The 262,739-nt window shown below is 38.2% G+C and overlaps 3 protein-coding genes across 6 annotated transcripts; 2 read left to right on the forward strand and 1 right to left on the reverse strand.

Annotated features, from left to right (window-relative positions):
* Positions 1-62,950: 62,950 nt before the first annotated feature.
* SP4 (Sp4 transcription factor) lies at positions 62,951-86,476 on the forward strand. Of its 2 annotated transcripts, none has more exons than XM_032182969.1 (6): positions 62,951-62,998; positions 63,624-63,724; positions 64,205-65,762; positions 82,590-82,818; positions 83,081-83,280; positions 84,368-86,476. In XM_032182969.1, the coding sequence occupies exons 1-6, from the start codon at positions 62,992-62,994 to the stop codon at positions 84,613-84,615; spliced, it is 2,343 nt and encodes a 780-aa protein (XP_032038860.1). In that variant the 5' UTR covers positions 62,951-62,991; the 3' UTR covers positions 84,616-86,476. The 2 variants fall into 2 exon arrangements, with proteins under 2 accessions (XP_032038860.1, XP_032038861.1); XM_032182970.1 differs by lacking the exon at positions 62,951-62,998 and adding an exon at positions 63,464-63,511.
* Positions 86,477-124,235: 37,759 nt separating this feature from the next.
* On the forward strand, positions 124,236-226,870 carry DNAH11 (dynein axonemal heavy chain 11). Its single transcript, XM_032180628.1, is given in 31 exon segments — positions 124,236-124,278; positions 128,995-129,137; positions 129,366-129,493; positions 132,040-132,178; positions 133,744-133,833; positions 133,958-134,152; positions 134,765-134,842; positions 135,560-135,710; positions 140,251-140,303; positions 150,995-151,188; positions 153,404-153,433; positions 153,435-153,564; positions 156,269-156,392; positions 157,203-157,311; positions 164,517-164,588; positions 200,641-200,842; positions 202,169-202,253; positions 202,256-202,332; positions 202,824-202,958; positions 203,606-203,741; positions 206,652-206,800; positions 207,367-207,470; positions 207,472-207,540; positions 208,327-208,478; positions 210,026-210,150; positions 210,415-210,510; positions 210,512-210,617; positions 210,620-210,654; positions 213,185-213,376; positions 222,268-222,381; positions 226,637-226,870. Coding segments are annotated over 29 exon segments (3,438 nt in total). The 5' UTR covers positions 124,236-124,278; positions 128,995-129,137; positions 129,366-129,431.
* CDCA7L (cell division cycle associated 7 like) lies at positions 225,485-243,517 on the reverse strand. Of its 3 annotated transcripts, XR_004252923.1 has the most exons (10): positions 243,478-243,517; positions 234,329-234,469; positions 233,539-233,898; positions 232,010-232,084; positions 231,384-231,569; positions 230,710-230,844; positions 229,679-229,828; positions 228,748-228,884; positions 227,998-228,085; positions 225,485-226,906 (listed from the first exon to the last, which is right to left on the reverse strand). XR_004252923.1 is itself a non-coding variant. In XM_032181915.1 (9 exons), the coding sequence occupies exons 3-9, from the start codon at positions 233,893-233,895 to the stop codon at positions 228,055-228,057; spliced, it is 1,068 nt and encodes a 355-aa protein (XP_032037806.1). In that variant the 5' UTR covers positions 233,896-233,898; positions 234,329-234,469; positions 243,478-243,517; the 3' UTR covers positions 225,485-228,054. The 3 variants fall into 3 exon arrangements, 2 of the variants coding, with proteins under 2 accessions (XP_032037806.1, XP_032037804.1); XM_032181915.1 differs by having other exon boundaries at positions 225,485-228,085; positions 230,710-230,841; XM_032181913.1 differs by having other exon boundaries at positions 225,485-228,085.
* Positions 243,518-262,739: the final 19,222 nt, after the last annotated feature.

A 262,739-nucleotide genomic window follows, 5' to 3' on the forward strand; every position in this document is an offset into this window, starting at 1 on the left:
TAAACCATTCTCATGAGAGAAATTGAAAAACTAAGCTATTTTAGAGAAATAAAACCTTCTCTTCAGCTGAACGGGAAGCCATTTGGTTGGGAGCATTACAAAAAAAAAATGTAGCCATTTACTTATCTTCATTTATACATTTCTTTCATGTATGTCAAACAAGTGTTACATCTTTGAGAATGACACTACTAAACTCATAACATGAAAGAGTTTAGATAAACTTTTCATATTCTTTTGATTCTGCTCCTATTTTTTCATGGGAGAAAAGATAAGGTAGAAAGTATTCATGAAAATAAACTTATGTTATAATAAAGAAATAATTCTGTTGGAAAGAAAGAACTCAGTGCAAGAAATCCCCAGGATATTACAGTTCTATCTCTAACTAATGTAAGATCTCACAGAGATCAACAGAGGAGTATTACTTGTTTCTCAGGAAGAGAAATGGTGCTTGAAATAAAAAATTCTATTCTGTGGAACTTCAATGTGGAGAGCAAAAAAATAGTGTCTGAACAATATCCCAGTTTTACAGCTGACCCAGGGCAGATGACTGCTGAGATGGAAGTATCTTGAATTGTCACAGTTCTTCCCACTGTTACTTTTCTTCCAAATTCAGTGCACATAAAATTCTATCACTTAGTTTTGATTTCAAACTAAGCTCAATTAACATAATTATTTGAATTTTCTTTACTGTAAATGGCTTTTTATACAAAACAAAACAAAACAAAAGGCAGACAAAAAGTTCCACAAAGGATTGCAAGAAGAACGGATTCCTGCACCAAACTGGTTGTTTCATTCATTTTCTTAGAATTCTGTCAGGCTGACTGTTTCATTGCACAAGATCCTACCAAAGCTTTATGTCAGGGACCTGCAAACAAGACCTAGTGAAAGCCCTTGCAGAAAACTCAGTTACTGCCTTCAGGGGCACACAGTCAGTCCTTCTTCTTAAGTTGCTTGTTTTTATCTAACAACATATCTATAAAGAATTCTTGTGGAGTCAGAATTGCTTTTGTATTAAAATTACTTTCCCTATAGGACAGAACATAAACTTGCATCCACTGAAACTTCCTGTACTACACTGATTTAAACCTCCTGATATTCAGCAAGCCTACAAATAAAGTTAAAAGATGAGAGCATCAGCTCCTTTCCATCTGAAGTTCCACCTCAATTCTCATGAATTTTTGAAGTCTTCATTTACTATCCTAAAATAACACCCTGAATGTGAGTATAATGCTAGGCTATTCACCAATCTCATGTTTTCATTTTACAAAAATAAAAATCTCCAATAGCAGAAGTTTATTTTCCTCAAAAAATGTGCAAAAAATAATTAAAGCTCTTCTGCTAAAGTCGGAAAAAAAAAAAAAAAAAAAAAAAAAAAAAAAAAAAAGGAAAGAAAGAAAGAAAAAGAAAAAAACGATGTAATTTTTCTAAATTAGTCCCAGTAATTAAAATTAGAATGACAAGAGACAGATTCTTATCTGCATATACCCTGAAGGTACCTCTTAAGAGCTCTCTTTGAGCAATGATAAACAGTACAAAGGAGATTTAAAGTTTTTGTGACCCCCTGCTGCAAACTGTCTGGGTTATCAGAACAGAGCCAGGACTGCCTTTGATACCAGCATCTAGGAAGGAAGGATGCATATGTGCCACTTCATCAGGAGCTATACACTTTTCATGTCGCTTCATGTACATCACTGTGCCTGTCCTGCTCTCCACAGCCACTGTGTCTGTGTTGCTGGTTCTCTGCATTCACAGTAGAACAAATAACATAACAATCAGTTAGGAAAGCTTCAAATACCAATTGCAGTGGCAATGTTTCCAGTGTGATTAAAATTCTAGCCTAACTCACATTTGATTTGGGGAGTCACTACTTCTTAACAGGATAAATGGAAGAACCCATTGAAAAAATACATAACATGTATTTTCTGTCTCCAGCTGAGCCTATATAGTCAGTTGGCCTCTGGACCCTTGGATTTTATATCTATCCCATCACTTTCCAAGCTATAATTCACTCCTTGTCTTTCAGCTCTATGCTAACATGAACAGGCTTTTTTTGCAATACAAAATCCTCTGACAAATACATTTGATGACTCATAATTGTTCTGCTTTGTTTCTTGCAGTGATGCCAAGAGCATTATGTCTGTTGTACAGGAGTGGACTGAATTTATTAATGCTTATCATTAATATTAAGCATGTCTTTTCATTAAAAATGAATAAATAAAATACCCCAAAAAACTCCATTATGAAATGTTGATTTTCATAAAAGAAAGTAACAGAAGTAAATCCAAAATACCCCATTCAATTACAGTGTTCAGAAAAAGACTAGAGGAAGAGTGCCATCTCCACTAAAACACTGGTTTGGAAGTTATGGCTGTTCCAAAATAGTGGCTCTCTTGGCTCCTTTCTCTCTGTGTATGCCTCCACTTCTTCAGATTCTGGGGGAGAAAGCTCCAGAAGAACAAGGACTGCCGGCTGGGTCTCCTCTAAGGTGACTTTTACAAAAAGGTTAGAAATATTCTGTTACCTTGTTACTCCGTGGTATTTTCTAACCCATCGATATTGTGAATTTAGCTCTTTTCTGTAATTTAGTATAAGAAGTCTGTCTTGATGAATGCTCCTAACTCCCGTCAAGGATGCTCATATGCACATCCTATTCTCCTATAGAGACCCTCCTATTCTCTCGAAACTGGCATAGCAAATAATTAATGGGCTGCATTTCAAAAACCACAGCACAAGTCTGTGCTGATAGCATAGCAGCTCTTCTTGGTTAGAAAATGATTCCCCTCATTTGAATCTCCCCACTATCTTCTTGTATGCTGCTCTTTTAAAGAAAAAGATCTTGTTTCCTCTCTTTTCTGTGTTATTATGGCCCCATTGATGTCAGAAGTTGTGCCAACAAGGAATATTGTCAATTCTACTTTCAGATGAATTGTGTAGATGTGTCTTCACTCTTTTTTTAATACAAAGAAGAAATTACAGCACTTGTTTTGATAAAGCCACAGGTAACTAACACTGTGAGGCTGCAAGATTTTAAGCAGGAGAGGGTCCAGAACACATAGGCATTGAATTTCTGAAGAGATTTCTCCCAATTTGAAAAGCTATATGTGTGTACAACTGTGTGTGCTTTGGTAGGGCATTCACCCCACAGTCTTCGTCCTGGCAATGAACAGTCTGTCTAAATCTGCAGCACCCTTAAATACAATTAGAATTTAGTTTAGGTATTGGCCAAAGGCTTCTCCTTCTTCTTTTTTTTTTTTTTTTTTAGAAATTTTGTTAGTTCTGTTTTGTTTTTTCTATTTTAAGTGTATCTGGACTCATCTTCTACATGTTTTCCTGGTTGCCATAAGGGCTGACACCAAGAATTTGCATCCTTGAAACAATATTTTATGCTGCATAGTATTTTATGCAGAAAATCTTTCCTTTGTGTGCAGGAAGTGGCTGTCTGTTTCTGCAACTACATTTCTTGCTCTAAGCAGGAGCACCTCCTCTGTAGTAGAGTGAGAGGCAGAAACATATTTGATGCATACGGTCCTTGTGGTTTTGCTTTGTTGTCTCACTCAACTTTGCTTTATGGGAGCTGTATTAATGTTTGGGTAGTGTACTTTTCATAAGGTCAATTTTTCAAACATTTCTTAGACTAGCCTGTAGCTTTCTACTTTGAACAACAGCCTCACAAAGTGGCTCCTTTGCACATGTGGGTGAAAATCCATTGCTCCAGAGTATTGGGGAAGGTCTGCGCTACACAAGAACATGTGTGAGCACCTGCCAGGCTTCCCTGTCACTAGGAGCAGGACAGCTACATCAGTGGAGCTCTGTTTGGAGTTAGTGGGTCTGCTTCATGACAGGTTTTAGAAAATTGGGTGCTTAACTACAGTTCTAGTTTCTTTTGGTACTGAGCTACTCTGCCACCTATTTTGCTTATTCCAGGGACCAAAAACCCAAACTGGCTGCTGCTACTGAGGAAAACATTAAAATGCTTCATCTTTGCTGCCATGCCTCCATTCTTGCAGTAGCAAGAGCGAGGCTCTCCTGCAGGTCCTTTGTGCTCCTGAGCTTTCCTCTTCCCAAGCCAGGAGCACTCTGGCTCCCAGACCGTGGGCTGCAGCCTTTGCCAGTGCCGATGAGGTGCTCTGATCCAGTCTTTCCACAGTAAGTTTCTCCATACAGCATTACACTGTGCCATGTACATTGTATGGATCTGTCTGGAACGAGCTTTACTGAGCAATGCAGAGACATGCCCTCAAAGACACAAAGAGTTAACACAGTGTAATTTTCCTAATAAAACTAAAGGCAGTGCATCATTTTTTTATAAGCTATGGCAGGCTGTGTGACACCATGTAATTTTTGAGGAATTTTATACTTTGCAAGGAAAACAACAATACTCACTGTCTTTTTTAAGGCTGCTTTTTGCTGCCAAAAACATCCATTTGCTTTGTCCTGATTGCAGTAGTAAATATTGTGGTGAAGACATCTAATGATAGCTACAAAGATTCTTTTACCTTACCTTGTAAAGGGACATTTCAGAAGTTTACTGAGCATATTCAACCATACCTCAAGTAAATGAGAAACAGTATGCAGAGTAGTTTCACTGAGGTAGACCCTCCAGGAATAAATGCAACAGAAAAGTAGTAAGCGACATTAAAAGCATCCCAAATACTGATATTATATGTTTGCTAAGTATCTCTGTGTGGCACAGATGGGTAAAATCAGGAGCTATAATTAGTGTTTAGTGCTATTTTGCTACCAATGAGAGACAGCAAAAGCAGCTCCTGGCCCCAGCTCTCCCCTGCTATCTGTCTGCAGGTGTTGAGAACCAAGAGCAGCATCCCTGAGGCTGGTACAGGAGAAACTCCCACCTTGCAGGAGCTCAGGTAGAGAACTCACAGAAAATCTTATCACTGCCTGGAATGAGATTCCCCTTTGGCATCCCAGCTGAAATAATGTGGCTAAGAGCAACTCTTTGCACACAGTCATGTATAAAATTAGGCACAATATGGTTAAGCACAAAGATAGGACTAAGCCAGCTTCTCTTGGGATTCTCTCTTGCAAATGTGACATAACTCAGTCACTGCTGTTAGTTCAGGAAAGTTTGAAATGAATGACCTTTTTAGTAAACTGTTTCTCCTCACATGGTTTAAATAAGAAAGCTCTGATCCCAGCTGTAGGGCTCCCCTTTAGTGGTGAGAGGATGGGGAATAATATAGGGTGTTGATTGATGTGGGAGGAGGAGCTGACCCTTAGTCTGAGTCTGAAATAGGTTTGAGGGCCATTGCCCTGCACTCTGCTCCCCAGCTTTGTCACAGGAAAGTGCTGCTAACTTTTGAGGCAGAAGTTCACTGCTGTTGTGTGCTGGCTGCTCCTGGGAACCTGAAGGACCCTGGGAATTTCAGACTGTTCTTCCCAGGCACGAGGATTCACAAATGGCACTTACAGCTTCAGCTGCCCACCTGACACAACATCTCACCAGCTCTGTGAGCAGTGGTCAGTCAGAGAGCTCCAGACTGAAGTCCAGAGGCAGCAGATTTCAGGTATTGTGTAAACCAACATGGAGCTGGCCATCAGTCCCCAGATCTGGCACAGACCCTGGCCTCGGTGCCTACAACAGTGTAGGCCAAATACTGCAGCTCTTTCTCCAGCTGTGGCTTCACCACATACTAGGAAGGACTTCCTGTGGACTCACTCCATCATTACATCCCTTTTAAAGGAGGTAACAGTTGTTACAGGGTAACAGAGGTAACAGGGTTGTAGAACTTTATGTTTTGTTGTTGTTTTTCTGGACCAACTATTTATCAGCTTCTATGAATTCTTCCATCAAACTTATTTATTTTTCCCTTACCTTTTGAGAAGAATAAACCTATTTCCTGGCTCTGGGTAGATGATTTAAATGCTTGTTTTTCTGAAGCAGTATACAATTTAATGGAAATCTTGACTACTGCATATGTTGGTTATTGTTATTACTACATTGCACTTAAGTATATTTTTTATAAAACTGTTTTCTTATCAATGGGAATTTCAAGCCATTCTTTCATGTCTAAAAATGACATAGTCAATTTTATTAGAAGTAATGTAAGATATGTTTCATCTTTTTGAAAAAACAGGATAGAAAAGCATATCTCGATATATACTCAGATTTTGAAATGATGGAATGTAGTGAGTCTCATGAACTTGAAGATTACTAATGGAAAGGCTGCTTAGTTTTTAGTTCTGTATTCTTCAAGAAGATCTTGAAAAGGCAGTGTGCAGTAAGTATAGCTAGTGCTGTATGCTTGAGAACAACCTGTAGTTCATATATATGGCTGTTTCGATGGTTAAACAGATATAAATTACATGTGATTAAAAAAAAAAAAAAAAAAAAAAAGGTAGATTATGTATATCATTCCTCTATATTTTGGTGGCACTAAGGCATGTCTGTGAATTCCAGAGAGTACCTAAGACCTTCTTTACATATCTAAAGACATTTTTAAAACCTTGTTTATTTTGTCAGTCTCGAAGAACTATTTATGGTAGAGGAATCTTGCTAAATAGCAACAAGGAACTACCAAGCACTTGCTTGCCCTTCCCTGGGATGCACAGAAGGACTGAATTCATAAAAGTTTGAGATATTTATAGAAGGAAAACAGGGAACACAACACAAGGTGATGAAGTCACGCATGTGTAGGGCAGACTTCTAAGTTCACACACACACACACAAAAAAGCATAAGATGTGTTTCACCTGTCTTCATGCTTTGTTGCAGGAATTCTTACAAGTGAGCTGCTTGGAGTTCAAGGTTGAAATGACCTGTTTGATACTTCACGTGTTATCTCTACTAAGTGGTGCAAATTCTTTGCTGCATGGCTCCTGAAAAATATAAAACATTTCTTATCTAACCATGTAATAAAAAAGCAGATCCATAGTTACGAATGGTCCTTACATGTAATCTTGTCTGACATTCTTCCTACAAACATGTATTTCCTAGTGCACATGAGCATTGGTTGAGCCCAAGCTCAAAAAAAAACATGAATGTTTTCAAAACTTCAGGGCAAAAATGCATTATACTCCTTTGTATTTTTTTACAGTCCATTTCCCTTTCCCCTTTTTTCTTTGCATTAAATTGCAGGAAAATTGCACATTTTCCTCTTGGTCTTTTAAAAGCATAAGGATTAAATATACACAAAACATTGGAAAATACAAAGTTCTCAGGAAAATAATAAAAAAAAAAAGACATCTGATACACTGTGCTAACGATATCCTTTTTCACTCATTGATGATACAGCTGATGTTATGGGAAGAGTAGGACTACCAAGTATTTTAACTCAGCTCCTGTTGTGATGCTATGCAGCTGCTAGAGGAGGAGATGGAAGAAATATTCAAACAGAAAACAATCTATCTATCTATTTATTTATTTCTTTTTGTTGTTGTTGTTTTCACCTCTAATCTTGTGGTCTAGATGTCCACTAGCAGTTAAAGCAGTAGCTGCTCAGCTAATGCCACCTCTGATTTAGGAATTTGCTATGTAGAGATTGCACCCCAAGGCAAGCAAAAGCTTACTGGCTGAGGACATCTCCAAACACACACATTACAAATCTCTGCTAAAAAAAAATGTCAGTGTAAAACCTTCCAACCTACTGTACAACTGGGAAAAACCTCCAGCTCAAGACCTCAGTTCTGAGAACTTCATGTATCATGGGCAGTATTTGAAATATCAGGATTTCATTTGAGTGTTGGTGTTTCTAGGGAGCTGAAGCTTAAACAGTAGCCTTACATGTAAGGGGTCTTTTCTCATGTGGATATGTGGCATCTTAGTGTTGCTTGTTTGTTTGTTTGTTTTCCTTCAGCTTTGGAGAATGAATTTGTGAGCACAAATTAAGGCAGACACAGATAGAAAAGAGGGTGTGGTAGAAGTGTGCAACAGGAATCTTCCATTACCATTTGCACGGGACTTCTATGGACACTTATGGACATTGACTGACAGCACTGCTGTGAAGTGTTGCTCACAGCATCCATGCAAAGAAGTGTCATTTTTTGCTAGAAAAAAAAAAGTCACAGTCACAGTAGTCACAGTCAGTAGGACTCATTCAAGCTTCCTTCAATGGTGCTGGATGGATGAGTTTATAATGGCAGAACCTGTGAAAACAGGAGTTACAGCAGTGTTGCAGCATGCAATTGCATTAAGTGCAATTACAGCGTTAGGTAGTCTTACCTAATAAAAGAGATGTAAAACAGCTCTTTTAATAATCTCCCACTGCTTCTTGGGGAAGGAGTTTTTCTAGAGATTATGGGAAAGTTTAGGAATCATGTTAAAGTTTAGGACTTTCATGTTACATATGGGACCTTAAAGTAGTTAATGAGTCACCTGACATCACACAGCAGCTGAGGGGACACACTCATGAAAACCTAGTCAAGTCTAGGCAGTATCCTCATGCCTAGAACTGATTTTTTCTTTCCCTGATCAGGAAAACCACCATTGTTCTCAGATCGATGTTTTACCCACAGACCTTATAATTCTGGAAAAAACTGTTCACAAAGTTCTAACCATCCTTTATTTGTTTATTTATTTATTTGTTTGTTTGTTTAAAGCTAAAAACACCACAAAGGCAGAGACACCATCGCTTCTTGGTGGTATTCTGAGGCTATATTCTTAGGCTCATGAAAGTCATACAGCTAAAATATCAAAAACATTAAGCTTCATGGGGGTTCTTATGGGAGCCTAAATTCATAGCCTAACAGGAAACACACATGCTTACACATGCAAAGCAGAAATCTTAGCATTAAAAGATGAAGAAGACTCATCAAGAAAATTTTTTTGATATGCTAATATCTGAGTTTGGAGACCTGCTTCACCTAACACATATGAGGAGATCAGATGCTAAATCAAGCAAGAACAATAGAGATGTTGCTGATATATGTCACTATACTGAACTCAGATATCATGTGGTTAAGCCAAGAGGAACGGAAAAAGATTTATGATTGCTATAAGAAATCCATGAGCTTTAGACTGTAGCGTATGTTCAGTTACTAACTTTGTTTCTTCAAAGATATTTCTTTTCAATAGTATTTTACTTTTGACTTAGAGACCAATCTATTTTAATTGTGAATATGGATCAAGGTACGAAAAAAATATTTTTAGTCTACGTTTTGTTATTTCATTGTCTGATTTAAATCTATTTTGGCTTATTTGTATCCAATTACGTCCTGTGTGTCATTGGCAATTGGCATAGTCTTATTGATACTAATTCTTTGTGATTTTAAAAACTTCTCAGGTGTTGAAAAAAAATTTAAATCTTCTCAGGAGGTTTTCTTTCTGCTTTCCTTTTCTCAAGATCCGCTTTTCTGCTTAGGTTTTAAACCACCGCTATATTCATATACAGACCATCCAAACACTCTCATCTCCCAAAACTTTGACTGGCAGCTATCTAGAGCATTCCTGGAAGCCTACTGGGAAAATCAAGTCTAATGCTCTACTCTTCCTACCTAGACCCAGGTTCAAAGTTTCTTTTCAGGGTAGAATCTCAGTGAGGAGAAGCTGTGCGTAGGGAGAATTTTTAAACCCTTTCTTAGCTGTAACTGACCACAAGAGCACCCTAACGTGGTTCAGCACAAAGACAAGAAAGGAGACTTCAATCATTACTGAAACACATGAGAAGTGCTCACAGGCTTGACTACAGCTCAAATTTTTCTCTGCCTACATCCTTATACCATCATGGCTGCAGTAGCTTAGCTCCTGTTGTTGGCAAATGTCCCTGAATGTATGACACAGTACTGGGACACAACAGCAGCAGGATGGGGGTGAGATATGGGCTGAGTTCAGATTTGAATGAAGTGTGGGGTGTAGATATATATTTTGACTTTATATTCAGCATAGCAATAAATCAGGAAAGCAACACTGATGTTACTGGAATAAAGTGAATGTAAAAGAACTATAAATCAGATGTGATTAATATTGTTTGCCTTTTAACTGCTCCTTTTTTTATCCTGTTCCACATCTCATGTTTAGACTGTATCTTGCTATCGTGATGCTATCATGGTTCATGCTCTAGAGGAGTTTAAGTTCTAGTCTCTGGACTAGAACTAGTTTTTTGGTACCATTTTTTTTTTTTTTTTTTTTTTTTTTTAACACAAGTATCTCTGAAAGGTTTTTTGACTGTGAAGTAAATCATAATAAATAACTGTACCTATCTGGAAGATAAATGAGTATTGTTCCACTGGTGAAGAGAAACTAAACACAAAACACATCAGAAATAAAGCGAAAGCATATGACAATGTTGTATTCATGTTCCTTCTATATAATTTTAAAGAATGTGCTTTTTGTGCTGACACTGAGGTTATAAGTATTATAATTAAATGTTGTATTAACATGTGACTATCCCACTATGGTAAACACTACTTTAGTAGGAAATTTTTGCAGGGTTAATCGATTCTGTGGTTTTCCCCTAACTCTGTTTATTCTTTTCATACCAATCCTACATTCTTTCCACCATTTCTGTTCTAACAACTTTACAGTTATTGTTTGCTTTATTTTTTATTTTTTTAATCTGTTTTATATTATTGAAAAAGTGCTTATTTTCTGATCACAGTACCTAATCCCGTCCTCCTAAGGACTGCTTTTATTGGCACTAGTACTCTGACATGTTTTCCAAATAATGTAGTCCAGCTAATTTTTATTGCAGCTTACTTTTCATAAGCAAGGAGGAAAAGGAAAGATATTTAATATTCCTCCGTTCCTTTTTGCCGCTCCTCTGCATAACAGAAAACACCTGGATCTCTTATGTATTTAAAGTGGTTTTTTTTGTTTTTTTTTGGTTTTTTTGTGTGTGTGTCTTTTTGAGATTGATAAAACATTTCAAATCATTACTATTTAGAGAACTTTGAGAAAAAAGAAAGTCATCTGCTTACCCAAATAACACCAATACTGAAACTGAATTTAGAGTATTTCCAGGAAGGTGTCTAGATACAGCTTCATGAGACGAAGGTCCAACAAGCCCTTTGGAAGGTCTAACTGAGAGCTGATCTTCGTGATGCAGGATCCAGTTCTCATTCCATATGAGAAATACTACAGAAATTCAATATTAAACAAAATATATTGTCCTGGTAACTCAGCTGAAAGGTTTTGAAAGTTCTTGCTCTGGCAGTTACTAGGATGTGATGATCACCAGGCAAGAGGAAAAAAAAAAAAAAAAAAAAAAAAAAAGTTTATTGCAACAGCGAGCCTCTCAAATTTCCTTCTTAGGAGGGTGTTGCCTGAATAAATTCAGGCTATATAATCCAACAAACACGTGAGGAAAAAATACTTCTAGAAAATGAAGACTCCAAAATCCAAAATAGGTTAATAGGAAGCACAGAGTGAAAGGTATATTTGTTCAGATTAGGGAGCTGAATTCAGGGCTTTGACATTTAAAGCTTATGAAAACTTACTGGTGGCTAAAATGGGCACCTAAATGCCTTTAAGTTCACCCTCCAAAGCAGAAAGTCACCCCTTAGTGACCTTCAAGTAGCCACGGTGACAGATCTTCTACTGAAGAAGTAATCAACTAAATGCTGTGTTTTCTTCTGAAGTCATATTTTCTCATTGTTCCAATGTGTTCAAAGATCTGCTTTTCATACTGAAGGCAAAACCAAAACAAAACCAAACCAACAGCAACAACAAAAAAACAACCCTGGAAGTTCCAAGAAATAAAATATTGAAAATCTCTGCTGTCTCATATCTTCTGTCTTACTAGTTAACATTGCATAGAGTATTGGGATTCCTCTTCCACTTACTATATAACACCTGTTATTGCTAATGGAAATCATAGTTACTTATTAAAGATGAGAAAATCTCTATTCAAACTATCATTTGCAGTGCGTTGGATAAAAAAATAAAGCATGGTTTCAATCTTAAATTTAATAGATGATAGCCTGGTCTTGTTGAAGTCAATTAAAATTTTGTCATTGATTTCCAATACTGAGAGTGTTCCACAGTACAGGTTTGGACTGCAAAAGAAATCAATATTATTTTAAGACATTTACTGGCTGAATTCTGTTTATTTTAAATTCCCTTGGTTCGTTCACGTAAACCAAGAGAAATTCATTCAGAGGACTTTGTGGACTGTTAGTTTAATGAATGTGATTTAAACATGAGGCAACAGCCTATATTATATGGCATTGCTTTCAGTTTTCAAACTTATATTTTATAACCAAGGTGTTTTTTAGCATAGAAAAAGGAAAAATTCACATGCACTCCCACACAAAACCTGAAATATCAAACAAGCTGAAGCAGACATCCCAAATATTTTGTTGATATGAACAGGTTTTGTGTGAATGCAGAATATATACATATGCTTTATACATATATGCCATCTCCATCATTAGAAAATAAGCAACAGTGGGTCATTCTGAAATAAAACCAGTTTTCATGCTGAGACAATGCCTGTCTCGTTATTGCCTAGGTTCAGTTTCCCCCACAAACTTGAGTCCCTGAAAATAGTAGTTTAAGGGATGCACTGAAATCAAGTAGCAGTATATGTACTTCACTAAGTTGCTTTGAAATGTATTTTTATTTTACATTGTGCTAATTTTCACATTTACCTTCCCTTTTAAAAAGTATTTATGTTTGTTTTTAGTTTACGGTAGATTTAGTTCACAATGACATTGCTTTAAACAAGTTGGTTAAGCTGCTACATAGTGTTCAATATAACAAAATCACTTCAGCTGCTATATATGAATATGTATAGTGGTGTATAGCTTTAGAAAAGTAAGAAGAAAAAAAAAATAAATGTAAAGATATTTCTTGTATGGATTTCCTTTTAATTCTGGAAATACAGTATGGTTATTTGCATGTACTGTAAAGTAGAAAGAAATATACTTATCAGTATTAAATGCAGTGCAATATACTTTACCTAATGACATGCAGAGTATGTTGTGTGTATTGTATTTTAGACAATGTCATTCTTGCATAATTTCTCCATGCAGTATCTACAATATTCCTCGGAGAATGAACATGTCCAATGTATTCACAACACCCCTATGCTCCAAATATTTAGATCACTATGAGATGTTAAAGTAGTTGCTTCGTGAGACAGATTACACATGCTTGCTTCAGTACAAAAATTAGGTGGTACATTAATTAATGCTGAATTGCAGTGGAATTCCATGTAAGTACTTCCGACATTCACCAGGCTATAGAACAAGTTAATTATGATCAGTGTTATTACAGTGAATACCAAATGAATTAATAATGCAGGCACACTTAAAATGAAGTGTTACCAAGGACTGTGGTAGAACACATAAGGTTAAATATTATGTGGTGAAAGGCATTATGTGCTCAGCAGGAAGAAGCAAAATTCAGTCTCTGTAGCTCCACACTTGCAGGCACAGTGTCTGTTATCATCGCACAGATTTCATATTGGAACAGGTCGAATGCACATTTTCTTACAGAAACAAGTGTTTAGGAACACTAGCCATAACTTAATTTTCCAGGTGGAGAAAATATGTCATACAAAGAAGCAATATTTCATAACAGCACTCTGAAGGTCTCTTTCTCCTACAGAGATATATTTTTTTTCTGGATTTCTATGTTAAAACAGTTCACTGACAGGAGCCTGGAGACAAAAAGAGCACCCGAATCTCCTACAGCATGCTACTCCAAGTTATGTTGTCGTGTACCAGACACCATGGACTCTAGCTGGAATGAAACTGTGAAATACAGCAACCTGACTGCACCTAATAAATTACTGCTTTGTAACCTCTGGAGAGAGCCTGCCTCTAACTTGTCAGATTTTTGTTTCGATATAATACATTGCAACAATTCAACAATTCATATCTATTACAGAGTTAGTAAAATGTGAAAGCAAATATAGATTTAATCGGACATAATTATTTTTATGCCTACAACTCAAAAATATGAAGAAATAAATTTATGGTTATTTGGTGGTCAGTGGGTACCATGTCTATAAATGTTGAAGCAGCTGTTGGCAAACCTAAGTGTTAAATCAAGGAAAACAGCTTTTCACTTCCACTCGCCAGCTTTGCAAGAAAGGTATTATTGTTCCTTATTAGAGCTAAATTGTGATCCATGCACATTTCCAGCAGCACCACCGAAATCACTCAATTGATTCCACATTCAGGGAAAAGAGAGAAGAATTTGCCCTCTCGTCTTTGACTAGTTCTTCACTGGCTTTCTTATTGTCTGTAATTACAAACATATACAGCAATTCCATGGGGATTAAAATAGATTAATGGATAAAATGAGGATTTACTATGCTTTTCTCTGCCTTAACCCTCAATCTCTTACCTCTAACTAGAGATGTCTATACTCTGTAATGCAAGTACGCTCATCTTTGTGTTCATCCCATGCTTGAAGTTTTTGTTGAACATCAAGAACATATTTAAAACTGCATCAGTGTCAGACTCCTGTCTTTTTCGGGCCTTTCCTGTGTTTCTCTATTTAATTTTTATGATCTTTTGACTTTCTACTAATACATGTATGCTATCTTAATGTACGATAGTTGTGCATACAGTACTCCTGCCAAATACTCATAGTTTGCTTTCTATCTCATTTTACTATGAATTGACATACTAAGTCATTTGTAAAGTTTTATATGAGTTGACATACTAAGTCATTTGTGAAGTTTTATATTGTATTTTTTGTGTTATGTTTTCCTTAGATTACTCCACTCTACTTCACCACTTTCTAGACAGATACGCTAAAAATACTTAATTTGCTCTTAAAAAAAATTTAAAAAATCCCTTCAAAGTCTGGATTTAAGTACAATGATTTTTATTTGAAAATAAACAAACAACAGAAATCAAAATGGTCTGTAAAATCAATAGCATAACATTTCCTGGTGCCAGGAAACTAACCTATTTATGACCTGGAAGAAATAACCTATATGGAACAGCAGTAGTTTCTGACCTGTCTACACTTAGGATATTTGAAGTCAACATTTTTAAACAATCAGCAAGGGTAAAACGTGCATTACTAAGTGCACTTTTAACCAAGAGTATGTTACAACTTTTACACATAATTTACAATTTTGAAGATGTAACTAAGAGCTGACTGTGTTCATCACAGGTTTAATCCTAGTATCTGACTTTACAAATGATGGGGTTCTCTTTCATTCCTGTACTCTATGTTATTGTAGAAATCAGTAACATTTCCAATAAATTATAGATTGACCAGTACTAAACACTCTTCGAAAACCATATTCAGTCATCTCCTACTCAACCCTCTTAGGCTTCTATTAAGCCCCTTTGAAAACCATAGAGTGCCCTCTGTTGATCAAAATAGATTCCTTTAACAGATTAAAGCTCTCACACAGCAAATCTTATAGTTTCATCAGTAAGAAAAATAATGCAAATTTTTCAAAAGTGAAAGTATTCACTTTAAAACTGGTGCTAGGAAAAATAGTTATATTAAACAAACAAACAAACAAGCAACAACAACAAAAAAAACCGTGACCTCTTGCATTACCATAAATTTACATGTAATCCTGATGATTAGAAAGATATATACCTGGTGATGTTAGTGGGAAGCAATTTCTTTTCATGTGCATATGCAAGTATTCTTTGTGTGTTCTTTGTTTCTTACAGTTCCAGATATATTTATTATTTATACATGTTTCTATTAATGTAATGAAAAATTATACTTTCTCAGGCTTAATGCAAATAGGCACACTAAATACCACAGAATACGGTGAGGAAAAAAAAAAAAATTGTAATTGGTGGTTACTTAATCCTTCCATGTTCTCCCAAAAGCCAAAATAGCTGAGCACAGATTTTAGCTCCAATGTTGTCTCTACATGACATATTAAAATTGATGTCCTGGTATGTTGGTGACTCTTTGGATCTAACTTTCAGCAAGCCTTGATAAAACAGTAAATTTTATTGCAATTTTTGAACAGAGATTTATTGAAAGATGAGAACTATTTTTTTTTTTTTTTTTCCTTTTTCATCTCTTTGTTGGCTGAATGAAAACATTGTCATACCAAGAACTGTTTCATATGTTAATTGGTTGAAGATGTCAACATTGAAAGTGACATATTTGTATTTTAAAAACTTATAAAAAATGTATTCTTATATATTTTATTTAAATGCTGAAAATAGAATCACACATAATGGATGTTAAGTTAAATAATGGTGTACATTTAATATGTTACTTAAATAGTTCAATTTAACTTGTGTCTGTATTATTGTACAGATAATGATTCATTTGAATAATTTATTGTTCAATGTTATTTTGTAATAAAGGAGGGCCAATTTCCATTCTTCTGTAACCATTTGAAGATGTAGTAAGGAAAAAAAAAAAAAAGGTAACAATTGTGTAGTCTAATTTCTTTTATATGACTACAATACCAAGGGTTAAAGAAACAGGTTGTAATGCTGAATGTGTGTATATTCAGAAGTACAATGGTAAGCATAAAAACATACAGACAATATACCTTTTGAAACAGGATAAATTGCTATTAAATAGGTAAAGAAAATGAAGAACCAATACTTATTTTCTAATACCAAATATATAAACTTAAGTCAAAAGTCTGGAAATTAAAGAGAAAAAAAATAGAAACTATTCTTCAATGATCTTGCCTTTTGCTTTCATGATATTTATTCTCAAGATGTTTTGTATTTGTTTTTGTTTTTGTTTTTTTTCTAATGTTATAATTAAAGCATATATTCATAAAACTGAGGTTTCATTAAATTGAGAATATGGTAATACAAAATCTTTTAAAGTACATTCATCATATTAGAGATAGAGAGAGAGAGAAAATGTTAAAAGAAGAACACAAGAGTGTTTTGGAAAACTAACAATCCCTGTAAGCATTCATAGTGGCATTCCTTTATGTTCTTTAAAATCTTAATGATTCAATAGTTTCATATATATTTTTGGTAAATATTATTAAAAAGTAAATTAATTTATAAATAAAATTTAATAATATACATTTTAAAAGTTTAAATATTAATATTCCTAACATTAAAAAAAAATGATGAAAAATATATAGCATTAACTTAATGGAAGACAAAAAATGCTTTGGAGTGTTTATATTTAAATAAATTTCCTTCAGCTTAATGATTTTTTTTTCAAATTTTCCTCAAAAATTATCGAATTAATATATAGAAATCACTTTCAAGACAGAAGATTCTAATTGTATAATATTCCCATGACAACAGGTATATTCTTGTTTTCTATCAGTCCCAGTAACCACAAGAGGGCACTCTGCTTTTGCAGAGTTTTTGCTCAGATCAACTTTCGTGTAGTTTATAGCTTTGCTGTTTTAAGAGTAACGTTAAAATATTTTCTTTTTTCTTCCTATTTAAAAAAAAAAAATAAATAAATAAACATAGTATATTTAATCACTGCATACAATGAAATTATAAAATTACAGAATCAAAAATCCTTAATGCGTAACATTACTTCCACATGTTTACTCACTTGATTGATGTATCTCTATTTCATTACTGGAGCTTTCACAAACACATATTGTTGTGCTCAGTACATATGATACACCTAAAAAGACTGTTGTGAAGGTTTCTTTTATGGACAGATTGAACTCTGGGGCAGCATTAAACAGAAGCAGGACTCGTTCTTCTGAGTCACACTGTAATGGGGTATGCACTGTATTACATATATTATTTATATTATATTACTTGTGTTACCTTCTGCAGTACCTGAGAATGGGGACTACACAAAAGGAAGATGGTGTGGGTGTAATCACACCTCCAGAAAAAATCTCATTTTTTCTTTCAGGCTAGACTTTGACTGCCAAATATTATACAGACAACAGCTAGTTGTGGGGTGTACCCTTTGTACCTGCCTCTAAAATGTCTATTATAATAGTTACTCCAAATGTAATACATAGTGTCATAAACATGCTTATATATATATATATATATTTTTTTTTTTTTTCTGCTGTAATATATAATGTTTTCTGCTGTACAGAAGTAAGGAATATTAACAAAAGTTAATATGTATATCTCCAAGCTAGACACAGAAGGCTGCCTTGTTTTTCAAGCATTCTAGGCTGTATATATATTATTAGACCAGGACTAATCTTCTATCTAGATTCCCAGGTAAGTTCTCCAAGAAGAAAGCTGTCTAGGAAGTGCGCAGGGTAGACCTTTTTATGTCTCTGTATTGGTAAGCATCAATTCTTTTCAGAAGAAGAAGGTGTTTTTCCCTGAGAGCTGTGCCACAGTGAGGGAAGTCTTCCACCCTTTCAGCCTTTCTCTTTTGACAGCCTGTTCCATATGGAGGGCCTTTGTGCATATTTCATCATTAACAAAACCACAAGCAAGCCTCTGCCCCGTACTGAGTCCTGGTATATGGTGTCACCTGTGAAGATGTGTAACATTTACTCTATGTTTGCATTTTATCTATTGCATATTTTATATATTTACCATCCTTTCACCAAACTTCAGTTCAGATACTCAGAAAAGTAATTAGGATTTCCACATGGAAACTTTCCTTCTGGAGACCTTTCAAGACATTTTCCTCTCCACACTGATTGAGAAAGATCAGGTATTGGTGTTAGTGGGACTGCTCTTTTGACCTTGAATTTTTTGAATTTCACTCTCAGGTTACATGCCTATACAAGGCAGATGAGATTGTACATGCAAGAGTTTCTATCACAAAATATTAGAATAGTCCTCTATGGACATCTGGTGGTGCATGAGGAGATTTTGGAAAACGATAACCAACCAAAAACATGAATTTCATAACATAACTGGTGTTTTCTATTTGTCAACATCCCTGATGTGCTGCTAGAATGTTATTGGAGACCTCAAGTGTTCATAGCCTATTGAAGCAAAAGGATTATGCTTTCACAGCTCCCCCAATGGTTGTACCCTCCTGTTCATTGCATGAAGGGAGGAAAAGATACTAAGAAATTGGGGGGTTTACAGTAATATTAGTTTTATACATGCAATCAACCCAATCATAAGTCAGAAAGAATTAAAAGCACAGTCACTCAAACTGAAATGTAAAGAGGCAGATTGCATTGCACTGATTTTTATTTTCTTTTTCTTAAGAAATTGTTGAAGTGATACATGAGAGCAACAAGACAGCTTAATACAGCTAAGTGCAGAAACAAGTATCTTTCTCTGTGGCCAGGTAGCTATCACTTGAGTATCTCTATTTCCTGACTCTATTGCCAGTCCTTGCAGATGTGCATCAGGATAGCATTTATGTTAAGTATTTCACATAATTGGCAAAATAAAGTGTAGCATTCTTTTCCTTCTGGAGGGGGAGGAGAAAATGAATTATGGTTTTGATTTGTCTTGAGGCAGATTTAAGGGGTTAAATATATTTACAATATCAAAGCAGTTAGAAAGTCAAAACATGTCAGTGGTTGCTGGGTGAAACTAGATTCATCCAGATGTTCCTCTCTATTTTTCTGTAATTACTTGTGGTCACTCTCCACCCAGCAAGTCAGCCACGACAGGAGATGACACAAGTCCAACGCCTCCATTGGCAGTAGCTGTGGAGATGGAGGCCCTCCACCTCCCTGTGAGAGTCGGCAGCTGTTTGTTGGGTCATATTTCATGTTGGCAACATTTTGTCAGCCAGATGCTATCCTGGTCTATTATCTGTGTTCCTCTCATTTTAAAACTGACTTTTCTCTGAGTTATTGACAAAAGAGAATGAGCAGAATCTGCTTATGTGTATTTAAATATGAGCAGCTCTGGAAGTAAAGACAAGCAGTGCTTGGAGAGGGAATAGAAGATGATCTTATCTGTTGAAAGATCACTTTCCAGCCTAAGTGCCTTTTTCTTCAACCTGCTCATTGAACATACAACTGGAGGCTTTATTTCCTTCATTGCTAAGCCCATCACCTGTACTGGCCAGAGAGGAATTTTACTGGATCTATTACTGCTACAGGTTTTTGTATAACTTTGTATTCTTTGATAGCTAAATTATCAGGAAATGAATACAGCATTGGTGGTTACTGCTGGAAGATGTATGCTGAATTTGATGGACCAGTCCATTACTCTGGCAGACAAATCTCTTCTCCTGTTTCAAACTAGAAACTACAAAGTTGAAAATTGCTCCTGGCTCAAAGTAATGAAAACACACCATATTCTCTTCATGCTGAATCCATCACAGAGTAAAAGTATATTAAGTCTCAAGTCAAATGACTTCCCAATTAGCCAGCCAGGTTTGTATTCATGAAAAATGCAAATTACATATGAGTGATGAGATCTTGTATGTGTTACTGTTTTGCAACCTCAGACTTTTTAGTTTGAACGTTAGTAATAAATAATGCTTCTGAGTGCTCATGCTGTTAAATTGCTTGCTGTTGTGAATGCATCTCTTCACTATCTGCAGGTGCAACAGTGACAGTATAGGCAGTGTTTATCAGCCCTAAAGTGGTGAAATAGGAAAGAAGGGAAGATACTTCCTGGCAATGTCTTTCTGAAAAAAACAGTGAATAGACATTATGTTATGTTCAGGAACTCAATAGTGCACCTGGTTATAGGTGGGATGTGTCAGATACTTCTTCCTCTGCTCATTCTTCCTCTACCTCATTCCTCTCTTCTCTCTTAGAAACATCCTTATTTAATACAGAAAAGAGTTGTGTCAGTTTTTGGAGTGAGCAGAGGGAGACATTATCACATAGTGACTTACGTAAAGGGACCAGCCTTACAAGTTCTAGGTAGTGGCTCCTTCATGCAGCAGGCTGCTGCATGGCTCAGCAGTAACTCCCCTCTTCAAGGGCATTGAAATGCTACACTTGAAATATAGGTCCACTTACAGTCTGCATGCATCACTTCTGAAACAAGTTTGCTTTTCTTCTTCTATCCACTTGATGTTTTGGTTCTTTTTAATATATTTGCATACTTTTATATTTCAGACATTTAAAGGATATACACTGGCCACACTTGCATGCTAGACTGCTGGTCACAGATTGTATAATTGTATTTTAAAATTATGTTTAGCAGACCTCTCTGTCTGCTTAATCCACATACTACCTGGGGAGCTGCAGGCCCTTCCAGACAGTGTCTGCACCTATTGTTATTCTGTTTATTTTCCCCTTTAAGAGTGAGGGGATTGTGCAGAAGTTAAAGTCAATCTAATTTATGATGCAGGTATTGCTTTTGTGACGCATACAATATTGCAAAAAAATGTAGTTGAGAAAAAGTTTCATGCAATTTTTGTCATTAATTCCTCTAGCTGATGACCTCTCTCTGTCTTGCCAGCTAGTTTCACACCATTGTCTAACATCCACTCTTGTATCTCATGCTTGCTCTCAGAGTTGTTGAAGAGAATGTTGTATTATGTCAGAATAATGTGTGTAAAGATGTTTGACAAAATAAACCTTACAGGTTTATGAGCGACAATACAGCTTGGAAAGAATCTTTCAGCAGCAAGAAGAACATTTCTATCTATATTTTTCAGTCTGTAAAGGAAAAGTTATGTATAATTTGCACATTTCAACAGATTGCCAGTTTCTTTCTATATGGTAATAATGTTCCTCTAGATTGCTGCTACCTAGGACATGCCAGGTGTCTTCACTCCCAGTTTAGTAGAGGAGCAGACAGTCTTGATGCAACACTGAGTTGTTTCATTTTCTCAAGGAAGACAGGACTATTTGAAAAAGACAGAAGAGTTGGTAAAGTGCACCAAGAAGTTGTGCAAGGATTACCTCCTCCCAACTCAGGAGTGATGCATCCCAGTATAGAGGAAGTTGGGCAAAAAGGCCAAGAGGCCTTCATGGATGAACAAGGAGCCCTTGGACAAACTCAAACAGAAGATGGAGGTCTACAGAGGGTGGAAGCAAGGACAGGTAGCCTGGGAGGAATACAGAGAAATCATCTGAGAGGCCACGAATCATGTTAGGAAATCCAAAGCCCTGTTAGAATTAAATTTGGTCAGAGATGTCAAGGGCAACAAGAAGGCTTCTATAGGTACATTGGTGAAAAAAAGGAACACAAGGGAAATTAAACTCACACTATACAGAATATTTTCTCCACTCCAGAGATAAAGAAAGGAATGAGAAATGTGAGAGTACTTCAGAATAAGGTCCTATAGGTCCATGTGATAAAACAGCAACCATAATCAACCCATGGCAATTGCACTTTAAAACACACAAAGTTATTTAAGTGTGGATCATGCAAGGCTAGATCAAACCTTCAAGACTGAGGTGGTATTTACAAGAGTGTAATCTCAACATCTAACAATATTTAAATGGGTTTTGGTCTTAATCTTTGTATGTTAATCCTACTTATGGAAACTGTATTTTTATTGCCACTTGCAATGAAACTTGGTCATGTTCCCTGAGAACAAAGAGAACTAATAGTTACATATTTTATTTCAAATAGATTACTTCATTTTTCTTTCTATTCTCTATAAAATTGGGAAATTTGACACTAAAAGCAATAATTTCTAGAATTTCAAAAATATGCTATAAAATTAAAACTGAAGAAGATGTTCATAAGGTATTATGGAATTACTATATTGCCATTATTTTCAAATGCAGAAATTGTAAACTCATAAAAAATATTATGAAATTCATTTGGTGCTTAATCTAAAAGAAACTCAGCCATGATGAGTTAGGAATTAAGAGGTTTGAACTCTACCTTGGCTTTTGGGGGTGGACTTTCAGTGTCTGGAAAATGCCTAATGTCATACTGAGCTGTAACAAAAGCATAAGCCTGCCAGATGGGTTTCCCCATCCTTGCTCACGGGAAGCACCTGGGTCACAACCTCTTGGACTCCATCTCCAGCACCTGAAGGACCAGCAGGTATTTGGGAATAATCGAGGTGGATTTTCCAGCTGCAAATTTCACCCGACCAACCTTTTCTTCTTCTACAACATGACTTATATTGGTTATATGGATGAGAGGTGAGTGTAGATGTAGTACAAGCTTAACTGCAGGAGGGCCTTCTGATACCATCTCTCATATATTTCCTACCTAAAATATGAGGGGGTGCAGGCTGAAAAAGTAGACTGAGGAGTAGTCTGAGAGTTTGCTAGTGCACTGGATAGTTTTTGAACTATGTAGATATTTTCCTTAGCTCTTTTAATTTCTTCTTCTACTCTTTCTGCCAGATAGGGCTACACTGTTACGTTAAATCTTCATTAAAAAAAAAAATAAAAAATAAAAAATAAAAAACTTACAAATAAAAACTGCTTCTTCACAACATCCAAATTACTTAGCTTCAGAAATGTCTTTTCAGAAGAACTGGATATTTGTGGTCAGTAACATACAATAATAATACTATGTTACTGAGGAAAGTAAAACTAGAAATATGTTAAAAACTATTTATTGTTAGAGACATTTCTTTAGCTATTTTTCAAATCATCTGAGGAAAGTAATCCATTTTTATTGATATCTTAAAAATATATATATATTTACACACCTATGTAAAAGTTTTTGGAGTGAAAGGAAGAGGACAAGAAATCTGCAGGTACTATCAAAATTCTGTTTTAAAGACATGAAAAGATTAAAAGGAATTACTGGTGCCTTCTGTCAAGAAAGAAATTGATTAATTGCAGGTTTTATCATCATGAAGAACTTCAGGAAGTGTAGCTGATTACTTACATTTCAAAGGTAGCAAAAGTTCTAGGAGGACTTGCAGAAGACAAGGTTTTGTCAACCTTGTGAGGAAGACGTGGAAGGTGGAAGAGATGTGCTTAGAGGATGTGAATGTGCTCTGTCTGATGTTTGAATCAGACACGGGTTTGTCTTTTACTTAGATATTTTCAGAATTTCCTTTGCTTGCAGCTAAGGAAATATTTACAGAAGAGAGAGCAGGGGAAGGAGTGCTAGTATGAGTAGAGGATGGCTGTGATCAGACAAACTCACCATTTTCTTATAAGTAATGTACATATGTGTGTGTATTAGTAGTGGAAGAGCAAAGTTGTACATAGGGTTCTCCTCAGTGAAGGGGGAACGAGGGCTTTGCTTACTTTGCCATTATGTTTTATTTATTTATTTATTTATTTATTTTTAATTTAATATACCAATGTACAGAAGTACATAGGTGTCTGCACTGAGGCAGACAGAGAGGGGGAACAGCTGACATTACAGCTTATGCTCATTTGAATGTCTGGCTCCTGAGTCCCTCACTATTGCTGCTGAGAACACAAAGTCTCACCATTTTAATCAATTTCAATTTCAAATTTAATCAATTTAGTTAATTAATCAATCAAAAAAAAAATTATTAGCACTATTTCAATCAGTCTTGCTTAAGAACTGTCTGCATGGGAAAGTTAGCATGAAATATGTAAGACTTTGGGTTTCAACTGGAAAACATAGCCTGCTTATAGCAACTTTCATTTGACTTCAATATTATTTTTTTCCAGGATTTTAGGCATCTCTTTTTCTGGAACTAGACCATGCTAACATTTAAAAAATCTGTGAAGATTCTGTGATTCTGTAATATATATTTTATTGAATGTGAGACACAAATTCTCACTGTTTACTCTCTTACCTGACCAAAAATCAGACTGTGTCAAAATAAAACCAAATCAAAAGGAATCTACTCCATTGCTCAGGTACAAGTGGGACTACCCTGTAAGATTTTGCATTTAGATTCTGCATGTTGTGAATGAAGTCGCATAGCTTTGTTTTGTACTGTACCTACAATGTACAGCATACAACAAATTCCTCTCTATTTTTAGATCACTTGTTCCTAAGATAAGGAATTTTTTTTCAGAATCTTTTTTAGGTCTTCCAATATTAAAATAATATTAAGAAGATATCTAATTTGCAGAGATTAATGATGCAGAAGTGTACAGTAAGACCAATGGTACATTTTCAAATATTTGTATTTTATTATTTTAGTTAGTGTGCTAAATAACTAAATGAACTACAGTACTTAACAGGGAAATTTCATTTCACTGAAACACCTGTCAACATATTCTACATGATTTAAACCAGATGTTCAGTAACTTGCATGAAAAGTTAAGTATGATGAATTATATTGTTCTCTAAGTTCTTGTCTACTGGAAAGAAAGAGATGCAAAATTTTTGGAGGTTACTAACGTACAAGGAGAAAAACATGCTTACCAATACCAAGTAGCCTTGACACTGAGTAAAGTTTGCCATCCAGATGCTGGGGAAAAAAAACAAAACAAACAAACAAACAAAAAAACTAGAGACTTCCAGTTGCATTCTGAAAATTGAAGCATTTACCCATTAATCACTCCTTGGAAATACAAATAATGGGGTTTGAGTCTTTCACTGTCTTACATCCAAGACTTCAGTTCATACTTTCCCCCTTTAGGTCTAGCCCAAATATGTTAACATGAATAAATAGATTCATATAAAAGTCACTTACTCCAGTGTGTTGCTTATGACATTAGCTGTCAAGAACATGGAAAGTCAACAATGTATTTCAATTTGAAGGGATTGTTAATTGTTTCCTTTACAGAATGTTTCTTTTGTATACAATAATATCAGGCAATATATATGCATTAATATTTATTTAAACTGTTCTTTATCTAACATACATTAGTACATATTCCTAGTTTTTACATCTTTAATGTTTTACAGAAGAAGTGATGACACATTTTTCAATGTGGTTTTGACCGAATATGTTTGGTCAGAAGTTAGATTTCATATTAAAATAAGCACAGACAGAACCTTACCACAGTTAATTTAAGGTATGCATAAATAAAAGGAGGAGTGGAAAAGTTCAGTACAACACAGCGTATTGTTCTCTGATTTATCAAACCAAACATTGTGTAATTGATTAAAGGGAGTTCATTTTTCAGCTTGTAGGCAAGGATTTTAGAATTATTAAATTCCACACTTTTTTTCTTTCTGTAGGTAGAAAGGGGATAAGGACATTATTACTGCATGGTCTGTCAGGTTTTCAGCTTTGCGTGAACCACTTGTTAAATTGATTGAGTACGATATTCCCTCTGTTTCCATGGGAGAGTCTACTGCTGTCTAAGCCCAGGTTGGCATCTCAGCAAAGCCACAGCTCCATGCACTCACTCAGTGCCATTACTAGTTCTGTGCTTCTCACTGTCTAGAAACCCTGGCACCAAACATACGCTGCTGTCAGCTACCCAGAGGCAGCCTATCTCCTTTGTGGGTAAATTGTGGCATGGATAAAGAGATCATTGAGAAGGACTGCAGCCAGGTTTTGAAGAGGAGGTTTCCCACCTCGACCACACCACTGCTCATCATCCCTGCACACTCCAGCACAGCACACCGGGGCTGGTGAGAGGCTGAGCCACTTGCACCTGCAGCCTCTGGCCAGCCAAAGGCAAGGTCAGCCCAAACACTTCCACACAGTAGGCATTAAGGAGCCTGGCAGAAAGCATATTCATTGGATGAAATACATGTATTGCAAGCACACGCCTAGAGCCACTGCTGACCCTCAGTTAATAACTGTGCCATTAGAGTGTGGAGGCACTGAGGAGCTCTGCAGCAGTTGTGCTAGGTCTAGGTAAGTATTTAGTATGCATTGCATTTATGTTGGTCATACTGAACATAAGCTTCCATGAGCAGTCTCATCACAGGCCTCTACACTGCTATCTAGAGTCTCCTAACCTCCCAGTGTCTCTTAGAGTTTGGAAGTCTGGTTGTATCAAATTTAATTTACAATACCTCTATAGACAGTGCTAACAAGTCATTATACTTCTATTTAAGCTTCTGCTCTTCTCTTACCTTTCTGGATGCCATGTGCATAACAGATTAATCATTAAAATACAGAAGATAAAACCTCTGTGAGGGGCTAGTGTCATAAAACTCTGGGACCCCATTGTCATCTATGAAATGAATTATCTGCACAGATAAACAGTGTTGCCACATACACAGCTACACTCTCCCATTAGCAAAGCTTCTCCAGTAGCACAAATGTACATTATCTATGAAGCATATCAGCAAAGCTGCTTGGAACTGACTCACAGACAAATCTTGCAGTGAATCTGAAAGGGATCTCAAAGTTCAATTTCAGGCTGGGGATGTACTAAATGGAAAGGATTCCAGGTGATCCAGCAGAGATTTTATGATTTTAAAGCCTCCCACAGTTCTATTTCTAAAGTCAAAAATTTGACTTGTGATCTGTACAACACATAAAATACTTAATACATACTCTGTTTTTTTTTTTTTTTGTTTGTTTTTTTAAGGCATCTCATAAATTTATTGCAGTCTTATGGCATACCATTCAGATTGATTTATGGGGCACAGCTCAGATTTCTTATAGCTGAATTACCAAGCACAAACCAGGTACACCATCCCATTAAAAATGAATTTACTATCGGAACTGCACATTGAAAGTTAAATAATGGCTTGATTTTCAAGCTGAAACTGAAATATTTGCTTTTCTGTCAACTAATCCAAAACAGTCTATGAATAATTGCATTACCTTTGCTTTCAAAATGTTATTTATTTCACTGAAGGTCATAGTCTTTGGGGAAAAAATACAGAATAATGAGCATTACTTTACATACTCTGACCTGCAGTGTCACCATTGTCACACCTTTGCACTGAAGGGTATGTCTATCTTGGAGGAAGAATTCAGTTAAGCTGTTGTTTTTTAAAAGGTGTATTTATTTTATTGTAAAGGAACTTTTATATAGGTATACACACAGAAAAATGAATAGCTGTGATTCACATGAACTGCAAAGTGCAAAGTCACAAAATAGTTCTGGAACAACAAAATCTAGAAAAAAAAGTTCTTAGTCCCAGAGCATGACATCACAAATTATGTTTAGCTCACATTTCACAAGAAGTAATATGTTAGTAAATGTCCTAAAGGATAAGTAAAAAAAATAATAAAATAAAATAAAATAAAAAAGAGGTTCACTTTTTCATATTCTTTTTTTCCACCTGTCCAGCTTAGTATCATAAATTCAACTGTACAGACCTTTAAGGGAGAGATAAATGATCACAACAGAATGTGAAATGTTATAAGAACGCCCTAGTGTAGCTATTTCTCAATGTTTCTGTTCTGCAACCTACAAGGACAAAAGCAAATACCCTAGAACAGTGAAAATGTAGGATCCCAGGCTGTTCAGCCAGTACAGACCTCATTTTTATTTCTAAAATTTTCTGAATGTTAACTTTATAATACATTTATGATTGAAGAAAACTTTGAAGGAAAGTCCTATATAATATTTGATTGAAGAAAACTTTGAAGGAAAGTCCTATATAATATTTTTCATAAGATGATATGGAAACTTTGCTTAACATTTACGTAATGTACCAGAGGTGATAAAATAAGAAACTATTGGTTATGGATGCATACTGACTGAAGGAGTGGGGGTGGGGGGTGAGGGGGAGAGAGAGAGAGAGAAAGAACTTAAATAAACTCATCTCCTTCCCATTCTCATTTATTAGCAACTATTTATTTGATGAAACATCATGAAAATAATTGAGAATTTTATTTTTTTTTTATCAATACTGCTAGTTGTTGCAGATTATTTTATCAATCTTGCCCAACATACTTGTTCATCAAGGAATCTCTTGTGAACTGAAAATGAGTCCCTCACCTTCATATAGGGTCATGAAGCCTTGGAAGACCAGAGAAACCATTATGTGGTTCTATTTACTATAGGCAATATGTATTAATACAGGCAATATATATTTTGGTTTAGTTTTCCCTTGCAGACTGTCTCCTTTATCCCATTTTTAATCACAGAGGTTCATTTATCCCTATATGACACATACTCCAGTTCCATAATCTCCTATATCACTTTCAAGCACATGATGCCTGTTGACAGCTTACAAAATGGAGCAGGTGCTGACTGAATGCAAGAGGACAAGTTGCCTCCCCACTTTGGTGCAACAGAGCTGAATTATACTGAAACTGCACAGAGCCAATAATCAGGTGAGTGGCATCCTTGCCACTTCTTGCTGGATTCTGCTGGCATTTGGATGAAGTGCTTACGCTTCACAGAAGTACTTGTTTGCGTCTACTTTTTTTTTTCCCCTGTAATTGGCATACATTCATCTGAGGCCTAAACCACCTAGCTGGTGTAAGAGGATGCTCTGTGTATAGAAAAAAAATAATCTGCACGCTATGTGTGGAAAGAACAAGTTTAATTTCTGTGGGTTTTGTCTTATTTGGAAGAATCATATTAAAAATATGCAGAATCAGCATTGCCTGTTCAAACCATGACTATTCTTCATGCAGGTTTTCCTCATTTTGTTTCTGGAGTGGTCCTGTTCAGCTGTGCATTTGGAGAGCATTCTGGATTACTCATGTTGTGGTAGACATTCTGCAGTTCTACTGCCAGGTACTCTGTTGCCAGAAAGAAATTTTATCTAATCACCTTCCTAGTGCAGGCCATGGGATATGATTTGTTCTAGGGAATCAGGACATTGTGTTTGGAAGGAGACCATGCAAACAGAGGCCAAAAGCTGAAAGATTTTAGTGATAAAAGACTAGGAAAGAGTGAGTTACTAGACAATGGACTCCATAAAAAGACACATCTGTCTCTATCTACAAGTGATACAGCATACAAAAGAACATTTATAAAAAGTGTAAGTGCTATGTACTTGCAGAGTTCTGACTGCTTCTACCTCATTGATTTATTATAGCATTTGACAGTAGTTTCCCAGTAATGGATCATAGCTGCTTCATAGTTGCTAATAATAATTTTAAACTGCAATTGGAATGAAAACAAGACTTCTTCTCTTTAATCTGGTATGTGTGACATGTTACAGTAGATGTGATTTACTACTTATGTTGTGAATTACCATGATTGGCCAGTATTAGTGCAGTATGTGCTATAAAAACATACACAGAAGTAAACTATTTCATTCCCTCCCTTCTAGCTTTCCAGCTGTGCTGACAAGTAACTTTTATATGTTCTTACTCTTTTAAGAAATACTAATTGCTTGATTTTTGTTTTCTGAGCAACTAATTATATTAAATAATTAAAGAAAAAAAAAAAAAGCAAGGAAAAAAAAAGAAAGAAAAAAAAAGATTTTACAATGCAAGGTGTATCAGCACTTAAAATTCCTGACAGTTTAGGCCATAAAAATTGTTATTGCACATTCTTCTCTAGTTACAAAACACCTCATATACACAAAAATTTTAAATGACTCTTTCATAATACTTAACAATAGCTATACAAGTCATTTAATTGATGAACTTGACCAGTTCAGGTTTCGTGGGGAAAGTTGTTTCTGGGGCCCACAGAATCAAGTGTTCACCAGAACAAATTGTCAGTCAGTGGGCTCAAGCAAGTAATGTGAGATAATCAGTGAGAAAGGTCATGGACCACACCAATCACCATGCAAACAAAGGGTTAATTCATGCTCTATTTTCTCAACTTCTCTTTCCAAAACTTGCACCAATACTGAGGAGGAAATCTCAAAGAACAACTAGTAGGAGAGGATTAAAATGGATTCCATGTTCAAAATTCAGTGGAGTAGCCTGTTTTCACATGTCCAAAGCTAAACAACCAAAAAAAAAAAAAAAAAAAAAAAAAAAAAAAGTAATGTTTTCAGGTATTTCATCTCATCTTTCTACCACCAACATAGCTATATATTCTTCCTGAAAGAAAATATAAAATAAGTTGGTCTCAATTTGAGGAGATAGAGTTTCTGGGGTTCTTTCAAGCAGAGATTTAATACATACTTTAACATGGATTCCTGTTACTTTGAACAGTTTAGTATTCTTAGAATAGGAAGCATACTCACCATGTATACTCAAAAAGAAGTAGTAAGTTCATTTCAGAATTATATACAGAAATATTCATCCCAGATCTTAGCCTGTGAGATCCCATGAGCCTGTAACATTCTTACTTTTTAAATTTTCTGTTTGCTTATGATGAGAAGGAGGGTTAATTTAGGCAAAGCTGATGGCAGCAGAGATTAGCAAAGGAGAACAGACACAGAATTATGGACCAGAATTTATATTCAGAAAATGAAGAAAAACAGACTGCCTTTGGTGACTAATGTGAGATACAGTTGAGCTGTACAAGAAAGAGAATATTTCATCACTCATCTTTTTCCTGGTATCATTTTGGTAGCTATTTTCCTAAATGGGTTCATCTTTTTTGCAGGTTCCAGCTCATTTTCAGAGGAGTAGCCAAGTACTCCACATGGTCAGCACTGACACAACTCAGTTTTATATACACAGCCACCACTCATGTGAGAAAGAGCTCACATATTTGGAGATATGCTACGTATCAGTTCTTCTACGTATCTTGTTTGTTGGTTTAAAAATAAGTGAAGTAACAGGGTGCAATAGGGGGTGTGGGGAGAAAATAATTACATTACTGCTCGAATCTCTCTTGCTTGCAATATGAGAGGGAGAGTTACCCTGTTTTCTCTGCTTAATTATCCAATTGTATTTTGAACTCTCATTTCATGCACTTGCAGAACAGATCCACACTTTCTCTGTTCTAATTTCTGATTGCTTTTTTGACTAGTTTTTCTTATGTGCAATTCATATCTTATGAAGCATTTCTGGGGGGAGAGAAACTGTACAACAGAGCCTATGTACAACCAATGAGAAATGAGTCATATGATCCCCTAAATTACTAATTCTGCTTATTAAGTAGAAAAGCAGTAATAGTAGTGATCCTGCTTTGCATGAAAGAATGTTTCTTTTTGCTTTAATTTCTTCTTGAAGTCAAACAAATGGTCTTTTCCTGTAATCCTGATTCAGTCATTAGAGTGGCAGGTGATTTTTTTCCAGGACCATGGAGAGTGCTTCCATTAGCCCTGAGGGGCATCCCTCCAGTCCCTGCATGTGGCAGAAAGCATTTAAAGTAAATATGTATTTGCAAAGAAAAAGTCATATGTATGGCTGTATGTATGTGTATGTGTATGTATGTGTACATGCATGTGCATGTGTATGTTTATCCATCCTGCTAAGCTGAAGACTAGATGTATGTGCAAGTGATTTATGTGTGAAATTCCCCTCAAGGAAATGTTTTATTTTTCTGGTTCTGTATACATTCCACACTTCTTGTAAGTTGTTCTTTGTCTGCAATGAAAAACGGTTTGCTTAAGGAGATTTTGATGGACATGTCAGTTTGTATGGATTTTTTGAAGTGGTATCCTGAAATAGGACTTTTAAATCTTTTGATAGCAGAAAAATAACTCTGAGTCCTCCTTTCCTCACACTGATAACTGCATAGAAACACCTTGCCAGCCATTTACCTTTTCTTGTTTCACTTACATCTCTCATGTTTCTTGTAGCAACAGCAGCAATTGCACACAGACACAATTTTGCAGAAAGTGTAATGTGTTTTTATCTGACAGCTACACTTGGCAGGCCTCTCTTAAGAGCCTTAGCAACTCTGTACATCCCAGTATGAAAACTTTTGTTTAAAAATCTATTAGTACAAAAAAATGTATATATATATATATAAAATGCATATATGACTCAATTCTATTCCATTTTGGGAGGTATTTTTCCCAAGCAATTTTCCTGATAGTGGTTTTCATAAGTAGTTGCAAAAATCTCTATACTGAAATGACATGATAAAGTCTTACAAACGGCATGAGTGTGTGTTAACATGCATGTTCAGCAATGTACAATCAGTTTTAAGTTGAAAAATATATTTCAGATCACTTTACATCTCACTGATCAATTGTGAAGATTAGCTTTGAGAGCTTGTTTCCTGCTTTTCAGTGGGTTATGAGAATATACTGTACAGAGCCAATGCACAATGCAATTCCTTTCAATATATTCTCATAAAAGAGATTGTAGTTATAAAGAGAAAGTTGTAAGGAGAGACAAGTTCAAGAGCTGATGTCTTCTCTTCTTTAACTGCCAAGTTTCTTGAATACTTAGTTGGCTTTTTATCTCATACATGCCAGACAATTTATATTCCAGCAGATAAGATTCTTAAAGAAAAAGCACTTTGAGCAGAATATAATCAATTTACTAGTTAGGTGTCAAATAGTTGACTATTGAGACACAGGGAAAATACTAATTCCAAAAAAAAATGTAACAAGCAAAAGTGTAACTAAAAAAAAAAAAGGCAAATTTGAAAAAAAAAATCTCCTTGTGTGTGTCTAACATATAAAAATACACTTGAAAACATAATATATGAATCAATTGGTATGTGGGTGGAGGATGGATAAGATGATCACTTTACATCTGTTCAACCATTACAAAATAATATAATCAGAGAATGGTTTGGGTTGGAAGGAACCTTAAAGATCATCTAGTTCGAACCCCCTGCCATGGGCAGGGACACCTCCCACTGAATGAGGTTGCTCAAAGCCTCATCCAATCTGGCTTTAAACACTTCCAGGGATGGGGCCTCACCACACTCAGGGTAAAGAATTTCTTTCTAATATCTAATATACCTACTTTATTTTAGTTTAAAGCCATTATACCTTCTCCTATCGCTACACCCTCTGACACCCCCTGACCCTCCTCCCAGCTTTTTCCCCTTCAGGTACTGGAAGGCTCCTAGAAGGTCTCCCTGGAGCCTTCTTTTCTCCAGACTGAACAACCCCAATTCCCTCAGCCTGTCTTTGTAGGAGAGGTGCTCCTGCCTTTTGATCATCATCATGGCCCTCCTCTGGACTCACATGTCCTTCTTGTGTGGGATGGGGGGGCGGAGCTGAATTCAGTACACCCTTCACTTGCTGGACATGCTTCCTTTGATCCAGCCCAGGATACAATTGGCTTTCTGGGCTGAAAGCTCACATTGCTGACTCGTCCTGTCAGTAGGAACTTCACCAGACTGCCACAGCTTCTCAAAAATAGTGGCTTAGCACCTACATCCACCAGTTCCCTCAGGACATTCCTCCTTTATGATTCTCTGTGTATGAGAGTGGACACGTCCATGCATAAAACATTCTTCTCAAATCAGGATAAGACATGACAGGCATTTAATTACAGGCTTCTAGTGATTTGAAAGAGAAGGTGTAAAACTGGACTCTAAGGGCAGCTGCAGAAAATAATATTTTTTTTTTTTCAGAAAAAAAAAAAGAGAGAGAATATTTCATAGTTAAAAAAAAAAAAAAAATCTGAAAAAGTTCTAAAAGAATACCTGAAATTCCAGATCTTTTTCTAGGCTCTTGAGCAAAAAGGTCTTTGTAGTTGCTGGCATTAAAGAAATGCTATACAGCTTGAGCAAACCTAATGTCTCTATTCAAGGCTGTCTCAAAAGGATGAAACTAACTAAAAGATTAGTTGGAATCTGAGTTTTATACCAGAAATTCATGTGTAACAGGATTCCCTTTAATAGTAAATGCTATTTAATATTATTGATGTGGGTGTTACAGTATGCAAAAGCATGTCACCTCCTTGAAGAGCTCTGTAATTCCTTTAGCAAGATGACTGTAAAGAAGTCCTCTCCCTCTTTGATAACTGATCTCAGCTCAGAGAGAAGGCACAGATATTTATTTTTTTCCCCTGTAAAGGCAGAAAGAAGAGAGAGAGCACAAAGGACCTCTCTTCTTTCCCTCCTACAGAAGCTTGATTTAATATATACATTCATAAATAATCTTTCTTTTTCTGAGTTTTTGACTCAGCTTTACTTATTTGGTATTTTCATGCATAATTCTGAGCAAGCAGCCCACCAATCCCCTTTTGTTGGGACTTCTTTGACTTCTAGGGATTTATATTTATCTCTGTGCTACATAGGATCATCCCTCAAAACATACTTTTTGAGTCAGCTGTCCCAGAAAACAATAATAAGATATATTAAAAGCTGTGTAAAATGTTGTTACTGATTTCAGGAGCAAATACATCTGTATAAATCAATATGATGATGCCTTGGACTCAGTAGCTATGTAGCTCACAGAGGACTAGAGCTTTCAAAAATGAAAATGAACCTGCAACTTTTTTCTCTTTCTCTTGATTCCTGAATATTGGTTAACTCTGGGACTTGTTCAGACTGTAAATGAAATATCTGTTCTGGGACAACTGAAACATGACAGGAAAATACGCACTTTGTTATTCAGAATTTTTGTATATGGTGAACAGATGCATACTACTTATCTTTGTAGTTATTTTGCTTTTGTGCTACTTTCAAGAGCCCTCAGATTCTGGAAACAGTTGCTTGATAGTAAATAATATATTTAATTTATTTTTTTCTCTCTTAGTTCTTTAATATAAATTCTCCTATTAATTCAATTTTTGTTGTTGTGTGTTTTTTTTTTTTTCTTTAAAATATCTACAAAACCAATCTGACTCTCCTCTGTCAAACTAAGACCTGTTTAAAATATAACCATTTTTCTACTTAGCAGATGTAAACTTTCTCACTAGGTACTTCTTTGTATTTCCATTTCATTCTGAGCAAACAGTATTTGCAAGTTGTCAGTACTGCCTACAGTATCTCCCACTTTTCTTTTTAAATATTTTGGTATCATAGTCATGTATCTGAGAAAAACAACACCTGTTGCCAATGTACAGTACAGGACAAGTTTGCAGCTTTCAGCATATGCATGTGAACATGCAAACCTGTATAGGCAGAATTTGTCTCTCTGCTTTGCAAACAAAACCACAGGATGGAGTTCCCATTCTGAGCATCTGGTTCTCCTCAAATACTGGCTTTCCTGCCTGTGAAGAGCAGACAGCAAAAAACTTTGGGAATCCTTTCGAATGCTTCAAAATGTAATTTTCCCTTGGGACTGTAAGAGGCGAAAAAATAAATAAATTGTACTTTGAACTAGGTTCAACACAAGCATAAAGTGTCACTAGTCTTTGCTAGAGAGCTTCAAAAATTGTTTTCCTTTTCTTCTGCATTTTAATTTACTTCTTCTCCAACACTCTCCCTCTCACTCTCCCTGTAAATATCTTTTTTCTTTTTTTTCTTTTTTTTTCTTTTTTTTTTTTTTTTTCTCTGAAACTCCATAGTATAGTCATTTTCTTCATGTATGTTCCCTTACTGTGGGGTATAAACTTCCTCCTTAGTGGGGAATTTGGTGGGTACTTAGCCAGAAGAACACATTTTGTCAACAGCCCATTACATTTCCACATAGATACCAGCTCGCTGACATGGCATCTTGAACATCAACCTTATTCTTACATTTATTATCTACCATCTACTAGACTGAAACAGAATTTTAACCTTTTCATATGAATAAAATACAGGCCACAGCCTCCAGTAGAAATGGTTTTGTGAAAAATGTTTTACTAAATGTCATAACAAGGAAAGATTGTTCTGTGGCTAACACACTGTACTGGCTACCAAAAACAATTAAAACATTATTCCAGCATTTTCTCTTTCCACATATACACAACCCATTATTCAGTCACCTCACATGCTGACTTATAGTTGCCACCTGTTACTGTGGAGACAGATTTTTAATCCTGTGGATTCCTAATGTGGAACAGAAAATAAGCACTACCTTTACTTATCATTAACATTTCAACAAAACTGCCAGTACAATCATATGTGGGAATTAGATCTCTTCTTTCCTCTCCATGTTTAAAAATAAAAATATTTAAATGAGTATGTGCATTATATTAGTCTCTAAAGCTCAAAATTTTGATGAAGCTCTTTCAACCAGAGTGCAGGTTGTGTCCATTTGAAACTGTAGCCTGACATACACACAAGAAAGGGACATCTGACCTTTTCTTCATTCCTGGCATGTGCTAGTTCACCATTCTCATACATTTCCACCCTGTTCACTGCTACTGTTTTGATGTTCTGCCTTCACCCTTGTCTCATGATCTTGCCCCAAAGTGACATTCCCAGGCTGACCATACTCTGCCAATATCTGCAGAGTATCCAGCCTTACCTTCAGATCTGTTTGCTCAGTTCCCTGCCATCTTGTGTAACTACTTGTTTTCCAGATGTCCTTTGAGAAGTTCCTCTTCCAAAAGTTGTAAAAAGAAACTCATTGCATGTCTAGATAAAAGCCTTCTTCTGCTCATCTCTCTCTGACTAACCATGAAATGGCTCATACAAACAACACTGTGGTACTTTGGCTCCTCAAAAACAGGTGTTGAGACAGATGAGATTACTGCAGAATTCCCTTCTAGTCCTACTATATTACGTTTCTGTATTTTAAAGTTATCAGACATTAACAAAATACATTTATCAAGTAATAGTCCTTTGTGAGTATATATATTAAGAACCTGCATTCTTCTGCATCAAAGGACACTGCTTCCAGGAAGGTGCAGATCCAGCTCGGGAAAGTAAGATTGCTGGTACTAATTCAGTGGTGATCTTCTATTTTATGAAATAGCAATCAAAAATGACTCTTATACTAAACCTTAAAAACAACAACAACCATAAAAAAACACAACTTCGGCAGACTTTCTCAGTATGGACCAATTTAAAGCACATTGTAAAAGAAGTTTTTGTCTACAGGAAAAAAAAAAAAAAAAAAAAAATCAGCCAAAACCTTGTTTTCAATTCAATTTAAATGTAAATACTATTAAGAATGGCAAGGTAAATATTATTAAAAATGCTAAAATATAAACTAAATAGAAAACAAGACAAATCAAAAAGATGCTATAAAGGCATCTATAAGAACTTATCATATAAGGTGCCTATCCTATAAAGGCATCATATAAGAGGCTATAAAGATGCATTCAGGTGTAATAAATGGCTCAGTCTTCAAAATAGAACTATGATCAAAGTTTACAATTTATTAAAGGAATAGAGGTAAGCAAACAGCGCTGGGTGCGCTGGAAGACTCTGCTCCACCAAGACATACACCAGGTACATCAAGCAGCTGATTTTTATGCTCCTAGGCTAATACATATTCATTACTACTTCTAAAAAAAAAAAAAAAAAACAAAAAAAAAAAACCAACAGTGTTATTATAATTAGTTTCCGGAATCCAAACCCTCCTACTGGAGCTTGCGTATCAGTCTCCAGTGGTCCCTCTGGGGGTCTCTAGGGGTCTCTCATGCTGAAGAGATTCCTCCCTCTTGTCCTTCTCCTTTGTCCAACTTGGCTGTATGTCGGAGACTTGTGCAGCGTCCCCTGCAAGCTTTGTCTTTTAGTTGTTCTTCAGCTCTCCCTGTCTCCTTAATCTCCTGGCCACATATCAGAGACTTGCATAGTGTCCCATGCAATAGTCATAATAGGTAGCAGTTATTCTGAACCCCCCCCCCCCCCAGATATCAGAGCCTTAAAGGAAAAGCCTACAAATACATTTCCCTTCAAGCTCTCTATTGACATGAATTGCTAAAAAATTCCTTTGCAAGATACAAGAACTATATACATTAACCACTCTGTTTTTCTTAGACTTGTGGTTATACAAGGGTATGTAAGACAGAAGGTCACATTCATCATACCATGCAGCCCTAGCATTGTTCCATACTGACACAAATCAGATGAACATATTTCACACAGGGGAAATTCAAATTAAGTAGTCATACGTTTTTAGAGAAAAAAAAAGGCACTTATGTACAATCCTGAGCCAATTTTTGAGGAGATTCATAACTAAAATATTTTATTATATTTTGTGAATTGGTGAAGGTTGATTTATGTTTTGTAAGGCCAATTTCTTTACTAGTATGGCCAGATGAAGGTTGCACAGTGCATAGAGCCTAAATTCATCTTTTCTCTGGGATTTAATTTACTGAGGCCATAAATTAGCAAAGGTACAAAGGCCACTCTTTCCTCAAATATATATATATATATATATATATATATTATTTTTTTTTTCTGAAAAATGCTTTCTCCAGCCTCTTTTACCTACCTCTTCATTCTCATTTCACTTCCATTTGAGTGAGGTTATGAGAAACCTGCCAAAGGGACCCTGAAGATTTCACTTAGCTCTTCCCAATCAATATCAATATCTGCCAAGACAGTAATTTTCAGAGAAATATTGAGAGACAAAGGGAACCTTTTGAAGAGATCTGAGGACTGTGAAGTTAAAATAGATCATCGCAATGACCATCACTTCTGGCTAAGACAACATGCAAGACAGCAGAAGAGTAGTACCCCAACCCTGGCCAGCTTCCTTCCCCACACACACCCCCAATGCCACTTCAGAAACAGCACCAAACTGGAAAAAGCAGACTGAATCCTTGAAATCCAAGTGCTTCTAAAAAGCCATTTATCACTGCAACACTGTAATAAAAGAGAGAAGCATCTTCTCTTTCCTCTTTATTCTGTGAAGACAGACTGGATGTAGCAAACCAACATCCTGCCTCAGATGCCAAAATATCTTTCTATAGGACTGCCTCTAGTTCTTTATCTATTAATCAATACTACATTTGGTTAGCCATGACTGTTTTTATAGGTTTATTTTAATTTCAATAATAACATAAGGGACAAAAATCACCTGTTCCTTCAGCACTGACAGACATTTCAAGTGATAACATTTGAAAGTGTTAATACAGGCTGTGCTGTGTTCCTGGTCATTTAGGATTTTTAAATCATGGAAATATCATCAGCTGGCAAGAGGAACACTTTCTCTTCTTGCTTCTCACAAGTGCTTTCATTACCCAATGTTTTCATTATTCAGAAAGTAAATAACAAAGGATGTAAATTTGTAAAAAAAAATAAAATAAAATAAAATAAATAAAAAATGGAGGTAAATTAATTAGAGGTGCTTTAAAGTAGAGATTTCACTTTTTACAAGAATTAAAAATAATAAATAATAATAATAATAAAGTCAAAACTTATAGAATGGGATGCTTTCTTTTTAAAGAAAAATCCGAATTTTAAGTTAGAATCCTTTTATATTTAAGTTTGTTACAGCAAGACTAATACTGTTTGCCAAGATCTGCAGTACCTGTTAATCTATTTATTTTTTCTTAATATTGTCCTGCAGCACATCCATCTTTCATGTGTGCAGAATTTAAATGAAATTAATTGCATTTAAAGATACAAGATTTCTACCTACAATTCAATAGCACTAGACAATTCCAGGTTATTAATCTTATATTTCAGGGTTTTGTGTTGAAATTGCTGTGGATTTAATTGCATATTTATGCCAGAGATTAATTGCAAAAAGAAAGCATAAGTAATTTTCATTTACATACTAATATGTCTTGGTTCTTAAACTCATCATAAATACTGTATTCAATATATGTAACTCATGAAGGTACACATCAAGTAAATTTTCTGATGGCAAAGTGCATTAAAGCTCTTTCTGTATACTTTTTTTTAAAGGCATATTAATAACACCTTCTTTTCTCCTAGGCTGTCAAATAATGCCTCTAGGATTATCACCATTTAGGGAAAGAAGACATCAATATTCCTTCAACAGGACATATCTGCAGTCTTATTAGGTATTAAAGATTATATGAACATTATGTTACAACATAGTGATTATTAACTTTAAAGGACACATGCTTTTTAAAAAAAATGCTGAGGTAACACATGCTTTCAGTAAATCTCATCTCTTCTGCTGCTCCTTGCTTTGTGGGAATGACAGATCAGGTAACATGGGTAGCATTGACTAACTCCTTGTTTCTACACAGAATTCACCTTGCAGGCTACAAAGGATGCTCAGAAATGTCCTATTTCTCATACATGCTGTGAATTTTCTGGCAAGAATAAAATGACAGATTTGTATCATATCCATTTCAAATCTCTATCTTTGCATGGACTTTTTATGGTTTCTCAGCCCTAATTTATTCTCCTACCTGCTTTCTGTTGCTCTATGTGGTCAGGGGTTCACAAGTCACCTTGGCATTAGCTGACAATTTTTCAGCAAGATTATGATGTTTACATTGATATTGGAGACAAACGCTTTAATAACATTAAATTAGGTGATTACACTAAAGTTTAAGTCTAAGATGCACACTAAAATGCACACTAAAGACCCAGAATAATTCAGATGACTAAAGCTAATACATATGGGCTGTTAATCAGTAATGTGACCTCTAAAACTGTGAGGGCTGGTTATTGGCAAGAGCTGTCATTCTCTCCTGTTAGAGTCTGAAAGAATCTGGCTCCTCCATTTGCTTTCAGAGCTTGATAGTGACTGGTAAGCTGCAGAAAAAGGAAAGAGTGTGCAAATCAGTAATGAAACCAATAGCTTCCGGCTTCTTCTTACAATCTATAGCACTGAATTCATTACCGACATTCCACAATTACCAGTCCAGCACTGCGTCTTACTATCCAAATTCTGATGCAGAACTGGTTAATTTGCCTAATGCAACCTCTGTAAAGAGCAGTCAAGAAAATTTGAGAAAATAAATGGTTAAAAAGTATTCACATCATCATCACAAGTTCATCATAATAACCGCACATGCTTTTATTTCAGTAACTAGAATAGTAATTCAAATTTGGGGAACCAGACAGTGAATGAATATAAATGCTTTTAGTAGACAATTGGGGGATTTTGCCTAAATGGGTATGACATAGCCTTCTTGGTATTTGTGCTGGCAAGGTGATCTGCTGTGACTGTCTTCAGGAGATGGAATGGTGGATACATGTTAGAGCAAGGATAAGCTATTTCCAGAGCCAAGGTTAGGAGCAAAGTCCAGAAGCCTTAAGTGATGGTTACTGCTCATCCTATTCCACTGAGTCACTGCCACATATGCGCTAAAAAAAAAATATTTCTGGAGATTATAATGTTATCTTTTTGCAAAACTGCCTTCTTTTCTCCCTGCCTAAATTTCCCTCTCCAGACTGACTCACTCTTTGTACTTAGCGTCTGTACACAGAAGATATTTTCACTCTAGCTTTAGGCCAGTCTCCATTTTTCAAACTTTTTTTGCCAAGAGCTATTTTTGACAGAAATCACGTGCATATGGGATTCTGCCACAAACCCAACTTATTTCAAAGCGCTAGTACCAATAATAAACTATGAAATTAAAATGGGAAGGATTGAATCTAAAAATGTGGTCTATTTTAGGTAATGAATCAATGTTTGTATTTTGAAGTAAAATATCATTCAAATATAATTCAGTTTGTCAGCAAAAGAACATAATAGCAAACTGAGAAGATTATTTTTCAGCAAAGGAAAAGATATGCATATGAGTTTTGGTGACTGCTTGTTCCAATTTTACAGTCAAATGTAAAATCCTTGATCCAGGCTACTAGAAGACAGCAACTCTTTGAAGATGATGTTACAAATTTATAAAGTATCTCATAGATTTGATTGCAAACAGCAGATAACACATAGCAACTTTAAGACAAAAAAGAAATCTTTCATTTCCTTACAAACTTCCTACAGAAATGCATCCATTTGCTACTAATTTTTTTAAAAGCATGTTTGTAATTTAAATCAATCACATCTCTGTAGTCAACCTCTTTATACATGAACCTTCTCACCTGCTAGTTAGGATCTTATACCAAAAATTTATTACATATTAATAGCAATAAATGGCTTAAGTACCTAAATCAATTTTATATATTATATCAATTATTATATTATTATATCAATTGATATATCAAAAATATATAAATTTTTATATATTGATTTAGATACTTTATATATGGTTGTGATGAGTAAAGAGTAAGTACAAGACCTGAGGTTGACAGAAAGCATCATCTTTATATATTTTTTTTTAATCAAGTTATAGCTATTTAGATGGAAACAGTGGGGACAGCTGTTTCACTACTTAAAAAATAAAAGCAAAAATTTTTCTCAGCAAAATAAATGGAAAATTTGTTTTATATAGATGGGTAAAAGTAGCAAAAAAAGTTATTATAAGACCTAGTCCCAATAAAAATTATTATCCTAAAAAATATTATCCTAAAATTATTAGTCCTAAATAAAATTATTATAAGACCTAGTGAAGTTTATGCAGAGGTAGATGCCTGTGGTGGATTGTCAAATGTAAGATATCTTGTAAATTGAGATGCCTAATAACAATAATTCAACTATAGTTTTAGAACAAAACTCTTGAAATATGCTGCTGACACACATAAAAATATAGAGAAAATGATAAAACAGGTTCTGCTGAGAAACAAATGTTTGCAGTAGTATTATCCATCAACTTTAATATATACATCATCTGCTTGTGACACAGTTTTCCAGGATGCAACCATGTTACCATGAAATATCTACGTAGACCAAATGATTCATGTGTTGCCATCATGTTATTAGCTCCTTTTTCAGTTGAGTCAATGTTGTTACAAAATTTGTTGGAGAGGAGTTGTTTTCATCTGTGGTCACATGATACCTGAGACCATGGAAATACCATATAGTTTCTGATTTTTCTGTGTTAACACCAGGTTAAAAGAGAATAACCCATCTAATTGTCTTCAGACTCTTCCTCATCAGCCTTGGAGTTTGAGAAATGCAGGAGATAAATGTTTTCATTTTGAAGTAAGCAGAAACCAAGGAGGTGTCTGTCCTGGTGCTGAGTACTTCACGTGGTAGGTTTAGGTTTCCTTTCCTTGCACCAGTGACTAATACAGTACAGTGACTAGACATCCTTGCTGAGGGATAACTGGTGAGCACAGGGTCAAAATGTGGTTACTAAAGAGTCATCTGGTAAGTTTGCACCAGAGGGAGTTTCCCAGGGCCACATCTGTGCCTCATTCTCTCCTGAACACTTCCTCATCCTTCAGCTTCCATCATCCTCATGTTGATGAGGATGCTTCATCATCCTCATTCAAGCCAACCATTACTCCAAATGACTAGGGCTTTGGTTACTGATTTGCATTTTGCCTAACCGGTATAGACAAGTTGCAAGAGGAAGCCACAAGAAAGCTGTACACTCCTACTGACTCTCAACAGATTTTTACTTCTGCAGCAAACCTGAGCCTATGCCAATATCTGTGCTGTGATCAGCATTTGGGACTGCAGTGTGCATTTCCTTCCATTAATCACACCTCATTGTTATTCTAAACCTAGGCTACTTTTGGGAGTATGTTTGAGCTTGAGTAAAGCAAAAAAGCACTAACAAAAACGTAACGTTAAGAATTACTTTAAAATAATTCAGAAGTCTTCATATTTGCCTTGCACAAATACTGCAATCTGAAACTGAATGCAGCTCAAGGAATTGGGGCCTGCCCTTTTTTAACATAGTTAGGTCAATCTGTCAATAATTAGATGTTTGTTTTATAGCAACCAAAAAAATAACTGAGTGTTTATGGTATTCACTGGAAGCATCTGCCTCATGAAATGAAAACATAATGTTTCCAGAAAACATTGATAAATTGGATTTTTCACTAATTTGTCATTAGTGATATCATCTTTTGTGTTGTTTGCAATCTCATACACTTGAAACTTATCTCTTCTTCATAATAACTGTTCTTCTGTTTTCCACCTCACTAAGCTAACAGAAGCAACTGGGTCCTAAGCTTGTCACTCTCTTCTTCATTCACTCTTCCATTCAACCAGGCACACAGAAAAATAATTCCCGTTAAATGCCAAAGTACTGGATTCTGTCTTTTCAGTGCTGAAAAGAAAAGCCAATGGCTTCTTTAATTTAAAAAGCGATGCTTGTTATTCTTCCCCTTCAAGCCTAATCACACATATTTAAAGCATCTGACAACCACAAGTGACATTACTTACAGTCTCTTGAAGCTCACAGGTAGCTTTTATATCCTTTTAAATAACTGTTCTTACATTCCTTTAAAAGAGGAAACTGCCCATTTTTTAACAGTACTTGAGTTATCTATCTATAAACCTAGCCCTTTCCTGTGCCTTCTTTGGAGCTGGGGGGGGCAGGGGAGCCAGCTGGAAGGGGCCAACAGGCTGACCTGCACAGGTCCACTTTACACAGCCAGTTGTGCAATGGTATCCCCCTGGATAGCCACTGACTTATGCCTGACCTTCATCCCTGCCTACAGCATTGAGGCATTCAGCCTGAGAGATGACAGGCTGGTTCAGGAGGAGGTCTAGGATCTGCAGTTCCTAGCACAAACATGGAATAAGTAAGCTGAAGAAATAAACTGAAAAATAGCTCTGCTTGATGTCTTTCTTATAATTTCACTTTTCCAGTTGCTCTGAACAGCAGCAATGTAATAACCTCCATGATCTCTAGCGACTAGAGATAGAGCCTGGTGGGTGCCAGGACTAGCCCAGCTCACTGTGCTTTGAGCCACATCCCCAGCAGGTAGGGACACTGCAGGGAGGAGGCTGGGTTAGTCCTCAACACTTCTGTTTGGCTGCTGGAAAGAGCTGATGCTGATAGCATAGACATTCACAGAATCTGAGAACTGAAAGTCTCAATGTGTTAGCAAATGCAGTAGAGCCACGTTAAACATAAATGAATAGATAAATATAATTAAAAGGACATTGCTTATTGTAAAAGTTTTTCATTGCAGTTGTCTCCAGCTATATCATTTTAGAATAATGTTTATCAAACAATGTTTGAAATTTCTTACTGGTTAATTCAGTACCATATTAAAAGTTATACCAGTATAAGATGCTCATGGTCAGGTTCTGCTATGAGTTACCCAGGGTACATTCCCACAAGCAGCTCCCCCATTGTCCTCACCCTAACTGACTTAACACAAAAAGACCTTTACAACTTTACAACTTACTTGGAGGATACTTACTTCTAGACACAAGCCCAGAAAAAAAAAAAAAAAAAAAAAAAAAAAAAAAAGATCATGTCCTGCTTGAATAGTGAGTTCATTTGGCTCAGGGAGGGGACTGACGAGTATTAGACGAGTATTAGAGCACAAAGAGAAGGATACAGTAAAGGGCTGTCTGGTAGCAGAGAGTGCATGCAGAAGAGAGACTTGTAAGGAGGCAGAAGAGAGACTTGTAAGGAGATCCTTGGAGCACAGGAGGAACAAGAGCTCCCCTTTTCAGGTGGCAGTGCTAGAAAAGCCCAGGGGTGCTTATGGAAACACACCCTGGAAATTTTTTATTTTCTTTTTTCTTAAATATGTCAGTGTTTATTTGTGTGAGTATTGCCAGGAATTATATTAAGGGAAAGGAAGAAAGATGAAATAGAGTGAGAACAGATTGCGTTTGTAAAATCAACAGGTTATTGAACTGGACAAACCTAATGACAAAACAAACACTGTATGTGTTTAGCATACATATTTCTTTTCTTTGTTTTTAGTATAGTGTTGCTTTCTGACAAGTTTCATGTACTCAATTGTTGTTGTCATTGTTTCAAGGCTACTCAATAGCATCTGTCTTAACTTCTTGCATTTAAATCCAATTTTCCTTTATTAAATCAAACACTCTTAATACCCTGAAGAGAAGTTTTTTATTGCAGCACTAAATAAAAACAAAATATTTTGAATATAAAACATTACCCATGGGATCGCTAAAATAACATTTAAATACTGATTTTCAATACAGTCTGCATTTCATAGAAAGTTTTATTAATAAAAAAGAAAACAAAAATATGAAAATAAAAAGCTAATTACTATGATATAAAAATATAAACAGATATACTGAGCAGAAACTTATCCTACAAAGTAAGACTAGTGTGTGCTGTCTATTTTGTCTGATTAATACCTTTAGCACAGAGATAAAAATAGCAACAAATAATTACATGATTATGAAGATCCACAGGGCAACCACCTACGTACCTGTCTGAAGGCAGCTTCCAGCAGGCCATAAATGTAGCATTCACCCTTCCATATACAAAGTTGGTTCACATGAAGCCTGATGACTTCTGCGGGCTAAGAACATCTTGAGAAAAGACCTTGAAGTCAACCTTAGAACCATTCTCAATAGGTAATTTAGATGTATCCATGCATATATCTGCACACCACATATAGGCCTTGGGAAGCTCACACACTGCTCCAAAGTCCTATTCTGTTACCAGTGATATTTTAAACTCCCAGAACAAGGCGTGTCAGAATAAAGCATAGCCTAGTTTTTGTACATCACCTGTTAGAAATTCAACTTTTTTGTTCCTACAGATTTGGTTGGTATCCTATAGGCAGTATAAGAAATAAGAAGTGCTATCAAAAATTCCTTTCATGTCAGGGAAAACTCCTTTGGAAAATAGTTGTTCCATGTAAAATTTCATTTTTTAGCTGTAAAAAATACATGTAAAACCCCTCTAAATATCTCCCCAGATTGATTTATATAAAATAAGGCTACAAAATTTAGAGACATAATTATATTCATAAATGATCTGAAATACTAAGAAGTGTTTTCACGTTAATATAGCAAAGCAAGTCTGCAACACAAAGAAAACAGCACCCTGTGTATTAACAATTTAGACTTAGCCTTAAAACTGATTCATTTTCTTTTACATGCTATGCATTCCAAATAGGTGCACAGGATGTCACCAGACCAGCTTTTTGAGTAATATCTTGTTCTAAAGCAACATTAAGTCAATATACAGAGTACCTTCTTGTGTCGCCTTTTTTTTTTTTTTTTAGTTCAGAGGAATTCTTCCACTCTTCCGACTTCAAGGTCTTGGAGCTTCAACGTATCTTGGTATTCCTTAATTTAAGCTCAGTTTTGATGTCATGGATATGAGTTTTCAAAACTTCATGCATCAGCAGCTATTTTATATCCTTCCCACATCCATGACCTCCATCCAAAATTCCCATTATATGAAAATTTTTCCACACCAAAGTAGACTAAACCCAGCCTTAAATGAACAATTTGTTGTAAGCAGAATGAGACAACAAAGACAAGGCCAGTAGTAAAGAAGGAACTCTTGGATATGGCAGGTTGAAGTTCAGTGCCTGTTTCACAAAGGTTTTTCTTACTACCTCAGGCAAGTCAGCTAGTCAGGTCTATGCACTAAAATATCTGTCAAGAAGATGGACTTTAGCACCTCTGCAATTTGATATCCCAAGAGTACTGGTAGCAATAAAGCTTCCTAATTTTATCAGAGTGTTGTGAGCATAGAAATGTTAAAAATTAGAGGTGTTACAAACACTCTGGCATAAGGATTTAGGGAAAAGACACCCTTTCTGAGTCTTGGATTCTGATGGATTTCATCATTATAGTCTCAAGCAAAAGTTTAGCAAGTGTGTATGTATTCTATTAACAACAGAAAAAGCCTCATTAAATTCTAATGCAAATTAGGAATCATACAAAAAAAGGTGCCACACAAAATTAGATATTAAATAAATAATTAATAGAAGTAATAATTAAAATAAATTAAATAGAAAAATGAATACTACAACCCACACAGTTTTTATTATTAAATTCATCATAAAATACTATAAATAATTCTAGCTGCCTTCAATGTTCCAGTTATGTTTTGATTGTGCGTTATTCTATTAACAGTGGTGCATTTGCAGAGGATGAAGACTTGGGTCTTGGATGATATTCCCTTTTAGCTATTGTCCCCATTACTTACTGCAGTAATACATTTAACCATGATTTATAGAACATTATTGGTAGGTATTTTCACTGCCTTTTCTTGCAAGACAGGCTGTTGACTCCAAGTGACAGTTTCACACCTCTGGTGAGCTGAATTAACACTCTAACACTGCTGACATATGCACTGCTCCCAACCCTACCCTTTCACCTTTCTGCCCCAGCACTAGCTACTCCGGCTGCTTACAGCATGCCAGCCCCAGAGCTAATGAAATATTTCTAGTAGCCAGATTCATTCATTGAAAGAGCAAAAAGGGATCATTTCTGGTTGCTGGGTGAGTTAGATCAACCTACAGAAAAGCCTGCTGATGGTCAGAGCTGGAACAAGGAAGGAAGAGGGGTTGAAGGAGCATGAACACCTGGGTGAAGAAGAGGAGGAGCAAGGAGCTGGGGAATAAGGCTTTCTTGGCAACTGAGATCACAGTCACTCACTGATGACTCTTGCCTTTTAGTGTGTTACTTCAACCCAAGTACAGGCTAAAAAGGAACAATACAGGTTTATTCCTGCTAAGGTGATACTTAGGTTATTCTTCTCTGGAGTATGCTCAGTATTTGCTGGTGAGTCATATCCCAGACACAATCTTCAGATTTTGGGGTCTTCTTTCAGTGCAGTACAAAACTAGACATTTGGGCTAACAGCAACCTTGACAAGTTGTCTTCAAAATGCAGGCACAACTAATGGCACAGGTATCCTCTGCCAGAAGCCAAACACCAGGATGTAGCAATGATAATCCTTAACTTGTATGTGTGGCTGGGAGGTACTGGGCTGATCAGGAATTGTTTTTCCTTGAAAATAAATTAGAAAATGTCTGTAATAAAAAAAGCTAACAAATTTTATATCTAAAGGTCTTAAATAATATGAAGTGTCCAGCCAAGGATCTTCTGTAAATCATGGAATACTTTGAGAATTGTAAAACCAGTAGAATAGCTGGTTCACTCTATTCAGCTTCTGCCATAAAAGAAAGAGCTGGGAGGAAGGCCAAGTTGCTATCTGACCGGCTATTCTCACATGCCATAGTAGCTCTCCAGGGAATGTTGCTGTGCTGTATTTGTTAAAGCAACGTTGACCTCTCCTTGTAAATATCTGTAGCAGTGGCATGGTATACAGGGGAACAACTTTCAGAAATGTTTCCAGAAGTAGAGGCAATTGTTTCACCTCTGTTGCTTGTTTTTAGGCTCACTGGCAGTTAGTATGAAATTTAAATTATACTTTTAAAATCCATATGACACCATCTCATCTCTTGACACTTCTTGTATACCATGTCTCAAGCAGAGTTTTTTTGATACATCCCCAATTCTAGGCTTAATTCTCCATTAAGCCAGCTCTGCCCCGTGCAGCTTGTGAAGAGTCGGTCAGACCAACTTCTCCCATCCACACTTCCTACTTGAATTTCCCCTTCTAGCACATCAGTCCACTTGTGCTAACACACAAACTGAAGTAAAAACCTGTGTGGACAAATGTGGAGTTTTGGCTTGACACCTAAGCTGAAATAACAGCTAGAAGGTACTGGCAGGCCATGCTGCCAGCAGAGGTGGCTGAAGGGTCCAAACACAGCGTGCATCTCTTTTTAGCTGTACTACAAGCAGTTTCACAGCATGACTGAGCCTATTATGAAGGAGGGAAACTAGAGCCCATGATAACAAGAAAAATCAGTGCAGATGTACTCTGCTAACCCCACAGAGGAGTGGTTTCATTCCTCTGGTAAGTGACCTCCACTGCTGCTGAAAGGTGCAATTCCTCCCTCCACCTGGCTACATCTCCTCACCTTTCCTTTGTGTTGGTGCCGTGCTGCTTTGTCAGTACAGTCAGCTGTAAAAGCTTGCTGACCTAGGTGAAAAAATACATTTTTTGTAAATGTTTTTCCCAGCTGGGTTTAGTGAGCTTCTCTGAGTCACTGTGTAGCCACACAAGCACCAGCACTACCACAGGGGAGTCATTGGTAACATGCACCAGGGTGAGAAGGAGAATTGCACTTTTTGGAAGAGCACCTTCTCAAGCTGGCTGAAGATAGCTGTGAAACCACAAGACTGCAGGCAAACCCAGAGTAGGTAAGTACATGGCTGCAAGTGAATCAGCACATAAAACTAAATGAAGAGCCCAGCAGATGTTAATTAGACTGTTGTTAATGTAGTGCTGCAGCTGTTAACAGCTCACATGGCAATGGCCACTGAGGTTGACATAGATCACAGTGATTTTCCAGATCATGGCTTTTCTGACTATAGGCAGAGTATTGTCAGGCACCAGCAAACTGAGAGAAAGCATAAATGTTAAATGTTTCTGAAGACTCTGTTGTTTTATATAACAAAAGGAGATTAATAACTTTGGCAAAACACAAATAATTTTTAAATAAGAGTTGAAACTAAGCAATCAAAATAAAGTCCTCTGATCCAGGATAGCAGACAGGAAAAAAAACTGGCAAAAGCTCCACTGTGATGATTTTCTTGTTCTGGAGATGTTTCCTGCTTTGCTGTGTTCGTGGCTGGTCATGTCAGCTTTATGGAGAGAGTTGGCAAGAAGACTGCAAAAATCATAAGTTGGTATGAAACATAAGGTTTGGCTCTGGCCCTCCCTGATGTTCCACTTCTCAACCTGTTTGAAGCAGGAAAAATATGTAGTGTCAGGCCGAGGATGGGGACCAGGGAATTCTAGCTGCGGTATAATTTGCTGTCAAACTGACAGAATAGTTTAGCCACTTGCTATCAAATCTTTGGTCTTCACCACTATGTGATTACAGCAGCCACTTCCCTGCTGTTTTCTGCCCTCACCTCTCCCTAGTAATTAAACATGTGCATTCCCATAGAGTGAGGCTTGATGGTACCCAAAGAGTTTGTCTCTCCATGAATGTTTTTTAGTCATCTCAGCTATGCAGCAAAGCAGTGCTTATTCCAGAGCTGTGAGGTGTCCTTGTGAAGCTTGGGGCAGACTTTACTCCAGTAAGAACATCTTCCACTTTTAAATATCTAAAACACACATATTAAAATGAAGGGCTTATATCTCTTAATGATATTTAAGTTATTATTTTTCAAGTGGGTAAAGAGAGAAACTATTTCTGTATTAGATTTTACGTTGAGTTTCTTAGACGTTTTTCTGGCAAGGTTAGTGTTTCACTGTTTTTGAAAAAATTGTAAAAATACAAGAGATATCTTTCACTATCTGGTAACTGAATTTTGCAGTGCTCATACATTTGTCACTGCAAATACGTATTTCAGCAGGAAACCGCATGAGACAAATTAGATTTCCTGTTCACCTCACAGAGTAGTAGAAGGCTATTGAAGTGTCTAGCTAGTTTGGAGTTATCTACCCTTACAGGAGACACAAGCCTGACATTAAAATTCTTTAGTTGTTCTCAATCCAAAGACTAACATTAATGGGTTGCATGGTGTCAAATTAGTCCTGTCCACTTCTGTGAACTGCTTGTTGCTACACGCAGCTACCAAGACCAGCAAAGTGCAATAAATTTGCAGCCCAGAAAAGCTGCCTTTGATGTCAGGCCACTGTGCCTGTGCTCTAAAATAAAAATTTAAACAAGCAGCTATAAATTAAGGTGCTCTTCTTAGGCAGATGGAGAGTTGTTCATGGCCACATTCTTTTGCCAAGCAGAAAAGGTTGAACTCTCTTATTTCTTAGCAACAGCATCTTATAGCATCACATAATTCCAAGGGGTATCAGAAAGCAATTTCCTTTCTCTTTCACATAATAACTAAAACTTGATGAAAAGAGAAGACTTTCATTATGATTTAGAATGCAACTTCTAACACTTTGGAGGTGAATCTCAGCAATCTGCACAAACCTCTTTATAAAACAAAAAGTACTTTTTATGTTTCCATCAAAATTCAACGTAAAAAAAAAAAAAAAAATCCAAAACAAAATATGACTAGGGTAGAGTGACACAGTCATTTTCTTCCTTGATTTGTTGACAATTTTTCCTTAAAAGAGAACAAAGAACAGATTCAGGCAATCATTGGACCTTCCACAACACCTAACATCAAATGGGGGTAGCTTCCTTACAAGAACCTATATGTTATATGGGTTATATGGGTGTTTTCTTGAGAGGTTTAATCTCAAAAACAGTTGCATCTGAAAATTTCCAATTGTATTTTATAATTTGTGTGTGTGTGTGTCCAGAGTCTGACCTACAGCAGAAGAGCTGTTCTGTGTTAGGCTGTGTGACAAAGCTCATCTGCACACCCTCAAAGGAGCTCAGAGAGTGAACAGCAGGTGGGGAAGCATAAATACCCTGCCAGACTACTTTGAAGCCCATCACAGGAGCCACCAGCCCATCAAAAGTTTGATTCTAGAAGTGCAAAGGAGCACAAGGACACACAGTGGGAAGCGGGAACCCAAATCAAGGACTCCTGAAGAACAATCACCAGGCCTCTCCAGGCCTGCCCCAGCAGAGCCATTGGCTCGTATGTCCAGGTGATCACGATGTGGCACCAAAAGCAGCTCTCTGGAGCACAGCAATGGGACCTGGAAAGTCCTGGCTAGCTGTGTGGCTGTGATGGTCTGTAACAGCACCTGGAGCAGGGTGCAGCCTCTGGGCTGTCCACGTGCCAACTGGGGTGACTGGGATTCAGTGGGAGCTACTGGGCAGACTGAAGGTCCAAGCCTGGGTGCTGGAGGGATCCATGTTGTGTATATGCATATTCATACTCTCACAAGTGGACTTTTATCCTGTCCAGCCAGACAGGGAGCCTCATGAGGCCATTGGTGATGTCTGTGTTCATGTGGGTGCTCTGAGCATTGGCCTAGACATGGTCCTGGGCAACCTGCTCTAGGTGTTCCTGCTTGAGCAGGGGGTGGGTCAGATGGCCTGCAGTGGTGCCTGCCAACCATTTCATGTTTCTGTGACTCTGAGGTCTGTGTGGGTACGCAGGTGCTTGTGTGCCTGCTGACAGTACCTCTTGCAGCAGCATCACCTCTCTTGGGCAGTCGGAAATGGCATGATATATTTTCCTTATAATTTTCTGTTATCATTTCCCTTATCATCAAAGCCCTGAGGAGAAGGGCCTGGGAGTGTTTGTTGACGAGAAGCTTGACATGAGTAGGCAATGTGCACTTGCAGCCCAGAAAGCCAACCCTATCCTGGGCTGCATCAAAAGCAGCATGGCTAGCAGAGTGATAGAGGTGGTTCTCCCTCTCTACTCTCTTGAGACCACACCTGAAGCACTAGGTTCAGTTCTCCAGCACAAAAAGGACATGGGCCTATTAGAACAAGTCCAGAGAAGGGCCACAAAGATGGTTAAAGGCCTGGAGCACCTCTCCTAGGAAGACAGGCTGAGGGAGCTGGGGTTGTTCAGCCTGAAGAGAAGGCTCCAGGAAGACCTTATAGCGGCTTTCCAGTGCCTAAACACCTATAGGAAAACTGGGAAGGAACTCTGTGTCAGGGAGTGTAGGGATAGGACAAGGAGCAATGGCTTTAAACTAAAAGAGTGTAGGACATAAGGAAGAAATTCTTTATTCTGAGGGTGGTGAGGCACTGGAACAAGTTGCCCAGAGAAGCTGTGGGTGCCCCATCACTCGAAGTGTTCAAGTCCAGGTTGGACAGGGATTTGGGCAACCTGGTCTGGTGGGAGGTGTCCCTGCCCATGACAGGGTGTTGGAATTAGATGGTCTTTAAGGTCCCTTCCAACCCAAACCATTCTGTGATTCAATGATTTTGTAGCTTACATTTCTTGGCTGCCTTCCAGTGGGCAACATTCCTTATCTTTCATTCAGTATAACCCTCTTATGGCCCTTTCTATGAGTTCAGTAGCAAAACATCCCCAAACAGAGGATATATTTCTTCAATTATTTGATTTCTGAAATTAAGTGCACACTTTTAGCTAAATTTCCTCTATATTTTACGCCTGACTGGTGTTGACATTTGTTTTGTGTTTTCCTGAACAAGGCTAATCAAATGAACACACAATTTGTGTGAGTCTCATTCATTTATGTAATGACATAAGAAAAATTATTTTTCAGTATTTCCATACCTCACTATTTATATTCTAACGTTCTGTATGCTTTAGAAACTCATTTTGCACACTGAATGACAAGTTTCAAGTATGCAACTTGGTAACCAGCACTTTATTACAATGCAGTTATGGTAAAGAATGTTAAAAATATTACAAAAAATACCTTTGTCTACATGTTAAGATTTCATATATATTTCCATTACTTAACTACTTTCTAGTGCATGAGATTACAGTCTCTAATCATAACTTCTTATAATGATATAGCAATATTTAGAAGGAAAAGCCTGTAAATGTTACATAGAATACTAATACACTGGTTATACAATTTTCCTTCTGATACATTATTCTACTATATTCTTTTCTGTCTTGTTAATTTTCTGTGTACTGGTTCTAGAATTAAAACATTCATAACATCTCATTGCCATCCCTGACTTCAAGAATTCATGGAAGACAAGTGAATATGTATACAATATTAAGAAACAAAGGATACACCATAATTTTGATATCAAAAAAACCACTTCAATAAATTATTAAACAGTTACATTAAAAGCACCTGGAGGGCACAATGAAAAAGAAAGAGACAGCAAAGGTTTGTTGCAAACAGAAGTTCATTAAATGGATGTATTTTTTTTCTTTAGTAGAATATCTGCCTGCAGTGAAAGAGACAGGAGTGATGTATACTGACATCAGGGAGTCCTTGGGTACCATCTTACAAGACATTCTCATAGACAGTGTCAGAGATACTTTTTTTCTGGGAAAAATTACTACACAGTGGATGCTGAGCTGCTTGAAAAAAATACTCCAAGACTTACCAATACTGCATTTTCAATCAAAAAGTTTATAAGACATAGAATTCTGCTGGGTCTAGCTAAGATCAGATACAATTCAACATTTTAATTCATGACTTGGGTGACTGAATGGAGAGCACACTTACAAAATTTGCACAATGCCAAAGTATAAGGGGCTGCAAGGAAGCTGATGGATTAGAATTCAAAACTATTTTTATAAATGGGAGAAGTGGTCTGTAATCAATAAGGTGAAATTCAATAAAGACAAGTACAAAGTACTATACTGAGGCAAGAAAAAGTCAAATGCATAAACACAAAATTGAGAATAGTAACAACATCATAGAAAGAGACCTGGGTGTTACTGTAAACCATGTATTGAATATGAGTCAACAATATGATGCTGATGCAAAAACAGAACTCATCCTGGGACATGTTAACAGATGTGTCATATGCAAGACACCAGTAGTAATTGTTTTTCTTAACTCACCTCTCAGAAGTCTTAGTTTGGTATAGTTTAATGGGCTAGTTAAAAAAAAAAAAAAAAAAAAAAAAAAAAAAAAAAAAAAGTTACAAATTGATATTTAGAAGATGGAGACTAATTGAAAAAGGGAAAGGATATATGGATATATTTGCTCTAAAAAGTAAAGGCTGATGGCAGGTGTGGTGGTGATATAACAATAAACTTCCAACATGTAGAAGGTTCTCATAAACACAGGTGCAAATGACTGTTCTTCATGACACTGAGAACTAACTAACTGGCTTTAATTGTGGCAGGAAAGGTTTAGGCTAAAATTGGAAAACCTAACTCTAAGAATAGTTATGGAAAGAAATAGATCACTAAAGATGCGGATGTGAATGATCTCCATCATTCAGGTTTTAAAGAATAAGTTATAAAAACACATCAGGGATTCTCTGTTCCTTAGAGCAAGAGACAAACTGTATGGGTTCCTGTATTTTTTTCATTCTAGCTACTGTTGTTATACTATAAAAGAAACAGAATATCTTAACTTAAATGACCTCTTTTAGTTTGATATCAAATGTTTTCATATCAAGTTCTGACAATGACTGAGTTGTCTTATCTGCAAAAAGAAATGCATGCCCTGGTGGCCTGCTGCTTGTAAGCAGTAACATCTGCAGAGAGGTTAGATCTGATGGTGACTTTGATCCAGTCTCTCAAGACAGCTTAACAAGTCTCTTGATGCCTACGGGTCTTTGATTCCAAATATTTATCTTTATTTAGATTTATTTCTGGTCACTTGCATCTGATGTTTCCCTACCGAGCTCCTCTAATACATGTCAGCTACAGAATTCAGTTGCCGCTGTTCGTGACACTTCCTGCTGGTATCACTGGCTGCCTTTAACTCTTGGCAGACTTATTTGTTACGTGAATAAATTATCTAATGCAACATCTTTGATAGTTTTACCATTCTACTGAGGCATAAACTTAAATAGATACCAATTTCATTTTAAGGATCTTGTTTTCTTAAATACTTTACTTTTGGTTCTGTGTTTTTATGTCTTTGGACACACTACAGTTTGGATCACTATACTAATCTTCACTATCCTCCAGCTACTGTGACAGTGGGATTCAGCTGTAATTACTTCTTAAAACAGATCTCATTTGTTACTTAAGACTAAATCTGTAGTGCACCAGCAAAGCTACCTACTGCTTAAAGCAGTCATTTGTGGTAACACGAATTTGGTACTCTTAGCAATATCCTTCTGTGACATTTGAGCCACTAATCCTGGGTAGCTGAAATAATCTTTTACTACTAGCTTGCTTCCATTTGCATCCTTTTTTTTTTTTTTCTTTTGCGTACTTCTTGCTTTACAGGGGTCAGTCTTCTACCACCAAATGTACTGAGACTTACATCCAGATAAAAATGCAGTCTGTCTCATGTTCTCAGTTTTCTCATCTAAGAAATTTCATTAAAGCAAAACTGTATCATACTGAGGAGTCAAAATTAAAAATTATATATTTGAGAATACAGAATTTGCATATTTTGTCATTTTGTTTTCTATTTTATCATTTTGTTTTCTATTAAAGGTCAAGAGTGGAAGCTCCACCTCACATTTCTCCCATACACCTACTGTACTTGTGGACTAGACGTATTAATTGATATTGTCAAACAAGAACCAATATCGTTATTGACACTTTGCTCATGCAGCATTTTCCACACTTATTAATACCAGGTTGTGCAGAACAGGGTCACTGGGGGCATACACAATATCTAGATCACACGTAAGCATGAACTACAATTTATGCAGAGCACAGGCTATCTTCTTTACTCTTATGTGTTAATAGGCATATTAACTACTATCCTAGATTGAACTGCATCCCAGTTTCTCATCCTCCAGTACCTTGTAAGCTGCCAGCCCTGTTTCACTGCAGGGAATATGGGAGAAGGAGCATCCTATGGTCTTTGAAGTACTTAACAGCTTTAAAAAGTTCATATAAAACACTACAGAACTGTCACCACACCCGTCACCACAGCCTCTGCATTTCTGTAGTCTTTGCAAGCAACTGAGCAGGAAGCATGTGTCTGGGCACGGCAGTGGTGCTTCAGTGGCAGTTCAGATGCACACTGACTTCCTGAGCCAGAAGCGTTGTTTCCTGCACACAACACACCACAAAAAAACTAGACAGCAAAGTCAGAGTTACATCAGGTACAACCCTCTGTAGAGTCAGATATTGTCACTGATGACAAAGACAAGATCCCTCTGAGTGTCGTGTCTGGCTCTGTGAGGAGAGTTCAACAAACATAGGTGGGGCGGTTCAGCACAGAAATGAGACTTTTAGAATGGGAAGTAAAACATTAATGGTAGATTTGTGACAACTTCAACCCTTATTTGGTGAGGTAATGACTAGTATAAGTGTCTTGTTGAACACGTAGAGGAGGACTTAGTCACGTGGCAACCCAGGGCATACTTCCACAACACTAGTGCTCTGGCAGCATGTTGAGATTGGAAAATCAACAGCAAGCAGGATTATTTTGGAAATGAAAACAATCACTTTGATAAGTGACAGCAGACTTCTTTCTCAACAACTTTCTCAACAGCTTTCTCAAGTATTCAAGGTCACTGAAGGGAAAAAAAAATATATACTCTTTGTATATTCAGCTCTCCGTGCTCTGGATCAAAAGGAAAGAGTAACAGTGGTGCAAACTGTTTTAGATAACTGTGGGAGACAAAGCCAATGCTGGGTGGTTTAGCAAGGTGTGTGATGCCTGGGTTTCCCACAGCTCTCTCCTTCCTGGCCATACCAACTGAAGCAGGCTGCCATTCCCCAAGTTCCCAGCACGCTGAGCTCAAGGGACCACCAAGAGCCACTGGTGACTGTCTGCACCCCAACGTCCCAGCTCTTCAGCTCACTCACTGAGGCCTTTTCTATTACTGCCTCAGTTGTTGTCAAATGGTAGCCAGATGTGTGCTTGTCCAGCTCAAAGAAAAGTCACGGTCTTCTCTCAGACTTCATTCTAACCACTGCCTTCCCATTATTTATTGATTGATTGATTGATTTTATTTAACAGTAAAAAGTCTCCCTAGCTGGACAAGCAACTGTCTCAAAATTCTGAGGACGTTCACCCCAGGGATTTTCCTTTCTATGTAATTTAGCACTGATGATGGTAGGTCACATACACAGCAACAGGGGCTCTCTGGTTTGGAAGAAAAAAGATGTCTGCAGAGATGTAGATCTGTCAGAAGTTAGGGACAGGAAATGACAAGCCAAGGACTCTCAGTAATAACGATAAGTAGGGCCCATAGCTCACCGAGATCAAATAGACTTTGGGTAAGGCTTTGTTTCAGTTTTCAAACTTGCAATAGCTCAGCATAGAAAAATGCACAGCAGAAAGTGATTACCCTCTTAAAGTATGCACATCACTTTTGTGCTGGATGATGTGTTTCTGGGTGGTGAAGAAGCACATCTTTGACTAAACCAGGGGAAACCCATCAATGGCTGTCCTGAAACCAATGTGCATGTTGTGTCCTTGGATTTGCTGGATAGCAGCTGTGACCTGTTGCTGTGACAAGGAATGAAGCCAGATGTCTTGAGTAACATCAGGTGATTTCCATTGTTCTATCTGAAGCTAAAATTCACTTGTACAACGTGTGACACAACGTCACTTAATGGCCAGGGTTGATATGTAAGGGGGATGGGGAGTGCATGGACCCTGTCTCAGTTGACATTACTGCATAATTTCTGTTTAGAATAAATAAAGGATTGATTCTCAGACTGAATTATTTTCTCATTACCACCACATCATTATGACATGAGAATATCCTAGGCAAACATCAGGTAAGAATCAGGTGCAATGAGTACAGAAGCGGTAGAAGGGAAGGAGCACTTCATGTTTCAAGCTTGGACAAGTTAGGGCCTTGGCTGTCAGAACTGGAACATTCATTTTTACCATTGGGTTTCATGGAGGCAGGATTCTTAACCCAATGCTGCACTGCTTGAGATCCGTCAGGTTGATACATTTGCAAAGACGTGACACAACAGAAGAATTCATTCCTTGACTTCCCACGGTGTTTTTGATAGAAGTTTTCCACAGACTCCAAGCAGGTCAAATACCTCTGAGTTGGTCCACTTGGGATCACGTGGAGCACAGCCTAGGGAGGATGCTTGCCAAGCACATGATTTCCACTGTGGCTCTGGTCCAGGATCTGTCTGATCAGTAACACTATGTCGTCACTGAATTCTTCGAAGCTGCTGTTGTTGGAGCCAAGACAGCTTACAACAAAACACTGGATTCCAGGAAAGGCCTAAATAAAAGAGGAAAAATATGCACCCGAACCTGCATATACACAAGAAAAGTAATTTCCTGGAAATATTTGGCTTCTATAACAAAACAGTATCAAGAGGAGAAAGGGAGCAAGAAGGAACTGGCAAAAGAGCCTTTGGGCTGTCCGAAGAAGGTTCATTAGAAATGCAGATACCTGACACCTGATCTTGCACAACCCTGCCAGATTAAAATTATTCTCTCTTCTCACCACCAACACCCACCTTAAATCAAATAGAGTAGTTTTATACTAGTCCAGCATCTTATGTCTAAGGGATACAGCATTATTAATCTAACACCAGCTGCACTACCACCTGATTTACAGTTTTGTGAAGCCATCGTCTCATTACTCTCTCCACTGTTTACAGCCACTGTCCGTCCAAACGCAACCTATGTAAGTGCTGGCAGATAGTAGAGAGGTTAACCAATGAAACTGGAGCATGCAGCCAGCTGTCTCTCCCTCCCCCTTCACGCCCCCCTCTTTTTTTTTTTTTTCTTTGTAAAGATATTTAGGTGTTACTCTGTTCAGCATTACAAGCCTTGCTGTGCTCAGTACAGAAATGCCTAAATACATTTAAAAATCTAAGTCAGGGTGCTAGGTAAAAAATCAATGGACACTAAGGGATTTAAAAAAAATGCAAAAGGAAAAATAAAAAGAAATGTAAAAGGAAAGGGAGAAGAAGAAAATGGGAAAAGCAAGATTCAGGGAAGTAAATATACAGAGGAAAAAGTTGGAGAAAGTGAAGAAAATGGAATCAGGGTACTAAGTCATCAAAAGATTAGAAAAACTGAAACAAAATTGAAAACTGATAAATAGAAGAGACAGAAAGCAGCACATATGATCACAGATAATACATAATTAAAAATATTAAAAGCAATGAGATAAATAAACCTTTACAGATTAAACAAAACACTAAAAGATGCCAAGCATTAAATGAATTTTATTAGTTTGGGCTCTAATGCAAACTACCACCCTCATCTGATATTACGTCTGAGCTAAGTCTTGCAAGAAACCTCACCCTTCGGTGGGTCTCTGCTGATCCATGTGTTTCCAAGCTGTGCTCTGTTTCTGGGTGTCAACATACTTTTAAAGTTTTAACCCTTAAAGAAGGTTGTGATGAACACTTTTCGATTAATTTTTCCCTATTTCTGATAGTTTTGTTTCACCTATTTATTTCACCCAACAGCATATGGGATGCCTGTAACAATGGATATACATGTACATCATTGGATCTATTCTTCTCATGTTAAAACCAACAGGTGACTTCTGCTGACTTCTTTGAGAGCTGAAAGTGGCATGCTCAGAACACTTAAGTTGGCAGAAATAATTTCAACAGGAATGACATTTGATATTTGGGAAAGAGTAGGTGGTATAGGAAGAGTAGTGGAACTGTAGATGGCAAAGATATATAAAAACCACGATGCCCCTACTGAAACCACCTACACCACCAATATCTTTTATCTGTTATTTCTATCACACATAGTTGAGACAGCTTGCACTCTTTGCACCTTAGGGCCAGATTTTCAAAAGGACTGTACCTACGCATGAAAACAGGAATCCAGTGAAAGTTTAAAAGCTTCAGTAGGACTTAAGACACCAGTCTCTATTAAAAAAAATAGCCTTGCTAATATATTTGTTCAATCTTCGTGCAGCTTCTCATGTTTCATGAAGTGCTTGGCATTTGGGGTCCTCAGGGTCCTGCGCGTGTGGCCAGGCTGTGATGCCATGACCATCTTCCATGGGATGGGCCAGGAGCTCAGCCCTATAGCCCTATGACCCTGAGCCTGCTGGAACTACACTGCCGAGGGGCTGTGCCCAGCCCTGTCCCTGCTGTCCCCCTCACCAGCTCGAGGAGCCCAGAGGAGCCAGATGCACACTGCCAGTGACCTCAGCCCCACATCTATGGCAGAGAAGGCCGTGCTTCATCTCTCTGGTTGCTACCTGATTCTGCCAGCTTGTGCTGTGTGATGACCACCGGACCATCACCAGATCCTGTCACCACCCTGGCTCTGCTCAGACATGGGGGACTGCACCCAAATGGGAGCACCACCCCACAAGAATTGGGGTCATCACCTTGGCCCTCAGCTCCCTCCCGGGGCAGCCCCATTCTTCCTGCTCCCTGACACTGTCTAGAAGGCACTGAGCTTGGGCTGAGCTGTTGGCTGTGAGATAATGCCACTTGCTCATCTGAACACAGATACGCTGGCGTTTATAATGCCATTTCCTTATGCATCACCATGTGACCTGCATGCTCAGGGCACATACAACACCTATTAACGACCCAGGCCGTTTATATTTCATATCGTTTTATTTGTCTTCAACGGAAAGGCTTGGTGTTTCCACATTTCCCTCATTCCAGAAGCTTGAATCGAAGATCCAAAGCTTTGCCACCCACACACGTGTGCAGTACCACTGCTGTTCTCCCAGATCAAACTGGCGCAGGCAGGCTGGGTCCCACAAACCCTCCGCTTCTTCCACTACGCCACGGCCAGCCCTGCCTCAACCAGCGCTCCTCAGCACCACGGCATGGCGGCCAACGGGCAGCACGAGGGCCGGCGGAGACCCTGTGGAGGAAACCAGAGGCACAACCCTCGTTTCTCTGCCTTTAACGCGCTGCTGCCCAGCCCAGCCCAGCCCAGTCCAGCCCTGCCCGTAGCACCCCGCCATCGTCTCCCTCCTCGCCCCCTCCTAGGCCGTCGCCTGAGCTCGGCCGCCCCCCGCCCTGCGCATGCGCCGCCCCCCCCCGCCGCCGCGAACTACATTTCCCGGCGTGCCCCGCGCGCGGCAGCCCAGCCAATGAGCGGGCGGGGCGCCTGCGGGTAATATCCCGAGGCAGGTGTCAAGGAACCCCCCGGCACCGCGGGGAGGCCACGAGGGCCCGGGACGGGACGGGACGGGACGGGACGGGACGGGACGGGAGGGGAGGGGAGGGGAGGGGACCTGAGGCGGGGGAGGGTTGCGCTCTCCTCACTTCCCGCGCGCTGTCAGTTAGGCGGGCAGCCGCCACCCGATTGGCCGGCGCCGCGCCGAGGCCCCGCCCCCCGCGGAGGACGTCAATCAGCGCCCCGAGCCCGGCTGTCAGCAGCGCGTGTGCCGAGCGCGGGAGCCGGGCCGCGGCTGGCAGGAGGGGAGGGGAGGAGCCGGGCCGGGGGGCGGCGGTTGGGCCGCGGCGGGCCCCGCCCCCGGCGCCGCGCTCCCTCCTCCCTCCCTCCCTCCTCCCTCCCTCCTCCCCCGGCCGCCCGGCCCGCGGCTGTCACTCACGGCGGCGGGCCGAGGCCGGCGGCGGAGAGGCGGGCGGCTACGCCACAGCCCCGGCGGCGGCCATTCGTGGAAAAATAGGCCGGGCCGCTCCTCCCCGCTCCGGCTGCGACCGGCCTTCTCCCCGCTACCCCCCACCCCGCCCTCCGCCGCCGCCTCCTCCTCCTCCTCCTCCTCCTCCTCCTCCTCCTCCTCCTCCTTCTCCTCCCCCCTAGAGCGGCGCCTCGGCGGGGCATTAATGCGGGATGAGCGGTATGTAACCCCCTCCCTCCCGCCCTCCCTCCGCTCCTCCCTCCGCCCTTCGGCCCCCCCCAGCCCGCCCTCCCGCGGGCCCCCCCTTTTTTATTCCGTGTCCCCCCCCCCTTTCCCCCCCAACCCCTCTTACCCCGGCCTCGCTCCCCCGGCGTCGCCCCCCGCGCCCCCTTTCTTCTCGTCCTCCTGCGTGCCCCCTTTCTTCGGCAGCCCTCCCTCCCGTGCGCATCCCTCCCTCCTTCATTCCTCCTTTCCTCCCTCTTTCCCTCCCATGCACAGCCCTCCTCCTGCCCCCTGAAGCATCGACGGCCACTCAGTGGCCGTCGATGCTTCAGGGGGCAGGAGGAGGAGGAGGGTTGTGGGTGGTTTTCTCCCGCTGTCTCCGGGAGAAGGAAACCAAACCTCCCCTTTCTGGGTGTTAACTCTCCAGCCCCCATGGGTTGGGTTTCAAACCACGTTTCTCAGGACTCGCTCTTTTGTAACGATGGCTTGCGCCGTTGTTTTCCTGGGGAGGTGCGGGCCAGAGGCTGGGAAGCGAAAAGGGATGTGCTCGTAGGGTTTGTTGTTGTAGGAATGGAGGTGAATAATTAACCTGTTACGCTTGATATATTTTTTTTTTTTGCAGATCAAAAGAAGGAGGAAACTATGCCCACAGAGGGAGAGAAATCTCCCGAGGCAGAGAATAACAACAATAATAATAAAAAAGGGAAAACTGGAGGCTCGCAGGTAAAGCACACACACACACCCGAGTAGGGAAGTGCCCAAACTATTAGCATTTAAAATGAAATGTTCAGCTAACAGTGTTTCCTGCTCAGGGCATCTTTCTTTGGGCTGGATGAAATGTAGTTCTTTGGGTACAGTATTTTTACTGCCTGGACATGTTTTTTGATCGTGTTTTACAGTGATCAGATGCTTCCCATGTAACTGAGATCTTTTTTTTTTAAATTGTCCTTAGTATAGGAAAAAAAGACTGGAGTGAGGAAGTGGTTGAGGTCCTGGCTGTCACATACTCATTGATAACTGCTGGCCTATACTTAAAGATTATTTAAAGAAACATGCACTTCCTTATTCAGAGCTGTATCATTGGTCTTTATATGCAGAAACATACTTAGGTCTGTTTCCTGTGCAAATCTTAACGCTTACTCCTGGTGATCAGTACTGGTACTCTTCTCCTGAATCTGTTCTCTTTTCTCTCCCTATGGATAGGATTCCCAGCCTTCACCTCTTGCTTTGCTAGCAGCCACTTGCAGCAAAATAGGAACTCCTGGTGAGAATCAAGCAACTGGACAGCAGCAGATCATTATAGATCCAAATCAAGGTTTGGTGCAGCTTCAAAATCAGCCGCAACAGTTAGAATTAGTAACAACTCAGCTTGCTGGGAACTCTTGGCAGCTTGTTGCTGCTGCTCCTCCTGCTTCAAAAGAAAATAATGTTGCTCAACAAGGATCTTCTGTTGCCTCAAGCGCAGCAAGTCCCTCCAGTAGTAACAATGGAAGTGCATCTCCTTCAAAAACCAAATCGGGCAATTCTTCTGCAACGACCCCTGGGCAATTTCAAGTCATTCAAGTACAAAATCCAGGCGGTAGTGTCCAATACCAAGTGATTCCACAGATTCAGACAACAGAAGGTCAACAAATTCAAATTAATCCCTCTAGTGCTACTGGTATACAAGACATACAGGGTCAAATTCAGCTTATTCCTGCGGGCAATAATCAAGCTATTCTCACAGCTTCAAACAGGACAGCTTCGGGGAATGTTATCGCTCAAAACTTAGCAAATCAGACGGTCCCGGTCCAAATCAGGCCTGGTGTTTCTATACCGCTGCAACTGCAAACTATTCCTGGTACTCAGGCACAAGTTGTAACAACTTTACCTATAAACATTGGTGGAGTAACCCTAGCCTTGCCTGTGATAAACAATGTGGCAGCAGGAGGAGGCTCAGGTCAAGTTGGACAGTCTTCGGAGAGTGGAGCTTCCAATGGAAGTCAGCTAGCATCGACGCCTGTCACTACTGCCTCTGTTAGTTCAATGCCAGAATCTCCTTCCTCATCATCCACTTCTACAACCACTGCCTCAACATCTCTAACTAGCAGTGACACATTAGTGAGCTCTGCAGAAGCAGGCCAGTACACGAGCACAGCAGGCAGCAGTTCGGAGCAGACAACTGAAGAACCTCAAACCACCGCGACGGACTCTGAAGGCCAGAGCTCTGGTCAGCTTCAGTCCAATGGACTACAGAACGTACAGGATCAGTCAGGTTCTCTTCAGCAGGTCCAGATTGTAGGTCAGCCTATTCTACAGCAGATCCAGATCCAGCAGCCTCAACAGCAGATTATTCAGGCCATTCCTCCCCAGTCATTTCAGCTCCAGTCAGGGCAAACTATACAGACCATCCAGCAGCAGCCTCTGCAAAATGTTCAGCTGCAGGCAGTAAGTCCGACTCAGGTGCTCATCCGGGCTCCAACTTTAACACCATCGGGGCAGATCAGTTGGCAAACTGTACAGGTTCAGAATCTGCAAAGCCTTTCAAACCTTCAAGTTCAAAATGCTGGGTTGCCCCAACAACTAACCATTACCCCTGTGTCTTCAAGCAGTGGCACAACCATTGCTCAGATTGCACCAGTGGCTGTTGCTGGTACCCCAATCACACTGAATGCTGCCCAGCTTGCTTCAGTACCTAATCTCCAAACAGTAAGTGTTGCCAACCTGGGTGCTGCCGGTGTTCAAGTTCAAGGAGTTCCAGTTACCATTACCAGTGTTGCAGGTGAGTGGTCTGACAAAGTGGTGGGATTTTTTTTGTTGTTTACTGTTTTTTTTTTTTTTTTTTTTTACTGTTTTGCTGGAATAACAGATCATCTTTAACACTTCTATATTTCTATACTTAATACTTCTATAAGGCTTTTCTTTCGTAATAAACTTGAAACCCCTAACTGTGAGAAAATACCTTATCAATGAATTTCAAATTTCAAAATAGTTGACACTTCTAAACATTGATGAAACTAGTAAAACTCACTCAACTGAAGTAGAACTACTTGTATTTGTACCTTTCAAAACCTTTCAGGCTTTGGGAGGGAATGTGATACTCGACTACTAGAGCTTTGATATGTTTATTTTATATATAAATTGTATATCATTATATTTCATGCTATATATAAAAATATGAAATATAATGATATATAACATAAATATATATTATTATAAGTATATATTATATTTCATATTAAATATGAAATATAATGATTACATATGTGTGTGTTTGTATATATATATATATACAATATATATATGTATATGTGTGTGTGTGTGTGTGTGTATATACACACACACACAATATAATATGTAAACAAAAGCCAGCAACACAAAAACTTTTTTCAACCAGGCAATACTCCTTATTTCTGCATTGGGGATGTAGGATGAGGAAGGTGGCAGTATGTGAACTACGAAATCCTGGGTCATGACATGCATTTGTATGTAACTACGTTATACTCTGTACTAGCTCATAAAGCTGTTCCCTCAAAAGTCCAAATATTGCAGAGAGATTTGAATGGAGTAAGGTATGCTTACACACAGCGTTGATCATGTGACTTATTTTAATTTAAAAACAAACAAACCCACTTGTAACCACCTCGGTGCTTGATGATGAGCTCCTGACGTGTATTATGAAATGCCTGTGTGGTTATGCTGGTCTATTAGTTGTGGAAAGAGCTGCTAAAAGGTTCTAGGCTGGAATAAAGAACTTAGTTCTAAAATAAATTCACTGCAAGGAGTGCAGTGACCCATATGGGCAACTCTGTATGCAAAACTTGCAAACTTTTAGTATTATAGATAAAATTTGAGGGCCTCTTCACCAGTTTGATAACTGCTTACAAGAGCTTGGTTTAACTCCGTAAGAGCAAAAGGCTTCTGTTGTATTAGTTTTAATAAAAACTCATATATTTACAGTAACTCAACTGTAGTAGTCAGTTTTTAATACAAAACTGTAAGAAAAAATGTGTTTACTGTCCAGTCAACATGAAAAATGTTAGTATCGTATTGACTCTTAATCTGTTTTATATAATCATGTGCTAAGATGAAAAACGTTTAACTGGGCGAGGGATTGTTCAGCTAAACAGAAGTACTTCCAAGGAAACTAAACGTACTTTGACAATGAGAAATTTGCTATTGGGAGAATTTTGTCTGCTACAATGCTCTCCAGCATTTGATGGAACACGGAAATGCTAAGGGTTGGGTTGGATGATTTAAACTTTCCTTACATAAGGAACGTTACAGTGATGTTAATCAGGGTTATCTGAATTAAAAACTTGACCTTGTGTTTGGCTGTAATAGTTCAAAAATAATTGTAGGCTCACTGGAGCTGACCAGCTGCTACAACATCTTGCAGTCTAATTTATCTTGGAAAATTGTCCTTGATGGGAAAGTGCAGGTTGGCTACTGTTAGACAAAAGTGCCTACTTTGGCAGGGGGCAAAGGAATGGAAAGCCTGCTTTGGAAGCAGCTGAGATTTGGGAGTGTGGGAAAAATCTTCCTACGTGCTGTTCTCTTCTGCTTCCCTGCTTACTGATGGCTTACAACTGTGGCAGTTCAGACAAGAAATTCTGAATATCATCTTGCTCAGTTACCTTGTCTGCACCTCTGACTGCATGTGATGTCTTCTGGAGAATAGAGGGATTGAGATTTGTTACTGAGCAAGGGGAATGAGTCAGAAGTATGCTTCTGGAGAAGCCAAGCCTTACTCATAAAGGGTTCATATGTTACCTAAACTTAAACTGTATGACCGCTGAATTCCCCTCCGCCTTCCTCCCCACCCCTATGCCCAGGTAAGCTGCTTCTGTAGGGTTTTTAATTTTATACTAGCAGCAGTGAGTCCATCAATCATTCCTCCGTGTATGAGGTACTATTTATGTTCCCCAAGACTTAAGGTTATGGAGATAGAACTTCAAGAATGTGAGAGAGAAATAAAAGAAGGAAATTATAACTTCTCTGCCTCTCCTGTAAAACTTCTGATCGCTATTCCGAGAGCGAGCAAAGCAGCATGGAAAGGAGAGCAGAGAGCATGATGTTCAGTCCTTGTGTTAATGCTAGAATAAGTGTTCAAGGAAGAAATGGTTACAAAATAGAAAATTAGAAACATGCAAAAGTCTAAACTTTACTTGCCAATTATAAGGGAAAAGTTGTCTTGTTCAGGGCTATTAGTTTCCTCACATTCACTGTTGTGTTTGTTTTATTTTAAATTATTTTTGCTATTATTGTTACTGGACGTCTCCAAAAAAAATAAACTGCTCAGTTACCTCAACATCTGCAGACTGATATTTCCATTCTCTTTCCTGCAGTACCTGAGCTTGTCAATGTGAACTCTTTTTGTACGTTAATTGAACTCTCCAAAAGTGGATCATTCACTACAAATGAGCAGTGGAAGTAGGTGTTAGAAATAAGGAGTACATAGGATGTCCAGAAAGTGTCAGGGAAGAGATGGAGTGAAGGATTCAACCCTTCCATTGATTCAGGTGCTCTAGCCTTGTTAGGACAAAAAAAAAAAAAGTTTTTATGTCCTTTGAGCAAGCTCAACTGATAAAGCCAGCCAAGTTTCAGGGGGAACCAAAAAAAAAAAAAAATTGTAATAAGTAGCTGTCGGAAACAACTGTTCTTTTATTTGTGCCATATGTTTTTCATGGACATTGTTTTTTCCTAGTTATTCTTACAAATGGGTAATTTAGGTGCCTTTTTATTAGTTTTTCAGTAATAAATGAAACAAAGCAATAGAACTCTAATTGCAAATAATAAGTTGTGGCTTAAAATTCTTATGGAAATGTTAAGCTATAGAACTATGTTGGGAAAGCCTATTTAGGCATTTTTTTAATTTTTTTTTTTTTTGGCTTAACAGATTCTAAATTCCAATAGAGACAGATCTCACATTGGGAAGAAAAATACTTACATCTTCGAGTAAATGATGTATTTTGGTTTGCTTTTTTATAACCTTTGTTATTCTGCTTACTGTCCTAAGCTGTGTAGGCTCTACGGTAAACCAAGAAAGATGAAAAAATGTTTGGTGTGCTTTTTCTTTCGTAGTTGTTCAATTTTTAAGCTAAAATCTCGAACAGGTTGCTACTGGTAGGTACCACGCTTTCAGCTGTACGTTGTGCGTGGTCAAAAAGGAAGGCAAAAGCAGAGTTCTCCTCATGTCTTTTCATTTTCAGACCCACAGGAGAATTCATTCAGTATCAGTGATGCAGAAGGAAGATATTTTTTTCTACTGTGAGGGGGACTGAGAGCTGGCACAGATTGCCTGGAGAGGTTGTGAAGTCTCCACGGATGGAGACACTCAAGCCCCATGGTCCGGGGCAGCCAGCTCAGGTGCCCTTGCTCGAGTGAAGGTTGGACCAGGTGGCTTACAGAGCTTGCTTCCAGCCTGCACCACCCTGTGATTCTGTGAAGCTCTGCAGAGAAGATGTACAAAGTGTCAGTCAGAAGAATAATTGAAAATATAGGGGCAAATGGAGGGGGGTATGAAGAGAATCTAGATTGAGGAGGATAAAGAAACTAAGTGAAGTGCTAATCAAACAATAGACTACCTAAAAGCAGCTGTGTTTACTTTAACATGTAGGGATCTACAAATATCTGCCTGGCTATGAGGTCAGTACCTGTTGTGGACTTTAAACAAGATAATTCTGTGCAAAGTAAACTGCGTTTTTTCTGTACTATAAGAATTAACAGTTGTTTTATACATGATTCCCCATGGAATGGAATAATCTTTTGTGTCATTTGGATGTAAGATAGATGGTGACATCCCAAATTTACCCCATATAACTTTGGGGACAAGCAGGTGCTAGATAGTTCTCTTGCCTTTCTTTAAAGCTTCTGCTGTGATAGGTGTAAAATCAAGATCAAGGATTCCTCTCTCTTCTTAAAATAGGGTAGCTTCTACCTTTTTAAAGCATATTTTTATGCCCTCTTAATTGTCAAGATGTGTTAATTGACAAAAGTGAGTCTGTGGAAGGAACTTGTAGTACAAGACGATTCTAAGAAAATAGAGTTCATAAAACAATTTCCTTTTGGTGGGCTAAAGGTTTTTTTGTCCCTCCAACACATTGATCTTGAAGTATGTTTGCATTAGGAGTAGCACAAATCATGAATATTTTTGTGGGTGCTGATGAATATGGAGTGAAATAAAACGTCTGATTTTATTAAGACAAGTTACAGACAAACCACGAATATGCAGCATTTCATTACAATGTAAGGGATTTGTGTGCCCCCTGTTCTTACACAGGGGTCTTCAGAAGAGGTAGTAAGCTGCTTTTTCATTTTTTATTTTTTTTTTTTTATCATTTTTGCTCACATTGGAAATATATTGATTTTTGTCCTCATGGTGGAAACAATGGCTTTTCAGAATTCCCTGTTTCTTATGAAGAAAAAATAGTAATAGATCAGCGTTGTTTACCTCTCGAAATAATTTTGTTATGTGACAATGGTGTTTAGCTCTCCTTATATGGGACGTTTTTGTTTTAAAAATAGTGAGAAATATTACTTGTATTGCATACAAGTGTTTGGTCCAAGCTTTGTTAGTTGATTTAAGCAAGAGTCCCCAGATCCCACCACGTTGCAACTCAAGTGCAAGCCATTTTAACCCATGAGCATTGGCACGGCCTGAATTATGGGGAATCTGGAGTTCATCCACCTAAATAACATGGAAGAATGACTAGTGTTCAGTTTGCAGACTGGCAATACTGCAGCTGGAGAGTTTTAAGAGTCTTCTGCAGGGATGTGCAGAAGGGGATTCTAAAACAGTTGGTAATGACCATGAAGTCCAATACTTAGTGTTCTCATTAGGGGACGTCTTAACATGTAATTGTCCTTCTTTCATACCCTATAGTATATAATATGAGTTACTAAGGCTTTTTTCTCTTTCTTTTTGGCCAGATACTTTCATTGTTCTACTGTTACTAGTTACGCAATTTGGTAGTACCTCCAGGTCTCTTCCTGTCATGTACTTCTCAAATTTGTCAGCATCCATCTTCAGCTTGTTTTTCAGGCTTTCTCTTCCCTTTGCTTCTTCATTAACTCTTCTTGTGTGAGTCATTAATTCTGACTTGCTGTTCAAATGCTGAAGAGACTGGTAACAAAATGTAAATGTTCTGCTTCAGACTTCGCAAGGGAGTTTAAAGAATTTGTTAAAATGCTTCAAACAGGAATAAAATAATAGTCCCAAACTACATGCATATAATCTATGAGTTAAAGGAGTTTCTGACTAAATATTTAGTTTCTGACCATGTCTGATGCTGACTACATGCAAGAGTAATGGGTTTTCTGAGGTACGCTTCCCACCCTTCAATGATCAGCAGCTCAGGTCTTCATGAGTCACAAGTGCTATATTTTTTTTTAGTACTTAATAATCTCTAGATTACTTTTCTTCCATGGATTTGCTTTTTTTTGAGTCTGTGTAAATTTTTGACATGTTTATTACTTGTCTGCAGTAAATGCAGTGTCTCAGTTGTGTAAGACATTTTATTTAATGTTCTCAGACCACTCTATTATGAGAAATTAAATTGATTCACCTTAGTACCACTCATGATCTTCTATTATCTCTGCCATTTTTGATATTATGATAGTTATTGTCGGAAGGTGTTTAGCCTGAAGTCTTAGAATTTTACACTTAAGCCGTCAAATGAAAGAAAAGCATCTTCTTTACAGTGTAATTGGTGGCTCTCCTTGCTCTTGTTGATGCAACAGTGGGTACGTGTAGAATCAGAACTCAGTAAGTTGAGTAGCTAAGCAAGGAGAGATGTCTGCAGGTGGTGACAAGGTGAAAAGGGTTCAAAATATCCACTGTGTATAGAAGCAAACTGGCAAAGGCAATTGCCAGGTGTTGAAGTCACAGAAGCTAAAGGGTGGTGGCCCTGTGAGGAGGTTTTCTGAACAACATCCAGTGCTTCTGTGGATGCTCATTGGCAAGTGAGCTGTGGGAAATACCTGGGAAGAAACTAGCTGCAAAGCTATGGAGCCTGCAGTGGAAAAAAGTATGAAGAACAGGGCTATTTTGTGCAAAAACAGAACAAATACAGGAGTTCTGCTTAGTTCTTGCATTTTTTTTTTGTTAGTTTGCATTTTGAGACTATAGTTGGAAAGTGAATAGCAATTTAGTGTAGTTCTTCCAAAGTCATGAAAGGTCATTCGCAGCTCTTCTCAGGTTGCCTTCATCTGAGAATTGTTGCAGAATCACAGAGTTCTAAATATTCTAGCACCCACATTCTTTTCAAATGCTTCAGAGTAATTAAAAGTACTTAGTCTTCCAACAACAAAATTACTCTGTTTGTGGGATTTTCTTAAACTGAATTTCAAAACAGTGGCAGAAACAGTTTAACAACAAACTGTGCTGGTGACAGCAAACACTTGTCTAGGTGATGGCAGCTTTAAAATCAAGTGTCAATATTCTGTTGTAAACTTGATGTGTAAGGTGTACACAATCTTCCTATTCAGCTAACTGGAGAATCACCTGGTAAAAATGCCTCAGTAAAATAAGCCTTTGCCTTGCCTGTCAGTGGCAAGGCATGACAGTTGTTGCTTCCAGGGAAAGGAGGAAGGGGAAGTATTTCAAGTACCAGCTTTGGTCATAATTGCAAGGTGAAACAGGTTTCTAATGAGCCATTTCTATGCTATCAATTTGAAGAATTAGATGCAAGTTCTTAAGCTCTTCAAAGTAGAGCATTAGTAAAACTATTTCCCAGTTAGAGTATGTGGTCTTACAAAAACATTTGAGTGTTATGGGTTCTCTAAGAATATCAGTTTTTGCCCTCGCTTCTCTAGTTCCCTGTTGCCAAGAATCAGAATATGTAGAGCAGGAAATCAAAAGGCAGAACTTTCTTGTTCAGCAAATGTCAAGCAAGCACATGCTTATGAGTGATGCTGCACGTCTTCATCACCTTGTTAGTATTTAATTGTTTTTGTTTTTTTAAGAGCGCTTGGATCAATGCTAAGCTAACCTAATTGCTCCCGGAAAGGAGAGAGATTGTAAATATGCTTCCCCCACTCCTGTTTTTAATACCTTCCTCAGTGTAACATGCATTATATTATGATATACTTAGTTTCATGTGATTTTGGTAGTGGTAGAAGTGAGAAATTCTCAGTGTTCTAACATATTAAAAATGTTGGATGTTAATGATTATTTCTTACAATCTAACTCACATAATGGGAAATCATGTTCCAAGGTGAATGGTTAATTTTGAGTATGAACAGTATTGTTGAAACACAACTAAACTTCTTAAATAGTTTGCAATTTGATAGATAAAAGTTAATAAAAGTTTTATTCATATGCTGTAGTGTAGTAGTTGGGACTGCATATGAAATGTAATTTTCATGATTATTTTGCTCTTGTCATTAAACTTTCACCAAAACAAGCTCCAGACATCCACAATCTCCTGAGAAGCTTAGCATTTCAACATCTGTTTAGGTTAGTTTGGGGTATCATTTCTTCAGATTTCTGCATTCATCCATTCTTAGAAATGAATAGAGTTTGTGGTATTTAATACTACTGACAGTGGCTAATAGTCATGTACCTTGATCAACCAGTCTTTAAACCATGTTATCCCAACGTGCATAATTAGTCTTGCTAGACTGGCAGACTAATATCATTCTCGTGTAAAGAAAACATCCGGTTAATATCCTCCTGCCAAAAGCAACTTGGCACACATCTTAGGTACAAGTCTGGCTTTCCTTAATCATAGAACGGTTTCAGGTGATGTGACCACTCTTGCTTTGAGTTTCTTCTGATCTTTTTTCAAAGTTTTTTTTTTTTCTGAACTCTAAGAGATATGTGCCTTGTTTGTGTTGTTTCCTTGGCTGTTGGGAAGCTACTCTGTGTAAAATATCAAGTTTTTCAATTTGTTCTAAACCAGAAAGGAAGAGCAGGTGATATCAAACATACTTTTTTTTTTTTTTTTTTTTACAGGAGTGATTATGTTACAGAAGAGCTGGAAGAACTGCTGAGGGTTTTGATCTTAGAGAGTTACATGGCCTTTATAAGATATATAGCTCTCTTGTAATCTTGCTAGAGCCTTTATCAGGCAAGACCAGTTGTTTCAGCTTTAATAAACAAATTAATCTTTATCGCTAGCATTTCTTAATTCTGAACAAATTATCAAATGATACATGACTTAGACAGGAAGTTAGCTGACTTCAAAACTAGGCTGTTGAAAGAATTTTCCATTTTCCAAACTCCTGTGCATAGCATCATATTTATTTTTATCTCAATCAATATGAAGATAGCATTTCATGTAGCCAAAATGTTTATTTCGAGGACATTTGTAAACCTAGTCAAGTGTGGACTTGAAAGCGTAAAATATGTCAACCATCTAAACTGTAGTTAAAAGCAAACAAAAAGACAATACTGAAACCTTAGTTTGGGTTTTTGTTTATTTTATTGTTTTTTCTTTCTCCTGTCAGCCTCCTTTCAAGATCAGGCAATTTCTATTTCCATGGTAATATACAGAAGTTGAACTGAGGTGCTGAAAAACAGACTTCCTAGAAATCCCAGAAAGCAGTATTTTGATTTCTGTATGTCAGAACTGTGTAGGATGTGTATGTAACTTCTTTACTGTTACAGTTCGGGAGGTAGTCAGCTCTTCTAGTCAGGCTGTAGAGACTAATAATCAACAAGGTTCTTGCCTTATCCCCATTTCAAGGTAAAGGGGAAGAGATGGAAAAAAGAACTGAACCAAGTTCTGTTGTGGCTAAAACCTGTAAAATAACTTGAGAGTTGGGATGGGATGATAGAGGCAGATGCTCAGTAAAAATAAACTTTAAAAGCTACATTTCTTATATCTACAGCTAGTTCCATGCAGTGCACCTAACATTCAACAGCACACTTGGTAGTTGGATTTTCAGTTATCTATCTGCTCTAAGGTTCAATATACAGGGAGCTACTTACTTTCATCCGCAGAGGAGTGTTCTCAAACACTTATCCTAAATGCACTTTTCTATTTGACCTCTTAATACAGGAGAAAAACGTAATTATTTTTTTTGAAAGGACCTTAGCAGTAAGATAAAGTGTTTTTTGCTGTTTCCAGCTCCTTTAAAATATCTAAAAACTGAACATATTTTATTTCTAATTGAAGCCTATTAAAATCGCAGCAACAATCCCGAACAATTAGTTATTGCCTTGCTTTGACTGAAACCTCTACTTGGTTGTGCGAGGCTAAATTTTGTGAAAATGTAGGTCCATGTCTGTTTCCTTGTATTGTTCCCGTATAGATCTTTTTGTGTTGTATTTGTGAGAGCTCTTTGCAGAGTTTAATAATAAAGAGAAAATAGGCTTTCAATTAAAGGTAATACAAGCTGGAAAAAAAATTTGTCTGAAAATACTAAGTTGACTTCAGGCTGTCCTAATGCACTTGTGAAAAGCCTTAAATTTTTTGAAAAGTTATTAAAGTACTTTCATGAAACTCCTTGGTAATTGTTTTGTTTTTCTGTGTTGCCACTATGATTCTTGTACAAAAGAAAAAACAATACATTTTTTTTAAGGTGTTTAAAACTCTACAACTTTTTTCTGCCTTAATCCTCATGCTTCTTAGTAGTATTTTTCACAAAAGCTAAGTTTATTTGTGATGCTGGTTAGCAACTTTTGAACAAACCATCCCATCTGACGTGTGAAGAAAAGTCTCTTGAGGAGAAGATAGATTCCTATGAATATTGTTCAAGTCAGAAACAGGGAAAAATAGAAACTTGCTGCAATGTCCCTGTAGGCAGTAGAAAAGAAATCAATCTACTTGATACTGCAGTTTGTACTGGAAATTGTAGTAGCATCTGGACACAATGTGTTGTGACAACCGACATTTCCTACAGTAGTTGGTTGGATCCAATTCCTTTCTCTACTCCAAACTGCTCTTCTCTGAACACTGTGTGGGTCCATTGCATCAACCCTTGAGAAGTTCCTATTCTGGGAAATATTTCCTCTGACATATAACATTTCTTTATCAAACATTTTATAAATTACTACTTCAGGACAAAAGAGAAGTTAGCATTGTCTGCATAATGTTTAAGTAGCATCAAATCCCATTGTCTTCTGTGTCAATATTGAAACTCACTGTTGTCTTCACGTTATGTTTATTTTTAAAGCATGATTTTTTCATCTCATTCTTCAGCATGAAACTTTGCCAGCAGGTGATGTTAAAGATCATCTTTTCCAACTATATTGCACTGAGATGTTTAAAATTTAAAATCCTGGCTGATCTTAAATTGTCATTTTTCAAGCGAAATAGTAGGCGAAAGAATGTTTGCAAGCTGACTGCAGTTAAAGTATGCAGAGAGGGGAAAGGAGCTGAGACCTCTTTTTTCCCCATTCTTTTCTATCAGTAAGTTGTTTAATGGGCAAGTTGGTGTGTCAGCTCCAGCACTTGTAGAACTTTGAAACTTTGCAGCTTGTTATTACTTTTACTTACATGTCCTCTAGCAATATACATAGAGATATGGGTGTCAGTTGCAACTATCTCTTTCATTTTTAGAATACATAGTTAAACAAGTTTTTGGTTTTTTAACATTAGCCAGTCTGGCTCCATGTACATTTTGCAAAGCATTCCGCAGTTTTTGCAGTAAGGTGTATGATACGGAGATATCTCTCATTAATGCTGACATCTCTGTGACTGCAGAATGCTGGCTGCACAACAGCAACAGGAACTCAGTGTTAATTGTTTTGGGGAACTGAGTGATAGAAACTAGAAGTGTCCTTTTCTTGTCTTAATTTCTCTTCTGTCCAAGATCCTTTTTTTTTTTAAAGCTTGACTCCAGTGACTTCTGTGGATTGTCAAAGTACAGCCTTTTCCGCATCCACCATACTTGTCTCAAAGAGTAGTTTTTCATTCTTACTGCATCAGGTGAACAAGAACAGTGTGATAGGAATGCATGTGCAATGTGTAGTAAAAGGAAACTTTTTGATTTAGACTGACCATGGATGGCCGAGCCTAATGACAATGATTTTCAGTTGTAGATCACTCTGTAGCAAAGTCGCTCTACAGGAAGGTGTTCCTTAGGTTGTATACATTAGCTTTCTTTGTCATTTGGGTTGTGTTACGGGAGCTCTTATTTTGCAAGATAGCTTTGAAAACTAAAATTGATATGTATTCTTATGATATTTGGCTTTATAGGAAGTACCTGAAAATGTTTTCTTGCATGAACACATTAGACTCGTATATATAAGAAAGTATATGTGATGTAACTGTTAAGATGCAGGATTGTGGTTTTCTTTTCAAAATTGGAAGAAAACGTGGTGCTGAAAAACAAAAGATGCGCAATCCTGTATTTTGAGATGTCATTTATTAAATGCTTAAGTGTTTAAGATTAGTGACTAAAATTATATACATGTAAGTCCTATTTGAGAAGGTCTATAGGACCTTGAGAAGGTCCTTCTATTTGAGAACGTCTATAACATTCTCAATTGTATCTTCATAATCGTATATGCAATATTCTAACTAGTGAGAGGCTTCCTGTGCTTGGTTTGCAAAATAAATTCCATATCAGGTTGCCTTGTGGTTTTGTTTGATGCAGGCTGACATGCAGTGGTTACTATCCAAAAGAAAGAGTACTTATACCTGAGAGAAATAAAATCAAATGCAGTAATTGGTGTCAGTGTTACTTTGTGCAGTAGCATATTGTTGTAACTTAAAGTTGTAACCTGACAGCACATGCAATAAAGTTCAGTGATGATTTTGTTGATCAAGAATGTTTCACAATTTCAGAAATTGTTTCACAATTTCAGAAAATCAGCATTAAAAAGAAATCATGGGAATTTTAAGAAAAACTGTCTTCTAAAGGCAGCTGTAAATGTGCGGTGACTGCTTTGACAACTCATCTATAACAACACAGATGAACTGAAGTGTGACTTTGTTTATTCCCTCATGTAATGGTTTGTTTAGAATTATTTCTGAAATCTGTGTTGAAACATGAGAGCTCTTGTTACTGAAAGGCTTGATTATGGACGGTGAAGTATACTGATACTAGGTCTTGTGGTTTGGAGTACATCAGAAAGAAATAATGTTAAGTGATCTCATGATTTTAGCACATTTTTTGGAAGGCTTTAAATGATATTTTTATGCCCCTAGTAGCAAGCCATATGGATTATTTTTAATACTCACTATAAAGTGATGCTAGTCTTTTCTGTTCCTCTATGTGTAACGTCATCTCAACTACTTGGTTTTAAAATCAAGTGTGTTTTTTTGTTTGTTTGTTTGTTTTTTAATTAAAGCTAAGTTGATAATAGGAAAAAGTACAACAGTGCATTTGACAAGTTTTAGTTCAACTTATCTGGCTACTAGCACTGAGGAGCTCTGGCACCGTGTTGTAGTTTCTACTGACCTGTTAAAAGTTCTGGGGGACATCAGAGGCTCTGCTTATTATGATACAGTGCTGGGGCATTATATAGATAAGAAAACTATTCTATGTTTTAGTATTGCTGCATATTTTGGTGCAGGGTGTTGGTCAACGCTCGCCTGAACGTGAGCCAGCAGTGTGCCCAGGTGGCCAAGAAGGCCAACAGCACCCTGGTTTGTGTCAGGAATAGTGTAGCCAGACGGACAAGGGAGGTGATCTCCCCTGTACTCAGCTTTGGTGAGGCCGCACCTGAAGTACTGTGTTCAGCTTTGGGCCTCTCACTACAAGAAGGACATCGAGGCCCTGCAGTGTGCCCAGAGAAGGGCTACAAAGCTGGTGAAGGGCCTGGAGCACGAGGCCTGTGATGAGCAGCTGAGGGAGCTGGGATTGTTTAGTCTGGGGAAGAGGCTCAGGGGAGACCTTATTGTTCTCTACAACTACCTGAAAGGAAGCTGTGGGGAGCTGGGGGTTGGCATCTTCTCACAGGTAACCCAGTGGTAGGACTAGAGGGAATGGCCTCAAGTTGTGCCAGGGGATGTTCAGGTTGGAAATGAGGAGACATTTCTTCACAGAAAGAGCAGTCGGGCACTGGAACGGGTTACCCAGGGAGGTGGTGTCACCATCTCTGGGGACGTTTAAGGAAAGGTTGTACCTGGTGCTTAGGGACATGGTTTAGTGGGTGACACTGGTGGTAGGGTTGGACCAAATGATATTGGAGGTCTTTTCCAACCTTTATGATTCTATAAGTTAAAAAATAAAAAAATAAAAACAGATGCACATCTTTCTATCTTGGTAGCTACTAGTGTGCTAACTTCTTGGGATGCTTTTTCAAAAGTACAAAAAAAAAAAATTATCACATATCTGTACTTCCTGCAGTCATTCTTTTATCTCAATAAGCAAACCTCTATGAATATTGTGTCCTGGATCTTTAAATAAAGTTATTTGCGTGATATTTTGGGAATTTCAGAACCTTCTGTTCTGATCTTGGTTATGTGGAATTCAAGGAAAGGGAAGTTTAAAATAACTCCGTGAGCTTAAAGAACTGAAATGTTGATTCTCTTCACATTGGTAATGTAATAACTGTATTAATGCCATCTGAAAAGCAGTCATTTAATTACTGTTTAACTGAAATCATATGAAGAATGTAACTCTTTGCCTGAGCAACCTTACTTTTGTCATTTTATCTTTTGTATTTTTGCTGTCACCTTTACAGTTATTATGAAGAATTTCTACTGAAATGTATTGTTATATCATGTTAAATAAATAGATAGAGATTATAGCTCAGTAGTGTGTATCCTATTCCCCCAGATGCTTATGTGGACCATGCATGCCTTCCTTGGAGAACAAATGAAAAAGATGGGGGAAGGTGTAGGATCAATAAAGTACGTAAGCAGCAGTGCTGGATATTATGAGGAAGTATCAGAAGACCCTTGTGTGGTTGGCTGTCTCATGACTTGGACTGAAAGTTGGTTCATATCAAATCAGCACAATATTTTGGGATGTTAGAAATGCTGAACAGGCTTCCACATAAATGCATATTGGTCAGATCAAGCAAGAGTTATGTGTCAGACATTCATCACTCTAGCAATAGTCATGGAGTAAAAAAATAGTCATCCTGCCTGAGCAGGATTTGAGTTTTGAGTGCCTCAATTCACATTGTACTGAAATGGCTTTAGTCTGGCAGCCTGGGAAAAGTTGTGTTGAAGCATTAATGTCAATTAGAGAAAATCTTAGAGAAAAAAGAAAACTGGGAGAAAACAGGTCATGGGGCTTTTTTTTTTTTTTTTTTTTTTTTTTTTTTTTTTGTCAAATAGGACTTTGACATGGATGGAGTAATCTCTCTAACAGGCTCTGATGGCAAAGAATAACTTAATGTGCTTGAAAGCACACCTGACTGTGAGAATAGCAGCAGATGCTGCTGTGGGTGTGACTGTAGTACACGATGTATCTTTAGTTTTGCAGTGACAGTCGCTAGACTGCCATCACTTATAGTGCTCACCCTGTGGATTAAAGGAGTTTACATCTGGGGTCTGTTTAGCACACTGAGAGCAGTTTGTGTCTCTGCAAAAGACTACAAGCAGAGCCAGTTCTTCTTGTTAACTTATTTACCTTTGGCTGACTAAAAACTACAGCTGGTTTTTAACACAAGCAATCACATTAATGTGTTAAGATAAGTATTACATATAACAGAAACAATCGGCCTTCTTTGACTCTAGCTATTCATAGCATTCAGTACTTCAGCAGCTTAATGGCCTGACATGGAATTGCCCATGGACTAGCACTTTGGAAGCTCATGTCCTGTTCTGCTACTGCTAGACCCAAGTGTTAGATACTGCTATCTGCCTTTATACCTCACTGTTCTCCTTAACCTATCCTATTCTCCTTCAAGAATTCTTGTGAGTGCTTTTCTTTCCTGTTATTAAATAATTTTTTTTTCTAGTATATTCCTATTCTGGAAAGAAAGTCTTTCTTCTAGCCTGGATATATGGAGGCTCTACACTCAAGGTTAACGTTTTAATTCTTTTTCTATAGTTCCTCTGCTTCCAATTCCAGACTCTTTGTAGAAATGTTTTTCTTGTATTACTGTCTGTCTATCCAAAAAATCCTGTGAATTCCAATTGAGTTTCAATCATTATCACTTCTGGGTTTGCCCTTGTTCGTGTCAGAGAACCAAAAGTACTCGGTATCTGCTGATATTTGTGGCCTGCTAAAGAAAACATGGAATTGGTGTTTATTTATATCTAGCTGAATTGAGTGCAAATTCCAGAATGAAACCAAGAGAGTTTACTGGTCAGTGCTTCTGGTGAAAATAACCTGGTACTGACCCAGGCACAACACAGATTTATTCTATTTCCTATAGTGAACTACAGCCTGTTGGATGACAGTCATGTCACATTGGGAGGTTCTTCAGTCCTAACCTGTTAGTGTTTGTTAGGTTTAGTCTATGGGTGTTATCACGGCACTACACAACATATCCTGCCCAGGCAGATATTGCTCCTTAGCAGTCACACGAATAAAGTAGTTGTTATTTCACACTGTTGTATATGAACTTGCTTAGTAGCTAGGCAATTTAGGCTTGAGTGTTCTTCTCACTCATGTCTGTGTTGATTTCTATTACAGATGCCTGAGAAGTAAGTTTGAGTACCTATTTGAATATCTCTGAATCATATTACGTCTAAGGGATTTCAGAGTTTTAAATTAGTGCTTCAATACTGCAGACTTTCAGGTCTTGGAATATTGAAGTCTGTTCTTGGGAATTCTGGTTGGTCATTACACTCTATCAATAAGTAGGTAGAGTTTCCTCTTATTTTTCATTTGTATGAAGTTTTGAAAATGACAGTATCTGATGATATTTTTTTTACCATACCTGTTACCTGGAGGAGTGGTATTCAGTGTTGTCAGACCGCAGACATCTTTGTGTCAGATTGCTTGTCATATTATTTTCTCAGACCCTATAGTCTATAACTTTTAAAGTAAATATAATACTACCCTACTGCTCAAGAAACTTCACTTCTTACCTAAATGGGAATACTCTTTATTTTGCTTTAATATCAAGATAATTGTCCTGATTTCCTTTGATCAAGAAAACCAATGAGATTGATAAACTTATGCAGTGAAATTGAAGTCTTAATTCGCCATGTCAGTCTTTTAATTGTATTTGATTCAATCTGCTTTTCCAGTCTTTTTGAAAACATACTCCCTTCTGCAAAACAAAATGAACAAGCTAGCGAGGCAGAGCTTAAGGCTGGACCTATGACCCTTCTTTTTTTCTTTTTTTCTTTTTTTTTGTGAAAGTTCCTTTGTGGCTTAGTGTTTAGTCAGTACAGATTGTAGAAGTGACTTCTGTATGTGTCATAAAATAACTTTCAAAATGAGCTAGTTGAAGTTTTCTGAGTGTAGGTGTGCTTCTGTGTTTTCACTGGCAATAGATTTAACAAAATCTTACACAGAAATATTGTCCTCTCATTTATCTCAGCATTTGGGGCTCGGGGTAGGATTTGTTAAACTAATTCACATTTCTTAATATCATTTGCAGTCTTGTACTGTTCTAGTAACATTAAATTACGTTAAGCAGCACTATCTGAGTTAGCAGGTACATCTTCTTGTAGTATTTCAGAAAAATGGCTAGATTTAATATTTGTTTTATGATTCTTTTTAAGTAGTTTAGTTTTCTATAAACTATATGAAACTTATTTGTGAAATTACCAAGAAAAGGTAAAAACACTGTCTTGTTTTACAGGTCAACAGCAAGGTCAGGACGGAGTAAAAGTACAGCAAGCTACAATAGCTCCTGTTACTGTAGCAGTAGGTGGCATTGCTAATGCAGCGATTGGTGCTGTTAGTCCTGATCAGATAACACAAGTACAGCTGCAACAAGCTCAGCAAGCTTCTGACCAGGAAGCACAACCTGGCAAGAGACTGAGAAGAGTTGCCTGCTCATGTCCTAATTGTAGAGAGGGAGAAGGAAGGTGAGTGTAAACTTTATCAATACATAAGTGTAAATTTTATCAATACATATTTAGGCATCTTGTCATGGCTTTCCTCATTTGGGCTTGAGATTTTCTTGTATTGTCTATGTTGTTTATTGCTATCCACTAGAAAGTATGTTTATATATTTATTTTCAGAGACTACTAAATTATAACTGTATCTATTATCATGAAGTATTTTTCCTAAGCCAACTAATAATATTTTAGAATAAGATTACTTACCAGTTTAAACCTTCTCTTTAGAAGCAGCAATGAGCCAGGAAAAAAGAAGCAACATATCTGCCATATTGAAGGATGTGGAAAAGTTTATGGCAAGACATCTCATCTTCGGGCACATCTGCGCTGGCATACTGGTGAAAGACCATTTGTATGCAACTGGATTTTTTGTGGCAAGCGATTTACAAGGAGCGATGAGTTGCAAAGACATAGAAGAACCCACACAGGTTGGTCAGCCCTCTCTTTATACATAGTACAGTAACTCTGAATCATAGTAACCATGAATAAATAGTGATATTGAAAATCTCACTCATTAGGGTCTCTCAAAATTACTTTTAAATGTAAATGCAGTAACTTGAGACAGTGAAAGCAGTAGATTTCAGCTTTCATTAATGCAAGCTGACTGAGTAATTAAATAAAGAAAGATCTGTTCAAATTGTTCTGTACGTATCCTAGAAAGAGACATCATCATCGATGATGTAAGTTAGTTATCAAAATTTGACAATTTTTCTTGAGCACATAGGATTTGTCATGGATTAGGAGTAGTTCTCCTCACTTAGATTAGCCCCGGCCCTTAAGATTTTTTTAACCTTGTCCATTCATCAGATTTGGTGGTTTGGGGAAATTGCTTGACATTTCAGGTAAGAACAAATAAAGCAAGATCTCCTAACAGTTCAAATTAGAAAGGTGGACCATTTAGAAACTAAGCTTTATTAGTCGTCATATTTCTAGCCCAAAGAAGGCTTTATTTTCTTCTTCCCACTCAAAATTAAAGCTTCACAAGGTAACACCTCAAAAGAGGTCTAATGATATTTAAACAGTGTTGGAACATTTAGTATGGTGATTTTTTTTTTTCTTGAGTTTGATTTTATACATTTTCATGAGACAGATTCATGGAGCTTTGGGATTCAAATTTGTGTCCACATTCCATTCTTGTAATTGTAATCTAAATAAAAGGTTTTTTTTTAAAATGCTATCAAGTGCTTCATTCACTGTTTGTACTTCTGCTACTCTGTCAGATTTATGGAAGTTTAGGAAAATTTTCTGGTGATCGGAAATTCAAACTACTCACCAAATAATCATAGCATAGCAAATGTTTGTTAAGAGCATTTTAATAGTGAAGAGTAGATTGCCAAGAACTTATGACTGTAAACTCATGACCTGGAAATCAGACAGGTAGAGACGAAAGTATTGTATCCTTTGAAAGATAATTTAAATGTCAAAAAGGAAAGCGTCAGATTTAAATGATTAAACAAAAAAGCATTTGGTGCTCTCTTTCACTAACGTTTTGGTTTCATCCTTCTTTTTAAAAAGGTGAAAAGAGATTTGAGTGTCCTGAATGTTCTAAAAGGTTTATGCGAAGTGACCATCTCTCGAAACATGTCAAAACTCATCAGAACAAGAAAGGTGGTGGAACAGCCCTTGCCATAGTTACCTCAGGAGAACTGGACTCTTCAGTTACTGAGGTTCTTGGTTCTCCAAGAATTGTCACTGTTGCTGCCATTTCTCAAGATTCAAACCCAGCAACCCCTAATGTTTCAACAAACATGGAAGAATTCTGAAAGGATAATTTATATGGACGCCTAGTGCTGCACTTAAGTTTACATACCTTTCAGGATATGGAAGTGGGCTGGTAAAGTGGATTACAGAGCAGGAAATCATGTTTTCAGTCTTGACTTCTGTAATTGTTCCAGGCTGGAGGGTCAGCATGGGAAGTGTACACTGGTGCAACAAGACGAAAATTTCAAAAATACAAACAGCGCAAATTGATGTACTGGATAAACAGATGGGGGAATATTATTTCCATACTGTACTTTTTTAGTTATATGTCTGTATATCATGTAATGATTTTAAATGAACTTTTCCCCTCTCTTTTGGCATTGTATGTTAAAGTGTTTGATATTGTCTGAATTTACAATGTAAAACAGGGTGGACCGTGACTAGAATTAATATCGTTTGATGAAGGTACTTTGTTTTTAATATAAATTTGTAATATTTTCATGAGAACATCTTTTCCCATAAGAAACAGCAAAACTGAATATAGATTGAATGATAGTGAAAATAGTTTAGTTTTTTGCTCAGTCCACAGAACATGTCAGTTTATTTTGGCCGTCTTTTCTCAAGTTTTGGAATTAATCGAATAGCAGCTGGATGATATGTGCTTGCTGCAAAGTGAATCTGAGGTGGACCTCAGATTAATTTTGACCACTACATTATAGTAGTGTGTATAAATGACAATCAGTGAGTTGTAATTCCTCTCTTTCTTTGGAGAGCTAAGGTTATGTAGAATTAGTGTATACAGTAGGAAAGATTAAACCATAGAAAGATATTAACATACGATTTTACAAAACTAATGGTGTCTTTATGTAGGATAAAGAATGAATACGGCAACTTTTGGGTCAGTTTTTAGTATATTCATATTTTAAAGCATCAGCAGTTCATTTCTAACTCATAGGTAACATGAATCATAAAAACTCAATCTTAGATATTTATATGTTTTAATTTTGTTAGAATTCATGGAAATCAATCAGAGAATTGTCTCCATGAGTGTTGTAGATCATTCTTCTGTATCATCTTCCTGTAAATACTAGTTTGTTGGTTTTTTTTTTGTGGTTAATGTGATGAGTTCTTTATGCTTTGACTTAATAGCCAAAGAAAAGAATTAATTACCACATTTTAACCAAAAAAGGCATTGTAAGTAAACATTTTCTCTCCTTTCCCCTAAATATTACTGTCTTCATTTTCTCTTCAAGGATAATATGTGGGCTGGTAATAAATATCTGTTACCTGACAAATCTTACATTGAGACTCCAACCACAAAACAAGATGGGAAAAGAGGAATATGGTTATCTTTTTATTACGTGACTTTTGATTTTAAAGGTTTGGTTATATTTTCAGATGAGTCAGATTAATAGGAATATAGAGGAAATGGAAAGCAACAATAACACAAAACTGCATTTCGTACGTAAAAACTGCCGTACGTAAGAGGAGGAAAGATGGCCAAATATTTCATGCTCAGGATTTTGAATTGTTTCCCATAATCATAAATGTAACCTTTTACACATATAATCATTTGGTAACAATTCTCATGATCTGTATTTTTAAAATTTATACACCAAAATATTTTTGATGTAACAAAAGGAAGTACAGTGTAAGAAGGTTAAGATTTTTGTTTGTTTTTCCTGCAAATTACAAAGGGAAGAATGTGTTTGGTAACTGTTGGTTTGAGATGCATACCAGATACCTTGTGCATTCTCTCACAAAACGTATACTTCTCATCTGAATACTTTATCAATCTTGTGGTGTTTTGTGTATTTTTGAAGCAAGAGAAATACCAATCATTGTTTACACTGTGTACACTTTAGGCCAGCCCTTTGTAGCAAAATATTAAACTGAAGGTATTTTATACTTTCAGTTTACATTTAAAAAAAAAAAAAAAAAAAGAAAAAGCTTTGAGATTAAAGAAAAACAATTTTACACTGTGGTTATAAATTTCAAGTTTCTTAAAGCTTTTGTAGACTTGTAACAGTCTTTAAATTTTAGTTGGGTTTTGTACATTATTTTGTATATTTTATTTAAAGTACTCTTAACTGATGTATCTGGAATTAAAACATCAGACTCAATTAGATGTTACATTTAATACAGATGAACATTAGGTAGTATTAACTGTTAATTTTATTATATAGGAAATGAAATGTCAAATATATATTTTATCATTATGCTTCACAATCAGTGCTATAAATTTCTTTATGCAAAGAAAAAGTTTCTTAATGTTATTACCATGTTTCCTAGAAGTTAACAATTTTTGTAAACTGAAGTTATGAGCATTCTGCACAACCATTTCGTATATAATTTGTTCATGCATACTTACATATGCAGATAGGAAACTGAAGTCATTTTTAATTGATGGTGAATCCCTATTGTAGATGTATCAAAATCTAAATCTGGTTGGGTTCCTAGCATCTAAAGTACATTAACTTGTGTTAGCAGGTGCACATTTTACCGATGAAATTAGAAGCATTTTGACAGTCTGTTCTGCATACCATTCTGAATCCACTTTTCTGTCTTAAAAGGATCGTAAATTTCAACGTCCTTTATTTGACTCAGTGGGATATAGCTGTTGTAAGTAATAGGGCACAGATGTGCAGTAGTATCTTGTTTAATGGCATTTCACTGTTCATTCCCTTTGCCACCGTTAAAAAATTTGCTTTATTGTAATTATCAGTGCAAAGTGTATTTACCATGGTAGAACTCCAGTGTTAGACTAGTTTTTTTCTTACGATATACTTTTTTTTTGTTAGGTTTGTGTATGTGTTGCCGATTACATTAGAAATTGGTGTTAAGTCATTATTTATCACATTCTTTCATGAGAGCAGTAATAAAAGTGTGTAATCTAGGAGAAAAAGTTAATTTGTCAGAGTTAGGTAAGCATGATGTTTAGGTCCTATTTTTCAATTTTATAACTGTTTTATTGCAACAATATTTGTATTTAAGTCTTCATTTTAATGCCTTGTGGTGTTTTTTTATGCATGTCACTGAATTGTCATCCCGCAAGAATTGATGTGCAGCATAGGGTATTAAATCTAAATAATGATTTTGAAACAGAAAAATAGTTGATGGTAAAAAATGTAAATGTTTTGCAAAAAAAAATCCTTATAAAAAGTTTTGTAGTAATATTTCACTTGTAAATTTTTCTAAGAAAAAAAATGGAAAAGGAAAAAAATGAGTAACATTTCCCCACATCTAGAATTTAGAACTTAATTCTGCCAGCAAAGCCTGTAAGGCACTAATCTGACACTTTTACAATGCTGATTTGTATTTTTTTTTTTTTTGGTGGGTTTGGAACTAAAATCATGTACAAGTTGTTGCCTGCAATAACATTTTGCAAGTAACCTATTAAAATTCCCTTGAGTTTAAAAGGTTTCTTCATTTAATTACTTATAAAGCAGCAATGAATTATGTTTGAATGATAATCTGTTCATCAAGAAGAACACTAGAAAGCAAACGCTTCTCAATGGGGAAAGGTTGGCAGCAGCTTCTGGATTTGTGTAATTAAGACCTGCACTTGCTGGTCAGCGTTTCCCAGCTGGCAGGCTCCCGGCAGGGAATTAAAACAGCAGATTCTAGCTCAGCATGGACATCATGGATTCATTGGGTTTGTTCAGGTCTTGGGAATGGAAGTTAGTTATTCCTGACAATATTGAAGGAGCAACTGAAGGAAAAACTTCGCTAACATAAGGAATAGGAACACCCACCCACTGTGTGCACACAAAATTTAAAAATTATAGGGAGAAGTAAATAATAGAAGTGTCATGATTGTCTTGCAGACAGGAAATGAACAGAATGAAACAATGAATGAACCTACTTCAACTTGTATAAACTATACTGAGCTTTTCTTCTTAGTGAAATGTAAATGAGCTCCTGCATTGTCTTGTACTTAAATAACTTTGGTCTCATACCAAACTGCTAATTATAGAAGTATACTAAATGCTAGGGCTTTTTCATACTAACAGATTTTTTTTTATTTTTATTTTTTTTATTTTTATTTTTTGGCAAGCCATCAAGAAGTACGGTACTTGTGAAGAGAATAAGTAGTAGTATTTCACAGAGGAAGAAATAAATACCAAGAAAACAACTTGCTTCTTCCATCTTCCAAAAGAAGATGGAATTGAAAATTTGTGACTTCTAGTACTGCAGGACAGAATCATCTTTCCTCTCTTCTAATTCAGACCTAAAGTCAATTATTTTTATTATGTTTGAGGAACAACCTATTTAAGATCTATTTGAATGCAATGATTATCAAACAACCTTACTAACTGAAGTAAAAAATATGTCATAATTCAAAGTAGGTTCATCTGACCAACTAAAATGCTTTAATTACCCAGATTTTAATATTGTGGTACTTCTTTTTTTTTTAGAATTGTTTTCAAGTAGCATTTTCTAGATTAATTATAAGAACTTAGTTCTCCACTTAGCTATTGTTGAGGTATAATATCAGATGTAACAATTTAACACCAGAAATTAAGGATGAGTATGCATATTTCACTTTACCCTTTTAGTATTTTAAGCGTGATCTACTTTGTGAAACAGAATATAATGCTAAATAGAGTAGTTTATCCTGCAGTTTTAAAGTACATTCAATACCATTACTCTAACTTTCTGAAATTATTTTTATATTTTATTAAATAGAAATTAATAAATTAATGCAGCTAGGTAGCAAATACTGAAGTGACTTTTTTTCAGGTGTAAAATTCATATTTAATTCATATTAAGCTTCTTGATGTCACTTTCACTTTTTTATGCTTTCCATGTCCCTGTTTTCCATCCTTTTTTCCTTTCTCCAAAACTACATGCATTATTTCCCAATATCCTGAGCCTTGCAAATGCTGGGGAGACCAATGGCTACTATATGCTATCCTTGCTCAAATAACTTTCCAAAGGAGAGGACAGCAAGATACATTTTTCTAGCAGAACTGTTAGAAGACATAGAGTCATAGAATGGCTTGGGTTGGAAGGGACCTCGAAGATCATCTAACTCCAATCCCAAAAAAGTCATTGGCAGTGGCTGGATTGGTGATGTAACCCACTGATGGGAACATGACTAAGGGCATTTTCTTTTTTTTTTTTTTTTTTTTTTGTCTTTTAAGGTAGATCGGTAACCCCCAACACTTTGGGATTTGGCTCCACGTGCCTGTCCCATAATGGAAGTGATTTAATGTTAACAAAAATGTCAAAAGATCCCTCATGTTGCCATGGAATTATCTGTCCTCTGAAAGTATTTGGGATAGATGTATATATATTCACAAAGAATTTTAACAGGCTATGCTATTTGGAAATTTTTCAAGTCTTTTTGGTTTGTTGTTAGTACATATTTTATTTATTTGTTTGTTTCCTGGTTTGTTCTAAACCAGGATAAAAAAAGTTCCTACTTCCAAAGACGAGGAAACGAGCATTTCTTTCACATAGTGCAGCACTAAGTAGCAGTGCTCAATCTAATAAACTTTGTAAATTTTAGACTAGAAGCTTTGCCTATAATTTCTACTTTGATCAATGGAAAATGTCTAGCTGTGAACCATCGTTAATAATGTCTTCCAATAATGGTTTTTAACTTGACTTTTCATTAAAAATAATATACAGAAATCATGTCAACCTTTAAACTTTCCCCTAGGAAGAAACCCATTCAGTTCTAAAATTAAGTATCCCAGAGACCATAAATATTCAGAGGTTTCTTTGTCTCTACCAGCAATATATCCTACAGCTTTTCTAGATTTTTTCACTTTCTCTGACATCTCTACCCTACATTGTATCCTAGCCCAAGGTTTCCATTATATACCTTCAGATATGTCTTACAGTTAATTAAAAAAAAAAATGCCATTGCCACAACAACAGAAAATGTTACAGGCTTTGTGCCACTTGGAATTTTAGAAAGTCATTAAATCCTGCCAAAATGTCTTACAGTGGAAGGAAGTTTGCAGAGGTACTGGAACTTCTAAGCAATCTCACTCAAAAACTTGCAAATTGCACCATTCTTACTGTGTTCTCAAATGCCACAGCCTGTTGTATTAATAATCTTCTACTTCTTGCTAAAATCATCATAGAAACACATAAACTTGACAAAAGAATGGCCCATCTTAAATATTTATGGTGGCAAACTTTTTTGGAAAGTATTTATTAGTTGAACAAGGTCTTTATGTTACCCCAAGTTATAGAAGCATATTCCAGGGCAGAGTTTAAAACAGAGCATAAATTTGCAGGGCAGGATGCGTTCCTAAAAAATGTTTGTACTGCTGATCTGAAACCTGGCTAAGTGTTAATTTTTAAGCTGGTTTAAGTTCAATACACAGCTTTATGGCAGTTTTTTACATTTTAAAGGAAAGTCTTGGGAACCCAATTTCAAAGTTGGCTGACCTTTTAGTGTTGACACATTTGTCAAAATTTTGGAAGATTTTTAAAACACCTAAAATCAAGCATTAAGAGAAGCATGCTCTCTGTAGACCTGGACATATATGGGTTTGTTTGTTTTTTGTTGTTTATTTGTTTTGTTGGTTTTTTTTGTTTGTTTGTTTTTAATATAATTGAAATTATGAGGTATTGATTTATTTTCACAGCCATTCTTTCAATCTGCTAAATTCAACTATTTCTAATGGGTAAGATGCGTGTAAGTGATGTGTGTGCATCTTCAGAAGCTACGAGTGGTTTTTATGTTTGTCTGCCAGCAAGCGTTAAAAATAGCCTCCTCTTTATAATTCGTTTTAGTCAATTCTACTTCAACCTTACAAATACACTTCTGCTTACAGTTTTAAAAACCTAGGGAACTAATACATAAAATTACAGGTTAGTGGAACAAAACCAAGAAAGCGATAAACCAGTTAATTAACTTTTTAGGCACATATTTTATCATGTTTACTCTGACCTCTTAGGCATGGCACATTTTTGTCACTTTATTTTACCAGTTCATAACAGGAAACTTCCATAACTAGACATGGGAAAAGTGGTGTTTTTTTAGAGGTAGAAACACTTGGCTTGTGTACCTTTTTCCCCTAAAGCCTTAGGTTTTTATTTGGAGCCATCATTAAAGTACGCTGCCACTTTCCGCTATTGCTAAAGGTGTTTAGTACAGGCTGGCAAAGGAAAAAGATGTCAAAGTAATTAACTAACTGAAGGAGTCAGGAATTACTTTATAGTGGGATGAGAGGGATGATAAAATATATAACTAGCAGAAGAAGGATAGTAAAAGAGTACATTACAAAACAGGAGACTAAAGATAATTATAGGGATAAACCTGAATGGGATATAAAATGATCATAGAGGAGTAGGAAAAGTAGCAGATCCCATTTGGAGCTATAAGGAAATGGTTAATATGTAGGATTGTCCCTTTGCAGTTGCTTTTTTATGCTTTTTTTTAATGTCCCTTTTTTATGCTTTTAAATTTTGAAAAAACACTGCTCATGCACATGGCACAGGCAGCTTCCTTCTATCTTGATGAGAAGCAGAAGTCTTAGATTCAGTACTAAAAGTTCTGTAAAACTGGAAAGTGCATCCCTAAACTGCTGGATTTCCACTGGAATACATTGAAAGTAGAGTCCTCTGGGAGCTGTGCGTGGGCATAGTAAATGTCAGTCATCCAGGATCTGTTACCATCTGTTTACGTTAAGACAGGCTTAATTTTTACGCTGTCATAAAACAGAAAGATTCTTCTACTTACAGTGAAAGATAAATAAATAAATAGACAGATAGATAGACAGATAGATAAACCAGCTTTTTTTCCTCTCCTCTTTCATAGCAGCATGCAACTACTCAGAAATCAAGTCAGTAACCTTGATGGAATAAAAATACTTCTGTTTAAATAGCAAGAGCTTAAGACATGAAATAGCAATACATTTAAGATCCCATTCTTAAATATGGGCAGACCTGTCCATACACTGTCTTCCAATATCAACATACTGAAATAGTTCAAGTGATGTAATTCAGATGTCTCATGGTCATTATGGCTTTCATGTCGAGTACAATTCATGCTTCCATGTTACCGTTTATAAATTTCACTTCTGTTAAACTAGAGATATGAAACCTTTTCTGAAAGTGATACTGAGACCTTTGGGTAGCCTTGTCTTTTTGTACTTCAAATTTCAAAACTATTGTGCCATTGTGAGTCACCTAGAAACCACGCTGATTGCTATGTATTGTTGCTATCTAGCCAGTAATAATGACTGATTGCACCTTTGTTCTTCCTTTAGTTATGACTGTGCTATAGCCTCTATCTTTGGTTTTAGCACAGTATTCTGTTACCATGCTATTAGAATAAAAAAATGTTTATTAGAATAAAAAATTGTTTAAGAACTTAACCGTTCATTTAGAATCTTAGTACTTACTCGATTGTTTTCTAATTAATCAGTGGGAGCCAACTAATCATCCAGGAGAACAAATATGAAGCATTCTCTGGAGAGCACTGGAGTATATAACAAGAAAATATATAAAAAGACATTATCAGCAAAAATGCTAAATGTAGTCCTCTCTCTACCTGATCACTTCCTTTCTTTTAAGTTCTGCTTGTAGCCTGAAGGAAAGAGGAAAAAAAAAAAAAAAAAAAAAAAAAAAAAGTTTATCTTGCTCTTGAGTAGATGTCTAGAAAATACACAGGAACACATGCAGTGAAAAAAAAAATAAAGAAAAAAATGACTGAAACAAATATTTATTGCAAACAACTGCCAGTTGAACAGCAGTGATATGCTGAGGAAAAACAGAAGTGAAATTTAGTGGGCAAAATGGTAACAGATCTCAAATTTGTCACAAGATCAGAGAAGGAATTGGGGGGATTACCTTTTTGTCATATTGAAAAAAAAAAAGAAAGTAAATTCCTGTATCACAACAATCTGCATGAATCCCTTCACTTAAATGCCTTCACAGAACGTCCCATGTAATCTCTTAGCTGAACTAGCCACCATAAATATTCTATAAAAAGGAATTAATTATAAGGGTCAGAAATAGCTTTTTATGAAGGTACTAATCTTTTTCATATCAAAGAACAAAAGATCAACTACTTCACTACTTCTACCTTAGAGATCATTATCTATCTCCTGTACATCAAGTCAACTCTCACCTCGTGTCCCTCAAGACTTAACATTATGAATTCAAAATACCATTGAATTTGTTAATTGTTTGTTAATTTTCCTTCTGACTATCCAGCTGAGAGATTCAAATGTTCCCTCTACATATCTTGCTGAATATCTATTCATCATGCTACAGCTGATATAGCTACCAAAGTTAAAGCTTTCAACTATACTTGCCAAATAGCACTGCAAGACCTTCAGCTTTGCTGAACTGTTTGAGACAAGATTTAAGGAAACGAATTGACAGCAAAGAATGAGGAGAATAAAACTTGGGGACATTTCCTGTCAGTCATTGAGGTTACAGAAGAAGTCAGGAAACTTAGGGCCAATCTTTTGGATTTTTATCCCTTGTTTAGTGGTAGAATTATCTTCTTCACTGCAGTTATTTCTCCCATGGACATGGGGAAATTACTTGCCTTCAAAAGATAGATAGATGAAGCTTTTTCACAAGTGCCCATTTAAGCCTGTAGACAGTTCTGAAAGGTTTGTCTGCAGGGAAGCAAGCCTTGAAAACCTCTGCACTTATCCAGGACAGCTATTTTTTTTCTGCCACTGTGTGATTCCAGAAAGGAAAAGCAGATCAAGCCTGGCAGTGAGGAGCTATACTGTGCAGATCGATAGCTCCAAAGAGCTAGAGGAGTTGAAAGCAAATGGTTCTCTTGCTGTTTCCTTGAAAAAGCTGGAAAGTGCTCCAAAAGTTTGTTATGTGCTAAATGTTGATCAAATGAAGCATGAAGAGCTTGAAATGGATGGCATGGGTGAGAGCCCAACTCCAGGCTCTAGGAACACTGCTGGCCCCTGCAGAGGGGGAAGCAATCCCTTTGTACAGATAGAGTTTCTTTTCACAGAAAAGAAACCAAGGGAGGAAATTTAACGTCCCCTGTACTGCAGAAGAATTTGAGAAAAGAAAAAAAAAAAAAAATCATCCAGGGGCTTTACTGTTCCTTTTACAAAACAAGAAGGAAGAACAGCTTCAAGGATCTGTTGGGCGGCAGCCCGACATGCAGTGGAGGCATTACCTCAAAACTTGTGCTCAGTTTTCCAGAGTGCTTCATAAGGGTCAGAGCAAGGCTTTGAACAGTCAGATCTTGGCTCACATACATACAGGTGCTGGTTTCTAAGTTACGTTGGGAGTAGAGTTCAACTCCTGCTCATTATTTTGTTTCTCCTAGGTTCTATCTGTGTTTGAAAGCCCTTCATGATCATGGAGGTCTTCTGGCTATTGCTGCTTTAGTTACATGGTGCAAAGCAACTTTTGCTGTGATGAGAAGCCATTTCCAGAGGTTCTTTGCAGCCTGGCTGACCAGCAGCTTGGCTGACCACCCTAAAAGCAGAAAAAGAAATGAGCAGCTGCTAAGTGCAAACCTCGGAGGGAAATCACTGTCACTCACTAAATAAAGCCGGCTTTCTTTGCAGCTGACATAATGGATGTTTTTCTTGAACATCAACAGATTTTTGCTTTCAGTGGGTTGAAAAACTTTGAAAAGTCTTCAAATGGGGATATGTTGTTTGTGCTTAACTGGGCAGCTCTAGCAGCTGTGAAGTTGTGAAGGCAACCACCGGTGCCTTCTCCTTATTCTTTCTGCAAAAATAAAAATGCCAGCCAAAGAGCAGCTCGAAATTACAGTAGGATGCAGTGCCTCGTTCCGCAGGGGGAGCCCCGGAGAGCACGGGAGGGAAGCGGGGAGCTGCGGTGGGTCAGGCTCCCAGCTCCCACCCGCCGGGGGCTTACCAGGCGGTTTGGCAAACCTTTTCCCCAGGGGACGGGAAGGCGAGGAAGGGGACGGGGAGGCAGTGACAGGGAGAGCGTGCTATGTATAGGCGCCGAGCTATAGGTGCCGTCAATTAGCACGGATTCCTCCAAGCCCGGCAGCTCCGCCCGTGCGTCCCCTCCCTCCATCCCCGCCCCGGGGGCTGCCGCGGGCGGAGCGGCGGGGGGAGGACCGGAGGAGGCAGGGGACGGACCGGAGGAGGTAGGGGACGGACCGGAGGAGGTAGGGGAGCCTCGGGGCCGGCCGCTGCCTGCTTCTGCCAGTGCTTCTAACCCTAGTCCAGAGGATGCTTCTTGGCCCCCTCCATCACCTCTGTGGGAGGGAGCAGCGGGTTGCTCTCCCGAGAGGCTGGAGGGCTCAGCGACGGGCAGCGGACGCGGTGAGGACGTCGCCCCTCGGGGAAATTTGGTTTCAGCACGAAACAACAACAACAACAGAGCATGGTTCTCGGTTTGTATGGATTTTGGTGTTGTTTTGGTTTTGACCCGAGGGGAGGGGTTGAGAGGAAGAAGAGAGGGCGGAAGCTTGGGAATCAGCTCTTCGTGTAACCCTCACTGCATCCGCAGCTCTTCCCAGATAAGTGGAACATATTTTAAGAATAACTTGGTGGTACTAACGAAGGGGTGGAAATGCTGGTGCTTGCGGTGGCAGTCGTTCTCTTGTCTCTCCCTCCTTCTCTTCGAAGTATGTGTCTCTGAATGCTTTCTGTGCCATTTACTTTGACAAATATCATTGATTTCTTCTTCACTATGCTGCCTCTGTACCGTATGTGCTGCAAATTAGGAATGTAATAACTGTGTAAAGTGTCCTGGTTAAAAGGCTTTGTGGCAAATCAGTTGTTTTTATGAACAGTGTCATTGGGAAAACATGCAGAAACTTTGTGCTTGGCTCCCCTTCTTTCCCCTCCCTTCACTGATGAAGTGATGCTTGTGCTACAGCCAATTTGCCTGGTGTTTGTACTTCTGGTTGCTGATCTATCCCAGGAGCACGTTAGCCTTTCTTGAAAGAATTATTCCTCTGCTAAGGAGCTGTCTCAGTCCCTCTTAACACTCTGCCTGATAGCATTCTGTGGGCTGTAACCTAACTGGAAGGGTCACTTAATGCTATACACACTTGTTGGTATGGTGGAGTGAATGACCTCTTGTCAGCATGGTCCCAGGCTGTGCTCAGATTAGCCACTTCTCAGTTATCATTTTTAACTTTTTCAGATAGGTTAAAAGTGTTTTGCTTCAATGAATATTCAGGTTCTGAGCAAGCTGTGGCATTCACAGTAACTTGCAGAGCTGCCAAGCCATAAATACAGAGTCCTGGCAGACAAGATTTTTAAGAGTTTGTTTGTTTGTGGACATATATTTATAATTTATGGTGAGATTATGCTGTTGGAAACCTTCAATCACACTAATTTAAGGAGGAGTCATATGCATGTGCATATAGAGCTGATCAGAATTTAGTCTGTGGCAGGCAGTCTTATCTCATGTCCTAAATAAAATGCAACCTCACTGGTATCTGAAAGTGAGCCCCTTTTTCTGTATCTGCTACCTACACAGTAGATTTTGCTTGCTTCCATCTGGGATAATGAGAACAATACATCATCTTGAGAGCAGGAACAGTATAGATGACTATATGCAGCTATGTATATTAAAATATGATCACGGTGAAAGGTGGTATGGAATATCCACAGATAGTTTTCAAAATATGATTTGCTTGGTCATATGTCCAAGCTTGGAGGCTTGGAAAAGGCTAGCACACATCTATAGAGATGCTGGAAAAGGTTTAAGAGAACAACCTAAGTCTAGGCATATATATGTGCTCACATAATATAGGTGTTCTGGGAAACATTCCTTGAACTCACAACTCATCTATTTTTCTTTCTCTGCTCAGTCCAAACAAAGCCTGCTGAGACTTTGACCTCTGCGATGGCTGAGTTGTTGAAGAGCTCTGATGGCTAGCTGAGGCTCTCCTAATCTCGTTTATTCCTGTCTAAGTGGTAGTACAACTGCTATCATCAGACTGATAACCTGCATCTTACTTCCTTCAGATGTCTCGTGAGCTGACACAGAGCTGTCTGTGCTATGAGGAAGACCACAGAGTGCCTTGGAATGGACAGCAGCAGAAAGGACCTCCAGCTCAGGGACCTGTCTCAAACATCACTTGAGCATACAGTAGTTTTTATAAAGAGGTATTTATAGCCACATGTTCATAATAAAGCAGCAAAGACACCAGATAGAACTGATGAAAAATAACTCTTAAGAAAGGAAAAGCATAGTCTTGTAAAAATGTAGCTACTCTGTTCTCTTAGATGTTCATCAGAGAAGACTTGTTGCTGGAGGCTTAGTTCTGTGCAGCAAGTCACTCTTATTTTCTTTGTTGCTTTTCATAAAATGGATGTGACTGCTGTCATCTAAATTGTTTACAGCATGAAATATACGTTCTTTCCTGTGCTCAGGTCTCTGGAGCCATCCTCGATATAATGATAGGTGGTGTACTTCTTGTCCAGTGCATGTCATTGTGAAACATGAGTGATGAGTCACTTCCCTGGTGGGCAGTAATGACTAACTGCTGCTCATTCAGGAGCAATGAAATAGCTGCTGCTGTGGTAGCATCACTAGGTGCCTGTGGAATCATCACCACAAATCAGCTCTCTGCTGACTACATGATGTAAAAACAGTGTATGTCGTCACATGATTGAAGGTCTTTACACCTGATGAAGGAGGAAAGCTCATAAGTAAGAAGTTAATAATAAGGAGGGAAAATAGTATTATACCAGATTTCCCCAAATTGTGTTGCTTCTGAAATGGAAATCATGGATTTCTATACAGCTCCTAAACTTGTTTTATGAGAGTTACTAAGATTAAGATATAAAAGCAAGTATTTACATGAGATTTTTCTTAAAGAGTAAGGCACAAGAAATTCTGTGCAATGTATTTGCAATTTCTTTTAGTGTAATTAGTCTTAAAGTTGCATAAAAAGCTCTTGCTTTATTAACAATGCTGTCTAATAGTCATACAAGAATAGATCTAGATAATATATATATGTATATTTGTTCTGTAAAATTCTGGAATTACATAAAATGTTTCATTTTGAAGTGTAGCGGACTCTACTTAAATATTTCTAAGAAAAGAAGAAAAAAAAAGGTAATTTGAGGTAATTTAAGTCAGGCTTCTATTTGTGCAAGAAAAATTACCCTAATGTTGCATTCAAAGCTCTGTTTTAAACTGACAGTGAATTTACATTTAATGCAAAAAAGCAGTGTCATTGATGTAAAAACATCGTGCATTTATTTCCTGATTTGGAGTCATGCCTGTGGTCCTGACCTCAAGTATCTGGAACTTTTTTACTTTTTCCCCCTCAAAATTTTGAGAAGTGTTGGCTTGTCAAAAACAAACAAACAAATATACCAACAACACCATATTTTCAAATGGGAATACTCTAGTTCTGAGTCCATTTTTGTAATTACAGATCCAGGATCAAATCTTGAATTGAGGAAGAGACCGACATTCAGTGTTTTGTTGTGAATAGTTGAAATGCAGGAAACCCAAGTTTAAGAACAGGACAGCCAAACAGGTTTCAGAGAACTGTTTTCGTTGTGTCTCCTACATTCCTATGAAAAAATTATGTTTCCAGAAGGGAATAAATGTATGCCATTTATGCCACAATACTGCAAATGCTGTGTATAAATACTGATGACAATGACAAAAAAAATAAAATAATATTTGTCTCCTTTCTGCTTTTTAGTACCCTTGTTATCAGTATTCACATTTTAGGCTGGTCATTATCTCAGCAGTTTGAGAGGAAGTGATGGTTCCCTCCTGATTTTGAGAGACATTGGCTATGAATAGGAGTGGTGATGGAATTGCAACTCTCCTGCTGGGAATGAAATCTCTTCCTGATTGAAGCCCATGACAAAGCTTCCATCAGCTTCAAAGGAGAAAGATCTCAAGCACAGCAACTTGAATGCCTCTGAAATCCACTGTTGAGTAATTTAGAAAGGTCAAGGTTTTTTTGAAGGAAGAGAAAAAGAATGAGAGTTAAACCATGCATAGTGTAAAGAAAAGAAAAAAAGAGGAAGTTGTTAGATTTAGCAATGAACTGTGAATTTATCTATATTTATTAAGGAAGCTGATTTTTTTGAAAGCTAATATAGGCATTCATCTGGCTTAGATATGCTTGGTTAAACTGTGAATGGGATTATTTCTCCCTTGGTTTGATGTCATGGAAATAAATATCTAAGATTTGGTTGTCATAAACAGTATTTATAGTGAAATTGTGTCTGTTTTCTTAACTAACTCACTCTGCAGAGAGAAGCCAAAATTTCCCAGCAGTAGCACCTTGCTAAAACTCTTACATACCTCATGATTGCCATTCTTCACGTGCTGCTCATCTGTGTTGCAAAGAAATGTAAAGGCTTCAGGAAAAAAAAAAAAAAAAATAAAATGTTTTGGAGAGAGACTAAACGACTAAATGAGAAATAAAATCTTAGGTTTTAACATGAACTTAGTACTTGTTCAGTGTATACACAAGAAGTTTAGCCTTGATATCTAAATCTAGTCTCTCAATTGCTGTAACATATGCTCTGGCTTTGGATGTCAGCAACTGGGGGGGGGGGCGGGGGAAGTGGGTTTAGTTTCTCTTTTCCTTACTGGAGCAAAGCAAAACTCTGACTAATGAGTTAGGGAGGTTTAAGGGAGTATAACTTCCTAAACAATGCTACAAAGCATTATTTACATGCTACAAATCATCGTTAAATCAATGCCTCTTCAGTGTCCATAGGGAGTATAATACAAGTCTAAGGCATGCCGTCTCTATAAACAAGGTGCTTGGGAAAGCTCAGCAGACCAAGCTGTGAAGGGCTGAAATGTATCTAGGGCCAGAAAAGCTCCTGTGCCATATGAGGCTTCCCATGTCCAAGTTCTCATTTCAGGACAAATTTTATTTTATTTGGTTTCTTCAGAGGGAGGGCTCCTCTGTCAAGGGTCTATAGGGTGGTGGCCAAGGACACCATCGAGAACTGAACAGTAGCTGAGGAGGAGAGCTGTGGACATCCATTCCTTGAGGAAGGATGGAGGCTGGGCCCAGGAACTGGACCTAATGATAGATCTTAACAAGGCTTTCAAGAGACAAAGACTATACTAAAAGCAGGGCTCCTCTGCTCTGAAACATCTGGCAGTGCTCAGGTGGAGGCTTGGAAAGTGGAGTGTGAGCTGAAGAAATACTTTGTAAGGGCCTCATAAATTAAGGGGTGCTGGTTAAAACAGATCAATGGAAGCACTATGCTGCTCATTCCAGCTTCTTTAACTCGTATTTTGCTTGCTTGCTTACCCATCATAGTCAAGCAATAATTGCAAAGCAATAGGTACAACAAGGCTGCTCTGGAGCAATTCATGTCTTTGTTATCAAAGCAAACAAAACTAAACATTAAAAGTGAACCCTGAGTTTGTAACTGCTTGTGCACAAGCAAACTTGCTTATTGCTCCTTACTGCTTCTCTTCCTGTTTATTTTTCATATTCTTGTTTCTAAATTATTCATACACAGAGGAGTAAATGGAACACAGTATGGATGTAGCAGAATACCTGTAGGTCTACTAAACCCTGAGGCTGAGTTCATGGGAAGGGAATCACATCCTTAAATTCTGTAATTCAAAAGTTACTTGTCATTATTGATTTTGGCAATGAAATACTTTGAGCCTTATGAAGAACTATTGTGACTAGAACCCATACACTGATGAAGACATTCCTCCAAGAAACCCACTGGGATGCTGGTGCAAAGTTATAATTAATCTGTCTGTGATTTGGACCTGGGTCAGTGAAATATTTTGATTTAAAAATATTTAATTTTAATTTTAATTTTAAACATGAAAAATAGTAATATCAAGTTTCTACATGATGTTGTGAGCAGAGCTCTGTTTTAAGAAACAATGTGGAGAGAAGTTTGGGGACTGTTTTTTGTAGGGAACGAAGGTAAAGGATTTAAAATAAATGAACTTGAACTGCAACAAATTTCATAATTAGTGCTATGCATTTGCACCATGTAAAAATGTATGTTTATAAAGAACTTAACACATGTATCTATTTATCAGAGATCATTTTAAATATGAGCCCCTAGCCTGCAAATATGCTAGATTCAGCTAGTATATATTAGTGGCTGTTAAACCATGGAAAGCCAGGTTTGGGCTACTCTCAGGACTTGCTTCTCCTGTTAGAAATACTGGGTTAGTGGATACAGGACTTTGCAGGTTCCTGTCTCCCACCGCTCTGTTTGCTTTTTAGGGAGGAGGGAGGGAAGTAAGAGAGAGATGAGAAAAATGGAGTTAATGTCTTCTGGGTTACTGAAGCAGCTTCATATCATTTTCAGCAGACTGATAAGCAGTGCTGTTCCAAAACAGTATTTCCATCTACAACACTATTTGACTGAGATTGAAGTGTGTATTTATGTTGAAAGAATAAAGAAAACATTAAGTTTATTATGATTTAAATAGTCATGAGTTTGAGAAGTGTGGCTTGGCTTAACTTGCTCTTCTCACACATAAAGAAACGATTTGTAGTACATTACCAATAACCAAGTTAATGCTATTACCGACTTGTAATGTTGCTTTTCCTGCTTTGTCTGCAGGTGTTAGTGCCTATCCTAAGCAATAAGAAAAAAACATATCCTGGTCAGGTTGTATTTCCCAAAATATGGAGCAGCATGTGGAAATCATGAAAAACAAAACACAAATTATGAAAGAGCTGATGTCAGGAAGAACTCATCTGCCTACATTACAGATGCAACCGAGACTGATTTGCATCAAGTATATGCTGAAAATAAGTAAGGAGACTTCCGTGTGACTTATGCAACACAGTTAAAAAGAAAAAAAAAAAGAAGAAAAAAAAAAGTTCCTTCTGGTAGTTTCCAGTCTCAGGTATAAGCTGGTAATAAATTACATTAACAGGAAAATAATTAAATAGTGTTCCAAATGTAATATTTTTACCACTCAGTTTTTTCTAACCATTAATTTTTTTAGAATTTTTTAGAATTTTTTCTGTGTAATTAATAAATTTTAAATGCTGTAATTTCTATGTCATACGAAAACATGAATTTCAAGACTTAAGCTGTCATAGTGTCACCAGAACTTTGAATTATGGGAAGTTATGCCCCCAGAGTACAGAATAAGGTTATTTTGCTGAATTACCTTTTCAATATGTTTTTGACAGATTGCACTTTTCCTCTGTTGCCTTGAGCATTTAATGTGAACTGGCATCTTATTGTTTTCAGTGAGATGAGTGCTATCTCAAAGGTTGGCATCAAAAAGCAGCATGGTAATAATGACTATGATGTGCATCAATTATTTATAGGAATAACAATAATCTGAACCATGTCCCAGAATATTCATAGTTTAAGTAAAACAAAGGAACAAAGTATTGATAAAAGTTTGTGACTGTCTGTGTACAGAGATGATTGGTAATCAGTTGCTCAATGAACAAAGATTTATGATCCTATCAATAATAACTTCTCAAGGCTCCCATCAGGGTCAGCTGCTTATTGTATGCCATGGCAAGGAACTAGGTGTGCCAGGCAGAATTGTGTAACTATGGACTTAAAACTAAGGCAGAATAAACGAATTAGCTTAAATAAAAGGGCTGAAGGGAAAAATAGAGTAGAAAGGGGAGAAAGTAAACTCTGTTCAATTAATATTTATTAAAGTGCCTTGACACATATTGTTAGTTCCTCTTTTTGTAAACATTGGCAAAGTTTAATAAAAATATATAAAATCTATTCAATATTTATATTAACTCAGAGCCCATTTGGGCACCAAATTAGCATGTAACTTATTTATTAGAAAAGTAAACAGAAAAATTCAGATTATTTGCATCTGGAATAAGTGCAAAGAACTGTTCAAAGAATCTGCTGCCAATAATTTGAGGATGTTTGGCCATGGTTTTGATTTGTAAATACACCTGAGGCTGTGATCCTTGTATTCATGAACAGTACTTTTAGATCTGTCTTCAAATTTTTTGTTATGATTTCAATTGTAACTAGACTCCAAACTTTAATGTTGTCCATTCTTGAATGTAAAGGGGATGCAGGGTTATCGCTCTACTATCACAGTACTGTGCTTGCTTTGAAATTTGGGGTTCTTTTCCCTGTTATACAGGCAAAATGTTAATTCTAAGTACTATGTGCCATTGAAACAGTGGCTATTAGCTGATTGCATCAGATCCACAGCATTGTGAATGAGAATCATGCTGAACCTCTTCTGCATGGCCTTTGGCCCCCAAATTGAGATGAAGTTTTGGAAAGCAAGAAAATGCAATCTTTTGTATATAAATAACCAGGTAAATTATTTCAGATGTCATTTTAAACATCAAGGCTAACTTATTTTTGTTTGCCTTTTCCCCTACTTTCTGAACAGTGAGATACCACAATGACTTTTTAGCATTTTATTTTTAACAATAGCTTTTAGTTGTTTTCCAAATTTATCAGGCTTTGCGTAAGTTACCAAAGAAAATGGAGTTAAAATGGACAGTAAAATTAGTGTTGAAGGACTATGTAGCCATAAGGACTTCTGGACACCTTGTTGTTTCCATCCATCTTTTCTAATATTTTGCAAGTTTGTATTGCAAGTTGCTTTCAAAGTTAAAGGAAAGAAACATTAGTAACAACAGTAAAGATCAGTCCTTTCTAATTAAATATAGCAAATTCTTAAATTTGCCTTGTTTTGGTAGTGAGCGATGTGTTGAAATATTTTTAAAATGTTCACACAGGAGAGAAGAAACACCGTGATGCCTTTATGTTTATGAATTCCTGCCTCTCTGCTGTATTTCCTGTACTCTTCCAGCATTTTTCCTACTTGCTACAGTTCCCCTCATCTGCCTAGATCATTGTCTAACTTTAAATAAGGTGCAGATGTTGAGGACAGGATGAAGGAATAATGAGACAGGACTGGTATCAGGTTATTATCTGATTTTCTATTTACTTTGCAGCTATAATATTTATTTCATTTTTTTTCTACTTTACTTTTTTGTTGTTGTTGTTGTTTTCCATCTTTATTTTCTGTAACATCCCCTTTCCTTCTTGTTTCTGATGTACCTTATGAATTCTCCTTCTTCATGGTCGCAATAGCTCTACAAAAAATGGAAAGTACAGACACTTTTTTCACTAATCTAGAAAAACAAAATTTGGCTTTCATAGGACAAACTGTTCCAAATCTATGTGAAAAAATAATAGAAAATATTTCAGGAATTCTGTGTATTTTGTAACCCTATATATGAAGTTGTTTTCAGTTGGGATTTGTTGTGGGGTTTTTTGTTTGTTTGTTTTTGTTCATTTGGTTTTTTTTTCAGGGTATACATGCATTAAAATATAGCTAAATAATTGTCCATTAATTTTCCATAGGAAATTTCAGTGAGGAAATTCTAGTCTAAAGATTCAGAAATTTGCTCTTCTGATTTATTTTTTCTCTCCAGAAAGCTCTGGAGAAAATAAGGTTTAGAATAAAATTTTTTGGGGGGAAATTGGTGCCAACAACAGCTGTGAAACTGATGCTCTTGTTAAAAAGTCGTGATTATTATTATTTATGATTGAAATATATCTTTTTAATTTAGAAACATATGCAAGGGTATTTACTTTCCAAATATGAAATGTTGCTGGGAGCTGTTTTTAACCTCTACATCTTCTGTGCTCTTAATCAGTACAGTTGCAAATTCAGGTAAGTGAACATTGTGAAGAACCCAGTTCACTGAAAGTGTCTGGGGCCTTTCCAGGGGGTTTCATTTGGCATGAATCAGCCTTTATCTACTGGTAGACTCAAAACTTAAAAAAAATTTCAAAAAAATCAAAAAAATTATTCATTAATTCTCTGAGGGTGATTGTAAGTTGTCCCAAATTCTCCCTTCTTGTCTTTCTACTCTTTTGACAGGTGACCCTGATCTTTAAGTGTTGTTTGTTTTTTTTTTCTTCTTTTGTTAAATTCTAGCTTCAGAGTCCAGTTATTCAAAAACAGATTAAAATCATAAAAGCCAAAGAAAACAGCTATTATTCTGCTTTTCAGAACATTTTCAGGGACATAGAACATGATAAGGGTAGGATGAATTATATGTATAAAAGTGAAGGAAAAGTGCCACCAAAACCTCATCCCTAGATATGGGGAAAGCGGACTTCAGGCTGCTCAGGGAACTAGTCAGCAAGGTCCCCTGGGAAACTGCTCTTGAAGGCCTCGATGTCCACCAGTGCTGGTCATTCTTTAAGCAATGCCACCTAGAAGCACAAGATCAGGCAATTCCTAAATATCGCAAGTCAGGCAGGCGGGGCAGGAGGCCGGCGTGGCTGACCAGGAACATTCTAATGGAGATTAGGCGGAAACAGAGAGTGTTTCGCTACTGGAAGGAGGGCCAGGTGTCATGGAAAGAATACAGGGATGCTGTTCGTGTTTGTAGGGAGAAAGTTCGAGTGGCCAAAGCACACCTAGAGTTGAAGCTGGCTGTGTCTGTGAGAGAAAATAAAAAGTTTTTAGATATGTGAACGGAAAAAGGAGAACTAAAGAATACATAGGGCCGCTCCTTGATAGGGAAGGTCTCCTCACAGACAATGACGTAGGCAAAGCAGAGACGCTTAACGCCTTCTTTGCCTCTGTCTTCAATGCCGATGATGGGCTTCGGGACCCAGGGTGCCCTGAGCTGGAGGACCGGGACGGTGGGGATGACAAACTCCCAACCGACCCTGAACGTGTGCGGGATTTGCTACTCCACCTGGATCCCTACAAGTCCATGGGTCCGGATGGGATTCATCCTCGGGTGCTGAAAGAGCTGGCAGACGTCATCGCGGAACCTCTCTCCATTATTTTTCAACGATCCTGGGAATTTGGAGAGGTCCTGGTAGACTGGAAGCTGGCAAATGTTGTGCCGATTTTCAAGAAGGGTCAGAAAGAAGACCCTAGCAATTACAGGCCTGTCAGTCTCACGTCAGTGCCTGGTAAAATCATGGGGAAGTTGGTTCTCAAACTTATTGAGGCGCACCTGGGGGACAAAGCAGTCATTGGTCCCAGCCAGCATGGGTTTGTGAAGGGTAGGTCCTGCCTAACTAACCTGATTTCCTTTTATGATAAGATCACCCGTATGGTAGACCAAGGGAAACCAGCTGATGTGATTTTTTTGGACTTCAGCAAGGCTTTTGACACGGTTTCCCATAGGATCCTACTGGACAAAATGTCCACCATACAGCTAAATACGATGGGTGAGCAATTGGCTAACGGGCAGGGCCCAAAGGGTTATGGTAAATGGGGCTGCGTCAGGCTGGAGGGCGGTCACCAGTGGGGTCCCTCAAGGCTCCATTTTAGGGCCGGTACTTTTCAATATTTTTATAAACGATCTGGATGTAGGAATAGAAGGTATTTTGAGCAAGTTTGCTGATGACACCAAACTTGGAGGAGTTGTGGACTCGAATGAGGGTGGAAAGGCCTTGCAGAGGGATCTGGATAGGTTGGAGAGCTGGGCGATCACCAACCGCATGAAGTTCAATAAGAGCAAGTGCCGGGTCCTGCACCTGGGATGGGGAAACCCTGGCTGCACGTACAGACTGGGCGATGAGACGCTGGAGAGCAGCCTAGAAGAGAGGGATCTGGGGGTCGTGGTAGACAGCAAGTTGAATATGAGCCAGCAGTGTGCCCTGGCAGCCAGGAGGGCCAACCGTGTCCTGGGGTGCATCAAGCACGGCATCGCTAGTAGGTCAAGGGAGGTGATTGTCCCGCTCTACTCTGCGCTGGTGCGGCCTCACCTCGAGTACTGTGTGCAGTTCTGGGCACCACAGTATAAAAAGGACATGAAACTGTTGGAAAGTGTCCAGAGGAGGGCTACGAAGATGGTGAAAGGCCTGGAAGGGAAGACGTACGAAGAACGGCTAAGGTCACTGGGCCTGTTCAGCCTGGAGAAGAGGAGGCTGAGGGGAGACCTCATCACAGTCTACAACTTCCTCGTAAGGGGGTGTCGAGAGGCAGGAGACCTTTTCTCCATTAACACAAGTGACAGGACCCGTGGGAACGGGGTTAAGCTGAGGCAGGGGAAATTTAGGCTTGACATCAGGAGGGGGTTCTTCACAGAGAGGGTGGTTGCACACTGGAACAGGCTCCCCAGGGAAGTGGTCACTGCACCGAGCCTGTCTGAATTTAAGAGATTGGACTGTGCACTTAGTCACATGGTCTGAACTTTTGGGTAGACCTGTGCGGTGTCAAGAATTGGACTTGATGATCCTTAAGGGTCCCTTCCAACTCAGGATATTCTATGACTCTATGATTCTATGATTCTATATTTTAACTGTTTATATGCGTGTTACAGAATAATCTATGATTTGTCTTAAAAATAAGTATAAGTAGTGATGTTGAGATATATCAGGGTTTCAAGGGTATATATGATAAATCAAGCTCCTTTGTGTTCTGAATTGGCTCATTATTTATGTTTTGTGTGTGTCTTTTTTTTTTTTTTTAAGTTTATGTGGATACTTTTCATATCATAAAATAGAGGAGAGATAACAGTACCAAAATCAATTAGTATTTGCATTATTTCATCATCTCTTTTGATTCTTTAGCTGAAGTAAATTTGATGATAGATAAAGTCTGCTGTTAAATAACATTAAACAATGTAGTTAGCAAAAAAGAAATATTTGGCTAATATACTACTGTGTATAAAAATAAGCTTTAATGGAATGTAATAAAATGCCAGCTTCTTCTAAATGTTATTCAGTTTAGGAGGTACTAGCTTTGTAAACAATGTTCATGAGTATCATCTTGCTTATTTTACTTACGAAGGAAAATCTCCTAGAATTTTGAAATAAAACCTTAAATTATTGGCAGATTTGAAGTCTTTAAAAAAAATAAAAATAAAAATGAAAAATATCCTGTAATAAAATTTTGATATTTTGATGGTTAATAAAAATTTGTATTAGTGAATTGAAATATATTTAAGCCATTTTTCTCTTGATGTATGACTAGAGAAAAACATTGAAATTTTAATAGTTCATAAGGTGTCTTTACTTAGCAAATAATCTACAATGGCAGAATGCAAAAATTTGCAGGTGTCTTCTGAAATTGTGAGGCTGGAGATGCGTGGAGTACCTACCTGGCAATGTAAAGACAGTATTCAACAATTCCTGGACACCTGTGCAGGCTGGTATTTCTCTAACACTTTCACTCTTTTAAAGTTTTGAGCAGTAAAAGCATAGATTTCATCTACATTGAGCAGAGGGCAAACATAACTGCATGTCTGGATCCTTCCCAGGACCTCACACAACAGCAGCAGCCCAGAGCAAGCCTGCTGTGCCTTTTGGTGAAGGGCAGGCTTCACATGCTTCTGCAGCCTATGAAAAGAGAAAAGCTGATGGTGTCTGTTAAACTCCCATCATGGAATCCTTCCCCTTTGACAAAAAATGCCAGGCCATTAAACATAATACTGGAAAGTGTGATAGGGCACACACCCCTTTCCACAATACCCAAGTGCACCTACCTCTTGGTGCGAGATTAGCCAGGAGCATAACTGATCATCAGTTGACCTCTTGTGAACAGGCTTGGCCTGTCCACTTGTTGAGCCTCTGTGCAGCTTCATAAGCAGTCTTTGGCTTAAGATGTGACTGTAAAACCTACATTGGATAAATAAAGGATAACTTTGAAGCTTGTTTGGAAATGGTCATCTCTTAAGCTGTAGAATTTTTTTTCTCTTTTATATTTTACAGCACTTTTAGATATTGCACTATATCAGAGACAACTGAAAAAAAATACATTTGGCTTTTTCAGGAGATCTAATTCCCAAAGATCCATAATTTAATCCCACCTTTATTTCACACCATCTGCCTGATATGGAGTCACTCCAAGTTCTACAACATGCCTGCATGAACAGGAGTTCTGCTGCAGAAATTTTGCAATCTGCTCATTGGCCAGGTAGTTTCAGTAAGGGTAGTAAACCTCATAAATATCTAATAAGTAAATGTTATGCATCATACCAAAAACCGAGTTGTAATTTGTTTGTTAGCTTTCTAATAAACAGTGTAATTATATTTTTGATATGCTCAGACAGTATTAGATCATTAAATTGTAAGTTGAATAATTAGTCAGCAGCTGTACCATTCACATACTATGTATTTAAGAATGAAACATATTTCTTGTCTAGTGAGAGAAAACTTCTTTGCAAGCCATGTATCCTTTTCAGGTTGGTTCTTGCTTCTTACCTCTCTTTTCTTTCCAGGTTTCATGGTAGGTATTTGCTTTCATGGGCTGCAAAAAGTTGACAAGAGCTACACAAATAAGACAATATGGCATTTGCCTGCAAGCTGTGAATGAGCCACCTTAGTGCATTTTCCGTCCTGTCATCAATGAACTTTTCTCATACTGTTACTAAAATCCACTAGTGGGGTGGAAGTATGAGAACTTCCACATGTTGGCAAGCAAGGCCATTCTGTAGCATTCAGTGTTCTGGAGGCAATTCTGTTGATCAAGAAAAAGGATAACCCCCTTCAAAGCCAGCCTGTTGTACTTTCTAGATGGTCACCAAAATCCTCCCCAGGGACTAGCAGGCAGCCAGTCTCCTCAGCTTCCACAGTAACCTGTGAGCCGGGGATGAGATAAGAGACTGATTTTCTCCTGCAAGAAACATCTCCCAGTTCATGCTTACAGAACTGGGGGAGGCTTAGCAGGTCTGCCACTGAGCAGGGGCCCTCTGAGAGCACCTGGAGGAGTAAATCTCCATCTTCTCTCTTACGGGCTTACACGTACAGCAGTATTGGAGTGGTGAGTGTTGAGTGAATAGAGGGTACTTACCTCTTTTTCAGAAGAAATAAATGTTCTGTGAACATCTACACTGGATGAATCCTCTCCAACAGGATAGGAACTGAATGCAAAGTGCATTAGATTAGATTTGCTTAGAAGGGAAACTTCTAAGAAATGTGAAGAAATCAGTCTCCCGCTTCACTATGCTATCAGACCTCCTGTTTATTTTCACTTGGTCAAACATCCGTTATGTGTGGCAAGGCCTCACTTGCCACTCCTTTGACTTTGCACCATCTCCTTCCTCACATGTTTTAGCTGGACTTCAATGGACTAATTTATAATGCTGTCACTGAAATTAGTCTGAATGCCTGACAAATTATTATTGTTCATTAGAAGGCCTGCACTGATGAAGGTCAAATCTGCTCATTTTGATCTCAGCCCAAAATAGCAGGTTTTGAAGTGGTGCCAAAAGGTTTGGATGGAACCTTATATAATCCTTAAATTGTAAGTCTTGGAGAAAAAGGGACAAGAAGTAACTACTAGGCGTGTCGACGTGAAGTAGAAGAGGGGGGGGGGGGGAAGTAAAATGAGAACTATGATCAGAAAAAGGTTTTATTTCCCTACATTCTTCCCCTGCAGACTTTACTTTCAATGCATTAGCTTACACACTCACATCAAATATGTGATGTAAATTCTTTAATAAATGTCAGTTGTACGAGTTTTAGATAAACTAATGAGGTAAGCAAAAAAAATAAAAATCACACACACACAAAAACAAACAAAAACTTTCCACTAGCCCCAATAAAAAAAATCTTACTGCATGCAAACAGGGCTATCCACGGATCCTGGTTTTCCCTCTCAGGTTCTTCATGATACTATCCAGAATTATACATTAGGTAAACATGTATCTTAAGTTTGATTCTGCATCTGGGAGAAGCCCTCTTCTGTTAATTTACTAAATAAAAAAGCTAGAAGGATTTGTGTAGGTATTTGTGCATATGCTGGGACTACATGTGCTACCTGAGGATTAATACCCAAAGATTATGAAGGTGTTATGGCAAACAGGCAAACACATTTCTAGTCACCTTTTGAGGGTGGGAAAAAGTCCTTTAGCTTTGTTATTTCCTGAATGTTCACTGTACAGAATATGATACTTCAGGATCAGTCTAGTTGGTGGAATATGTAAGTAGTTGAACATTGTGAGCATCTCAAATGTGAGAGTTGTTTTATGAGATAATTGAAAAACTAGAAGAGTTTGAGATCAAAAATTAGAAAGCTAATTATTTTTGTTTTCATATATTCATATATGAAGTGGAAAATAACTTTATGTGATGTCATGAAGTGTATTTTTTAAAATACTTTTATTTTAAAAGTTACTTTTTTTTTTCTGCTGCCTGTTTATTTATATTCCAGTCTAAGTTGTATCTTTCACCAGAAAATGTTTCCAAAGGTGAAACTGAAGAAACATTGGAACATGTGAAAACAACAAAAAATACCTTAAAAAGCTTTAATCATATGATTATTCAATCATAGAAACAGATCAAAAAGTTACTTCACCTGTGTCATGGAATTTAAACCATGGGATTTCAGACCTGAGATGTATTTTACAAGATCTGATATGTTTCTCAACTGCTTACTGAAGATCGAGGTATTGACCTATCTTGTTAATAATAAATATAAAAATATTATTTGAGAACTAGAGAAACATGGATTATTCTCCGTTATACGGACAGCATGATTTGGGTTTGTAATTTCCAGAATGAAGAATTAAAATGCAGAGGGAGTGTTGAGTAGAATGCAAATATTGTATGCTGTGCAAGGAGCAGGCTGGTATTAACAATATGAAGAAATGATAAACAAATAAACAAACAAATAAATAAATAAATAAATAGGTGTTTCCTGAATCTGGCCCTTCCTGAGATTTTTAAAGTTGCTTGAGTGAAGTGCTACTCTTCATATACTAGGCTAAGACTTCATATGTGTCCATAGCTAGGATTTTCTCCTGAATGCAGCATCTTTATCTGTTTGTGTTTTGGTTTGTCTTGTTTTCAAGAACTGAGATGAAGTCATCCACTTAAAAAAAATAAAAATAAAAATAATAGCTTTAAAAAAAAAAAGTGGTGTTTTAGGTTACAGATTGGATGAGACAAAATACTCTACACCTCTGCTTTTAAGTCTGTGCCAGCAAGCAAAAAAAAAGATGAAAAATCTGTGGCCAGACAGGGAAGGTAGAATGTTGTTTTCTACTCTTGTGGTTAGGGTGGTTGTGTAGAGCAGGAGCAGTCATAGGTTCTTGATACTGCTGCCAGGAATTTTTTGTGCTTTTCTGAGCCTGGAAGCAATTGTAGCAGGAATCTGGGCTGCCTGCTGATTAGGATGACCTTGTGAGGAGTGGGAGATTCACTTTAGGGATCTGAGCTTGAAAAAGCTGCCTTTTAGCTCTGCAATTATTTAGCTAGTGTGCCTCTCCATCCTACCACTCTAAAATATTATCAGAGGGTAAGAAATGTAGTCCCACAGTGTCTGACAATGTCTACCAGAGCAATCCCTGAAAGGGTTTTGGGGTAAATACATGGGCTTTTGACTGTCTATTGGCAGACATACAGGTTGTGGGCTCAGGCTGGATGGTTGTTGAACATGCTTAGGAACAAAACCACACCAGCAATTTTTCAAGAGCAGCTGTCAGAGGCATCACGTACTACATACACCACTACACATAAACCAACTGGTACTGGCAGTTGTGTTTCCTGACATACAGGTGGTAGCCACACTGAGTTTACTATGGTCAACCTGAATCAAGGCTTGAGGTGCCTGAGGAAGGCTGAGTGGAACAGAGAGCCCTGCCTTGAAGGAGCAGGTCCCCTCATGATGAGGAGGCAGCCAGGTTGTAGGTCACAACTGAGTCTAGATGTCTACGGACCACCTGTGACATGCAGACCTGCGCCTGCTTGATGAACCTGTGACTGTTTCACTGCTGAATAGTTGTTGCACATTTCTAAGCACACTAGGAACCAGTTATTTCCATCCCTTTGGGGCACAAAACAATTACTTCATTCAAGTGAAATCGGAGACCGTAGAAATTAATTTGGCACATGTTACAAAGGAGGTTAGAGTGGGTTTACTTTTACTCATCTTAGAAAGATTTATGTTTAATTTTCAGAGCAGCATTAAGTGAAAGGCTATGTTAATAAATCATGTTTATACTTGAAAGTATGTTTATTAGTGTTTACTCACTTTAGCTCAGACTTTTTAAAACTTAATCTGATAAAATTAAAATAGAATTAAATTTGTATGTACTATAGGACAATTCATTTCCACTTGTGTTTTAATCTTATAAGTAACTCAGCCAGGATAAACCATTGCTGGAATTACCTGTTACTCTATCACTTTTTTTTTTTTTTAATATTAAGTATTTAAATGATAGGTTTTAACTTCTCATTCTGCCAGACAAGAAGAGTGAAAGTCAAATGAGGCTAAAACATTTCAAACAGCAGGATTGTTATTTTTTTCTTTTGTGGAAACATACTGTTTATTAATTTTTGTTCATTTGATCTAGCAAACTTTCATCAATGTGTTGGGATTTCAAAAGATGGAAAAAATGGACTTTGATGGAATTGTGGGGAAAGTTCTAAGTGAACTTCTGCAGATGAAGATTTTACAGAAAGCTGTGAAGTTTTTACAAAGAGAGCATACAATCCTTGAGATTACAATAGTGTTGTCAAATTGCACCCTGCACATGGGCATTTCAGCCTTCATATACTCATTTATTTTAAAGTATCTGAATTTGGAGGTTATGGAACTGGGAAATTTGAGTGAAAAAATCTGGATAATGTGGAACAAAATCCCCCACTAACATCAACCAAAATTAAAATAAATAAATAAATATTTTTGCCATCAGTCAGTTCTGTAATTTTTTTTATTATTTTTTTCCTGAAGGGTTAAGAGATTAACTGTATACACCAGAACCATACATAATTTATAAGTTGATTCCACTTGAAAATACAGAAACATTTAAAAATGTTTGGTATATAATATTGTCTTACAATTATAGTTAAAACAATTCCTTATAAGTATATTCATCCATTGTACGTATATTTGGTAGAACAGAATATTTATTACTGTTCTTTCCAGAGATGCTTTTTTGTTGTTTTCAAGATTATGGTGTCAATTCATAGCTATAAATAACTGTAAACTTGGGAAAGGATGTTTGTTCTGGAGGATTTAATCTTCTTTTAATATAAATTCAAACAAAGCAGTACCTGATCACATTACTTGGCTTGGCACAGCTGCCTGCTGGCTCGAGCACCCAGCTGTCTTCAGCATGGGCTCTGGTCCAGCACACAGGATGCTTTATGCATCTGCATTAAACAGTGGCCACAGAGAAATGAAGAGCAGCACAGAGCCATCCAGCTTCCAGGTGAGTGCCCCAGCTGCTGGAACATTTCCTCAGACTTGTTCATGCTCCACCTGGCATTTCTGGCAGACAAGCAAACAGATCTGCAGCTCTGTAGAGCAGGGGCTAGGGGGCTGCTGATTAAATCCCCCTGAGGTGGGGATGCTGCTGAACCAAGGTGTGCCCCCACACAGGTGTGTGCCCCAGCCCCACAAAGTGAGCAGTAGAAGAGGGAGGCAGCCCTGACTCCAGCTGCAGGTTTCATGGTGTCCCTTTTCTGCTGCTGATCCAAACATGCACTATCACAAGCGGGATTTAATCACCCCAAACAAGCTACTTTAACAACACACTTGTTCAATTCTGTCTGCTGACCGACCTTCATTTGAATATTATTATTATTATTCTCTACTGGATGACCAATTATTATTTCTACACTTACACTCTCCCTCCAAAAAAATGCTTGGGTCAGCTGGTCCTCCTAGCTGTATTCCTGCCATTTCCCTGTGCTCCTGAAACATGTGTGTACCTACAAGCCTTGCTGGGTTTGCAGAGATGCAAACAATTTGGAGATGGACTCAGCCTCCCCATGGGTGGCTTTGTTGGCTTGTGGGAGCTTGGACCTGTTCTTTTTGGTAAGTGCAAGGAGCGTGTACTTCGGGTAAGGTGTTATTTTTACAGGCAAATATTCTGAAACAGACCCAAAACTTAACGCTGTTATTATTCAAATAATAATTATTATTTAGAAAATGTAGAAATTTACTGTTCTATTTGATGTGGTAGGAAACAAAACCTCCGTGTGTATGCATGTTGATTTTTCTTGCAAATATGTGACTTAATCTAGGTAATTACAGAATGGGTATAAACCAGATTTGAACTAAATCAATGGCACAGGTTTAATTCATGCAGAAGCCTTGCAAAGTTGTTAATGCATTTAGGGTAAAAATCCTTGCAGTACTGTAATATCCAAAGCAAACCTTCCCATGTCCTCATACAGTCAGGATTCACTAAAACGTAACTCTACATGTCATCACTCCTTGTAAAATCCCTTATGATTCACACTAAATTCCTGATAATCCTTGCACAAAGGTACAAAGCTTCTCCAGAAAGAGGTGAATGGTAGCAAGGACCTACTGCTTCTTTGTTTTTTTTTTTTGTTTGTTTGTTTGTTTGTTTGTTTTTTGTTTTGTTTTGTTTTGTTTTGTTTTTGTACTTCTTTCTTTTATTTAGTCCTTGGCTGTGGGAGCTGTGGTTTCATGTCACCCCTTCTCAGGGCTGTATGCAGTTTGTCTGGTTTTGCCTTTATCTCAGGGAAGGATTCCCTGCATACTTGGTATATAAATGGAAATGTTGCTGACAATGCTTGAGTAACAACTGTAAACTGCTAGTTAAAGTGTGGCAAATATCATATTTACATAGATCGTAAGTAAGAAGGTTGAGGTTAATACAGTTTTGAGGCAGTGATTCCTTCCTTAGTGACTTGACTGACCTGGTGCAAAAGCAGCCTTTGTAGTGCACTTCTGAGCAATCATTCTGCACAGTGAGCTTGTTGATTTTCCAGGTAAAGTATAGCCAATAAGAATTAGATTTCAAGCCTGAGCCACTCCTATTCATTCATGTATGCAGGCTGAGTGTTGACAGAAGATGTAAAAGTACAATAATAAGCATCAATAATTGTGTTGTTTTTACTGTCATTGCTAAAATATTTTTTCAGTCTCTTCAGAAAGTATTTACCTTTAGGTTTTACAGTATTAATCTGGGGCTGCACCAAACAATAGCTGTCAGTGTAAAGTTAATTTTTTTGTCACAAGTTTCAAGGTTCATGCTGTTCAATGTATGATATTTGAATAGTGTCAAGATATTTCCAAGAATGAGTTTTTTATACTTCTGAATAGGCAATGTGCTGTATGTTTGGTTAATATGTGGCTAGACTTGTGTGAAATCCAGAGCACAGCAATGATTATGTTTGTGATGGGACTGGGGATTTTGACCCTGAGGAGGACCAAAGGAAGTTTAGCCTTTAGGGTACACATATGGACTTCTCAGATCTTAAGTGGACTTCTGAAGTGCATATTTTAAATGTGTATCACAGCCAGTGACAGAATTAAAACTGAATTTCCTTACTGACTATGGAGAAGCGTGTGTAGTTCATCCTGCCTTGTTCAGTCCCATCTATTTTGAGTATATATATGTGGTTTTCCTGCAGTGAGGTTTTGTTTATTTTTAAAGCACATTAGTAGAAAGGTAGAAGACTCAAACAAATTGGTTTGATAAGCCCTTTTAAATTTGCTGGTTTTTATTTAAATGTCTTTTTCAGGTACTTGTATTTATCTCCACACCCCAAGTGACGTGCAAAAAAAATAATAAAAAATATGACTACTTTCTCAGGGGTGATCAACATTTAACACGTTTAACAAAAGAACAAGCTTTACTAGCACGTTTCTGTTTGTGCTTTGATGTCCTTTAGAAGAAGGTGATGGAACTCTTCCTTCACAGCTAGCATGAGAATGCATTAATATGCCACAGTTTTTTTTTTCCTGCTCTGTTATTTTTCCAAAAGTGCTCATCTGTGGATGTGGTTAATTAGTATAAGTATTAAGAAAGTACAGCTGTGCTATAGAAAAGGACTGTTGTTCTGTTGCCTAGAACATGCGACAGATACAGATTCTTAAGGTAATCTAATTAAATGTAACAATGAGTCAAAACATACTGTTTACTTAGTGAGTTGGCAAAGTATTTGAGTAGCTTAAGTTTGATGCTCATAATATCCTATTTAATGATAACATGCAGAGATAGTTGGAACTTGTTAAAACTTGTTGAGAAGGTCTTTGTTTAACAGAAGAGTTAACAGTAGCAGCATAAAAGTAAGGAGTAGTATTAGCTGGCATAGATGGCTATTCCTCTTAACAAGCTTCCTGAACAAAATACTGTAATAAGTTGCTTTCCTTGAATATCTATATCACTGGTACACAGGTATAGATCTTGCATTGTAAATTAAAAATAATCTGAAATGTTAAGTAAATGTTTCAATTATTAACTCAGTTTCTGTAAATAATAATCACTTAGCTAACTGATCATTGCTCATCAGTTACAATAGGGAAGGAAAGAAGGTCAAAGTGCTGTAGGTCCCGTGTCCTGCTTTAAACCCCAGAGTAACAGAAGAGCCATGACTCCCTTCATCTTCACGATTTCTGCATGTGGAACCCCCTCACGTCCACAGCCTGTCCTATTTTTTTGCACTCCTCCTATATCCTTTAGAGCTTGGGAAGAGAAAATGTTCTCAGAGGTGTTGTGGTCACTTTGTTTTGAGCAAGAAATAACATAAGGCATCTGTTTTTTTCAAATACAGGCAATAATATTGTTTTGTAAGGCCTTTCTCAGGTCTTTTTACTGATCTGATACGTCCTGTCTCTCATGAGTGAGCCATCTTGAGAACAGTTGATGTGCAATTACCAGATCAAGGACACCTTTAGCGTGGTTTTATTTTTCACGATTCCTGGGGATTTTTCAACACTTACAGGATTCTGTGTGGTAGACAATTCAGAAACACATGGTGTGCATTAATAAGCTACGTATAAGCTGCTTTCAGTTATTTTTATCTATTTCATCTGAGGAACAGGAAATTAGCTTGCAAACCATTTAAGTTAATACATTCACTAGTTCACAATTCAAGTTTCAGGTTTTTCAGAGAGAATTAGGTTTCTTGTGATGTTGAGAAGAAGGAGTTCACCTATCTTTAAAGAAAATACTGTATGTTGCACAAAAATTGTGTTTTATTTAAGTACTTGTCTCTCCTGGAGATACCTTTGAAGTTTCCAGACTGGGTCAATAAGCTCACAGGGTAGAGTTAAATGCTCACATTTTCCCACAAATTAAGCATGTTACCTTCACATCACAAAGTATTCCACTGTTTTGGAGAAGAACTCAAATATATATATGTCAGCCTAGCCTCTGTATTTTCATTCCTCCTTTCTTTCAAGTCATAATAGGAAATGGTTAATGAAAAGTACTTTTGCCTCAATATTTTCCTTGGGCTGGCAGGGAGGGATATAGCTCTGTATCTGTGGTCTCTGGTGGTCGTGCTTTAGAGGAATAGCAGATCTATACATGTCAATTTCTAATTTTATTTTTCTTGACACCATTAGGGGCATGATGACCCTTGAAGAAGATATTATCATGATGTTATCTTTCCAACAATCTGAGAGAAACAAACTATAAGCAATGTTATACAAAATATGATTTGTATGCTTCCTGAAAATAATCATGGTGACTATGCTAATATCTCTAAACAAATTCCTGTAGTCATCTTGTGTGCATTTAGAGAGATGGTTTTTAATAGTATAGGAGTTAAAGATGATTATTTTGAATGTAAAACCAAAAGTCTGGATCCAGACAGACCTCTTGTCTCAGTTCTTTGTGTAGCATTTCATGACTGCTCAGGTTTAGAATCTGTGTTCAAGAATAGTACTTATTTACATAAAACTATTCTTCATTTATTATTTAAAAAAAAAAAAAAAAAAAAAGAGAGAGAGAAAAAGAAAAGAATTGTGTACTGCTTAAATTACAGTTTCTATCTAGGTAAGCTATTGGTAAATCGAATGCCTTGAATACTAAGTACTTTGGTAGTACATCACAAGTGTACATAAACTTTAAGAATATGACATCACTTGAAGCTGGAAACTACAAGGGCACTATGGTTCCTTTGGAATAAATGTAATTTTTGTGAAGTATCTCATTTGTACAATCCTCAAAGTCTGAAGTATTGTGAGTCCTCAAAGTCTGTTTGCATTTTATGATGTTCAAAACGCAGGTTTTTTCCAGGAGTTTCCAGGAACCATAGCTAAGAAGTAAAAAAATTATTTGACAGTTTGAAGAAACTTCAAACTTGTTCACCAACATTCTGTATTTGTACTTGACTGCACAAGGCATGGAGAATCTCATGGCTGTCATTTGCATCCAAGCTCTTCCATCAGCAGTGTGGTATATGGTAAATTGGGTAGCTAAAACATGTTTCTGTAGTGGTATATATTATTCTAAAGCAGGAATAATTAAAATCTAAGATGAATAAAGTTGATTATAAACAGTTTTTCAAGATACAGATCAGGATTGCTCATATGCAGAGCCTGAGTCAATGATATCAAATTATTAAGAACAAAGCAAGCATGTAAGATGTTCAAACAGGCAGTCATTTTGAAAGACAAGGAGAAATCTTACATATCTATTATCGTCCATGATAAGTCCACTAACAAAGTATTGTGTCCAGGTGTAATCATTACATTTTAAGAAAGATGATCCTTCAATAGTTATTGAGGATAAAGAAGAAAAGGCTGAGAACAGACAAATCTTCAAAGATGTTAAAGATTTCTGCATACAGGAAGGAAATAGGTTGTTCCCTACATCCTGAACAAAATGAGCTTAATTTAAAGTGCAGAAAGTTCAAGTGTAATAAATGAGAAAACTGCTTTATGGGAAGAATAATGAATCACTAGATTGCTAGAAGAACTGACATGCTCTTCATTTCTGAAAACCTTTCAGGGAGGGTTAAAACAACTTCTTTTGGAAATGGAACGGGTATAGCAGACATTGTCTTGGAGCAGGAATACAGACTTTATTACTCATGTCTTTTAGACATGCACATCTATGACATTGTATACACAACAGTCACCTCAACTATACTATACTCAACTATACATCAACTTTATAACATAGTATAGAAACAAGGAAGCTTACTGAATGAAGGCATACATTAACACAACCATAAATTAGAATGCTTTTTTAATTGTGAGAAGGCTTGTTTGTTTCCTTATTCAGTGAAATTTAAAGCTCTAGGAAGAGTTACATTGATGATATTGTGATTGATGGCTTATATAACACTCTAATGCAGTCTTCAGACTTCTTTTTGGAGAACACAGAAGAAAGTTTGAAGCCAGCTCCAGTTTTTCAAGCACCAATGATCCTTAATACCACAGAGATTCAATGTAAATCTTCTCTAGATAAAAAGGCTGGTGATGGCTTTTATGACCTTCGATGAACTCTTGGGTGATATTTTCTTAATGTCTGCCCAAATGAAAAGGATAGCAGACCACCTGAAAATAGAATATTATCAGGTTCATTTTCTTCTCTTATACTTGAATCCAATTAATTGTAAGTGGCAAGAAGTTTATTTTTAGTTACGCTCTCACTTAATAGCATGTCATGAAGTCCCGAGCCTCATCTGTTTTCTCAGTTGCACAGTTTACAGAAGTGTAGTCCCAATAATTTCCAAAGGATTACTCATGCTTTCACCCACTTCTGCAACTGTGAGCAGCAGAATGAAGTTGTCCTTTTTATGCAAGGCTGATTTAAATTTGCTGAATGTTTCTTTCTCTGTGTCTGTGCTGTGAGTTTCTATCTTGGGTGTCATACTGTATTCTGTAGCCTGCACATAATGGAAACTTAATATTTTAGGAAGATAAGAAAGAGAATATCCACTAGACTGATGACAAGAATAGTGTATTTTAAGAAAGAATGTATTTTATTCATTTACCTTTGAATAACTTGCAAAAGATATGTAGAATCATGGAATGCCTTGAGTTGGCAGGGACCTTAAAGACCATCTGCTTCCAACCGCCCTGCTGTGGTTGCCCAAAGGCCCATCCAACCTGGCCCTGAACGCTTCCAGAGATGGAGCATCCACAGCTTTTCTGGGCAGCCTGTTCCAGTGCCACACCACTGTCTGAATAAAGAATTGTTATTAATGAAGGAATCTGCAAAATTTTGTTTCTTTTACTTGTAGTTTGGAATAAGTGCTTCAGTGTTGAAAAGAAATAAAGAAATACAGTTGCTCAAGAAAGTGTGGGATATGAATGGTTATATTAATGGTGGTTTTTTTGTTTTGTTTTGTTGTGGTTCTTTTTCTTTGTTTTGAAAGGAATTAAAAAGAAAATGAAAGGTTAAAATATATTCTGAATGTTATGTTCTTAATTTGATCCTAGAAGTGCTTATAGATTTGATTTAAATAATAATAATAATAATGAATAATTTCATATTCCTTTTGTTTTTGAAATTATAGCTGCTATATTCTAGGATAACCAGATTAAAAATATTTCTGTTCTCAGGTTAACAAAATTCAAGATAATCCCAAAGTAAAACAACTTTTGTAGTTTTACTTTAAGCTTACTTAATACCAATAGTTTGCTGAAATAGTTAAAATCAGTGAGTAAAACTTCAGAAGTTGCACTTCAGAAATGAGAAAAATATAGAAGGCTACAAGCAAAGCCAATTCAACAATGGTTGTATCTGATTCTGAATCCAGAAAAAGGGTGTTTGGGAAATCAGCCTTTTGAAGTTCTATTTACATCAAGATGTTGGTTTTCATAGGCAAGGTTAGAAATGTATATACAGCTTTGTTTGTTTGTTTGTTTTGTGTGTGTGTAGAAGAGAATGGGGCAGTTTCCCTCACATCTCCCAGCTACCTCATACTGGCGTGTTTAATTAAGTATTCATACATGTACCTTTGTGGCACTATCAGAAACTGAAGTATTAAATAGTTTAAATGCTTGTCTTTTGGATTGGATTTTGAGAAAATTGATTATTTTGTGTGCTTTCTAGGTAGTGGTGGTATAGAGTTGGAAACAAGTAATAAGGTCCAGAAGCTATTCCTGCATGCTAGGCCTTCCCCCTGCATCCATCTATCTGTTATAGCAGATATATATAGCAGAAGCTTGTTTGTACCAAATGTTGTTGACACTTTTATCTGTACTTTCTGTTTCAGAGCATCACTAATGATTGGACTAAAACCCAGTGGAGACAGATTAATGGGGAACAGATGGATGTAGAGCTCAGAAGGTTTGCCAAGGCAGGTTCCATAGCTGTCTGCTTGTACAATTTATCTGTCTTGGTGCCACCCCTTCCTCACTCTTCCCACCCACTTTGATGTTTCAGTGGATTTGTTGCTCATGTCCAAACTGAATATTCTGGAACATGTTTTGGTTTGGGGCTTCCCTTTAAAACTTTATTCTTCTGGCTGAGTTTCCAATCCATGCAGAGGAGCATGGTAAATCCACGTTGTCACTTTTCTGAATAGTGGCGGTGTGTGAACAAATAATGAAAGAATAAGAAATGACCAAATGAAAGTCGTCATTTTTAGAGACAAATGGAATTTGCACAGGTTTATCTGCTCTACTCCTAACATAACTCCAGAGTAGTTGGGTTAGCTTCATAGATTTGGCAAAGATGCTCTTTTTTTTTTTTTTTTTTAAAGGGAAGTCACTTTGAAGTATTTGCAATGTGTTGTTGGTAGTAGTCCTACGGAAGAGAGTTCCAATGGGACAGGCTAAGAACAAAATAAAAATAAGAACAGAAGCACCCCAGATAATTTGGAGGACACTAAAGGGGTAGCTGTGATCTGCAGACAATATAAAACTTGAGTACTGAATTAAGAAAGTCTTGAACCTAATGGGTATATTTCTTCTTATTCATGTATGTATTTCATTCAGAAATACGTAGGTTTCATTACATGATAACAGGAGTAATATGCCGTGGTAGGGGTAATAAAAGCAAGGACAAGTCTGAGATCGCTGTGTTGACCTTCTGCCTTCACATCATTCACTATGGCATATATGTCGGATCATAGAATAGAGAAGATGCTGATCACTGCCACTGCTGGTCATAGGCTGATCACTTGTGTCATGTTCATCACATTCAGGTGTACACAGAACTCTCCCTTATAGCCAGAACTGCAATTCACAGAGGGTTATTAAAGTTATTATACTTTTATCTGCAGTGATATAATAAGAATATCGCTTAAGTTGTTGGAACTGCGATGGAATAAATGGCTCTGATCCAACTGGAATTATAAAATCATTGTGTTAATAGTTATTTATTATTTAAAGTATCATATTGGAAAGTAAATTTTCAGAACTTTTACTTTATCTACTGACTCCAATACAATCTTCCATAGACTTATGCTGTCACAAACATCTGCATTTGAAACAGGAAAATAGAGCTTTCTGACAAATCTCATCATTTTTATCTTATTTATCACCAAGGTAGTTTTCCTAATAATCAACAGTAGAAACAAAAATCAAAGCAAAAAAAGCAAAGAGAAGGCTTCTTGATAATGACTAGAGAAAATGAGGGGCAGAGTAAAAATGAAAAGTAAGGAAATAAATAAGCCTCCTGAAACATCAGCCTACTATTAAATTCTTTAGGAATTAGTTTTTAGGGAGACTATTGACAGAGGTTATAACTACTGTTGTTTCTTCCAGATTTTTGCAGAAATCAGCCAAATGTAGGCTGCCTTGGAATTTTCTTATGGAGAAAATCACAGGAACAGAGCTCCTTTAATAAAGTCAATTGAACATCTGCTTGAAACTCTAGATAAAAAAAAAAAAAAAAAAAAAAAAAAAAAAAAAAAAAAACAAGTAAGAGCTTAATAGAAATACTATTAGTATATCATTAGTTGTTCCTTTCATATGCTTGGTTAGTTAAAAACTTTTTTCACGAATCTTTGTTTGTGAGTTACAGTTTCTCCAGATGTTAGTCCTGTGAAATTATATGCATGCTATGTAACTGTACATATTCTAAGAAAATTCCTGTCTTGATGTAGGAGTTAATGAAATTACAGTTTTCTAAACTTATGTTTTCTTAGATTTTTTTTATCATTCGATAATATATTATCGAATACTTATATTTTGTTTCTTCAACAGACTTGCTAGCTATTCTTCCAATAGGAACACAGCCAGAACAGGTAAACTTCTTTGCATACATTTGTACTTCATGTTGTCGATAGAAGGATATATTTCCAGGTAATGATGTGAGAAGATAGTATCATAGTATCACACTTTTATTTTTGAATGTTAATTTGAGTGTTAATTTACTTATACAAAATATTCACGTTTCTGAAGTAAGGCAGTAACTATTTCCTGACAGCTAGGAGAGGTACAAGGTCTTCATCAAGGAGAGATTAAACCATCATTCTGAGATATTAGAAATCTTGTGCTGTCTCTTACTGGAAATTTAGCTGTGTATGATTTGAATGTGTATAGATCATAACTTTGCAGGAATTAGAAATGGAAAAGGCCAATGAGATCATCAAATCAATTCTGCTTCTGGTGCTGACTGATCAAATTTCAGAAATGTTATGCGTAGTGGTGATAAGTAAGACTGAGAGATCCATGGTCTTTGTTACGTTGTTAGTGACTTTACTGTTGACCATTAATGTAAGCAATATTTTTGTAGCTATCCTTGTTTTCTCCCCTTCAACAATAATCTATTAGATTTTGTGACGCTTTGAGACCACTTTGTATTAAAGCACAGGTATTTTTCATTTCAGGACCTCTATACTCCACATGCCAGATATATCTACATGTCAGATAATATTCCTGGCCTCAGTGATGATCTAGCTATGGCCATTAATTCTCTGAGTACTAGAGCTATTGGTGTGTCTCAGGCAAAGTTGTTTTGTTTTTTTTTTACAAGGGATGAGACATGTAACAGAAGAACTGATATTTTCCCAGAGGATGAATTATTTGACAGGCCAAAACACTGAGCCTTTTCAGACATGATCGTAGATTCTCCCATCTGCTTTACATAACTAAATCTTAGTGACTTGTTTCATCCATTAATTGTTCTATGTTATATATAAGAAGAGCAGCCAGACAATCTTCTGTTCTACTTGTCAGGAATAGACCATGCCAGTGTGTAGACAGTGATCTTCAAAATCTATGGTCTTTGGAGAGGTGTGTTGTTACACAAGGCATTTATACCTAAATCAACAATTTTTTTGTGAAATAATCTATAACAATAATTAATAACAATTTCAAGACATCTTGGTTTCATTGAGTTTATACCTTCAGTCTCTTTGACAACTGACAATAGTGTCATTAACTCTATTCACTACTTGCTCTGTGACTGTTTCCACCCAGCTTTTCCCATAAAAAAACTCCTGTGTAGTAAGCATGTAACAGTCAGTGTTGCTGTGTCAGGCTGTACCACCAGAGAAATGAGAAATACTCTTCTTATTTGTTTCATTGGCATAAGTGTTCTAATGATATCAAAATACCATTAAAAAAAAAAAAAAAATCTATTGTTTTTAAAACTTACAATTGAAACGCTGTTAATCACCCCATCATGTGGTGCATTTTACTTGCTACAATCAATTGAATGTGAAGAAACATTTTCAAGAGGAAATAGAGGAATCAACAAACACTGCCCTTGGAATGTACAGCAGAGAAAAGGGGCATGTTCCTTTCCATGAGGAGTGTGATTGCAGTGGTCAGGTATATTGAGTTATATGAAATTTACTTCATGGATTTTCCCTTCTTTGGGATGTAGATTAAATGGACACTTAGACTGGCATAAAATGTCACTTTTTAAAATGGAAACTTAAAAAAAAAAAAATCATTAAAAAAATTACAAATATCTTTTCCAAATTTCAAAATATTGTTATCACTACTACATTGCTCAGAGCTGCCTAATAAACTAATAACTTAATAATCTAGTTGCCTTTTGTGTGGAAGCTTATAAAGAAGTGTAGAGAGTTAAGTGTTTAGGAGCAATCAAAAAAGAAAAATTGTGCTGAAAGCCACAGAACATTGAACCCATACTAATAATTTATACTAATGAAACCTATGGTTAAACGTTACTTTCCTCATACTTCTGTCTTCTGCATTTCCACAACAATTTCATTCTCCTTCTCTCTAATCCTTTAAAGCACACCTCTCCAGACCTCAAGCTCTCTCCCATGTCCCCTATCAGCTGAACATGGGTTTAGCTGTTTTTGAGCCTCATGTTTGCTAATTGGCCAGCCAGTACGCGTACTAACTGGGTAGTGGTAGGTCAGAAAGAACAGATCAGCAGCTTCTGAGACAATAACTTATTGTTCTCACAACAGTGCTGAATGGATAAGCATTCACATTGCATAAAATCAATGTTGCATGTAGTTCTAATGATTGATTGTCTCAGCAGGGAAGCCAGAGATTGAATGGGCAAATATATGCAGTTTGCCTCTTAGAGATAGTTTCTCCAAGACACAGCTACATTTGAGTGCCTGGAGACATAGGAAAGACTGTATTGTCTGTGTTTACTCCGTCTCTGCAGAACAGAAAAACTCTAAGCTCTAAGACAGTAGATCCGTGTGCTTCAATCAAATGGATATGTAAAGCAAAACAATGTCTGGTGTCCCAGTAATTGGGAAAGGCTCCTCAGAATTAAATCTTAAATCCTACTGAAGAAACAGTGTGGAAAGAGAAAATGGGGGTAAAAAAAAAAAAAAAAAAAGAAAAAAAAAAAAAAGAAAAGCAAACAAATAGAAAAATCCTCGCTTCAAGTTTGTAAAGAATGTTGATATGGAGAACATCTTTTGTAAGGATTAAAGAGATGAGCTTCTTATTTTGTTAATATAAAACATAGCATTTATGCTATGTGCTTAGATTTATGCCTTTTTTTTTTTTTTTTTTTTTTCTTCAAAAAGTCTTGGTTGCTACACCTTGATGAAACTCTATGTAAAACAGTGTGTCTCTACGTCAGGAAGGTGATACTGTCCTATGAAGAAAACCAGAAACCAGAGAGAACTTCTTGACTACTCAGCCTAGGTTGCACATACTTGTCAAAAATCTGAAGGGTTTCAGATGTAGAAATGGCATTCACTAGGCTGGAAGAGAAACCTAGGGAATGAGTTCTGAAGGATTACCACAAGAAATAGGTATTCATAGGTGTCTTTTTGCATAATTCAGGGAAAATTAGCACAGTGTGAAAATGGTCTCATAAAAGAATATTTAATAATTTTAGTCTTATAGTAAATTAACTGCTCTTAGCATCTATGGGGAGGGAAAAAAAAAAAAAAAAAAAAAAAAGAAAGAAAGAAAAAGAAAAGAAATAGTCCTTTTGCTTCAGTTTCTGTTATCTCATGGGCATTTTGAGTACATCTTGATTACTGGGTTTTCCATGAGACGATTCTGAACTGAGATGAAAGGTAAGAACAAAGACTACCAGAGTTCAACCATGTTAGTGTAACAAGAACAAAGTATGAAAGCAGTATAGATATAAATATTAAACCCATGTATTTGTTTAAGGAAGCAGAAATTGTTGTTTTTGTGAGTCAAACCAAACAGTTTACTTCTAATTTTATTTATTTTAGTTCCGCTTCAGAAGAGTAGCTTCTGCTGTTTGAATTTTGTTTCACCTTTGCTTACCTCCACTTCCTTTGAATACTTAAGTAGTCTGGTTTTCTTTTCCAATTTAGAAAATCTGCCACATTGGAAATACAAATAAGAAACACACCTGTAAGGAGAGGAAAATCTGATAGAGATACCTAAAATTATCCCTATAATAGAGGAGATGGACAAAGATCTTTTGTTCACTGTCATAATATAAACGCAAATAGGCACTACCTGAAATAATTAGGCAACAAAGTTTTTTTTAAAAAAAAAAAAAAAAAAAACTTTCACACTGTGTGCAGTTTAAAATACAGAACAGTTGGCTACAGAATGACAGAAGTATAAAAAGAGGTCAAATAAATGGTTAGTCTTATTTCATTTCAGTTCATGGCTATTAAATGTGATGATAAAATTGGTAGAGTGGTTTGTGGTGTGTGTTTGTTTGTTTGTTTCCACTGGTTTGAGTTTGGTTAGTTTTTGTTTGTTTTTGTACATGTTTGTTTTGGTTTTGTTGTTTTATTTTAGTAAATCCTGTCTGATGTGTCAGTGGTATATTATGGTTTATATTCCCAGAATATTCATCTCCTGGGCTTGCTTTAAGGTTTTTGTTTGTTTGTTTGTTTTATTGTTTTTTGTTTGTTTGTTTGTTTTTTAAATAATTTCTGCTAGGTTCTATGAATGACAAAGAGTGATCCACAATGAACCTTTGTGTGATGCAGCAAGGCTACGTTTCTGTGGTTGCCGCTGGTTTTGTGACTTCAAGCATTGTCTCTGTCACATTGTCTCTGCTTTCTGAGTGGACATAATATGTGCTGGGGACTTTAGGACTTGTTCTGCTTTAAAAAGGGTGGGCTAGGAACCCTGGACCTTCATGCAGATGACATCTTCCTGCCATAAAGAAGTGGAGCTCTGATGTGTTTAAAACAAACAAACAAACAAACAAACAAAAAACTTTTGGGATACTAGACAATTTCGTTCCAAGTGTTGCTACTGATACATCCTTTATAATTGCATTGGTACTTCAATCATGATGTGATACAGAAAAATAAGAAGTCCGGTGAAATTATCTGCTGGTTTTATTTTTGTAAGCATTTTCAAAATATTTTAGGATTTAGACTGGGATTCTTAAGAAATTTATTTTCTGTAACTCGGTCCTGACAGGAGCCTGGGGATGCTTAGAATTCAATTGCATCTCAGCAGAACTTTTGTTGGTGGTGGCAGTACGTGCAAAGATGATTCAGAATGCAATTAGGGACAAGAAAACGAAGTATTTTTTCACTTTTTTTTTTTTCTTTTGTCCTTTACAGACCATGAATACTGAATCAGTAAAATATTGCAAATTTCATCAGAAGTCTTCTGTAAATGCACTAAGGGAGTAGAGAATAACATTATATCACCCGTGTAATATACTATGTCAACATAACTTCGTCTTCAAGATGTAGTAATAAATGTGAGTAACCTCCTGGCCCTACAGGAATGCAATTAAAGCTTTGCTCTTGAAATCTGGGACTTGTTCAAATCCCACCATGTGAAATCATTGCACAGTATGGGCCAGAATTTTGGTGGGGCTCATTTTTTCAAGAAGTCTCAGGGTTCCAGGGTTTCCCAGTGTTTTTGAGACAGGCCTTTTGTTTCCACTGTACCACATCATTCTCCTTCCTTTGCTTCCTTTCTTCAGTGTTGTCTCCTGGCCTTTTCAAGACCACCTCATCCCTGCCTCAGTCTTGTTTTATTGGTGGGGTTTATGGACTTGTGCTCTACACTCACTTTCATCTTCAGTTCTGGCAGTTGCCTTGGCTGTACTGAGTGAGTATACCTCTGTCTTTTACCAGCCATCAGAATTTCCCTTTTTTACTCTTGTTCTTTGCATTTATAATGCAAGTTTTAAAATTTAGTTCCTTCTATTTCAGCTGTAGACACTCTTTGTTGCCCTAACTGTACAAACTTTTCTATCCAAGTTATATGCTGGACTTTAGAAAAGTTACTAAAAGCCAGCGCCCACCAGAGGATTGCCACTATGCCTGCTTTGTTAGCATAAACTTTCCTAGGCGTTTGCTTTTGGCCCTTGTGAGACATGATCCGGGGAAAGATAAACCTTTGTCATCTGATGACTGGTTTTGTATTATGCACAATGTATATGTAAAGATAACAAAGATTTTCCTTGGGCAAAATATTACACTGAAGTCATCAGTTACAACATTTATCACTGTGAACCCAGGATATGCATATACCTGTGAGCACTAAAATGTACATATACACACAAGAATATTTGCTGTCTAGTGGTAGGAATAGATTCCATAGATGGGAATCCTTACAGCTGGTTTAACCTAGTAAATTAACTACTTGTGTAAGTGCCTAGCTATCACTTTCTGCCATGAGCATAGGTATGCCTACTCAGAGGTATTGTGACTACCAGTTCCAATTTAAGCCGTATGCTTTGCTAGTAAGCTACTGAATGTGTGATTGGTGAGAAGCTGTGAAAAGCATGGTACACAGTAAAAAATTTCATATGGTTTTGGACGCTGCAGGACAGCCTGTTATCTCTTTCTTAAAGTACATATTTATGCCTTATATCTTAACGCCAGTCTCTCAAGGAAGAAGTTTAATTTTTAAAAGATCTAACCATATTTTGCAAGTTGCACTCAGTGAGTTAATATCAAAATGGTGTTCTTTGGCTGAATTAATGATGCCAATTTATTCCAACAAAGTGTTGGAGCTGTGTTATAAACTATGTGATGATGGTCTTTGATTTAATAGTGCAGAGCTTGCTTAAAAAGAAGTTGTAAGTTGCTTTGTTACTTGAAATCTATGCTCTTGCCTTGATGCTTTTCACTGATTTAACCAAGACTTGAGAACAATTTGATTCACTGAATTCATTTCTCAATATATTGAAGTTCGGTAGGGCAAGCTGCAAGGCATTGTCAAACTGTCTGGAGAGGCACAAGTATAGAGTTGATATCTGGGATTGCTTTTCTGAGCAGTAAACGCCCGTGATTTTTATAAGATAGAAACCTAGGGCAGAACTGGGCCTCACATTGGTGCTTCTGTGAGCAAGTTGAAATGGAGTCTACCTGCTTATCTATTAAAATAGACCAACATTTTGGTATTTGTATTATTTTTTCTTTACCTATGACACCATACTCCTTCATGCTTTCACAGCAGAAAGACACAGAAGTCTGCTAAAGTTGGAAAGCTGTTTGCTCAGGCACATCTCCTCTCACCAACCAAACATCCTGCTTCAGATGGTAGGGCTGGGTGGCAGCAGCAATTAGCTTTTTTGTTCTTTGGGCCTAAATTTATAACAAGTAGGAAGCAACATCTGGTTATAAGGAGATGGTTAGGATTTGATGTTTAGGAGATGGTTAGGATTCATCTGCCTCTGCAAAGACTTTCGCTAGAGAGGTTTCCATCAGCCCTCTTTAATCCCACGCAATGTGGGGCAAAGCCTAGCAAAAGGATTGCTTTTTCTTCAAATGCTCTGTGCTCGTTTTCTGAGGTGAAATCTTTCTAATCCAGACAATCTTAATGTCGTGAACCTTGGGGGATCTTTCCCCAGCTGTAACAGGCTGCGTGACACAGCAACATAGATGCAGCAGTAGCTGGGCTCTGAAGGATGCAGCAGGCATGCAGCATTGCTACAGCATTCTGAGAAAGGCCAGTTGTAAACTGGTCTAAGACCCTAAAGCTGAGTCTTAGCAAACATTGGTGGGACAATATGTCCCACAAGTGCTTTTAGTGAATTATACTATTAGAAGAGTTGTTGTATTTGTGTTCCAGAAGTTTGAACTAATGGTTAAATTAAGGGGAAAAAAAATAATAATAATTTAAAAAATAATAATAATAAAAAAGGAAAAAACAAACAGTGTAACCTCCAAAGGCAAACACAACCTTGTACAAGAGCATTAAACAATCCCAAAAATCCAAGTCCTTCAAAAAAAAAAAAATAATAAATAGCCATTTCAGCAATGGCAGGGTGTAGCATCTGACTTCCAGACCCTGCACAGCTCCTGGCAATATCTGTTGGTGGTTCATGGCAAGTGACACTGCAGCAGACTGCCTATTTAAAGTATCTGTAGTACCTGTCTTGCAAGCCCTGCATTTCTCAGCTGTCTCCTTTTCCTTTGTGTACAGAAATGTTACTGAATGCTAACAATCAACGGTTCCTAATTAGCTCCTTTTGCTTTGAAGTAAGGTCCTTGTTAGCTTTGACTGACACTCTTAATTGTGACTCTCTTGAGCTCTGTTTTTAAAAATGTTTGCACACATCAGTCATTTGTTTTAAGTGACTTATTCTTACCATGTTTAAGTACTAATCTGTGTATCTGGATTATGGGGTTTGTTTTCTTCCTTAGGCCCTGTGCCATGGTTCTCCCTGACGTTGAACTGATCTGTGAAATTCTGTTGGTTGTTGAAAGGTTTATTGATATGTGCTTGTTCAACAGCAAGTTTAGCACCTTGTATACTCTCTGCAGGAAACTGTTCTCTAAATAGGTAAGGGTCTCTTTGGGCTTCTGGGTTTGCTATGTGTTAATTAACACATAGGCACTTGGAAACAGTGCAGCTGGACATTGTAGAGTAATTGTTGTTTGTTTTTTTTTTTTTAATTAATTTATTTATTTTAATTATATGGTCTTTTTATTTTTAAGATACTTTAAATCACATGCCCATCCCTACTTTACCATCACATAAGAACTTAGAATAAAATGCCCTTTTCTCTGACCTTGGTACATGTGTAATGCATTAATTTCATGTTTAAAAAATTGTAAATCGCTATATAGTACCTGAGATGGCTGAGCTAAATAGTGATGTTGTTTAAAAAAAAAAAAAAAAAAAGAAAGAAAAAAAAAACACTTCTTGGAGAAGAGAAAAACTTTAAAGCAGGGTAGGAATTATTATGAATAACAATTAATATATTCTGTTTGGATGAATGTTTGTTTAAACTTTTGCCTGTGAATACAGTGGAGGATTGTTTAAAAAAAAATAAAATTAAATAAATAAATACAGCAGTGCTAAGTAATTATTATCCTAGGAAGACTTTATATTCAGAATAACTATCCTAGAAATCTACATTTTTTTTAAGCTCTTTCCTCACCATATGTTTCTTCAAAAAAACAAACAAACAAACAAACAAACAAACAAAAAAACCATAAGCTTTTATTAGGGTGAGTAGCTACCTGTGTCTCTTGTCCTTTAATTTTGTTGTTTGATGTAAAATATGTTGCTAGTCTACCCAGTCTTCTCTTTTGGAAAAAGAAAAGTATTAACATCAGGTCAAATTAGATGTTTGGCAGCAATTTTTCTGCTTGCCTTTTTTCATCGTGGAGGCATAGTGGTATTGAATACAATAATACTTTAAAATATAGTGGAAGGTATATGAGGACATAGTTAAATGCAGACTGTGAGTAAGTGCTGAGAATGACTAATAAAAAGGACAGCTTCCCAAGAAAACTTGGTCTTAGAGATCACTTCTTCATAATTCCTACCCACAGCTTACCCCTGTGATAGAAAAATGAGACATCGAAGTGACATGAAAAGTGACATGAACCTAAGGATTAATAAGTGATTTTTTTTTTTTTTTTTAGAGTGCACCCTGACATCTTAAACTTCAGCCAAGTAAATGCCCAGCCTGCAAGAACAGGAAGGAGACATGTTGCATCTGTGCTGGAAGAACAGTGTGTGGCCTCCTCCTGAAATCCATCCCTCCAGAGGAGTCAACACCTTGTCTTTGTAAATGATGTCTATGAGTGTGAGATTGTCACTGGATGAACCAAGGTGGAAATGGATCCAAAAGTTCATGACATCATATTCTCAAAGTATCATACTGGAGGTTTTACTTCTGGTGCAAATTTTGCCATGTAAAAATAGATGGGATATTAAAAATTAGACAGATATACACATTTAACCTTTTTATGCTTCTGACATTGACCTAAAAACACTGCAAGGCTACAGCGTAAACAGGGAACAAAAAGGTGCCACTTTAAACTTACTGTTTTCTTATACGTTACCACCTGGTTTCTTTTCCTGTGCTAACACAATCCATTAAAATATTTTCCAAGAACCACTGTGACTGGGGACTTCATGCTATCAAGTCAGTTCTGGTAGCTGCTGGCTTACTGAAATGAAGAAAGAACAGACCTGAGGATCAGGTACAACCTTCATTTACAAGCAGGAGTAAGAGTTGATCCTGGTGTTCTGTCTGAATAAAAACAGAATCCTAAAAAGAGAAGGGTTTAATGCTCTTGTGATCTGTGGCTTACCATCCTTTTCCAGGTGCTTATGTGAGCCTTAAGAGATTTAAATTTGCTTAAAATAGTGACAGATGATATCCCAATTTTCATGGGCCTGATCAGTGACCTGTTTCCAGCTCTGGATGTTCCAAGGATAAAGAACCTGTAATTTGAACAGATGGTTAAACAATTTACCCCCGAGCTTCACTTGTAGCCTGAAGAGAGCTTTATTTTCAAAGCAAAAGAATTCATTGCCTTTAATTATTCCCCTTAAGAGTTTCAATCAAAATAATTGCAAATGGGTTGTATTAGACATGAAGGTTATTTTTGAGTATGTTACACTATTGATAAGGCATCCTCAAAGTCTCAGTATTTCAAAGGCATTTTGTCATGGCAGTACAGGAACTCAGTATGATAAATATAGAATTAAGGAAATAAGGATAAATAAGGAAAAAATATCTGTTCAAAAAGGCTGTCTCCACTGACAAACATGATTGTTTACAGCACCAAATTCTTGTACACAGTAGCTTAGCAAATGTTGGTGATTATTTATAGGGGTGAAGGAAGTAAAAAAAAAAAAAAAAAAAAAATGTACATAAGAAGGTATAGATTTGGAATGTGTGATTACCGATGTTGTGTGTGTTTTTTTTTTTCTTCATGTATGTTCTGCTATTTCTGTATAATACAATGCAGAGATAGTACTGTGAAGGTCTAAGTTCCTATTTCTTTTTAAAGGGAATAGAAAAGAGGGGAGAAGGGGAGAGAGAACTTCTGTGCATACTTCCCTTTCTTTGTTAAGAGGACAACAGGAGAGCAAAGGGTCTCACCATGTATCCCTCCTGTGTGGCAGGGTGTTAAGCTGGAAGAGCTACCAACAGTATGTTGCTCCATGTTTGCTGTTGGAAATGCAAGGACTGGAAAAAGCAAGGTACCTGCCAGCCAACACAGTGGGTTTTTGATTTCACATTGCAAAGAAATTGCCTTGGTTCTTGCAGAAAATATTCTGCATGATGTGTTGCCTTTGCTTTAGGCTGTTGTATGGTAACACGTTGTTAAGACCATCCAGTCAGCCATGTGGCGTGCAATGGCAAAACTCAAATGTACACTTTGCTCGTAACATTTTATTTGTTGTTTGCAAATACCAACGGAAAATTAATAGTGGCAGCAAGTAATGAGCATGCTATTTGACAGATAGACTAAGTAATATATTGTTCTGGAAGGAGAATCAGGATGATTTAATTAGGCTTCTAGACAGAAATAGTGGAATATTTTGCCAAAACACTAGACAAGTATTCCTAATATATAATGCCTATTCATGTTACAAATTTTTGGCCGGTATGTGATTTTCTTCCCCTTTCAACATTTTCTATTAGAGAAGATAGGCTGTGAAGTGCAGCTGTATCAGAATGGGATTCTCCCTTGCTGTCATGGAATCACAGAACCATTCTAGTTGGAAAAGTCCTCTGAAATCACCTAGTTCAACCTTTAGTCTAGTACTGACAAGTCCACCACTACACCATGCTACTAAGTTCTACATCTATGTGTTCAGAAGCTTAACGGAAATTAGGCTTAATGTCGTTAATATACCCAGTTTAGAAAGAAAAGCAAAAATTCCTACAGTGTCAAAATTGACACTAACGCACAGCCTGTCCATCCCCTTTATGTACTCAAAACTGTGCATTACACCTATGTGAACATGCAACAAAAGTCCATTTGGAATGGCCTCAACCCAAAAGCTCTGACAGCTGTCAAACTGTTTGGTTTTATACACAGTGCAACACAAGAGTAAAAAGATGGCAAATGGCATATGTCCTTCTTATCAGGACCTGTTCCTAGAAGCATAGTTCTCTATCAAAAATAGGCAATGCCAGAATTCAATGAAGGCATTAGAGAGTGAATTATTGTATTGTTTTGTTGTTGTTGTTTTCTGTGTTTTAATGCAATATGATGTGAATGCAGAGCACTGGTAATTGTGGAAAGACTGGAGGCAGGACAGGATGCTAGTAGACAGGAAAGTACTAAACTGAATGATGCTGATTCAGCTGCCTAAGAGGGCAGTTATTTTCTCTCCAGACCCATGAAGACTTCCGTATCTCACCAATATTGTTAAAAAATAATGACATACTCTCCTGTAGCCAGGAGACAGGTCTTTATTATATAAAATACAGTTATTCTGCTTTATCAAGAGTTCACTGAAAATATTTTTTATTTAACTATGAATAACCATCTATTAAGCAAAGCATAGTTTTCTTATGCTGTACAAGCTTCTTGTTTCAGTGATGCATTAGGAATCCTGAAGTTTTAATTGCTGTACATTGCTGTTATTTAAGCACTAAAGTGATGAGATTTTGTTTAAATATAATTTACAGCAGAAATTATATTCTGCTGTCTTTTCTTCTGAGAGAGCAAATTAATATTACCCATGAGGGGTCAAAATGGTTAGTTTTGGATGGGGATGTAGATTCCATGTGCATTGAGTCACTCAGTACTGTTATAGATGATAACAAAGTGAGCAACTGGGAAGCAAGCACGCTAGATTCTTCTCTACCTGTTTTGCCCTTTCTTTACTTTTTTGAAGACAGTTTTTCTTCCATTCCTTTAATTTCTTTTGGTTTTCACTATTACTAAGTGATTCTTTGGCATCTGAGTAATATATTGCTTGCCTCTATGTACAGCAAAAAGTCTTCAAGTTTCCTACGTATACTGTAAGGCTCATTGTGCCTCCTAGTGTATAAATTGATGTAATTCAAGTTGTCAATCATAAGATTATTGAAACCAGCATTTGTGAAACCTTCCAGTAAAATAGATTTAAGATTTAATTAATTAAGTCCTAACATCACTGTAGCAAGGAAGGCTAGCATTAGGAAATGCTAATGGAAATTACCTATTAGCATAGGAAATTAGTCAGCTTGAGAACTAACAGTAGTATCTATTTTTTTATTCTCTTCTCATTAGTTACATAGTGAAACCAATTTAGTCGTATGGCCAAAATGCTGCAATGTAATGAAATCCAAATCTAAAATCTAAATGTAACTTTCAAATGATGATTGTGGTTTGTTCCATTCTGTTAAGCTTTCTTCTCTTGAGAACTTAAGCCCATCTCTGTGTGGTGACATTCTCAGGTTACTCTGAAAGGTGCTTGTCTGGGGTTATCCACATAGCCTGACTTTAGCTATTGAACAGAAAGCAGTATTTCCAAGGGACATTTTGGAGCACCCAAATTTAGGTTCCTGCTCTCAATCATTTCTTTCTATTGACATTGAGAAATATTTAGCTTCTCCTGCTTTTAGCAGCCTTCAGGAGTACTCTTATTGGTTAAGCAGGCTACTCTTCTTTTGAATGGATTAAACTGTGGAAAAACACAGGATCAAGTAAAACCTTTTGAACTTGTCCTCCTCTGTGTTTCTGAAGCAAAAATCATAGCCATGTTTGAACAATCTTTATTTAGCTGTATTTGAGATGTACTGAAGCTTTCCAGGTTCTGACCTTTACAGGAAACAAATGTGTGCCCATGACTCCATCAATGCAGCTACTGTTTGAGGTGCACCACTTAAAAGCTGCAGCCCCAGATACAGGATCCAGAGCTGGCCTCCTCTATCTGAACACCCAGGACCTGGGCTAGAGTCCATGGGGATCTGATGATATTAATTAAAGTTTTTAAGATACATCCGGAAAATTAATGGGACTAGATGCTATTATTATCCTACTATGATAATAGGGGGATGAATTAGTCAATGGGTTATGTAAATTGTTAAATACAGTTTGGAAGATTTCAGCAGTTAAGTTAAGTGTTTTATTTTTCCCTCTTATCCAGAGTGTTCAATAAGTAAATAAATCAGCTGTTGTTTCCTGTCACTTTTAATAATAGTTGCAATTTTTGATACTGTTAAGGACATAATGGTTTACATCAGCTTGGTTTTCTTTACCTCCTACCCCTTTTGATTGCAGTACTCCTCTTTTGACTTTTTATATGTGTGTTTTATTCAAATTAATCACAAGAACAATTTTTTTTAAAGAACATGGGTCTCCATGTATAAAAAGGAATTTAATTGTTAAAAGCACAGTACAATAATTTAAGCAGTCCAGTGTGATCTTTTCCTTTTGTCTTTTGTTGATCTAAAACAATACAGTCGTACAAATATTAGTAAAAATGGAGTCAAGTATTTTCAATCAGTGTTTTTATTTTCAAGCAGCATTACTGCAGTTTCATAACAAAATTTGATTTTTCAGCACTCCAACATGTCATCAACGTTTTAGTTCTAGCCATCCATTTTTAGAGTACTGTGTCAGGACAACTGGAGAAGCCTTCAGTGCACACATTTCCCAGAGAAGTCTTGTCAGTAGGAGAATTTAATTAAACAGCTTGAGCTGCTTCAAGCTGCCCACCTAGGGGGTCAGGATCAGAAGACTGGTATGGACATGGAGAAGCAATATGATCTCTCACAGCAAACAGGAGTGTAGAGATGGAAACAGTAGGCAACAAACTGTTCAAACAGAATAGCTGTGAATGAGTAAATAATTGGTTTAGGCAGTGTTTGACTAATACTATGTGAGCACAAGTAGGGGATAAAATTGCCTAATCCTTTGGAATAGAGACAGTAAGGCATGTGGCTGCTAACCCAAAGCATATGCTATAGTTTGCATAACAAAAAGGACTTTTAGACCTTTGGTTGTGATAGGAACTAGCAGATGAGAAGAGTTACATTTTTATTCCAATTGTCTTCAACTGTACTCAGCCAGACTTTTCAGCTAGTCTGGGTTTTATATATATGACTGTAGATGTCTGCAGTGCCAGTCACACTGAATTTGGGTGTCACATAATCATTGGTCTAGGGCACAATTTACACACTGGTATTTTAAGTACTTTGTTCTAAAACAACAGAAAAAAATATGGAATCCTTGGTCCCACCTGCTTTTTGTTGTCTGGCCCTCTGAAAGCAGGAGAAAACCATCATCTGGTTCCTTCTCCCTGCCCTCTCTAGAATAAAGGATGTAGTCAAGGAAAATGGGTATAACCATATGCCAGTATACTCAGCTGTCAAAGTAGCTCTCAGAAATACAGCAGGATTACGTGCCTCCCTACTTGGAACAACTCAAAACAAACTCAAAACAAACTGTTGCTCCTATTCCTGAAAATATGATGGTAAAGGCAGGCACTAGGATTAAAGCTATTTATTTTTTAAGGAACAGTGTTTCTGAAACATCCATTAAGCATGTGGCCCTATGCAGTATAAAATAAATAATAACAATAAATAAAGGTTTAAAATTACTATAAATCTGGTAGGTATGTGAAGTGAAGCTTAGAGACTCAGTACTGAAGTATGGCATATGCTTGTGAGTGGAGAATTAGAAAGCATGAACTAGTAAACTTTAAATTGCCTCATGGGGCATTTAGTTAGTTTTGCTCTTTTTTTTCGGTATGATTCACATACAGTATGATTCACGTACAGTATTCTCAAATGCTTTACAGTGCTTTGACTACATTAATTTTTAGGTCTTTTTAAATGCTTAGATAAGTAGGAATTTTCTTTGGGGGGATTGAAAGTTGATGGGCATAGAAACATAGAGCTACTGATCAGAAGATGTTATCCATTATCAGCTATCCTGAAATTTTTTTTTTTTTATTTTTTTTTTGTAGTATAATAGTTGGTAGGAAAATATAAGGCTTGGAAAAGAAAGCTGTATCAGATAGTGAAAGTTTTAGGTGCTCAAAGTGAGTAAAGTTAAACTACTTGCTGAAACAGTTTGAGGTATGCTGAATGCCAGACCTAAAGGTAAATGAAATATTAATTGAAAAATTAAACAAAATGCCTGTTGCAACAATGTTTTGTTTCTTTTAGCAGTTTTTGAGACACCAGCACTCTGTAAAAGCTGAGAAGGAGTTGACACATTTCAGTGAAAACCTGATTTCAAAATTTTCCTACTACAAAAAGAAAAAAAGAGTACAAATTTTCGAGTAGAAATACTATGAACAGAAGAAATAATCCAGTAGAACATTCTGTTCCAGCAATTATGTTTTCAAATGAAAGAACAGTGTATCCCATTTCATTGCTTCTAGAGTTCAGTCTTGGGCATACATGTATATGGAGAAAAACAGAAACCAAAGTTTGCTTTTAAAACTAAACTGCATTGTACAAGTGTTTTTGTTTGTTTGTTTGTTTTGTTTTTGTTTTTTCCTTTTCAATTTCAGTTAATTTTTGTTCTCACATCCGAGGTGGCACCTCTCAAATACTTTATTGATTTACTTTTAACAGGCAAACCAGTCTGGCTTGTTGGAAATCCTGGAGTAGGACAAACTCTTTGTAGGTGATAGTCTTTGGAGAGAGCAGCAAGGCTAACATTCCTTTCAACTGCTATACACAGTCAGCAGAATCCTACTTCCTTCAAAGGTGAAAAATTTTGTAGAGTTGTTATTATTGAATACAACTGTTTTTCAGGATGGTGGATTTCAGAGGGCAGCAAAGAATTTAATTGCTATGGCCTTCCTACCTGTACACCCAGTTGAGAATTCCTCAGCCCATGTCTCTTTCTTGCATTGCTGCTAGTGAATCAGATTGTCACTAGGCTTAAAAAGTCTTAAATCCACAAATCTCTACTGAATAACTTTTTACCCTGCGTTTTCATTCCTGCCTTCTGTTGATTACTTCTTTATTCAGGTTGGATAAGCAAATACCACTTTCAGTTTACTTAGTAACTTAGTTCATTTTTTGAAGTGTTTCCAAGTTCATACTAAATTGGAATCCTACAGTAAAGCAACTTAATAACATTTCTACCCTTGAAATGGAGAGATTTGAAGAAATCTGATGTGCCTCAGAGAGGGATCATAAATGAATATAAACTGTCAAAAGTTCTTTAATGTAGAAACAGCCTTAGAAAGTTTTCAGATATTCCTGTTTTGGTAAGGATCATTTAGCTAATGATTGCCATTCCAGCAGCAACCATGGCCAAGGCACTGGAGCACAAGGGCATAACACTTCCCATTGCAAAAGGAAGCTGATAAAAAAAAAAAAAAAAAAAAAAAAAAAAAAAAAAAAAAAAAAGGCTTCTAGGCAACTGATGCCAAAGGGGTTATACATTCTTTGAACAGGAAATTTCTTAAATAAATGAAATAGGTGAATGCAGCATCACAGGGGCTTTCTATGCAAGTGTATAGCAGCACCCACTAACTATACTATGGTCTAAAACTTGTGAGTTTACAAAGGTTTAAGGATTTGCTATGAAATGTTAGTATTATTCCTTCAGATTTTAAGTTTATACTGTAAAACATCTGCTGCTCCTTTTAACAGATTAACAAAGAAATGGACTCTATTTGCAGCTTTTCCTTCTCTCCACTGTTCTTCAGCCAAGTCCCTCTTGTTAAGTGCTCTTCTGTGCAAGTCTGTGCAAGTTCCTAGCTGTGGGTGAAGAACTGCATAACAGTGCATACCAAATATATTGTGTTTGCTTCCCATTGTGTTTACAACATCTTTCTGGTGAGCTGTAACAATATAATTTTGTTCTGTCATGTATCACTCAGAATGACTGCCTCTTATGTTATTCTAGTGTTTGTGGATACCAGTGCTTCTTCCCATACAATGAATTCAAGTGATATATTTTGATGCATGCCTATTTTTGGCTACCTCTCCAAGAAATTGTTTGGAACAATCAGGTGGTTGTTGTTTAAATGGGAAGAGGCATCCACATCAAATTACACAAATGAGCAATTAAGTCTCAGCTCAAAAAGAAGAGCTTAAAAGCTGAACTTGTTGAAGTACAGCTATTCCTCACATTGTCATGTTCCTTCCAGAGTTTAGAGGTTAAAAGATTTTTCTTACATATCATATCACTTTTAATTTGTGGTATTTTCTGCCAGCTCCCATCTTATCTCTATCTGCTTAACTTCTTTTGAGCTATCTGCTAGAGTGGGTGAGATTAGCATGAAGTGCTGGGTTTTATTTAGCATTCCCCAAGGCATATGACTCATCCACTCTCCCTCTAGAAAATCAGAAAATTTCAAAATGTTATTTGATGGCAGTTTCTGATGCAAGATAATATTGGCACATTAAGTTTGGGATCATTAGTAGTACTAAAGTCTGGAACAGTACCACAGGGAAATTTGCATAAACATTTAAGTACAATGGGGTTTAGTGAAATATATTTCCTTATTGTACCGTAATAATACAGTATTTGAAAAAATATAATCAGATCAATAGGTGACAATTGTGGACACTTTAAAATTTGAGTAAGTTTAAGGATTAAGAAGTGTTCCTAATTATGGGTTTAAAAGTACAGGTATATATGTACCTCTTCTAAATGAAGAAAATAGTCTTCTTTTTCCTAAGATATTAAGGCAATTAAGATACTTTAGACCTTTCATATACAGATAGTTTCTGCATGTTTTCCCCTTTTGTGGTAGAAAATTAGGATAAGTACAGACAGACAGATCTTTTTTTTCCCAAATTTTATCATCCAGCTGCAAATACACTAAGGTTCTTCATTTTTGTCTTGTCTGCCAGTGTGCCTTCACTCTTCATGTGCTTGCTTTTGTTCTCCATAGTCAGTAACAATTCTTTTAGCCAACTGTGGCTAGACAGAAATGTATTTGAGAGCATTTGCTACCTTTCTTGAAGTGGCATGCCAAACTCACGGTTGAAGTATGCAAAGGATTTATTTCACTGTTTAAAGAATCTGAGATGACAACACAATGTCCCTTTTGTTCTAATGGAAGATGTTTGCAGTGATGTTTTTTCATACTGCTTTGACATGAAATGAAAAAGTCTGTGACAAGTCAGAACTACAGTAGTTCTGACATAGAGCATTTATGTGTCACTACACAACTGCTGCTTTCATTTCCTACAAGATCTCTTGATTGTGTTGCCCTGTTGTTAAGATAATCATCAAGACAAGCTTAAAAATATGTGTTTAATTTTCACTTTTCCTATCTAGCCAAAAAGATTTTAACATATAACCTACTATAACATGTTTAAAAAATAAAAAAAAATATTAATAATAAAAAAAAAATAAGAGGAGGGGGAAGTCTGTTGTCCACAAAGTTAGGATATACTGAATGACTGAACATATAATCTATTCTACTTAGTATACATGGAAATAATCCTTTTTCTTAAAGTTGCATAAACACCTTTGCTTAAAATCCCTGCTATGAATGAAACCAAGAATGGTTCCAAAATTAGGCTGCTAACCAAATACGTTAGCCTTTTTCACTAGAACATGCTGAGAAGTTTACTTTGAAGTCCACTTAAGCCTGTGGTTTCATTTTCTGCAGAACATTTATATGATCATTTAAACAGCAAAAATTAATGACATAGGAAAGGAGATGAGATGTTTTGAGCCCATCCCTGTTCTAAAAAATTCCTAGTGATTTCTGCAGGATCTTATTTCCATGCACAAAATAAAAACAAGATTTGCTTGTGTGGTTGGAAGTCAAATTTATATAAAGGTTGAATCCTGTGGAATACTTCACTAAGTGACAAAAAATGAGGATCACATCATACTAAGATTCAATGTTTTAATAATGCCTAATAACAAAAGTTTTATCTTATATTTTCAAGATATCAGCTTTCTCTAGTTATTCTTCCTCTTATATTTGTAAGGAAAGACATGCAGTTGGATAAAAATTGTATATGCCTCAAATTTATGTCATAGGATTTTACAGATGTAATGAATACATGAAATTATTTGAATTAATTTGCTTACTGTTGTAGTAAGTTTATCTGATGGTCTGCATTCAACCTTATTTAAGCACCTCTGGGGAACAGGCTGAAATTTTGTATAATCAGCTTTATTCCTTAGTGATTAAATGATAGTTATAATTTGTATTTTTATACCTTTAGATGTATCAAAATTCTTGTTAATCCTTCTCAGGAGAAGAAGAAAATATACTACTTCAGTGGTAAAATTGCTGAATGTCAAATACCTGGGGATTTTACATGCAAAAGCATCTCAGTTCCAAAGGATGCACTAACTAAATCAAACAACAATTTTCTGGAATTCAGAAGAACAATCTGACATTTTTTAAAGGAATTTTGTGAATTTCATTGATTCCTAAGGACTTTAATAGTTTGAAAACCCTCATAGGTTGTGGAAATATTTCATAAATCCTAGCCAGCATGATTTTGATTTCTTGGTTTGTTTAGTTTCAGCATTGCTTAGCATGGTAATCATTTTTATGTATGCTGAGTATGTATGCTGAGTGATCTTTCAGAGGTGCTTGAAAAAACAAATGGAGGAAAAATATGTTTGTAACTATGGCCCAATAAGAAATAAATGTATCTATTTTATGAATGATTTGAATATGCCTAAAGTGGATAGATATGGTTTATACCTCATGTATTGATTCAGCATAGAGATTATGAACACTGTAGAACATTTACTTCTTGCAAAAATTATAGGACAACTTTCAATATTGTGGTCCATGATAGGCTCCCTAAAACACATAGAAATGAAAAACTTCAAGAATTACTTCAAAAAAAAAAACAACAAAAAGCATACTCTCCCTGGAGTTTTAAGCGGTTTTAGAAAAGAGAAGCAGAAAGTGGAGAGGTTGTAGAGTCTTGGTCTTGGAAAAGGAAAGTATTCTTCAGCTGCTCTTGGTGGAGCATCCCATGGATGTATGTGATGAGAACACACATCTTTGAGGTATAGAAGCTGATGCCCTAAACTGCAGCTTGACAAATGTTCGACTTATACTACCTATCTCTTCATCACCCTGCAGGCAAAACCTGCAGAAAATTTACAGTACTGGTTCAAATGAACAAATGCTCTTTCTCTGTAATGAGAAGAAAAACATACACAAAAAAACACACTGAAGTTGATTTGGACAATTAAGGCAACTCCCCCCACTATAAAAAAAAAAAAAAAAAAAAAAAAAAGTAAACTAACAACTAACAAAACAAAACAAAAAAATGTGGAAATTAAAATATATTAATATATTAGTATCCTGTTACCAGATACTGTGAAAAGAGGTAATTTTCAATTTTAAATCAACCAATTAATGTTTTATTTTGTTCTGATACAGGATCCATGTCTTACATAAATACTTACAGTTGCTGTTATAAATATAATTGGTTTCTTCTTGTTACTGTACAAGCATGTTACTTATGTCCTGTGTTTTCTTCACACCACCTGTAAATAACATGTTATCTGTCGAGTAAAGGAGAGAAGTGATCAACAATAATAATAATTTAAAAAAATAATCATACAGACATGTCAGTGTATTGTCAAAAGGAGGTGGACAGAGGGGCAGGCTATATGCTTACAAACAATGATACTTCAGTATTAGGAGGCTGAGTGTATCTTTTCAGTGTTGTTCTTTGACGTGTTCAGGTTGGTCTCACACACACACATACACCATCCTTAATTTTTTTTTTCTTGTTTTGTTTTTTGCTGTCACATGCACTAAAAATCTCACTCAGTTAGTGACCAACTTGACCAATAACTTCTGTACTGTTCTTGCTCTTTTAATGTATATTCAGTAGAATTGTATAAGCATTTAATTAGGCAATATTTCATCTTGTGGAAGAACAATAACAAGTTTCAGCTGAATATTTTGTTACGGAACAAGTCATAAAGAGAAAAGAAGAAGCGACTGCTCAAACCTAAAGCATCTCCAGCTTGTGATATGAATTGCATCTAATTTAGTGCTGTGCAAAGCTAATGTGTTGTAGTGCCCTTCTGTTTTCTTCCCAGTTATACACTATTAGAGCCTGTAATCTTTTTCTTTTCTCACAAAAATTTCAAACTTTCATTCTTAACAGTTATCACTGGTTTTCTGTTAATTCATGCTTCTCTGTTTACAGTTTTCCTTCTGCAACAAAACTTAACACAAAACTAAAAACCTATATTTTATAAAGCAATTCAAATTAGAGGAAGAGTTGACCTCGTCACTTAGGAATTTTAGACATAACCACTTGACAATTCTAAAGTAGAGCAGAATTTGAGGTTTTTTGTACACATACAGGAAGAAAAAATGCAATTATTTGAGAAAGAGATGCATTTAAGTATGGAATTGTGGGAAGGATTTATTGATTTAGTAGGGAGTGCCTGCATTATTTATAGATTTTCCTCTTACTGAAGGGTTTTGGTGGGTTTTTTTTGTTTGTTTGTTTGCTTGCTTGTTTTTGTTTGAGCTGCTTGGCCTCCTTCAGTTGTATGCTGATTTCTAAAGAAACAAGGCTGTCAACAGGTTTGGGCAATTGGAACTCAAAATTGCCTGATACTGAAAATCCATTTTAAAAGGAGGCAACTTTTATTTTTAAAATTTACCTAGATCTATGCAGTATCATATGGAGAGCCAGAAATAGTATTTATTATATTATACAGCAGAACAGGAATGATCTTATAAGCTACCCTTTTTACTATATAATGGTTTCTCTGAAATGTGCTTGGTTCCAGTTGTTTTACACAGCTCTAAGAGACTTTCTTCATGCATATGAAGATGATCTTTGCTATTTGACCTTTTTTTTTCATAGTGAAATCTGTTAATTTTATCTGTTGTTATCTACCGTGGCTGCACTCTCAAACTGATTTGAACTTCTATATTTTGCATTAGCAATTGGGAGGGCCGGGGGATGAGGGAGTTGCATGTTTTGTTTTGTTTTTAAATGAGAATCCTAATTTGATACTTCCATGGCCATTTTTATTCCAGAGTTTCCCATAGGGCAGTAATGTTGGTTCTTCTACTTGAGGGTAAGTGCCTGAAAAATGTACGGTATTTTGTCACTAGCATTAATCAAGCTACAGGTATGATAGGCAGAAGCTAACTATTAAAGAAGCTTATAATTGTCAATATATTGCCTGTATGAATCCACTGGAAGCTTCACAATCCACCCTAAGCTCCAGGTATGATTTTAAGTGTCATAACAGTTCTGTGCTGGGGCCGGTCCTCTTTAATATCTTCATCGATGATCTGGACGAGGGCATCGAGTGCACCCTCAGTAAGTTCGCAGATGACACCAAGTTAGGTGCATGTGTCAATCTGCTTGAGGGTAGGAAAGCTCTGCAGGAGGATCTGGATAGGCTGCACCGATGGGCTGAGGTCAACTGCATGAAGTTCAACAAGGCCAAGTGCCGGGTCCTGCACCTGGGGCGCAATAACCCCAAGCAAAGCTACAGGCTGGGAGAGGAATGGTTGGAAAGCTGCCAGGCAGAGAAGGACCTGGGAGTGATGGTGGATAGTTGGCTGAATATGAGCCAGCAGTGTGCTCAGGTGGCCAAGAAGGCCAACGGCATCCTGGCTTGTATCAGAAACAGTGTGGCCAGCAGGGCTAGGGAGGTGATCGTCCCCCTGTACTCAGCTCTGGTGAGGCCGCACCTCGAGTACTGTGTTCAGTTTTGGGCCCCTCGCTACAAGAAGGACATCGAGGTGCTTGAGCGGGTCCAGAGAAGGGCGACGAAGCTGGTGAGGGGCCTGGAGAACAAGTCCTGCGAGGAGCGGCTGAGGGAGCTGGGCTTGTTCAGCCTGGAGAAGAGGAGGCTCAGGGGTGACCTTATCGCTCTCTATGGGTACCTCAAGGGAGGCTGTAGCGAGGTGGGGGTTGGCCTGTTCTCCCACGTGCCTGGTGACAGGACAAGGGGGAATGGGCTTAAGTTGAGCCAGGGGAGTTTTAGGTTAGATGTTAGGAAGAACTTCTTCACTGAAAGGGTTGTGAGGCACTGGAACAGGCTGCCCAGGGAAGTGGTGGAGTCACCATCCCTGGAAGTCTTCAAAAGACGCTTAGATGTAGAGCTTAGGGATATGGTTTAGTGGAGGGCTGTTAGCGTTAGGTTGGAGGTTGGACTCGATGACCTTGAGGTCTCTTCCAACCTAGAAAATTCTGTGATTCTGTGATTTAATACATGAGATAATTATCATTTACCCTATGTAATAGGTAGGTACCCACTGTAATAGGTAGGAAACTAATGGGGATAGGAGAAAACATATCTGCAGCTTAGCACAGGTTTCAAATCCTGCTCTTACTATAGCTAAACAGAGAGAGAGAAGCCATGTGCATCATAATACTGAGAATCCACTGAATTTTATAGCAATTGCAGTCTCATGAAATTCACCTGCCCCTGGGGCTCTGAGCCAGACATGCAACTGCTGTGGAACTGCACCAAGGATGAGGCTAGAAATGAAGTATTTCCTGTGACACACAAGTGACTGTGTTTTCACCAGGCTGTATTATAATTTAACACTCCATTGACTCTTATCTGCTGTCTTGTGATAAGGAATCTTTCTCTCTTTTTTTTTTCCCTTTTCATTTTCAATGACATTTTGCAGTATTTACTTTGAACTTCCTTTCCTCAGATTCTCTGACTACCATCTACAGCAAGCTAGTTTGTTTCCACTTTCAGCAGCATGCTTTCAGTCCATCAGTACTGAAGAATATTCCAGCCATCACACAAGCAGCCACATGGCTTCAAAAGACAGTGGTTCAAAACTTCTCACCAACTGCTATTAAATTTCCCTGTATCTTTAGCCTTACAGACCTCTCCAATGTCCTACAGGTCTATATCATGGGTTATATTTTTACCCGAAGACATTCTTTCATTGCTGTTCTTTATTATTTAATGAGATAAATCACTGTGGACCAATTTGCAGAATGGATGCTCTTTGTACAATAGTCCATGCCCTGAGGTGATTATGCTCAGGTATATAGAAAGCTAAGATAGAAAAGATATTTAATGAAAATAGAGTAATGGTTTGCAAATTTCATCATGCTTACTTATTATTTTGACAACAGAAGGTCAATTTCTGTTCCAAGGGAAGAGCAACTTTCTGGACACTAGCCTCCCCCAGAATAGTTTTCTTGCCTGCACATCCCATGGACAGAGTGAACAAGGAGGCATGGATTTGTCAAGTCTCCTGATAACATTGCCCTGTAGAACACATTTTCAGTTTGCATGAGGGGCTAGGGCATCTCCATCATATCTGCAACCATACTAACATGGGATTTGTTAAGGAAAGAATTCTGGATAACAGTTTAATGTTTTTGAATGTCCTAATTTGTTCACCATGAACTGTGTTTTGTTTGTTTGTTTGTTCAGGGGTGGGGGACTTGGTATTGCAAAATGGGGCTAGTGAACACATAAGATCCATAAGATCCTGGCAGTATGTGTCCTGTGCTGCAGCAGGTTGTCAGACCATGACTGACCTGATGTGCCAGCCCATGAAGAGCAGGCATTTGTTTTAGTTATACTTTTGCAGACTCATCTGGCTGAAGAACTTGCTAAATTACAGAGATGTTCTGGTTCACGTTAAAGGCTGTATAGTTTCAAGCATAACATGCGCTAGATATCTAATCAGTAGGGTTAATGTATTTAAGGAAAGAATCTGACTGATATCTAAACTGGTGGAAAAGAAAGACTATAATTTCCTTCATAAAATGACAATGGACGCTATGCACAGGCATTTTGAGGTGTGTGTGAGTAGCTTGAAAATATTTTGCCTAATGCTAATGAATCGAAAACTGGGTAGAGAAAGCTCTTATTTACTGAAACTGTAAGTAGCAGTAGCATGCTATCTTCTCATTCTCAGCCCCCACTGTAAGCATCTTCTTTACCAAGGAAAAGCAGGTGTCAGAGAAAGAGATAAGAAGAAACCAAGGAAGATTTCCCCTTGAGAAGACTGGTTTTAGTCTTTGCAGAGGTGGTACTTTCTTGCCTTGACTGTAATGTCAAATACCTCTGTTGCAGTGTTGTTAGTAACTTAAAACAGACACCTGAGCCTTTGCTAGGATGGGAATGTAGCAACATGTCTATGGACATGATTCTTCATGTCCTTCATTGTGTGTGGAGAAACAAATTGTAGTCTTTGTTTTCTCAGTTTCCAAATTCTGTACTTCCAACTACAAGAATATACTTCTGTTTTTCCTAATTGTTCCTTCTGTTTTATTTTTCTTTCCTTGAATAGTTTAACCTGAGTGTTAACTGCATGCGTGTGTATATGTATACATGTATACATATGTATATAAAAGAAATCAAGTTATTTTTCAATTAATTTTAAACTACATTCTTCTTTGTGCAGTAGAATGTATGTCAGTAAAATGTGTGTGCTTTTTGAACTGTGAGCATTGTTGGTAGTCCAAAAAAAGATCTGTTTTTAGAATTAAACTATAAGAGAGAGTGCACTGTAAATTTCAAAACATACATAAAATAGGTATACAGGTTTCATTTTGGTATTTCTGCTCCATATGATGAGGCATAATACAACTACCTGGTTTTCAGAGTGCAGATATAAGTTGGGATACAAGTATGTGCAGATATAAGTTGGGATACAAGTATGTTTCTTTGCCTCGATATTCTCAGTTAAGCCTTGTAACGTATGCCTTTTTTTCCGTAACTTGTCATACATAATGAAATATAGTACTTCTCAGTATTGTTCATTTTATCAGACATGGCAGAAGGAAGACAAAATAGTGTCATGTGTTATTTAATAGTTATGGCATATATAGTTTCTTCTGGAATTAGTGCGTGTTGGTGCCAATACCAAGTAAGGACCATGTTACTGTTTCTACATGCCCTTCAAAAACTTTTCACTTGAAAGCATGCTCGTTTTTGCACCAGACAAAGCAGCAAAAACATGAACTAAAATAAACATATTGAATTCATGTATTTAAAAAAAAAAAAAAATGTTTTCTTGACAGTTTGGAATAAGGGGGGGGGGGCAATATTTGAATTTATTCAATACAAATGGAAACTGAAAAACATCAGCTTTGTTTACTTTTTTTTTCTTCCTTTCTATTTTCTATTTGCGAGTGAAAAAGTAGTGAAAGAGAGAGAATAAGTATACATGTATAAATGACATCAAAATAGAAAATTTTAAATATTTGGTAGTCTGTGGACATAGAGTGAGCAGTGACTTCCTGTCACAAACAAATTATTTTTCCTTAGTTTTAAATAGTTTTGACATGAACAGTTAAAGGCATAGACAGCTTCACTAACAGTTGCTTGAAGCCTGGCTGTTTGGAGGCACTGTGTGAATGCACTGCTAGCGCATGGGCATGTTGATCATTACAATGACGGACTACTCTTTCAGAAAATATTTTTGTGCTATGTTTGGGGCAATTTTTAATTTTTTTTTTTTTCTCTCACTTTGTGGTAGAACATGGAAGACCAAGTGCTGCTGCAATTTCTGCCCATCTATTGCCATTTTGCAAACAGCAGAGCAGCCTCTTGCTACAAACCAATGAAGGGATGAGAAGTACTAAGGAATGTACTTAAGGAGTTCCTAGAAAGCTACGATGAAATGCATGCTTTGATTAACCTAGACTTATTTGAGGGTACCATGCAGCATGTGTAAGTAGTGTATCTATAAAATTTCCTATGGGGAGCAAGTAATTAATGATGATTCTTATCTGATTCTAATGATAATTAATAATGATAATGATGATAATGTTTGCATGAAATTGTTGCATCTGCTCTTTAGAGGTGGTTGCAGTGCTGATTCATAACACTCCTAATGCAAGGGTTATGGGAGGATATCATGCAGCAATAGTTCTGCTAAACATAATATATTGGTGCTGCTATGGAAAAGTAGATTGTGGCTCTGTGGTTAAGCTAAGCTCTGTTTTGTTTGTTTAAGCAGAGATTCATCCTTTTTTGTACTGCACAGATGAACAACACTTACTCTCCCGAGTCTGAAAATATAATCGATAATTCTGTAGTCTGCTTTATTAGTTAATGAAGTAATTGGCCTTTATAAGAAAAGTAATATTTATCTTTTATGTCCAAGAAAGGGAAAATGCTTTTAAAATTAGATTAATTCAAAATAAGAACAAGTAAGAAAATACCTTAAACATACAGATATTTAATGATACCACTGTATGTCAGGCCTTAAATTGCCTGGCCTTGTATGTTTTAGATCTAATCCAGCCCAAACTTCTAAGTGTGATTTTTTTTTTTTTTTTTTACCCGTAGATTTTTTCGTATGCATTCTTACCTTATCTTTATTTAATGTACTTTTTCTCATGTTGGGTAATATCTTAATGTCACTATGGCTCAAAATAGCAGTTTCTGTTTCTGAAAAGTTCAAAAGTACATTTGCTTTGTTTTCCTGTGCTGAAGAAAAACAGCCTATTTTCAGGAGATGAAGTGAAGATTTTGTTGAATCAGTGAGTCACAGACATCATTGTTGCTCCTTGTCATTATTTATAAACCTTCTTCAACATATTCAGTCTTCCTTGTTATATATATTTTCAATGATTTCCAGAAAGAGAGAGAGGCCCATGCTGGCAGAGCTTAGTTTTATTAAAGCATTTTCTATTATTTGTAGTGACAAATCATTTAACATGGAAGCTTTTCTTATTAAGTTGGACTAGAATTTCAATGTCATTGTTGTTTTCACTTTGCACTTATTCAGGCAGGAACTATATAAGAGAAGGTGCTTTTGACAAAGCAGTCTATTATAGTAGTTTCTATCCAAGAGGATTAAGAAAGAGATTAAATTACAAAGATAATCGTATGGATCTTTCATAGGGACTGTAGATCTTGTTCTGCCGATTTAGAGGTTGATGTGATAATCATCAGCATTTCAGACATAAGCCTTCTCAGGTATCACCAGTTTTGCTTGAAAATGTTGGTAAGCCATTATCTTCTTCTCTGAAGTCTAGTGACCAAGGGTAGTATCCCAGTTTGGCAAACAAAGTGGCATGGTGTATTAGCTTTACAGTTTGGCAGTCCCTGAAGAGTAAATGTGAAATTAAATCCTGTAAAGTTGTGTTTTTTTTTCCCCCAGCTTTTATCATTTATTTTCATGGTTCCATTGTGAAATAATGAATAAGGCTGACAAGATTCTATCATGAGGTCAGAGAGGATTGGCTTCCAGTAATATTTGGGTTGAACAGGTTTCTACATTATTAGGTTCCCTATTAGGTTCATCAAGATTAGATCAAGATTAGGTACATTATCTTTGTATTTCTTTCTTTATATCTTTCTTTATATCTTTATATATATATATATATATATATATATTTGTTGTTGTTGTTGGGGGTGTTGGGGGGGAGGGCAGAAATTTTTTCAGGGCATGAGATATTAAGAGAATGAGGAGATTCATATCCACCCCCCTTTCCTTCCTGCCCCCCCCCCCAAAAAAAAAAAAAAAAAAAAAAAGGAATTCTTATGCGTTCCTAGGGCCCAGCCAAGCAACCCTTCAAGGTAACTAGGTTTTTATTCTGAAGATAACTAGTTTTTTATCCTGAAGCAAGTCAGCATCTGTCAGGATCTTGGAATGATGCTTTAGAGCAGCGCAGTGTAAAGAATGAGCTGCCAGACAGCTCTGGTCATTGTAAAGCACTACAGTTACTTTCAACATCTGACCAAGGAAAGCATCTCTTTCTGCTTGCTCACATATTGGAAGGAAACTGAATGCTGACATGGACATAACATACCTTTGGGTGTCAGGAGCACATTGGCACAAAAGTGGACACATTAAGTTCAATGTGCTAAAAAGAAATTGAGAAATTTTGCAGCTGGTTGCTGAAGTCTACATTATGTTACTACTTTTTGTCATCAGCTGCCAGATCAGTCATATTCTGGAAGTCCCTGGGTTACGTACTTCGTGTTGGAGTAGGTGGTAGTGGTAAACAAAGCCTGTCAAGGCTGGCAGCATACATCTACTCCCTGGAGATCTTCCAAATCACACTGAATAAAGACTATTGGATCCAGGACCTGAGGGTAAACTAATATATATTATTTGAGTCTGTTGAGAGTTGACTACTTCAAGAATGTGTTGCTTTGTTATTGCACATGCTTGATAAAATCACAGATGAGGCAGCGTAGTTCACAGTAACAAACCCTGTGGTTCATGTGGTTTTCAGATGTACCTCTTATTTTCTTTATCTCTGAAAAATGGGGTGGTCAAAGAATATCTCGCTGTCTGTTTAAACGTTTCACAGAAATTTAGTAGTTTCTTCACTTCCTCCAAGACAGATACATCACACGTTACCAAGATGTGTTTGAAATTCTGGTATTTAAAATTAATTTTTTGCTACAATTTTTTGCACATTTATTGATGTAGTGAATAAAACTGCTATGAGTGAACACAGGGCAAAATTTTGTCCTTGTTGCATGTGAATCATTTAATCAGTGAAACTGCTCATGTAAAGATAAGGAAGGTTACTACAATGAGGTTATTTATCAGGCTTATAGGCCTCAGGGCTTTGCAAGGCTGAGCCTTATCTATGTGAGCAAACATGGAAGGAACAAAATGTTTCCTTCCTCTTCACTCGATGTGTACAAAAATCAATGCTTCTAAATCTCAGACAAGGCTGAATGAGGATATGATTATGGCCAAATTTTGTGCAAGGTAGTCTCCCCAGATGCTATATATTAGCCTTGCAGCCTGAGACATCAGCTTTCAGAGAAGGGAGGTATGCACTGTTCTGTTTTGTCAAGGTGGTGACTATTCTTTGATATCTTACACGGTCTCTTAAGTGTGCTCGCCTTCCCAGGGCAAATGATATGTAGTGCAAGGTGTAGGCACAAGTCATCACTCCCCCTGTGCTGTTTCTGAGTGGGAAACTTATAATACTCTGCTAAAAAAAATATAAGGAGTTGCTGTCTGCTGGGTCATGTGGTAATATGATCATATCAGACAGCATTGACCTTATTTTTTATTTCAAATGTAATTACACTCCATCACAACTGATGGCAGGCCCAGCATGGGCTCATGAAAGGCAAGTCCTGCCTGAACAACCTCATCTCCTTCTATGACCAAGTAACCCACCTGCTGGATGAGGAAAAAGCTATTGACATAGTCTACCTAGACTTCAGCCAAGCCTTTGTCGCGGTCTCCCACAGTATTCTCCTGGAGAAGCTGGCAGCCCATGGCTTGGACAGGTGCACTCTTTGCTGGGTTAAAAGCTGGCTGGATGGACCGGCCTAGAGAGCAGTGGTGAACAGAGGGAAATCTAGCTGGTGACTGGTCACCTGTGGTGTTCCCCAGAGTTCGGTGTTGGGGCCCATCCTCTTTAATATCTTTACTGATGATTTGGATGAAGGAATTGAGTGAACCCTCAGTAAGTTTGCAGATGACCCCAAGTTGTGGGGAAGTGTCATTCTTCTGGAGAGTAGGAAGGCCCTGCAGAGGGACCTGGACAGGTTGAGGGGTGGATGGGCTGACAGGTGGATGGGCAGAGGCCAATGAGATGAGGTTCAACATGGCCAAGTGCCAGGTCCTGCACTTTGGTCACAACAACCCCATGCAATGTTAAAGGCCTGGAGGGGAGAGTGGCTGGAAAGCTATGCGGAGGAAAATGATCTGGGGGTGCTGATTGATGCTTGCCTGAACATGAGCCAGCAGTGTGCCCAGGTGGCCAAGAAGGCTGACGGCATCCTGGCTTGTGTCAGGAATAGTGTAGCCAGCAGAACCAGGGAGACAATCATCTCCTGTACTCCACTCTGGTGAGGTTGCACTTCGAGTACTGTGTTCAGCTTTGGGCCCCTCACTACAAGAAGGACATTGAGGCCCTGGAGCATGTCCAGAGAAGGGCTACAAAGCTGGTGAAGGGCCTGGAGCACAAGTCCTATGAGGAGCAGCTGAGGAACTGGGGTTGTTTAGTCTGGAGAAGGGAGGCTCAGGGGAGACTTTATTGCTCTCTACAGCTACCTGAAAGAAAGGTGTGGGGAGCTGGGGGTCAGCCTCTTCTCACAGATAACTATTGATAAGACTAGAGGGAATGGCCTCAAGTTGTGCCAGGGGAGGTTTAGGATGGAAATTAGGAGAAATTTCTTCTCAGGAGGAGTTAGGCATTGGAATGGGTTGCCCAGGGAGGTAGTGGTGTCACTGTCCCCACGGTATTTAAGGAAAGGTTGGACATGGTGCTTAGGGACACGGTTTAGTGGGTGACATTGGTGGTAGGGGGACAGTTGGACCAGATGACTACAGGGATCTTTTCCAACCTTTGATTGTGTTTGTACAGCTGCTAGCACAATGGTCCCATGTCTCTCTCTGGAGCACCCATGTGTTTTGACAGAAAAAGTAGCAGCTCCTCACTGCTCAGCCTTTAAGTAAATTTATTTAGGAGAGCTTTCTCATTTAAAAGAAAAAAAAATAAAAAATAAAAATAAAAAAAGACTTTCATGACAGTAGGGCTGAAATATCCATTTTTAGTATATTCATAGGAGGATTTCATTCATTAGTGGCCTGTTCTTATCTTCACCACTTGGTCTTGTCAAAGCCTCAATGCTTGTTAGTAGATACAGAGGACAGAGGCAAGCTGCCTTTCACGTTGGATGTTATGCAGCAAATGAGCAATATGTAAACAAACTGAAAAAAGGAAGAAGTCAGCAATGCATTGCCATTCACTAACATGCATTTCACACTTTCTCTGTATCGACGTTTTAACAGAACATGAACGATTGCCTTCTTTCCTTACAGGTAGATCTTGCCAGTTTGTACATCAAGACTGGTGCCAAGAACATGCCCACAGTGTTTTTGCTGACAGATGCCCAGGTTCCAGATGAACGCTTTCTTGTGCTGATTAATGATTTGTTGGCATCAGGTGATTAGACCAACACATTTCTTGAAAGATCTCCAAAGACAAATGATCTGTGGTTTCACTGAACTTTGAAGGGATTGTTTCTTTCAGGTATTTGTAAGGGAAGCCTTTAGAGAAGCCAAATCAACCCAGCCAGCTTGACAATTGCGTCTAACCTGCTTAAGAAAACATAGCCCGCTGAGGAGACAAATTGCTAAGGCTTACCACGCATAAGTGCACTGATTTGGGGGAGATGGGAATCTCTTTCACTTAGTATCATGCTTTCTTTGGTATGATTTCACTGACTTCAAGAAATTTCTTTGTGACTGTATGGGTGTAACAAACAGTAATGCAGTTTCACCCATCTTAAGATCATCATAAGAGAATCTTGATTCTGAATGTGTGGATGTGGAGAAAGGAAGAGAAAATGTTATACAGTTGAAGAACATCTTGAAGGGCTGTAACTACTATTTATTTTTTTTATTTTTTTATTGAAACCTAACTGGAAAACATTTTTCTAATAGCCTGAAGGGAAAGAAAAAAAAATGGAACCACTATTCTGTGGGTTACACCATTAGTAGGTGAATTTTCTATTGGCAAGTATTTTTGCCTTTTTAAAGCAATGCTGTTTCTTCTCCCTTAAAAAAAAAAAAGTTGTTCTCTTTAGGTGAAAAGGTAAGGGGAACAGGAGAGAAACTGTTTTGTTACTTGATCTATTATCATAACATATCTCTAGTTACATGCTGCAACCCCTTCAAGCCAAATACCAGGTAGATTATTTCTCTGGGTGTATTGTGTAAGGCTTCTCCTAACCTCCCCTTTGTCTTTTCACAGGAGCAGTTCCAGATCTGTTCAGTGATGAAGACGTGGAGGGCATAATTGCAGGAGTCCAAAAAGAAGTCCCAGACCAGGGATTGACAGACACCAAAGAAAACTGCTGGAGGTACTTCTTGGGTACTTGTTGAACATCATGAGGTTAAAGTAGTTATTGTGATGTTAAAGTGGTTATAATATACCACTTTCTCCCTCTTTCTTTCTTTTTTCTTTTTTTTTTTTTTTTCCACTCATCTTCACTCTTTTTCTTTCTTGCTTCAGTTTTGCTGACATTCTATTCTGTCTGACATATTCATACTGTTTTTACTTTTCTGGATTTCAGTGACAAGATCAATAGCAGTCCTTACCCTAAGTATATCTGTTTCTAGTCAGTACTATTTGTCTATGTTTCATGACAACTATGTTGCATTTGTGTACATTTTTAAAGAAAGGACCGGAAAAATATGGTGTCTAATATCCCTTTATTTTCTTCTTCCCCATTTCTTTCCCTTTGTGTTTTCCTTATCCCCTCTACATTTTTCTCTCTCTCTCTTTTTTTTTTTTTTTTTTTTTTTTTTTTTTTTTTTTCCTTTTTAAGAGCTTTTTGAAAGCCAGCTTTCAAATGCCTTTTACCTCGCAACCATTTCACCAGTCCACCCACTGTGCAAATTAGCACTTCTGGAGGCAAGAGAAGGAGATATCTATTCATATTGCAAGGAAGCAAAGCAGATACATTATAGTATTAAAGAAGACATAAATTTCATGAGTTAACACACTGGCAGATATCTGTATGGACTTTTAGTTAGTGCTGGGTGACCTCCTGCCTCCTACTTTCTCTGGGTTTGAAGAATAAAAGACCAGTAAAACATGAAAGAGAACAAAAGGGGACAATTTAGACGGTTTCAGAATGTTGAGCCTTAGTGAAGTGATATAGTCTCATTTTCCCATTTCATTAAAAAAAAAAAAAAATCAAGATCTTGTGCTAATCCACACAGAACCCAGCTCAAGAATCTAAATTATACAATGCTATACAATGCCATTCTTTGGGCCACCATACTTCTTTGGTTTTGTGTTGTTTTTGTTTGTTTGTTTTCAGTCGAGAAGTTACAATCAATTCTGCTATTAATGTACTGAAAACGTGCCATTTATGTAGGTATAAATTTATGTCAGTGTAAGTTGGAAGCATGTCAGTTGAAGACAGTGGATTGTACCATTAGAAAACATGGGTCCACAGCTGAAGTGTGTTCAGGGATGTATATGCACCTGAGGATTTTAAAAGCTTTGGTGATGAATGATGAAATAAATTAAAAATAAGAATACTCCTTAGGCAAACACTACTGATGGCTAAACACTGTAAGTGGTAATGTACTGACAGAGCTAAGGTATACCATTGCATAGGCTAACAAGTTAGGCTCACAGTTAGTTGGAGGTCCACTTTTTTTAATATTCCACATCGCTGTGCAGCACTCTTGAATACTCTGCAAGTTACTACAATTTCTTAGAAAGAAAGACAGGGATGAAATACTTGAAAGAGTATGCTCACCATAAAGTTTACATTTAAGAAGTATGTTTCTATAGGCCGTGTGAGCTCCAAGGTGTTTAGGCCTGATCCCAGTTTTGGGAAAAAGTTGAAAGGTTGCCAAAAACAAAAGAATAACAAAATCAGATGGAGTTCAAAGGACAGCAAGGATTAGCTGTTCTTGCCTCGTATCCATGCCCTTGAGAAATAGTTGCTTCTTCAGGTCTTTACTTTTCTGAGTTCTACAGTTCTTAATAGTTCTCTTGATTTCCTCAGTGCTCTTAAAATTTATTATATATTATAAAGCCTTACATATTATATGGCTTTTTTTTTTTTTTCTAACTGAATCTCAGTTATTCAATATCCGTGTAGCCAGTTTTCTTCATAAGCTGCTGATCTCTGCTACAAATGTTTTCTCCCCTTTCTTGAACAGGTTTCCTCATTAACTGTTTTTCTCACGTTTCTAAGTTTACAGTCTCTCAATTCTGGCTGCTGCTAAGTCCCAGCAATAAGAACTAATTATTCTCCTATTTTGGGGGAATGCCATTTCTCCAGTGCATTTCCAATACTCAAACTGGACTAAACTGCTTTAGCCATAACATCCTTATCATGTTCTCCTCCTTGCATAGTCCTGTTAGTATTTAGCTGGTGCCATATTTTCTAAGGGACTCAGCAGTCCAGCATTTTCATGCTTCAGCCAGAATTAATATAAAACATAGGCAGGTGCCCTACATCGTATCACCACAGGTAATCTTGAGGTGTAATTAGTAATGTTATTACTAATACCTTTCTTTTAAATTATTATCTTCATTTCCAAATCCTCTTTCATCAGGGCATGTTAGCTTTTCCTTGTGGTCTGTTTTGCAACTGACAACATCTTTCATCTGTGAAGCAGAGAGGCACTTGTACAGCCCCAACATGGCCTGGCTTTTGGCCAGCTGTCACTGTTGTTTCTTCAAGGGGATAAATGCCTATCAACTTGAATGCTTTAATTCCAGCCAGAGATACACGTTTTTAGGGATTCTGGTTCTGTGTTAGACTAATATTAGCCCAGACAAGATTATTTTTGTCTGATTCATGGGGAAGTAAGTGTACAAGAGATGGTGTTGTCTAACACTTGAACAATCCCACCTTCCAAACAATTTCTGAAGTTACGAACCAGTTGCCACCAAGGAGGCAGGTGAACCAGGGAGAGGCAGATGCAGCTACTGCTCCCCCAGCAAATGAAGGCTCAGTTATGTTGTTAGACAGCTGAGAACCTATTCAGAGTTCATAAGTTCTGTAGCACAAAAAATATCTTCTGCAATTGGCAAGTTCTTATGAGGTTCATGTTTCTCCATAAAAACTCCAAGCTTTTTTTATTATTATTAATTTATTTGGATGTTGGCCTTTACATCTTGAGTGTTGTAGAAAACTGATTTTAAGGATATATCTATGCTAGTAAATTTGAAGTTCATTTTGTGATGCTGAAGACTAGTGTCAGGACATGGCTGGCATCCATGTAACACAGCTTTTCCCTTGCTCTGCCCCCAAAATGGTGGTGTCATTGCAGAGCCATCTAGGGATGATTCCTGGTCTGTACAGTGCTTTACTCCTGCCACAGCATCATGTAGTTTCCCAGGGACCAAAACCATACAAGTGAGTGTACTGACACTTAAACAGAATGGGCTCTATCAGATCAATGGTCAAGCCTGTGCTGTGGCTCTTTGTAGTTCGTTAGTATTAAGATACTGTTATTTGTCTGGCTTTGTTTGAAGCACTAAGCGAACCTAGAGAGCTCGTGTATCTGAGAACAGCGGGAAGAGGCTGAGCTGAGAAGTGACATAGTGATATGTGTAGTACTCCATCCACACTTATTATCTTTGTGATACAATTGTGCCAATTTAAATCTTAAAAATGTCATATGAAAGACTTGTGTTGTACCTTTCAATCCACATTTCTTTCAAAGAAAGGAATGGATTTGCCTTGGAGAACTTCTTAAGCCTTTCTATTACTGTATGAGATACCCTTACTGTAATTTTTATATCTTGGTTGTCTGCATGAAAATGTTTCACTTGTTATGTTTACCAGCTTTTGCTAGATATTTCATCCATTTTTCTCCTGTCTGCCTTCACTCATCAGTCAGTTTACACCCTGTTCCTTGCTCATTTGTTATGGAAGTGTTGAGAGACTGCGGTAATCCACATGAGCTCTAGTGTTGGATAAGCATGAGATTAGAATAAAGATTAGAACATACTACTATAATGTACTCTTAAACTTTCAGACTTTTTTTTTGGTGGGGTGGCCAAGATCAAAGAGCAAGCAGATGGGTTATGGGTATGATTTACTAAATCTGACATTTAGAGACTAGCAGAAAGTTAGTACGCAATCCTGAAATTCCACTATTATCTTCTCAGGGATCCACAGTGTATATAATTTAATGCAGCTCCTTATAGTTAATAGTTCTTATAAATCACTCCCATCAAATGACATTAGAGGAAGTACCTTCTCCCCTAAAGCTCAACATAAGACTGGTATAAATACATGTAGAGCACGAATAGTAATCATTCATACAAATTGATATTTAGGAAGCATAAAATGTTATGTAAAGCACAGAATTAAGGAAAATGCTAAATAGATTTAGCAAAATAGAATAGTAAAAGATTGCTGTTTGGCATACCGCCCCAAACTTTGATTTGGACTCTTCTTGCAGTCCAATACTTAGAGGGCTAAGTCCAAACATGAGCAATGTGAGCAGTGTAGGAGGGTGGAAAAGATAACTTCCAGCAAGTCTCTGTGTGTTTTGCAGCTTTTAAGGTGTGATAGATTGTTTGGCACCACTGCTACAACAAGGGCATTTGTAAGAAGAACATTATAGGGGGGACAGATATCTCTAGGCTCTCCATTACTGTTGCTACCATATTAAGGGTGGTATACAGATCCAAGAAGGTGGCTGCTAGAAGAATGAGAATAGAAAATGGGGTGCCCCAAATGTAAACATTTCTCACTATTTTTATAATACTATAACTGAATTTAGAATTTTATCAGAAAACAAACTGATGTGAATGAGAATGTCTAATCAAAGGGCTTATGGTGTAACAGAGAAGAAACTCCAGAAAGTTCTAAGATTTGTCTAGGGTATTTGAGAATCCTGAAACAGACCTAGAAGATTCTTCATCTATGTTACTTCTCTAACTCAGAGTTTTGGGGTGGAAACAATTTATTCTTGCATCTTTTTGATTACTGCTTCCTTGTTTGTTCTTCTCTTTGATCAGCATGGTAAGATCTTGCTGTAAGTTCCAAGATCTTTCTGTGGTATTTCTAAAATTCTAGCACAGTTTTCATTACTTTGTTAAAATGGATTTTTTGTGTGGATATTTCTGCCATTTGCTTCTCTTGAATACATTCAAAGTAGATGAAATCTTCTCTGTACCTCTGACCACTTTGCTGATCAGGTGGCTGGTCTTTGTATTGTCCCTGGACTACCTAGACTCCATTGTCTTTTTTGCATGAGCATAGACCAGAAGCTATATTTCTGCCGAGACTCTAGAAAACAGCATTGGACATTCTTCTTTCAAATGAGATAACGTGCACTGATGCTTGTAATTCTTGTCAAAGGCCACAATTGATTTTAAACCATTGGTTTCTCTTGCTGACACACTCACAAATACATTCTAGGCTATGTGCAACTCACCTGTGGTTAGAAGCATTTTAGGCTCACCTGAGAGAGGTATTTTCTCTCTGACAATAAACTAGATCAGTAGGGGGATTCAAACTCTGTTTTAACTTGAAATAGTCTTCCACATCCAGTTTTATGAGACAGATTAAAAATGTACTGTGAGATGTTGTACTTATGGGAAACTGGTAAGCACATTGAAAATAGACTTGTGAATACTCTCAATTTAGAAACAAAAAATAAAATGGATTTAAAAAGTGGAACATGCAGTTAGCTCACAGTGCAGTGGGGCTCTAACTTATTTAATACTTATGGTTTACCCATCAGTAAAAATTTCAGTGAATTCTTCTCTATTTTGCGCCCCTTGTAATTTTTGTCTGTATCATTTCTCTTCCAGTCTGCCACAACATGGAAGACCATCAATACTTCTGTTTGCCTTTCTTGCTTCCTCCTCATACCTTTTTTGAGCTTTCTACCTCTTCTTGCTTTTATGATTGTTTCTCACTTCTGCCTTTCCTATTTCCACCATGACTCCCAACAGAACTGGACCATTTCTGTTTTTCTTGCTGTTACGCTTCTGAAAATGGTGTCATTGATCTGAAGCTTTCAATAATCTCAAAATCCCACTCCTTTTATGCTGCCATGAGAAAGAAATTTTCTGTGAGATACAGACTGACCAGTGCTTGTGATCAAAGACCACTTATTAATTGATTTTTCTAAAAAGAGTGGAAAATAAGAATGCATATTACCTATGGTACAGCATAAAATCCAAACCTTGCAAAGTTATACATACCCTAGGAGACGTTTTTCTGTCTGGGAGGGTTATGAATAATGGTAAAAGATTTTCTTGTTTTGACTTAGCTCTACTGAAACTTAATCATCTTTTCTCATAACTAAAGCTTAATTGCAGAAATTGTCTGGAGTTTTCTAGTGCAGAGATGTATTTTTAGAAACTACAAGATAGTAGCAAGTCTTTTCCATTTTCTTTCAAGAATGCATAGAAGCTTTTTCCACTGTTACTTACCACTTTTTCTCTCTGACTGCTTTAAAACCCAGTGAGATATTGTCCCAGGTCAACCTCCTCCTTTTCTCCTTCCTTTTTTTTTTTTTTTTTTTTTTTTTTTCTCTCTCTCTGCACTTCTGTCTTTTTCATCTGGCTTAGCTTTTTTTTCAGATAGTTTTATTTTAACATGTAATGTCACTTACAGATTACTCCAGAGGCAGGAAAAAAAAAATCACTTCCTTAGTGTGCCCAACAAAATTTTCCTGCCTCTTGTGGTTGTTGGGCTAGAGATAATCTGTTCTGATACCATTTAGATATTTTGTGTTGAAATGAACAATATTATTGCTGTATGATTTAAGAAGTCCTGTACTTCAATAAATAAATCTTATTTCATGGGATTCAGTGTATAAGACAGTGGTCCTATACACTTCAGTGTTAAGACAGAACAGTCCGGACCCATCTTAACAGCTTGATGTCTGTCATTTTGCTAATTAACCAAAAGCAAACACAGTAGCCAAACCGTATGCTAATGCAGTAAGTAGGTCCACAGACAACAACTAAGAGACTGGAATAATCCTTCTCAAATGTGAATTGCCTTGGATAAACCAAATACAGATTTAGTCTTCTCTGACTATTTTAGCCTAGTTTGGGCATCCCTTTCCCCTTTTGTAAAAAATGGCCCCTAAACAGTCACATAGAAACCAAGATCCTAATCTCATTTCCTTTACATTCTTTTAATGGAGTTGCAGTGTGTGTTAGAATGGCTGGAAGTGGCTTGAATAGGTTTAAGAACCCAAGAGCTGGCTTTGCGTCAGAGGGACTATCTGAATGCGTGCCTTCTGGCTGTCTGCGTGCCAGTGCGTGCGTGTGGCTGCATTCCTACTTACAGACATCAGACTGAGCAACTATCTCCACATGGAGAGATGGGGTGGAAACGGTAAGTATGCAGTATGCGTACAGTGCAAAGGGAGTAAAAACGTATTTGCCCAAGGTAAAATTCTAGCTGACTGAATTTATTAGCTGCCAAATTGGTTCAGAGCCTCAGCTGCGAGCTGGCTTGCACCAGCGCGGGGCCATGGTTCACTACGTGCCTTTCTTTGAAGGCCTCCACTCGCCGTGTAATTCCTTTCTTCCTCTCTTCCTCCCTCCTCCCTGCAGATCATTCTGTGTTTCTCCCTGGTGGATGCATGCTGAGAGCCCCAGCTTGGAAGTTCCCAGCCATCATGAGCTGTGCCGCTATTGATAGCTTCGGCCGTGGCTGCAGGAGGCCCTGTGCTCCATCCACAGGAGGTCCATTGAGGAACTGAGGTGGTCGAGGTACAGAGCCTCCAGCTTGTCAGCCTTATAAGAAAGCAAGAGAATATTGAAAGATCGATAACTGAATAAGCTGATGGGGAAAAAGAAAATACAGTGCTTTTTTTTTCACCCCTTCTTGCATATTTGTTGTCCTTGATTTTGTTCACCCTGCTGCATTTTTGGGGGCATGTCACTGCCCTGGTCCTTCAGAGGAATTTAGATAGGTCTCTCAGGCAAAGAAGTGAGTGGGGGAAAAAAAAAAAAAAAAAAAAAGCATTGTAATTTATAGCACTCTTGTCTTTGCAGAATCCTTCAGTTCTAGAGTGTTTAAGATCTTCATAAGTTCAGAATTTATTTAACCCTTCACAATATAGTTGAATATATATACTAGTGCTGTAGCAAGTGAGGCTGCAATTTTGCAGCGCACAGTCCAGGCTACCTAAAGAAAAGCTGCAAGTTTTCCTTCAGCTCAGCAACCAAGCAGGTGAAAATTTCCTCTGGAACCACATGACAAACACGTTTAGAGCTTTAATATCCGGGTACTCACTCCCCCGTTGCTCCTGACCAGTCTGTAGTGTGACTTTTGGTGAGGACGTGAAATTTAAAAAAAAAAAAAAAAAAAAAAAGTAATAATAATAACAACAACAAAAGGTAAAAAAAAAAAAAAAAAGCCTGCAGGTGTCTGGGCAGAAAAGTGCTGCGGTCCAGCGGCAGAGGCTGCTCCGCGGCGTGCTGGTGCCTCCTATAGGACTGCAAGGGAAGCAGAGGGCTGTGCTGAGCCTCCTTGGTTGTGTTTTCCACCAGCACCTCCGGCTTTATTTTATCAGTTTACAGAAAATGTGAAGTGTGAGTATAACAGCTATTTGCTGTCCAGTGCGCTAAGTGGGGTTTTTGCCTTTTTTTTTTTTTTTTTTTTTTTTTTTGAATTTGATACCAACCTGCATATTCCCATTTATTTTTAAAGACAATGTGGAGAAAAAAAAATAAAAAAAAAGAGAGAGAGAATAGAAATTTGCCTTTTTTTTTTTTTTTTTTTTTTTTTCCCCGATCCTTAACTAATTATATTTTTCTCCTTTGAAAATACATCTGGTCATCAGAATTTAGGCTTTTAATACTGAAACTTTTTTTTTTTTAATAGTTAAGGACTATATTTCTATATAATTCCAGTTATTTAGGAAAGAATTCACTGATCTCAGCAACCATTTATAAGTCTCTTTTGCACATAGGTGCTAACTGTTCCCAGTAGATATTGTTCCCGTTCAGTTCCCAGAAAGTGAAATAAATGGTGGGTAACAAAACAACATGTTTCTCTATTGTCCATGAGTGAAGGTTTCTGTCATCAACACATGTAAAGCCGAACGTGGTGCCTGAGTCATGCCTGCGTGTGCAGCCAAACAGAAAAGCAACAAATACAGCAGAATGTAAAAAAAAAAAAAAAAAAAAAAAAAAAAAAAAAAAAAAAAAGTATTAGGAGAATACTTAGAATAATTAGAAAGTGATGGAAAAAGTGAACCCAGAGCACAGAGGTCATAAGGAAGTGTGGAAATAAGAGAAACTATGACAGTGCTATAAAAGGAGCAGGGCTCAACCGAAGGAGAAGAGAATCAAAACAGCAGATAGAGGATGAATAAATGGGAAGTGAAGGGAGAATGGTCACAGAAAGGTGGGTAGTAAAGGGAGCAGGTTCAGGAGCATTGCAGAGGTATTAGGCTATCAGAGTAAGAGGAGCAGGATGGCAAAGGACCACCCCAAAATACAGGCTGCAGACTGCCATCTGGTCTGTCAGAGATTTATAGCAGGCAGCCTCCTTTTCTGGGCCTTGGTGCTGATGTGTTGATACAGTTTCACTTGCTCCATTTCAGATATCTCAGGAATTTTGTTTGTTGCTAGTATAAAAATCGTTAGCGACAACTGATGTGTGCCTGAAACATACCGTAACTGTGCTGCCCGTTATGAAGAGTGATGCAAGATCAGTAATTATCTTGGCATAATTGACACTTAGCTCTTAATTATCCTTTTTCAGTATTTAAAAAAAAAAAAAAAAAAAAAAGTAATTGTTAGATTTTATGTAACTGTATAATTATAATTATATTGCATATTTAATTAAGGTAGCTTGAAGTTAAGCTAATGATTTTTTTTTCCTTGTAAAAGTTCTATATAGATATGTCATTATATATACCTGATGAGGGTGTGGAAAATTTCTGTGTTTAAATGCTAAGGGAAAACCAGGAAAAAAAAAAAAAAAAAAAAAAAAAAAAAAAAAAAAAAAACAGGGTGATTGTGAGAATGGGGAAGGGAGTCTTGGATTCTCCATCTCTGTATTTTCAAATCAAGTCCAGCCACTTTTCTGGAAGATAAAGCCTATCTGGGGAAGTAGGCTGCAGACTGAGCTCAGCAGGGAGATGCTGAGCTGCTATGAAGGATGGTGTGAATGTCCTGTCTGCCTTGTGTGAATGTATCTGGACAGAAAGAAGTGGTGATCCTACCTAATTCTGGTGCCAGCTGAAGCTTCCCAGAACATAGGTACCATGCTCTCCTTTTCACTTGAGACACTGGCCAAAGTGTGGGTTAAGATGTTGTCAATCCAGAGATGATTGCAGGGAAATGGAGAGTATCCAAAATTTAATTGATTTGGATGTCTTAGATTCCTTCAGAGAAAAGAAAGGAAAAGAGCCCTCTTCTGTTTCAATAATCAAATTGCTGAACTTGCATGTAAAAAGAGCACAAGCAAACACTGAAATGTTACTGAAATACACATACCGAGCTTAATGAACTTACATACCTCATTTGGTATAAAACATGATCTAAAGTATTTTAACATAAATATTTCATCTCTATATTCAAAATATACACAGTCTCCCTTACGTACAGCTACTTTCATATATCAGCATTGAGTACAGAATAAAAGAACCAGAATTATTTAATCAAGCCCTTTTAAAATAAATTCAGCGTACATCTCTGCTATATGATCTGAATATATATTTTGCTGCAGCTGTCTTTCATGCTGCTTCTTCGTGTCTTAGCACTAAACATCGCACACTATCAAGCATACCAAGGATAAATTAATTATGTTCTTACGGTATCATACTCCAAAGTGTTTTACAACATATGATAAGGGAAAGAAGTCTGAAACAACTTTTTCCCTTTTCTCCTTGCCTTTTATTCTTTTCCCCATATACACACGTACTTCCCCGTTTTCTCATCCTTCCAAACCTGGGTTCCTGTTACTCCCAGGCTTGATAATGGCCTGCAGGATGCATTCAAATTCAGGGATGCTGGTCTTTTTTGATTTATCATGATTTGACTTGTTAAGGACAGATTTATATCTTTAGGAAAATAATAAGGAGGACACAGTCAAAACTCGTGTCTAAGCTCTCTTAGAAACTTCAATTTTTCACTTTTGCATGCTTAAAGTCAATCAGACAAGGCCTGGAATAGAGAGATTACATATGAATGAACAGACATCACCCTTATATTTTCTTTCGGATTTTATATAGCCTTATTGCTCAGTAGTTTGGGGAAGTATTGAATTTGATTCAGAACAGTCTATTCATTATTGGCTTCAAGCTACGTTATACTTTCTAGTGAACTGCAGTTAAATCAGATTTTGTTACTGTATCAATTCTTTTTTGTTTGATTTTTTGTAATAAGGCTAAATTAGCAATAATAATTTCCTTTGCCTACAACCCTGAATGGGCATATATTGAAAAATACAATGTAGTATTAGGGGGAAAGAAAAAAAAAAAAAAGAGAGATAAATGAATGGCAGAATAAATAATTTATGCTAATGAAATTACTGCAATTAGTAGTTCCACAATGACCCTTTTAAAAGCCACAGCTGTTAATGTCAGGAAGTGCTGTCACTGCTGACCTTATCATAAGAGAAAGTGACAAATTGGAAATGCAGGAAAGACCAATCATCAAAGAGGTCTGTTCGGGAACGATTAGTGTTTTCTGAAAAACAGTGTGAATTACAACCAGCTGCTCTCTGGCTCAGTATGTCTCCCATGCTGTGCCATTTTGTTAAGCTCGATAACAATAGTTATTTTGCCCCATTGAGACAAGTTGTCTCGGGCCACTTCCAGCTCTACCAAAACCCACTTCTTCCCTCACCGATTTACAAATGAAACTGTTGTTAGAGGGCTTTTCAGGGTTGCTGAGTAGAGACCTCTCATAAGGATCATGTGTGAGAAGGTTGTCTCTCCTAGGAAGATCTGTATGGCTGGGTGTGCATATCATCAACAATGGGGAAAGGAGAGAAAGGCTGTAAGAGATTTAAGCGTGAAGCCAAGTGCTGGTCAAACCTGCATAAAATGTCTATTCCTACTGACCAGTCTTGCTTTTAGAAACAGCTTTTTTTGGAGGTGTGTGTGATATAAGATGAATTTATGCTGGCTTTGCTTCAACTTTTTTTTTTTTTTTTTTTTAACTTGTAAAGCAATTTATTTCTGCTTTCCCCAAATGCAGATCATTCTTTGTTTAGTCCTTGCTTTAATTTCTGTTGTAGTAATCACAGGTGAAATACGTATCCTTTCAAACTAGTCTTTTAAAGTCAAAAGAAAATAGTGAGGTTTCTTACTGAGAAAAATGGCAAGCCTTTCTGCACCAGCCTGATTGTAATATTAATGATGTAGGCTTAAAACATTTAACTGCATCAACAACCACTCATGAGCAATTTTCCCAAAGTTCTCTAAGCATTATTGACAATGCTTTGGTAAATTATGTGTGACTTTCCTAAGAGTTGGTGTAGCTCATTTAATTCATATTAATTGATTTTTAGGCTTCCCTTGATTAATTGAACTGGGTTCATCTTGTACAGAATGCAATAAATAATCATTAAAATGAGGGAGATGTGACTCCACAAATTATCAAGTTAAGTATGCTAGAAGTCATAGAGGACAAAATGAAAGTTGGTTACAATGATGGAGTTAAATAGGCTTTCTTAGTATTTCTCTGTTCTTTTTTCACACAGCTAGTTTAGTTTTCAAAAAATTAAGGAAAAGAACCTTTGAGCTTTAGCACTGGAACCAGCTCTCAGCCATGCCTTCCCCTTCTTGCTGTGTGAAGTGAATTCAGACAGGGATTTTACCCCTGCATTTTGCTCAGGAGCATGCAGAAATGACCACCTGGACCTGTTTTACATAAACATAGCCTGTTTTGATTATCATATAGTCTATGAAAAGAGTTTTCCAGTCACGCTGCTGCATTTTCCTTCCCACGATGAGAAGGAAAACTCACATAATTCTGTGTGGTATCCGACACAGCCCCTGGAACTGACCAAGCCTCCCAACCTATGCCCCCTCTGCTCCCATGGGGATTCCCTGGGGCCCTTCTGCAAGGTGCTGCCAGATTCTGCTCTGAGCTGGAGGCATGCTTCTCGGGCTGATGCATGGTAGTGTCTAGGGAAGGGAAAAACACCAAGTCCATTTCTCTTCAATCCAAAGTTAACGGCATAAAAAATCCATTTCCTTCTGAGTAGGAATTTGATGATCTACAAGGAATGTAGAGATCAGTGTGATTACAGTAAAAACTGCATTTATATTTTTAACTTATACAGGATTATTTTTTTTATTTTTTTTTCTAGGCAGGATTTCCAGAGGTGAAATGAAAAATTAATATAGTTTTAACTGCATGTGGCAGCATAGAGAATGACATCATCTCTGGTTTTAGCTTTTTGGGGGTATCTATTCTGAAAATGAAAGTGTGGTGAAGCACTTAGCTCCTATGGATCTGAAGACTTTATGATTGCCAACACAGAATTAACTAATTTATATATATATATATTAAAAAAAAAAAAAAAGTTTGGGGATAGTCACTTAGGTTTAATAGTTTTTGCATGCCAACAGAATTATGTTTTGGGTAGACTCTGATGAATATTTTTGTGAATGAGCTATCTTTAACGTAACCTTTTCTGACATTTTTGAAACATTTATTTGCTTCTGTGTTTCATTTCTTCATTTTTTCCTGTTCCTTGGGTATGTGCAGCCACTTGTCCAGGACTCCATACACAATTTCATGGCTTATGCCCGCACTGGTGTGAAGATGCCAAGTGCCAACTACAGTTGTAATAAGAGGTGATACAATTGCACCACTCTAGTGAGTTTCCTGGAGCAAATTGGACTGTTTAAGATCCTACTTGGGAAAAAAACGTGAAAGAATATCAGAGCACATGGTGAATAGTATACAGAAGCTGAAGGCAACAACTTCACAGGTAATCTGTGAAAGTCACAACCTTTTCTTTCATTCTTTATAAATAATCTGGATTTTATTGCTAATAAAACAAAGTTGTGACTGCACCTTTTAATTAGACCAATTAGTTGTGGGATGGCATCTTTTTGTTTCATTGAAATTACATGATTTTGGAAACTTTTTTCTTCATGTGGAAGGTGTTTCAGCTTTTTAGCTGGCTGTGGAAGGAGGGGTTTATCCATCTGAGCAAGAACTCATCCATCTGGAAAGACAGGGGGAGAGTAGAGGGTGGTGGTGGTTCTGCCTGTGGCTCATTTGTGGCTAGTTGGTCCAAAAGACCAAAGGGAGTGGAGACTGCTTTGAAGCCTTTCCCCTCCACACACAACCCGTTCCTTAGTCTTTTGTGCTCAGGACAAACCATAGTCAAGGAATTTCTTTATTCCAAGCAGAAAGTCTATGTTTTACATGAAGACTGCAAATGAAATGCTTGGTTACATTCTTGCATGGCATTGTAGCTTTGCGCTGCTGCAATGCAGTTAACAATGGGAGCTGAGTGGCTTATTCCCACATAAGGCTGAAGCTCTGCAAAAAATAATAGTCAATGGAAAATGTGGGAAAGGAATTTGCAAGTGGCTTCACACTGTTTCACACATCCCTGAATCAGAGATAATGAGGAAACAGGCAGTAGAAACAAAAAACTTGAGCAAGGCTGAGATAAAGTAAATTTGCTACAGTGTTGGCTAAGATGAACTTTGGGCAGTGGCCAATTGCTGTCTGGCTCCAGGCACATGTCTGTGGGTCTCTAACTAATTGTGTGATAGATTCAGGCAGGTGGACAGCACGTGGGGCTATGGGGAAAGTATATGAAGTAGTGAAAAAGCACATTAAACATCTCCTGTTCAAGAGCCATCAGGAGTCTGTGTCTTGCATCCCTTCAGAAAAGGATGACTGCTTTTTCATAATCTGTTTTTAATAAGATATTTTAAGTAAATTATTAAAACTTTTTTTTCCCTCTAAATTCTAATTTGATGATGACCGAATTGTAATTTGACAACTTCAAGTGCTGAATGCTGTGTGAGCTGACAGAGCCACAGTTCCTATCTAGCCAGCTACCTGAACACTAAAGCATTTCTGTCCCTGTACTCTGGAACTCTGGACGAGAATATCAAATATAGCACTATTTAGATTTTCAGAAAGAACTACACATAAAGTTAAATCATTTAAAAATAATAATTAAAAAAAAAAAAAAAAAAGTGAATGGAGTTTGGGGATCTTTACAGTCATCTGTTTTGACAAATTCAGTTTTACAGCTTTGTCTCCTGACTTCAAGATGGACAAATTTTGGAAATATGCATTTTGTAGGTTTTGTAATAGAATTCAGGAGTCCACCAAAGATGAACAATGCTCAAGAATTTCAGTGTGACAAAAGTTTATGGCCTCTAATATTTGCCTTCTTTAACACCTTTTTCCAGATCAGGTCAATGAGAGTCCCTTCTGATTAAAATTTAGCTTTTTATCAAGAAAAGCTGTGAGATAAAATGCTTGGAGAGATAGGGAAAAACTAAAAAACAGGTATTTAAAACACCTGCATTACATATGGAAAGATAGTGTTGCTGGATATATTTATACAGGTTTCTAGCCTGGCAGGCCATAAGGTGAGTTGTTCTTTCATCAAACTAACAAGTAATCTTTGTTAATCAGTCTCTGAGTCTGTCTTAACCTTTCAGCAAACTGCTGCTGGAATCGTCTTCTCAGAGAAGAATTTTCCAGAATTACTAAGCATTTTCCAGTAACTGCTTTTTCATTTGTACCATTGTTTAGTCCTGCAGCAGAGTCTGGTTGCACTGCTGAGACACTTGCTTACAAAAACAGCAACTAGACAGATATTTGAGCACCTTGAGGGAGCCGTGGAGTCCCTGGTGGGTACAGGTAAACTGTTCTTATTCAGTTCTCCAAGTCATCAAAATTCTGTGTGAGCTAAAATGTGGAGCTGACATATGGAAATAAAAGAAGAAAAGGTGACACTTTCGGTACCAAGACCCATGAAATGTACGTGAATCTTATTTTTCATTTTCAGCTTTTTGGGGTATATGTGGTAGAATCTCTCAAAAGCGATACCTAATGGCCCTCACTCCCAAATAATGCATTACCTTTTGCCCTGTAGGTAGAAGATCTAAAATCCAAACTTGCTTCCCAGGAGGCAGAACTGTAACTGAGAAATAAAGATGCTGAAGTTTTCATTGCTAAAATAGGGTTTCAGACTGAGAAAGTAAGCCAAGAAAAGGCCATTGCTGATGCAGAGGAGCAAAAGGTCAGTCTAATTCCCCCATTTAGTGCTGTTGAGCTATATTTAGCACAAAATAAACCTTTTTAGGTGAACAGTTTTGAACAACTTCCTCTCCAGGGAGCATAAAGTCTAAAGAATTATTATACTTACACATGTAACAGCATTTCACACCATGATTACCACTTGACCTTTCTTTACATTATGCCTTTCCCCAACCTTTTAGCTGTTTTAATGAGATGAAAGAACAATAAATACTGAGCTCATTCAAGCATTTAATGGATGTGGATCTTGAGAATCAGACCTATTTGTAATACAGTAAAGGTCAGAGAGTCATCTCTGAGCACTTCAGATTTCTAAAGGCTTTAAAGGCTCTAGGTGAATTGAACAATTCAATTGATACAAAAGTCCATTCCAGTACATTGCAATGTTGCAAGGTGCAAACCTTGAATTTTAAGCTTATAATAGCATTTCTAATAGTATGTGTCATCAGTGTTGAATCTTCTTCCTTTCTTCTCAGTTCAGCCTAATAACATTTGTTATCAACTTTTATATTGGAAACAGGTTTACGTCTATTAGCACTCACCACAAATTTGATAGAAATGTCCCATCACAATTTTAAAATTTTAATTTAATTTTAAAGGCACCATTTCTGAAATAAAACATCATGGTGTTGAATACTATGAACTGAAGTTCCTCTGTGCTAAAATCTGAAGGGCTCACTCAACTCTGTCACTTTGCTACAAAACCTAATGTCCATTATGCCATTTATCAATACTGCAAAGAGGAAATTTTGAAGGACTCGTAATAGTACTTAACACCTGATTTTGAGCTATGGAAGCTTCAAGTTGCCAAAACCTTTGTAAACAGTTTTCAGATGCTGGTGAACAGGGTAATCTATACTGTCTGGGAACAATTTAAACTGTCTTTAATTTTCTTCTGTTTCACTTCCTTAAAATTTGTTGTTATGTGTTATTTAGTGTTTTCAATAATGACCTTATGTCTCATTTTAATTTTACTGAAAGAAAAGTGAGTTTTGCCACTGCTATAAGTGAAGACTGGATTAGGACCTTTACATTTCTCAGGTTTATGTTAATTACAGACTTCAGCCTTTCACTGGTCCATGCCTTCTAAAGGGTTTAAAAAATTGCAATGAAATTTAAAGTCAAAATAGTGTGATTAATTAAGCTTGCACAAATTGAATCAAAAAGCTCAATGTCCTACCAAACACTTTTCAGTGACGTTTTTCCCATATTGGTTCCATATGCTGATGATGCATTTAGAATGATCAAAAAAACACCCTTAACAATTCAAATTACTTCATTAAGCAACTAGATGAAACACAGAGTGATTACTGTGGGATAATCACACCTTTGGGCAACTTTGTTTCAGGGACAACGTTCAGCACATGACACTAATGATTACTGTACTCCTCTGTTCATTGCTTTATTGGACTTCTGAAATGTTTCCATTGGAACAGAAGTGTCATGTTGTGCTACATTAATCTAAAACTATTTTATAAGGTTGATGATGGTTTCTAAACATTAATCTTCTCCCATAATTTTGTTACAAAAAAAAAAAAAAAGAAAAGTGTATCAGCAAATGAAAATTCATCTTCCAGCTAAGTAATATATGAATAATTTTCATCTTTATTAAATCTGCCACCCCTAAAAATTGTCTTGGTTTATCTTTTATGTAGGTTTCAAACTGAAGCTTATTAAAGTGGTGGTTTGTTTTTGTTTTTGTTTTGTTTTGGTGTTGCTTCTTTGTTGAGTTTTACAACATTTAAGCCACTATATGTCCTAGAGATAGTGTCTTAGAGTTAAACATTACCTAAGAAAAGATGAAGAGTGGAAGTCACTTTAGATCAGACTCATCAGGAAAAGTGGTGTCAGTCTGGATACCCCGTAAACATGGTAGGGCTACGTATCCATACAGAAATCAACAAGGTTCTGACTATGAACGTCATTCTGCTGAGGTTTAAAATAGTGAGCAGTACTGCTGCTGTTATTTTTCAGGCTGTTTCTGTGCTGTGAATGATGTCAACCAAAGAGATTTACAGATGATGATGTAAGTGCACTGCCTTTTAAAATGGGCCCTACCCCTTCAGAGGAAGAAAACAAGTAGAGTACAGTGTAGTTAGGATGGGGGACAGTGACAACTGAAGATTAGGAACAAAGATCAATCCAGACTGACCAGCATTTTTGATTTAACTCCCTCAGCTGAAGTACACTTTATTTACATGGTATATTTGAGCCACTCTACTCATGGTCTGAGTGCTAAAGTCACACACAAGGGGCACACTTCTTCCAGCTTTTCTAACAATTTAGCCATCATTTAAGAGCTCTATACTGCTGAAATTATTGATGTGAAGAGGACTAAACTTCTCAAGAAAGAAAAACTCCATCTCTTTGTGAGGGGAAGTAGATTTGAGAAATACCTTTCTAAGCCTTAACTGCAACCTATCCTGTTTACTTTTCCTCCTTTAAGAAAAATAAGTGTAGTACTTGTTCATCTGGCTAGATCTTTAATGATTTTAACCAAATGAGTATCTTAGCTAAGTTTTAAACTTCTTCCTTTAAGTTAATTTCAATTACATGGGTGTCAAACCATGTTAGAGACCATATAAACAGATCCAAAGCTGTAACTGTATATGCGCTATTTAATTTCAAAAATATGTTTTGCGTAAGATGCTAACCAATAAACATTGGGAATTTCATTCTAAAAAGTACACCATTTCTATTCAGCACTTTCATAAGAGACAGGAAAATTATTTAATGTTATTAATAACCTTTGTATTGTAATATTAATTTTAATTTTTTGTTGTTTCCATGGCTATAACGTCTGTGCATGTCCCTTGTAATAAATGTATATATGGAAAGTTCCCCTGATAATTGTACGGCCAAGTTTTGTAAGGATATTAAAGTGTTACAGGGGCTTGTTACTACCAATGCATAATGCTTGATCCAAATATTAACATCGTGATTATTGTAATATCCTCTTTCTCTGTAATTAGACTTTATTTAAGCAAGACTTAACAGGAAATGTGCCTGTGAGATGAGCATGAGGTAGAAGGATAAAGATGAACTCCAGCCCTAGGCAATATATCCTTAGACGTGTTCACGGTAATCTCCCAAATATGCTACTGCAGATGATACAGAATGCCCTCTGGGGTTAATCTACCAGATAGATTTGCACCAATGGAATCATAATCAGCTTTTAAACAGATAATTAAATCAGTGCAGAAAGTTGTGGAAGCACTCAGATTTCACTTAAAACTGACACTAACTGATGTAAAGTCACTGATCTAAGCCACAGCTAGGCCAAAATAAGAGTTTTGACAAATATGCTTAGATTGGTATCTGCTTAATTTCCAAACCTGAAATTAAAATATACTGTTTTCGTACAGAATATTTCATTTTCTTCTGTTCCATTCCTTGTATGAGGCCTATGGTTTCAGATACAGAAGAATTAAAAGAAAAGATCAAATTTACCATAAGATGGAGGCTGTTTTTAATGAATCCGATATGTTTACCTAGGCCTAAAAAATGTTGTCAATGTTCTCTGTTGGTTAGGGAAAAACAAGGTGCATCACCTGAATTTACCATTGGATCAATGGTATTTTCTCTGATTTTCTAAAAGGGAATCCTTTAGAAGGGAAAATATGGGGGAGGGAGAGAAAAAATGCTGTGGTTCTCAAAATCTACTGAAAAATTTTCACTTCACCTTCCCATACATGTCTTGTTTATCTCCAGCTGCTGCGTTTCAACATAGACCTTTAAATGCTTTCAACTTACCTATTGAAATGGTGTAAGCTGGTGAGTTCTCCCCTGTGTCTGATAACTCCTCAAAAGTAACATTCTGCCCTAATATTCCCCAGCATTTTATTTCACATACCTTACCTGGTTTCCAATTCTTCTTTACTAAATCTCTCACCTTTTCATCCTACACTGTCGTATAGAGTCCTGACTAGGACTCCTCCTCAGTTTTTGTATCTCATGCAGTGATCTCCAGGTTTCTGTTGTAAACCTGGACCCTTCACTGTCTGATAAGTCTTCATAAGTTTCCAGGGTCCTTTTTCCAAGTAATCTATATAAATAGGTGGTATTCCACCTCCATACGGACATGCTTGGTCTTCTCATTTCAGCCTTCAGTGATCAACTTCCATATTGAAAACTGAGGTTTACAGGTACATCTGCCAGAAGGACAGTCTTCATACTATTTATTTTTCAGCAAGAGCTGTTAAAGGCTTATCTGGGGTGGGAAGGGGAACAGGATATGTCAATTGGTCTTGTAAATATATATTACCTTTCTCACAGCTGTACCTTTTTTTATGTCCTTAGATATCAAGATGGAAAATAATGCATTACTTGTGATATTTTGTGTCGTAATGTCATAAGCATGAACAAAATTGGATATCACAGATAACCTGTTAATTCAGTACCCATTTGAAGAATATATACAGCTTATTATGGTCTCACTGAAATGAATAGAAATTATATAAAGCTGCCGCTTAGTCCTCCCATGACATTGGCATGTTGTACTTCCTTACCCTGAAGACTATGCTAAGCAGCAGTTGGCTAACCAAACCAGGAGGCTTAGTCTTACAAACACTGTACTGGACTTTGAGAGAGCTGTCTTCCTTTCTGCTTTGATCTAGAGAGTGATACCAGAATTGTGCTGAAGCGCTGTATTTTCTTCAGTACAACAATGGTGAAACATTCATCAGGTTAACTACATGTACATCTAATACAAGTGTAAGAATAAGGCAAAGTTCTGAGGCTGGAATCAGAGCATCCTATGAAAAAGAGAATTTGAAAAATAAGTATTTCAGATATAGACCATTTTTAGCAGGTAAAGCAGCTAGAGTTTCTTGATTTTCTATTTGCAAAACTGAGCTATGAAGGGTGATGGTGAATACTCTGTTATTAAAAGAATCCACATAAAGAGTCTTTGATAATACAGGTAGTTGTCCATAAATATAAACAAAAGTTATTTCAGGTATACCTATCTAAAGCTATTTTGTTTCCTACCTCCTTAGTTTATGTATTCATCTCTTTCATACTCAGTCTGTATTTTCTCCAAAAAAGGGGGAGTCAGCAGGTTTCCGTCTCATGCTGTTGTCTTCAAGGGCAGGGCAACATGCAGAGATTGAGATGCTTCATGATTCAGAGCAGCAGGGAAGAAAGGAACTTCACATGCCAAATTCTCTCTCTGGAGCAATGAGAATAAATGTGATCTAGCTACCCAGAGGTTAAAATACTGTTTTGGTAGAAATAGCAGATAGAATACAACATGATAAGTAGTTCAGAAACCTGTTGACTTCTAGTGATTGTAGGTAGCTGATTTGCCAGCACATGACTATCTCCAGCTCTTCATCACCCTATCCCCAGAAGGCTTCCCTCTTGAGCAGCTGCATAGGTCAACTAACTTAATGATTTACTGACACAAGCAGTGTCTGATGGAACTCCTGCTACTACAGAACTCAGCTGTAACTGGGGCTGCATCCCCCCAGCTCTTCTGTCGTATGGTTGCACAAACAGGAGACGTTGATTCTTACAATGCACAACATACGAGTCTAGAGCCACTCACAAACCTGCTTAACTGTCAGTTGTAGGTGTCTTTTGTTTTGTTGTTATTGTTCTTTGTCTGGCTTCTTTCATATAAAATAAAATAATATATTTTTTAAATCTTTTTGCATATACAGACATTGCAATGCAACTGTGTGCTTCAGCAGCTCTAATTTGATTTACAGTCTTAGTTTTCAATATAAATCTCAAGGTTCATTGTTTTAATAGGTGAGAGCATTCCAAGAAGTACATCAGAAACAGAAAAAAATGTGAGGATGACCAGATGCAAGCTGAACCTCTTCTTGTTGGTGCTACAGCAGCCTTGGGCACGCTTAATAAGGTAAAGATTGCACAGTTTGATGTCTGAAAACAATTTGTTCACTGTTCAAAGCTAAAAGGTCATTCCAGTGTCAAGCTGTCCAGTGTGATCAAACTTCCATCATCTCTGGGCAGCAACAGGTACCTGACCTGGCATTACACTTTGCATCAGCCTACTTTGTCAAGTTGCACATAGGATTGCAGAGCAAGGGAAGGGCTGTGATCATGGGTATTTCACCACATAATAGGATTAGTGATAATCTTCAAATTGCTGGTAATCAGAAAGCTTCTGCAGAACAACATTGCCGATGCACATGTATCTACACCTGTATCTCACGTATTTTGGGGGGGGTTAATTTTACAGTATTGAAAGCCTTCATCAACCCACCATTGTTATTGCTACAATAATGATTTTAGTGGCACATAAAGGGAAGTGCTCAAAAACCAAAGCAGGAAAGCTGCAGAAGTCTTTATAGGAAAGGTAACAATCAGTGAGACATTATAGTAGCTGAGATGAGAGAAGGAAAAAAATAGTTAAAAATGAGAGCCAGAAATGGAGAGACATCTTTGTTTTCTCACAGTTTGAGTCTATAGGTTAAGATCTGACCCCGCATTGTCCTCTTTAATGTGAGCTTGATGACAAGCTTAAGCCAGCCTGAACACCATTGTATTTTATTAACAGGAAAAGTAGAAGAAAAATCAAAGGGAGAAAATTTTATAATATTTATCTCATCTATAAAATTTTCTTAAGTGAGTTAAAAATCACAAAATATGTTTGTGAAGGTTAATATGTCCAGCTTTTGGGGGAAATGATATTTTTGTTTTGCATAATATTTCCAAAACAATAACCTAGTGCAGGATTCCAATTTTGTGTTTGTGGTGAAAGTAGGAGATAGCTTTTGGTTATCTGAAATGGAAAAGGATTAATGTACTGGAACTTCTCTCAGGTTGATGACTTCTTGCAAAATTTAATCAGCTATGATAATGAGAGCATTCTTGAGAATTGTCTGGAAGTCATCAAAGAACATTTTTTGAAAGGTCCAGATTTCAACCCAAATATCTTCATACAAAGTCCTTTGCAGCAGCAAAATCTCTGTGCCTGGATTAGCAATGTAGTAAAATTCATTGAGCTATATATATTATCAGTTCCTTTCTTTACTCACATTGATGGGAGAATTTCTCTTTCTGAAGGTCTTTATTATCTTAGTAATCTAAGTTTAGTGTTCTGGGGAGAATCCAACAGCAACCACAGATAGAGAGGGAGGTATTCAGTGCTTAACAGCATGTATGCATGTATTTATTTCTTGTAGAAGGATGTAAAAGATGTGTGGCTGTCCAGGCCTTTTCAATTGTCATTATGACACAACAGTGGGAAATATTCATCTCCAGATGTACGTTTCACGTGATAATGTCCATCTGAGTCTGGCTGTCTAGAATGTAAGACATAGAGTTCATCAGCATTGATTCCCCTGATGAATGGAGGAATCCTGGTAGCAGGATTCCTCCATTCATCCTAGTTTGATAGCATATACATACCTGATATGATAGCATATACTATACATTATGATATCATGTAATTACAAAATAGTAAGCAGCTAATCAATTTAGAAATCTACTTAAACTTAACACCTGTATTCTAAAACCATAAAAGTGTTGCATATAAATTTATTTTAGCTTGAGAGTAGACCCACCTGAGAGAAGTACTCATTAAGATATCCTTATATAAACTATAATTAAACCTCCTGTAGTCTTTAGGTAAATATTGAAAGAAACCTCTGCATGCTTCACTAATGTGTAGAAGGATGACTCTAAAGCAAGTATATGTAATAAGAGACTAGCAGAATTATGTGAAAGACTTTCATTGAGAGCTATTTGAAATTTTAATAATGAAAGTGAGATGAAATTTTTGGCTAATGTACTTACATTACATGCCTTCTAAAGCTGTATGGCGAGGTAGAATTGAAGCACTGTGCATTGGTCCAGACAAAAGCTCAATTTGTAGTGGCTACAGAAAAACTAGAAGTGATTGGGAAAAAGCTTCTTGTAAATACTGCTTTATTAATAAGCATTCTTCTCTAATAACTTGAGACCATTTAATTTTATTGATTTGTTGTTGTTGTTTAATTTAGTTGGTTTTTATTGATTTTATTACTTCCTAGTTTCAAGTATTAAGGATACCTTCACATTAAGCATTGTCACTATTCTTTCCTGCAAACCTACTGAAAAACTTTCAATGGTTTTGGCAGTAGTACACAAAATTGTTCATAAGAAATTGACTGAATTTCCTCAAAGCCATATAGGCACATTATACATGAATTAATAAACCAAAATGAGAATTGATATAACTAATTAGCTATGATTTTTACTAGGTATATATGCCAAGCATTATATATGAGTTAGGACCTATTGAACTATAGGAATAACTTCTAGAAGGGGTTTGATACCTCATGCTTATCTGTATTTATGCTTGTCATTAATCATATCATAAAAATGTCATCAAATCTGGCTTTTCGAAGGACCTCCATACACATACGCACATCTCCACACTCATAAGAAGTGGAATTCAAAAGATTTTGACTTGCTTGAAGAGTTTTTTTGTTTGTTTGTTTGTTTTTGTAATATTTAGATCTGAAATCTTACAGCTTTAGCTATCAAGCAATAAATGAAGACTGGAAAATTCTGTGATGTGGGGTTATTTTCACTGTTTTCTCTTAAGGTATCAATTTAAGAGAACAAGTAAGATTTTCTTTTATTGAGACACTTCGAAATCTTTGGGCAATGGTGTCTAAAAGTTTCTTTCTTTCAACAATGCCCGGTTATTCCTCTTGCTATCATAGTACCCAGTTTTTCTTGTTCTGAAGGAAATTGAATGGTTAAGCAAAGATAGCATTCATTTCTTTTCCTCTTCTGGTACAACATGTAGTTTGCCTTCATGTCATACAGCCTTGTAACCTTGGAGTTGCCTATTCAGATCGAAGCGCTTCTGCCCTAATGAAGCTTGTATCTACACTAAAAAAATAGCTTGACTGAAAAATCATTTTTATTATTTCACACATCTATACTAATGTATGTCTATTAAGTGCAAATACTTTTGGGGCAAAAAAATGCCATTAATTCTTTTTTTAATTGTTAATTTTAATACACAGCAGTCACCCCTAAAACTCATGGAGTCTTATTTTTTTAAGCATCCCCCAGAGAAGAGTGTTAGTATATCTCTGTTCCTTGTCTGGCAGTATCTCAAAGCACCTTCTCTTATTTAAGGAATCTTGCTGTTCAGTAAGCTTGCAACTTAGAGTCTAGTCCTGTCTTTTCATATTTATTTACTTCTCCTTTCATCTCTTCATAAATTTCTCTGGAGATCGTTAGCAACAGTTTTTTTCTTAGCTGTGCTGAGTTCCTGCTGGGAAGAATTCTGCACCACAGACAAAGCTGCAGTTCCCTCTGCAGTTATCTGTTTCCTGTGTTAGGCTAGAAGTTATCACATTGTCATTTAATATGAGTATTTTTCCGAACTACTTTATACATAGTGCAAGTTCAGACAGGCTTCCTTTTACAAAGTGGGAGGTTCCAGTTAAAAGTTATTATTTTTATAACTGATTCATACAATAGCTGATTGACTTGATTAACATCTTTAGGTAGCAGTAGCTATAACTTGTGATTCTCCAGTAGGTATTACTCATACCTCCTGAGCTCACAAGGCTGTTGAATAGAGAGTACTATAGAATCATAGAATAGTTTGGGTTGGAAGGGGCCTTGAAAACCATCTAGTTCTAACCCCCCTGCAATGCCACACACTAGACCGGGTTGCCTAGTGCCCCATCCAAGCTGACATTGAATGTCAGGGATGGGGCATCCACAGCTTCTCTGGGCAACCTGTTCCAGTGCCTCACCACCCTCTGAGTGAAGAATTTCCTGCTAACATCTAATCTAAATCTCTCCTCTTTTCGTTTAAAAGCATTCCCCCTTGTCCTACCATTATCTGCCCAAGCTATTGAAATTCACTGATGATAAATGTAAAATAGTATATATTGGAAGGAAAAAAAATGAGCTGTTTGTGTATCTTGATTATTTTTTATTTGTTATTCTTGGATATTTTTAACCTCATTAATCAGTGAGGTTGAAATCATGTAAGTCAAGTGCAACCAGATGCAAGTTTGAAGGCTTGGTTTGAGCTGGAACTTTAGTTCACTAACCTCCTCATCTAATAATATTTTGTAAAAAAGATGAGTTTCAGTAAAAGAATAAAAAAGAAATATTTGTCTATGCAGTTTGTAAATAATGTGTGTTAAAATGTATTTGTGACAAGAGAGAAACATAAGAGAATGGTGTTTTGGTATAGTAAAAAAAATACTGCACACATTTTACTCAGAGAGTTGCCTTGTGACTGAGTCCAGAAATCTGAAGATAGCAAAATGGGATTCAATTTTTATATGTGAAGGAACTTAAAAGATATATATATACACATACACATGTATATATATATATACACTTCCATAATTCAGATTTTAATCTACCATTTAACTACTGAGGATATTGGTACAATCTTGATTTGAAGGCATATTATTCCTATCCAGAAAAGTCTGTGCTTCTCACAGTCCACATGTTGTATCTCATCTCTCAAGAAAAATGTACGTCCTTCATTTTGTAATATTTTGCTATGTAATCTCCAAATATTTTACTTCAAAAGCTTCAATTACAACACATTTCTTTGCACAAACCAATGCAAAATGATCATTAAAATGTATTGCAAACACTCCAGCTGGCAATAGGGTTCTCAACTTGTTTGTCATGTCGCTTTCTGTACTGATTGAAGTAGTGATTGAAGTTGCTTATTTCCACAAGTTACTTACCTATATATATTCTGTATCCAAATAGGGCATATCATGCATAATCTTATGCGTACTTGGACTAATGATGATTTATATATCTATTGTACTCATAGAAAGGAAAGAGTGTAATTTCTTGTTCGTTGAGAGATTTTAAAATGCCATTCAAAGAAAAGACTTGAAAGTGATTGGAGTAACTTAGTTTTAATTACATGTTTAAATTATGCCTTATGCACTATCTGATATCTGTGTGCCAGACTGGAAATGAGCAAAGGGCTGTAAAAGCATAGTACATATCCTGAAGACGTGTATAAAAGCCTTCTGTTTTGTTTTGTTTGTCTTTTTGTTTGCCTTTTTTTGTTGTTGTTGTTGTTGTTTTCCCCAGGACTGACAAATAGATGAAAACATGAAAACAAAGTTGTAAATTGGCATGTGACAGAGCTTTTTTTTTAAAAAAAAAAAAAAAATAGAAAACAAGAAGTTTAAGCATCTGGAATTCTAAGAAGCTGGGGCTGTGTCACCTACTTTACAAAATGTTAATCCAAGAAGTTTCAACTATTAAAAAAAATAAAATTGTATGTCTGACAGATGCATTTCCACTTACATCCAGTCTTCAGTGCCCATTTTTCTAATTAGAGGATTGAGGATAATGACAGGCTGAAACATTAATAAAGTTCAGTAGGTAGATTGAACCGTGCAGATTGGCAGGTACAGAGCAGGGTCCTTTCCTGCCTTTGCAGTTCTGCTTTTTAACAGAATTCACATTAATTCCATGAAATCCAACAATAATCTTGGTTTGGTTTTAACCATAGTTACAGATGGCATTTCATAGAGCCTAGCATGTAGCTTTCAGGATTTAGTTTTTTTTTCTCCATCTAAATATGCAGAAAACGTGGTCAGCAAGGAATAATTTAGTCTGCAGTTTTTCATCCCTACTAAATATACTATGTGAGAATCTGTAGTGAAATAGCTTTACATTTAAAATCAGCTTGAGTTCCTCAGCTGGAAACTTATATTAATCCCAAAGCTAAAGGACATGATGTTCAATACAATTTCCCAGGGTGAGGTCTGTTTTGTACAGCAGCATTATTAACCATGATTATCAGACGAAAAGATACAAGTTCAGAATGAAACTTCAACTTTCTGCTGGTTTCCATTTTTAGAGTTAGTGTGGTGTATAAACATTCACCAATGTCTTCCTCTTTCTCAGAAAACCTTACATCTAGCAAACTTTCATCAGCTCTGTTTTTCCAACAGTGGTAACTTCTTGATCTTCTCCATTTAATATTTTGATTCCTTATTTTGTAATATGCACCTCTGTCCCATGCAAACAGTTCCAAGTGGCTCATATCAGGCATTTTAACTCACTATATAAGGGAGTCTGTGAAATGAGCAGACAGAGAAGGTGAACTTATATATTCTGGAAAACAATGTACAATGCAGGCATTTCTCAGTGTTTTTTCAGTTGTTTACCTTAGCTGCTGATAACCCTATGTACACCATTAGCCTGTAGAAAGCTCCTGTTCCTTACTTCAGTTGTATGCATCCATAGCCTGTAAAAACAATAAGTCTTCTAATGCTGAAGGAAGGTCACAAGTGCAGTACAGACATTCTTATGTATTTCTCTCTCTCTGAGCTGCCTGCTGGCTGGATCTGATCTGCAGGAAGTTTTCATCTCAACACTACTTCTTCTTCAGAAGCAGACATGCTGTGCTGCCCTATCAGCCATCCTCTGAGGAGCCGAATTTCTTTTAAGCTTGTATAAGGCCAGTATGCAGAGCTCACAGGAAGAAGGTACTCCACCAGTGTAAATCCGTTTGCATCTTGACCTGCATCAGGTCAAACAGTATGGCAAAGAGAGAGATTTTGTTTGTCATTTATTGATGCTAGCCTTCCAGTAGTCCTCTCCATTCTGAAGCTAAACAAATTCAGTAAGAGTGATGAACCAGTTACTCTTCTATCTTGTCTCTTTCAATTCATCACATTAAAGTGGCATTAAAGTTTTTCTTATCAGTATCCAGACATCAATCCATATGTTCAGTTGCCCCCTATCCTTCAGTTCATTCCTTGCCCTTTTCTTTTTGGTCATTTATTTGCCTGTCTCTTTCCCACCTTTCTCTTTCCGATTTTCTAAAGAATAGACTTTGAAGGCAGAGTATCAGTTGTTAGTGATCTCTGTTCCTGCATTCATGGATGTGGTGTGCTCCCTGACTCATAACTCAGCTTCTTTCTTCTAGCAGGGAGAGAGAGGAGAGTTATACATATTTTTCATATGGAGGTTTTTGTGGGCAGCAATTTTCAGTAATGATAATTGGTGCAGCTGTTAGTAATCAATAATACATCTTCAACCTAGACAGCACAGTAAACTAACCTCCTTTCACTTTGCATGGCTTCCAGAATATATCTTTAAATGACAAATTAAATTCTTATCAAACTTGGGCAATATTGTAATAAATATCGTCACAGAATATTTTTAATGTCAAATATATACAAACTAGTACTAATACTAATACAGTATGTGTTTTTTTTTTTAATATTTAAAATGTTTTAAAGATGACTGAAAATAACTCTAAGGATGATGGTGATGTCTACACATCCTTTATTGTATATTAAAACTTAAACATGCATACACGTACATTTGTCCATCCCATTGAATAATTGGCATACATTTACACTAAATGGAAAGAAAAACAGGTTAGGAAATAGAAAAGAAAAAAAAGTTTTATTTTTTCAATATCAATTAGTTTGTAAGCATTTTGAGTGAAATGAAATCAGATTTCCATCTTTAGAGACTGCAATTACCTACAAAAATATTTGTGAAAATTATGATTTTACATTCGCATATAACAAGTATGACTTGCATGCAAAAATAAAAGAGAAGGTGAAGTAGTATGCTTATTAGAGTTAAAGCTAAAAAAAAAAAAAAAAATTGCCAGGTTAGCCCTTTTGCAGAAAGATTGTATAATTTGTACTTAACTTCCATTATTTTTATGTGTGGACACATGAATATGGTGAAATATTCTGTGTCTGAAAAGAATTGTGCAAGGAAGGGCACAATCCAAGCAGGATCAGTATGGAGAGTAATGGCTCTCTGCTCTGAGTTGGAGAGCCACGAAAACAAAAAGCAACCTTTAACACTTTATCCATCCTTTTTCAGAATAGATCCTGGGTGGCAATCTGTGTAAACTCACGGCTTCATTATTTGAGAAAGCAGTTGCATAGAAAGTCTGATGTCAAGATGATGTCAGCCAACAAACCAAAACTATTGAGCTGGCTGAAGTGTTCATCAAGGGCCTTGAGGTAAGAAGATTGCCTGAATGTTCTAGATAGTATGAGTTTTGAAATATCTGAAATGTTTTGTTAAACATTATGTTGAATTTTGAGGATAGTGTGTGTGTATAAAAATCTGGAGTGACAGGCGACAAGATGACCCTCATTAGAAATAATTTAAATGGAAAGAAACATTAAAAAAAATAATAATAAAAATCAAATTCTGAAGAGTAAAATGTGCTGCACCACACCTGGGAAATATTACTCTGCATTTCCCATGAAAAACAAAAAGCAAAAACCACAGGTAGGTGTCTGATATTGGCGAAATTGCTAAGGAGAAATCTCAATAACTAAGTCACCACATTTATACACAATTGAGAACACACTGTGACAGCCTGGGCAGCCTCTAGTTAATGAGCAGAAAGACTGAATAATCCTATAGGTCAGGATGGAGTTGCCCTGTGTCTGCCCCCACTGCACTTTAGATTGTAAATAAGTGCAAGGCACCAATCAGATATTTGCTGTTTGCTTTTGTTTTTTTCCTTTTGCAGAAACCATTCATTTTTAAATAAGAATGAAATGCATGTGTGTTAAAATTATACATATTTCAATGTGGTTATTACCTTTATTTGTAGACAAACATCATTAAAGCTAGCATGTGCCTATTTAATGGTCACTGAAGTCAGCCACAGCATTGCTATGCATCCTCTCCAAAGTCTTTACAGAAATCGTACTGTCTTGGTTCATCATCTAGAATTTTAACAATTCTTTTTTTTGATGAATAAATATAAATACCATTAAATACAAATACAAAGAACAATTACACTACTACATGAGTTTCCACAGCAGTCTGAATATTTTTTTTCATAAATGTTTTAACTTGGATTTCATAAGACTCCTGTGACTTTTCTTTCTGTGATCTTAGAAACTATATTTTTCTTTCTGCAAATCTCTCAGTGGAATTTGGCAATTAAGAAGATTAAATCAGTTTGGAAGAAAAACATTGTAAGAATATAGAGCTACTACTACTACTACTAATAATAATAATAATACATTTTTTATACCTGATTCTAAAATGAGTATAGTTAGAAATTTAAAACATGAATAATCCTTGTTTTGGTAGTAAAAAACAGTGAAGTCAGTGATGTGTTGTTTTCTGCTTATGAGAATTGCTGTTTGTCTCAAGATGCCTTAATCGGTTGCTGATGGCCTGACCCTACAGACCCTCAAAGCCTTTGGACACCCTGTAGAAGCCAACGGCTCTTGCCTATAGGTAGTCTCTGAGTCTTGGGTTTTGAATGTTTATGCGTGGTTACAAGTTTTTCTCCAAGATGAGGTTTTATTAGCAATCTTATTGTGTAAGTTAAGGGGGAAAATATTTAAAAGGATTAATTGAGAATGTCACATCTTTTCTGCTGAGAATAAATTCTTTTTGACTAGAACAGGAGACAGTTAACTTCTGAAAAGCATCAAGACTGATGATTTTGTCTATATAGCATTGACCTGGAAGCTCAACCATTCAGACTAATAAATCAGGCAATTTATATTTAATCATTAACTAACTCCCGAGCTGAACAGCTGTTCAAAATTAGAAATGGGTCACCCCGGCCAGGATGACATTACAGGCAATCTATAATGCATTAGAATAAAATTACAGTGATTTTTAACTGTCTGGAAATTTATTACACTGCATGTTCCAACTCTTAAACCCTTGTTAGCCAATGTCACTAGTGATTTATGGTGCTTGGGCAGTATGGTAAAATTACTGAAGATTTAAATAGACAATCATTCTATGTTTAGTAAATCTTCAAATTTCAAAGCTATTTTGGAGAATGAGGTGGGTGCTCTTTATTGTTTATGACTTACCAGTCAGTGATAACAAGAAGAGAGAATGGATAAATCAAAAGCCTGCTTGTAAATTAATGGATTTATTGTCTTGTTGCCTTCATGTAATGATTTAAAGAAGAATCCAATGACTTCTGTAGGAAAAATGGATGTCTAAAATACTTTAAAACAGAACTGCTACCTTACAAAGATTGTTGTTAGAGCTTTCAATGGCCCTTTGCTTGTCATTTGTTGGGTATCTCCTTTGGACATTACTGGTTTAGCAAGCCTTCACATACTGAGTTCCTGCATTTTCACTGTGAAAAGTTTAAATGTTAACTCTTAAGCACTGAATTTTAAAGAAAATTCCAGTTCCTTAGTGGATATTTTACATTCCCACTTTATACTTGAAGAGCTTTAATCTTCTGGTTAACCATTTTAGTAAATACTTCTGATTTTCTGAAAAACATAGGTGGAATAAATATCAAGTTTATCAGTTGTTTTTGTTTTGTTTTTGTACACATATATATTTTTTATTTATTTTTATTTTTTTTTAATGAAAGAAACTATGAGGGATGCTTTCTATTCCATGGTTTTCACTGATTTTGATTAGATCATATAAAGGACAGGAAAAATAAGTTTTGCTTAGTCATCACTCTGAAAAATAAATGTCTCAGAAAATAAAAGAGTCAGTCTCTCATTTATGCTTAAAGGTGACCTCTTCCTCCTATGTATTTCTTTTAAGTATTTGGCACTCGTTCATTTTTTCTTTCACAAGTATAATTGGTATAGGTGCAATTATCAGAAAGAAGGTAAACTTTGTGAATTCCAGATCATTACAGCTTAGTTAAATTTCTGGAACTCATAGGTAAAACAAGCCAGACCAGTAAGAGGAAAAAAGACAGGAACTCTTTTTCCCCGCCCCATTCTTGGGAAAAATAAATAAATAAATGAAAGTATAAGCCACGTCTTTGTTGATGTTGAAACAGCTTTAATTTATTATTTTTTTTAATTATCATTATAATTTTTTTTCCTAGTAGTCTTCTTTCCTTATGCTGACTTCTGAATCTGGCTGGAAATGACTGCACATTGCACAAAACCCCACTGCCATGCTGTAGCTGCCAGTAGCCTGCCAGATGCTGCCAATATTGCAGTATGTCTGCCGTACTGTACCTGCCCTAAACAAAAGCACCAATTAGCGTGGGGGGAGGGGGGGAATGACATAAAATGCTTTTGATGAAGAGCTCCATCCTAATTTTTCAGATTGAAAGGGTTCAAATTGCCACCAGAAAGCATGGATTGTTTTCAGCCTTATGGCCTTAGGAAGTTTAACCCTCACTGGCAAAGTACATTTCCTGTAGTGCTTTTGTTTATTTAACATGGAGATTAAATGTTCTGTCACTTCTAAGTTGTTCAGAAGCTGTCATTTTCTAATTTGGCTTTGCAGTTTGAAAATGTGCATTGGAGCCAATTTGTTGAAAACCTCAAAGTACAAAAGAAAACTTTATGTGGTGGTGTCATGTTAGCAGCAGCATTTGTGTCTTACTTTGGACCCTTCACAAAGCCATCTTTCCAGGAACTGATGCAACATTTCTGAATTCCCTTTCTAAAGTCACAAATGGTAACATATATATATATATAGTACAATATATATATATATATATATATATAGTACAAAATGTGAGTCTAAAGTGAAGGATCTGCTTTCCTAAAGTCACTGTCTTTCACAAATTTGAAGTATTTTTATTGATTATTGATCGTATTTAAAAGTGCCTATAAAATACCTATTGCAGTCTGTCTGTTTTCTAGTTCATATGTACATTCCTCATTATTTTGAAGAGAATGGAGGGGGGGGGAAGGGGGAGAAAAAGTAAGTTCCTTCCCTTTCCAATTCTCCGTGTGAAATTCTGCTCTTTGTGACACCTGTGTGATAGCAAATGCTGTGAATACTGCTAGCAATGTAGAGAGACCTATTCTGTTTAGCTTTTCAGCTCCAAACAGTGCATGCAGTTCATAATGTTCCTTTCTCCATACATGGAGAAAACCATAATAGTATTCAACAAATTTGCAGAGCTGAGTAATGCAGAGCAGCTCTAACTCTTAGAGTTGCCTCTGCACATCTTCCTCCCTCCTTGGCCTCCTAAATATATGCCTTCTACCTTATTTCACCAGGTGCTACTGCTTCATCTCTCTTAAAATTGGTCATACAGTATGGCTGTAGCATAATGTGGTATAAGTAGCATGAAACTTCTTCAAACACTTCTGTTTCTGAACACTCTGTACTATGTTGTTCTCATGTCACCATCTTCACAGCTCTGTCACTGTCTTCCTCACTAATCCTTCTTCATGGAGCTCTGGACATGTGCCTTTCCTCCTCGCTACTCTAAGTGTTCTTGACCAGCTTGCTTCATATTTTGCATGTGCCACAAATCACAGTATTGTACCACAATCAATGTAGATGATTCTCTCAAATATGTAAAGTGTGGAATGCTTTCCCCTATTTCAAATCACAAAGTTAAGGCACACAAAGGAGTTGATCTGCCTGAGGACACTCTAGAAATACATATTTAAAGCCAAATTTAAGCTTCACAAGTTCAGTACTCAATGACATCTCTTTGCAGTTATTTGGGCTTTTTTGCAAGAATTTAACAATTTGCGTGAGGAAAAATGCCCTCTCTTTATTTGTTTTGTTTCACTAGTGGGGCCTTGGAAACAGACATCATTCTTTACTCTCTTAAGAGTAAACTCACATGGGTGGAACACCTTTATAAAAAAAAAAATAATAATAATAATTCATATTCTAACTTTGTATTTTTTAAGATGCTTTCACTGAACAGTATTGAAATAAAATAGTGCCTTTCAGATTTGATTGTTTTCCTGCAGGTGGAGAAGAGTGGTAAAGGAAGAGAGAAAAGCATGTAGGTAGTGATGTTAAAAATAGATGATCATTAATAGTAATTTTTAGAAAGAACACCAACTAGTTCTGTGCCACAAAGTATCCATTTTGTACAGATGTAAGGACAGTAGATGTATCAGTATACTAAAATACATTTCTTGCATTGTGTCAAAATGTGTATTAGAAATTCTAATAACACTCCAATGCTAGGTTTTTCCACAAAGAAGTATTTCAGCTCATGGAGCTGAACGTAGTGCTTGCCTTACAGTGCAGGAATAAAAGAAAGAACATTGTCAATCTTTTGGTATATACAAACAAATTATTATATGCAGGGAATTAACATGTTAAATGTTTGCAGGGATGTCTGTCTGTCTAGTGCTTTTGTGCTTGGATTTTCAGCAAGTTCATCAAATGTTAAGTCTATTTTGGACTCTATGATTAGAATCAGGGTTTAGACAATTGTTTTCCTAGTATGCCAACTATGACATTTGTGCCACAGAAACTGCACTGGATATATTGTTCTATTATTATTAATGCTAATGTGCAAATCTGGCTCAAATTAAAGAGAAGAAATAATTCTATTTATTAAATAACCATCACATTTGCATGCTTTTTGATTTTCGGGTGCACTTTTAAGATGATCTCAAATCTACAAGCCAGTACTATAGGACTATACAAGGACTGTACACGTCTAATGAGAAGGAAATTTTTTACAGGAGTATTTAAAACACCTCTGAATGGTGTTGAAGATAGACAAATATGGATGACGCTATTCTTTCCTTTAATTTATGCTTTTACAATACTATCCAGAAATGACAAATAGGGAAGCTTGGGATAATGTGGTGAAGGAATTGGTGAGAGTTTGTCCTTTATCTCAGTATGGAAAAATTAGGAGCTGCTAGTAAAAAACAGTGTTATGTTGGTATCCAGCAAGGGGGGGCTGTCTGATGGCTGCTTTAGTGTGCATGGAGCTCACAGCTTCCTTCTCTGTGAGTAGCCACTCACGTGAGTGCTGCTGCTGGTGCTACACAGGTGCTACTCTACCCTCTCTTCTAAGTTTTGAAAGTGACCTCATTAACACATAGCTGAGCTGTATTAATAAGATCCCAGGGGAATCCTCTTGGTAATTTTTGTGCTATTAAATACATATTTATATACCAGAAATACCTGCTCAAGAGAATACTTGAGCATGGAATTTGCAATATCAGAATCTAGATACGATGAAATTTATAATGTATAGTTTTACTTTATCAAATATATTTTATGAATTAAATGTCTTAAATGAAAACACATTTTTTTAAAACCCAAGATAAATGAAACAAAATGATTCTCATCACATTTCCTACTATGTTATTTTGCATCTGATAGTCTACAGAGGTACTCCTTACTTTCCTCCATAGAAAATCTTAATTTATATCAGCCTAGCTGTATCTTGTGTGTTACACTGAGTCATGCCTTGCTGCTTGGTAACCTGACTGGTTTATTATATTTCACTCTGCTTCAAAGGTTCCTGTTCCTGTGATGGAGGGCCTGGACCCAATTGCCACATTGACGGATGATGTTACGACTACAGGATGGAGTAACGAGGGACTGCCTGCTGATCGGATGTCAGCAGAAAATGCCACAATTAAAACACACTGCAAGTGCTGGTTTTTTATGATAGATCACCAGCAAGAGGGAATTAAATAGATAAAGACTAAATACAGAGCTGACCTTAAAGTCATACATGTAGGACAGAAAGGGTATGTGCATGCTGAAGGATTGTCTTTTACATTCACTACCCTGAAGTTCCTCTAAGTTTTGTAAGGGATCGATGCATCTTGGAACGTGTTTACTTGAAGACTTGAGATATTACAACACTGCAGCTTTTTTATCCATACTATCATTTTCTATTTGAAACAGTACATTTTCCATTTGAAATGGCATAAATGTATTGAACTCAGATATAGAACTCTTAACAACTGAGACTTAACAACTTTGCAAACAGTTTTGTATGGTTTAACCAAGCTCTTTCAGAAAAGCTTCTTCAATTCTATTATAGATGTCTTTCTATAAGCATCACTTATCTAATATTCCTAATATTTACTTTTTTTTTTTTTTTTTCATGGTAAGTTTTCTGAAGACCTTTGTCTTGTGGAGAGATTATACTAATCAAAACCACGGTGATTTTATTGATCCCATGCCTGATTTCCTGATTGGAAGGCATACAAAAGGGAAGGTAAGTATAGCTTTAGTAATCAGAATTTTTTATGATGACTGGATCTACAATGGTTTGATTTTCTATTTTTTGCTTACTGTTCCATAACACTTCATGGAGTTATTTATTCCTTTTAAAAATGCTATTCTTTAAAACTGTTGATGAGTAAATATTAAAATGTTAGTATCTGCATCTGATTAGATAACAAAATTATTTTCTCAATTCTCAAATTGGACTAGAAATACAATATAGACATGCATGAGAGTTTTCTCAAACCAAATTGAAAATGTTAACTTTTTTTTTTTTTTTACTATAAAGGTATTTTCTTTTTTTCTGAGCCAAAATATAATAAACGTTTCGTGACTTCCGTTTTAGGCATCTATAGAAAATGGGAAAGTATTGGAAATGACAGGCTAGATTTGGATTTAATAATATATAGGATTTTCAAGCTGGAATATCAGCTTAAGGAAACAATACCTCCACTTTGCAGTGTGTTGCCATAAATTTTTGTTGGGCCAACCCATGAAATAAATCAAGGAACTGGTTTAAAAATAAATAAATAAAGTAAAAGGCTGATGAGGCAAAACTGATGTGCTACAACATGGGGCAGAGATGAGCAAACAGTTTTTGGTTGGTATGATTGCCAATGCCCTGAGTGTGAAACCAATCCAGTCGTCAGTGTCCTCAAATCCTTTGAGGCAGACATAGTGGTGGTGTTAATGTCTCTTCAGCTTTACCTAGAAATGGTCTGTTGTCAACAAAAGTCACATGCCCCATTTCTCATGCAGTGTCTGAGGACAGAGCCCGTCCCATACTCTCCCTCCTGCTGGCAGCAACACAGCTCTGTGAGCTCCAGCCCAGAGGTCTGGAGGTGAGTGTTCAAGTGGAAGATACGTGTTCAAACCAGGTAACACACCACTGAGTTTATTGCATCTTCCCTCTCTGAAATTGCTGTGGCAGGAGTGTAGATGGTACCAGATAAGCAGTCAGACTGTCCTTTTCAGGGGTTGGTTGTGAATCCCATCTGTTGTCAAAAATTTTGGAAAACATTATCCAAAATATTTCCCATGATCTAGTTAAGGTACCTCTAGATACATTTTCAGGGATGATAATAGGAGAAGTAATTGAGTTTGTACTCAAGCACTTGGTGCAATAGAATTTTAGTCTGTAATCTCTTCCATCACTTTTCATGAAGGCTTTGAAAGTGTTGAGTCTTCAATGCAGCTGTCAACCTAAAGAATAATATGGATTTTTGGTAGCATGATAGTAAACCTGATAAACCTAATTAAATACCTCATCTGGTGATCTGAAATGCTATGTTGTTTTCTCCACTCAAATGTGGATTTATTTTTAAGACTTAAAGTATTCTTCTGTTCTAATCCTATTTTCAAATAACACATCCATGAAATAGATCTTTCAAGTTTGAGAATATGATGCTTATTCTAATAAGAAATCAGAGGTACCCCTGAAGCACTCCTGGATCATTTTGAAATGTTACTCTAAGAGCATTTAGACTACTTGCAGAGAATGTGATTTTTCAAAGAGAAAATATAGAAGATATATTAAATAAAACTGGCTTCTAGTTTTGGACATATTACTCAAGCTTTTCTCCTTCCTTCTCCCTCCAGAATTTCAGGCTTTGATGTTCACATAGTAAATTTAAATAACAGTTTACATCTCTGTGAATACTTGAAGCTCCTGGAGAATACACTTTTACCCTGCAGTATGTCCTCTTGAAATGATTCTTTATTGTTGTCTTTCTATGTAATGGTAATAGTATTTGAAGCACTTCAATGTAAAACCATATAGGTTCATTTTCAGAATCTGCAGTGAAGACATTCTACTGAAAATTAGAATTATACTGGTCTAAAAGAGAGATGAGAATTAGATTGCAAGGTATAACAAGGCTTAAGGAACAAGACAGGGCTGTAAAACAGCAGAAAAAAAATTGGACTGAAGAGGATGGGGACCCAGCTATAGAAATCTGCATTTACTCAGCAGAGGTTTCCATGTAGCACAGCAGACCGGTACACACTCATACAAGCATGAAGCTATTGTGATACAAATGTAAGTTCTCCATGTGAATATTTTAGCAACATTACGTGACCTAATGTTCCATTGCTCACTGAAGATGTAGCAGGTCTCGTGGGGCAATAGTAATATATACACCCCTTTATTACCAAATAAACAGAGTTTTCCTCATTCTGGATTAATTTCTGTTATTTGTTTATCTTAGTAGTTGTGTCAGGCACTTTGGATTTTTTTTCTTCCTAATAAAGAAAGACTAGAAAGGTATTTGTGATAGATATGGTGCAGTCCAGCAGTTGAAGTTCATTAATAATTGGAATGTTGCAGAGTATGAAGTAATGAATACTAATTACTCCTTTCATGTCTGACAGCACCCTGTGGACCAATACATCAGCCCAGACTTTAATTTGGTTCTAGTAATGGTTTCATCAATAGTACATTAATTCTGTGTTTGAAAAGATATACAGTTGAACCTGACCCACACAGTAGATACCACTGTCATAAAATGGCCACATACTGACAACAACTGGATAATTACAAATAATTAAATCCACTGAGCTTCAGACAATCCTAATTTTAAGTAAAATATATCTTATCATATCAATCGACAGAAAGCATAGCTAGGGAGATTTATCAACTTGTACTCCTTCCAAAGCAAATTTACTAGCCTGCATATTAGAGAACTTGCTGATCTGTGAAGCAACTTCATAAAATTATATTCCTCCCCACATTGTTTACCAAGATTGTTCTTGCATCAGACTCCTTGATATTCTGTAACATCAGCTTCTGGTATTGTTTTTGAATGAAACCTGCAAAAGGAATTCTGAGCTTCAGAGAACTTCAGATATATGTATGAATTTACATTTTTCTCAAAACTTGGGTGATTATAGTGTGAACTACAGGTACTTGCTATCTCTGCAAATCAGACTTACAGTGCCTTAGTTAGAAGTAGTTAGACGTTAGAATAGATAATAGTTAGAAGCCTAACAAGCTTTTGGTGTTGGAGCTTGAGTATTTTAGTTTTAGTTTAGTTTAGTTTAGTTCAGGTTTCTGGACCTGCAAACCTGCTCAGTGGGTCTTAATATACATTAGACTGTGATCTGATGTTGACAATGGCTAAAAATTGCTAAAATTATTATTAAAATAATTTAGTATATTTTCTGAGAGAATGAAGAAAAGACATAAGTGAATAAAATAATTTCAAAAACTATCTGTTGTAGTACATGTGTGTATGTAACCATGAAAGGCATGGGGGGGGGGGGGGGGGGGGCGGGAATTAGGTCTTACTTAATAGCAAGGTATGCAAAAGTGATTCAGAATGCACATACTGAGATCTAGTGAAGCAGATAATCAAGGCATGGAAGTAAACAGGTGCCAATTCTGTACAGATTTTTTGGCACTAACCTGCTAGTTCTGGAAGAGAAGTGACACCACTGAATAGGTTTGGTCTGGACAGACTTTAATACTAGAGTTTTATCTCTGTAATTCCTATACCGTCTCTCCAGAACCACTGTTTTGGAGATAACTGGATGTAGGCATTTAACTGTACAGATCAATATCATTTTGACTCACATGGGAGATGGTAGATGAATAAATTAGTTGTTCATAAGACCCTGTATGCACCATATGAACTGTTATAGCCACCCATCTCCTCTGTACCTTCATAAAGTGGTAGTCACATTTCTTCAGTTGAAAGATTAGGTTATTCAGGATTATTTAAGATGCATTGAAATTTGATTTATGTGCAAATGTAGCTTGTATGAAAAAGTTTCCATTCTTAAGAGGCATGACTATTATTCATGCACACACACAGCAAGACAATTCCTTTGGTTTCTCCACAGGGATAGCTTTCCTTGCCTTGAACGTCTCACCAACTGTGCAACTTTAAGGCAGCATTTTCCAACTGAACTAGTTTGACCAACTTACACAGTTTGCCTACTGAGATTGCCTAGTAACAGCTCCATTCTGCACTTGTTTTCACCTGATTTGTTCAACTGCTTTCTCTACGTTACTTGTTGGAGTTTGAAAGTCTTTTCCAGAAGCTTTTAATTTTAAGCAGCAGGAAGTGAAAGAAGGCTCCTTTGGAAAATGTGTTTATCCCTCTTTCTTCAAACAGAAAAATATTGTTTCCCTTTCCTTTTCTGTCCAAGAATTTATCACTTCTTTTCATTCTTGCTGAGCTGATACAAAACATTTATTTATAGGAAACTATCCTAGTTTTTGCCATTTAGAGTCACAGCATGTTTTGGAGAACATCCACCCTGAAAGGTACTCTTTTTAATTTTGAGTTGCATGAAAATATTTGCTATGAAGTGTTTGCATAAACTCAAACCATTTCATGATAAGAGGTCATATTTGTATGCTGAAGATTTTTTTGTCTTCATCAGATGTTCTCTTTGAAAGTCCTAATCATTGTTTCCTTAGCCAGTGACAAGGGAAAAGCAGTTCTTTGTGCTGGTAACTCGAATTCTGGCAGACTCATTCATAGACTTCTCACAGATGAGAGTTTGGTGTGTGTATAAGCTTCTGCAATATATTCATTCTTAGTATTTGTTTTTGCTAAAAATCAGTTATTCCTTAAACTTTACACAGGATTTTAAAAGTGCCTTGGGAACCCCTTTCAAATCTTTTAATCTATTTTTTCAAGATCTATGACTATTTCAACAGGAAAACACTAGCAGATAAGAATTTCTCTTTAATTTACTTTGCATGTTCTATTATTTGCACGATAGAAAGACAGAGTTAATACGAGAGATACTTTGTTTATTCCTAACTAGAATTGTACATTAATTTTGTCCATCCTAGCAACCTCTGCTGGTGGAATAGGAAATTAAGAAGAAAAATTTCCTAAAGACTAAAACAACTTTGGGTTATTTCTTTGGAGTAAATTGTTTGCTATGTCTTCTATCAAGGGCTTCCATAGCCCTTATAGTGCCTATACCTGCTGCATTTCTTCAGAAACCAGAGTCGACCTTTAAATGGATGCATAAAAAAAAATGAAGCAGTTGTTTAAATAGTTGTTGCTTGCACTCCTTGAATGGTGTGAGAGCAATAACAAAACATTTATTTTTCCCAGATCTGTAATTAACAGAAAAACTAGAATAGCAGCAGTTAATAAAACCAAGTCATTGTGTAGTTTTTGCCTTTCATAGATGATAATCACAGAACTTGGTAATTTATTGGTCTTGTGAACTGAGAACCCATGAAGTAAGTACTCGAATCCATAACTTGAAAGCCTATTATATCACTACATAGACCTTCTGGAATGTAGCGTGACTCTCTTAGTAAAGTTTTTCCACTGGCAAAGCAAACTGAAAGTCACTTTTTGTCAGATCTCTGCTTCTGTCTTTTGCCTTTGTGTGCGTGTGTGTGTGTGTGTGTGTTAAAAGTGCAATGACATTGCTCTGTTTCAAGCTCTAGTGTTTCATTCTCTACAGCTGTAGCCAATTTTAAAAGGTATGAAGGGACCACAGTGTTGGAATTGAAATCCAAGTTGCAGAACTGAAAGGTGAATTCACTTCTATCTAAGGAAGGCTGAATTACCTGAAGGACAAAACTGTTTGGCTGAATGTATCTAGCTGAATGTGGCTATTATGCAAGCACAAGACAGGAATGCTCATCTCCTGTAGTTTGCATTGCATTAGTATACAATATGCACACATCCGATGTTCTCTTGTAGAGTCATGGGTTTCCTAGGACCAGACACATTAAGTTATTCTTGGGAATTCACTTGCAGTGTATCATAAGTGACTGCCTTTTCATCCTAGTCCTTGGTGAAATGCAAAAATGCTTTCAGCACACCATTTTATTTAGCCTGTGTCTTCTAGCTAAGGGGATGTCAGAGGCAGGCAAGAATGCTGACAGTTGAAATATATGCCCCTGACTCTGGCAGTGCACTGTGATATCCTAAAAAGAAAGCAATATTTAAGTTTGTACAGAGAATTGCTTTATTCACGTACTGGTGTGGCTTTCATGAGTTGTGTTTTAATATTAAGTATCTGTAGTGTTGCAATCACTTAAAAAATTGATTAGACAACGTGAACTTGAGCTTTATGAAATGAGTTTCCATCTACTTGCATTCCATTGCATAAATACTATACAGATTTCTTTTTAAACAAACAAACAATTATCAATATTTGGAACTCCTTTCTTGGAACAAAACATTCAAAGCAGTCATCACCATACAGAATAAATAAATAAATAAATAAATGAAGCTTTATTTAAAGAAACAGTTGTAAGCTATTTGACAAAAGATTGTTTGAAAACTCTCCTAAGCTTGTTGTAAGCAATAAAGATAGAAGTTTACCCCTCAGCCACAGACTCTTCAGCACAGCAGTGAATAATCTACCTGTGTCTGCTATACATGTGTGTGGAAAGGAAGCTATGCCAATTAAGAAATGCTGTATGTATTCTTCATATAGTTTTGGTGTGCTCAGTCATCATCATTTTGTTCCTTAAGGTGCAGGCACATAAAGTTTGGTTTGTATCCACTTCTTGTGCTGCCATGACCACACAGCACTCATCTTTTTGTAATTAAGATATTTATGATTTTTTCCCATTCTTGTGCATTTTATTCTTTCTTAGATATATCCAGATTGAAGAAAAAGAATGTGAATTCAACAGGAATTCCTGTCTCGTCTTTCACACTAAGTTGGCTAACTCTCACTACAAGCCAGAGCTACAGGCTCAGACCACTCATTAATCTCACTATCACCTGGATGTGCTGGAAGAACAGCAGCTGGCTGTGTTGCTTGGTGCTGAAAGGCTAGACTTGGAAAATCGTAAGGTAAAGACTATCTTTTGATCTCTCTGTTGCTCCTTCTGAGACTTTAAGGCTAACTTTAATAAGCCTGTTTGAATCTGCTGTATGGTAATTGCTAGTAACCCACATATTAGAAAGATTTTAAGGGTCAGATACCGCAAAGTGTAGAAAGTGTTTCTACAGATTTGCTCAAATTGGTGCTCCAAGAGGGCTGTGCTAGACCTAAAGCTTTGCTAGAAATTAAACTTATTGTGATCTTGTTCCTACACTTCTTTCTACTGCTCAGTTTGCTCTGTGCATTGCAATTATTTTACAGTATAGTATTAAAGCCTTGTACAGTGCTTTGTGCTTTAGTGATATTCAGCCAATAAGTGCAAATAAAACTTCATGCCAGTCCATAAGAGGATATGATGGCACTTGGTTAGGACCTGGGGTGCTTGGTTAATAAATTATAATTTATTCTTATTGAAATGCAGTTCTGTGGTTCTTGCAGTCATAGCCAATGTATGCTACTTTATGAACAGAAATACTTATATATATGATTATAAAGAGGACTTTGAGCAGACTGGTCTAAAAAATTGAAAAGGTACTTAAGAGTATGAAATGAGTAGTAAGAATTCTTCCTATTTCTCTGTCCAGTTAGCTCATACACTTATCAAACTTCATCGGCGAAGATTAGCTGCATCTCTTTGAGGTACTTCTGCTTCATGCAAGGGCAAGCTGGGTCAGAGAGCTTAATTACCCCTTGAAGAATGAAAGCAATATACTTGGGAACACCATGTGAAAACAACTTTCCATTTTCTTCTGCATCAGCACACTGCTCCACATGTGGATGTACACTTATGACACCTACATCATGTAGGTTTTTTTAGTGATAGGGTCAGATTCTGACAGAGAACTCCCAACAAGACTGGGCAAATACTTGCAGTATCAGAGGGCCTGTGCGGCAGAGCAGACAATGACCATACTTCCCCACCCTGCTTGCTCCCCTAGTGGGGTTCTCCAGCTTCATGCTATTCTTGGTTTTCTCAACTGCCATTACCACTCACCTTCTCTGGCAAGATCCCAATCCTTTTGTGTAGTCTGAGGAGGAAGGAGGTTAGGAGAGAACTGAAGTTCTAGTCCATGGTGAGTGTGGTCTCCTCCTTGACCATGATCTTGACATTCTTGCTTTGAGTGTCCCAGAACTTTAATTCTAGCATACTAGGACAGAAGATGAACTACCTCTTTCAGAAACTAAATTAAATCATCTGGTGCGATTAAAGAAAAATAGCCCACAAATGCTATAAACCAGCATTTTTACTGCTATTTTTTATTGTTTGAGTACAGAGTTTTCATTCTTTCTGCTAGTCAGTGCTAGTCAAGCAGCAGAACTGCTTCAAGACTGAGCTCAAGTGGCTGGAGAAGGACATGCTGCTCAGCCTGTCAGCTGCCAGGAAAGTTTCTTAGATGACAGTAAACTTACAGAAAAACTCAAATCAGCAAAGTCAGTTGCAGCAGAAATACAGTGCAATGTAATAATGGTTGAGCTGGTTTTAACAGCTTGAAGCCACTTGTAAAAATGTGCATTAATAATTATTTTTAGTGAATTAGTTTTATGAACTAGAAACTGTCAAACTCCTGTCTGTCCAGCAAGTGCTGTCCACCCACATACTCACAATTTCCTATTTATGGTATGTAGCTGCCACACAATTATTTTATTTTTCCTTTTTAGGTGCTTGAGTTAGTACTTGTAAGAGAAATACCAGCATGAAATGTGCATAAATGTATTCATATGATTTCCATGTTTTTACTAGTGAACAGGCACATTGCTGTGGAAAAGTTATTCCCTAATGTTTGTCCAAGCAGAAGCCTGCTTACCTTAAATATTTGCTGCTGTCTGAAATAAAGTCAGTTTGGTAGAGTGTATACATATTTTTTTCTTGTACTGATAGAAATTTTTTGGTAATTATGTGGGATAATCATGACAGATTAAAAAATAAACGAGGCAACTGTCATCCTATAGATAGCTAAAGCCGAAGAAAATGTTCAAATTAATGTGATGAGAGAGTTTTACAGACCAACACCTATAAGAGCATCTCTTTAATTCATTAGTAATAGCCTGGGCAGCATCAACCCTGTCTACTGGTACTCACTGAAGGTAAACAGTTATCTTGCTGATTTAGTTTCACAGTGCAAGGAGCAAAATCCTGCCTCCAGCAGTGATGCCCAATGTGTTGGTTATTATTTGTAGCAGAGGTGGTATGACATCGCAGTGGTAACACTGTATGTCTGAGAAAGGAGAGCATTGTGATTTCCTGCTGATTCCTAGCACAGTACCTCCCCACTGGCCTCTCGTTGTTGGCTGCCTCTGTTCTGATGGTGTTTTCTGACTGTGCTTCTGAAGTTTGCCTGCCTTTTGGGCAGCTCTCCTGCAGGATCAGGTAGTTGTCAGGGTTTCTCTATAAACTACCTGCTGTGGCAAATCATCTAAATTATTAGATGCTATAAGGAAGGAAGGTAACCCACTGCAAAATTATCATCTTTCTTGAGTGAGAGGGATATGCCTGCCAAGTTAAATAAGGAAGAAGAAGAGTATTGCCGTTTGCAGCCTTCATTCCTGGATTGCTGATTTTCCTCAAAGCTTCTTGGCAGAAACAGTTCAACCCGTAGTGCCTTGCATTTTAGTCTGCTAAGGACATCTCTTTTTAGAAGCCTACAGTCAGAAACTGATTAGTTATCTTGCATGCAGGAAAACAAACAGAATTCTGGAATTAAATAAATTAAAATAATTTTCTTTATTTTCAGGCCTTCAGAGCAGTCTTCCACAAAGCAATTAAGCAGGCTGAAGACATTCAGTAGTGTATCTCCAGTTTGACAGAAGCTGTCACATACTCAATATTTGTTTTCATGAGCCAAGGACTTTTTGACAAGGATAAGCTCATCTCCTGGCCCAAACTGCTTCTCAGGTGAGGAAACTTTTTCTGACTGATGTTACTGATATTATTGGTTTCTGTTTCTTATCTTAGAACATGATGCCTCTGCCTAAGCAAGTTATCTTTTTGCCTGATGGCTGTGCAGTTTCTCACACAGTGTGATTTCTGCTTCAATATAAATCAGAATTGCAGAAATTCCAAAGATACTTTTATCCAACTCTATTTATTTAAAATGCTGCAGTGACTTTATGAAGCTACATTAAGGATAGATGACATGATTTAACTGCTTGTGGTTATATAATTAATAGTGGAATTGATGTGGCATAGTAAAATAAGAATTCTCTTAATAATACAGGTATCACATTCAGGCTGCTATTTTTCCTTTTTAATTTTAGAATCTGTAAATCCTGGGAAAAGATCAGGGATTACTACTTTTCTGGTAGATTTTGCCCTGAAGAGCTTGCTCCAAAAGATCTTGTATCATAGAGCTAACAATAACAAAGGTGGGGATTAAACTAGAAGCTAACCATTCATGAAGAAAGTAAAAGGTTATAAATTGGGGAATCTAGTTAGGGGGTTGATAGGAAAAAGGGAATCACTCTACAGATTTTATAAATGGGAGTTACAAGCAGACAAATATCTGGAAGAGAAAGGAGAGAGAAGGGTGAGGGGAGAGAAAACTGGTGATATCTCTGCATCATAATACAAATGGATTTCTTTGTATCACCCAGGCTTGTAGCACTGTGATACTTAACTTTGCCTTTTTTATAGCAGCAGTACTGGGATGGATCAAGAACAATGGAAATCTATACAAGAACTAAAAAATAAGGTCTGTCATAATTACAGCATAGACAGAAGCCAGAGTATGGGGTACAATAAATTTCTGATTTTTTAAATACATTTTTGGATGGAAAGAGAAGGGGCTATTAACAAAGGGGAAAAGATGTATTTATGTCAGGAAGCAGAGAGACTATAGAGTGCCCTGGCAAAGGTGTCACTTTTTTCTTTAATATATGTGATTAAAGAGATAAAACAACTAGAAGAAAGCCTACTAGAAACTGAGGATCCTTTTTTTTTTTTTTTTTTTTTTTTTTGGTTTGCATTCAGTTTGTGTACCAGAACTGATTCATTCAGTTGCTATAGTTCTGCACTAGGGACGAGGGATGACTAGGGACGACTAGGACGTCCATCTGGATGAGGGCATCGAGTGCACCCTCAGTAAGTTCGCAGATGACACCAAGTTAGGTGCATGTGTCGATCTGCTTGAGGGTAAGAAAGCTCTGCAGGAGGATCTGGATAGGCTGCACCAATGGGCTGAGGTCAACTGCATGAAGTTCAACAAGGCCAAGTGCCGGGTCCTGCACCTGGGGCGCAATAACCCCAAGCAAAGCTACAGGCTGGGAGAGGAATGGTTGGAAAGCTGCCAGGCAGAGAAGGACCTGGGAGTGATGGTGGATAGTCGGCTGAATATGAGCCAGCAGTGTGCTCAGGTGGCCAAGAAGGCCAACGGCATCCTGGCTTGTATCAGGAACAGCGTGACCAGCAGGGCTAGGGAGGTGATCGTCCCCCTGTACTCAGCTCTGGTGAGGCCGCACCTCGAGTACTGTGTTCAGTTTTGGGCCTCTCGCTACAAGAAGGACATCGAGGTGCTTGAGCAGGTGCAGAGAAGGGCGACGAAGCTGGTGAGGGGCCTGGAGAACAAGTCCTACGAGGAGCGGCTGAGGGAGCTGGGCTTGTTCAGCCTGGAGAAGAGGAGGCTCAGGGGTGACCTTATCGCTCTCTATAGGTACCTCAAGGGAGGCTGTAGCGAGGTGGGGGTTGGCCTGTTCTCCCACGTGCCTGGTGACAGGACGAGGGGGAATGGGCTAAAGTTGAGCCAGGGGAGTTTTAGGTTAGATGTTAGGAAGAACTTCTTCACTGAAAGGGTTGTGAGGCATTGGAACAGGCTGCCCAGGGAAGTGGTGGAGTCCCCATCCCTGGAAGTCTTCAAAAGATGCTTAGATGTAGAGCTTAGGGATATGGTTTAGTGGAGGGCTGTTAGCGTTAGGTTGGAGGTTGGACTCGATGACCTTGAGGTCTCTTCCAACCTAGAAAATTCTGTGATTCTGTGATTCTGTGATTCTGCAGCCTACTTCTACAAAGTCTAAATTGCCATCAAAAGAATACTGAATCTATCCCTCCAACAGTGTTAAAAAAGTAAATTAATAAAAATAAAAATAAAAACACAACAACAAAACAACTACCACCATCATCATAAAAAAAAAAATCAACTCAAGATTTTCAAATTTCCCAAAGCTTTGTGAGTGCTTGCAGTATACAGAGGGCCTATAATGAAGATGGAGACAGGAGTGCACTATTTGTCCTTCTCTCCATCTTTTGAGCCATAAAAAGGACACATGAAGATAATTAGATGGAATTGAGAAGTATTTACTTTTTCAGTAGTAAAATTATTTGTAGCCAAGTTTGCATAAGGTTAACTTCAGTGTGCAAGACTTGTTGCAAGACTACAGAAAAAAATGGTCAATATGGTTTAGCTCATTTTAAAACTTGTGTGAATTTGGCATTTGGTACATAAATGAACAGCAATTACATTTTCTTCAAAAAGCTTTGACTGTCACATTGAGTTTGATTTTCAAGGTGTCTTTAACAGTAAAGGTAAATTCAGCTGTGTGTGTGTGAATGAATGGTTTGGGGAAAATCTGTCACAACCTTTAAAGGCAGATATATAAGATGATTCTATTTGCAATAGATTTCAAATCAATGTTTTAAAACAACCTTAAAGCAAGATGTTAATTCTTATATCAGAAATTCAGAAAATGCAGCAATAAGAATTCTTGTGGCTTTGAGCTCCCTACTCAACGAGACTTTGAGTGGTGAATACTTTAAGGCAGAAGTGGCTCTGAACCAAGTCTGATGACCTTTTTCAATTTTGCACGCTGTCAAGATTCTTCTAAGAAGTAAAGAGAGAGAAGCACTTGAATTGGATTTCCTTCTTCGATTCAGAGTTGAATGCACTTACAAGAGTCCTGTTGACTTCTTAACTACTCAGTCATGGAGTGCCATTAGGGCAGGTTGTGAAAATTGCTTTTTAGTTCTAAATCCTTTTTGATGTTATTTCTGGAGGCAAGCTACAACTAGACAATCTCAGATAAAGCAATACATTCCACAGGAATTTGTAGTAGAAAGAGTGATGCTTTCAAAGAGTTGTCTTTGTGGTTTGAATATATTTTTCCTTAGGCATTGAGTGTTGTGGTTTATGAGGAAATCCTGTTATACTATAATTTGTCCAGTTGCCTAGAAATATAATACCGATCTTCATACCACTTCTTATTATAGTAAATGTCCATTACAAGGTTTACAGTTTGTCATATCTTGTTATTTAATAGTAAGCAGACAGTATGATAATACTGGCCAAAATAAACTCTTATAAATACTATTATATAGTATAATAGTATTATATAGTATAAATACTGTATATATGTAATTTAGTATTTTAAGGTAAGTCCTGAGACCCCTGTAATTGGTTGACGGAGGCTTTTTGATATATCCCCAAAATATCAATATTTATCTTCCTCTTTTAGCCTTCACAGAGAAGGTACATCCTCTGCATTTATGTCTTTGGTATGTTTCCAGGCTATGGCAGTGATGGATGTGCTCAAGGGAGTAGATAAAGATATTGAAGTATCCACCAAGAGGTAGAAGAAGTGGGTGGACTCAGAATGTCCAGATACAGAAAAACAAAAGCTCTCTAGAGAAACTAATCATACTGAGGGTGCTCCACCCGGACACAATGACATATGCTCTCAGGTATGAAATCTGACAGTACATCTGCCAGGGTGAGTGTGTGAGAGGGTGGCTTCTGTGTAACAGTGAAGAGAAGGAAGAGATCTTAAGAAGCAGGCAAATAACTTATAAAACTGAGTGGTCAAATGAAATTTGGAATCAGTGACTATGGCCATTCCCAGACAATATTTTGCTGATGATGAATTTATGTAGAGATGGTGTAGTGAGACACAAGTTGTGGCATATTTGGAGAGCTGTGTTTGTGATTTTTTTCAGATTGTATATAGGTACCCCGAGGAGAGTGCTCATTAATAAACAAAAATAGATATGTTGTTAATAGCTGAAAGTGTTAGTTCTCCTTATCATGACTGTTAACTAACCCCATGGGATGACAATTTTGGGGGTCTCCCATTTTTAAAATTCTGTTCTATAACAAAGATTTGTTTTTTCTGAAGAAGCGGTTTTTCTGTTCTGTGTGATTATTCTGTCCAGCTACCATAGCTTTACATGACAGTATTGCCTGTGTATAATGACTTCTTGGATTCAGTTACTGAACAGGTTCTTTCTCATTCAAAAGTAGCTGGCTTCTGTCATGTGGTCTCTATCCCATAGAGAAAACAAACTGATTGCCCTCTGTCTCACTTCACCATCTGGCTCCCACTTTTGCCTTCAGTTCACTTCCCTGACGCTGTCTTTAATGAATCCACTTAGACCATCGCTGTCGGCAGCTCCAGTCTAAGAATAGTGCAGGCTAGAAGCCTGTAGCAGAGATCATTTCTGATCTTTAGCACATGTTTTCTGTACATATACAAACTTTGTGGAGGAAAAGCTTGGCTCAAAATATGTGGAAGGCATGAGGATGGACTTAGCAAAATCATACGAAGAGAGCAGTCCAGCCACTCCTGTGTTTTTTCTTCTGTCTCCACAAGTGAATCCACTTCACAGAATCACAGAATTTCTAGGTTGGAAGAGACCTCAAGATCATCGAGTCCAACCTCTGACCTAACGCTAACAGTCCCCACTAAACCATATCCCTAAGCTCTACATCTAAACGTCTTTTGAAGACTTCCAGGGATGGGGACTCCACCACTTCCCTGGGCAGCCTGTTCCAATGCCTCACAACCCTTTCAGTGAAGAAGTTCTTCCTAACATCTAACCTAAAACTCCCCTGGCTCAACTTTAGCCCATTCCCCCTCGTCCTGTCACCAGGCACGTGGGAGAACAGGCCAACCCCCACCTCGCTACAGCCTCCCTTGAGGTACCTATAGAGAGCGATAAGGTCACCCCTGAGCCTCCTCTTCTCCAGGCTGAACAAGCCCAGCTCCCTCAGCCGCTCCTCGTAGGACTTGTTCTCCAGGCCCCTCACCAGCTTCGTCGCCTTTCTCTGCACCCGCTCAAGCAACTCGATGTCCTTCTTGAAGACACTTGAAGACATTGAGACACTAGGTAAGCTCCTTATTTGCTTCTGGTGCAAGGATCGCTCAACTGTGCTCCAACTAAATAAGAAAAAGTGAGTTCCCAATTGAAATGGAGCATATGGGGTCATATCTGTAGATATATCAATATATGATATCTATGTGTATATTTGTATGTATGTACCTATAAACACATGTATGTGTATTTTTACTAAACAGAGCAAAGCCCTCTGGAATAATCGCTCATTAAAACGGAGTACACATTAATATGGGAAAGTTGGGCAGAGTTTATTTTCAGCAGAAGATTCAAGTTCTAAAGTTTCTTCCACCCCCACCATATTCGCGATAAATTGGGTGGATGAAAAGTGTAAGACCGTAAGTGTTACAGTAAGAAATTCTTAGTCTGAGCATTCCTGTGCTTGGCATAATGCAGGTTTCCTTTGTACTGTTTTCTACCTTTTGACTAGATGAGGGCCAGAGGGCAATTTTCTCCATGCTCATGTAATCTTGTGCCCCCTGTGACTAAATAATGGTCATTATACAAACTATATTCAATTGTATAGGGCTCCGTCGCTTTATACTTAGGATTGCTATTCCCTACAGACAATAGTGAGAATACCAGGTTAATACAGCTGTGACCTCACTGTGCTCAATTTAAACTCAGGCCTCACAAGGTGAGAGGCTTGTGCATTTACCCACTGAACCAATCAGTTAAAAAACTGATGTGATATCTACCACATGTTGCTCCCTTTTTCATAAGGGAATTGCTCTGTACCCCCTGTAAGAGTTTCTAAAGCTCAGTAACAATGCCGAGCATCTATCAAAATGTCAAAAGGTTCATTATCTTAAAACCAAGGGAACAGATTTCTGCAGGCTTTTTCTAATACCAGCAATAAGGCCACTGTTGAGAGCTTGCAATTTTGCTTGTTGAAATTGTAAGGGTTTAGTGAAGTGCTTCAGAAGAAGTAATATGCATTGCACAAGTGATAGTGAAATTAATGGGGGCATTATCATTCTTTTTCCTTTCTGCTCTGCTAATTTTCCTATCTCCTCCCCCTCTGTCACTCATTCTCCCCCAATTATTTCTTTTACAGGCAAAAAGCTTGGTTTCACTATAGAGTCTGGAAGATTTCATAACATCTCTTTAAAACAAGAGCTGGAGATGGTTACAGAGGAAGCACTCAAGACTGCCACACGTGGCCACTGGGTTCTTCTTCAAGTGAGTGTTCAATGCCCTCTCCAATGGTGTGTGTCTGCTCAGTTGGAGGGATGTTCCCAGGTTATACACAAAATATATACAGTGGGTTACAGAAGAAGTGTTAAATGGCTAATAATTTTCTTTTTAGCTTGAATTTATAAAAGGATAAACATTATATTAATATGTTGTCATATTTTGCTTAAAACTATCCTCACCCTCCCAAGAGGAGCAGGAGAGATAACACAGCCTCAGGTGGGTAGGCAGAAGTGAGCCTCTGGTGGGTAGGCAGAACCATCCCCGAGAATACATCTGGTACCCAAGTGCCTAGTAACTTTGGAAAAACTTCTTGAGCAATACAATGAAGAAAGTCTCTTTGACTTCTCATGTCTTTGGTAGTGCTGAACCAGCTCCAACCCCAGAAGAGCACATCATTCCTCATGGAATACCAGAAAACTCTGTTAAAATTACCAATGAACCTCCTATGGGGATACTAACCTACACTCTAAGCTCTACAATTTTGACAAGGTAAAAGAAAGATGGACTTTTTTTCATTAGTTTGTTTTAAGTATTCACTCCTCTGTGGGGAGAATTGATGGTATTCATGACTGTTGTGTAGCAGACCAGAACTTTGGGATTTTTGTGTTTCCAAACTAAATGGCAGCTACAGGATGTTTGTTGCCTGTGTCCTGTGCTGCCTCCATGTTTTCTGTCAATGTTGGGAAGAAAGGTGTGACAATAGCACCTGCATGCATATTATTAAATATCTAGGTATAGACATGCATAACTGTGTTTAGAAAGATAGACAAAGGTGCACTTATTACATGAGCTTTACCCAGCAGTGCTGTCTTATGGAAAAAAAAAATAAAATATATATATATATATATATATATATATATATATATATATATATATATATATATATTTGTATGTTATTTTATTCAATGGTACTTGCTAACTTTGTGCAGCTCTTAATTTTTGGTAGGTTAGACCACATCCATTCTCCCACAGTGTAGATTTATGCATCCAGATGTTCAAGCAATGCCTCACTACCCTATGTATGAATTTCTGTAGTTAGGCATAAAGAAGGAAAATTATGACCAAGGGTTACACGCTGTTTGTTGTTGTCTTTTGCTCTTTTCCTGTGTGAGAGTTGCTTGGTGAGAGGAAGAAGCATGTGAAGGACGAGGTAAGAATGGGGAAAACAGGAGTGTTCCTGGATGGTCTCAGCCTGCATCCCTCCTAGTCCCTGGTTATCCCTGCTCTGAGGAACTTGTAGAGATCTCCAAATCTGGGGTAAGTCGTCTGTGGAGGTGCTGCAGTAGCAAGCTTTCTCAAGTCAGCAAAGCATAGCACGATAAAGGCAAGCAGAACTCTTTACTTTAGCCATTTAGTAATATATTCAGGCTCCCCAGGGAAGTGCTCACAGCACCAAGTCTGCTGGAGTTCAGGGAGTGTTTGGACAATGCTCTTAGAGGTGGTTTAATTTCTAGGTAGTCCTGAGTGCAGCCAAAAGTTGGATCTGATGATCCTTGTGGGTCCCTTCCAACTTGGGATAATCTATGATTCTGTTAACATGCATTTATGTGAACATAGGCTACATGAAGGCAGAGCTTGGATGTGAACAGGGTAAGAGTTGCTTCTAAGGGGAACTATGTGAACCAACACCCAGGAAAAAAAAAAAAAAAAAAAGGAACATTACACTGAAAGAGCCATGTCAAAGCTACCTCAGCTACAAATGCATTAATTATAGTAGTATGAGGGGATCTGAAAGATTATTCTTGGGACAATAGGAGAATGTCTGTGGTTTTGTGGCTAAACATACAACTGGTAACACAGCTCTCTTTTTTATTATTTTTATTTTTTAATAACTTATTATGATAATAATTCAAATGGAAAGCTCAAAAGAAAAGGCTAGAAATTTTTAATAAAGGCAAGGCATATGCATTGCTGACCCACTTCGGACTACAGTCAATTCAAGTATAAGTATGTATTTTAATTAGCTAATTTCTAAGCTCAATACTTTAGAATGTGCCCTCTCCCCACATTATTTTGAGCCATGAGGCTTACTATAAAAAATCCTGTACAAACACCATCTTTAATACATTTCTGATTATGATATTTTATTTTTTTAGGTTAAAAAAAAAAAAAAAAGTAATGAGAAAATCAAACTATGCCTAAACCATGCCTAATCTAGGTGGAATAAATTTAATGTTTTGTGTCTTTAGGACAGAAGCTTGTGTTGAATGGTTAAACTCAGGATTCTGACCTAAGGATTATTTTTTTTTTGTCAGATATATTCTTCACTTTTACCCAGTTTTTGCTACCTGTTATTCAGCTAAGGATGATTTATTTTCTCTGGACAGCCAAGAGATTATCCCTCTGAAGCTTTTTTCCACTTATCTATGTTTTTATTTGTATCAAAAGTCATTTTTATTATGTCTGTTTCTTCTCAAACTAAAAGAACATAGAAAACTGTCAAAGAACCAAGAATGAATTTATGCAGGTTTTATAGGAAAATTACAGTTTGTCTCAGTAGTTTAAAAAACAATTAAAGCCCTTCACAGAATTTCATTTTGCCAAGATTCTTTGCCAACTCTACAAAACAAGCAAAAACAAAAGAAAAGTGATTAAACTTCACTTTCAAACATGACTTTTTAGGAAACAGCATAAAATCGGAAGGAACAGTGTGCTTTTCAATAAATGGTATTGGTAAAACTGGTAAATATTTTACTTGGGATAAAGTCTATGGAGTTTTCTGCTAAGAAACTGTAATGCTCATCTGAGTGATATTTATAGAGCTCTACTTTCATTGGTTTCAGTTATACACCAGGTCTCTTTCCTAAGGGACACTTGTAAATAAAAAGGTAACCATCAACAATTTTGCTTCTGGGAAATACTGCCAAAATACTGCCTACTAGTCACTTATCACAGTATCTCACTCTTCGTCAGACCTCAGGCTTGTGAGTGCTCCCTTTTGGCAACTGAGGCAGGCACAGCTATCAATTACATTGCCAGTTGTTAAGTGGATAAATGTATTCCTTTTTTACTTTGGCAGGATACCCTTGAACTGCATAGCGAAGAACAGGAATTTAAAAACATCTTTTTCTCTCTCTGCCTTTTTCACACTTGCATTGCTAGTAGACTCTGGTTAGGCCCTCCAGGTTGGAATCAAAGATACCTGTTCGGTACTAGAGACCTCAGCATTTGCCTCAACGTCCTCTGCAATTATTTGGAGACTCATACGGAGGTAAGATGTGGTCAAGTAACCCACACACCAAGGTTATTTCAGCTTAGCTGTTTGTACTGAATAAGGGGAAAGCAATTTTTCTCTGAAGCTGTTATTAAAATATCTGGCATTATGTGGTTCTGTTGCTGAGTATGAAAATAAACCAGATCAAAGGTTTTTTTCTTTTTTTTTTTTTCTTCTTTTTCTGGTGGGGGATGCTTGAACTTTATAATATAGGTCAAACCAGTTCCACATCACTAGCTAAGGGGGGAAAAAAATGCCCTTCATTATGTTAACAAAAACAGTGGTTTACATGTGCATATATGCCAAATTCATTAGGCAGGTAATGAAGCATTTGCACAAATGTAATTACATACAGCAATTTTGACAGTTCATAACACTGCATTAATAATCACTACAATTAGTTCTGATGATGGAAGCAATTTACAGCACGTCACATGTATAAATAATGGTGCATTTCCTGCGTGTGTCATTATTATGTATTAAGGATGCCACCTTGTTGTGACTTTCTCAGTAATGTTCCCCTTGAGTCGAAGTTAAGGGTAGATGAGTGTTTTTACTTTTGAGCTTCAGCATATTTTACACTTGTATAGTTTAACTACTCAGTTGAGGTCATTTATGTAAGTTCTGCAAATGTAATTTCCAAATAATTGCAATAGTTATTTATTACTGAATAATGTAGATAGTACTGAATAGGTCCTCCTATGCTCATAATTTAAATAAATCTAAGAGATATTTATATCTTTAAAGAAAAGAGAGAGAGAGAGAGAGAAATGTTAGCCCTTGGTGATATGCTTTTCTCTGTATCTTCCAACTTGTAATTAGTCTTGGAAATTAATTTTCCTTTTTTCTTTTTCTCTTACTGACCTTTTTTTTTTTTTTTTCTTTTTTTTTTTTAGCTAATAGGACTTGAAACTGGTTTTCCCTTCTGTGATACTTGGTGTCATGTTGAAATAAATGCTTAATTTTATAGTGATGATTTAATAATGCTTCCCATTTAGAAAACAAGTCTATAAAATCAGCTTATTCCAACCCTTAGTTTTCTTTGCTAATAAATCTTGCTGCTCTTTAAGCTTGGATCTTTTCAAACCACAATTCATAAGCATGATAATTAATTCTGCTAATTAATGAGAGGGAGGGTTCTGATGGCAGGAAGGGCTAGGAAGGTCTGTAAGAGCAAGAATCACTTCAGCTCTCCTGTTGGTAATACTGCTTATTGTCCCTTTTCATTGTATTGGTTAGCGATTCATTATATTGTGGCTTTATAAGCATTTTAAACATAGATATTGTAGAGAGAGGAGAGAGAATAGATTTTCAAGATGCAACTTTTTGTGTATATACACATGTGCATATGTATATACACACACACACACACATATATATATTACTATAGCTATAGCTCTCATTTGGTACCTTTTGGGGACACATTTATTTAATACAGGTAGGGGCTGACCAGAAAACATAAACTGGAAAACTTTAGCTAGCCCATCAGCTAGTGGAGTGTCTTAACTCCATCATCATTGATACTGGTTTTGCTCTCTCCTTGGGAATATTTAACCTCCTTGCATCTCAGTTTGATTTAACCCATTTTCCTATTGCAAGATGAACTCCACCGTTGTCACCTCTGATAGCTAAGGTCTTTTCAGGTGAAATGCAGGATGCATGATCCTACCTCAATGTCCCACTCTTTCCCTCCACTTTCTTGTCTCCATACGCATGTTCACGGAGTCGTTGTTCAGTGTTGAGGGGAATGTGGACTCCGGCCTCTCTGTGTCCATCCAACAAGCTACGTGTCAAGGGCTTTTTGAGTTCAAACAGGCCATTTTCCCCTGGATTACAACAACAGCAGTTATGCAAACCTGACAGCCTAAAAGATTTAAAGATTTCTAATGCAAAACCCTCAGTTTTCTCACATTAGTAAAAATGTCCCTCTTCTATTGTAAACTTTGATTAGTCCTGTGTTATTGATATCCCCAAAGGTATGCAGCTGAATGAGCTTGTACTGTTGTCTTCTAAAAGACAAAAGGAAACAACCATTTCTTGACATAAATACATATGAAATGGGAAAAATATTAAATGTGTTTCTATTGCCAACAAGGAGAGAAGCAAGTTTCTTCTAATTGAAGGAACATATTATTTTAAACCCAAGTTGGCATTTTTTACAGGGATTCTCTGTTTGGGCTTCTCAACACCCATTTGCAGCGTTGTCTATTATATCCCGGTGGCTTTTTTTTTTTCTTTCTTCCTTTTTTATTTTTTTTTTCTCCATTCTCTTCAACCCGGTTTAAAAGAAGGATGGATTAGAGTTTCACATATTCAAACTGAAATAAACTTGTAACAAACACACCGGAATAGTTGTAGCTATTTTACATGTTCTGTTCTGTCACATCATGCAATATTTAAAGCTTGTAATTAAGTTTTTACTTGAACTGTTGGGAGGCAAATACTGCCCCCAAGGGTGTAAAGGTTCCCGTCTGGAAAGGCTTCATCACAAACTGGCATATTTTGCAAACCAAAGGGTAGCAAAAAGAAGCTTCAAACTCTGTGAAGCCAAATAGAACAGAAAGACAGTAGTTCATGGAATAAAATGTGTTACCACTGCTAATCACAAGCTGTAAAAGCAGCATTATGGCTACAGCTCTACAATAAACATAGTGCTTACAAGATGTGGTAGTAATGGGATTAATATTAATTCAATTTTTGCTGAAGTTTTTGAATACATCCCAAATTCAAATAATGTAGAATTTCAGTTACTCAGTGTTTCCTAGTGAGGAGATATAAAAGGCTGCAATCAGATACAAGTTTTTTATTTCTCCTCTAAGAAAGGCACAGTAGGTTACCTTCCTGTCACTCATGAGGATTATGTTTTTAAAGATCTGTATAGGAAAATGCATGCACTTGTTAATGAGTTATGTTCTTGTATATCATGCAGTGTTTTGAAAATGTTCTGTTCTCTTAAAATCTTTTTATAAGGAATAAGGTAGAAAATAACGACATAAGGCTCCAATGATACTGCTTTATGCCATTAGACAATTTTAGTCATAAACTTGATATTTTTACTCAGGTATTTATAGGTACCTCTCACTAAATTGGAAAAAAAAAAAAAAATAAAAAAAATAAAAAATAAAAAGGGGGGGAGGGGAAGAAAGAAATAAAACTGTTTCAAAGTAGTTATTTTCTAAACAACAGCAACAAAAAACAGTAATAAGAATACATAACCATGAAGCTTTGTAGAAGGAAGTATTTGATTGTCTTTTGTTTCTCATAACAGTGTTTATTCTAGGCATCTTAGGTTTGTTCTTTTCAAAGCTTCTGTTGTTTTATTTAATGGTGTTACCTTGGGTAATAGACTTGTGTTTTCTCTTTGGTGAAATTTTGTACGGTGGCTACATCACTGGGACCACGGTCTCTGCTATATATATATGCAAGAAGTCAAGGCCTCATCTGTGATAATATCTTTCATATACATAGCAAGAGCTCTTGAATGAGTATATACTTTGTTAACTCTGAGAGAAATTCATCTCTCAGAAATGGAGCCTTCTGGGAAGCCCACAAGCTTTCTTGTCTTTGCGGTCCCACCCATACCAAGGTCTTGTCTAGCTGTCGTGGAATAAATGACCCAATTTGTAATGAGTGCCATGACTCATCATGTGCAGATTTTGTCTGCAAGGGTTTGTGACTTGGCATGCAGTTTGTTTAAACACTTCTGCAGGCGCTTACTTGGCACCTTCAGCTCAGTGTTTTGTAACATGGCTTGTATAGCCAGCCTTATGACATTAGGGTTCAGTGCATTTAGGTTTCCATTTTCCTAGTTTAATTACTTTCTTTTAAGGTATTGCTGCTTAAAAATGTCTGGGCAGGTATAAGGAGATGTCTTTTATAAAACTGTGCTTTAACCAATGTAATTGATAGATTCACCAGTTACAGCAGTCCAGAATGGCATAATCTTCAAAACTTGCCTTTAACTGTTTGCATGCCATCTTCTCTGGGTAAAAAAAAAGCATGGAAATGTTATACATTTCCTCGGGTGTTCTTCTGTTCCCAAAATAGGAAAAACAGCTTGTAAGACTACGCATCATTTTTCATGTTCCTCTCACACATCTGTTTCTGCAGCCGCAGTTTTGTCAGATCATCACCAGCTGATGCATACTGCATGCTTTGAATTTCGTCTTTGAGATTTGGTCCTGGACAGCACTGCATGTGGAGCAGCCATGAGTCTAAGGTGCAAGACTGCCAAAGCTGCTTCTAGCTGCAAAGAAGTGCCAGAACTTCTAAGGGCACCAAAAGATAATGTTACTTTTAATTCTAGAAGCTTTGCATGGGAAATACTTTAATCTGTTTTCATGTGTACATACATATAGATAGATTTATATCATATATAGAGAGAAAGGAAATATAAAGGAAATATATATAAAGGAAAATGAAACAAAACAAACCTGGCTGATTCTCCTAAGCTGCTAACTAGTTGGTTCAGAGAATTTACTGCAGTTTGTTAAAATCAGCCGAGACCTTTTTCAAGAGCTTTCCAGACTTATTTTTCTTTGTCCATAGGTAAAATGCTTATTTGGAAGGAAAAAATAAATAAATAAATTTTAAAAAAGAAAGAAAGGGTGGAAAAACAAAACAAAACAAAATGTTATGTTTGAGCAGGCCATTTGTTGAGGCTTGCTATCTTAGGCAAAGCTCACTTTTCACCCTCAGCCATGCTGCTGAAGCCTGCCTTAAGGCTCCGGGCGAGATGAGTTTGCTCATGTCTCCCCCGCCTGTACTGAGTGGGTTTTCCTATGTCAAAGAGCCACACGCAGATTAACACAATTTGAAGGAACTGCTCCGAAAAAGAGGCCTGAGCACAAGTTGCCATGGAGATGGGGAGGCTAAGCTCCACTGTACTTGTGACCTCCGCCGAGGCTGATTTCTCCAAATGACAGCTGGGGTTGCAGGGGCACACTAGGAAGCTCGTGTTGGCGGTCCCTGCTCTGCATCTAGCCCGTGGATGAGTAAAGAATTACTGCTTCCAGTTTAGGCAGTCCATTAACCTTCACAAGCCTGAACTTTCATTCAAATAATTGTAAAATAAGTATAGGTGGTGAAACCTGAGGAGAATCACTGCTATTTGTATGGCCTTTGGAAAGTTTAGGGACCCAACCCTGAGCGGGGATCTGCTGGTATTTCAAGCAGTGAGATGATATCTTTCCAAGCATTTTGTCTTAATTGGAAAATGTTACACCACCAAATTACTGGCAAAAACAGAAACCCATGCACTGACTGGTGGCCAGATGAATGCAAACAGGGTGGATGCACATCTCATCAGTACTGGTGTTGTGTGTTGGCTGGACAGATTGCCTGTTTTACCTACCCGTGTTGCTGAGAAATTCTTTCAGCTGCAAACCCAACCACAAGGTATGTTATAATAAACCACTACAGATCGGCTTTGCTGACCACATGTGGGAACTGTCGTAGGGACACAAGGGTGGCGAGTTCCTGGTAGGAGCTCTGGTAGCACCCAGCCTCCCGTTGCACGTGTGGCTCCCAGGAACATACATCCTAATGCACAACACATCCTAAATGCCAGCACAGAGAATAGTAAGTGCCGGCTGACTGTCTGATGGAATTGATCTTTCACTCAAGGTGATTAGCAGGGTTTTTTTTCAACACCCAGGCGCTGCATCAAAGTGGGGTCTTAAGGCACAGCTTATTGTGGGTGAGGTTAGCGGCTCCGGTGCAGGTAAATAGCTGGTTGCAGAACCAAAATGACTTCAGAAATAAGTGCTTACTGGTATTAGTGGGAGCAGCAGCTTGTTGTTGACTGTTCTAAATGCCAAAAGCCTTTAAATTTTATTGTGATTTTGTGGAGTGGACCCTGCATTAGGAAGAAATAGCTCCTGTGAAAAGCACCACTTATAGTCAGAAATAGGTTGCAGCAAAAACAACTTGCAAGTCCAGCCTAAATCCCAGAAGGGTCTAGTCTGGGCTAGACCAAACTAGTTCAGAGAAACATTTTGAATTCAGTTAAGTCCTTACAGCACAAGAGACTGGAAAACAAATATGACTGCTACAGCTTTTATGCTGTTCTGTTGTCAGTTGGAGGGCAGTTGTGAGCACAGTGTGTGTTTGTGCAATACCCCTACTTAGCTGCACACTGAGCAGAATTAAAGCTGTGAGTCGTGTGTTAGGTTCAGGTGGATTGAGGCTCTTGTCCTGCCTCTCCCACAGGTGTCCTGTGTGGCTGTTACCAGTGTGTCTCAGGCCCTCATCTGCAAAAACGGCATAATAATCCTTGCTCATTTTCTGAGGGAGGGGATGCAGAAATTCAGTACTAAAAATTACACTTGCCTCAGTAGGGGCAGTCCTTAAAATAAACTCAGAGCATCCTCATAAAGAAAGCAGTATCAGTCCTTCGATACTATAGAAAAAGGGGATGTCATAAAAGCGTGCAAATAGTAACCATCCTAAAATAGTTTGATAATCCTACTCCGCTGTGGTGGAATGTATAGGTGGCATTTTAATAGACTCCAGACATTTCTGAAACTTTTTAGATGCAGAAGAATGAAGAAGAATGGAGAGATGAGTTGAATGTTAACAGTAGTGGTGACAATGTGCCAGCCTGTGGTGGACTGCACTAGGGAGGAATTTGGATCAGAGGAACACAGCTCATTTTGGAGACTTTCTTTTCAGCTTTGAATTTAACATGGGGTGTGAAACAAAAGATGTATCTAGCTTGCATTTTTGTGTGTTTTACATGGTAAAAATATGCTAGAGGTGGCTGAGCTAGCGAGCCTAGCCTTCACTCCAGTGCTATGTTCCCACTGCTGTGTGACAAACCCCTCCTGTGCTGATCCCAGCCTGCACTCCTGCATTGTCTGCCACATCCACTTCTCTTCTCCCAGGTAACTAGCAGTAGGACTAGAGGGAATGGCCTCAAGTTGTGCCGGGGGAGGTTCAGGTTGGAAATGAGGAGACATTTCTTCTCTGAAGGAGCAGTCAGGCGTTGGGATGGGTTGCCTAGGGAGGTGGTGGTGTCACTGTCCCTGGGGATGTTCAAGGAAAGGTTGGACGTGGTGCTTAGGGACATGGTTTAGTGGGTGACATTGGTGGTAGGGGGACAGCTGGACCAGATGATCTTGGAGGTCTTTTCCAACCTTAATGGTTCTATGATCCATCACTCAGCCTGGCTAGGGAGAGTCAGGCCTCCATGCTGGGAGGAGCAGCCAGGGCAGAGCACGCTCCCACCGCTCCCAGCCTTGGCCCTTGCTCTGAACCTTGGGTGAGGGTTTCCCTGGCAAGCTGTGGTAGAGGATGAGGCAGCTTTCTGGGACTTTTAGTTTTCCAGTAGTCTGAAGGGGAGAAATCTGAGAAAGGAGGCTGTTTGATTACTTCTTAGCCCCAGCGCCTCCCTTATAGCACATGTGGAGTTTAGCAGAAGGGTACAGAATCAACAGCAGGCCGTTGGATGCTGTGTCGAAGGGTATGGTTACATACTCACATACCCAGATATCCTAGTGCAGCCAAAATGACTGCGGAAACATGTGGAAGACTATGGCTGTTTTAAGCATGGAACAGCGCTATTACTTACAGTGCTTAACAGATTAAATGAAAAAGGATGAGCAGGAAAAGAAATTGTAGTTAGAAATTTATACTAGATCTTTTCTCAGGCTCTGCTGTCTTCTGTACCTTCCTTTCTGAACGTACAGCGGAGACACAATGCCCAGATGCCCCAAAAGCTGGCGTGTCATGCGGCAGACATCAGCTCCTCATTTTCCTCATCCTCACCAGTTATTGCAATTTCTCTGCGACTGCCATTCTTGCTCTGTAGTTCTCCAGCCCTTGCCTTCCTCTCTCATATTCCCCTGGGCACTTCTTTTCACCATTAGGTCACAGAGGTTTTGCAGATGTGAATCCAACAGTTCTGGATACAAGCAGCAAAAACGTGCTTCAGTCTCACATTTTCCAGGGGAGCTTGCACTGTGCATTTTTTGGTTCCTGTTCAGAGTGTGGAAAATTATTTATGGCATTCCTCATTAATTCTGCTAAAGCCAAGGGCTGAAATAGAGCTGCATTACTGTTTTGGTTTCAGTTCTTGGTCATTAGTGCTGTTAGGAATTGTTTTTCATTTGTGTTCTGACTCGAATCCAGAGCAAGCCTGCAGGGGAGAGAGGCTCTTTTTGGGGATGAGACATGCATGTGCGTGTCTGCGCTGTATTCTGCCTGGTGCCTAAGATAGCAAGGACTGGGGGGAAGGTAGGAAGTAATGGAAGCTACTAGGCACTACAGAAATACAAATCATCATGCTGGCAACATGATCTCAGGGTACATCACTATAGCAATGGTCATCCCAAGGCCAGGGACATGTTGGCAGGACTTTGGAGTAACGTTACTTGAAAATTTGGAGGTAAATAGAGGTTAAGTGTTAATTGGTTGTTGAAGAGTCAGCAAAGGTGTGCGAGCACTTCTGGTTTTTATCTGCTTAGGAAAGTGGGATGTTCGCTCACTCCTGTAGAATACATGAGACTTTCAAAAAGGAGTTGAATGGTTCCTCACAGCAGTGGTTGCTAATGGGTCTCTTTGTATTGGCCTGCAAAGGTTAGGAAATGTGCTGGGTGATATTCTGGAGATGCTTCCTGAGGAGTTTAACATGGCAGAAATCACGTGGAACAATACTGCCAGGAGCCCCTGCACACTTGTTTGCCTTCAGGAGTGTGAAAGGATCAACCTCCCCTTCAGACATCTGAAAGTCTCTTAAAAGCTGGACCTGTCTCAAGGCAAGTGTCTTTATTATTAATGGTATTGTTGCTCTTGTATGAGTTTGGGGACTTTTTGTTGCTTGTTTTTGAAGTGAAAGAATAGCTGTTCTTTATGATGCCAGTATGCTTGTTATTGTTCTCCAAACAAAGGGAGAGCTGATGTTTTCTCCTCACATGGAAGAACTGCAGTCTGCACTCTTCTATGATGCTGTGCCAGACACATGGACTAAGCTAGTACCCATCCGCATACAGCCTTGCCCACTGGTAAGTACACTGTTCTATCTGCCAACAGCAAACTGTGTTTAGCTAGTATGCAGTTATTCCAGGGAAGTGCTGTTCGTTTCATTTTTTGTCTAACACTTGTCTTAATGGAATCAGTTTTACTTTGAAGTGAGTTTTGCAGAAGTGCTAAGCACTTTGCTAAAGCAAGGCTTTGTCACCTCCTTTTGTCACTAGTGGAAGGGTTGTTCAGCATCTTACAGAACTCCTTTTCCCCTTGCCAGCAGCAGTATTCACTTGAAGGCAGAATGACATGGAGAAAAATAGGCAGTGTTTTTACTCTGTTTTTGGAAATTCCTTTGACACCTCTCAGCAATGTGTGCTGCACTAAGCTGTTATGCTGTCTGTCAGAATCTCTTGTGCTCTTGATTTGTATTTGTTCTGGCTTATCTTGGGGTTTTAAGTGCACCACTGAAGTTGGTACCAGACAAGTTGCATTTAAGAAGCTATCAACTGTTGTTACCAGTTTCAAGCAGTTTCTGAGCATGTGTTAATATGACTAATGGTGATGCTCAGGTTTCTCCCTGAGACAAACATTACACAACTGAGCACACACACATTTGCTATGGTCAGCAACCTCACTCATGCTCATCACCTTCTACAATTGATTTCAGACATGAAGACAACAGGGAAATAGCTAAAACTGTGACCTTATGCTTATGTAAGTACATACCTTCTGCTTACTTCAGCCATGTATCTATCTTCTCCATAGACAAAGGAATAATGACTCAAAATGGAAGTTCGTAATTTATTTTGTCTTTAAAAAAAAGTACAAACACTTTAAGGCAGAAGCTTTTGATGCTTCCCTGTTAGGGTGACTGATCTTCTGTGGTATGGAGAACTTGATGTCTGGACAGGACCTTGTGCTGCCAGCAGTGGCGTGGCTTTCTGGCTTGTTCAATCCTCAGTCCTTTCTGACAGGTAAGCAGTGATGTTTATAAGGAACCAGGTATGTTGTTTCACTGCCAGACACTGATTTTTTTTTTATTTTATTTTTTACCTTTGGTGTTAGCTGTGTTTGTGCTGCTGTTTGGAGGGTTACGTGCAGTTTAATTAAAAAAAATAATATTGAAAATAAGCCAAATACTTAAACTTAATAGAAAAGTTAAGAAATGACAAAAATGGCAGGAAAACTAAGACTGAATTGTCTTGGTTGTAATCATGTTCTATAGAATAACAGCACTTTTTTTTTTTTTCTTTAGTAAGTCTCTCTTTAAAGAGACTCCTTTTCACCAAGGACTCCTAGCAGAGTTGTCCCATTTTTAAAATCCTACAGTCCAAGTTCTTCTCCTGTAGACAGACCCATTATTATAAGAGATGAATAATCATCTCTTAAAAGCAGGGGGCACCCATTTGAACTAGCCTTCAGTCCTACACAAAAGTGAGAAGACAAAGCTGCTAAGGAAATAAATAATCAATTTCATAGTTTAAAAAGGTTGAGTGCAAGTTTTCCTGCCAGAATCATTTAACAAATTCAGTGTGCATGCTATAGTACCATTCTGTTTTATTTGTTAGTATTAACTGACAGTTACCAGAGTAAGCAGGGAAAGCCAAGCAGTCTGCACATCCTCTTTGTGCAGTTGTTGCTACAGTAGGGAATGAAAAATCTCCAGCAGTGTACTGATAACAGCACATCTCAAATTCCACACAGCCACGTATTATTCCATGTATACTTAGATAATCCTTCGCTAGCCTAGCCAAAAGGGGTCCAGGAACTTATGGGACACTTTGTCTAGGCTGCCATGGTTCCCTGGAGAAGATGGGAAGCAGGGGTCCAGGCCATGTTTGCAGCCCAGCTACTGAAACATCTCCCCCTGTACATGGAGGCAGAAGAGGGAAGGAGCTTGAGGGCTGACAGCAGCTGCTCCTCTGTGCTGAGGTCCACAAACAGTGCTCACTTAGTGCCACAGGCATAAAGAAATCCCAGGGTATTTTTCATTCCTCTTACCGTCTGTCTCCAAACGTTCTGTTCAGGGCTCTTTTTCCTATTAAGGGATGGGGGGGATGTAAGGACAATATGAAGGCTAGAATATATTTCAACAATGGCTTGTTCTGAACAGGGACACAGCTAGAGAGAAGCCTGATTGTGGATAGCAAAGCGGTCTTGCTCTCTTGCCAGCAAGCTGGGGGGTTGGTTTGTTCTATACTATGCAGAACTTGTTTCAAAATAATTGCATTCATACTGTTTTTTTGCCTTATTTCAATTAATGGTCAAAGGAAAAAAAGAGTGCACAAAAAAAAAAAAAGACAAAAAAAGTCAGCCATTCTCATTCTTGTGCACAACAAGCCTGAGAAGGACATGTTTACAGTTCTGACATCAATATTATTGTCCAGATACTGAATTCTTGTGATTATTTTTAAAGCTGTTTAGCAGAGCATGGCATCCAAGAACAACTTGACTTTGGATAAGTTCTGCTTGATGGGAGATGTTACCAAAAAGACTAAAGAAGATTATGGCCACAGGGAAGAAGCCTGTATCTGCCAGCTTTTCATAGAAAGTAAGAAATAAATTTCAATTTCTTGATCTCAGTAAGCTGTTACAGGGACTGCAGCTCCCTTCAAATAAATAAGTTCATCAGGAGCTGGACTGAAGTGCTGTGATCCTATGAACAGCACTGATGATGTTTAGGAATGATGGTAGATTGTCAGCATTGGTCCATTTGAATTTAAATTTCATACCAGCTTGGTGTCCTTGTCACTGTCCAGAGTTCATGCATTTAAATTACTGTTAACTGAGACTAAACATAGTCTGCACTGTAGAAAAGCAGCAGCTCTGATCTAATTGAGGATTAGAAGCCTAAAGTCCAGATATTTTAAACTTCAGTCTCTGATACTGGTCACCTGTTTTCTGCAGCTCTTAATCTTACTAGATGTTGGTAACCTGGATCAAACCACCTGCACAGCGCCCCCCCCCCCTTTTTTTTTTTTAACTATTTAACTGTTCACAAGATCTTTTTTTCTTCCCCAAGGGCACAAAGTTATCACTCAACAAATCTGATCTCTTTTCATTTGCCAGATTATAGTACTTACAGGCTGTTGGGGAAACATACCAGGAAACAAGGAAATAATTGAGAATCCTGTATTAGCATGAGGTATGACACACCCAGACGGGTAATGTGTATGTACAGCAAGCATAGAGCTTTCACCTGGGTTTCTAAGGAGTTGTTTAGTGCAGGAGCATAGAACATAGTTTGAGAATGTCCCTGAACTTTTGGAAATTGTGTTCAGCTGTAGAGCTCCAACCCACATTTTAACAACTTGCAGAGGATAAACACTGTACCTTGCACATTTGGAATTTTATTCTTCCTGATACTGACGTATCTAGTTCAGGAATAACAAGGCCAGCAGTCAAAACGTGGTTTTAGTTTTAACATAGAAAGGCTGTCAGCTAAGTTACAGCTAATTAGAAGAAAGGTGCATGACTCTGCCATGACAGGCAATTAGAGAAACATAACCATTACTCACACTCTTCACTGGGCCTGAAGGTAATCAAAGGAAAGCAACTCTTTTGAAAGGGAGTTGCTTCTTCGGAAGATAAGACACAAGGGGAAACCCAGGGTGGGGTATTGTGGTGATGATGAGCATGTAATTCACCTAGTGATTTTGAAAAGATAAGCTGGTTACACAAAGGGCAATGCTATTAATTCTGCCTCCAGCTATGAGGCATCCTGTGAGGCTGCAGTCTCTGTGCTTGTACTGGTATTTGCAAATAAAATCTTTCCTATGTAAACTTTCCTAAAATCCCCTACAAGCAACACTTCCTATGCAGGTTTATATTAGAAGAACAAACAGTAAAACCTAGTACCATTCAGAACATGCATAGCCCTTCAGCAGTACAGCACTGATCTGTCATAACTACACTGAAGTACAGTTAATGTCTCACTATCAAACATTCTAGTTACATTTCAGTGTAGTTCTCCAATTTGGGGAATACCTGCCCACATACTAGTGAAGAGCTAGGAGAAAATACTGTGTATGCCAGAGACCAAGTGTGTGCATCAAAGTCCCAACTGTAGGCGGTTTTCAGTCCCTGCTTTTAACCAAAGGGCACAGATGAAAACAGAAGTCCAGTCCAAACCTCACAGTTATCTTCACGTTCATACAACAGATGAAGCAAGAGTCCATGTTACAACATTCCACATTAAATGCATATGTTCAAGTGCAGTTTTAAATATTTAGCAATAAGCAACCGTTTAGATTTAAATGTTTCTGGTAATCTCTGTGCTTATGTTTACTGCAGGTGCCAGGTGGGACATCCAACTGCAAGACCGTAGATCAAGTCCAGCTCAAGGAATTGACTCCAGCAATGCCAGTCATTTGTGTAAGAGTTATTCCCCTGGATCAAAGGGAAACTAAGGATGTTTATGAATGTCCAATTTATAAAAGCAAAAGCATTTGGACTTTTAAACTGAGAAGCAAAGAGAAGCCAGCTAAATGGGTTCTGGTGGGTGTCGCTTTACTCTTGGCTTTTTAGGACTAAGCTTTCAATAGTAGATGCTGATTTCTCAATCTGCCGGGTAGTTAAAGCAAAAGGAGAGAAACATTTTTCACAGTCAGCTAGAGCATATTTGCCTCACTAAAAAAACATTCTTTAGTATGACAGTTAGGCGCAGTATTTCCTAATCCTTCAAGTGTTGTGTTCATATGCTTTTCTATATAATTATATTATATAAACATTCCTTCATTACACTGGATATGGGAAAGCAAATGCAAAACATTATATCAGCTGAGTGCAGTTTCACTTATAAAACGTTCCTCTTGATTATTCTTTATTGTTTCTACATAAAATGAAATATGTATCTTACATAAATTTTAGCATAATCATACTGCAATACAAACATATTGCTCAAAGTTGTTTGAAAGCTTAGTTGCACGAATGAAAAAAATCTAACTATGAACTGTATTTCAAAAAAAAACATCGTGAACATTGTGGTTTAAACCAATTAACTAGTTATGATTGCTGTGCTGGTTCAGGCAGCAGGTATATCACATAAGATTTTATTTTCTTTTTTTCTTTTTTACAAAACACTTCCACTTTCATGTTTCAGTGGTTAATTGCACTTTGGGTTTAAAAACAAAAGTCATCCTCCCTCTAGTAGGTTACATCAGCTTTGGCTGGAATATAATGGCAATCAGGTGAAAGTACCCTTCTCTTCTTTGCAGTGATAAGTTCTAAATGTTACAAGGGGAAGAATAGGTTCAGAAAGGAAGAATTGGAAAATTGAGTCTGTGTGGTCAAATTGAAACAGAAGGGGTTTTGGGGTGTTGTTTTGTTTTATTTTTTTTTAAACAGGGTAGGGTTTATAGGTAGCTGTTAAACACCCTTTTTGCAAATTTGTACAATTACATAAATAAAAATATTGCTCAAATCACTGAAGTTCTCCATCATGTAATTGTGTAGTAGCCCTATTAGAAATTAACCACTCTAAGGTTCAAGAGTGCCATTCCACTTAACGTATAGGTCTGTGCATGTAGATTTCTCTACCAAACGTTTTCCTGAGAGATCTTTTGCATAAGACCACATTAATAAAAAAAGTTCCACACTCAGAAATGTATATACTATACTCTAAAATTCTATCTTATATAAAACATAGTAACAACCTTTTGAAGTAAAAACTTGTGAAGATATTTCGCAGGCACAGCATGAGTTCAGTGTTCTCAATTGCCATCCGCCAGTTGTTTCTGTAAACTAGAAGACATATGAGAAAACAGCGTTAGTAGTTTTCAGGAAACTCAGATTCCCCATGAACAGGCGTTTTCCATTTTTGAAGATGACAATTTCCAAAACAACATTGCTATATGCTGGAAGCAGTCTATACTGATTTCAAAACAGGGAAAAGCATTTCAATTGCTATAGAAAATTAGTTGTTTGCACAGGGATATGACTCACTACAACAAATTTGATTTCAGCCTAGGAGAAATCTGAAGAGACCTTTTTGTAAAGGTACACGATCTGCCCCAGGCCACAGAAGTCAAGTGTTAAAGGGCTTCAACATTTTAAAAAAGGAACTAATACGCCTTTCATCTTGGTTTAAAGCCTAGAAAGTAAATAATTGTTATTAACACAAAACCACCCATGATTAAGTTTCCAGTCAGACTCCAAAATAAAGAAATACTCTGTACAGTTAGTTGTTGTCCCAGAGGCTAATCCTCATACTAAGTGTAACATCAGATAGTAATAAGGATTTGTAAAACTATTTTGAAGTGACACAGTCAGAGACACTTGTACCAACTAAGTCTGTAAGACACATTTCAAAATGAAAACATTTCAAAAGAGCTCAGCTCAAGCCTAGGCATTAATCTTGGAGCAATACGTGAGTTCACAGGATGCCCACTGGGCACAACCCTCACCTTTCCAGGTATTCTTTCACATTGTTGTAGCCATAGAACTTTGCCAGGTGGATGAGCATCCCTGTGGCACAGCGACCATCGCGCCTGCGGCAGTAACTGCAGTTACACACCCCACGACAAGGAGGACAGATCCAGTCCTGCAAGGAAGAGCGGGGGAAGTTAAAGGCAAGTGAAAAATAAGGTTACATTCTTCTTTGCATTGCTCTACCAGACAAGAGTATGGTTTCCTTATCACATTATTATTCAGGGCAAGATTTTAAAATTCTGAATCAACAAGCCAATCACAGTTGTTACCGTTTCCAAATTCTGCAGAATTAAAGATACAATCAAGTACTACTCTCTTGGCTTGAATACATTTTACTCTTTAAGACTCGGAGTCCCGGGATGTATTTCTCAATATTAATTCACGATAGACCAAAAGCAGCTGTAATACTGCCTAATGATAATCATCCTGTGCTAGGCTAACCATAGTGAGCTTTGCAGAAAGAGACAGGTTCCCACTGTTAAAAGTTCCATTCAATCTGCCTGCTGCATTCTTGAGACCAAACTAACCAGAACGTATATGAAGTCAGGCATCTCCCAGCTGCTCAACAACTAAACATAGATGTGCAGGTGCTAACAGTCTGTATCACAGCGTATCTGTGCCAGCACACTGGAGACCTTAGTTCTGAAGTCTTTCAAAATTGATCGTAAGTCTCTAAAGCAGATGTGAGGGAAAGACCATATGAGAACACATTGTGCCTGCTCCTTGCTCAGCACCTTGGGGGAGAAAACTTGTATTCCAACAAGATCCGTGTCAGTCATAATGGTACTACAGATCTTCTTACGGCAAAAAGCTTCAAACACCATGGTAACATAAGCATACACTCATCACAACTAACAAATCCATATTCATAGTACTTTCTTTCCAAATCCAAGAAATGATACTTACTGGATCAAGCAGTGCTGATTTCACATCTTCCCCGTATCTATTTCGAAGACATGGTCCACAGAACTGTCCCCTTACACCTCCACAGCCCTGGCTGCGACAGATGGTCTTTGTATCAATTGTCTTTTGACGACACTGGTGGCAAGTACTACCCTAAAGAAGTGGGAAAGGAGAAATAAGTATGCTTGAAAGACCTTAAATGCCTGTTGCCAAACTTTCCTAATACGTCTGCTAAGAGCAAAGCACAGACTTTAAACCAAAGTCAAGTCCAGCAATGAAAATCTTAGACCTGTAAGTTCTGTGATTATATGTCAGAATACTATATGACAGAATGTTCTGTCAATTATATAGTATTTCATAAAACAATACAGATTTTACAGGGACAGTGCCTGTCCTCACTTGCTTTGGAGTCTCAGACTATATGAACCTGATTGCTACAGTTCTGATCACTCCTCCTTGCTCCAATCTGGCAAAAGGCTTATGTATGCTTACGGTATGCACAGATAATGACCTTGTGACTCAGCTCTGCAAATACAGTGATGCACAGAACACAGTAAGATGATCATCTAGCTCTTGATGATCATTAATAACAGCAAAATAAGGTGAAAGAATGGGAGAGGAGCTCCAACAAGTGCTTTGGAAACCAGCCAACCATTGCAAAAATGTAGTTTCTATGGGGTATAAAGAGCAGCAGAGATCACTAGCATTTAAGTGTACAGCCACCACAACAGCAAAAAATAAATTAAGCAAGAATAAAAGATAAATGGGATTTCAACTCTTATCACTTATGAGTCATAGCTGTAACAACTTCCACTTAATTCTATGGCAAGAAAGCACTTCCCAGAGGCAAAAATTGTTGAGGTGTATTAACCAGCATGGGCAAGCCCATAGAAGTCTGGCAAAGCTTTCAAGTTGTGCTTGTGCAATAGCGAGAGCTGCCCTCTCCAAAACTTCCAGAAAGCACACCTTTTATCAAGGGCTAGATGAACTATTAGAAGACAACAGGTCCCATAAAGAAAACAGCAGCTACTTACTAGAACTTTGTCATAGATTTTGTCTTTAACAGTGATTGCAATGTTGTCCAAGTCCTCATCAGTAATATCCTCTACTGGACGGTAAGATGAATACTTTGATGATCTCCTCCGTTTGCGCACGCCACAATTCCCCTGCTAAATAAACTCATCTCAACACCTCTGTGGCATGAAGACTCTGTCACCACACTTGGTGACAAATTCTTTCATTTATAATGCATATGCAGTCTAAAGGGGGTAGACTACGTGTTCGTGGACCACTGGAAGAACAGGGAATAGAGTTGGGTTTCCATTCAACCCACCCCCCCTACTCTCTTCTCTCTGTCTCCTCCTTAATCCTTTCTCTACTCTACTTACTATTTATTCTGTTTATATGTTCTTCTTTCCCATCGTTATATCCTTGTTGTTTCTAATCCCACTATTTTCAGATAGTAAACACTAGAATAAGTAAACTGCCTTGTTATGCTTGGACAAGACAAGTCGCAAGTAGTGCCCCGATAATGGATGAAAGATGGGACAGAAGACTTGAAGGCAACTTCCTCTTGCTGATTCCAAACAAAAGGCTCTAATCAACTAACTTGCTGTAGGATATGATGTCTGCTATAAGTGTTGACCAATAATCTATATGAATGTTTCCTAATCCCTGACTAGCAGGAATATCAAAGTCTGCCAAATACCATGCTCAGTCTCTTCTTTAAGAGGTTTTGTTGTTTGTAACTATGGAAGTGTTCTGCAAATCTGATGGCCGAGACAGTAAATTTCTCCAAGGCAAATTTCTCTGGTGGACGAGCATTTCTGGTTGGGTTCATGCGACGTGTTATCTGGCCTTCGGAAAATGCTCTCCTTGGGATTTTCCTCTGTTTCTAGAAAAAGAAAAAAAAAAAAATCTATAGATGGCATATTAAGATAGAAGCTAGTTCTCAGTATTCTTTAGCGCTAAAGGTTCTGATTTTCCCACAAGCTGAACATACCTAAGGATCTAAGCATGTAAAGGATCTAAACAAAAAGGACAGCAACTACTCTTCCTAATCAGCACATACACAGGCATTTCTCTAGCATCCCAAAAGAACTTACAGGGCAAAAAATGACAAAATAGAACCTTGTCTTGGTCTTTTTATTTCTTCATACATTATCTTTTCAAAGTCCATTTCCTAACATAACCTTTGGCACTTGAATACCAACCAAGAGCAAATACATACAAAGTATTGCTACAACTTGGTGAAAAAGTGTTTCACAAAGAAACGCACTAATCACAAGTCTACCACAAATGTCTTTCATCTCTAGCCAGTGCATGAAGGCTTACCGAAGGAGTTGAGGCAGGTGTCTTCACTGGGAACAGGTCAGGTACAGAATTCAGTTCTGCTAATAACTGGGCAAGCTGAAAGCAAGTGATACCATATTGAAGTCATTGCAAACTTGCATATATTTGACACACATCATCCCCTCTTTTTGTATACACTGAATTACATCTGAACGCCTTAAGTTGCCTCTAGTACAGTTTTGTGCACTCAGTGTAGGTAGGGCTCATTTATCCCCAGGTGAAAAAAATTTTGCATACAAAACTAACTTCACAGCTCCAGACAGTAATGTTAAGTACCAATCGCTTTGCGTATACACTCCCAGCAACACGTGTGCACATTCCTCTGTAAAGCTATTATGCAACTAGGCCCTCTAGTCCTTTCCCTAACCCATGGTGTGTGCAGTATCAGAAGTACTGCAGCAGGAAGAGCCTGCTGCATCATGTGGGAGATGTCCCAGATGTGCATTTCAACCGAAGTGGTGGCTGACAGGTCCAAAACAATATAGCCTTGTTCTGGAAGGCCACAATAAGGCTATTTATCAAAAAGCCAGCAATAGAAAGGGTTAGCCAGGCTACTAGCCACTAGTTCCTGGGTTAGCCAAGCTACTAGTTGTCTCTGACACAGCCAGAGCAATCACGAGATTAGCAGCACTTCTCAGTAAATGCTTCACTGTGGTGTTTATTAAGAGTGTCCTCAGGTAGGACACTACTGAATTTTACAGTGGTTGAATTGAAACTAGAAGGAAGGCTGGGGGGTAAGAAGGAACAGCAGAAAGAACACAACAGTAGTGAAGAAACAAGGTAAGATTAGAAACAGATATAAATTAAATCTAAGTTTTTGTTGGGAGCTGTAGGCCCACACACCCAACAGATGTACAGAAGACTGTCTGGAGGCTGCAACATAGCCTGGAGTATAGTAAAACTGAAGGAGTCACACAGGATACAAAATGAATGCAGATTTGCACAGTATTGTAATAATTAAAAGAGCTAGTAGAATTTTAGACAACAAAACAAAAAAATATTAGGAATGATCTGAGTCTCACTTCTCCCTTATCTGTATGCACATAAACATACACATCCCACACAACTGAAACATTTATAATCCTCAGTGGTTTTGGGCTGGCTTTCCAATCAGTAACTGCAGGAGATCTCGCAGATGCAAAAGGGAAAGTAGAAGCTCTATTGCACAAACAACACCAAACCACTGGAAGGGACCAGGTGGTTTTCTGACAGGTTCTGAATATAAGACTATGACAGGGGTATCTAACTGTGCTCACATCCACATACAAAATGTTTGGTTCGACATTGCTTTGAAACTTGAGCTGACTAGTCTTACTTGAGACTATTCTAACAGGAAATGTCTGAGTGCTGAAGGTTCTCTAGGGTCCTCCCTGGTTTAAGAAAAATAAATATCTACGTCAAACCACCATGAGATTTTCCCAGAGTCCCCACACATCACCAGCAAGGACCCTGAAATTCAAGTGTGCCAAATTCAAGTGCTCAGTTGCCAATGTCTGAGAACAAAGTCTTACCATGGCTTTATTTTCTTTAATATTCATAGCTCTTTTAAGCAGAGCACTTGAACTTTCTTCCTGTGTTTCTTTAATGTCTTCTTCAGATTCTGAAGCAGAGCCCTCTAGTTTGTCCCATCGCTTGCAATTTCTTTCTTTTGAAACAGCAGTGGGGGATTTACTGTCCTTTATAGGTAACTTAGAAAAATCCTGTTCAGGCACTTTTTTCTCAGAAGACTTTCTGGTTGGAAACTGAAAAGCAACACGAAGACCAAAGCTTCTTCTCTTGGGGGAAACTTTCTTCTTTGATTCTTCCTCCTCTTCTTCCTCAGTACCCAATAAATTATCACGTTCTTCATCACTCATGTCTGACTCCATCTCCTACAGGAAGCAAGAATGAATCTATGTTACATTTTGCTAGTGTGACACACAAAAGGGCATTTTTAAATCACTAATTTTAAGCAGCAGCCTCACCACCTAGAACACTGTTACAAATTCACCTAAATCAACAGATTTTAAAGAGTTACTAGTATGCAAGCTCTCCCAACACAACACCTTCATGTCAATGTTGTCTGGTATACCAACAAGGCTGTCTTCAGATGAACAGTATTGCCTATTACAGTCAGTCTGCAAGCAGTGGGAGAAGTTCTCATTTCTGATGTTATATTGTATTAAATAAAGGTCTTTTTACTTTTTCAATACAATACATATTTTTCCTCGGTATGAATAATGAACATCATAGTCTATCAGAAACATGCTTACTGGAACATGAAGTTTACATGGAAGAAACAGAAAAAATATATATACATACTGTTTTTACCAAAACTCCTTTCTTTTTCACATCCACCTCAGTTGAAGCAAAGCCTTCAAACACTTCAGTTTCAGAGTCAGTGTCTTCAGTGAAAATCTTCTGCAGTTCTTCTGTAAGGTATTTGGGCTGATATTGAACACCCTGTAAAAATACCAGCCAGTAGGTATGAGAAACAGTCATATACAAAGTAGTCATCCAGTCAAAATCAACAGGTTCTAAGGCAGTTGGCAGGTACTAACTAGATGGTATATGCTGTGAGAACACTTTGAAGACGATACTTGCCAAAATAAGAAAAACAAAAAAAAAAGCAGAAGACAACACTCACATTTTCAGCACTAAGTTATTTTAACTTCGTAGGGTTTTTTTTGTAGTGTTTGTTTCTGACATCTCTGAACACATTTACTAAATCGGAAATATATTTCCATACTTCTAATCAATATTGGTAGAAGGCCATATGACAACTTGTTCCTGTTAGTCCCCTGAAAGACGTGTTCATAGTAGGCACATAAACGTTCAAACCACACCTGCTTTTTGAGAGCCTGCAACATTCACTTCAGTTTGTTTCCCCAGTTTTCCTCTGCTATTTCTTCCTCCCACGCAAGATACAAAAATGACCTTTCACATGATTCAATTGCTAAATATCTTTATTCTTCCTTTCAATTCCCTCCCTTCCCTGACTTTAATTACACACTTCTTTACATTAATATCTGGCGAAAAACAGATACAATACATTGAGTGGAAAAAACTTACAGGGGAATGGGAGGGGGAGCTACTGCATGTGCTGTTTCTTTACACTTAAACATCTAGAAATTATTAGGGGTAATTGGAATGAGTTTTCTCTGAGCAAAATTACTTTATTCCTTTGTTGATAGCTGCAGTGCAGCTGCTTGAGAAAGGAACAAACACAATAGGGAAGTTACTTTAAAGTTAAATTGCATTTCTCGGAGGGAAACTGAAGTTTGTGGAATTTCAGGAAAACAGAATACATACAATGAAGGCTAAGGGGTGGGGAAAATCTTAACCTGTTTGTTAGCTAAAGTGACTGAAAATAGCACACCTAGAGCTAAACTGTGTTACGCCAATGAATAATGGCCTATGCATGGTGAACTAAGCATCAGGGATACCTATAGCAGAAACTGCTGAAACTCAGCAAAGCACAGAGATTTCTGCAGTAGGACTGCAGAAAGCCTGGAGGAGAAAAAACAGACACACACAGGTCAATACTTATGAATGCATTTGTGCATCGATGCCCAAGGGAACACCCAACGCACAAACATCCCACTCATCACCCCTGCAAAGCAGCTGCCTTGCTTCCTCCTATCCACTGTCATTTTTTTCTGAACTTCTCATCATTTTGCTCTTCATACCAAAACCTTATTGTTTCTTGCAGATAAAGTACCTGTGGTCCTTCACAGAAACAGTGGTGTCTGGCATGATAAATGGATGGAACCCAGGGGGAAAAAAATGAAGTTTTTTTAAGGTAACATTTAGCAGCAAAGGAATTAAGCTTGCAGCGGTTTAAAATAATCATTAGCCCAAGGCAAAAAGAAATGGTGAGAGAGGCTACACCACCAGCCGTAAATCCTGAACAAGTCTCACTTGGGGCATAGAATATTGTAGGATTTGCAGTAGCACATGTTAATAGTACCTAGTTCCTACACAACATTTTCCATCAGTGGATTTTAAAATGCTTCACGGCACAGATCATTACCATAATCTCCTTTTTACACATTAGAAAACCAAGGCAGAGAGAAGCAATGTAAGACATCTGCAGTCACCAAACAGGCAGCAGAGGCACAGGATGCCACACAAGTCTCTTACACAAGAGCAAGCCACCTCCGGGTTGTCTCCAGTTCCCTGGCACTGCCCCTGAGCAACAAGGTCACAAAGTGACTTAGAGCCCAGTATATTTCACTTGGGTTTAGTCACTGCCTATCGCCATAGCAGGCTGCAGCTCTACTCCAAAACCATTTCCATGCTTTGTACAAACCTCTCCTGACAGCATTCCCTTCTGAAGGCTCAGAAATAGCACGTCCTTGAACAAGCCTCATTCTGCTTGTTCCCTTTGCTACTGCTAGCCATAGTCTTCAGCAACTTTTAACCTGATGGGCTAAAAACAAAACAAACACAGACGTTCTCAGTTTTGTTATTACTGCAATGGAAGGACCTCGACTATGACATAGTCTACAAAGGTATCTTTTAGCACGCTGGACCACAACATGTATGTGATTATAAGCTCCTCCTAAAAGGCTGAAAACTGAACTTCCTGGCAGCCAACACAGCACACCAGGTCTCCTCCTTTTCTGGGGATTCAGCTGGTACTTCCAGTTACCAATTGAAAAAGAATGCAAAATATCAAATCGTTATGATGGTCCACACTATCTCACCATTAAGATACCAGAGACCCAGCAAATCTCACAGAGATGGCTTCTGGAGGCCGCCACCACTTAAATAGTAATTTCATCGAAGAAACAGCAACAGAGGGATATTAATTTCTGAAAGAAATACTTTGAAGTTTGCTGGGATACTCACAAAACCCACCTATTATCATGCTTTTCCAATGTCCTATTTATCCAGTGCACACTACCCTGGGATGGTCATTTTCTCTCTCCTATTTGCGACACTCACTTATTCCACCTAGGCTACCCTTCCACTGAAACCCATTTTCCTTTTCATATTATAAAAGAGTTTTAAAAAGCAATCATCGATACAAAAAAAAAGAACAGAAAGTTTGTTTAAATGTATTTTTCAATATGAGACTGTAGATTGCTGGTTTTGCTATGAATTTATGGTTTGTGCAGCCTGGACACAGGCTCAGAGTACTACTACACCAGCAGAGCACAGCTGGGCTATGGCAATCCCTTCCTATCTTTATTCCTGACTCTTGGATATCAGAACTACCACAGCTGTCCTCTGACAACAACCTCTGTCTTGGAGCATCCTCTCAGAACCCCAGAAAGTCTTTCTTGTCCCCAGAGGCATTAAAAATGTCAGCCACTTCTTTGGGTATCTGTTTTCGATTCAAAACAAGGCAGAAGATACAAGTCAGACACGCCAACTTCACAGCAAAACAACTGGCAAGAGCACAACTGTTATTTTTATGCTCCTATTCAAGTGCAAGTATGTATTACAAAATGCACCACGCATAGCAGAACTGTATCTCATTTAGTTAAATTCCAGGATATTTGGTGCAGACTGTTTTAATCCCTAAATGCAGACACCAGACTTGGGACCAGGGAGGGGATGCAATATGCAGGCTGTTTAACTCACTGACAGCACTTCTCAGACACAAAAATGCGTGTGCAGCCTTGCAAGTGCATGATCAGGGCACCTTTCTCTGCAGCGAAACCCATCTCACTATCACTATTCCTCATCTCAGATTCAGACGCAATGAAATGATGAACAAGTAGAGAGAAACCTTACCATTGCATCTGGTAACAGTACCATTACTTATTTTAGCAAACACTTAGTTAATTCCAAAAATAAAACCAATGCAACTCCTCTCATGTCAGCACTTATCCGGGGCTCTTTCAGAGGTACTCTGTAAGAAAGGGAAAACCCACACTGATCAAGAACTTCTCGTTTCCCAGAAGCTCCAGACTGAGCCATCAGGAGGCACTGCCAAAGGCTCCACTCTTGGAGGTGACCAAGTTCACCACGTAAGAGTTCACCAAGTTCAGCCCCAGCTCCAAAGGAGGCCCATGTCACCAGAGCTAAACATTTCCCACTGTTAGGTACTCCATCAGCCACTTCAGGCAGGTCTCTCTATGTAACAGGCCAGTTAAGGAGCCTTCAGCCAGCTCTCATCTAGGCTATTTTAGGATTTGGTGTGCAGAAGGACAGGATGAGCAGAGACGGCCATAAAAATAAATAAATAAAACAAAATAAAAAAGGCAGAAGGCACTGTTTTGTGCCAAGGTAACTGCCCAAAGGCAGATCCTTCTCCAAAAGTACCACTGCTGACAAGATTCCACTTCTGTTAGAAGATCAAGCAGCTTCTCGACCAAAGCTTTGCTCTCTCAAATAAGCTACAGCTAATTTTAGCCTTGCTTTGCTTTTGCAAAACCGATGTAGACTGATTCAAAACCAATTTACCACTCCTTGAGCAAGAGCAGAATCCACCTCTACACAACTGACCCTTGCAGGCATGTAACGGCGCAACCCAGTGCGCTGCTGCAGAAGTCCTGCTGTCTGTGTTCGAAAGCTTTTGGATATTTCCTTACCCCCACCTCTTAAAATGAACAGCCAGAACCCAGCCCCATTGCTGTGATGGAATTCTCTCAATACAGAGCAGCCTGAAAAACGAAGCATTATGCATTTTAATGGCAAAACACACAAGGAGCTGTGAGCCTCCTTGCTATGAATAAATTGCTTCCAGGAGCCACTGCATTAGTTCTCGCGCTATTGTACAGCGAGTTAGCCACTGCTGTGATTACTGTATGCCTAACTAATTCCTTCTTCTTCGTCTATTACTTCTGCATCTGCACCAGAGGAGCCATTATGGGGGTGTAATTACTGATTCTGAACAAAGAAAAAAAAATGCTTTCCCAGTATTAGACCTTTTTTGATCTTTATGCATTCTCAAATACTAATGTACTGATTTAAGTAACTTACTGCAGAACTTCAAAGAGTTTTAGGTCGCGACTTGCTCCCCACACTCTAACTACGAAGAAACCCATTAAATCATTGGTGAGCCCTCATTTCACTGAAATGGCTCAGTTTAATAGCACGGAACACACACTAACACACATAAGGTGGACATACTGCAAGAGTTTGAAAAGAATACCCTGGCAACACACATTTAAAACTCTGTTCTTAGTGCCAAGAGGTGTCATTTTCTCCTCTGCCTGCTTTAGAATAGTATGTTTTAAAATATCTTGACCTGTTCATTCAGTTTGATTCACTGACTACTGTGAAGACCAGACCCAATGCTCAGCTGTGCAGTTAGTCTTCCAGTTTGATCTTGGAGCATCTAAAAACCAAAAAAATAGCAAGTTTTTATTCATTTTTTTTAAATAAACATATGAAAATGAAGGCTTAGAATATGGACAAAAAGGTGATACCAAATTACAGTGCTTGACCAAAATCTCAGTTATCTCCTACAAATATTGGCAGTTTTAAAGAAGAACTCTTGAAGGTGCCAACTGCTAATTTACAGAAGACTAATTAAGACTTGCATTCCTACAGCACCAGTCTGTCTGCCACGTCAGAAATGCGATCAACACAAGTCTTTTTTTCAAACTGCCCTCAGGAGGTAACAGGATGTGAGTTAAAGAACTATGCTGCTCTTATACATGGGTGCAGGCTTTAGACATAGCTCTGATTCGCTGTTAAAAAGCTGTGCCTCTGATCTTCTAAATGGGAGTTTGCTGATCCTGAAATTCTAGACTGCGGGTTTGCTCACTCACACCAGCAAGGCACACACACACCTCTGCATCTTCCTCATGACCAAGCTTGTTCATTGACAGTATCTTGCATCCGAAATCACAATTCAAGGTCATTCCCAACATAAGCCCACCGCCATCAGCAGAAACAGGAGCTTGCACTGGAAACCTCTGCCAGATGGATCCTCCACTACTCACTGTGCAGTCCTGAAAGCCCCAGGTTTTTCATTATTAGTTTTCAATTAAAGCACATTCAGAAACTGATTTATAATCAACATTCAAGCCCATCATTGTAACTCTGTCAACAAAGTAGCATATACCAAGGAATAAAATAACACACGTGCTTGAAGAGAGATGTTAAAATATTAATCTGTTCTAAGCACTTGAAAGATGCAGGCACTTCGAGACATGATCTTTTTGCTGCTAAGCCTCTAAAAAAAAAGTGACAGGAAGGCAGAGACGTGATGAACATTTCAAGCTTGCACAGGGAAAATACTTCAACATGAGAAAACCCATGGGTTCAGAGAAAACACAAGTCTGCTGTAATGTTGCAGATTTGAGAAATATTGTCTTTTGAAGGTAACAGCTACAAAAAGCACTGAAAGTCTAGTGAAAGCTGGAAATAAATTCACAGCTGCAGAGAAAGTCTACATATCATTCCTGATAAGAATTTGTATGCCTATCAAGTTCAGCTATTTTTGTAAATAAAGTTACAGTTACTTGGTTATAACACCCAGAAGGCACTTTTCAAAAACAGAAGCAAACACTCCCTGCTACAAACAGCACACAATCCAACCACTTCCAGAACAACCACACCTAAGTATGTTTCTTCAGCGGAAGATCAAAGTTCATTATATTCCCATTGTCATTTCTCTCTGAAGAAATATTGCCAGCACAATCAAGGCTGCCCTCAAGTCTGGCAGCCTGCGGTGAGAATTACTGGGACCTGGGAGCATTTAAGCTCATTTCTGTCCGTGCAGGCTGACAGACCTGTCACCAGAGGCAAAGCATGACAGAGAGGGAAAACAAGGCTGAGAGGGATGTCAGACCTGTTTCCGCGATGCTCTGGCACTCGGCACATGACTGACAGAAAGTAATGCACCTGAGGTCTCCACCAGTCACAACACGACTGCTCTCACCGCTGTCCCCACAAATTCCACCTGTCTCGTTAAGCGAGGAGAAAAAGAAGAGCCCGAGGTGAGACGTTTTACCTTCCACAACAACAGGAAGAATTCTGGTGTCTCAATTTAAAACTCAGCTTCACTGACACCAACGTCAAGCAACTTCCCCTCCTGCAAGCCAGCGCCCTGGCAGGCCAAGAAGAGGGCTGCCTGCATGCACACCCTGGCTTCTGATGGAAGTCATCAACATTATTTGAACGTCATTGTCAGCTGTACACACAAATGCCCCTTAGCAGCTTAAAGTATTGGTTTTGTTGCCAACTGTCCCACACCAGCACTTTCGTCTGTAGCAACTTATCAGGAGAATATAATGGGTGAAAGAGCAGGGAACGATGTAACTCACTATTCTTGCTTCTACCGTGAAAAAAAAAAAAGAAGTATTTTGGGTGTTTTCCCCTTATTGAAATCTATACAATGCATGGACATTCCTCTGTGAAGCAGAGGATGGGTAATTTCAGTAACATTCAAACTCTGTTTATTCATTTTAGTCCAACTGAAGTAATCCCAGTTTAATATCAAATGAATATTCACACAACCTAAACTTGTGCAAACCTGCACCTCCATCTCCCACTGGAAAACCTCTCGACTTGTTCCAGGCTCAGTAGGCACGCGAGCCCAAGGAATGCCACCCAAGGGCTACAGGCATGCATCCCCAAAACAATTGAGCAGAGAAGTGCTCCAAGGCTGACAATTATCACCAGCACTGCAAGAATAGAGGGCCCCAGCCAGAATGCTGATAGGTGCCAAACCAAAACCCCAAAGCTATTTACAAGTCAAGATCCCCTTCTTTCCACTGGAACCATAATGGCGAACAGCATTGTATGAAAGCTTAATTTTAAACATCCTACAAACATGCCAAAGAAACAGAAGGCAGAGGGAAGCCAGGTCACATACTGCTGTGCAGAAGGATCACCCAACTACACACGTGGTCAAAAGGACCATGACCACCATCCGACCAGCATGAGACACATGGAGGAACAACTCTCACCCCAACGAAATACCGTAAGACAAAGATGATACCAGACGATTGCAGCAATTTCTCAAAAGCATCAGGACACAAAAAGCCTGGAACCTGGACAATGAACTATACCTGGCACAAGGTAGCATGGTGAAAGGCAAGCACGTGTTCAGAGCAAAGGATAAGCTCGCTGAACCAAACCATAGCAACAATTATTTCTGAATTATTTTTGCCTAATTCAAGATCATCCCGTTGTTTTATCTGTGGTGTCTAATTGTTTTCCAGGTTCTGGTGTTCCAAGCAAAACACTTCTGTATGACGCCACTGCCACGATGACTTGGCCACCACCCACGTTTTGACAGCACGTGCAGAAGTAAGCACAGCGGTTCAAGAGATTTTGTAAAACCACGCCGCTTCATGGGAATTCAGGCATGCAACGCATCATCCCCTTCTTTGTGTCCAGACTGCCGGTGCTCAGGCCCTTTGGGTGCCAAGCTTGGTTCATCAGCACCCCTTAAACAAACCCCAAGAACTGAAGCGGTGCTGCCAAACCTTTCAAATCAGCCCCTGGGCCAGGGAACAGATCCAGCAGCAGGTCTCGCGATTCAAACCAATTCTGTACTACTGACTACTTGGCAGTTCCTTGCAATGGCAACATGTGTTTGCTTACAAATTTACTTACTAATTTACTAGTCAGCAGATGCCACATCGCTTCAGAGAGACAAGAAAGCCTTGGCCGCCAAGTCCTTCTGGCTCAAGCCCGAGTGACACCCGCCGCTTGCTTACTAGTGAGCTGCAAGGAGCAGTGAGAGCCAGTGGAAGACCACAGCCTAAAACAAGCCCCTACAAGAAACATAAGAGCACTGACAACAGACTGCACCCTTCTTCCGTTTGCTGGGCCTTAAGTAAGCATGATGCACCAGCCTTTAGGTACAGCAGGAAGGATCGCTATAGGATTGGAGGTGAGAAGTACCAGATGCATCAGTGCCATCAATCAGGGCTCCAGAAGCGCTCCCCACACTACCATGAGATGCTGCTGTCCCTGCTCTGTCCTGCAGAATGTGCTGCTGTGCACAGCTGGGAGGGTCACCGAGTCCCTGGGAGGTCAGAGGTACCCACAGACACCTCCACAACACTCCCGCATCCTCATGCTGCTCAGCCAGCCACATAGCCCCCTTACCTGCTCTATCAGCAAAAGTTGATTAGCGTGCTGATAATTAAGTCTGGTTATCCTGCCTGCCTCCCACCGCCTGGGAGAGCCCTGATGCTCGCTGCCTCCCGAGACCCGGGCCATACAGGCAGCCTGGCGCATCCACGCTGAGGCCACGCCACAGCTGGGGGCAGGCTGGAGGCCCCCCAAAACACCCGCAGGCACCCCGCGATGCAGCCCTGCGGACAACACGCGCGGGCACCGCCAACCCAGCACCCATTACTCCTAAAACTCCCACTCCCGGCCCCAGGAAGCCCCTCCCCGGCGTTTTTTGGGCGACCCCACAGCACCACGGCACCCGAACCCCCCCAGCTCCCCTCACCCCCTGCACCGGAGCCGCGCCACGTGGAGGGCCCGGGCGGCTCGGGGCGCCCCGGGCCCCTGGCGGCCGCCCCGGCGGACAAAGGCCGCCTCACCTTGCCGCGGCCCGCCGCCGCCAGCCTCACCGGGCCCGCCGCTGCAGCCGCCGCCGCCGCCGCCGCTGCCGCCCCCCGGCCGGCCGGCCCCCGCCGCCGCCGCCGCCGCCGCCCCATCGCGCCGGGAGCCGCCGGAGGAAGGAGGGAGGGAAGGGAAGAGAAGGGAAGGGAGGAGCGCGGGGGGCGCCGCCGCCGCCGGCTGCGCGGGCAGCGGGAGGCGGGCGAGGCGGCGGCGGGGTGGAGCCGGCCGGCGGCGGCGGGAAAGGCGGGGGTGGGCCCGGCGCTGAGGGGCGGCCGCTGAGGGGCTGCGGGGAGGGAGCGGGGCTGCGGCCGCCCGCGGCACCTCGCGGGGCTCCAGTGGGGCGGGGAGGGATGGGCCCGGGGTGCAGCCGCTTCCTTTGGTTCATAGGCACCCCGCAAGGCCAAAGCTGCGGGCTTGCCTGGCTCGGGTCCTCCCTTAGTTTAAGATGTTTATTTCTGTGCTACACGCGTGCGGTGTTAGCCTTTGGATAGCGCTATAAAAGGAGGTGATGTTACTTCAAAATGTCCCAAGCCTCCCGAGTCATAGAATCATAGAATCATAGTCATAGATCATAGAATCATTAAGGTTGGAAAAGACCTCCAAGATCATGTTGTCCAACCATCACCCTACCACCAATGTCACCCACTAAACCATGTCCCTAAGCACCAGGTACAACCTTTCCTTAAATGTCCCCAGAGATGGTGACACCACCTCCCTGGGCAACCCGTTCCAGTGCCCAACTACTCTTCCCGTGAAGAAATGTCTCCTCATTTCCAACTTGAACCTCCCCTGGCACAACTTGAGGCCACTTCCTCTGTTCCTATCACTAGTTACCTATGAGAAGAGGCCGACCCCCAGGTCCCCAAAGCTTCCTTTCAGGTAGTTGTAGAGAGCAATAAGGTCTCCCCTGAGCCTCTTCCCCAGACTAAACAACCCCAGTTCCCTCAGCCACTCATCGCAGGCCTTGTGCTCCAGGCCCTTCACCAGCTTTGTAGCCCTTCTCTGGGCACACTCCAGGGCCTCAATGTCCTTCTTGTAGCGAGGGGCCCAAAGCTGAACACAGTACTCAAGATATGGCCTCACCAGAGCTGAGTACAGGGGAGATCACCTCCCTGGTTCTGCTGGCTACACTATTCCTGACACAAACCAGGGTGCCGTTGGCCTCCTTGGCCACCGGGGTACACTGCCAGCTCATGTTCAGGGGAGCATCAGTTAGCACCCCTAAATCCTTTATCACAGAATCACAGAATTTCTAGGTTGGAAGAGACCTCAAGATCATCGAGTCCAACCTCTGACCTAACACTAACAGTCCTCCACTAAACCATATCCCTAAGCTCTACATCTAAACGTCTTTTAAAGACTTCCAGGGATGGTGACTCCACCACTTCCCTGGGCAGCCCGTTCCAATGTCTAACAACCCTTTCGGTAAAGTTCTTCCTAACATCCAACCTAAAACTCCCCTGGCGCAACTTTAGCCCATTCCCCCTCGTCCTGTCACCAGGCACGTGGGAGAACAGGCCAACCCCCACCTCGCTACAGCCTCCTTTAAGGTATCTGTAGAGAGCGATAAGGTCACCCCTGAGCCTCCTTTTCTCCAGGCTGAACAAGCCCAGCTCCCTCAGCCGCTCCTCGTAGGACTTGTTCTCCAGGCCCCTCACCAGCTTCATCGCCCTTCTCTGGACCCGCTCAAGCACCTCGATGTCCTTCTTGTAACGAGGGGCCCAAAACTGAACACAGTACTCGAGGTGCAGCCTCACCTGCAATTTATCCTGCAATTTTTATCCTGCAAAATTTATCCTGCAATTTCCAATGGTGCAATTTCCAGCGTGGCTATAACTAACTTCGCTCTTGTGTTTAAGGCATGTTTTTAGAAGTCCCCCTCCCTTTTCCCTTTTATGCATCTGAACATTCCTCCCATGGTGACCCTGAGGAGTGTTGTTCACGGTGACGGTATTGCAGACACACACACCTCTGCTGGGGCTGTAGCCAGCTGCTCCTCAACCATCTGACCAAGATGGCAGCTGCAGGCGACTGACAGGTAAAGAGCCCTCTCGGAGTCAGCAGGGAAGTACCTTCAGCATCTCCAGTGCCATGAAATGCGTGTCTTAACCAGGCTCTCCCTGGGATTTGAGAAGATAGGAGAAGACTCAATGGCTCTCTGTAAACCAGGGGATGTCAGGATAAGGTTTGGGGGCATGTTCCATGGTCAAGTTTCTGTCTAGCAGCATGGGGGTGTGCTTCCACAAGCCCACTGGTCTGGATATTTAGACTAGGAGAGTGAGGCATTCATCTGCCCTCTAATCTAGCTGAAGTAAGCCTATGATTAGCCTATGATTAGGCTTATGTCCATCTTAGAGGTTTTGCATTGATAAAAACAAATCCTATGAACTGACTGTGTTCTTCCATGGCTTGTCTTCAAACCCAGTGGTGAATTACCACACTAAAAATAAATTCAGTTGTTTTGACTATTTTAATACTTTCTGAACACTGTAGAATTATGTTATAAATAATGTTTTAATTTAGGGGATTGCTCCAAAATGCATTGTGCAGTTTGCCTGCTATCATGGGTTCCCAGTCCTGACTGGGTATTTTAAATACTGTTCTGTAAATATTGACTTACAATAAAAGTCAGAGAAAAGTAATTTTCTTGTGAGAAAGTGAAGGACAGATGAGAAATTATCTTTTTCTGCCCTTCTCTGCACAACCACTCTAAACCGTGAAGGAAGAGCTGCCACATTTGCCTCTGTGCAATATCTGATCCACAGTGTAACACCCACTAATAGATTCCCAAGGTGGACTACCCATTGAAGTACTTCTACGCCTTTATATTCTGGCCATGTGGAGAGTATTTGTTAGAAATGAATGTGAGGAAAGTAGTTACATGCAAACAAAAAGCGTTTAGCCAAAGCAGGCCATTTAAATAGTGGCTTGCATTGCAATATCCACTATAGAGGCACCTGCAGTTGTCACTCAGACTGCAGGAACAAGAAGCTTTGTGGATAAGGTGGGGAGGAGGGAATTCAGTAGCAGATGAAATGTGGGAATTATGTATAATATCAGCAAAACTGAAATGAAGACTTCTTAAATTATGAAAGAATAAAAATCTCTTGTGTGATGCGGAGCTCACACGTTCCTGAAAGATGTTTGGTTTATGTATTTGATTGCTGACCCTGGGTTTGGTTCTTTTGCTTGTCCTTAGCAGGCTACATTATGAAGCACTGCATTTGTTAAAAGCTGTCAAAATGCTATCTTGTGTTCTGAACAACAGGTTTGAAATGATTGTGTTGACTGTCCCACTCTAAACTAGAGTGAATAAAATTGCATTCCGTTACAATAGAGATGTGCAGCCATTATGCTGTTACAAATACATTATGAACCACCTGGTAATATCTTGTGCTATTTTATGCAATTTGGTGCTTTGTTTCTCTTTTTCTGTTAACTTTCCACTTCATTTTATACTTTCACAACCATTCTCCTTCCCAGCATTTTCAAGCCCTTTATGCCAGCTGTTGCTCTTTACGTTGCTCTTTTAGAAATGAGGTTTTGAAAATTGCCCTAGTTTAATTTGTCTGAGGTTGTACTGCAAATACTTATCGTGGATTTTCTGTCACTGAATTCCTGCTAATTTTCTTTCTCTCTTTTCATATTTCTTCAAAGTTTGTTTTTCTAATCCCCACTACCTTTCATGTTTTTGCCCTGCCTGTGGAATCTCATCAGGTTCAATCTCATGAGGTTCAGACAGATTCCAGGTACTCTTCACCTTCAGCCATATATATATTAAACCTGATTTTTATTTTATTTATTTTTTTTTTTTTTGCAGTGACCAGGTCCAGAATAGCTTCTGACCTTGTTCATCATCCTGTGAGAGCATTGCCAATAATGTCTCAGTCCAGGATTTCAGACTCTTAAACTGTATGATCAAACACCTAAAATAAATTCTATTTCAGGCTGAGTGAGACCATTATAACTGGACTATAACTTCCTGCATGGAACAAATATGGACTGAAGGAATTAATAGCTGCTCTGAATATGTATCCAGAATAACACTTCCATCAGTTTATGTGGACCACGTAACATGTAGATGCACGGTAAAATTACAAGATAGGACTGACATCTCTACAAGTGGCTTTGTAAATGAGAAATTTGTTTGCTGTTAGTTTCAAGTGAATAGATACTCTTATAGGCTATAATTCTGGACTTTAGTGCTGTAAATTCACCAAGCTGGGTAAACGCAAAAATCAGTTGTCACTCCTGAGCGCTGTTTTCACTGCCCCCTCCAACAGTCCCTAATTTGGGGGCCATTGTAATCACGACTGGGGGTTTCACTCCTATCTTCCTGCCACCACATTTCTCTGAGACCTGTCAAGCATTTTAAGTAGCATGCACTTTCCCACACTTCTCAATGAATGCTGACATACCTACCTTAAAAGGATTACTTTCTGCTGAGAGGAATTGTAATCCTCTTTTCCTGCTCTGCAAATCCTCTAGTAAGTGTAAAAGAAAGGCCAAGATCTGTTCTGCTGTGCAGGGCAATTCACCATCTCAGAAGGTATAGAAGAAAACAACAAATCTGAGATTTACTTGTGGTCACGCTTTTCCAGGAGCTGTGTGCCTGAGTATTAACTCATTGACATTTTCCATCACTGTTTTTGGTTCTTTGATGTTTTCTGTTTTAGTTTCTAATAGCTATATGAATACACACACCATTGCTACACGAACGGTGCTCAGGACAAAGCAGTTCTCTCAAATGTTGTCTACAAAGAGCTACAGATGCTGAACTGCCTTAACTTGAATCTAGTTTTTAATATGATATATTCTCTTGATAAACCACAGAAGCATAACTTCAACGTGCAAACGAAAACTAGGAATTTTCTGAACTGCTTGAAGTCAATGTGGGAAGTATCTTCAAAAGCTAGTGTTGAAGATGCTGGTGGTGACTTGTGCTCCAAGCATGGGGTCTGAGTCAGTGGTAGCTGACACAGGAACATGAACGCAAATGATCCTGTTTCTTTGATTTCCACCCACCCATCTCAGAACCTTTCCTCATACCTGTTTGCTGTTGCAACAAGTTGGTTTGTGGGTAAAGCTGAGGGCAAGGTTTACATAACCTTACCGTACCATCTGATACTGAAGCCTCAGGTTATTCTGTTGCAATAGTGACCTGAATAGTAAGAACATCTTCCCCATGCTTTCTTGTATTTCTTTTAGAACAGCTGTACTGAGGTTTGAGGGTGTGTAGGGGTCACCAATAAAGATTTCACTGTTGAAGATTTCATTTTCTTCTTTCAAATTTTAAATGTATGCTTTGTTTCCAGTCATTCACAAGTAGATGAACCAGGTTAGTACCACCTTTCCCCCTTTCTAGTACAATTGGCCAGCAGCTGTACTCACTGGGTTGATGAACATCAGCTTCCATGTTCCTCACAGGAGGGATTTTCCTTTCTAGTACACTACTGCTGCAGCAATAAATAACTAAACAAATCAATACAAAAATCCATGCTCCAAGTTTGTTGGACCATCCTCGGCATTCTTGTCTTGTTCTAATTCTACAACTCTCAGGTCAAGGTAGTCAGCCACGTATTAGTCCTTCGTAGTATTAATCCATTGATCCTAGATTTCCTTGTTGATATTTGCATGTGTCAAATGTTTTTAGTAATTCTTCTCCGTATTTCAGCCCACTCTGACTTATGGTTTCTTCCAAACTGCCCACGACAGAGTTGCGTTAATTCCTCCTTGCTGATTCTTCCTTGGGTGAATTCTTCAGTACCAGCAGAGCCAGGCCATTTCAGTTGGCTAAGGGAAATGCCCTTTTCTCCCCTACTTTCCCAGCCATTCATCTGGGACAAATGAGCCTTATTGTTTGGAGAAGTGAGCTTTGGATTTCCCCTTCAGAGGAAGTGTTGTTTTGTATCACGTGAGCTGGGATCATCTGACCTTTCCCCTCCTGCTTTTCCACGGGTTAAAAAAAGGCCAGGAGCATATGGCAATGTCCCATTTCATCTACATTCTCTAGGGGGTTCTCTTCCTGATTCTTTTCCCTATGATCCGTCATCCTTTTTATTTCTTTTAGAGGCTGATTTGTCAGTTCGGTAAATCCTGCTAAAGATCATTGTTGTTAGCAAACTCCAGATTAACCAAAGTTTGCCTGGCATAGATTTCCTCTGACAATCTGCTGTCACTCTTCATCACTTCTTGGGACGCTTCAGACTTATTTCAGTACTTTCAGCAAGTTCAGTTTCAGTTTCAAATACATGAGTCAATACTGAAGTTTTGCAAGTAATTCTACAATCTGACATAAGGATTCCCTCAATTCAGTTACATCATGACTCAATGGATTTTTCTCCTCTGCTTCTGGATCTTGCCTAGAAATTACCTACATGATTTAAGCAATGAGTTAAAAGCACAGGCAATTACAGCTTGTTTCATTGAGAAGTAGAAAATGAAGGAGTATGATAGGTATTTATTTGATGCATTCCCATATACTGACAATGGGCTTAGAGACTCATTTCTGCAATAAAATAGGAAAAAGAAAAAAAAAATGGACTATTTTATTCTGCACAGTTCCAGTCCCTCCATCCCATCCAGTTGTCTGCCCAAAACCAGAGTTTGCTTTTTTTTAGCTTCCATTCAGGCCAAGCGTCCTTGCTGCTTTCTACATCTGAAACCAGTTTCAGTCTTGGTCTTGTGCTTGTATTGACATTCCTGGGAAAGCCTCTCTTCTTTCCTCCTCAGATAATTTTTGCAATGGCATTTCATATGAGCAACACTTTGGCAGGCAGCCTCTATTGTGTTAGTTCATTTAATCCCTAAAAGGCTTAATCACTTCTTTTACATAGTATGCCTAGAATCTACCTAGAGGACTCATCAGCTTCAACCCACATTAGATACACTTAATAGCAGTTAGTGGTATCACATCATATACTGTGTCATGGTGTAAGTTACGGTGCCTCTGAATATACTATCTCCACACTACTGCTGAGAATACAGCGAAAGGAGAAAGGAAGAAGTTTTTGCTGTCCAGGTTATTTACGTTTCACCTGAAGGAAGCAGTTTCTCCATTCTGAAATCTATTCCCTTCCTTTCCCTGGCCCCCTCTTGGAGGGCGCATAGGAAAAATAAAGTATGAAAGCAGTAATGGAATGTTACAAATTGTACTGCACATTGAATAATATATAATAAACAGACATATCATCCACGTCTAAGCCACAAGGGTAGAGAAGCAAAGACAAAGGATAAGGCATGAGAAGGTAAAAGCTTTGCCTTCCTGTGATACAGTGTTGCACCATCTGGATTCCTCAAAAAATCCTAATTATGTGATACCATTTTGCTTTTCACAGCCACTAAACAGAAAGTGGAGATTAACTTATTACCAGGAGTTGCTATCAGTGCACCACGTACTAAATCTATGCAGCAAGAGGAAAAGGAGCCAAGGTAACATGCCAGAGAGGATTGGACAAAATGTAAACCAGAGCTGGGAAATCAGACCACAGCAGCACAGATCCTGGAGGTGAAGAGAAGTGAGAGATGAAAACACAAAAGCAGAGCACAGATCTTTGCCTCTCCTCCTCTCTGGCAGCCAAAGCGGTGCATCCCCTGGGACACCTAAGAGGATTCAAGCCTAGTCTGGACCATGCCACCACTTTTCCACCTTGATATACAGCCAGATGGAAACTCACACTGGAGACCGTCCTATCTTAGAGATCTCTGTGTGGGACGAGTTCTCTCCAGTTCACCCAGCTTCCCTTGCCAGCAGGGGAGAAGGATGACCAATATCCTGCCTCATGGGCCACAGCACTCTGCTCTCCCAGATCTCCAGTTGCTTAGGGAATGTATTGCTTTTGTCTATTTGACTGTGCTTTATTTTCTGGCAGATGGGCTATTCCTCAATAAATGCTCCTGTGTGAGAGAGGGAGTCTCTTAGCGAAATCATTTTATTAATGGCTTGCATTTAATTCCAGCAACTGGAATCGAAGTGACTATACTCAGTAGTCAGAAACATTGGCTCTCGCCCAGCTTTTCAAATACGTCTTTAATTTGGAGGGGAAAAAAATGGTACCTGTGCTAACGCAGCTTCAACTCTTAGCCTTGTCTTGTGGGAACAGCCTTGTTTCCCTCCTTCTCCTGGATGTGGACTGAATTCTCGAGGTGCATCCACAGACTGTGGGCTCTGGCCTATAGAAGCAGCATAGCTGACACTTTCCCCTTTTCTTCTCATAGGTTGGGCAGGATCATTGAATGACATTCTGCCAGCACCACACATCTGCTCAGGGCATTGTAAAACCTTTAGCTGGATGTCTGCAATTCAAGCTGATCACCATGCCCCAAAGAATTAGATGGTAAAAAAACTACCAGCATGCAAAAAAAGCTGTATCTCAGGTATTATTTCATGGCACTTTGAAGCTGGCAATGGGCAAGCATCCATAAACTTCTCTCAGCTTTCCACCAACACCTGTACAGCATCTGTGTGAGGTTCTTTCCTGCTGGCATTCTGCAGAGAGAAGCAGATAATGGGCTCATGTGTGCCCTCAGTGGCCCTATCGCAGCTCGCTGAAAGCCTGCAATTATTTTGGGAATACTGCCCTTCTTTTGCCACCTGCAAACAAACTGAAGCAATAACTCCCCCCCAGCAAGCATCCATAACTATGGGTTTAGTGGGTGGCTTGCCAGTTGCAAGCTGATTAGCCAGGGATCTGCAGCAATCTGGCCAGTCACCTTCCACTTCTGGCCCTGTCCACCTGAGTCTGTTACAACCATGTGGGCCAAAATAAGCTCCTCACCCAGCTCCAGAGGCATCATCTACTCATGCAAAACATCTAGGCTCATTGCCAGGCATCCCGTGTCTTGCTGAGGGTGCAGTCTATGACTGTAGCCTGTTGGGCTTTCCAGTCAGCGAGGAGCGTTGCTACTTCTGCAGCTTAGTAAGGAGCCATAAAGCCTCCTTCAGGAAGAGTTGGCTAGAGCCACAGCACAAAAAAAAAAAAAAAAAGAATTTGCCACCATCTTTCTTGTACCTTATCACTGGAGAGACTGAGACTTGTGCTAGTACTCAATGTCTAGTAGACATGACCACCTGTTTTGGATCTACATTTTGTCACTGGCTGGAGCATGTGTTGCAAGCACAGGTCAGGAGAGTGCCAAAGTGCAACTAGGATAATTCAAATTAACTTTTTTCCTGTGCTTTATTCACTCTTCATCTGCTAAAGGACCAAACAAGTGTTGTTACAGCACAGGAAAATTTATCAAGAAGCAGTGCATTTCATTAGAAAAGCAGGCTTTGAAAAGTAGACATTCGGCTCCCTGTTTCTATAGTCAACTATGTCATACTCCCTCTTTAATACATTGATTGAAATTCACTGTAAAAGGATTTCCAATGCCATTTTCCTAGAACACAGTTTCAAAATCTCAAAACTTTAACTTCTCAGGTGCATGTTAGAGAACTTTATCCTCTGCATTTAGAAGTGGCACAGATCAAGAGAATTTAGGTTCTACTATAGAAAACCTGGAAAATGCCGTAGAAATTAATTTCAATCCAACTTATACCCATGTAGCTCTAAGCACCTCCATGATCACTTCAAATCACTTTTAAGATAAAGCAAAAAGCTCTTACAAAACCGCTACAAAATTCTGTGTTATTCTAACAATGTTTTAGTACTAAATTTTGAAAGGTGCTAACAGCACTGAATGCAAGAAGCCCAAACCCCTGCAAGACCCTGAGTGGTACCTAATCAGTGCCTGGTGGTGCTAAGGAGTAATACTGTCACTCACTGTCTGAAAAATAGAATTTGTCGATATAGTGATCAGTAAGTGGGAAGGAGGGGAAGTCACAGATTCAAGAGATGTCTTGATTGCATTTGTGCTCCTGAACTACCAAGATTTCCCTCTTAGGGACAAGGACAGGACGCATGGAGCAAGGGAAATCTTTTGATACTGTCTGTCGCGCTGCAACATCATTATTACCTGACTTTCTTTTGATCCCAAGTTGTACCTAACCTGGGGTATAGCTGCCATACATGCTACTGACATCAATGGTGAGCAGAATCCTGTGGGAAAATGTGGGGGTGCTTTCTTTTACTAAAAAAGGGAGTGCAGTAGGATTCTCCACCTTGTCTCGTAAAGCACAAAACCAAATGCCTCATAATTCGTTGTATTTTTAAGATCTTTTCCTGCCCAAGTCACTGGCTCAAGGAAGTCAAGAATGTAAAACTCTGGTATAGGAATAGCCTCCTTTCTTTTTATTTCTATGTATTGATGACTAGAATTACCTTCTCTATTGTATCAGTGCAAAGACTCTCTGGATCAGACCCTATCTTTAGTAAAAGTAAACAGCTAATTCATTAGTCCAAAGACTTATGGGCATATCTATTACAGAGATACAGCTTTCTGCTACTGTACAATTAGGAAAGTACTCTATATTTAAGAGTCTTTATGTCATTTGTTAAGAACTCTTTAAAAAAAAAAAAAAAGTTGTTGTAGGAGTGAACTCATTACAAATAAAGCTTGTTCCACACTTCAGAGGAGGGTAAGGTAGTAATTAAGTGAATTGTACATACCTCTCACCTGCCCTTACCAAAAGTATAATTCAAAGGATTGGTGAGGGAATGGCCACTCCCCCACAAACAGACAGAATCTCTTACACACTGTCTGGGGGCAAAACCCTGGCTCCAGGATGTCCTATCCTGTTCTAGCATCCTCCCTTTCCTTGTATCTCCCATTGAATCTTTGTGTTTCAGAGTTTGGAAAAAGAAGAAATCCCTTCTACTGCAGGGATGTAACAAGGGTTGCAATAAAAACAAGGAAGATTTGCAGATTCAGGAGAAGTCATGACCTCATCTATACTCCGAAATCACACCTTTCTCCCATAGGAGCGTGGGATGAATGTGCAGGGTAGGGGAAGCCTTTTGATACCACCATTTTCCCAGCATTAACAACGCTCAAATGTCCTCGGTGACACCTCTCCCACATGCGCACACATGACACTGCACATGTTTTTGAGCAACTCATCAGGCAGCGGTTACTGGCTGAATCTAGAGTACAGAGGAACAGATAGGATAGGGAAATATTTTGAGGGAAACTCAAGCAGAAGTAAAAACCTGAAGAGAACAGTTACCTATCCTTTGTGGTAGACTCCTGCTTTGCCTACATGTTACAGCATTACATATGTCAAGTTATTCAGATTGATCCTTGTGACAGGGACAATATCCCCTACACACTGAAACAGAGCCTAACAAGATAAGGCCTGAAGACACTCTGGCAACACAGTTAAAAAGCATATCTCCAGGTTGAACACAAAGAACACAGAGAAATAGATCACTGCTTACACTTCCATCAGGAAGCACCTGATTCAAAAGTGACAAGTCAGTCACTGAATCCACTAAATCCTTCAGGACAGAAGATGAGACCTTTCCTAACATCCCATAGCAAACAGCAACAGGAGCCTGATTTTTTTTTTCTACAGGGACATGTGCCACAGGAAGGATGGTAATGGATGGTAATGCCCAGTACAGCTGATCTCTGGGACAGGCTCTGCATCTACTCTGCCCAGAGAAAGCAAGAACACAGTGGTGGGGTTGAGGAACGAACACTTACTAGCATCTCTGTGGAACCCAAACTCTTGGTGATACAAAATACTTATTCTCAGAGACATTATCTTCCTTGAAAACAGGCAGAAACACAAGGGAGAAAGTAGTCACATAGCAAATGGAAGGATGGGGGCAGGTTTGTGCTAGTGCTATGTCAGAAATGTATCAGCCCAGTGCCCTTCCCTCCTACTCCCATGGGTTCTTGGCAGAAGTTCTCCTTTCATCTTCAACACTGTTGATAGAGCTGAACTGAAAAAGTGGGACGTTGGCAAACCACAAAGATGAGTTCTCACATCCCAGCAAAGAGGAGGTGGTGATAGCCACAGCAGGAGGATTACATCTCCTCAGAATGACTTGTCACCAGCAAAGCAGTGATTTGAGGAAACTCAATTTTGTCTACGTAATCTATGGGAGTTGTGCTAGCTCACAGGAGAGCCTGTCAGGAAGGAAGATTCCTTCAGAATAACCACCTACCTGATGGGGCAACTATCACTAGTTGCCATACATTTTCTCTCTGGTCTTTGCAGTGCTAAGATGTATTTACAACAAAGCTTGTTGAACACTGAAGGCATAAGGTGTCCCCCAATGGCAAACCTACATCATGTCTGCCTAAGGAGTTCAGTGCAATCCAAAGCAGCATGAGTAGCAACTCTAGTGGAGCAGAACTGGGTTGTGTGCCTAATGCAGCGAAGCAAATGGTATTTTAAACAGGATATTGAACAGATTGGGAGACATTAAGGTTTGTATTGGCCTAGATAGAAGCTTGTTCCTAAAAGTAAAGTTTCACTAGGATTTTGATAGAGATCCTTCAGGAGTCTATCTGACTGTCCATCTGTTAAATTCACATCTAAGTACTATCCCATCTTCTGCCTTTTGTCCATATCTGGGTGAGTTTTACTAGTTAGTTGATGGTTACCACTTATTTTCAGCAAGCATTATATTTTTATGCTTTTGATAACCCAGAAGAAGGAATGACACTTTGTAGTCACCACGACCAATTGTTGCATCTCCCAATACATTAACTTCTTGCAAGTTACAACCCTGGTCTAGGTTGCAGGTCTAGGTACAAGGAATGCCTTAAAGACTCTTATTAGCATGCTGTAGCTCCAGCATTATTACTACAAAAAATCTTTTTATATGAAAAAACCTGAAATTCAATTGCCCTGAAATGCATTCTGCACCTGTACTTTAATGCCTGTATTTTACACTGAAACATGAGTTACAGGGAAATGTGAACATAATGTATTTGCTTGTTTGGTCTAGCAGGCAACTACCTTGAGCCAAACAAATAAAACACATTTTTAGAAAAGCCTTTTGCTTCCTGTAGAATACTGCTTTGTTTGCCATCATTGTTTGGCAAATAGGAAAGGGCTTATCTCTCCTTCCCAGAAACTATTGTAGCTATAGAAGAGCTCCAGAAACTTGTCAGTCTTTACTAAGAAAAAAAATATTGGTTTAGCAGCTCTTGCCAGGAAATTATCTGAAGCTTCAGAAAGAGAGAAGGTGTAAAAATTAGTTCACTGGACCATGTCATTCTTTCCTGGTTTTTAGTGTTCTGTTCAAATTCAAGGTTCTTATCAGGTGCATTTTCAAAGGCAAACTACGCTAACCTTTAGCATTATACCGTTCCCATATTAGATATTTCTTGGTTAGCTACAAAATTAGTAGCTAATTTTGCCCCTCCAGTGCAAAATGTGCCATATTTTTGTTTGATTAATTTGTAATTAAAATTTAAGTGACTTTGTATGGTTTCTAGCAGATGGAAGTAAAGGCATAGCTTTGACCCTAGTTACAGTTTTGTTTAACCCCCTCCAGAGAAACATAGTTACTGTGCATTAATATACAGCCTTTCACCACCAGACCTGTTAGTGTACATTATGGACTAATAATAATAATTATATTGTCAAACAATTCAAACTGCGTAACAATACAAGCTCCTCTGAAATGTGAAGCACTATAGGTAATGAAACCTACTTTTCTTTATACAGTCAGCTCAAACCTCTTTTTGAACAATCTGGTGTTAAATAAATAATGGGCCTGGTTGCCCCCTCCTCCAGGAGAAACCACAGGAGGGAGCCGAGTGGGAGGAAATCTCCAGGAAGTTTTTCCATGTTGAGACTGTGCCTAAGCTTTTCCCTTGAGATTGGAGTTGCTCATTCCCTGCATTGCCCTCTCCTTTTGTGCATATGAATGGATGTGTAAGAAGGCAACCCACCTGGAGAAGATTCTGGCGGAGGTCTCAGGCAGGCTGGGAGAGGTGAGGTGTGCTGTTCCTGGCATGGCCGTTGTGCTTGTGGTTCTCTGGGCACACAGCAAAGACAATCTTGAAGCATGGCATCATTACTAGCAGCTATTAGCAGCTGTTCTTTTTTAAGGGTGGCACCAAGTATGGTGACGGACAGGCATTGCATCCTCTCAGCTCTGTGGTGTGGCCCAGGCCATGTGGTAGGACTGGGACACTGTTTTGACTTTCACTGGTGTTAGTAACCCACACATTTCTAGAGCACCGTGTTACAGTTCTCCATGCCATCACTCAGCTCAGTAACTCATGTTCTCACTAGCACTTTATGTTAATTTACTCCTTCATTGAAAACAAGATCTGTGAAAGCAGGTGAACCTCAAAGACTTCTGCAGTTTTGGTACAACAGAAGCCAAAGGAAGACATCAGGTGTTTTCCTAATTCTGAGCATGTACTCATACAGAGTTAGTGCAACGAGCAGGAGACATAGGATGTGGTGCAGCACAGGCTTACAGGTGTGTGCTGTGAGAGGATTTGCTGGGAAACATTCATCTGCCCCATTTTGTTCACAAGTTGTTTCCCCACAGGTGAGATGCTGCCATAGTTACAGTCCATGTCAGCTCCCATCAACTGCCGGCTATGGGGCTGACTGCCCTGGGCTGGGATGGATGCACACACACAGCGAGGCTGCTGGGAAAACAACCTTTATCAGCAATGCAGCAACAAGCAGAGGCTGTAGTGTCTTCAGCTGCTTTCACTGTCTCAGACACTCCCTTTTGATTGAGGACAGTATTAGGAAGCAGACTTGCAAAGAGGGGATGAAGAAGATATCGTGGGGTGGAATACGATCCATTCATACTCCTCACACCTTATATAGTGACCTACGGCAGATGTAAACCTGCTCTTCTAGGTCAAAGACACATGTGAGAGGTGTGGTACACGAAAGAGATGATTCAACTACTTTTTCCACAGGCATTCCTTAACTATATAACCTCTTCCCCAGGAAACCAGGTACACCCAGATAAAGTTACCATGCATAATGGGATTTTCTGGCACCTGCCTCACCACTTTGGTCTTCAGACTCACATTAAACAAACAAACAAACAAAAACCTTCCTAAATAGAATAAGCCCCGCGCCCCGATGTCTCCCCTCAGGAGCAGCCGCGCCCCGCGGCCTCCCGCCGCCCTTCCGTGCTGCAATGCCGCCATCTTCTGGAGCAAAGCCGAAGGGCACGGTCTGGCCCAGGTGCTGGCGTCCCTTACACTGCATTTGGTTGCCGAATGTCGAGTTGGTGGCCAGTTGGCCGGTGAAAGGTCAAAAGGGCTTGGTGCGAGAGTGTGAGCACCGGGCATATACCTTCCCGAGACACTGTGCTGGATCATAGCGGTGTTCCAAGTGGCAGCAGACAGAATGAGGGGAGTCACATGGAAAATGTTAGCCAAGGTGGCCCAGACTGAGTATATTACCTGGGCTTCACCAAAACTCGTGTGAGGAAACCTCGGTTTTGAGACACGTTTGAAAAAAATCCACATGGTTGAACTTCTCTGCCTTCTGGTATAAGCCCCTGGATGTTGCTAGAATGTGTCCTGTGGAAACCAGAGTCAAGCTAAGCCCAGAGCAGAGCCTCAAAAACTAATTTATCATGCTGAAAATCTGGCTTAGCCATCCCAGATGGGGCAGAGCTTTGGCTGCAGAAAGGGATCCCATCCCTGAATTACTCCATGCCCCTGCAGAGGTACCATGGTAATACTGCACCAGGGAAGGCTAGTAAGCCTTTAGGTGACAGGGAAAGCAGGTAAACTTCCACTCTGTCCTTCAGAGCATGAAGAGGGTGGAACAATGATTGCTGCTGAGGCAAGAAAATAACCAGGATCTGAAAGATTTCTAAGAAGAAAAAAAAAATCCTGAAAAAAAAAAAAATCAGAAAGAAGTACCTATTAGTTCATTCTGTCCACCCCCTGACTGTCAGAGAAACAGCAAACAACTTGTCCTATAGCACACAGTACTGTACAGTATGGGTCCAAATTCTCCTCCCACTTATATTGGTATACATCAAGAAACCAGTGGAGTTACACAGGTATAAAACTGGCATTATCAGTTCCTAGGTCTCTTTAAATATTACTGAACCCTACTGCTGATTCTTCTTTGTCTGCCTGTTAGAAATGATTGTTAAAAAGGCACATGCATTTATCCATGGCACACTGTATCATGTGAAGGGGTTCTTTTATGGGCTTTGATCTTTCTTTTTACTTTTATTATTTCTTTGAAGAAATGCAGGATTATTACCTCAATCTAGCCAGCTGGCCTGCTGGGGCTCCCTTTGCTACATCAGGGGTTTCTCTTTTTTCTAATCCTCTCTTTATGGATAATCCTTCTCTACCTTCTAATGACTCTTGGCTAAGGAGTGTATTTTGTTATTACTACCTGTTGTTTAGAAATTCATTTTATTTGGTGTAGGCGTTGCTAATTGTTTGCTAATGAAAACCTTACCGCAATCAATGCAGGTCAGGATTATGCTGGTCTTCATGGCAATTAACCCTTTCCTCCTATCTGTTCTTATTTAGGCTTCCTCATGCATTTTTCAGCTTTTAAATATAAGCTTGATTCTTTTTTTTTTTTTTTTTTTTTTGGGGGGGGGGGGGGAGGAGGGGAGATCCAAGGCAGAGGTTTTTATGCAATTGCAGGTAGCAACGGGAACTTTTAATTCCCACAAGAAATTTTAGAAAGGCAATGATTGGTGTTTTATAATTTGCTAAGTGTTTGTGCATGCAAACACAGTAATGCCAAGGGTAAATCCTGGAGCAAAATGTATGGGACAAATCTACAGCTTAGGACAAGAAATGGATACCATTCTATTTTATGGAAATGTGGATAACCTCAAGACAGGCAAGACTGCATACTCTTAAGGACTCTGTGTGTTGCTCCACATCACAAATGCTATTTAGATGCAATATGTACCCCCTTTACACATAGAGAATGAAGAATAAGCCCCGCTTTGAAGAATTTACAGTTTAAGAAGACAAAGGCAGTTCAACAACATTAGGAAGACAAAGAGCAACAGCTGCACAAGGTAATAAAAACACAAAGCTTGTCGGGTACCATTGCCTCCTCCCCCTTTGTTTCATTCCATCAGCGTGACCTTATATCTCATGAGTTTCCTTACATACACGTTATCAAGAGGAACAATGGATTCTGGCAGGTGAATGCCCCCAGCCCACACACTGCCCAGACTATAGGATCTGTGAATATTGAGGCATATAACAAGATCAGGGCTTTTAGGAGGAAGCTGCAACACAGGACCCATCTCTTGGGGCAGACATGCCTGAGAAACAGGTCCCTCTGTCCTTGCTTAGGAGTGGAGTTTTGCCTCCACTTTGTAACTGCTGGAAAAAGGATGAAGCTCTGGCTGCACAAAGAGGAAGATACCTCTGTCACTGTGTCTCTTTTTCTTAGTAAAGGACTAACATGGGTCAGGGGCACAGCTGTTTTGAGAAGCAGCAAGCAAAAGCCCTGACCTTCAGCCGGGAAAACTCAAGGGACTCTTGCTGATGAGGGATTTGGGATTCTGCCTTCTGGCTCTGCCAAAGGCAATCAGAGCTCATCTATGGCTTCATGTCATTCCTACACCAAGGAGCCTCAAGGCTTTTTTGAGTAAAGGCTTTTTACCTCAAAAAAGAATCATAGAATCATAGAATCATAGAATATCCTGAGTTGGAAGGGACCCTTAAGGATCATCAAGTCCAACTCTTGACACCGCACAGGTCTACCCAAAAGTTCAGACCATGTGCCTAAGTTCACAGTCCAATCTCTTCTTAATCTCTTCTTAGAGTTGTTTAAAAAAAAAAAAAAAAAAAAAAAAAAAAAAAAAAAGGAAAGAAAAAAAGAATGTTTTCATGCTCTTCAGTACCTCAGATTTGAGTAACATGGCTCAGAACAGCCATGCTTTGCATTGCCATACACTGTGTAAGCAATTGTTTTATGATGAAGAATTCACAGCAAGTGGCCAAGGTAAAACCAAGAATGCTACCTCTATTGCTGCAGCTAGCAGCTATAAAAGCAAGGAAGTAATACTGAAAAAATATATATATAAATAAATAAATAAAAGAGAGGGAGAGACAGGGTCATATATTAAAGGCCATAAGGCTTTTGTTTGTTTGCTTCAGAATTGTCCTGGTTGCTGAATACTAATGTGCTTTAACTAACTCTGTTTTATCAGAGCCTAGACCTTTCTGAGCTCCTTTGACAGCTGACTCTATAAGGCCAAGGCATTATGGTACATCACTAGGATGTTATTCAGCTGATGTCTCCATAATAAAATATAAATGTCTTTATTATTTTTTCCAGCCACCATTGCCAGTTCTGCTGAGTGCCAGACAACAGTGCTACTGTGTGTGATTGATGGCACTCTGCCAGTCTTGTGTAACTATATTATTCATTTGTTCATTTAGGCTCAAAGCAAAACAGGTTGGCACTAGCTTTTCAAAGCTGGCTTCAGCAAAGGCTCTTTTCTTTGAGCAACGAGTGAGCAGAAGGAGAAATAGAATGGTAGAAGGACCAGGGCAAGCCAAAACTGAAACTGAACAGCATCTTAGCTTGCTCAGGTTGCTTTTCTCCTAACTCTTTAGGAGAATGAGGGAGTGGGAAAAAACAGGCAGTCTGGATTACTGAATTACAACAAACCTGAGCTGCTGCCATGGCAGCTTGGGTGATACTCGTCATCCTCTCATGCTTTTTGGCTCAGGTAGAGGCTATCAGGTCCAGGACCAGCATGTTTGCTGCACTGACCCAGGCTCAAGTCCCTTCTCAGAAGCAGGATTACAAAGCAGTGACAGCCACGTGGCTCCGGGCCCAGCCAGGGCTGAGGCTGAGCTGAGCCACCCTGCCAGGCTGAAGCACTGGCCAAGCTTCTTGCCTTGGGCTCAGAGCCACACCACTGCTGGTGGCTGCTGGCTTCTGCAAGAGCACTGTGGCATTTGCACAGCACTCTCAGACGTAAGCTAATATGCCTGGTAGGACCCAAGCTGGGTTTGCCTAGAGTCATCATGAACTTTTCTGCACCCATGGTACAGGTTAACAGCAAAGTGGACAGCTGGAGCACAGGTGGCAATGAGCTGAACACACCAGCCATTCACTGGGCCCTGTAAGCCCCTGAGCAGGTAGGTGCTGGTGCCATGCAGTGATAACTCAGCTGCAATCATCAAACTAGGGCAAGGCATGACTCCTACAGATCCAATCAGTGCTAGCACAAAGTACAGAGCACAGCATGCTGATGTTGGGGAGATCCTGGAGAAGGCCCACAGAACACCCAGTGATGTTGTGGCCCACAGGCCACGATGATAGCAAATCACTGTGACTGACAATAAAATACAGAAGATTCAGTTTATATATATATTTTTCAGAAGAGTTCTCCAGATGGCAGGT

The sequence above is a fragment of the Aythya fuligula genome, chromosome 2 (genome assembly GCF_009819795.1).
Source record: "Aythya fuligula isolate bAytFul2 chromosome 2, bAytFul2.pri, whole genome shotgun sequence".
In the NCBI taxonomy this organism is placed as follows: Eukaryota; Metazoa; Chordata; class Aves; order Anseriformes; family Anatidae; genus Aythya; species Aythya fuligula.

Coding starts and splice junctions, on each gene's coding strand:
- SP4 (XM_032182969.1), top strand. Junction 65,763..82,589: donor TACCATTACCAGTGTTGCAG/GTGAGTGGTCTG, acceptor CTTGTTTTACAG/GTCAACAGCAAGGTCAGGAC. Junction 82,819..83,080: donor TGTAGAGAGGGAGAAGGAAG/GTGAGTGTAAAC, acceptor CCTTCTCTTTAG/AAGCAGCAATGAGCCAGGAA.
- CDCA7L (XM_032181913.1), bottom strand. CDS start 233,895: ATGGAGTCAGACATGAGTGATGAAGAACGTGATAATTTATTGGGTACT. Junction 229,829..230,709: donor AAATCTATGACAAAGTTCTA/GTAAGTAGCTGC, acceptor CCACTTCTTTAG/GGTAGTACTTGCCACCAGTG. Junction 228,885..229,678: donor AATCAGCACTGCTTGATCCA/GTAAGTATCATT, acceptor TCTTCCTTGCAG/GACTGGATCTGTCCTCCTTG.